This window comes from Excalfactoria chinensis, chromosome 2 (genome assembly GCF_039878825.1).
Source record: "Excalfactoria chinensis isolate bCotChi1 chromosome 2, bCotChi1.hap2, whole genome shotgun sequence".
Taxonomy (NCBI): Eukaryota; Metazoa; Chordata; class Aves; order Galliformes; family Phasianidae; genus Excalfactoria; species Excalfactoria chinensis.
The window spans coordinates 107,369,820-107,634,864 of NC_092826.1; the positions used below are offsets into that span (position 1 = coordinate 107,369,820).

At 40.4% G+C, this 265,045-nt stretch overlaps 2 protein-coding genes across 8 annotated transcripts; one reads left to right on the forward strand and one right to left on the reverse strand.

The window, feature by feature from the left end:
- The first annotated feature begins 16,285 nt into the window (after window positions 1-16,285).
- Window positions 16,286-64,461, forward strand: TAX1BP1 (Tax1 binding protein 1). Of its 7 annotated transcripts, none has more exons than XM_072328700.1 (18): window positions 16,286-16,424; window positions 18,053-18,236; window positions 29,773-29,875; window positions 31,670-31,857; window positions 32,594-32,752; window positions 43,170-43,318; window positions 43,456-43,546; window positions 44,517-44,702; window positions 46,959-47,186; window positions 47,427-47,573; window positions 48,833-48,926; window positions 50,084-50,202; window positions 51,066-51,191; window positions 52,948-53,019; window positions 55,558-55,732; window positions 56,103-56,251; window positions 62,586-62,671; window positions 63,331-64,461. In XM_072328700.1, exons 2-18 carry the CDS (start codon window positions 18,060-18,062, stop codon window positions 63,530-63,532), a joined length of 2,451 nt encoding a protein of 816 aa, XP_072184801.1. In that variant the 5' UTR covers window positions 16,286-16,424; window positions 18,053-18,059; the 3' UTR covers window positions 63,533-64,461. The 7 variants fall into 7 exon arrangements, with proteins under 7 accessions (XP_072184801.1, XP_072184803.1, XP_072184805.1 ...); XM_072328701.1 differs by having other exon boundaries at window positions 16,354-16,424; window positions 18,042-18,236; XM_072328702.1 differs by lacking the exon at window positions 44,517-44,702.
- A 583-nt stretch (window positions 64,462-65,044) lies between these two features.
- Window positions 65,045-231,819, reverse strand: JAZF1 (JAZF zinc finger 1). Its single transcript, XM_072330115.1, has 5 exons — window positions 231,412-231,819; window positions 144,198-144,270; window positions 93,736-93,932; window positions 73,369-73,538; window positions 65,045-67,411 (listed from the first exon to the last, which is right to left on the reverse strand). The coding sequence occupies exons 1-5, from the start codon at window positions 231,524-231,526 to the stop codon at window positions 67,235-67,237; spliced, it is 732 nt and encodes a 243-aa protein (XP_072186216.1). The 5' UTR covers window positions 231,527-231,819; the 3' UTR covers window positions 65,045-67,234.
- Window positions 231,820-265,045: the final 33,226 nt, after the last annotated feature.

The window sequence follows — 265,045 nt, forward strand, 5'->3', positions numbered from 1 at the left end:
CCTGGGGCGGGGTGGGCAGCCAAGCCAGTGGGGCCTCGCCAGGCCCGCGGCTGTAGGGCGGCCTGTGAGAGCCTCCCTAGGCGGGGCCTCGGTTTTCTGGTGGGTAGGGTGCTGTTTGAGGCAGGGGCGATGCACTGTTTCGTGTGCGGCATTGCTTGTCCCTGTAATATGGAAACGGTGTGGTGTTGATGGAGTCCTTGTTGTGAGGAGAAAGGCCTTTTCTTCATCTGAGTGGAAAATGGGTGTTGACATTCATCACAGAATCATTAAACTTGGAAAAGACCATTAGTCTTTTCTAGGCATCTAGTTGGACCATCAACCCATCATCACCATGCCCACTGAACCATGTCCCTTGGTGCCACATCTACATGTTAATTGAACACCTTCATGGATGGTTGCTTAACTACATCCCTGGGCAGCCTGTTCCAATGCTTGACCGCTCTGAATTTTTTTTTCCTAGTACCCAACCTGGATCTCCCCTTGTGCGACTTAAAGCCACTACATCTCATTCTTTTGCCATTACCTGGGAAAAGAGGCTGACCCCCATCTCACTGCAACCTCCTTTCAGGCAGTTGTAGAGGGTGGTAAGGTCTACCCTGAGCCTCCTTCAGACAAGCAACCCCAGTTCCCTCAGCTGTTCCCCACAGGACTTGTGCTCCAGACTCCTCACAACTTTGTTCCCCTTCTCTGGACATGCTCCAGAGCCTCAATATCTTTCTTGTAGTGTGGGTCCCAAAACTGAACACAGTACTCAAGCTGTGGCCTCATCAGTGTTGAATACAGAGGGATGATCACCTCCCTGCTCCTGCTGATTATACTAATTGTCATACAAGCCAGGATGCCATTGGCCTCCTTGGCCATCTGGGCACACAGCTGGCTCATGTTCAGCTGGCTGTCAACTAACACTCCCAGATCCTTCTCCTCCATTCAGTTTCATGACCAGCTTCATTGTGTTGCGATCCCAAGAGCAGTTCCAGAAGGTCTCACAGAGGGATTATCACCATCAGTTAGCAAACAGCTAGTGAGAACTGTGCTGTGTGTCTGCAGTGTGGCATCCAAAGGGGCCTGGAGACCTACAGATGGTGTGGGGAGAGCCCCAGACTGGGTGCAAGGGAGCAGGGCTGGGCTATAAGGGTTAGCAGGATAGACAGGTGAATGCTGCCTTTCAGAGCACAGCATCTGTCAGAGCTATGCAACTGACACATCTCTGTCTCATGAACAGAACAGTTACTCTTTTCTTGAGGGCAAAGCTTGCCTTAGTTTGTTGTGGTGCCACTGTAGAGGAGTGCTGGGTACTCTTTAGTCATTAGGGTATTTGTACGGTGTTGGAGGGTGTTGTGTGTTTTTCTTTTTTGTAGCTGTTCTGTAGTATCATTTATGGATTCTCTGAGGAATGTAGTTATCAGGAGACCTCAGGTCTCACAAAGTCAGGTATTCACTCAGTTATGTGCTAGTACAGAAGAATAGGCTCTCTCTCCCTACATATATACACACTTGGCTCTTCTGTCAGTATCACAGTGTATATCTGTATATTTGCCCCTATAAAACAGTGGATGATACACAGTTAAATTAATGCAGCTCAGCATAAAGGCATCTTGTGGGCAGGAAACAAGGCTGTGGTTATACAATTGCTTTAATCTGGCATGTGTCACCACTCCACAGGCTGATCTCATGCCTTCGCTCAGTTGCTTCTTCTCACTGCTCTTCAGCTGTGCACTGAGACAGCGCAAAACTTAAAAAGAGCAAAAAAGATTCCTACAGCTAAGGCATGGGAAAGAGACAGAAAAACAGAAACTCTTTAATTTGCTAGCACTTTGCAAATTATTTGAAGCTCCAGAGACTCATATATGCCAGTATTTTCATAAGCTCACTTGTTTCTTCCAACGTGCCATTTGAAGAGTGTCAAGTGAATGAAGCTACTGAGCTGGGTTTACTTATTTCCTCAGTGGTGACGAGGCTAACAAACATCTTGAGCGTAAATTCTGTTGGGATGAGGTGTGATTCCCCATCAGCGTAGCACTGCTGGCAGAAATCTGTACTAGTCCAAATAAGGTCTTTGGAAGTCATTAAAACCTGAATTTTACACATAATCACGTGTAATTTTTACTCGTTTTGTTAATGTGGTTTTTACCTTCCTGCCTGATTCCTCACTGCCTTGCAATCTCAGAGTCATTTATCTTTTTCCAGCTGGCTGCAGACTCTTAACTAAAGTTGAACTGAGTTAGAAAATGATTGATTTGATGTGCTGGGGGGTGGGAATCAAGCAAGCAGAATCTGCTGCTATCACTCATTGTGGTAGTCACATGCAGAATTTTAACTCTCATTAGAAGACACAGCTTTGCCTGAACAGCTGCACCTTTTCTAGAACTTCATCATGACTAAGAGGGTTTTATTTGTGTAGGTATATGAGATTCATACTAGCAAAATACAAATACAGCACAATCATTTCCAAACATTGCATGAGAAACTGCAGAGAGTCCTGATGCTAACAGTATAGCAGACTGAGGCTTACATTACTTTGCCAGCACACCTGTGAATACACTCTATTGTCTATTGACATGTCTGCTCTTATCTTACTGTGCTTCTTACATGGCTTTTGTACAGAACATGATTTTGTAGATGACAAAATACAAGAAACTTGATTAATCTCTGCTCACATACTGAACGCTGATACAACTTATACAAGTACGTTAGAACTTTTAAGATAGACGCTATGAGAAGAAAACATTTGTAAGATTAGATGGTACGGACTAAATATTGCAGAGCATTTATAAGAAAACAGACTAAAACGAAATCTAGCTGCTTCGCCCCCAACCCCCCACCCTCAAAATGCCCTCCAGTGATGTCTGAACTTTTAGCAGGCGTATAGAGGCATAGAGTAAAGTTGGCTCATTTTGTTAAAAATAACTTTGTCTTTCATAAAAAGTTCATCTCGTTATAAATTAAGCAGGGCTAGTTAATGTTATTTTGCGTGTTTCTTGTTTCCTTCCCAACCTATTCACATTCTTTCCACGCGAAGTGAAGAAAACAGGCTTTGTTAAGATTGGAATATTTTGAAGTAAATAGCCATGAACGCTTTTACTTACAATAAAACACAGGATAAAAAATGTTCTGATTTCGTTTGGTTTTGTAAAGCAGCAGTATCTCCTTACTCACACCTACTTAAGAGAGTATTTCATACCCATTTGTATGAGATGATTTCTTAAATCGTTAACGAGTTAAAATGCAGATAAACAAATTATTGTTCGCGTAGCTTATTTCTACAAATTAAACAATATCTTTCCCATGTGTTAACATGTGGATGTGTGCCTCATTTGAGTGCATAAAAGCCCTACTTTTTCAGGTAAAATGCTTTAAATTAATATGAGGAAAGTCTAAAATTGCCTATAAAAATAAATTCATTAGATATTTCAAAATATCTTGAAGTGCCAAAAAAGCTTTCCAGAAATCAGCGATTACACTGCAAACATGCCACAAAGGGGAACTGTTAACAAGTGTTACTTTGCCAGTGGTAGGAAGATTGCCAACATTTAATTGGCTTTAAAGTTTTGCTCTATCAATGGTGTATTGTATCTTTAAAGCATTAATACCAACCTTATGATTTAGGCATAAAATGAGACCTCAAAATATCTGACTGACTATGGAAGGAAGGAACTGTTTTCTAAAGGCAAGGTAGCCAGTCTCCTTGTTACTCTGCTGTTAGAAAACAGTTCATTTTTTAACACATCAAAAAGGGCATCATAAAAAGAAATTATATATGAGAATGATGAACAGTAAATATGTAAGCTGTATGTATCTGTTTTCATTGGTAAATCCACTTTATAATGCTTTATCAAAAAGAGTGTGGATGCCATTATAGAGACTGATCTGTTGGCTGCCAGATCAATCTAAGTCAGCCTTGCTCCCCAGACATAGGTGAATCCCTGAGGCACTTCTCTCTCTCAAGATCATAGAGCCTCCCAGTGTTACACAACCCATCAGTGACAGCAAAGGGAAAGAAAATAGAACTTTCTTGATTGTCCTCACTGTATAATCCTACCATGCTAATTGCCATTATTTCCATGTTCATTAAGCCATGTTACCTTGCTAATTAATGCATAGTTGCCATTATCATCTTGCTTTGTAGACCGATATGGGCTCATTTCTGCAGAATCCTGAGAAATGCAGAGGAAAAGATACAGTGCCCTGATACTGCACAGTACAGTGCCCTGCTGTCATCTCAGAGTCTTAAATCACCAAAAACGGCTGTGCATTTATTCACATCACACCCAAAGGATGCTAAATCAAGACCTTTGTATTTAAGTGACTGACATTTATTTCTTCCACTGAAAGAAATGTGTGTAGGTGTGTGTAGGCCTTAGGTGTGCTCCATGGTGTTTGTGACACTGTAACATGGAACTTAAAATATAAGAACTGTCAGAGCACTTACAGTACAGAAAGCAGCTGCTGTTTATACACTGATAGTGTACTTGTTGATACATCATGCCCACTAAGGTCTGGGACGTGTAAAGAAATGTAAGTAAAAAGAGACCAATGTAAAGAAGGCTACTTGGTATGTTCTTTGTGTTGAAAATTTGGCCATCTCAGTTTACTTATAGATCTAATATAAAAAGGCAAAATACACATAAGGATTTTTTTTTATAGGGCATTTACAGTATGTTTTTGGTAATGTACGTTTTCTTGCATTTAAGGATGTTTCCCCTTAATGAGAAACTCTTAAAAGCAAAGGGAATTGTCAAATTATGCTGAAGGTTTCTGGATCAGCCTTGAGAGCCTGCCCCTGACATAACTGCATTCATGTGGGATAATTACAGTTAATCTCAAACATATAAATTTCCATCACTTTGAGGAGACTCCTTTTTTTTTTAGGACATTGAGTTTTCCAGTTATCCAGGCTGGCAACGATGCACTGTGTTTGCTTAATTTAGCAAGTATTCTGGAGCAGTATGTAATCCAGTAATTAACCATGAACTGAATATGTACAGTATTCTGAATATTGCATATATATATACAGGGAAGCACATTTCAGACTCCTGTAGGAACATTGCCCTGGGGAAACACTGACATTTTCTTTGGTATGAAGAATTCTTGTCTGTTATGCCAGTAGCATTCCTACTGTAGCCTGGAACTGAGTTGCATCTTATTTGGATGTCAACTGAATGCAGTAGGCACAGGTTAATAGAAGTGCATGTGTACCAGTGCATACATACTCGCAGTATTTAATACCAAGGTAAGTTAAACACTACAGGCAATTTGTTTTCATTTTTATGCTTTAACTATTAATCTTTGTGCACAGTAGTTTATTTTTACATGCTTATTTCACATGGCACAGAAATGCAGTGAGGAGGATGACTCTGATTCAGATTTAGATGAAAAAAAAATCCAAAATAAATATTGCTACATGTGATAAATGGCTGGTACTGATCATGCTTACTTGATTTTGAGCATTGTGAATAGCAATCCAACTGTCAGTCAGTGCCTATGTCAGTTATTGACATTGGAAAAGAAAATGAACATGGTAAGTCAACATGGAAAAGCAAAGTGGAAAAGCAACACTGTAAGATGATCTCAAAATGTAGGGTCCCAATCAAGGAGGTCTGCATTTCAAACACAGAAAAAGTACGAAAAACATAGGAAAACAAACAAACAAACAAACAAAAAACAGAAAAATCTTGTCCAACCAGCATGCATATATACCAGTATTTAAAGATCAGATTTGTATTACTCTGATAAAATCCTGAACTAACCCCATTATGATATAAGAATAAAGAGGAGTACTGGCAATTACTCATTCCTTGGGCCTTCCTATGCAAAAGCGTAGAGCACGGTACTTCAGAAACAGTTTCTCTGTGTGGTATACTCCTGAGCAAAACCTTGTGTTGTGGTTTAACCTGGCAGGCTGGTTCACTCTCTCTCCCTGCCCTGTGGGATGAGAGAGAGATCTGAAAGCAAAATAGACCATGTGAATTGAGATATAAGCTAAGAATAGGAGAAGAGGAAAAGGTAACAAAAAAAGCAATGATAACCATATACAATGAAATTATATATCTGCAGTGCATTTAGTCAGCTAACAATACAACTGCTCGCGAGTAGCAATACAGCATCTCACCACCTGCTGACTAACACCCAGCTAATCCTTAAGCAGACAACAGCCCTCAGCCAGCTCCCCACAAAGGACAACATGTACCTAATGAGGCTCAACAAGACCAAGCACAAGGTGTTGCTCTTCCATCAATGCAGTCCCAGATGTGTACAGACTGGGAGAAGAACTCATTGAGAACAGCTCTGCAGAGAAAGATTTGGGGGTCCTGGTGGGTAAAAAGCCAGACACAAGTCAGCAACGTGCACCTGCATCCTGGATGGCCAACTATATCCTGGGCTGCGTTAGAAGAGGGGTGGCCAGCAAGGTGATGAAGAGGACTGTCCCCCTCTACTCTACTCTGCGCTTGTGAGGCCCCCACCTGCAGTACCATTTCCTGGGGCCTCTGGCACAAGAAAGATGTGGAGCTGTTGGAGGAGGTCTGGACCAGACTCCCCTAGAGTTGAGCCACAAAGGTGAACAGAGTGCTGGAGCGCCTCTCGTACGAAGATAGGCTGAGGGAGCTGGGCTTGTTCAGTTCTTTTGCAGTTTGCGACACTTTCTGCCTACTGCAGCATCAATGAGGGGGGCAGCTTCCTGATCTCAGCTCTCCTCAGCTGACCAACACAGCCTAGGGCCATGGTGCCATCAGACTGGACTGTCCTGTTTGTGGGCACAGTCAGGACAATATTGCCTACATGACTCCCCTGTCTTCACCAGCTTTGCAATGGCTGTGAGCTCACCAGAGGCAAAGAAGTCGAATTGTGCCATATTTGAGCACAAAATAAAGACCATCTGATACTCGGTGAGGCCAGACAATAATTATGCCATGTCCCACAGCCCACAGCACACTCCAATGATGGCCTGCAGGATGTGCAGGGGCCTGCAGAGCTGGTGCTTATGGCTGCTGAGCACAATTTCCCAAGAGGTGGCCCTTCTGGTTCCCCGTTGTGAAAGACAAGTTAAGCAGGCGGCAAAAAGATTCACTCCAAATTTAATGGCTATATGACACCAAGGAGCACTTTTGATTCAAGTCGGCCCTCCGTCCTCAAGAGATCAGTTTTCTAGATTGTATTTAACCTTGGATCAACATTTATTTGGATGCATGATACTTCCAGAACATAACATAGAGTTAGCAGAAACAAACCAAAATAAGACTTTTAAAATTTGAGAGTAAGGGAAGAAAAAAGAAAATAATAAATAAAAAGGTGATTTACAACATATCTGCTAACTGATGTGTCAATCAGAAGGTCACACTTTTGGGAAACCCTTCATATTGATCAACTGCTTTCTCACATAACAATAGTATGCAGATGTTTGCGGCCAGCACTCGTTCTTCTGCGTGAATTTCTGCCCACAGCATGTGTTAAAGCCAAGAGGTCCCTTTTTCTATTTTTATGTATTTGGACAACTCCACGCAATAATGAAATGTCATTTTATCAAAGGCCACAAATTATGATTTAGATTTAGCTCTAAGCTTGATTATCTACTGCTTAGTTACAAGCACATAGTTACTATATACAATTCTCTACAACAAACCTAAGTTCAATAATTTGTTTTAAATGCATCAAATCAGAACATTTCTATAACCACATAATTATTAAAAAAGAAAGAAAAAAAGGAAAAGAAATTGTAGAGCTAATGTAAGAACTACTGAACTATTGACCAATTTCTTTAAGGCTCACAGCATGCTTCATCTGTGCTGACTGTGATATGAATTCCAGTAGAGCAGAGTCACAAGAGCATCAGTCACCAGAACAATAGGAACATTATGTAAAGGTCAGAATTTAGTGTTGGTGCTCTACCCACCCACCACTCCCCTCCAAAAAAAAAAACCAAAAAGGGAGCAGTGCTTTGCTTTCCATAAAGGCAAACCTTTTGTTAATGCACAACTTACTGAAGTTAAGAAGTAATTTCATTTTTGCTGTCTGAGCTGGGAGATAAAATATGAATATACATTACAAAGATATGTTGAGTAACCAGAAGCAACCAGTTAAATCCAGTTAAGAAATACATGCAAGAGTTTTCTGTTAAAACAGATAGTACTAAGGTGAAAGCTTGGCTATGGTATTAATCCTAAAACCAATAGTAACAAAAAGTATTACTAATAATACTATTAGTAATCAATACCACTGATTACAAATGGATCTACTCTGGACTCCTTGAGTATAACTAAATATAATTGAAATGCAAATCTAGTCTTCTGTGCCCGACTTTTGGTATCTGGTCAAATATAGGAAAAGATACACAAGAAAAACCACCATGACCAGTTTCCAAAATCCAGGGATGTTGATTTAGGGAAACTGGAGTTTTCTGAGTCTTCCTCAATATTATTGCTTCTGTAAAGTGGACATGGTATGCCTGCTTATGGACACAAACTGAAGCTTTGATTGAAAAATAAGATGGACAAAGAATTATTTTCCATAATGGATTTGTTTGAAAGAAATACGCCTTTTGAATGGTTCGGGTTTTTTTCCCCTAGTAACACATTATCTTCACTGAACATGAAGTCAAGCTGTGGTTTGTTATTATTAAAAATGAACATAACTGTATCATTATCACTAGAGGATTTATAATCCTATTATCATTTTCTTGATAAGCATTGACAATGTTGTGTTTGTAATAGCCTCCAGAGATATAATAAATCTGGCCAGGGAATGTCAGCCTGGTCCAAGACAGATTAAATGTAGAGAACTGGAATATAGTTCCCAGTAAACAAACACTTTGAGGTCAGGAGGTCATACTTGCTCAGCTGTACTTCATAAGCCCTATTGGAAATAACTTTCATACCATCACTGAGTATATGTCATGCTACCTAATAATACTGAGGGCCAAGTACTGTTGACTTAGAAATGATTTCTTGGTTAAATATTGAGTGTAAAACGATCAAGAAACAATATGTAAGTGGCAAATCAGTATGATGTTAGACATCCAGAGGGTGCAATTCATGAGATCTCTTGTGTGGGGAAAAGAAACTAATCTCACTCTAAAACTTGTGGAAATTCCCATTGCCAAATGAGCTGGATTTGGCTCTGCATGACTGTGAATAATATAGCACCAACTAAAGTTAACTATACTTGAATGCAGAAGAGTATTAGGAAGAATAGACAGCCAAGGAACTCTCTCATGGCAGTTGACTCATTGCCGCAGACTGGGGACTGCAAGTCAGCAAAGGTCTGGGAAGGAGAGAGAGAACTGCATGCTGAATTTGCTTCTGGCATTTCTTCTGAGAGAAAAAAAAAAGCCTGTATATTGAGAGTCCTAAAATAAATACATATCAATGTTCTGCTTAACATGGATAAAGTTTCCAAAAGCTTTTAAGATCACTTGGTGCTTTTCGGAGGGACTTGCACACCTCCATGGCATTGTTTCAGGAAGTGGCATGCTTCTGAGAGGCCATGTGCCATCAGCAGATGCTATTGACAAGCACAGGCAGGGCTGAATGGTAGATTTCAACTGACACTTTAATAAAGCCTCAAAAAGTCCCCTTTAGCACAAACTCGGTACATTCAGGACATGTGGATGTACGGGCTGAATGTAGCACTGGTATGAAATAGATTTCAAAAACAGATTCTAACTGTGGTGTTTGTATACAAAACACTATTTACAGGCCCAGAAAATTCTTGCCATATAATAAACCAAAACCATATGTCATGGCTGTGACATTACTGCAGGTTTAAAAGACAAAGAGTTGTTATCCATGTTAATAATGTAAGGTACATTTTGATTGGAAGAGCCAGATCTAACACACAACAAGCAGCAAATTGCACTCTGGACAACACTGCTAACTTTGCTGTCTTACACTGTAAAGTACTTATTAGTGAAAAAGAAGGTCATTTGCTAAATACATTCCTTCTTGTAGAGCACTGCAGAAATGTAAACACTGCAGTATTGTTTTTGTAGTCCTTATACCAGGAAGATCATCGCAAAATAAGAAAAGATAAGAAATTTTTTCAAGAAAGGTGTGTGGTAAAATAGTTTGCATTTCTAAGTGCTCAATGAAATAAAATTAGGAAAACTGGATTACTTTTTGTATGCAAATTTGCATAGAAAATCCAATATATTCTGATCTGTCCAATGTTAATAGGCAGAAGGACAGTCAGGAGGATGAACTAAACACCAACTATAATTTCAGTGCTGCATTTCCTATCAAAATCTATGTTAAAAGTTGCTATTTTTTGCACAGAATGTGAGAATTCCTTACATCAGAATTAAGAAATCCAGCAGCAGGACAAAAGATCTGTTGGATGTATTCTATACAGATAGGAATGCAGGAGGCTTAGACCATTCTTCAGAGCAAATGTGGGGCTACAGAGAAAAGCAGGGCTGACTGTCTCAAGTCCCAGGTCAGGCAAAGCATCACTCAGATATCCTTATATCCTTTGAGAAAAATATATACTATTAGAAGAAAACAGGAGAGCTGTCAGGCTCCCTACAGATAGAGCCTGTACAGCTACTCCTGTATGGTGTCAGTGATGGCAGCCAGCACAGAGGGGATACAAACAGCATGCTTGTATGGCTATGGGAAGTGTCTTTTCTTTTCTCCATCCTCAGGGCTGAGGGCTTTGCCCCGAGGGATAAGAGCTTAGAAATCTCCTTGCTTGTTTGTTTCCTGCCACAGGCAGTTTTCCTGCCTCTGAAAACAAAATGTTGGTCATTTGGGAGCTTTCTATTACTTTAGGGTGGCAAAGATAAAAGGCTGGAAGAAACAGTAAATCTACCAAAGCACACAAAGCAAAGGTATTTACCTGTTTTGTATCTGTTAAGATTTAAGTGACACCTACTCAGTGGTCATGTACATGCAGCTCTGTGTGTGCTTGTAAGAGGTATGCTAAAGGCAAAAAAACCTAACCAAACAACAACAACAAAAAAACCATCACAAAAAAAGCCCCACATCCAAACCCAACCTGCTAACATCATAAATAAGAAATGAAACACTCCCCCAGACCTGGGTCTCCAGTGCACATATATTAATTACACACCAGAGAGTAAAGCCTCAGTGTGTGTGCAAGCATTTAATTTGTTATTTGCATTTATTAAAAACATTCCTTTTCACTTTAACAATACAGTAACCCAATAGTGAAATAGCAGCAATTCAAATGCAGTCATTTACAGACATGCGGTTTCTTGTGCCCATTGTACAGTGCAACGCTGCCAAGTCTCACACCTCAGGAGTAAGCTCTTGCTCTCTCCTCTCTCTGACACACGCGCACATGCACACACATACAAAATTTACATGTCTGCTCTCACCTACAGCCTGTTGGGAAAAGCCACAAATTTCATCAATCTCACTCATACAGATCTTGGCAGCTTTTGAATAGCTTTTTTTTTTTTTTTTTTCATCACCTGCAATTAAGTGTTGGAAAAGAAATCCAAAATATACACAGAGAAACTTTCTCCTTAATAGGAAATGTTAGCAACAGTGTGTGATTGCTAATATGTTCCAAGGTTTTGCCACACCATCTTACTGGAAGGCAAAGTCCATATGCTCTGTGATTAGATTTCCTTAAATGCTGGGCAATTCAGTGTTGTCAGCTGAAATATAAAACATTATTTATAACTGTTTAACTGTTTTAAGAGTATAGTTAATAGCTTTCTGTAACATGATCTTAGAGAAGTTGATTAAGTGTGCTTTACAACGTGACCAGAAAGAGCTTCCGATTAGTGACATCGATCTATATATTTTACATCTCACATGGCCCATACTCTTAAAAGTTGGGAGTGTTTAAATAGGAGTTGAAGCAAAATGAAATCAAATCATTAGAACCTAAGCGTTTCCTTACCGCACTTCATCAATATCAACATGTCATGCCAATAGATTGAATATCCACAACATAAAGTAACTTTCTCTGGTCATAAAAACTAGAAATACACAATTTTTCTGTCACTCATTCAAAGCAAAGATGGGTCTCAGGGGAATAATACAGATCTGGATCCAAAACTCATCATGGCTTTGATTCAGGCCGTAATATTAACAGTAAACAGAAATACAACACGCTCTTCATCTGAATACAAGTTCAAATGTAGCCAAGGTTAAGCACACGTGACAGGGACACAGTTCTAATTTCAAAGCAGTAAACTGCTACCGGAGCTCACAAGTTTAAAAAGACAGTGTAGTTATGAAAATAGTAAACGATTTCTAAACTTGTAAGACTGCTTCCCAAGAGTCTGCAAAATGCTCCATGCTTCCCATGGCAATCCTGGTTAGACTTTTTATTCCTCATTCATCTTACGCCCAAAGAGGGACTTGTGCGGGTCTCACACTTAGCAGAGAAAGTCTCTGTATAATCACAAAGCGGAGGAATTTTTACATCTTGGTCTCTATTTCCAAATCCTTCAGAACTTAGTATTGCTCAAATCCAGTTTCTGCATTCACATATATTTCTACCCTATTTAGATGTGCAGTGATAGAAGAAGCAAGGGACAAAATGGAAACACAAGGGATTCTGATCTGGTATTGAAACTTTATTGCAAATAGTGTTTTCAAGCACCAGAGCAGGTCCTCTAAGTGATGGTGGAATCTCAGTCCTTGGAGATATTCAGAACATAGATGGCTGTCGGAGACGGCGGGAGAAAAGCAAACGACCACACCTGTCATTGACATGTGATCAGCTAGTCTCATTTATTGCTTGGCTGCGTGTACATTTATAATGCAGATAATTAGCTCATACATAGTGCAAAAGCACAGTTTTCCAGTCATGAGGGGTCATAACGTAACTGTCACCGTTTGCAACCAAAAGATTGTATGTAAAGGCTGACTGACTCTGTATGTTCTCACTGACTTCCTTAGTTCCTCCACTGCCTCATAACACTTGATTCTGAGAAGCCTCAGCCTGTGCCTTTAATTCTGCCCCTAGTTCCTTAATAGCCTCAACTATGAAAGCCTGAGCCCCTGTGGGCACACTCGATAATCTTTCTAACCCCTCCTCTATTGTCCAATTACTCCTCAAAGTATTTAGGATGCCACGAGCTGTAGCGTTACAGTTTTGAAGTGCACACTGTTTTAGCATTATTTCCCTCATGTATTCTGGTACTCCAGCCTTCTCTATGGCTCCAGCTACCTTATCTATAAACGCTCTAAAATCCTCATTTCTTCCCTGCTGGATTCCCATATAAGATGGCAGTCCACCTGGTGCCTTGATCTTATCCATAGCCTGCCTGGCCAATCTAAAGCAGTGATAGTAGCCTGTATCCCGCCTGCAGGATTAGGCAAATACACCACTGGAAATGCCATCTGTTGCACAGCTTCCAACGCCTCACCGTCCCCCGCCTCTAAACAAGCCCAGGCCCCCCTCTGGTGCGGAGGCTGTCCAGCACCATGCGGGTGGTGGCACTGATCTCCTTGGTGTCGCTGATGCCAGCGAAATTGAAGAAGGCAATGCTGCTGATGTTGTCCAGCAAGGCCAGGGCGATGAGGGGTTGCCGGCCTATCTGGCAAAAGGCATCGAGGGTGTCCTCCAGCACCTGCTGGGGGTTCCCACTGAAGCTGCCTGCTGGGATGTAGTACATGGGGACCAGCAGCAGGGCAAGGATGATGAAACCAAAGAAACCTTCAGCGCCCACAGCCCGCAGTGGGTGCACATCGTGTTTGTAGACAAACTTCTCCTCCAGCACCATCTGGATGGCAACGATCACCTGTGCCATGATGATAAGCAGATCACCTGCAGGAAGGAGTGCTGGAAGCTGTGCTCCTCTGTCCCACCACAGCCAGCAGCACTGAAGTTGTCAGCCCACTTGGCCGCCAGAGTGTTGATGGAGCCGGTGATCAGCATGAGGGCAGCCAGGCCCAGCTAGTACCAAGACCACGCCATGGCCCCACCGCCGCCACCGCCGCCGTCACTTCCCGTATTTCTTAGCCATTTTCTCCTCATCTATCATTCCCTGCAAAACTGCATCTCCAAATTTACGCCATTCAGCAAGATCATGCACTAAATGCGGATTCTGAAATAACCCTTTAGCATACCCATATGCTAATAACTCAGGGAGTTCCTTTTGCAAGTCAATCCCCTTAACCTGACACTTCTTTTTAAAAAAGCAAGAAAATGCTCAGCTAGCCAGTTGTCAATAAGACTCTCCACAGATGGCCTAGATCCTAAGTGACCTGTTCTCACTAGAGCTGCTCTGGAGGCCTCTTCTGATCTCCGTGGTTCTGATTCCATGGCATAGATAGGAAAAATTGTGTCAGAAATATGCTTTATTTCTTCCTTAAAACAATAAACATCACAGTAAACATTGGCTAAGCAATGATTCTACACGCTTAAGAGAAAAATTCTGGTATACATGTTAAATCTATTATAAAATAGTGCTGAAACAAAAACAATTTCCTGTGTTCTTGAAATCAGTGTGGTTGGAAAGGTGGGAGTCAGACTAAAGACAGGATTACTGCCAGCCTACCCGTAACAAGCTTTTCTAATTGAATAAGCGTATTAGTGTTAGAGTCTCACATGACAAGGCATTCACCAGAAACGCTATCATTTGTCTTAATGTTACCATAGTAAATACAATGCAGAGAATATAAACAATAATAGAAAAGAAAAATAGTATACTGTTCAAGGGCTAGTTTCTCAAAAGATTTATATTACATAAATGAATGTAAAGAGTTAGCACCTTGTGATCTCTGCCTAGAAAATTCAGGTCAATTAAGGCACTCAACCCTTAATTCTAACACCAAGTCCTTCTCTGTATAAGAGAGAGATGGAGCTCTTGGTATAGTTTAGTTAAGGGCTACTAAAATGATTAAGTGTATAGAACGGCTCTCCAACAAGGAATGGCTGAGAGAGCTGGGCCTGTTCAGCCTGGGGATGAGAAAACTCAGATCTGATCAATGCGTAAAAGTATTTGAGTATTTTTCCCCCCAGGCCTTTACTGTAAAAACTATGTTAGCTGCGAAAGAAAGAACATCTTAATTTCAGAACTCCCAGTACATTCCATAAAGTAGCAACATAATGAGAGTCAGTGAAACCAAAACTATTTGTCTCATCACTGTTTATACTTCCCAGATACTGGCTGTGAAACTGAAGGTCTTTCGAAGACAGAGCCCATAGCAGAAGAGTGTCTTGTGACTCTTAGACAACCCTTTATCACATCATGTGGTGCAAAGAGCAGTGAGAAGAAGAAATGGAGGTTATAGATAAGACAGAATAGCTCTCCCCACCTCCTCAGAAATATGTATGGCTGGTTATTGCACCAATTTTGTTTACCACTGCACATATTCCTCTGGTCTTAAGGAAAAAAAGGTCTTGCACACATACTTCTTGTGTCTTCTACTTGAAAGGAGGTTGTAGCCAGATGAGAGGTGGCTTCTCCCAGGTTACTAGTGATAGGATGAGAAATAGTGGCTTTAAGTTGTGCCAGGAGGTGTTCAGGTCAGATGTTAAGAAAAATTCTTTCTCAGAAAGAGTAAAGCAGGCTGCCCAGTGGTGGTGGTGGTGTTCAAGGGTAGCTGTGGCCCTGAGGGACATGGTTAGAGGGCATGGTGGTGATGGGCTGGTGGTTGGACTGGATGATCTAAGTGCCTTTTCCCAACCTTCATGATTCTAAAGCAATGTATTGCTTTCCAATGGAGCATATGAATAACTTAAGGAATTATTAATTATGTCCAGAAATAAAAAAGATTACTTGTTTACATTAAAAAAGATTACTTGTTTACATTACCTGTTGTACAGGTTACATGTGAAGACATAAGGTTGTTTTCAGACAACCATTAACGACTGAAGATTTTCTGTGCTCCAGCTTAGTTTCATTAGCGGTGACTATTACAAAGCTGGCAATCTTGCCAAATAGTCAAATCAATAACCTGGTCATTGTGCCTCTCTGTTGAGAATGGAAATAGTGATGCAACAGCAGCGGTAAAGAGGTAAATGTGATTTCAAGGACCATTTGAGGTAGTGGTTGTGTTGGGTGTACCGGGAGAAGTCCGACACACCAATGGTGGTTACTCATCACTGAATGCTGTTCCTCATCTCCGTTGTTCTGTAAGGGAGCTACAGCTTGGCGTTGGACAAAGCTCCAGTAGAATCTGTGTATTTATGAGGTAACGTACTTTACCGGCGATTTGCTAATTCATGCAAGCAGGAGAACTGTGCGTTCACCACCGCTTTTATCTCACTCCTTGGCGGCTCAGAGACAGGCACAGGCCCGAAGCTCAATAACCTCTGCTTGTGAGACGCAAACTCGGGTGACGCGAGCACAAATGATCGCGCTGAGCGCTACCCGGCCGCAGCGCCGCTCCCCCGCCTCCCGCGGGCAGGGCCGGGGCTGGAAGTGACGCGGGCGGGCGGGGCTGTGTGGCGCTGATGGTGGAGGCCCCATGTTGATGTCCCCGGCGTCCTCCGCGCCTGCCTAGGTAAGGAGCGCTGCGGGGCGCAGCCGAGGGGGGTGGGCGGGCTTGACAGCCCCTTCCCTGCCGGTCCCCGCCACCCGCTGGGGCGGGCAGGGATGTGAAGCGGAGGGCGGCGGCGCTGCGCCACCGGGCGCCCCCCCACCCCGCCGGCTGCCGTGGGCCGGGGGAGGAAGGGGCCGGGCCGCGGGGGGGACAGCGGGGCTCCCTTTCCACGAGCGCGGGCCGGCTACTGAGCGGGTGCTGCTGAGGGGTGGCCGGCGCAGGCAGGCAGCGCTGGGGCCGCGGCCAGGGGACTGTGGGAGGAACCGGCCCGGCCTGTGCCTTTCCTGCCCGACGGGCTTTTCCTCATCCCGTCCATCCCGCCTGGCTGGCTGTCTCCCCGTGAGAATCGCTTGTCATGTCTCTAGCGAAGCCCAGACGTAGCTCTTCTTCCTCCTCTTCCTCCAATCTGTCCCCGCCGGTAGCCGCTGCTCTACCGCCTGCTGTACGGGGATCTGCGCCCCAGCGCCGCGCGTTCGCTGCCGGGCCAGCGGTCATCACAGCTGGTCGGGGCGGCCTGTGTAGGCCTGGATCTGGGAGTGCTGCCTCGGGCTGCAAACCGGAGCAGTCTGTAGAAGTCGTTTTTTTTTCTTTTAGCACATTCTTAGAATAAACTTCCTTATTTTTTGAGGAAATCTATTTTAAGAAAATTATATTCCAGTGCTTTTTCTTACCAAGGCACTTACTGGTGGTGAAAATTGACGTGGTTTGTTGCCTTTCACTGTTGCGTAGCTTCAGGTAGTAAGGCTGTTCTGTTTCTTTTAGGTAAGCAGAAACTGCAGCTTTGTACTCTTAATTCAGAGAGGTGGACCTTTATGGTCTGCTTTTGAAGGATCTTGTGGTGCTGTCATTTTTAGCATGGTGTATTTGGAATGAGGTGGTGAAGGGAAAAGCTGACGGGAAGCTTTTGCAATCCAGCTGAATTAGTGCTGTCCAACTGCATGCAGACTTGAATGGCTGCGCCATCAGTTCAGTTGTTACTGGTAAATGTGCAGGACTAAGGGTATCTGTGTATAAAGTGGGGACTGCAAAATGTGCCTCCAGTCTGCTGGCATCAGAAGAGAGGAGAAATCTTCGAAGAAAATAAGAAAAAAAACCACAACTGTTTAGATAAACTTTTATTATTTGTTAAAATGTCTTAAAATGAAGCTTTCTTAGTTTTACTGAGTGGAGAACAACATTTTTTTAATGAAAATATTGTCAAAAGCTCTGAGAAGTACAGGGTTCCCTGAAGCATCCAGAATCACTAAAGACATTTAATGAAGTCAGAACCCTGCCTCATTTTCCCACCACTTTTATTTCCTTCTTTCTGGTACTCGGTTTATCTGTGCTATAGCAGTAAGGGCAGTCAGTTAAGCGGTGCTTTCTCTCTGTTTTCGTTTCATCACTGAGATGACTGCCTTGTTTTTGTTGTGAGAAGTGCTTGTTTTGGAGCGAAGCTGAGACAGTGCATTTGGGTGGGCTTGGTTTGTAGCTGTCCGTTGTCAGACTAGAGGAGTGAATTGTTTCTCTGTCTGGTATCTTTCAAATGGGTTATTTTTAACTTAGTTCTTCATTATATTGAAGTAACAGCTTCTCCAGTTTTGTTGCAGATCAATCATGTCATCCTTTCAAGAAGTTCCATCTTCGGCTACCGCTTTACAGACGTCCAATTTTGCACATGTGATTTTTCAGAATGTGGCAAAAAGTTATCTTCCGAACACGCACCTTGAATGTCACTACACTCTGACCCAGTTTATCCATCCTCATCAGAAAGACTGGGTTGGTATTTTCAAGGTAAGTGCAACTTCATCTATTCATGTTTTTCACATGTTCACTGGCTTCTCTTAACCAGTTACTAATAGAGAAATCAAAAGCTAATACAGACTTCCATAAATGTTAGAGGAAGCTTCGCAGTGTGATGTCAGAGTCTGAGCTTTTAACAGAGATGAGAATGGAGTGATAAGTACAAATGTGCTGGAGTAAAGAGAAGCCATGATATGGTAGATAATTAAATGGAGATGATTTGGGAGGAGGATTTTTAATAGTATATTCAGTGAATTATGAGAGGGAGGCATTAGCTACAGGCAGGGCAATTTCTCTGGTGGGAACTGGTTAAAAATACATAGGTATATTTTGGTTACTTGATGTGTTTTGACAAACAGGAGTGTGACTGAGCATGCTTGATGTATAGTTAACAGTGCAAAGGAATGGAAGAAAAGTCAGAAGTTTAAAGTGAGTTCTGTTCAGGTTACACAAGCATTTTGGTATTATTATTTACATGTATCCCGAGAAATGAATGTTGTGGTTTTGTGTGTATCAATCTAAATGAGGGAGGCAATTAGACAGGTTCCTAAAAATACACATTAGATTTTATTTTTGAGCGCAGTGCAAAATATGAAATGTTTTTTCAGTGACTGCATGTAATGCTATGTCCAATGAACAGAAATGCTTCACTTCACTGTCTGTGATGATAATTTCATAAGCTATTGAGGTATGAGGTTTTTATTGTACTTTGACAGCTGCAGGCAATATAGCTTTAGCAATTGTTTGGGAAACACTTTGAGCTGATAGAAGGTAACACGGCTGTAACACATCTTCCCTTTCTTTTACTTATTTCTTTTCTTCCTCCCCTTTATGTGAAATTGGCTCTTGTGTGATGAACAAAATCAGAGAATCAATTTCAGGTTATGACCAGTATTTTGGAAGTAAATTACTTTTAGTGGGGAATTCCACAGCTGAATTTCTAGTCCATCTCATTCTCATCACTACAAAGGAAGGAAATGTTGCGAGATGGGGAAAAGGGTGAAAATTGTTTTCTGTTTGTCACTACTTGTTATGAATATACTGTCTTTCTATAGTTACAGTGAGGTAAATGAAGCCAGCTGTCCAACTGTATCTGTGCTTATCAGTGTATATGTGTGTGAGTAGTGCTTACAGTGAATAGTTTGTACTTTACTACATTTTCACTCAGACTTTTTTCTTGTGAACATCGTGGCATTGATAGTTTTCATGTGGGCTACTGTTCTGTTTTAGGGGTCAATGGCTTTGGCTGTATTCCTTCCTGTGATTGCTCATCTGCTTCACTAAGAACTTTTTTTCTGGTTGTATTGAACAAAATTCATAGGTACCTCTTTCGATCTGAATGAAAATCATTAACTTAAAAGTCCAATTCTTCAGCCACAGTGGTTTCTTCAGTCAACACTGTATCCTTGTGTCATCCTACTTGTTTTTCTAGTCCAGCTGTTTATGCAGCTGCACAGCAAAATGGATCAGGGAAATGATCTGACTGAGAAAATATTATTTCTTCTCCCTCAGCTTTTACCATCTTGTTTCCCAGTTGGTTTTATTCCTCTGTTTACTGTGAGATGCGGTGGACAGCTCTGATGTTGTGACTGTGATGGAAGTGAATAGGTTAGGAGAGTGGGGAAGGAGGGGAAGGGCTAAGCCTGAATAATTGGCATGGCTGCTTGGTGTGGAATGACAATATAAGTTCATTTTTCAGAATTCTCTAAAGAGCAGGTAGTTCTAGAAACAAAAACAGATTTCCTCTACCAGTTCTTAGATTCTGGCTTTCGAGTTTTTAAGTATTTCCTTAGTTTCCACATGTCAAACGGCTGTTTTTAGTGCAAATGCACTTGCATGTGTGGTTATTGTAACTGTCCTACTTTGTGCAACTTATGTAAAAAAGTGATATTAAAAGTGGAATCCTTTATAGGAACCAGAAGTTAATTATAAGTCTTTCTTTCTGTGTGGTTATTCGTTTTATTTATTTATGGAATTTCTTCGCACTTTTCTCAGTCTCTTTTACTTGGTGTGTGCTCTTTCCACTTGTTGTTTGTGTCTTTTTAACACCTTTGCACTTCTGTGTTTCCAATTTTCTACCTCTACCGGATATTCCATTTTCCTCACTGAGTACGTCATCCATTTAATACTATGGTACTGTAATGAATTCAGTGGAAGGTACCACAGCTGGTTCCTTCATGTTTGTGGTGGTTTACTTACACATATCCTCTTCTCAAGGCTATTTTACAAAGCAGCTTAAAATAAGAAGCCAGGGCAAGATAATATACTACTTCACTGTTGTCAACAGACACATCAAAAACATCTTGTTGGGAGGTAGAATAGGTCTAGAACCTCAGGTTCAAGCTAAAGATTTGTGCCATACAACATTATTACAAAGAACTAAAAAAATCCCCAAACGTGTGACAGTTCTGAAATATTAACACTATTATATTTAACACTTACATGTATGTGCCATAGATGTAACGTTTGGGTTTTTTTATTGTTCCCAGTGATCAATTTTGGTGCCAAGCAAAAGGAATTTATTACTGCTGTTGCATATAGAATTGTTTGCAAGGGAGTTGTCTATTGTTAATGCAAGCACAGTGTTCATATACTAAGAGGGTAATGTTGCATATGCAGTGAATATGGTACAGCGGGATATTTCAGTTGTACCAGTTTTCTTACAAAGTATGTCTGTCTAATAGACATGCACATTGAGCTATTCCTTTGGCAAAACTTGGAAGAAAAAGAGCAGTAATGAAGAGGATGTATACCGTCCTTCTGTTTTTTTGTATGTATCTTCCTTTTTCTTCTCTGTTTTCTACAGGATGTTCTTGACTAAATTTCCTAGTCTGCTGTTCATTGCTGCTATTTCTTTTCTGCTGTTGTGATGTTCTGGTGGGTCATTTGTGATCGATCAATAGAAGATCTTGATCAGTTTTATCATTCTTGTAACGAAGGGGAGAAAAACCCCAACAAAACAAAGCAGTTTTACAGTTTGGTGTTGGTCTAGTGCTTGGCATGTGCTTCCTTAATCTGAATTTCTTTCTGTGCTATTTTATGGGAACTAGAATTTGAGATCTGCTTTCCCTCTAGTAAGGGATTCTGTGCAGAAGAACCTGATGTTCCTAGAGCGCCTGAGGGGAGCAGGCTTATTGTTCTTGGTAGGTTTCATAGAAGATCTGTACTCCCGGAATGATTCAAGCTCAGCGTCCCCTTCTTCTTCTCCTCCCTTTCTCTTTGATGGGTTGAAATCTGGAAGAGCCCTTAGGGTATTCCAAACTGAAACCTTTGAAATGAGGGAAGACAATTAGTCTGTGTTCTGCATCTGTTTGCAAAAATTGACTGGCTGGTAGGTGGTCCTAGTCTCTGCATGGGGAAGTCTACAGTTTGTTAGTTTATTTTACAATAAAGTGAAATAATCATATGGCCACAAGATATATTTTTTGTGTTATTAATATATAATGTCCAGATTTGCAGAAGTGTTTGGGGAAAAAAAGTATTTGGCTTTTAGGAAGAATTGCTTATGCCTTCATCTAGGGCATATGTGTGCAAGTTGGCCTGACAGATGTTCAGTGTGCAGTAGATGAAGCTTTACTACACATCTCAAAAGCTCAGTAAAGTAATTTTATGGACATGATAAGGTGTATTGCTTCAAGAGAGCAGAACTATAGGTGTATGTGTTTGTATACATTGCAATAATATCTAGGTTTCTGAAGATTTAACTTTGTAGAGGCCAGCATTCTGGAAAGACCTGCAATATCAGGTGGGGATCTTACTTATTTTAATATAATAGTTTCAGTTATGCTTCATCATTAACTATCTAAATCTTTTCTGTTCCTTGGATCCAATAGTAATAATATGTTTTTAAAGTGTTCAGTGTTGCTGTTCTGATAGGATCTTGATTTTAATTATAGATGTACTTTTGGTATCGACTGCCACTATATATGCCTAGGGAAGAAAAGGAAATTTCATGTGCACAATGTGCACATTTTTAATATCCACAATCTAAAAATGATGTTCTGACCTTCTGGTAGCTTAAAATATGGAAAAACGAATAACCAGGACTGGGAAGATATTGAAAGGTTATCTGAACACAAGAAGTACAGGCTTGCTTTGAAAAGGTGCTCATTATTTCGGAGGTCATACCTCAGCTACTGTTCGTGAATCAGTGCAGTATGTGTGTTTACGTGCAGATTAATAACCTGTCCCTTCAGTGCACTGATTTATAGCAAACCTTGGAGTTAACTTGTCCGTGATCTGTGAAATTTGTGGCGGATTGACAGGATGGCTAACAGATAGTCTTGTCACAACACAACAACCAAGCAATAGAAATGCTTTTTTGCAGTCTTCTGGGTTATTTAGTCTCCTTTGAACTTTGAACTGCAAATACCAGCACAACTTGTGTGAGCAGTTTCAAAGTCCTGGTTATGTCTTGGGTTGATACTCTAGATAATAATTACTTCCATATCTGCAGATCGCATTATGAAGTATATGCCAACAGCTGGATGCGTTACTGACCACAGTCATATTGAAATACATTTTTTCTGGCATGGAATCATCACTGCGCAGCACGACATGATAGGTACAGGAATGTGTAGTGAACAGTATGTCCTGTTTTTAAAATAGTAGGGAAAGAATTACTGTGATTCTGAATGTTTTGAGAATTACTATATCCACCAATAATAGTGGTTCTCTTTCTTGTTTCATTTGCCTTCTTCAGAAGGACATACCTCAAATAATAGAAATATCTCTCCAACAAGTAATTCTAAAAAGCAGTCAATTGCAATGTCTTTCACAGTTTCCTCACTAGATAGGTTTACATGATGCTATTTTAATGAGAAATTTTCATGTTCAAGTGTCATTAATTACCTCAAAATATTTGCTGTGGTAGGCTTGTGCATTAAAGAGACAAGCGACATAACAAAATGGTCAGTAGCTGGTGGCAATTTAGAAATGAAAAGGTTGTGCTAATATTGTTTTAGTGAAATGCGGTAAATTAATATTTTACTTGAACCCAACCACTTTTTTTATTCCTACTTTTTCATTCTTATCTCTTAAAGTAAACAGTAACTTTGTTACTCTTTGATCTGTCATAAGGTTTCCTTGGACAGTCATTTACATGTGTACCAGGTTTTCTTTTAGAGTGTTCATATTATTTCTGTATTTATTTTGATTTATACGCAGTAAGAGAGAAAGTTGATCATATGGCCTAGGCACTCTGTCAATGTCACTTTCACATATTCTTCTGAACTTTGAGATAGAAGTGCAACCAACAAGAGATGATAATAGGTTGGAAACCTGATAGTACCTTGATACAGCAACAGATACCATATGTTCTCAATAGCCTGAGTTAAAAGGTTGCCTGTACGTGTTTGTAACATTCAGCAGAGATGGACAGCTTTGGGGTTTGGACATGTGATTTCCTTCTTTCAGCGGAGTTCACTGAATACTTGCAGTACTAAAGAGCGCTTCACCAAATTATATTCTAAACTGAATAGTTTCCTTTCTGAATAACAAAAAGGGATTAATTTAAACTCTGATAGTTCTTTTAGAGTTGCATCATATTAGGTACGTACTACAAATGCCCTGTTGGACATGTCAGTGTTGCTTCAGCTAAACAGGTCTTTCCTGGATTTGCTTCTTTGATCTGTTGGCAGTGCACGTGCTGTGTAGTTAGGTAAGATGCTATCCAATGGAGCAGAGCGAAAGCTGCTGTTCTTGTGGTTGGTGAGAACTGTTGGAAGAATGAGAAATGGCTGAATGAGCCATTTACTCATGAACCCATGTACCGTTATGGGTTTTTTTTTTAGTTTGCATTGTTTGGCATCGTTTTTATTTATTTATTTATTTTTTCCTAGCTTCGTGGTGGAAATGTGCTGTGGGTGAAACGTAAACACGAAGGGAGCTAATGAAAGTGAGAGCCGTTTTGGTGAGAAAGGGACTTGTATATGCAGGGCAGCACAGAAGAACCAACTTTGGCAACTATACCTATTAGTAGAAGGAAGTGCTGTGTGGTGTGGGTATTGCAGACAGCTGAGTCATCCCCACCAGTCCAGCCTGACTGAAAAGTACTCGGTGTTCATCATCGTAAGTTTACTAAACTTCGGTATTTCCATTGTGACTACAGAACTGGTTATGTAACTAAAAAGTAGATTATGATGTCTTAAAATGAAAAAAGGACTTCTGCTCACAAGTATCAAATAGAATGAATTGTTTGCTCTATAATGGCCTATTAAAGCTCTCTATTTTATGGAAGGAAGGTGAACTATGTGAGTATTGTTTGAGTGACACAATGCACATGGTGATGTAATCTGCGTATGACATTGGTAGAACACATGGTGTTTGGCTGTGTGTTTTGTGTTTGGCTTGAAAACATGGGTAGAGATGGTTGAAGTAGGATTTGGATTCTGGGCTGTTAATTTATTAGTATGTGGAAATGGACTTTGGAATGTGTACACAAATTGCTGTTCTCTAGAAAGATTTCTGAGTAAAGTTTGTGAGAATTAAGTCTAGAGAGAGGCTGGAAGGATGTACGAAGTACTAGGTTAGCAGCAGAAACTTTCTAATTCTGCTTAGAAGATAGATGTGTCATATATATATGTGTGTTAGTTTAGGGGAGTTACATCATCTAAGTCTCGTTTTCTCTTTTGGCTGAGAAATAAGAACGTGAGTATTTTTTGAGTTTTTAACTGTGAATAAAGAACTCTGAGAGCTACAAAAATGATCCAAGGGATGGAATGCTTCTCCTATGAGGACAGGTTGGAAGAACTGGGGCTGTTCAACATGAAGTCCAGGGAGAACTGAGAGCAGCCTTCTAGTATTGAAATGTGCTGTAAGAAAGAAAGTTACAGGTTCTTCTGTGACAGGACAAAGGGAAATGGTTTCATACTTTAAGAGGGAGTCTTTAGTCTTTTACAGTGAGGGTGGTGAGGCACTGGAACAGGTTGCCCAGAGAAGTGATGGATGCCTCATCCCTGGAGACACTCAAGGTCAGGCTAGACAAGGCACTGAGCAACCTGATCTAGCGGTAGGTGTCCCTGTTAACTGTAGGGAGTTGGACTAGGTGACCTTTAAAAGTCCCTTCCAACTCTAAGAATTCTATGATTTTAACTTTGTGTTTTTAATGAATTCCTTTAAAAAGTAGTGGCATCATTGCAACCCATCAGTGCATTGGACAATGGATGGTGAACTTGAGGCCAGAATTCATAACAAATCTTGTACACAGTTTGACAGGTTATTATTTTTCTCTTCTGAAATTCAGAGGGTTTTGTGCCAGAGTTCTTGCGTGTTTTATAATGTTTCTGTGCTTGAATGGGAGTACTGTATTATTTGCTGGTGCTTGTGCTGTGATTTTACTTTAGAATTATAAATTGTGCCTTTTCTATTCCTCCTTGCTCTCTGGAAGTTCCTGATGAGACTTCTCAGTTTAGATTTCTGGGGGGAAGCAAACCTATCCAGCGTATCTGCTCGTGTATATTTGCTTTGCACTTTGGAATTTTGGGTTTATGTCAGTAATTGATGATGCGTTTTCTTTTTTTCAACTGATGGGAAGTTACTTTCATTAAGGGAATCCCACTGAGTTCTGGCACAGCAACAAAGTCTGTAGCTATTTTGATGTAGATACTGTTTTGCCTGATGGTGCTTTCATATTGATAATATTACTCTCATTTTTTAATATTTTTAATAGAAAAATAATTGTTTTCAAGATAAAGATCCTTGACTTATAGCATCTGTTACTTACTTTTCTATTTATTTTCTTCTCAGCATATGATTACTTTGGTTTTATTCCTTGTTTCTTTCACTTAAGAAGTAATCCTGTGGAAGTATGGATAATAATTGTTTAGTAGGGAGAACATGGACTAATGTTACTGACTTCTTTGCTGCACAATACACAACCTTCTCCTTTCTTAATTGGAGTAACTGTGAGGATTATGAGATTTGTTCATGCTTTCTTCCTTACACTGTCATGTTTTTATATCTGTAGTTCCTATCAGGGACGCCTGTTTTCTGAAATACCATGTATGAAAATAATCATTGAGAGATCTGCTCATGCAGATAACTTTTCATGTGCTTTGTTAGGAAGTAGCTGGTTTCTAAGAATCAGAAGTATGTAAGATGGGAGCTTTGGTAGGGGAAGTGGATGATGAGTGACCAGAAATAGGGGAAGTTAAGGGAGATAATAAGTGCCTGGTGAACTTCCCAGGGTATTGCCCACTGGCTTGTGATGTGTCGCAATTCTTTTTTTTACCAGTAACCCACATACTACATGTGAAAATATGTTACCTACTCAAAAACAGGCTGGAAGTGTTGGTTAATTTGCTTTCTACGTAGTTGGTCTTTGTATTTATAGAATCATAGAATGGCTTGCGTTGGAAGGGACCTCAAGGATCATTGAGCTCCTGCCTTCCTGCTGCAGTCAGGGTGACCGTATCTAATACCAGACCAGGCTGCCCAGAGCCCCGTTTTTTTTGATAATTTCAAATTAAAATCAACTGAAATTAAAAATGAAAATTTCAAATTACAAAAAAAAAAACAAACAAAAACCAAAACAAAAAAAAAACCAAAAACAAAAAAAACCCAACCAATTTAATGTGCGTTATTATTAGAAATAAAGTATTCATAGCATTTTTGGTTTCGGGGTAGATTATTCATTTTACACATCAGTGTCTGGTTTACTTTTTAGTTTTTCAAATACTTCAGTCTGGGAGAAAGGTTCAGTTGGAGGTGGACACCTAAAGGGGGGGATCATGCAAGGAACCATTTCTTGTTTTACTATCCTCTGGATTTTGCTCCCTCTCTCTTATGTTTTCTGAAGTGCTTGATTATTAGCATTTCCATTTTACTCAGGAAATCAGTGTATGTATCTATGCTGACTTTTTTCTTTTGTCTTTTTAATTTTTACTAATTTTTTTTTCCCCATTGTTTTTAAAACAAAGAAAAACCGGAGCACTCCGAAGAGATTGAATTACTCTGTTCAGAACAAACAGGGCAAAGAATTTGTTTCCCTTTTAAAATTAAAACAAACAAGAATCAACAAACGTCCCCCTTCCCCCCCATAAGACCAGTTATTGAGAATCAAGTTTCTATATATAAAAGTTTTCTGTGCTGTAGGGCAGCAAATAATGGTATATGTTCCTTTTTACGGAGGTGAAAGCAGCTTCTGTGAAGAAAGGGGGATTTGCATCTGAATGAGATTTGGAAAGATGACTAATGTGAAAAATTTGCAGAATATTTTTCCTGTGGATGTTTATTACACAAAACTTGCTTTTGTCCCCCCAAGTTACCGGAAGAGCTTTCCTTCCTATTTCTGAAATATTTTACAATGTGGGAATAACAGCCCCAGGAGATCTCATTTCATTTATGCCTTTAAAAGTTCCTCAATAGGGGATATCAGAGAAGTCTTCAAAACTTGGGCTAAGAATAGGCTTGAAGTAGTAGAACAGTTGGTTCCATTTTGGTGATTGTGTCAAGTCAGCCCAACTTCTAATGAATATTACCTTAAAAAAATGCTTATTGCTAACAAAAGGAAGATCTGTTCTGTTTTTGCTGTTTTTCACCATTGCTTTTTATTAACATATGAAAGGCCAGGTCATCTTAGAGCAATAACTTCTTTTTGTTTTCCAAACATTTGTTGGCACGTTTCTTAATGCAGAGTGAAGTAATACTTCTGTATTAGACAGACAGCTATGGAATCATGTCTTCGTTTTACTAATGATAATAATTTTTTCATATACTACTTGAAATGTTTATCTATATAATTACTATTCAATTCCTTTTAAAGGAGGATTTGGTATGAACTAAATTTAGAGGTCTTTCCTGTTGGAGGAACAGAAGTCCTGACCGGCAATTTAATTACTTTTTGTCTTTTACTTTTTTTCCTCTCCTTTCTGAAATGTGGATAAATTTGGTGGACCATTTATCCCTCGTTTTTTTTTGCTAAAGGACACCATACTCAGTTGCAGTTTGATATTTTCTTCAGTCCAGAGGAACATTTTCTTCTCCACTTCCACTATGCTATTACTGTTCTATTAGTAATACACTCTGCTTTGGGTTTCAGGCTTAAATGTGTGTATGCAATGCTACAAACTTGGGGTAAAGTGGCTGGCAGGTTGCATGGAGGAAAAGGATCTGGGGAGATTAGCTGACAGCCGTCTGAATGTGAGCCAGCTGTGTGCCCAGATGGCCAAGAAGGCCAATGGCATCCTGGCTTGTATCAGAAATGGTGTAATCAGCAGGAGCAGGGAGGTGATTGTCCCGTTGTATTCAGCATAGATAAGGTCACACCATGAGTACTGTGTTCAGTTTTGGGCCCCACACTACAGGAAATATTGAAGACATGGAACGTATCCAGAGAAGAGCAATGAGGCTGATGAAGTCTCTGGAGCATGAGTCTTATGGGAGCATCTGAGGGAACTGGAACTGTTTAATCTAGAGGAGGCTCAGGGAGACCTTACCGCTTTCTACAGCTTCCTAAAAGGTTGTTGTGTTGAGGTGGGGATTGGCCTCTTCTCATAGGGAACAGCAACAGGACAAGAGGTAATGGCTTTAAGTTACAACTTAAAGAGGAGGTTGAGGTTGGATGAAAAAAATCATAAAGAGTGGTGACTTGCTGGAAAAGGTGCCCAGGGAGGTAGTGGAGTCACCATCCTTGGAGATGTTCAAGAAGCACGGAGATGTAACAGTGAGGGACGTGGTTTAGTAGGTGTGATGGTGATGGGTTAACAGATGGACGAGATGATCTTTGTTGTCTTTTGCAGATGTAATGGTTGTACAACTTTTATTTCAAATTTGCTGAAATACGTTTCTGTAGGGGATAATATTTCATATTTCAAGGATCTGTGGTCTCTATGAAAAACTGGCATCTGTTCACGTTATCAGGGAAACTGTACTAACTTGGCTGAATTAAGTTTTCATGCTTTTTATCTTTTTCCTGCAGGTATAGCACGTTGTATGTATGGAAAACTGACATGCTGATTATTAATGTTGCAGAAGCTGTCAAAAAAAAAAAAGAAAAAGGGCTAGCTTAGGCCTATCAAATTTTGCCTCCTTAGTAGAGAATAGCTTTTATTCCATTCCTTCTTGTTTTACAATCAACCTGTTGGATTGTGAACATAAAATAGTGATCATTGGCAAAACCTGCTCTAGGAAAGCCTCAATATAAGCTTCTGAATTAATCTTTTTATATTTTCAGTGTATCTTTGCAGGAAAAAGTAAATGTATCACATAGGAGGTTAATGTATACTGAAAACTGTATGGTGTTTTAATTTATATGGACCCTTTTATTACCTTAGTCGCATTTATTGACTTAGGTAACAAGCTTAATAAAGTTCATGCTAAATCTTTGACATGCTTGTTAAAATATTCCTGATTTGTAAACATTGTTAAGTATCTTTTTATTTTGTGTTGAATGAGAAATATGCGTATTATGGTATGTTGTAAAGGCCAGGCTGTGATATCTTAACTATAGCGTATTTTTCTGCTTAATACTTCTCTCTCTCTCTCTCTTTTCTTTTTTGTTTTGTTATTATGGTTTAATTTATTTTAGGTTGGTTGGAGTACTGCAAGAGATTATTACACATTTCTGTGGTCACCTATGCCAGAAAATTATGTGGAAGGATCAACTGTCAACTGTGTCCTGAACTTTCAAGGTGAATTTAAATTAAGCAGTATCTGCCTGTATTTTCCGGCTTCCACAGTTTAAAGGAAAAGCTTATTTATGTATTAAGATATTTGGGGTTGCAGAATAGATCTAGATTTTTAAAAGCATATTTTGGAAGAGGATTTTCTGCGTCCTTTGCATGCTTTTTTTTTGCTACCAGTGTGAAGTTCATTCTTATTTTAGATGTCAAGGAAATTGTACGAGTGATTGTGTGAATCGTTATATTTTTACATGGTAATTGGACAGTGTTCACAACTGATGGAAAGAGAAGCTGGAAACTATCCAAAGGGATGTCGTTTAGTCAGTGGCGAGGTTTTTTGAATCTTGGCTTCTCTTAATGCGCTGTGGCTTTGAATGTCTTCAGTCTGTGGACTTCAGGCAATCATTCTCAATGCAAAGTAATTCTACGCAGAGAAAGAAAGGGATAAATAATGTAAATGATGGTATACTGAAGGTTCAGAGTTTCAGAGTCCCTTTTGACAGGGAAATTGCTGAAGTTTTTAGGAGAAGAATAAGGAACAAAACAGAAAATGGTAAACCATTCTACAAGCTTATACTATAACTACACTTTCAACAGCATGTGGATATCAGGTCCTTTCCCTTTCCTTCCCAGTCTCAGAAAGATGCAGTAGAACTAGAAAATGAGAGAGCAATGAGGAAAATCAAAGTTAAGAACCACCTTCTGTATTAACAGTTACATAATCTTGTCACTATTGGTTGACCACATAAAAAGGAACAGTGGCTATAGATTGTGGCCTAAGTGCTTTGGATTTACCATTAAAAGAAGAGTTTTTTCACCAAAAGAGGTGAAGAACCCAGCACTTGAACAGGTATCTTGGGAACGTTTGGAAGGATTAGATTTCCATACCCGTGGTTACACAAAGCTGCAGGAGGCCTAGACTGCTACTGACAGCAGTCTCTTTTTGAGCAGGAAGTTGGTCTGGATGACCTTCAGAACTTCCTTCTGTGTCAGGCATGTCAGCCTGAGAAGGGGAAATAATGGGGAAAAAAACACATCTGTAAAATCAGTTACCTATGGCATGAGTTGGTTATCCGTTGTTCCTTTTTAAAAAAGCAGGGACCAGGGACTGGCAGTCTGAATTACCAGTTGTGGGTTCATAACAGAGATGATACACCATCAGGATTGTATAGATGTTAAAAAGTCTAAATGTCCGAACCCATAAGAAGCACACCTCTATTAAAGTTGTTTAATGCTTTTATTCTGCGTACTACCAGTTTCTTATGTATCATCGTGTTCTTTTTTTTGCTTTCCTAGTTGGCTTTGGTGTTTGTATGCGAGTGTGGATGTATTGCTTAAAATATGATAATAATAATAGGGTAAAAAAATGAAGTATTAGAGTTTTAAAATGACTACTGATATTAGCTTACTGTCTTGTTTAAAAGCAATGGATTTATCTGTACTTGCAAGTAGCAATAGCTGGAGTGAGATAACAGTCCTTCTATTCAATAAGAATATAGATGTCAGTTATACCTAATATATGTAAGGTGATGCATGTGTATATAGTGCCTGTTAACTGATACTGGCCCAGGCTTCTGTGTTCTATAAAAAGGAAAGGCTAGGATAAATTTGGGGAGTCAAAATTAGTGAGAAGGGTGATGTTTTCCTGTTTACAGGTGTGATTGACTATGTCTGTACTGTAACACAGATAATTAGAATGAAATTCCTAAATCATGTGGTCTGATATGTATTTCTACATGGAGGCTTGCAAAATAGGGTTTATTTGTGTAGAGTATTTCTTCAGATTTGAATTTATTTTGATAGGATATTACCTACCAAATGATGATGGAGAATTTTACCAGTTCTGTTACGTGACTCATAAAGGAGAAATCCGTGGAGCAAGTACACCTTTCCAGTTCCGTACCTCTTCTCCTGTTGAAGAATTGCTCACTATGGAAGACGAAGGAAACTCCGATATGCTAGTGGTGACCACAAAAGCTGGACTTCTTGAGGTTTGATTCAGTGTTTCTTAAAATATTACCAATTTATACATTCTTACATTTTATACATACTTATGTATGCACAAACATACATGAATTAGAATCTTGAGGAGCAGACCACAAAAATACTTTAGATAGTACATAAAAGGGATGCATTTCTGCTTTGCTTTTCAGTTTTAGATTGGAATTCAGAACATTTACATGTTAGAGGAATCAGTATTTTAACAGGTTACAGGTATGCCATTGCACTCAGTCTAGGCTGCTTGTCCATCGCTGCCGTCTGTGCTCTTTGAGTAAGAAGGCTGTGCACCCACAGCACGGGGGGGGAAGACATCCTTTGTGTGAAAGTTTTTTTCCCGGTTTTTCCTGTTTTCATTCAGAATTCCACCGTTTTTCCTGTGTGTTTACATTAATCAGCCTTTTTGTCACCAAGCTGTTGTTGTCTTATTTAGCTCTTCCCAAGTGACAGCAAACATACAGTAAAAATACTTCCCTTAAAGAGGATAAAAGAGTATAAAGCTGTTATAAAAATTGCTTTGTAATGGTGTTGTAGTACTGTAGTGTAATGGTGACGTAGTTAGAGTAGTGAAACTTCAGAAATTTGGGTTAAAAGATGAAGCTGTAAAATCACGTAGCCAGAAGACACATACTTTGTGCTTCTGCTCAAATACTGGGGTAATCTGTCATCCACTTACTGCATAGGAGTCAAAGGGAGAAAAGTTACTAAGAATTCTTTTCTTTTCAACAGTTTAAAATTGAAAAAATAGTTAAAGAAAAAGAAGAGCTATTAAAGGTTACTTCTGTTCTGGAGAAAGAAACAGCACAACTCCGGGATCAAGTTGAAAGACTGGAAAAAGAACTTAACCTTGAAAAGCAGAGATGTGACCAACTGCAAACAGAGCAAAAGGTTAGTTGTTTTATCGATTAAAGCCAACTCATAATGTCTGTAATCCTGTTTTTTCAAGAACCAGTTAAACTGGGGTGAAAATCAGCTATCAAAACCCCTCAGCAGTTAGATAGACATTTACACTAGAATAGGTCAGTTCCAATTAACCTCCTGCCACTATTCCCTTTATGTCGTAAAGTGGTTAAAATATTTAAGCTTTTTGGTACCAGGCATGGTAAGGTAATCGATGACAACTGTTACCAGATGTCTGACATTTAATTGTGGAATTCATAGTGGAGGAGTAGTTGGTAGTTTAGAGTTTGCTTGCATTACCTTAAAATGAAGAATGGTTTTTCAAATAACTCTCATTAAGGAATAATTACACAGAACACGGGATATTGAAAATGGTAATAAATAAATAGTAAAATTTTAGATAAATGTTGGTAACAAAGATTGAGCCTTGGTGAGGACAAAAATAAGAAAGAACATGCCGGGAGTGAATAGTGAACTATTGGCTTCTCTAAAAGATTTTACAAAGATCTAATGGTTCTGAAACAGAAGACCTAAAAAATGAAGTTATAGTTGTAATTGATAATGGAAATACAGATTTAGCCTGAACCAAAGCTAGCTTAATTTGGAATTGTACACGTGGTAGGGAGTAAATATATACTATAACAGAGGCACACAAAAGTTGAACCTGGTATAAATATTTAAGCTACTGCTTTTTAAAAAACAAAAAACAAAAACAAAAAAACAACCAACAACTTTTAGGAGAAAATTAAAAACATGTGGGAGGGAGGTGGTGACATGGACAAATTTGAAGTAATGAAGCCTATATAATTTAGCTGTAGACAGCAGTTAATAGGCTATTTTAAAGTACTAGTATGAGTATGTCAACAGTTCTGCATGATACACCTTTGGTAGAAAGGAATTTGTTGAAGGAATTTGAGACATCTTAGTTTACTTTTGTTGGTCATAATGCAGTGAGCTACAATGCTAGGGAGAGGAAATGGCAGTGGTAAGATCTGTTTTAGAGAAAAAAAAGGTGTAAAATCCTATAAAAGAGATATTTTAATTTCAAGCACACGGGAAGATCATTTTAAGTTTACAGGACTAGAATTAAATACTTGAAAACATGCATTTCACCTATTTGCAGAATCAGAAGTTTGATGGGGAAATGAGTTAGCTATATAGGGTACCTTCCATTGTTAGTTGAGGTTCTTATTTGAAAACCTCCTTGAAAAACTGTCAGTTCTAATCCATGTTACATCTACAGTGCATCTTGAGAATGCATTTTGAGAACAGTTTGTTAGATGGGATTTTGATAGCTGTCCAGTGCGAGTAGTTAGGAACAAAAATGTGATGGTATTTCTCATGCTTAGCTGTGAATTCCTATAACAAAAATAATTTCTCTTAAGATAGCAGAAGTTAGCAGTTAAAACATTCCTGAAGTTAAATTCTATTTTTGCGTTTTGTTGGAATGGTGATGCAGTGTGAAGAACTACGCATTCCTGTTTATATGCATAAGCAGAATGCACATGCAACGTTACTCTCCAAAATTAAACTCGCATCTACTAAATCAGATGCAGTAATTTATGTTGTTTGTCATCGGAAAGTTTAACAAAAAATGCTTGTATATGCAGCTTTCTCTCAGACCTTTGAAGCTAAAAGATGACTCCCCTTTTTCCTTTCTCACTTTGTCTCTACCCCAATACAAGAGGTCAGGAGGCTATGATTTATCTTTGCTGGGAACACTGTACAGTGGGTTAATGGATTGATTTAAAGATTCTTGAGCAGCAGTTCTTCAGCACACAGTTCAATTACAATAACTGTGTATGGTTTGTTTGAAATAAGTAAAGTCAGATTATCTACTCAGCTTCACGTGACATAATTTTTATTGACAAGAAACCTAAGCAGTTCATTATTGCACTTTGTTTTTGGTAAGGCCAGAAGGGACCTCCTTGAAATGTTAAGTAGTTAAAATGTAGTTCCTTTATGTAACAGCAGAATGGATCTCCACCTGTGCTTAGTATGAAGTAGGTGGTTTTGATTCGGGTCTTCTTTCTTTTTTCCCCTTTAAGTTAAACAGTGACTATTTAAATGAGTAGTACTGTGGATTTGTTCTTCTATTCCCAGCTCATTCTTGTCACACGCATGTAGATTTTCAGTTACACTCTAAATATTTGCTGCGTGAAACTCTTTTTTTTCTATTTTTTTTTTAATGCTTTGTTTATTAGGATAAAACCTTTTATATTTAGAGTTCTATTAAAAACAAACAAACAACAAGAAAAACGAAACAGCTTTCAATGTACTGCAGAATATATTAAAGACATACAGTTATTAATGAAGTAGCCCATATAAGAAAAATAGAATTATTGTAAGAGCCATATGTCATTACTTTTGTAGTTTAAGAGGAAGCTATAGGGGACAGAAATCTTTATTTCTGTTAAAATAAACTTAAGATACGTTTCACTCCTTACAATTTTTACCAGCAATTTTTTTTTCCATTTTGCAAATACTTCTATCAAGGCATGCACAAATGGTACTTCTGATTAACCAGAAAAACCTTGCTTAGTTTCCTAAGGGCAAATAATATGGCTATCTGAGCTAATATTCTCATCTTTTGATCAACTACATTATTAAACAGCACTGTATTGAATTAGTCTGTATGTGTTGGGTTGGGCTTGGAAGGACTGTTGACTTGTTGGGGACAAGGATACCTTCCATTAGGTCAGGTTGCCCATGGCCTCATTCAACCTGACTTGGAACACTACCAGGGATGGGATATCCACAGCTTCTCTGGGCAGCCTGTTTCATTGTCTTACCGTTCTGTTGGAAAGAATTTCTTGATTACAAATCTAAATCTTCCCTGTTTTAGTTAAGAATGAGGATTCCCTTGTCCCGTTGCTACTGGCCCTGGTAGAAAGTCTCTCTGCATCTTAGAAACTCTCCTTAAAAAATGAAAGGTCACAGTGAGGTCTCCCCACAAAGACTTCTCCAATCTCAACAACCCGATCCTTTTTATCACAGGAGAGTTGTTCCAGCACTCAAACCATTTTTTGTAGCCTTTAAAATAACTGAGTTGAATGGAGTTTGGATTGTGTGACTAGGTGTCATATAAAGTAAGTTGTCTTACTGCGGTACAGTGCAACAAATGGAAATGAAACTAGAGGTAGGAAAGCTCTAGATTTGCTGTTTGAAAATGATTTGCTAAAGCAGTTTTCTTAATGTCCCCTTTTTATTCATATTTGTTTATATGCCCTTAGGATAACTTCCCCTTTTCTTGGTACTGATTTTTCAGTCTTTTGTTTTCAGAAATAGCTCCAGTTATTTGGAATGAGAATTGTTCATAGAAGAAAATGATTTCCTAAAATGAACAATGTCACAGTTCTACCAAACTACTGTTACCCTCCTACTCTTGATTATTGCGTTCTCTTGCATGCTTAGTTACCGTCATAGAGTTCTGGGCAGCAGAGCCATTGTCCTGTGTCTGCCTTTTGACTTGTTGGGATGCTTTGTAAGTTGTTCTTTATGGACTATTTGGGGGAGTTTGCTGTGGAGATATTAATGACCTGGATATGGATGCCTGCCTTTGCAACTTCCTGTAGTGTACCTGCTTTAGCAGGGGGAGTTGGACTCAATGATCTCTTCAAGTCTCTTCCAACCCCTGCAATTCTGTAATTCTGTGAAAATATTAGGAGAAAATGCAAGCTAAAGGAACACAGTCTTTTGGGAACACAGTATGTCAAATTAAAACTATTCAGGTATAATATAGTCAGTGTTCCACCAAATCTAAATGATGGACTGTATGCACACTTGTAGGTGAGGCAGAGATTTGCACCTGTGTTTGTATTACTATGGACTGGCAACTCTAAAGGTCACAAAAAACTGCCAGTTTTAGTTTGCTAACAGTGTCCTTAAAGTTCAGGAAATTGTCTTTAGTTGCCCTCTCAGGAGGGGGAGGAAAAATGAATTCAAGGCATAAAATGATTGTTACTAGAGTTGTTGAAACATTGCTTCTTGTGCAAGTTTTGCATGCATAGCGCTCCAGGTCACCTCCTGTTTCTAAAGGCATCTATTTTAGGGTTAGCCTTTTGTTGGAGTAAAAAAGTATCTGTTTTTATCAGTATTCTACACAGTGGTTCTTTAACATAGTTTTCTTAGATTTTCATCACCACTGTCACAGGAAAAGAATGTTTGCATGACACCCAGATCTGTGTTAGCCAGTGCTGGTGCTCAAACAGAGCATGTGCTCCAGCACTGCTGTTGCTTTTCCTACAGAATTCCCAGCTCTGCGCTGGGAATTGCATAGGCCCAAGAGAAAGCATTCGATTCAGTCAGCAGTTTTTTCTACTGAATCTATATTTTGCCCTTCATATAGAAAAGGCCACAACCTGTTGTGTGTTTGCTTCACGGTATACGGAGTGAAGTTTGCAAAACTTCAGCAAGCAGCTCTCCACGTACAGGTTCCCTTAGTGAGTCACAAGTACATAAAACTGGATGGATATCGCATAATGTTTTGACAGACTAGATTAAATCACAATACTGTTTTTTTTTCATTGATGGGCATGGTGTCCTTTGGCATGGTCTTTTGTGTTGGTGTGGGTCAGCTGTCCTGGCTCTGTCTCTGCAGCCTATTTCTGAGCTGGTTAAACTATTTCTACACCTTTTTCTCCAGATTACATGAAATCATCTGTCAAAAAGTTTTAACTGTCTGCTACTATGTGTGGGGATTCTAAAATACTGGAAATATTGCAGAAATATTGAAGATATTTCAGGAATCTCACATCTTTTACTGAACCAGTTTTTGTTAGTGCTTTGCAGTTGATATTTTTACTGGTATGATGTTCCTCAATAATAGCATTTTTTAGGTTTGAATCATCCTGTATATACAGCATGCAACCCTGGTAATACAACACTGTTAAAATGATGATGTGATTAGTCACCGTGATTGTTTTATTTAAGGTGATGTGATAGGTACGTGGTCACCAAAACTCTTTCAGGTTGCTTTCAACATAAATGTCTTTCCTTTTGTTTCCTTCTGAGATCACTTGTTTACTGGTACATAATCTGGTGTGAGAGCTGCATCACTAAGCTGCTTTTACTTGAAAGGTAAAGGAAAGCTGAAGAACATTGATTCAGAAATTGATTGCCTTTTCATATATAAAATAACACAAAACAATAATAAAAATATTTCCAATATTTTCATTATACGTTATAAATATAAAAAATATTCCTGAATGCACGCTTTCTGTGGGAAATTTTGTGTTGTTTTTTTCTGCTCCCAGTTTATCATGGACTTAAAGCATACTTCCTGACAGCAGTGTACTTATCTACTCTGCTAAGTTTTAATATTGCCTTCTAGAAAAGAGGAAGCACACAGCAGTTATAATATCAGTCTTTCATGGATTTGCTCTTTTGACACTGCAGCTGCTCGGTTTTGTAAACACAGGTTTTCTGTATTTTTGCAGAGGACACCTTGTATGTCTGATCTTTTGCTGTCTTTTGTCTCCCTCTAGTGGGCAAAGAGTACTTCTGAACTGGTTTCTTTACTGTTCGATTGGCTTTAAGTCTTATTCCTATAGCAGAGGTGTTCCAACACCTTTAACTTCGGATAGAAGTGACAGATATAGGAATCACCAGCTTGATGTTTGACCCTATGAATATCTACAAAGTCTTTCCATTGTGACACTGGTGTAAAGAGAGGCAGAAGTGAGTGTACAAACTTAATGGACTTGTTCTATCCCCAGCTTTTTGAATGTTTATTTCACTATTGAGTACTGAGCTAATTCATCTATCTGGTAGGTCATTTTAACAGGGTATCCATCCAAACCCTGATTCTCCTGAGGTGTGCTACCTGCACAGTAGCTTTATTCAGGAAAGAATTTTATTCAAATATTAGGGATCTGTTTGAGTTGGCTTCTGATACCATCTTACAAGGGGAATTTCTCTGGTTTGACTGTGACAGAATGCTGCTGTGCGCTGTGATCTGTTTGCAGTGTAACTACCCAGTTCAGATTGCATGCACTGAAGTAAATTAATCAAGTATGTGTTTTAGTGCCTCTTTAAATCAAACTGTACTGTTTTTATATATGCTACACACCCTGCAGGCTAAGGAGCAGGGAGATTCACTGTTTTAAAACAAAGCAAAAGTAAAGCAAAAGCCTACCGTATAAAATAACAATTTGAAGATACAAATTAAACAATCGTAATTTGAATTGTCACCAGCAATTACAGTACCAAAGGGTACTGTAAATGTACTGTGAAGAGAAAACCCTGTTTTATTGATTCAGTGATAGTTCTTTGTATGAATATTTCTTAAACCAACTCGTTTAAATTTATTTCACCGAATGAATGGAGATACTCTTTGGTGTTTTAGGTAGGTGTCCTGCCTGCACTTCAATTCAAATTGCATGTTCACGTGAATGAGTTTTTGCAGCTTCTAGGGAAAGTACAAGGAAGTGAAGAAACGATCATTCTGAAATGCCTGTGCTGCAAACTCATAGTCAGTGTGTAAATGTTTGGGTTGTCTCCTGGAGAAGAAGTACACACCTGTCCTTTTCAGTTGCAGGATGACTGATGTTCTGTAGATGAACTTTTACAGAGTTGGGCCTTGGTTTTGTACAAAGAGGCATGTAGTATTTGTTCTGTTTAACAATGTTAGTTGAATTAACACGTTTAAATTACTACCATATTAGGTTTTGGGTTAGAAAGATTTAAGTGTTCAGAGCAGTATTTCTGTAGCCTGTCACAGTGATTAAGATAAAGACTTAATGACATAGAATTTGTTTGAGACCTGTTTACTGTTTTACTTTGCTGAATGATTAACTTTCTTTTTGGAAAGGAAACACAGTTTGAGGTTTCATTTCAGAATGTCTGGGCATTGACAAGTATTCAGATGGATTTTTCAGTGACCACAGAGACTCTGTGTTGTGTTCATTGCTTGTGTTCATTGCTTGTCCTCTCAGATAGTTCGGACAGGATATGAAGTCAGCCTGGTGTTTCATACGGTTCTGTTGGAGCAATTCTGATATCAGTGGACGAAACAAAAGGCAACTGCAGATAATCAATCCAGATTCCTGAAATTCTCAGTGGGGTATGAAGCATAGCGATTCCCCTGAAATAAAGTTTAATCCAAGTAAATCAGAGCAGCTGAAACTTGAACGATGCTGCTAACTTATTTCTTGATTTAAAAAATAAATGCAATGACAATGTTAAGATGGCAGGTTTTTTTTGCAGAGGGTGGGACAGATTTTCACGTGATTACAATTAAATTCTTTTTTAAAACAATCAATTTTAAGTCCTTTGCCATTTTAGAATGACAGCAAGAAAAAGATTTTGGGTGCACCATCTTCAGTTGTCTGAAGGTACATCAAACTTTTCAGCCTGGAATTTTGGTTCCTGGAAAATAAATTCACTTGGCATCTACCTCAAGTTTTCCTTGTTGCATTTCTTCAGTTAGACTCTTAGAAATTACAGTAGTTTTTGTCTTGGCAGCTTTTGTTTTGCAGCAGTGAAGCTGCCTTAGATAACTTCTGGCTTCTTATTCTTACCCTTGTGGTGCAATTCGCTTCTCCCCTCCATCTGTAAAACTGTTGGAGGTGGGGGGACTGCATTTGTAAACTGGATTAAAGAGTGTACAAATAATGTACAAATAATCTTTGAAATAAGTCTTTCTAAAGCAGTTTACTAAAACGATTCATGCTTTTGCTGTGTTTTTCTTTCGGTTAAGTCACTGGAAGAAAAGGTGGATTAGTAGACATCGGATAAATTAAGATGAATTAATCAGCAACTTAATTATCATCCTGATACCAGCAGTTGTACATGTTGATACATTTATTATATTCTTCCACTTCAGACTGTGCCTAAAACAGAGTCGACCTTTACCTGTAAAATAGTCAAAGAGCACTCATTTTAAATTTTATAGGCTCTGAAACCACTGTAACCAGAGTGTATGGGACCGGGATTGCAGCATCTAAATTGAATTGCTAAGAATTCTGTAAAATAACAAGTCGTCTCTAAAAATTAATCCTTTCTTCTTTCAAAACTGTAGGCTTTAGTTGTATCTAAACAAGTTTATTAGGTGAGAATCTGTTAAGTATGGAACTTTTACGTTTTAATACCATGTCCCTTTAGAATAACTAGGAAAGCAGCATCAATTGTAATGCTGTTTGTGGAGTGTATTTTTTCAGGCCATTAATTCCTTTTAATATATGTTACCTTTGGCAGCCTGTTTGAACTGTTTGTACAGTTTGTGTATGTAATGTATTAGATTAAATTCTTTTGAAGGCACTTAGGTTACAACAGTTACAGTTATGCCAAAGTGGTGTTTAGAGAAAACACAGATATGCATTGAAATAGGCTTTTTACTATACTAGACTTTCAAAACAGGGGTGGGTAATTAGTCTCCACTGCACTAGGGAAGGACAAGCAGTTATAATGTGTTGTTGCTGTTGGTTATATGGCAAGTTTTACTTGCAGTACAGTCTTTAATTAAAATATCCTGCCTTCATTATGCCGAACTACGTACACTTTTGTTTGCAGGAAGCTGATAGATCTTCAAAAACAGAAGCCTTGCAAAAGTTGTCGGTCTCATTGAAAACACAGTTGGAGGACAAACATTGTATTCATGATCCTTCCTCCAAATTCTTAATTATTTTAAGACACATTATAAAGCCTCTTAGATTTCAGGTAGTTGGAATGGATTGCTCCTCTTCCTTTTTAATAGTATCTGCAACAAAAATTAAAATCTACTTTAGATGCTCATTTAAGGTTCAGGAAGTGTTTGAGACATCGGTTATATGTGCCACCCTTACAATTCACTTCCCCTCTTTCTTCCCAAATCATAATGTCCTAACCTCTGTTTAGTTGCTTGTAAAAACAGGGCTTAATTACACTTGCGAGCAGCATATTTTTGACAATTAATGAGAAAAAAAAAAAAGTCCTCATTATATTTTATTGTACTTAAAACATTGTTAGTTAAGTGGAATCTATCCAGTAGGGGTTCTCCATGAACTCTGGTTGATGTGTTTCTCATGATACAGCAGTACTGTTTTGTTGTTTCGAGGCATTAAGTTCTGTTTAAAAATGATGAACAGATGAACTAGTGCTTTTATCTTCAAATGCAGAGTGAAAAGACAGCTTGTACCTTAGTCTGTGCACAAACACTGTAAGTCATGCTGGAGTCTCTCATGTTGGTCAGTCTGTCTTGACCTTGTTTACATTTTGATTCTTATCACTGGCCTGGTTGATAATAAGCTGAGCTTTCTTAAATGTTGGTAACAGAAATGGTGTTGTGTATTACTGATTATTTTTCTCAGGAAAATAGCATTGTATTGAAAATAATGTTTCTCTGGGCCCGTTTATAAACGGTCGTTTTACTGTAGTGGAGGTGACATTTAACTCTCCACTGCTTTGAATGGTATGGAGATGACTGTCATTAGAATAATGAATACTTGATGCAGCATCTCATCTTGGATCTCTCATTGTGACCAAGGATTGACTTCTGAGAATTGTCATCATCCTGTATCTCTTTTGTGAGGTCCCCAAATGTTCAAGCTAGTAGAATGCAATGCCATTACTAGCTTTTCGTCACATCAGCGCCTCCATTCTTTTCTTCTTACTGTGACTCCATTCAGTGGTGTAGTCAAATGCAAGTATCTCTTATTTTCAGGTGAAAGAAAGTACAAATGAAAGTAAAGTTCTTTTGTTTTTAAATTTGAGCAGCCATTGGTTAATTTGCAGAGAGGAGATGGGTAAACAGTTACAAAATGTATCTTTGTCCAATATTGATAGTCTCTGGTAGATTGCACTAACTGTATGCTAACTGTATGTGTTGAAGCATACTACCTATTGACTCCTTACTAGTACATTAAATAACCACAGCAAATGTAATATCTTCCTATACCAGGAAGGCAGTTCAAAATAGGTATGTCTTACATTTTGGGGAAGAGTAGAAATGCAGTGGCTGTCAGCTCGACACTGAAGACTTACATTTGCTCTAAAGTAAAAGCATTGAGTAATTTTAAATATTCTACATTTTTAGGCTGTTTTATATAAAATATTTCAATTGTGTAAATGTGATACTGTTTAAGCAGAATGCTCAAATTCATATTGGAATGCTGCGTGGCTTACTGTGTTAGAATAGTAAACATGACTTGGAGCATACGTATTTTGATCTTTTATCTGATAATAAATTGCTATAATTTTATTTTTTATGGAAACAATGTACGTGCTGTTGTTTTGCAAGACTTAAGGTCTTGAAGTAGAATGTTTGTAAAATAATCATTGATATTAGCAATAAAATACATAGTAAACCTATGTGTTGTATATGAGGTAGAAATGAACAATATTAATATATTTGAGCATTAATTCAAATGGTGTTTTGTTGTTTTGGAGATGTGCATTCTCAAATTGTGCACTTGCAATTTTTTAATAGACTAATATTCAAGCGTCAGAAACTCTTAAAACTGAAAACGATGATTTGAAGAAGAAGCATGATGAAGTTGCTTCAAAAGTGCTCCAGCTTGAGGAAGACATCATGACTGTTACTCAGAAAGCCATTGCAAAAGAAACAGAGTTAGACAGGTATTAAGTCTTTTTGTCCCCTACCTTCCTTATTTTATGGTTTCTTTCCATAGTCGTTCTTTCAAACTAAGACTTTTTAATATGTTGATGATTTTTGAACATTAATAGCTTCTTACTATTAATTTATTAATTCCTAGTATGAAGGACAAGCTGAAGAAAGTGATGCTTGAGAAAGACCAACTTGAATGCGTGTTAAAAACAGAAAAGGATGTAAAAGAACTTTATAAGGTAACTATATTCTTTGTACATGTATACGCTAAAATGTTGAAATAAAAGTAATTTTTTTCATGAGCCTGCTGTCCTACTCTGCCTAATTTGATGTAGCTCTCTGCTTAGCAAAGTAGATGCAGAAACTGATCAAGCTTTAGGAATATTACCCCTAAACTTAGTTGAGTTGATTGATGACTGTTAGTTTTCATACTCGTTTTTGGGTTTTCTTGCGTGTGTGTGTTTTGGTTTTTTTGGAAGGAAATATCCTGTTTCTGGTTGGTATGCTGAAATAAGGAAGTCTTTAGGTTGTGGGAAAGAAACTGTGCTTATATGTGATTATTTACATTCATAGAAAAATATCTTGTACATGGCAGGCAACGTCAGATTTTTATAGCAGAAGTCATCTTAGAAGTCTCCAAATGTCTTTCAGTGTATGCAATTTGTCTGTAAATAAGCAGCAGAAGTCATCTAGTCTGTGAGTGGACAACACTTGAGCACAGCAGTTATCATTTATAGGCATTATATGATAGTCTTGATGATATTTTAAAAGCGGCTCTAGTGTTGTTCTAGTAGTTTCCTGTCTTGGTAGCTGGATGTTGCTGGTGTAGTCCTGTTTGCCTAGGTAACTGCAAGTAGACACAACCAGAAGAATAATTTCTCTTTTGTTCAAGTAATTTTGCTTGCATTTGGTTTTTCTGCAATTGTGAAGAGAGAGGTTCATTTTCAAAAGCTTGGTTTGGTACGTGTAGAAATCAGGAGCTTAGCTTCTAGCTAAGAGCACATCTACTGTTAGATGATCGAGCTGAAAGGATTTCAGCAAGGAATCTTCTGCCAGGGCAGCGACATTACCAAATGTTTTATTTTTCTCTTTACCAGTTCTGCTTTGTCTCAGAGATGAATCAGAATTTAGCAAACATTTAAAAGAACAGGTAGGCAGCTTTTTTCTTAATGTGGAAGAAGAGTTTGACATTTTTTAGCATCATTACAGATACACTTGAAGAATACAGGAATAGAAAACACCAAACTAGTAAAAGAGATCGAGACATTTAAGAATTTGGATGCAAACAAAGAAAAGATGATATCGTATTATAAAGAGGAGGTTGGCAGATTACAGCTATTTATAGCTGAAAAAGAAAATATGAAGAAAGCTTTTTCGCTCACCTCATCAAATAAGGTAAGCGTTGCTAATATAATTGGCCTACTTTAAAATAAATTTATCTGAGATAGTATTTGCTTGAAAAGAGAAAGGAAGATATTGATATTTTCAGGAAACAGGCTGAGAGTCAAAATGATTGTGGTGTTCTCAGCAGAAAATAAACCAAGGAGAAAGTGAATTCAGTATTGTTTTGGTCATCCTGAGCTTGTTGAGGTGCCTCATGTAAAGAAATCTGAGATGAACTTTGTGTGGAAAAAGTGATTTGTGTTTTTGGGAAAAGAGTTAGGAGTTAGTTTCCTCTGAGTTAGGAAGTTGTATGCATGACAGAGACTGAAGAATAGAGAAAAGAGTGCAGTGTTGAGAATACAGAGGATGATGGAGGAGAAAAGAGGAGGCTTCAGAAGGTGTACTGAAGGACTTTGGTCTGGTACTGTTAAGATACAATGATGTAATGCTGGAGGAAGGGTAACATACCATGTAAATTAACTAAGTCGACTGAGAAATCATCATTAAGAGTAGGATTTATTATGAGGAGGTGACTTTTGCTATGCAGTGTAGTAATACTGTGGTTAGCAAGCAGTTTGGTGTAGTAGGAGAGTGAATGTGCTAAAGAGCTGATATCCGTGCTGTACATGGTCCAAGGTGGTTACTTAAAAATAGTTTCAATGTGGTGCTGTGGATGGAATACCTATTAGATGTTGGAGTCTGCTAGGTTTGGTCTTGATGCACGTCTTCTGGTTTCACTTTATCCAAGAGGATTCCTGTATCCCTCCCATGAGAGTCTTCTGTGATGTGATCTGAAGTGTGGTGGGTAATAGTAAAATGACTGGGTGCTTTGCTTCAGAAATCTGCTCTTGATCCAAAACAGAAAGATAAGTTCAAGTTTTTTGGGCCAGCATGGAAAAGTCAGATTATGCAGGTTAATGCAGATTTTATTCGTCTTATGTATTTTTTCAGTATTCATCTCACTGAAAGAGCAGCATAAATTATGAAGGAAGAGAGATTTCTAACTTGTGTTGCTTTAAAATGTAAATACAAGCAGAAAGTAGTGCTATTGAGAATGGAAATAACGAGAAGAAAAAAAGAGATGCCTATATTGCTTTAAGTTACAGCTTGCATTCTTTTTATCTTTTGACTGCTGTACAGTTTTGTATCTGACCATACTAAACTACTCCAGTATTTTGCTTTAAAGTAAAAACGTGTAGTGTGTACACCAGCACAGGAGGCCCCATACACTGATGTCATTTACTAACACAGAGAAGCATTTATGACATTGCTGGTGGAATCATTAACATTTTTGGCTTACACTATCAAGTAGTAGACATATACTGAAATATGTTACTGATGCATGATGTACTGTAAAGGTACCTAAGGGTACTTCACAGCATCTCCTAGTCCATCCATCTTCATAAATGTTTACAGAATCTACATTCCATTGGACTTGCTGTGTAATCTTCTATGTGATTATTAAAAATTAACAGTGGACTAGATATTTGATTTTTATGTCTAGACTCACCAATATGAAATTACATTGTCTTCAGGAAGCCCAGATCCTGCAAGCGGCTTACAGTATTTACTTTTTATGTTACTTATTATGATCTTGGGCTTTTCTGAGGATTGAGAAGTCAGTAGTGGAGCTTGGTCAGTGGGCCCTTGGCCTGCCCTGTGGCCCTTGGGCTGCCCTATGAAGCTGCTGCGGTGCCAAGTCTTAGGTGCTGCATGCTTCAGCTTGCTCTCTGTTACTTCTTGTTCTCATGTCCTTCTATAAAGCATATTGGGCAACATCTTAAGAGATGGAATTGCATGAAGAACGTCTGGAAACTGTTTTATGTTGTCTTATGTAAAACACTTGTAGACATTGTAAGGCCTCTAATGCTCTAATTCTACTGTCTTACTGTGGAATCAACTTAATTTTTTTGAAGTTGGCTGGCTGTTCGTGCCTGTTATGATTTCTGTGTGTAGGGGAAAAAAATTGTTATTGAATATGCTTAAACTAAAGTTGAAAATACAACAAATATCCAATATGGGTAAAACAATAATGCCCAAATGCGTGCTTTGAGATGGTGATTGCTTGAAGACCTTTATATTATAATGAGGGGTATTTGCAGATCATAGTTGGCAAAGAAGGCAAATGAAGCACAAACTTTTGGATTTGTTTTTTTTTTTTTGCCAGAACAGCCAAGTAGATTTTTCTTTGGAATGTTCCAAATCCCTTCCCAACATTCATTTGAACTTTGAAATGAAAGTGATTGATTCTCTTCCTCTCTTTCCCAGGAGGATGCAGCTATTTTGAAAGAGCAGCTTCGGAAAGCTGAAGATCAGATTCAGGCTAGCAAACAAGAAGCTGTCCTAATGTCAAAAGAGCTGAGTGATGCAGTAAATGTGCGAGATAAAACAATGGCAGATCTTCACAGTGCACGTCTGGAAAATGAGAAGTTGAAAAAGCAGCTTGCTGATGCTTTAGCTGAACTTAAAAAAATCACAACTTTGAAAAATGAACAGGTACATTGTTAGTTCTTAGTGCTCAAGTCTTTGTGCATTCACAAAATCTGTCAGGGAAAGATTTGTTAATATTGGGGAGTAAAAATGCTTTCTTGGATAGTTACTATAAAATAGGAACTTATTCTGTACTCACATAGGCTAATTTGGCTTTCTATAATTAGAAAATGAAGGTTTTTGGGGAATAGTGCTGTTTGAACAGAAGGTAGAACAGTTTTGTTCTTTTTTTGAATTTCTGTAAAGGAAACTGCGAACACAACAGAGCAGGAACTGCGCAGAGAAGTTGAAGATCTGAAGCTTCGTTTACAAATGGCTGCTGACCATTACAAGGAAAAATTCAAAGAATGTCAAAAACTTCAAAAACAAGTGAACAAATTTACGGAGCAGGCAGTAAGTGAATGGAGGAATTGCACTTGCTTTTCTAACTTTGCAGCAACTATTTAATTTCCCTTTGCAAAAAACCAACAATTACAATTGTGCTAAACAATTGGGTTTTACTTTACTGTTTTCTTCTATAAATCTGAACTATTTCTGTGCATTCTTAGATGCAGCTGATAGATGTAGTAAGCTATTAGAGTTTGGATGATTGTATAAGCCTAACTTTGTTCAAGGAAGAATTTTGAAATTGAAACGGGGAAGTGCATAATTAGTAACCACCACCTCCAGAAACAAAAGACAAACAAGTAGAAACAGACAGCCTAGTCCAAACATTGTGGAAGTGGAGAACTTGAAGGAAGACTGAGTGGGGAGGGCATTTCCACGACCCAGTGTATAGTCCTATTCCATTTCTGTTTGATGTTCTGAGCACTCTTGAAACTTTGTTCTGTAATTAAATGAGGATTTTGTAATGATGGTGTCCATCTTATACCACATGGTAGATGAACTTGTTAGTGAATTTCAGTCAGATTTGAGAGAGCAGGGCTGGTGATGGAGTGGCAGACTTAAGTGTGGAAAATAGCAGTGGCAAGATGAGGGATGTAGCTTAGTGAGAACTGTTGGTGATAGATGGGTGGTTGGACTGGATGATCTTGGATGTCTTTTCCAACCTTGGTGATTCTGTGCATCAGTAGCTGATTTAGAAAAGAACGTGCAAATTATTTAGACTACCTGAAGAACAAATGGATAAAATTACCTGGCTTCAATCAACAAATTGCTTTCAAAATTTGTTTCTCATCCAGAAGGTCAATGGTGAATGAAGTGTCACATTAAAATGCTTGTGGCTTTTCTTTCGAAAATATTACAGATCTTGACTGTGTTGTAGATCTGATACCAACCTCAACTTTCACTTTTTTAACTTACAGCAGCAGAAGTACAGCACTCATTATTAATACTGACTTCATATTCTAGTGAGGTGTTAGCTTTTAACTGATGGTTTTAAATGTAACTTTTTCTCCAGAGAACAAGATGTTCTAATAATTTGCTTTAAAATTACGGTTTCTAGGGGAAAGGAACTTTGTAAAATAAGACTATAAAAATTATCCAAGACCGTTTTCAGTGTTAGTAGAATAGTACTGGTTTGTGTATTTATTATGCTCTTGGTTTCCATTCTTCCTCATCCAATTTTGGAGGAGGTGGTAGTGGAAGAAATGTTACTTTGTGCTTCGGATTTCATTTAATAAAACACCAAAACAAAATTTCTTTTCACAAAGAAAATCGCGGGGAATCAGCAGAAACTGACAGATGCATCTAACGTTGTGACAGCTACTGCCATCGTTACAGACAAAAAGTTGCCTGCATCACCAGGTATCAACAGCTTAGATTTTATCTGTTTGTATCTGCCTGAAAGTGGTGTCTTTGTGAAGTAGTCCGTAAACATATTTCTAGTATAAACTAGGTAAAGTCGTTCTGTCGTAGTTAAAGGAAGGAAAGCTGGTTAAAAATGTGAAAACTCATCTAAAAAGCTGTTTTTGTTTTTTTTTCTCCAAGGAATGGGGTTCAGAAATAATTTCATTGCTTTTGTTCAAAACGGTTAATATTAACTGGGACTGAAATCTGATTGTTTTGCTTGATAGTTAACACAGAACTGCTTTTGCCAATGGAGTTGATTTAAGAAATAAGAAAACCATCCCACCCGATTTCTCGAGTTATGTACAGTAGCGTGCAAAGCTTGCGGTTGTGTTGCAGTGACCGTCCAATGGAATATTCTACTGTAAAATCAAATCCACAGTAAAATTCTGGTTATTTGATGACAACGTCAAGTCCATAGAATGTTCTCATTATTTATAGGCTGTAGTAGTTTTATTAGAGAATGTTTAAGTTATAATTTTTATGATCTATTAAGTTCTTAGAAAACTAATCTTATAGAGTAGACATAATAGCTTATAACTGAGCCTAGTTTATTATTCAGTTTAAATTGATAAATGCTGAGTAATCCTGTGCTCGATGCCTTAAAGTTGACACACCTTTCCCTCTGTACCGACTGTAGGTTGTAATTTCTGGTTGGTTTCAACCCATTTTCATCAAATGCAAGTGTTTCTTAGAACAAATACAGTTCCAGTAAGACCAGTTATGATGTGTGATGGGATGAAGCAGATTGCTGAGGCATTCCATGTTGTGAAAAGAATAATAAAATAGCCAGTGTGATATTGAAAAGAAAGTATTCTAATGTTTACTTTCTTGGGAGCTCACAGGAGAGTTACCTGTTTTTGTACTGATCTGTGTGGTAGGCATGTGTGTATTTATTCCCCTCTTCTGTAGGGGAGAGAGAGCTGAAAGATACTGATAGGACTGTTGATGTTTCGGTATCGTATGGCTAGTGATTCATTTATCTCTTTGGATGACATGGAGCACTCTGTTCTCAACGCAGCGTCAGATTTGGCCTGTCATCTCTTTCTTTGATACAGACTTCATTTATAGAACAAAAAAATCAATGTTTGTGTTTTTTTCTTCAATGTTCACAGTTAGCCCCATTTCATCTGATGTAGTTTCGGAATTCATGGTTAAGGAGCAAGTACGTGAAATGAATAAAGAAATTGCTGAGAAAACAGAGAAGTATAAGAGATGCAAGCAAATGTTGGCAGTAAGTAAATGACTGATTTGGAAAGCCGAACAGAACGCTCTAGGTGCTAAATCTTAAAACCACAAAGCTTACCCACATGATTTGCCTTGTGGCTTGTTTGTGTGATACTCCATGCTTAAGATAGAAGTGTTAATATGATGAAACACTTTTTTATTGAGTCAGCTTTCAATTACCTATTCATTTGCTTCTTCTTTGGAGATTAAAAAAAATAACAAAGTCAGAACAGTTAGATTTAAAGTTAGAATTAAAAACTTGGAATTTTAGTGTGCTAATATGCTTTGTTTTCAAATAACCATAAGACATTCACAGACTGTCGTGAACTCAGTTTATAATCCTAATCCTCTTACTTATCACAAGGTGACTGTACATTCAGGAGAGGATAACAGAATAATAATTGCCATGTAACTGTGTTCACCGTCCCATCAATAGAGAGCCTTCATTACCATCCACTAGCTATTGCTTCTATAGTGGGGTCCAAGAAAACCTTTGCCTTTGACTTTCTGGATGAAACATATTTAAGGTGATTGTAAAAGTTGCAGGGGAAAGGGTTTCATATTGAAATGAGGCACTTTAAAGAGCAGCGATGTAGTGTGGTGTTAGGATTCTGTTTATACGAAGGAACTTGTAACAGTGAGGCTGAGGAGAAGCAGCAGTATATTGAAAACTCAAGAAAAAATGTATATTGAACACTATTTTCATAATATCCAATGCTCAGAGCCACTGTAGAGAGGCAGGTTTCACTCACTGAAGACATCTGTAAATAGTTTAGTTCTAAAAGCATAGAGTTGCACAGAGCCATTGTTTTAAACCAGATAAATGAAAACAGGTATAAATGTTTCATGCTATGTTATGAACTGCTTCAGGGTGAGAAGATGAAATGCAGCGCTTACGCTGATGAACTGGCTAAACTGGAGCTGAAATGGAAAGAACAAGTGAAAATCAATGAGGGTATAAAATTACAACTAGCAGCAATGGAGGATCAGTATAAAGTAAGTTACTGATTTTTTTTGTTGGTTTATTTTGTTATGACAATGAACGGTATCCTGCTCTTAACTTACATGCTCATCTCTAATAGCTCAGTAGTTCAGTTTTAATGGGAATAAACATGAAATATGTTTTTTCTGTAAAAAGAAAATATGTCTTGCTCTGTAAAAGCAGCACGTTCTTTTGATGTTTCTTTTAAAGTAAGGCAGAACTTCTAAGTAATACACTTAGCAAATGGCAAACTGATGTCTTTTAATGCTGTGGATTTAAAAGAAACTGTAACCAACTTTAATCTATTACTACAGGCAAAAAGTCGTGGAGTTCTGATTTCTTGTTGCTTACAATAACATTAGCAGGAATATTGGTCGGTGTATTTGTCTAAAATCTTGGTACTGAATGCTGCATGACCATTGTAGTAACATGTAATGCATTTTGCTTTGAGTTAACAAGAGAGATTGAAGATGAACAATGTATTATTTTTAAAATCATCTTGAGACAATTAGTTAAATTTAGGGGATTTCAGCTGTAACTGTAGTGTAGTGATGTAACTTACATGCACCAGAAAGTCAAGCATAATGAGCAGCTTTATCTTACCCAGATCCTTAATCTTTGAGGTTGTGCTGTTAGTACATATGTTCTAGTGGCTTCTTGGGTAAACACGGGAAAGATAAAAGCAACCCATTTCTCCCCAGACCAGCTTTTAGACTTCTGCTCAGTCTTATGGTAATTATTAGTTCAGTTGATAGGGTAGGAATGCTCAATATTGCCCAGTGAAAGAGGCTTACAGTGAACTGTGGTTGTATTATTTCTAGTAAGAACCCCTTCTCATTAGGAATTGTAACACCTATTCATTATAAAATACTAAATTAATCTACAGCTCATTTCAGCATAGGCAGTGCTATCCCTGTGTGATTTTAAACACTCTTTTAAAATTCTAATTTGCTATATAAAATGCACGGCTCTTCCCAAGTTATTGAATTTTGTTAATTAAAACAGCTATCACTTGCCACACATAATTTAATGAAAAATGAGTTTATTTATTTTGTACTTAACAGCAGGAGTAATAAATAATTGGTTCTGAAGTTGAAAAGATTTTGACTGCAATTGAAAAATATGTTATCATGAGTGCGGGTATAAAGATGGAAGAAAAAGTCAGCTTTTCATTGCAGACACTGAATTTCTCTCTCTTTGAACTCAGCTGGGGAAAATAATTTAAGAATTGGAGAAAAAAAGATACTTAAGTATATAAAGCACTGAGGTTATATGGCTGATAAACTAGTGGAGGGATGGTCTGTGAAGTCACCCCATACAAATGAAAATGCACTCTGTAGAGAAAGGTTGTTTAAATAGTAATTTGGAAGCCTGTAGAAATTGAAGAGTATGTCTGTTGCATTTCTCTACTCCCTGGTCACCCAACAGACATGAGGTAGGTATTTGTGAAACAAATCAAATGTCTTTGAGGTTGTTGGGGGAGGTTTTGGTTCTCTTGGTTCTTTTGTGGGGAACGTGGATGGAGAGAAATGAATGGCATAAATAACTGATGGGTAGCAGTCTTATGGAGAGTTATGGAGAATGTTTGGTTTTGATATTTGTAGTAGTACTGTATGTTTCATGTGAGTAGTGTAGGCAAGTTCTTTTCCATCTGAAAGATGAACTGAAGTCATTGCATTCCGTATTTTCACAGTTATAGCATGCAGGATTAACCTGCATCTGTATGTTCCCTAACACAAGAACTGTAAATGAAAACTGATTTTCATACAGGTTCAGCTGGCAGAAAAAGAGAGGCGCATCAAGGAACTGGCATCACAGCTGGAACTCTTTACCGCTGAGAAGGTATTGTCAGTACTACTGTAACATCTTGTAAACTGGAAACCATGGGGCTCTTTGATTGTAATTCACTTTTAATTGAGAATTTGTTTCCTGTCTAAAGATTGTTTTCCATATTTGAGTATCTTGCCAGAATTAATTGGTGTTTTAAACAGCAAGTTCCGATAATGATGCTAATACTAAAAGGGGAAAAAAGTAAGCCGATTCTCTGCCTCTAAAGGAAGGATCAGTCAACAAAAGTTGGAGCATTTTCATTTCTTTGCAAGAGCAACTCTGATATCAGGAGTTACTGGCTGTCAGGCAGCACAATTAGTAAATCTTACTTCCTTTGGGATTTTGGTGTAAGATGTGAATAGTACATGCCTGTCTTGACAGTTTATTTTTTCCACCACTGGTTAGGGTTATTTTTGCTTTTATCCAGTCATGTCCTATAACTAGAGATGTACACATTTCAGCAGTAAGATTGCTGCATTTTTCATGACGTGTGCACACAACCAAATCCGTTTGACATCTGCAGTTCTCTTGTTGACCACTTGTAATAATAAGAGCAGTTTGACATGTGTGACAGCAGTGACTTTGGTAAAATACAACTGAAAACATATCTTTATAAGAAAAGCGTGATACATAAGCAGCGCCGTGCTTTTGGAACGTATCATAGGAAGTGGATGGCTGCTCAGAGCTTCAGTCTCCTCAAATTCATTATCTTTACTGTTCAGCCAGGAACGCTGATGATGATGTGCTAATGCTAGAAGTACCTTGCAGGTATCACATGGCAGATAAGCAGAACTGTGATTTACTGAAAAGTAAATGATGTCTTCATGACGTTCTGATTGCACTGAGTGATACTGTGGAAAAATTAGAATTGTTCAGATTACTTGTTTCCTTTTTTCATAGGATGTGGTTTTAAATGTGAACAGATGCATAGTAAAAGCAGGATTTTGCATTCTGATACATTATAATTAATTTCAGATTAAGATGTTTTCTAAAATCCCAGGATCTCGAGTAGTTGGCATTCGAACTCTATTCTTTTTAAACGGTGATGTAATTTTTAGTACTTTTTTTTTCATCTTTTCCTAATTCAAGTAAATTCCGAGTTTCAATTAATCTCTTTTAGCTGGAAGGAGTAATTTTAAACACCACGCATAAGGAGTGCAACTGTAATAATAATATATGGAGCTTATAAAACCTTGGAACTTTGTCTACCAAATTTATAGATATTTACATTACAAAGAAGAATCAAAAGTGCCTTGCTAGACTGGAACCATGTTTTAAAAGGTTCAGCACAGAATAGTAAACAGCTTTTCAATTTATGCTCCATTATCAGTGTTTGTTTATGAATGTCACCAAACATAGCATGCTAGAAATGTTCATTTGCTGCCTCTTCCAACCTATAAAATTACTTGGTTTCTATTTTATTTACATACTTACAGACTTTGATTTTGAATCCATCTCTGCCAACTCTGGCTAAGGCTCTTTTACAGCACCTTTTTACAGTCACTTTGATCTGCATTCTGTTTTAATCTTATGTGATGCTAAAATTGAAGTACTAATGCCATTCCTTCTCGTTCTAAACTGCTTCCATACTGTAGGAGAATTTGATTTTAAAAAGGGAAGTCTTAATTTCAGTGATAATTAACCGCTCCGGCTTTGTATTGAGTAAAGATTAATTATTTAGATTTTACATGCTCACTAAAATTTTAAGATGTAATCCTAACCACTTAACCTTGGTCATTTCAGTCATACATGCAACGTAGTCGATAAATCTAATGTAGCATTAGCACATTAATATTAGCTCTGTATCATATCTACAAGAGGAAATTTTTCTTGGAGGATCTTGCGCAGAAAATGTGCTGTTCTGCATTGTAGAGTTCTCTAAAGTAACATAAAAGTAATACAAAGTATTGTGTTTACAGTAAGCACTCTAACAAAAGGTGACCTCCTGGAAGCTTCCTTACTATCGTAGATAGCATTTTTCTCCTTTTACTCTCCTTCCCATTTGAAAAAGGCTTTAAGTAGTTGATGTTGGAGTCTAAGCCTTCCGTGTCTGAAATTTCATAGTATTTATGCATTCTGCTGTTAGGAATCAGAGAGGATCCAGTGTGATGTATTTGATAGTCCTTAATACCTGCCACTTACGGGTTTGTAGGGAATTATGTCCAGTAAATCCATATCTCCTTCACTTATTAAAATGATCCATTCTTAACTTTCCTAATGGCACATGGTTGTCACTGTTACTTCAACTCACCCTTTACTATCTAATAGTCCTTTCTTTGTTCTGAGAAGGATGCAGATTCTTCTTGAAATATGTGGCAGTTCTGTGTATACAATTCATATTAACAGATCAGAAACATTCTTTAAAATACCTTTGTGTTTTCTTTGCTCAAATGCTATGTTTGACATCAGGTCAAAATGAAACGAGGGTCTGAAGATGAACGGATGTGGGTTTTTTGTTGTTGTTTTGAATTTAAATAGTTCATTAAAAAACCCTCAACTTTTGCCTAAACCTCCATGGAGTGATTATGTTTTAAACTTTGCGTTGTTTAGGAACTTGGCAAGACAGCAGGAAATCAAGCAGGGAGGATGATGGAAGGACAGATTTCACAGCCGACGTTACATTTTCGCAACCCATACTCAGAGGAGAATGGCCCAGTTCCTGCAGTGCCAAGTAGACTACCAGTACTGCAGTTTGGAAACCCTTATGCAATTCAGGAAAGAAGAGGTAAATGAGTGTATGTTTGTATACATACATACATACACACACACACACACATATGTATATATAATTTCCACATATTTTCTCTCTCACTATTTCAAAAGCAATGCCGCATTCATTCAGAGAAGCTTAAATGCAGCTTAGGAACAGTCTCAGTGTTGATGTACGGTGCTCTTATTTGTTGTCTTTGTTAATGAGAATCATTAAATGCCTTTGTTTTGTTGAAGTTAAGAAAAATTTTACAGACAAAAGTAGATTTCTGTTTTTTCATACCTTATCTAAAGCCAAAAATATTTGAAAGCCTTGATTTAGGGTTTAAGGTGGCACATCTGTAAAAACAAACTGAACAAGGATCAATTGATTAATTTATTTTCAGATGGAGCAGATGGTGCCTTTAATCCCGATGAAATCCAAAGGCCACCTGCTAGAACTTCCTTTTGGGAGCTAGAAGATGATGTGGTGTGTAGTCAGCCTTCACGCAATCTCAGTCGGCCTGATGGTTTAGAAGATCCTGAGGATAGCAATGTGAGTTATCTTCTGTATCATCTTTAATTTTGCTTCTCTATTACCTATTATGTTCAACTTTCCTTGCTGTGATTACTGCTGAACATTGGAGTTGCCTGTTGGTTTTCAGTATCAGATATGCCTGATCCTATTGTTTTGTAAATATGGGATTGATTTGTTTTTATTTGCTTCCTTGTTTGTTGGCAGGAAGTAAGTTGGATCAGAGCAAATAAAAACCTGAAGTACTCTGATAGCAATAGCTTCTGTTAAATACTGAAAGTGTCTGTAGTATCAAGATATTTCATCCCTACATATAAACCTCTATTTTTGTCTTTTATTAGCCTGCATATATTCCACTTTGATTTTTTTTTTAGCTGTTAAGCATATATTTGGAATTGCTGATTGATGACTAACACTGGTTAAACAGAAGGTGACAGATTGTCACCGATTTCTTTTTTTATGGCTTCATATGTTTGAAGTGGAAACTGGTTAGCTTTGCTTTCTAAAACAGTCAACTTTCACGCCCTACCTCTGTAAAAGGTTCTAGTAAATTGGCTTCTGTAATAAACTGGACCAAATGGCTTCATTTGAACAGGAGCAGACTTATTACTCTTTCCAATTCTAAGTATTCTTGCACCTTCAAAAATATTAAACAAGAAATACTCTTCTTCAAAGTATTTTGCTCTTTGCAAGTACAGCGGTATCATGACCTGTTTCTCGTTTAGTCTAGTTTGCCGCATTTAATTGCTATTAACCTTTGCAGAAGCTGATCAGTGTTCAGACAGGCATGATTTTAGCCCTGGTGCTCAGCACCTATAATGGAGAAAAATGTATTTTTCCCTCCTACCTTTTGCCCCCGGTGTCCATTACTGTGAATAATTAGAAAAGCTGTCAGAACTCCTGCAGCCTATTTAAGAACGTGAGCTTAATACTGTTGTCCACCTTTTCTCCACATTTTGCATATTTAATCTGATCATTCTTGATGTAGATACTACATATGACAAGCTCTTCTCTTCTTTAGTCATCTGCTTCAGTTTAATTAGCAGGGTGTTCTTTCTGATCTATGTGCTTTGCCCCCTTGCAAACCCAATTGAAACAGTGCTGTAGTCTTGTGCTCATTTGCTGACACAGCTTGGATTTTTGTAACGAGTTGGAATATAGCAGGCTTAAATAAAGTTCAGCTTGCAAAAAAGTGTCTTTACATCAAATAATTTACATCTTTATTTTTGACTTTCCAATGAGAATCAGTTACTTGCTGCCATCCCTTCCGTCCCCTTCCCCCCCCAAACTGGGCTGTAGGTGTAGAGTGTACAATTGGACAAGGAAATAAGTAGTCTCAAAAATCTTTTATAGTTTTAATGTGGAACTTAGATGTTAGTAACCAGGGAAAGCATCCATTCATGGAGGTAATTCATTATAAAAGAGAGCTTGTTGGCTCTGCAGAGGAAACGGCAAATATAAAATGATAAATGTGAAGTTTAGTTTGTTCAACTTGTTTTCAAAAGAAATTGTACAAAATGCAATTCTGTGCATTCTTAAACAAGTCAGGTACAGAACCTTTAGTTGGAACGTGGTTCCTTTCCGAAAGGAAAACACTGGTAGTCTTGCTGCTGCGCTGGAAGTGTCATGGTTGGATAGGCTTGTCATCTTCCCTGTGTGCTCCTAATGCCGCACGTTATATGAGGTTAAGAAATTGAGGGTATTGTACTCGGTTTCACTGCTTTATAGCTGTTTTTGTACTATCTGATGTGTGATGATGGAAATGTGTAAAATATTTATCTAAGATGAGAGATCTTCTAGACCCTGGGCCAACACATACATAGAAGAATGAAGCAGAGGCTGTCAGCACGCAGCTGTAAGTGGGCTGATCAAATGTGACTAAAATTGTTTTTTTCTTGCTTACAAAGTGAGGTGGAAGAAGTGCATGCTTGTGTAAGGAGGGCTTTGCCACTTGTTTATCCAGCATGAAGAACTGAAATGGGACTTCATTTTCTTTCAGATAACCCATCCAGCCTAAAGAATAGTTCAGCCAACTGTGAGGCAGTCTGTCACCTGCAGTAGTTGCTGCTTACGTTTCTGTGCGGCTGAGTAGCCTTGTAAACATGAATCTGGGTGGCAGAGGAGAAATGCCAAATGTTTCTTCACGCTGTGTCTTCTGATGGGGGTTTAGATAAAGTCACGTCGAACCTACAGATCACATCTCTGCAACTGTACTACCTCGGGCCAGTGCAGCAGTGATTTCTGAGAAGGATAAGCTGGCCTGTTAGTCATCCCAGAGAAGCCCGTGTGCTGATTTTGTGTAGAGCAGTTGACTTGCCCCAAGAACCTGCCATGGCCAAATTTCCATTTTGCTTACGCTCTGCAGTTGAACAGATGATAATCACTTGGAGGAGGTTTGGACAGGAGAGATCCGTGAATGAAACGAAGTACTTTTCTGAAGCTCACACTACAGTATGAAATGTAGACTTGATTACAGTTGGCAGCAAGCCCAGAATAGCTGTCCCAGGACTTCAAGAAAGCTGTTACTAACAACAAATATGTAGGGTGAGGGGCTTATGTTTGGCAGCCAGGTCAAGCTCTTTGTTGAGATGAATTCACAATGGCCTTTCTTTTAGCCCAGAAACCCCACTACGCTTTCATCAGCCTGATCATAGCTGCCATTTACTGTCTTTATCTGATAACAGACTTGAAAAGAGTAGTTGGAAAGAGTAGTTGGTGTCTGTGCAGATGTCCACATACCTCCTGGGAGACCAGGATGCTTGCAGAGATGTAGAGGGTTTGATGAACGGTGCTCATGAAGAGCTGAGTCATGGGAAGAAAACTGTGTGTGCCCTTCTTTGGTGGACAGAGCAGGGGAACCAATGGTGTGACTGTTCTTTGATTGCTTAAAGCTTGAGATGGGCATTGCTTTGCTTTCTGTCCTTGTGCTCATGTTCCCTGGAGCTTAGAAACAGAAACTGTTCCTGTCTGTGGGTTTTGTACTGCACCACTTGGCTGATTGCTGGCTTCTGCTGGGCAGTCTCGCCTCTGGTTACATGGGCTTTGGGTGGCAGTCATTAAAGCAGTAGGTGTTACATGAGACAAAAATGAGTTGGTAAAACTAGGTGAGCTGTGCTTGTGTTTGGCTGTTCATGCCTACTTGCCCTTCTTCCTCTTTCAGTGGCAAACAGACTCCCTTGTTACTAAACTTTATTGTGTGTAATTGTGTGGGTAAGTGTTGCGTGTTAATGCTCTATTTATCTTCATGATTCATACAGCCTGTTGAACTCCCTGGCAGTTTTAAGAGTAAAAGTTACGATCCAGTGATAATAGTGAAGTTATGTTGTTAAAGGCAGCTCTTCACAATTCATTAACCTTGGTATCCAAATTTCTGGATTTGGACAGCCTAGTATTTTTTAAGCTGCACAACCATAGGGCCAGCTCCTTGACGCATTGCATCAGCCTCTTCAATGAGGATGGAGGCCACATATCAGCCACGTCACATCGCTGCCAGCTCTGCACAGGCCTTGGGGTTCCTGGTGTCCCTGGTCACCTCCGGGGTGAAGCAGGCTGCCGCTGGGCCCACGCTTAGGGCAGCATCATGTCTCTCTTGGAGCATGAAGGATGGGCTTCTGCCCAAGTAACTGGGGTGACTAAACTGAGGGCTTTGGGGGCAGTAAGCTGATGCCTGTTATTAAAATATAGCAGTGGTGTAGCTGTCAAGGCCTGGCCTCCCAGCCTGTGTGGGTAGCTCTGCTTGTAAAGCTACTTCAGGTAGCTTCCTCAACTAGGCTTTGGGGCTTTCATGGGGTGGTTTGTTACTGTGGGAGAGCGGACGGTTTTGAAATGTTCCATGTGCTTTTCAACCTGGCATAATTTATATGAATAAGAACAGCTTCACTGCTGCGCTTACATACCATAGCAGAGGAAACAGACATAGCATAACAGAGGAGACAGACTCTGTATGGTAGCAGACACCACACCTGCTGTGTTCAGTACTGTCATTTGGCATGGTGTGCAGGTCAGGAGCTGTGGTAAGGAACACACAGGATGGTTTTTTATCATTAATTGGTGGGGCCTTGGGACACACCCAGCAAAGTTACTCTGACATGAAAAAAGCCTTTTGTGAACTATTGTTAATTTAAGCTTGCTGGTTCTGAAGCAGTCTGTTCTTGTGGGCACAGCTAACATACTATGCGTGGAGGGTGGTGGCAATTACAGAGTCATAGAGTGTCCTGAGTTGGAAGGGACCTACAAGGATTTTTGAACCTAACTCATAGAATCATAGAACAGCCTGGGTTGAAAAGGGCCACAATGCTCATCTGGTTCCAACTCTTCTTGCTAATGCAGCTCCATGCCGTTCCCTTGGTTCCTGTTGCAGTCACCAGAGACAGATGGCTTCCACTTGAGCACAAACTGCCTTCAGTAGCTGAGTGACCAGCAGCCAGGGCTGATAAAGCCTTTTCTGGAGGACTTAAATGTTAATCAGACTTGCCTGTGTAGTGGAATTTACTTACTTGAAAGATGCAGATTCATTTTCTCAGCTAAGTCCTGGTTGGCGTGCAGGCTGCTGTGGAGCAGTTTGTCATGGTTTTGGCACCATGTTAGCTGCAGCGTTGGAGTACAGGAGTGCTTTAAATAGCTTTCCTCCTGTAATACATACATCCTACCTCTCCCGTGACAAAAGGAACAAATAACATTTAAAAACCCATATGCCTTTTTTTTTTACTGCAGGTGCAAAGCAGGCAAGTTAGACAGGAAAATCTGTCTGTTTGCTGGCATCTGTCACAGCAAGCCCCACTAGCTGCCTAATGGAAACGTTAAATGGCTGAAGCTGAACAGCTGTTGTCAGGAGAAAAATGGTGAGGGAGCCTTCCTGTCCTGCCCTATTTCCGGCATCTCTTCCTAAGGACGAAGGATGTTGGCCTGGAAGGCAGTGAACTATGTTGGAATATACCTCTGTTGTCTACATATTGCACGTCATATAAGGCCCCATTTCTAAAGACCAGCTAAATAGTTTGTAATTCTCACATGTAGTGTGTCTTTGAAATGAACGAGGCAATGATTTAGGAGCTGGAGTTGCAAAGCTTTTGCTTTATTCCCCTGTTTTCCCACCTCAAAACGGAGGGGTGCTGTGCTGTGTTACCTCACTGTGCAACAGAACCACAGTGCTCTGACGGGGAGTCTCAGAAGCAGACCCTGTGGGGATTCCTCATCTTTCTGCTCAACATCTCCACTGAGAACACATTTCTGCTGTTGTGAGCAGTGCAAGGGCAGCAGCAGATTCTCTGGAGGCCGCCGGCCTTCCCAGCCTGATAGAAGCCTGAGTCTGTCACAGAACGGTCCTCAGTGGTGGCAGCTGTGTGTGTGCTGCCTGTGCTGGGCAGGGGACACGGCTGGCTGCTGGGGGCTGTGCAGAGCACTCAGAGCTGGCTGTCGGGAGTAAGCACATGCATCTGCATCAGGGGTCTCTGCCCTTCCTGAAAGGTTAAATTGATGGACTTCAAGAGCTCATCTCGACGTTCTGTTGTGTGGAATTAACTTTTGAGTTGTAGCTCCGTGGTGGAAGCTCTCACAGTTGGTATCATGATGCGTCATTGGGGTGACCATGTGTTTTCTGTGTTGCCTTAGCCCCCAGGCACGGACAGAGAGGGGACCGCATCCCGTAGTGACTGTATCGGGGCAGCTTTGAGTAGCACAGTTTGTTGCTAAACATATGTGGGCAAAAGGTGTCTGTTCAGCTTTTTGTGTGCATCAGCCTCTCTTTTGTACACTGCATAAAACCTGTGCTACTGAGATTACAGTCATAGAATCATAGAATTGCTCAGGATGGAAAAGACCTTAAAGATCATTGAGTCCAACCGCAACGTAACCATACTTCCCTAACTAACAACCCTCCGCTCAGTCATGTCCCTGAGCACCACGTCCACACGGATTTTGAACACATTCAGGGATAGCGACTCAACCACCTCCCTGAGGAGCCCATTCCAGTGCTTCATAATCCCTTCTGTAAAGAAGTGTTTCCTGATATCCAGCCTAAACTTACCCTGGTGCAACTTGAGGCCATTTCCCCTTGTCCTGTCACCTGTCACCAGTGAGAAGAGACCAACCCTGCTCTCGCTGTAAGCACCTTTCAGATACTGGAAGAGAGCAATGAGATCTTCCTTCTGCTTCCTCTTCCCCAGACTAAACAGCCTCAGTTCCTTCACTCTTTTCTCATAGGGTAAGCCCTGCAAGCCCTTCACAAGCCTCGTTGCCTTTCTTTGTACCTGCTCCAGCACCTCAGTGTCCTTTCTGTATTGAGCTTCAGCACATGGAGGGAGAAAAAGAAACTCCTTTTATTGGGTATTTGAAATGCCACTGTTCTTTTTACCAGGATGATGACAACGCTGTACCTTCTGCTCCTGATCCTCCGAGCCTCCTCCTGCATGAACGTGGAACGGGTTTTTGCTTTGATTCCAGGTAAACATTTATCCTGTATTGCTCTTCCATGGGATGGACAGGTTTCTGCATAGCTGGAATCCTTTCCTCAGGTTGGGGGATGGAAAGGGGAGGACAAACACCAGGAAGCATTTTCAGTTGGTGTTCGCTTTACAGTGAACTGTGAGAGAACTCCCTGGGTGGACTGTTTGTGTTATACCCAATTTTTGACTGAACGTCAAATGTCATTTGGTAAATGAATGAATAACTTTTGGGTTGCCCCCTCTACCCCCCCTTTCTAACCTAATTGTGAACCTAAGTTTAGAGCTTTTACAAAGTGCTATGTTTGCTAAGAACGAGCATTTATGAGCAGGGAGAATGGTTTCCCATGAAACCGCCTGGCCCTTAAGGCCGTCAGTGGGTTTGTGTTCAGCGGTAGCTGGAATCGTGTCAGAATGATGTCACCTTCAAAATGCCGAGGTGGTTCTTTTGGAATTCCTGTGTAAAACCACACGGCTGTGTCCAACACCTTCAGCTCAGACGTTTAATTAAGCGCACAGTATTGCCTGCTCACACTTAGGTTGGTAGCAAAGCTGGTAACGTCAGTGGCAGCGGATTCTACTTCTGCCTTTAGCTTTGAGATAACAGATTAAATGACCGGTCCCTTCTTTTTGTTTCTTCCTCTCCACCTCCCGACGAAGCTTTGATGTGCACAAGAAATGCCCTCTTTGCGATGTGATGTTTCCACCCAACTACGACCAGAGCAAGTTCGAGGAGCACGTGGAGAGCCACTGGAAGGTGTGCCCCATGTGCAGCGAGCAGTTCCCACCTGACTATGACCAGCAGGGCTTCGAGAGGCACGTTCAGACGCACTTTGATCAGAACGTTTTAAACTTCGATTAAATACTTCTGTTTTGCAGTGTAGCTTAAGCAGAAACTACTTTGAGTGGTCTACCTATGGAAAACAAACAGCACACCTTTCCTTTAACAGTGCAAATCTCTGAGTAAAGCTAGTGTACTCTAATGGGAGCCATGAGGAGTCTTGGCTGCGAGCTGCTATTTGGGTTATCTTCTCTTTATTTAACATTATACTACAAACAAGCAAACAAACAACCACCCCCCCCTCACCCTTGTTGTGTCTGTAGTTATTTATTCCCTTGCTTAGTGGCAGTTGTTAAGGACGCGGGAATGACAGCCTCAGAAAAAGGCCCACCTTCATGATGTTCTTCTTCAGCTGTATGGAAAACCACCAGAACACCTACGGCTCCCTTCTCTATGGTAACTGAGGCATGGTTCAGATGTAACACGCAGATGCTTCTCCTCCTGGAGTCGTGCACTCTCTTTGAGTATCAGTTAAATCAGAAAGTGAAATAATTAACCCAACAAAAGTAGAGTTTTCTAGAACCTTTCTGCAGTGTAGCTGCATGTACCGTGAGATTACGTGCCTGCAACGAAAGCAAGGGTGAGTATTTCAGTTTCACACATGGAATGTTTGCCTTAAGGAGTAACACTGAATGAGGGATGTTATACTTTAAGGCAGTACTTTTGAGTTGAAAGACAAGGCTGTGCTTCAATGCCTGGAAATGAATTGTTTAAGTAAGTCATTGACCATTACGTTGCAACTGCATTCAGTAGAAAACGTTCTATTTTCACAACAGTGAATTGTGTTTGTTTTGGCTTTTAAACCCTTTTAACTTTATGTATTTCTTTCTAGTAAATATAAATGTGTGTATATCTAAAACATTTTATATTTACTTAACTGTATTAAGTAAAATTGCTATCCACTTGTTGTACAGTAGTCTTGTTACATTAAAAGCAAAGTTACTCATGGACTCCATGGTGCTGTTTCTGTTGTGTACAACGAGGGAACTGCTACTCAGAGGGGTTTGGAGGTTCAGAGTAATTCCTGTGCTGTGCAGTTCTCTTCCATGAGCATAAGCAATACCCAGCTCAGGGCAGGGTGCAGTAGAGGCCGCAGTGCCCCCAGTAGGCACTGCATTGCTCCCCTGCATTCCCTTTTGTCTTTATCTTTAAACTCAGGGATTCTTGCTGGCCTAAAGCAGAGAGTGGATGGACTGTCATAGCGATGTGTAATGTCTGAAGTAACTCAATGGTGCGTGAAAACGGAACAGGTTACAGAAGCCAAAACATTATAGTGGTCATATTTGTAAAGGTATCTTAAGTCTTGGAAGGAAAACAACCCGTGAAACTCAGCATCTTTTGACAGGCTGAATGAAAAAGCTCAGTTCTTCCTCCTGGCTGCAGCATTCCGTGTGTTTTTGCTGCGTGTGTTTGTGTGCAACCCTGAAGTTGCTGCAGGCGTGAAAGGCACGACGATACCAAAGTAAAACCCACAGCTAAAAACAGTATGCAGCCCCAGAGCTGAACCCTGCATCAGTGATGAGCCGAGAGCGATCTTTTTAGGTCAGAGGCAGTTTATTTTAAATGTGATTTGATTTACATTTATAAGCAGCTTTCTCGACAGGAATTTGTTAAGTTGCCTTCAGTTCTCAAACAAACCTCTGTCACTTTCAAACTTAAAGACTTTGTCCCCAACGAAACATATGAAAATATAATTTAAAGCACACTTTTTCACAGACACGGTACAATACATTCACTATACACAGTATAACAAAATAGTCCCATCTTTACCTGTTTAATAATACTGTCACAATGAATAGGTAAATAGAAACTGGAATTTCATTTTTTATAGTTGAATTTACATGCAACGATGACGTTTTACGACTGTTTAGCTGTCGGATTTACTTACCCAGCCTGTAGGTTCTCGCACTAGGAGCAGAGCCAGGACAGAGTTGTTGGCCACATCTGTTGCCAAAACTGCAGAAGGTAGGAAACGGCCACCTGGGGCCTTTTGGTGCACCACTGATTCTCATGTCTGGATCATCCTTAGAGCCCAGCTGACAGCACTGTGCGGTGCAACCGCTGCCGTCCCATGAGGGTTGGGAAAAAGAGGCATTTCGTTTTAATAGGGATGTTCTACATGTATTGGATCGGGATGAGGCCCAGCCTTTCAGAGGGAGTTCTACTCAGCTGAAGAACAGGCGGCAGCTGTTACCCTCCAAACGTTTTCCTTTTAAAGCTTTGGAACAAAATAAAGGGAAGGCTTATTCCTCACAGGTGAGCTTTCTTTTGCACTTAGAAGGACAGGAAATAAGCAAAAGGCGATGGCTGTACTGAAAATTTTGCACTCCTCACCGTGTCAGAAACGTTTTGAGGTGGGGGTGCCCACCTGATGCAACTGTCCAGCTGCATTCCAGGAATGGCACTTGTGAGAGAAGAATGCTCAAGGCAGGATGGTAAGCAAAAAATGTTCAGGTATGGTCCAGACACGGAGCTCTCTCACGTTGACTTCTAAGTCAACCTCTGGCCACCTGCTGCAAGAAGCACTTAATCTTCAATAAGGCTCATATGTCACATTTTAGCAAAAGGAATCGTAAAGCTAAACAGACACTGCCAAAGGGAGTGCGCCGACTTACAACGAGAAGCACAAAACGTACAAAGAAAACCTGAAGACACAATGAAGGTGAGGGAGAGACGTTAGAAGCTCCCTTAGCACAAAGAACGGACCTCCTTCAACCATGCGCGGAATCCTTGATTTTTATTTGCAACCACAGGCACACGCCAGTACGGCAGTTGCAAGAATTGGCAACAACATAAAACATTAAATCTGTTGGCAATAGAGAACTACAAAGTGCTTTAGAACTTCATCTGAGATGAAGATAACTCTTTTTTCTCACACACACATAAATTTGCACTTAAGTATTTCCGAGCGTCTTTCTAAGAGATACTTCAGGGGTAACTACTGAGTTGGACTGGGATGTTGGTCCTCCGAAGTCTGATGGGCATGAGTGTAATACGACATCTCGTACAAAAAAGAAGCGGGTTTCTAACACTAACGTGATTGTTTACTAGTTCAAATGGCAAGATTTTCAGCATTTCAAAAGGGGAAGGGGGGGAGGGGAGGGGGAAAGGATTTGCAAGAGAATATAAAATACAGCAAGCACACCTTTTTATGTATGTTATTTAAGTATGAAAATATTTTTAGCATATTATGTTAAACATTCTTTCTTATTTATATTTCCGTTACCTAAAAGACTCGCTACTCCACCGACAACTCCACACGTAAGGCATGTCAGCTATGGTTTGACAACGGTGGTCTTGGTTTGGTTTTGCACGCACACTGACAGATGCATCGAGAGTCTCCGTCACGCTACAATCTTGAGACGATGTCAGTGCCAAGCTCTCCTCCTCTTACTCACTCCTATTCAACGCTGCCACACGACTGAATACGCCACGCCCCCTCCTTCTTTTGTTTGGGAGAGAAAGAAACCAATTGTTCTGAAGGATCTATTAGCTTTTTATAGCACCTTATCTCGAAGTAATGAAAATGGGTACGATGATTACATGTGCAAATGTACAAAATCATTAACTCTACAAAGATACATCATTCCAAAATTACAGAAAATTTTAAAGCATGCATTTAATTGTTTAAAGGGTTGCTGAATGCTTCCCCTGCAAAAGGTGGCTGTTCTCAAAATCAGCAACTGCTGGTGAGGATTTCTTGGCACGTTTGTGACCAGCATGTTATTGCTGCATCTTCCTGATAATCTCAGCAGACACGGGGGGGTGGAAATTGATTGTGTGGTGCCGCAGGCCCTGAGCTGTCTTGTAACTCTTTCCGCAGCGACACTTGAAGGGTTTGCGTACGCGGATCTGTGTTCTGTGGCCGTTCTTGGCGTGGTACTTGATGCCATTCACATTCTGCGGGGCAGAAAGCAAAACGTTAGGTGCCCGCTGCTCTGACAGCGCACTGCGACCCATGAGAGCACAGCAATGACTCCACGTTACAACACAGCGAGCTCTGGGAACTCTCTCCAGGTGCTGGGCGTATGTTGCACTCTCAAGGCACATGGGATGAGATGGAAGGTATCTGTGCAGCTCTCATCTATCTGACCTGGGTAACCCTGCTCCCTCCCAGTGCGCTGCACTGTAATGAAGATCTCATGAATAGAGCTGTACGTAAACGTTCTTTGCTTTCTGACATTCCCTTTACATAGCACTGAGAAGTTTGACTCTGAGGGTCATTTACAAGCAATGAATTGGCAGAAAGACTCCAGTAATGCTTCTCCAAAAAGCGGGAGCTGCACCCATGGCATCTGTGTTCTGCTCCGTGTCATTGTTTCTGGAGATGTCTGTGGGCACCAGCAACGTGTGACAGCTTGTGCACTGCCTCCAAAGAATTAAATGCAGGCAACACAGAGGGAGTTGCACAGGGCGCTTCAAGGTAGACCAGAGAATGGGCTGAACAGAGAGGTCGTGGATGCCCCATCCCTGGAGGTGTTCAAGGCCCGGTTTGATGAGGCCCTGGGCAGCCTGGTCTAGTGTTAGATATGGAGGTTGGTGGCCCTGCCTGCAGTAATAGGGTTGGAGCTGGATGATCCTCGAGGTCCCTTCCAGCCCAAGCCATTCTATGATTCTATGATTCCCACCAACTACTGTGTGGGAATATGTTACAGCCACAACTAGAGAATTTCTCCACTGCGCTTTGGAGAGAAAGGACATGACACAGCGTTCACATCACTGGCAAAAAGAGGAAGAAGCCATTGTGGTCTAACTGGCTCAGATAGTCCTTTCCCTCAGATACCCGAGGCCCTGCTGCAGCTTTCAGATGGCTTTGCACATGGTTCTGCTTTTCAGCACATAAAGGGCTCTTGGTGCATAAGAACGAGGGAAGTCAGTGGGCAGCAGGATGACTGCCACAGGACATCCATCAACACCTGAGCACCGAGCGGACCCGTGTCTTCAAAGAGGAGGAAATCTGAGGGTGACAGCCAAACTGCTGCTACTGCAGTTTAAAAACAAAGTGAACCTCAAGCCCTGTACTTATCTTGGAAATTACAGAAGCCGGTTCAGACTCTGACTTTTTATAACCAATCACTTTAAGACACTTCTAACCAGCTACTGCCCGTTGTTATGGACCCCACAAATCTGCAGTCACAAACATCCTTGCTATTCTGCGCTAGCAATGCTCTTCTCCCATTGCAGGCTTTTTAACAACCCACTCAGCATCAAGTACAGAACTCACCATGGGCTTTGATGAAGGGAGAAAGAAATTTAAGTGATTTCACATGGAAAAATTTAAGGAAATGCTAAAACAGAAAGCGGTGTGGAATTGGGCTGTGGAAGGTTCGGAAACAGTAAAACATGCAGGGTATGAGGAGCAAGCATAACATGAAACCCAATCTGAGCTTCTGTCTTAAAGAAAGCGGTTGTTAGAACTCTTCAGCGCTTTTTCCACTGCTGCAATGTAAACACTTTGTTGTATGTCTGGGTTGAGTTTGTTGAGGTACGGTAAAAAACGCTGCCAAACGCATACATCACTTTTATTGCTTTGGTTACTTAGGTTGCTCATTATTTACTCTCACAAATGATTGAGGAAGAAGATGGCAGTGTAGAAGGGCGCTCCAAAACCTTACACAGGAGGAAACAATTATTAACCTGAGACCAGATCAGGAGGAGATACGGAAGTTCAGCCTGGCACTGCGGGGCCTGCTGAGACACAAGGACACCTGATGGGCAGGGCCCCTCGCATGGTTGTGCTCATGAAGCTACCCCATTCCAGAAGCTGAGAGCTCACTGCCCTCCTAAGGTGGGGAAAGAGACATCTCTTCTTTCAGCCATGGGCATCTGTTTGGTTTGTTGTTTTTTTTTCACTATCTTCTGGCTGTTCCTTTCCAAAAATACCAACCAGCCCGGCCCACCTTCCCAACATCCTCTGAGGGCCAGGGAAATGAAGGATGTCCATATGTCCCCTTCCTTCTCCTCTCCCCGGAACACTGTCACTTTTGCTTCTCATGCCAAAATCATGCTTCTCCCAGCTAAGGTTTTCTTTCTGGGTCCAGTTCCTCTTTGCTCAAGGAAGCTCTGGCTTCTTCATTCTTTTCATGTCAGTCCTCTTCTTTCCTTCTCTCACTTCAAAGTTCTCAAGGGATGGCAGTCCCTATATACAAGTCAACTTTTTCTGTGGGCAAACTCCCGAACAAAATGTGTGATAGCATCCACACCACAGAAATTCCACAGCACGAACAAAAACCACTCATCAGGAAAGAGAAGGCTGCACGGTGAAACATCCTGAACCAGCACCAATTCCTCCAGGACAGGAAACATGTTCAGCACATCCCGCATCTCACCGTCCACAACGACCTCTGAACCCATCCCTTGCCTTGCTTCCCTCTCTAGAAGCATACCCTCCCTACAAACACGTGTACCTGCCTGGGCTTTAGCGCCAGTAAAGGCACTCATCACATAGATCTGAATGAGACAATCATCTTAAGCAACCGTAACTATCAACATGCCAGCAGTAGAGAAAAACCCTTGCAAAGGCAATCTGTGCATGCAGATGAGCCTTGGTTTATACGCCCTTTCAAACACTTATCATAAATGAGGTGTACTTAGCAAAGTACATCTTCCATCCCAGTCAATTTCAGACCTGCAATATACCTGCTGTGATAAACTATTACTGTTTTTTCATGTCGGAAGAGCAGGAAACTTCATACTTAACTCACCAACTGCACTGAGAACCCAAACTGGTACTTTCTGAGCAGCCAGAAATTTTTCGAAGGTCACGAACAGCTTAAGTCAGTTTGCTTTTCTAGTGTATTTGGAGGTGAAAGATGTTTATCTGCATCACATACATGTTTTCCTTCTCTTGGATACTCATAGTTTTCTGCCTAGGTCCATTAACAGACATTAGAAAAAAAGAAAGCAAGTTCCAGAAGTTAGCAAAGCTTCAGAGGCTGCTGTGCACCTATAAGTCAGCATGCTCCAAACTCCATCAGCTGCTTTGGAATATCCCACCAACCAAGTTTACAAGCCATTAAAGAAAAAGTTAATTGTTTTTCAGGATCTCTGGCACTTGCAAAAAAAAAACTTGTGCCGTGCCATACCTTACAGAGGGCTTATTAGCAATGCATTTTATAAGCAAGCAGCTTCATTTCTAACAACAAGAAAATAAAGTTCCTGAAGAACAATTCAATTTTTATGACTCACTTCTACTGCGACGCCTATGGGAGACCGCCAGCAGATAGCAGCTGGGCAAGAGGCCAGTAGGGTCTTCTGATACTCATCTGGGTTTGTGTATAAACATGTTCTTATTACAGTTTCCATTGTCCGCCCCAGCCCACTCCTTGGGAGTATTTGTTGTACTCATTCTTGTCTTATTTACCTTTCCATAATGACTTTTCAGTGCAGAGGCCATCTTTTATCCTTGTACATTGTTTGCAAAAAGGAGCCCTGATCCCCACAGGGTCCTTTAGGCAGTACTGTAGTACAAATAACACACCTAAAAATAACATCTCTGCTTCTCAAACGTACGTCACTTAGGGCCAGACAAAAGAAAATTGTGTATATTCTCTTTTCCTCCTCGCTCCCTTAAAAGAATGCATCCTTTCTCAGCCGTAAAGTGAGCCTGGCAATTACTGTATGTGCATGTCCGTGTTCCTGTTTGTAGCTCTATAATTGTTTTACAGCCCTGACTGTGATTATCCAGTACCCACCAGAAAATCCCAGCGCTTTGATCACAGGACTCCCTACCCAGACTGGGCAAATAATTCATCTGAGGAGGGGGCGGAGGGGGGGGGGGGGGGTTTAAGCAGAAGGAAGATGAAGAGGAAACAAGAGACACGGGTGACACAAAACTAAAAGGAAGGAAACTAAGATAAAAACGTAAAAGGAAAAAAAAATATATGCTGAAAAAAGGAAGGAAGCAGAGCCCACAGAAAAGGGAGATGAGGTGAGGCAGAGTTAAAGGAAATACATTTTCCTATCTGGACTGAACAGAGGTGAGTCTCTCAGGAATAAATGGTACTTTTTATTTGCTGCTGCTCTCTGTCTATCAGCCTCTCTATGGGTCGTTAATTTGTTCCCCATCCGACTGTTCTAACATTAATGGTGTACAAGATAACCCTCAGACAGTCCTCATGCATTTGAGATGAAGGTAGCGAGATAGCAGAAGCAGGCAGGAACAGCTTGCTTATTTGGGCAATAAAAAGACTGAGGGCTGGCAGTCAAACAGAGAACAGACAGGATATAGCAAATTACAGGGTTCTCCTTCTAGCCACTGCCATTAAATGAAAGTTTTCTGCAATGCATAGATGCCCTGTGGGCACAGTGACTTCTAACAATCACCATGGCTTGTTTGCTTCCTGAGCCAGGGATTTAGCTTTTATACCATACCCTCCATCCGATGCAGCCTCTACCACACACAAGAGAATTATTACAAACAACGTGGTTATATCCATAATGTAATACATGCAAATATTCTCCAAACGTCTTCCCCTCTGCCCTGTCCTGAGACAGAGAATAATCATGACACGGGTCAGATACAGCTCTGCAAAACCAGACTTGCATGAAATGAGCGCACTGCTCTCTCGCTCACGTTACAAGTATTTTAAGCAAGCATTAGCTGATCTCCCAGTGCTGTACACCAATCTGTCTCATGATCTGCTGTTAACAGAGAAGCCACAGTCCAGAACAGCTGCAGGATCACTGACACACATTTTCAGCCACTGCACGTTTTCACGTACAGTTTATTCATTCTCGTCACAACTGCTTTATCTCAAATGTTATCGGTCTTCCTACATTTCTCTTTCATACTTCTGTTGTCCTTTACGTCCCTAATTAGCTGAAGTGTACCTCTAAGATAAAGCAAGTATAGAACCAAACTCAGCCACCAGTGCTTTCCATGGGGTACAGGTCAGTGCTTGAGTTTCCTAGTGCTCCATGCAGAAGTGGTTCAAAGGAATTGTGACTAATACATTATCTCTGTTCCTAAATTTCAGTGACTACAGAATACTGTGATACAGACTAAACCTGTCAATAAAATTCCATCGGTCCCTGCACCAGTTCACGTGAGGCAATATCCCCGTCCCCACAACATCACAGTATGTTCTTTACCAGCCAGCTCAAGGTTCAAAGTTAAAGACTTTTCACTCCCATAAACAGACACATTTTTCTCATGATGGAGAGTAATCAGAAAGGGGGATAAAAAAAAGCTTCCCAGCGTGTCACGCAGAGGGATGCAAGCCCAGCACTCAGGGCCAGACACAGCGACGACTGTGCACATGAGTCACTGGGACACTGACCCGGGACAGAACGATGCCAGAGTTCCTCTGAGGCTCTGCCTTTTGGGGGTGACCTCTTACTTGCAAAACATTAACCACCACCTTCCTGCATCAGCTTCACTAGGCACAGCACCTGGGTGCAGTCTTGTGAAGGAGAACTGCACCTCTCCCACGTATGCAGAAGGAATCCGTCCTGGTATGGATGGGCAGAAGCTTCTTACTTAGTGCCTCTAAAAGGGACATGTGATGATTTTGCTGGTACTGCCTCTCAGGCTGCCATTCATTTGTCTAGGTAATGGAAAGCTAGTTGAAACGTGTAAAGCAAAAGTCTTGCAAAAGTCGCTGTATGTAATCTTGTTGGACAACGTGGATGCAAAAGGCTTTACCTTCTTTATAAAACTTGTAACTTTATAAAGCTTGTAACCTGGCTGTGCTTGAGAGGAAACCAGTGATTGAAATCCACGTTCTGCTAAAACAGCACAGTTACGGATGGGACACGTCCATTAGAGAAAGGTAGAAAATGATTTGACAGGCTTTTTTTTCCCCCTCTCTTACCTGCGCCAAGAAGAGATAAGGCAGATCCGCGCTACCGCTTACCTTATATCTTTTTTTACATCCAGGAACAGGACAGGCGAAAGGTTTCTCGTCCCCTCCATTCATGCACATTGAACTAAGGATAGCTTCAGAGCTGATAGCACTTTCTGTAGTCCAGGACTCATCACTGTCTGATTCTTCATAGTCTACTTCCTCCTCATCATATTCACTACCTAGAAAAGCGGGGTAGCGAGATAAAAGAAGAATAAATAAGAGCACGGCGAGATAACGCGTTCTGTATTTATTACATCAGTTGCAATGACTCGCAATTTCCCCACTTCTGTCTTTGCTGGAAGACAGTTCTTTTTAATTTTATAAGCCTATCCTTCTTATGGCTGTTTATTCTTTCATAAAGATACCAGCGGCTCTTTTTCTAATAACCAAGACAGGCATTATTAATACGCCGTCATAAAGAGTTAACTGTGTGGCACAGTGAGTTCAAAGGATTGATTTTAAAACACAGTTTTGCTGCTCCTCCAACAACAGGATCCCTCCTTCCTTCCCAGTGCCCAAGAGAAAATGTGTTTTCCCTCCACCCTGCAATTAAAGCTCATTTTAAGGCTTTTCTTTATGCAATACAATACTGAAGAGCGTAATTCTACAGATCATAAACAGTGTAAAATAATATGTTGACAAGTCCTAATGCATTTACTAGCCCTTTGGAATTAATGGGAATTATAGCACAACATTAATAAGAATTATATTGTAGCAATTATAGTTGTGAAATTCATTCCCTCAGGTGTAGGGATAAATTGCATTGTGTGGCTGCCCCGGACAGACCGCATTATGTTCCAGATATGCTACGGCAGCCATTTGAGCAGTTGGCGTTGAGTTTATTTCTTATTTTTAATTGCAGTAACTATTATTAATGAATTGGTCTGAAGAAGATGAATGTGAAACGAGAGAAATTGGGAAAGCAGAATTCCAGCCGTAAAAAAAAAAAATACAGTAATAAAATAAAGAAGCAGGGGAGGGAAGAGCCCCGGCTGATTAAAAAGAAAATATATACACAGAGGGAGGGAGAGGGAAAGCTTAGGGAAACTTCTGTGGTGTCAGCGGGAGGTGGTGCTGTGTTTCCCCTCCCCTTTATTCTTCCCCTTTCCCAGCTCTGCTGAATTTTATCCTTTCTGCTGAAAGACGATTTGGCTCCGAGTGCTGGAATGGCTCCCGTTATTAAAGACAGTTGCAGGACACTCGCACGGCTCTATTTGCTTCCCTCACATGCCCTCCCTGCAGCTCGAAACGCAGACAGTTGCCTTACTGCACTTTGAAAAAGAAATATCGCGACTTCACGAGGAAAACCACCCTGCAGTGCACAATGGGGGCTTTGTGGGGTTTTTTTTCACCCCCCCCTCCCCTCTGCATCTCGTGAAACTGAATCCTCACCTACAGCCTTCATATTTTCCCTCCCAACCCCCCACCCCTACCCTGTAGGCTCCCTCCCGCTCAGCACCTCCCGCTCATTAAGCAAAAAATGCATGTCAACTGGTAGCTGTAAGCACTTAGGGCTCCTGAGCTTTAATCAGATCCTGGAAGGCAGCTTACAGATGTCAGGCTATCCACGTTGCCTTCCTGCGGTTTCCATCCTGACGGGGTGGTGTGCAGATGAGGAGCGCTGGCTCGTTTCCCCATGAGCGCACGCACACACCCTGAGCAGCATCTGCAGAACTGCGCGGCCGCTGCCTGAGATCCCTCATCCCACACAGAAGGACCGAGAGCCAAGGAAAGCATTATTGACCTCTTAAAATATTTCTGAGCTCTAGGAACAGTTAACCTAAAATGAAGTTAAGAGTTGTTAGAGTTTAATTAACCAATAAAAAATAATAATAATAATAATAAATAAAAATGGAGGCAAAACCACAACTCTGCTTCTACCATTTCCTGCCCTTGATTGTATCTTGATGGAAAAAATTCCTCAAGCTGCTCCTTTCAAGCTTTGCAGCTCAGTCTCTTTTTTTTGTTGTTGGACCGAATGCAACAGAAAAAAACCCTTCTGTGAGTAACTACATGCATTTCTAGGATAAGAAAACACACGAGGGTTTCAGGTGCTGACACCAATTTCTGCCATCATAAATAACCCCTCGAAGGGGGGGGTGATCTCCTCACAAACAGGATTTCTTCTTCCTAAGGTAAATATCACCTGAGACTGTGGCATCTGCTGAGGGCATCACCGCAAGGAGCATGCTCTTATAAAACATGAGTTAGAAACCCTAATGGGTAATACACAACACAAGGGGCAAGATCCGTAGGAGCAGTGCGGAGCTGAAGTAACCATAATGATGCGTTTCTTCCTTTACTTTCAAAGCATCCTTTAATTTTTCTAACGGCTTCACACAGATCCAACTCTGCAACAACATTTGCCTGGCTTTCCTTAGAGACTCGAGGAAAGAAGGAAGAAAGCAAGAAGCACGCCTGAGAATCTGCAAGGTCAGCACATCTCCACGGTTTCATTTTCATTAGCTCACCTGCACCAAAATGCAACCTTTTGTCCACTGCGGACAGAAGTGTTGTTTAACACTACAAACAAGCTCTCGGCTGTCTCCAGTTTTCAAACCCAGACTTGTCAGTGGGGATTTTACAAATAGGATTACATGAATAACCATAGGAACAGGCTTGCTTTCTCTCCCTGAGCAGCCACACTGCTAATGATGCAGCGTACCTTGAAGGCACATTACTTTACACAAGCAGGAACTGCAGACACCACCGCCCTTATCTAACAGCGTCCTACTGAACTCAGTTGCTTGTGCTCTCTTAAAAGACAACTAACAATTCCCAAAATGTATTTAAGAGGGAGCCGGTATAAACAAAACATAAGAACCGGCCGTCTTAGAAGAATTCATTAGCAATAAAAATTTCTCCTTTAAATAATTATGTTGTTTCAGTTGCCATAGAAAAACAACACGGCTTTAGTCACGCTTTTAACCGATTCTGCCTCCGAATTTAATTTCCTCAGTTGTCAGTGTCTGAGAGCAGCGACCCAAGTGGTGCCCCACCAGCCTCACTGCTTGCGTGCAACAAACCAGAAAGGGAAAAAAAACACACAGAGAGGAGAAACAAGAAGCCCAGCACGCAGGTCGGGGACTTTAATTAAGCACCGCACAGTCGCGGCTGGGCGCTGCGTTCCCACGCCGGGCGGCAGTCAGGTGTACGGGCAGCTGGCCAGGGGACAGCAGTGCTGCAGGGACGGAGCGCACAGCTTCGTGCTTTCATCGAGACACAGCTTTTTTACTTGATGCTGTTTCTTTCCTTTTTAGACTTGGGTGCTGCTGCACAATAATAAATGTCAGTATTTACTTGTAAAAGGGAGAAATAGAGTGTCAGCACCTTTGCGCCTAACCTGTGTCAGGGTGTGACAGCCATCTGAAATAACCACTGCAAAACTCCTGGGGCCTCAGCTGGCTGCCCCCTGCCAGGACAGCGGGGTGCTGGGCTGCAGCGAGTAGCCCCTCCTGCAGCGAGCAGCTCCTCCTGCAGCACAGCACGCATGCTGACGGCCTCCCTGCTTCTCATAACACTCCGAAGGGACACTGTTCCTCACTCTGGTCTTCAAAGGAAAAATGCCCCAACTGGCCTTCTGAAGCAAACGGTTGCCCCAAAACTCAACGACACGTACCTTTATCCAATGAGGTTCTAAATACCTGGAAGGGAAAGGCTGATCGAGCAGCTCCTGCTTTTAGCAAGGTGCTGTACAAATTTACAATGTTCCTACTGTAACCAAAGGCTACTTCTGCAATGGCAACTATCCTCAATACTCCAGCTCACTCCTCTGGCCATGTTCTCCCTGAGTGTCCCTGTTAGCTCTCTGCTTTCCCATATCCAGATGGATGTGTCACACAGCTTTCATTCTGAGACCCCACACTCACCTCACCCTGAACTGAATTAACGTTTTCTTTTCCCATTGCCTAAATAAGATCTTCCCAGTGCCGCCCCTACTCCTTGCATGCAATGCTCCTTCGGCCCTGGCCCACTACGCCATCTCCTCTCTCCTTACTCCAGCAACCATGCCAAAAGGTTCAGTCCAGCTGTGCTGCCCCAGTAGATTAAAAAATGAAAGAAAACAATCCAAAGGCAAAGAAAGAAAGCTAGGGTTTTGTTTGATTTCTGGGTTTCCCCATGCTGAGACCATCCCACTGCCCCTCAAGCAAGGGGTGGGCTCCACAGGTGGAGATGGACATGAACTGGATGCGACAAGGCACAGCTTGCATTGGCTGCTATGGAAGAGCTGGGTATCACATGCAATTACCACTTGTGAGAAGGCATTAATTATATACATGGTCACAAAAGCATACCAATAAGTTATTTCTGTTTTAATTTGTATGCAGTGTAAACTGAAAGCATCACAATCGAGGTGATGCTCAGTGATAAACAGCAGATCATTTGCCAGAAGAAAAAAAAACCTGCACTTAAAGGAAGTGTGACTACTGCCCAGCACTAAAAAGTCTTAACAGTGTGATGAAAAGCAAAGCTGCAGCATCAAGGCTTGCTCCACCTCTTCTTCCACTCAGTTTTGCTATCGATGTCAATGAGTATGTCACATCACCCTACAGTAAAGACCTGACCTGTTGCACACCTACCTTCTACTTCTTCCAGCACATGAAATAAGTAAACACCTCAAAAGCATCTAGCAGGAGTTAACTATCTGACATTCTAGCATAGACAACATCTCAATTGCTCTGCTGAAAATCCCAAGCTTTATCTTTTACACTTATGGAGGTTATTCGGTATAAATGCCACTGTAGCCAAGATCCAGTTCTACCTTTCTTGTGCACACCTTCATTCCTCTGCATGATTTCCAGAGGACTTTCTTCCTCAACTTGGTTCTAGCAGGTGCACATCACTTGCAGTTATTTAACGTGCATTTAACTTCTGTAGCGTGCCTTGTAATACTAAAAACACAAAGCTGATTAGAAACAGCACATGCCGCATGTGTGATTACAACAAATATGATCTATCTTGATCTGTGATCAAGAACATTACAAGTTCTTCCTTTCTCCTCCCAAGAAAAGAAAAAAAAAAAACACCACAAAACAACGTATCTATCCTTGCCAATTATTTTCGTGACCAGAAAGTATATATTCACATGCACAATGAAGAGCTATGAGCAAAAAGCCCACTGCGGTGGGAAGCAGCATTGCTAGTGTCACTGAAAGTTCACGGTTGTTCCAATGATCTCTCATAAAAATTCAGCTTCACACTTTGTCCCGTGCGGGACTTGCAGTTTGTATTTCACAGAAACAGTTTTATGAGAGCACTTCTTATGTTAAGGAGTCCGCATTCCCATATACCGCCACAGCTTCCTTGATTAAAGAAAAAGAAAAGGAAAAAAAGAAAGAAGCGAATAATTAATATTGCAAGATTTGTGGCCTAACACTAAAGCACATTTATGGAATTATCCAAGCTCTCCCCTGCATGCTCGTGGATGCACACAGTCTCTCTCCATGCTCGGCAGCAAGGAGAACATTCCCACAGCTGATACTCATTGCTGGTCTGAGGGCATATCGAGTCATTTGAAACAGAATATTCTTCCTTTATATAGAGCACAGGAAATAAACGCTAGGAGCACTGAAATACAAAACAGTTAAATAAAACATGTCACAGCTGCTGTACAAGTTCTTAGCCTAGAGGCTGCAGCAGGGCTCTTTGGCTGTGACCTGGGATGGGTGGCACAGCGTACTGGGCTCTGCCAACAAATTGCCAACACTGGATCTCCCATACAGTCTGAAAAGCTGGGGCTTTTCCTTTCTTTGCTCTCCTTGGGAGAAAGAATTGAGAGAACAGAAAATGTTTCTCAGCCCCCCTGACAGGTCCATTAGTTTTTCATGTTCATCATTCATGTCCACAAAGATGATGCTAACACACATGTAATACAACCAAAAAAATCTTGGGTCGTTTAAGCAGACTGTTGTGTAAGTGCTACAGATGCTGGTATTTCAGACTGCAAGTGCAATTCTGGTGTTTGATTAAGCATCTACGTGGCATGAGTACTGGGTTCCCCATGGAGAAGGCTGTGGATGGGCTTTCTTCAGGCAGCAGGCACAACGGACACCGCTCAGTCTTCTCTCTTACTCCAACCAGCATCTCTGGGCTGGTTCCTGAAGGAGAAGCAAATACATTCCCAAAGGCAGAGGAATGCTTGGCAGCGCTGCCATCGCTCGAGCGAGCTGCTTGAGATGGTTATGGTTTGTCACACAGGCATCTGCCAAGGCTGGCAGAGATCTCCATCCCTCTGCACGACCACAAAGAAGCCCCTAGAGCAGCAATTATAACTTATGACTGCCTCAGCCTTCCAGGTATCTGCAGCAGGTCGCCGTGGCTGTGCTCTGCATGTCCTGCCCTTCAGCCAGCGCCCTGTCCTTCCTCACAACACCAGTCAGAGCAGGATTCGGCCAGAAAAATGTCTTCTGGAGAAACCGCCTTGCCTTCCAGCACTCTCCCAGCACAGAGCCAGTATCGGGCACTAAATGACTGGCTGTTTAGTAACTATTATTATTTAGAGGAACTGATTTGCTATTGTTTCTGGATGAGGCAAAGCTCAGTTAGTGAATAAACCCCACGAGCATTTCAAAAATGTGCCTCGTGTAATGATGTGCATGCAGATTCGAGTACAAAGAATAATATGATTTTTAACATTGCTTTAATGCACAAAGCACTTTGAAAAGCTCTGAAGAAGAGTTATACCATGAACTACTCATTCTCATTTGTTTGCAGCAGCTGAAGGGTAGCTTTCAGCCACCAGGGTCTGCTGCAGCAAGGGGCAACATTTAAGCAGGCAAGGGTGTGATCAGGTCTTTCTGGATATCCCCCAGGAGCACTTAAAGTGGCTGTAGAAATGGCAATTGCAACTTGGCTGTCACAGGGAGAGCCCAAAAAAGCTCGTTTGAACAGTGATGCTTTGAAGAGGAACATCCCACAAGTACAAGCAGACACCCACTGATAACCTCAGTGTTTTAAATAAAATGGCAGGCGGGGCTATTCCAACATTTTAAAGCACTTTTGGTTTCATTTAAGTGCTCATTGTAAGCCCGTACTGAATTTTAAGCAACCTAAGATGTATGCAATTAAAAAGTTTGAACCTTCGGTGTAAACCAGAGATTTCAAATCCTACAGGTAGAAACAACACCAAACAGACCGTGTTTTCACATAGAATGACTTCTGCTTAGACAGCCCACTTGGGAGATCACCCCAAAATGCTGGAGATGAAGCTACAGTGACAATGGGAAAAAATAAACGACATCATACTTATTTATTTGAAGTACTGATAGTATCACGTTGGCACTATGTATTCTTATTTGCTGTTAGTCAAACTGGAAACTGCTTACACGTTTAGATCTGCTCAGCATTCTGAGCTCCAGGGGGAATCAACACTTACAAAACTAGGGTTAAAAAAATTCCTCTAGAGCCAACATAGGGCTAGGTGGAACAGCTGGATTCTTTCTGGCCTTAGGAACAATTACATGCCATTTTCTATCTTGATATATCTGTATCTTGATATACTCACGGCAAAGAACACGCTTTAAAAATAAAACACAGAAAATCCCAGCTCGGCGCTTATAAATCCATCACAAGGAGCCTGCACACCTCTGTAAGCGGATACACTGTAGCTTACTGGATGTACAAGTGCAAATAAAACGTTCACGTAATAAGGTAAATAAATAGAAAAATAATCTCTACTTGCAATTAATAGCGAAACAGCAACTAATCACAAAAACATGCATGGAAAGAGCAGATTCTGGAAAGAAACAGTCAACTGATACCGTGCCATGTGTTTTGTAGAACAGGACCTTCTGAAAACGCTGCAGAGGTGCTAAAGCAAATTGTTAGAATGTCACTGCACAATGTGCTGTTGAGGTTTTATGGTCACACTGCGCCAATAGTCTCGGGAAGTTATTTTGCATTCTTACATAAACTTCCCTCCCCCCCCAATCCTATTTTACACACATACACACACACACACAAAAAGAGGGCTTTCAATAATGTACAATCTTCTGTTTATACACAGTACAGGGAAAATAGGATAAACCCAACAACACAATCTCTGCATTAAACGTATCTTAAAAGCAGATTTCTACAACTCCATATAAAGAAGAACAAGCTATTAAATGCTCACCAAACAAGAGCATAAGCTTCCTGTGATTAAACGGCACTGTTTCACATGGCAATTTTTCCTTTTTAAATCACGAAAATAAAAAAGGTAAATAAATAAATGAATCCAGCAGACCCCTCCCAACTGAGGCTTAACTTGTAAATTAATGTAACAGTAATAAAACCGATGCCAGCTGGAATCCTTTCTTTCCCTGGCTTTGGCATGAGCCACAAGTGCAGGTATATGTTTGAGGAAAAACAAAGCAGGACATTTTCCACCTTTAGTCATGGGATGTTAATTAAACTCTGGCAAAGGTTTAAAGATAGACTCAAAATGTTCAAGAAAGAATTAAAACCAGTTGGGGCTGAGAACAACTCCATCCTTCCTCCCCCTTCTCTCCCTCCCAAACATCTGTTCCAAACTTATATTCCAAAAACCACAGCGAGAAGAACATTCATAATTAATGTTACTTTGGCTTTTTAGTTGCTAGGCCTGCATTCTGAGGTTAGCAATACAAAAATGCAAGTTCGGGGCGCTTTTGCTGTACTTAAGGGCTCTCCTGATGCATGTAACAGAAAGGTCGCTTTTCTACTCTCTTTCTTCCCTCTTCTTTTTTCTTTTGCTTTTCATAAAAAGAAAGAAGAGAGCAGAAGCAGTATCAGGAAACAGTTTCATGTTTAAGATAAAGGATTACAATAAAAAGTACCTACATAAATGAACTACAGTTTATGAAGCCATGAAAATACATTTGAGACGTGTTTTATAACATCAGGTTAAACATGCTTTACAGCTGCACAAAAGCCGTTCAGCCACTTACAATACAGGCCATAAAACTTGCAATGCACACACTCCTTACCTACCCAACTGCTACGTGCTTCCCATTTATCAGCACAGAAACCCAAAAAGGATGCACCAGGCTATGACCAGGCTCCAGATCCAATGAATTGCTGCCTGGGTAGCACTTGGTGCATGGAGAGCACGGCTGATTTCATTTCAGTAGAATTTAGCTGTGCAGCTACTTCCAAGATGGGTTGGATGGGTTGAATCATCATGCCAAGGGTGTCTTATGGCAAGCTGCTCACAGAGGACCAGTGCAGCCCAGAGCTCTTTCAGCAGTTTTGCGCTGAAGAGATTCCATGCTTCCAAGCCCTGGGAGGATTACAGCCTTGCCCAACAACATGACAGGCAATGGCAGATTATCACAGAATCACAGAATGACCCGGGTTGGAAGGGACCTCAAGGATCATGTAGTTCCAACCCCCCTGCCTAGCAGGGCCACCAGACATACGTCTTTACTAGATCAGGTTGCCCAGAGCCCCGTCCAACCTGGTCTTGAACACCTCCAAGGACGGGGCATCCACAACCTCCCTGGGCAGCCTGTTCCAGGACCTAACCACTCTCCTAGTAAAGAACTTCCCCCTAACATCCAACCTAAATCTTCCCTCTTTTAACTTAAAACCATTTCCCCTAGTCCTGCTATTATCAGCCCTTTCGAAGAGTTTGCTCCCCTCCTGGGAGTAAGTTCCCTTCAGGTATTGAAAGGCTGCAATGAGGTCACCCCGCAACCTTCTCTTCTCCAGGCTGAACAAACCCAACTCCCTCAGCCTGTCCTCATAGGGGAGGTGCTCCAGCCCCCTGATCATCTTCGTGGCCCTCCTCTGGACCCTTTCCAAAATCTCCATATCTTTTTTGTACTGAGGGCTCCACACCTGGACACAGTACTCCAGATGGGGCCGGATTCTCCACTTCAATGCAGTGAAAGCTAGGAGGATCTATTTTGCACAAGAACTGTGTTTATCACAAAAACTACTCTATCTGCCTGACCAGATAGATTTAAGAAACTCCATCAACATAACCTGAAAGATAACCCAATGCTCAAAATCAATAGTAGGGACTAAGTTTAATTCTGAATCAGGATCAAGGCTTTCGTCCTCCTGCCTGTGTACAGGATAGGGCTGTTAACTTTTTTAACAAAACCTCATTATTTTTTGAAAAAGAAATGCAATTTCAACATCCAAAGACAAGAATATATTCAGCAAGGAGTCATATTTCCTCTCATTTCTTTTGATAAAATAAGATTTGCACTGCAGTGCATTCAGTATGCTGTCACAAACCTTCCTTTGAGGCTACCATGGTTTCAATAAGGTGCACAAACATACATTAGCAGGTGTGAGTTGTTTCATACAATGCATCATTGCCCTAAGGCTGAAATGAAAGTACTTTTCAAGTTGCTATTTTCTATTGCTCCATGGCTTCTGGTATCCTTTGGCATTAGAGGCAGAAGTATCAGGAAACTGCTCAGGTTGATGCTGTCTGACTATATATGGAGATAACAAGACAAGAGCCTGTGCTAGTGCGGACCAGGTCTGATCTGCAGTTAGAATTACAGTGGTGCCTCCCACCTGTATGGCCACAAGTGCTTAAAATGTAAGAGAACATCTAGCTTTGGGGTTAGCAAGCCTTTAGCTCACATGGTAACATGTGGGAGCTAAACAGTCCTGTGTTTCCTGGCATTTCACCTCATTTTGATGACCACGTACTGGCTAACATCAACTCACAAAACACCATTTCCCCTGTGAAATAAAACTCTCTGTGTTTTAAATCATCAAGTGTGAAACGGCACGTTAGCCCTTGCTTTTTTCCTACCTCTGATTTGCTTTGGCTAAGGTGCAAGGAAAACTCAAACATTTGCTTAAGTTTCACCATCTTCAGCACATTGAAGTGCTGGCCTAAGAAAGCATGTTTTTTTTTTCTGCTAGGCAATGAAAGATGTAACTCCTTTCAGTGTGCAGACAGCACTAGTAGAGCTACAGTGTTCTAGTAGAGCTACAGTGTTCTTCTCAGTTCTTGAGTTACTATAATGGTACAAAATAATCCCATTCAGACTTGCAGTGTGGTATTTTACGTGTGAGTACATGTGTGCACGTATATATATGTGATTTAAACAACCACCTTAAATTGCCACATGTTCATCTACTGTTTCCAACCTTCTGAAATACATTTGTGCATTCGGTTAGCGATTTTTGAGGTAATTAGCAGATTGTTCATAAGGCTAAATAGTAAATACACAAACATGAATGCTGTCATTGTTACTCCGGACCACTGAAGCTCCTTTTTGAGTGTCAAGCTATTCCTGCATTAAGCCAATTACGCCACAAGCCATGGAAGGCCGTCACATTTAGACAGAACACGTGCCTCTTTTTTGCACTTGGGGGAAGAAAGATCCGTGTTCAAAGGATGCACTTTACACCAAAAAGCTCCTATCACAAATTAACACAGAGACAATCTTTACTTGAAGCTTATCGTACATTTTCTGTTCCTGACCCCGTTAAAAGCAGTTTGTCAGGTTAGACTTCTAAGACGGGGATTATAAAACAGTTCCTACACTTGGAAGTACTTTAAATCTATGAGCCATGGTTCTATTACTGCTTTGTAGCTGAAAAATCAAAACCAGTGATGATTTTACGAGTTGCTGTAGTCTAGACAACATAGTTACTTTCCAATGAAATTGTTCCTCAGGGAGAGTACTGTGAAAATTCCCATACAATTAATTACAGGTATGCGCAACTAAAATACAATTCTACCGCACAGTAGCTCTATAATTGCCGGTACATTTTATGTCTGTATCAAACAGGAATGCTCCAAATGAGCTGGGAGGAGGAAACATAAGGAACGGGAGGCTACACGTAAAGCTCCCTGCAGTGAGGGAGATGAGCAAGACGCAATGTGAAATTTCTGATGCGCCTTCTCCTGTAGCAAAAAGCAGACCTGCTGGAAAGCACTGCATCTGAAGACCGAGTCAGTCTTTACAGAATGCTTTTTTTTCATAGACAACTGCGCTCAACACAAGGTTAGAATGAGAAACTTAACAAAATTAAAAGGAAAACGTACCCGTAAAGCAGGAAAAGGAAGGACAACAGAAAAGGCAGAGGAAAGCTTTAAGAATATATCTATTTTTTCAAATGAAGCCTTCATGTATTTCCCCCTCACAGCACAGCCCTGTTTTTCCCAACAACTATTTCAAATAATTTGATTTTCTGAATGTAAGGCAGATGGGGATGTGGTTTGCAGAACTGTTGAAGCCTTCAGCTTTGCCCGCGAGATGATAAAAACTAACCAACCAAAAATACAAAGACACACGGGCAGACCTCCCTGGCTCCTGGTAAGAGATGTGCCCATCACGCAGCTCTACTTCATTAAACACCGTGCAACAAGATGGTACAAAGGAGAGAACAAAATACCAAGGTATTATTTGACAGATAAAGATACGAATGAAATAACGAAATAGAAATGAAATAATTCAAATAGAAAAGATCTGCCACTGAACTTTCACCCTGTTTAGACTTTTTAGGCAAAAATCTCCCATCCACTCTCACACTTATTCCATTTCCTGTGCTGACCCCTCAGCCCTCAGCAACACCTTGACTCCTGAGCACCCCCTGCAATCTTGCTGGATGTTGTTCCTTACCTGGCTTATCTCCCGTGTTAGATATGAGAAACTAGTTTGTCACATATTTTTGCCTCTTTAAGGAACCTGCATGACAGTAGATGACTGCTGGAAAATCATGGTTGTTGCTTAAGCTGAAGTAGAGTGATAAGCACTTGAGCATTTTAGTCTGGAAAATGGGAAGGAAATGAATACATACGAGTTTAACACTTGGCTCCCTTTAAATCAGGGGAATGTAGCATTGAGCTCTGAAAAAAATACATCTTTATAGCTAGTGCTGAGAACAAAACCCACCTGTGCTAAGAAAATGCCTATAGGAAATAACTGTACTTTCACTTATTACTTTTCATTGTTATTGGAAACCTCCTCCTACAGCTTTATTCCTTAAGGCAGAAACTACCACTGATTTTACTTAATATTCATGCCCAGTCACAACCTCAGCCAAAAGCTTGTGCTAAAATCTCATACCATGTCACAGCACACACATACATTACAGTTAACTTGTATGTAGATCAACTGTTTCGCACAATGGCCTTCATTATTTTTTTAATTATTATTTATGCATTTATTTTTTACAAGAACACCCATAAGGCTCAGTTAGAATAGGCGCCTCAGACTGCTAAATGCTGGGCAAACATATGTATATATTAATTAGTGTGTAGGATTAATATAGGCCCCCAAACCTGCAATTAGGTGGAACCGTTTTGGCTCCAATAACCACAAACAAAGTTCTCATTCGTCATCCGCACAGAAAAGGTGAAATCCTGGCACCAGCCAGGTCCCTTAGAGGGAAGCTTTGCCACAGACCACAATGCAATCGCCTCGAGATACTTCATCATATATTTTATTGCACATTGCAGGCCTGAAATATCAGATGCATTCAGACAAACTTCCATTACGCTGGAGAACATGATTTGGTCTACATTTTGTTAAGTATGGCTTAGTTATTTGCCCACACTGTTTACACAAGAGTGGGTCTGCATATCTAATTTTTAAGTGAAAACACTGCACGCAAGTTAAGTGGCAGTGAAGCAAGTAGAAACTTCTGTTCATCTGAACAACTAATGAGATGGTTCCTCTTACATCTCAAAGGGTGTTTTTTTCCAAGTTACAGTAGAATGTAGTTGATCTGTGCTTTACTACACTAGGCACCCCATAAGTCATACACACAAAAATGTGGCACTCTCAGCCAAACTTCTTGGCGACGATTTAATAAAAGAGCCCCAGGATTTCATCTCATATTTCAACTTTTCATTATTGTTTTTTCTTCAATTACATCTGTATGACACTATGCTGTATTACTCTAAGGTGTAGTAATTAAACCTTGAGTATTTGGGATCTGCTAATGCAGGCGAAGATTTCTTGAAGTGAATGGCTCATGTTTTGTGAACTCTTGAGTTTGCAACTCTGCAAAGTGCATACACGCTTTATTCTGGTCTGACAAAACGACTTGTTAAATGCTCAGATTTAGGCATTCACTTCCTCAGTGACTGGTTTGATGCTTACCACTAATCCTGTGCTTAAATGCATACAAGCTGAATTTGTAGCAAATTAAAGAAAAGAAAACAAAACAAAACACCACTCCCATCAATACGTACTCATTTCCATCGACTGGACTGTCCTGACTGAGATTATTTTGCAGCATATTATCCTTAAAAAACCAGCACACCACAAAAGAGCAAGTTCTCTTCTGCTCACATACCGGTACTGAGCCAATCTGCATGGCTCCAAGAAAAAGCTGTTGCAGATTATCAAGTGAATAGTGGATTTAATGGTTCACAGTCTGCTCTGATTCACCCTAACGTGGAGTTCAGAAATACCATCTGCTGACAGAAACTAAAAGCATTCTGATATAAATAGCAGTTCTGCTAAAATTCCAGATTAACTGGGCTACGTATCGATAGCGCATCTATAAACAGAAAAACTCTGAGCATCTCGTTCCCCCTCAATCAATTTCAGGCTTGTTTTACACTTCTACTGTCCACGTTAAACTTACAAAGCAGCTTAGCTGAGCAGATCTCTTTCTTTGCTGGACTCTGTTTAACGTGCTGCAATGGCTCTCTGTACAACAGCTGTCTGTGCCATGTGATAACTTCATTGTTGAAAGCTTAACATATGGAAACTGTGCTAGAATGTTAGCTGCACTGATACCTATGAAGAGAAATGAGCTTTTGCATTACAAAATAACACATTTTTCAAACAACCGAAGTAAAAAAAATCAAAGACATATTTAGAATCTAAACCATATTAGTTTCTGGCACATCGCTCACCCCATTTCAGTACTCAGTTCCAATGGCTGATTACTATTGTGTTTTAGATTGCTATTAGCAGCAGACAATGGGTGGTTTGCTTTCAACTTTAACATTCTCAAAAATGAAAATGAATAGGTTTGAGAGAAGGCCCTTGGGGTTCCTTCAAGAGTTATCCATGAAGGAAAACGCTATACAGGAGAATTCCATGAATAATATCTCATGTCACTGAGATAACATTACTTGAGGTTACAATGCTTATTGAGAAAGCTCCTAAATTGTTCTATTTTGCTTTGCAATCTTCCCCAAAGCAAAGCTCCCACAAAGACAAGCTCTTAGCGAGCCACAAGCGAGGTGGATTCTTACAGATTCATTTCTGAGACCCAGCTGCCTTGGACAAGAGGAGAAAGGAGAGCCTAAGCTTTAACACAGACAGTTTAATTTCCTTTAAATTAGTCACCCATAAAAGGAACAATGAAGTTCTAAATTATTTCATCAGTAGCAACACCCGTTAACACCAAAAGGAAGCTGTAACTTTTTGGTCACAGTTTGGCCAGGAGTTGCATTTGAAAACTGAACAAAATCCAACTGAATAAGAGGAAAGATTAATAGCCTGAGTTGTAAGAATCTATTAACTTTATTGCATATAAATTTATACATACACGGTATTAATCACAGAAGACACTCTGCAGTAGAGTGAATGGGGAACGATTCTCTTTAAGAGAAACTAAATCTACAACACAACTAAGCATTTAAAATCATTGTACAGATTTAAGAGTTCGGTTACTCTGAGTACTGAAAGTACTTATTACAGCAGGAACTGAAAATACACATTAGCTGAGGACTGATTTTTCTTAACTGAAATAAATATTAAGTTTCACGTCCTGTCTTTAAATCATATATTATGTAAGTCGTGGTTTGCCACTGGTATGATTTATTAGAAAAATATTAGCCCGTTTCACATGATATATTGTAACTGGCTGAAATGGTGCAGCTTTAGGATTACTGACACAGCTACAAAGTAGTCTTGATTTCAGCTATGGATATGCTCTATACACTGTATCTAGACATGCACTATAAACTACACAGTTGCCATAGATCTGCCAAATCATTATTCAAATAATATCCCCGGGTGGTAAATACAAGGTTGTTACATCAATAGAACTAACCTGAAAGCCTCAGAGTTTTCCTTTACGGCTAAAAATATTACTGTTTGGAATCCTTAAGCCTGTTTGATTATAATATTACTTGTTTAGCCTTATATTTGTTCAACGTTCAATTCTACAAAGTATTTTTTCCAGCAAATTAATTATCGATTTCATATTTTACTTTAAAAAAATAAACCAGAAAGAAAAAAGAACAGAAGTAAAAAGGAAGAGGTCAAAAAGTTGGGGGCTTCCTCTGGGAGGAAAATAGGGACAATTTGGATCGGGCTGGTGGAAATTTCAAAGAAGTTGGCCATATAATAGAAATGTAAAACCTTTGTAATGAAGTCAGTCAGCAATGACTGCACAAATGTGCCTCCCCAGGAAGGCATTTACCCTAATTAGTAAGATAAACCAATAGGTAGTCAGCTATTTAAATGACAGCTGCAAATCAAAATGGGCCTTGCCAACTCCCTCCTAGGGTCAGCTCTGACCACCCATGAAAACTTACCCCTTTCATCTCCTTTACAAGTGGAAGGACTGACACATGGCTGTAGCTATTGCAGCCAACCATAGAATCCTCAATACTTGTTGCCAGGACTCACTGCCATCAGCTGCCCAATGCAAGCAGGCAGTAAGTAGGTTTATAAACCTATTAAAACTGCATAAATGTTATACCTTGTAATCTCTTAAAATCAAAATAAACAGGAAAGGAGGTCTGAGAGCCAGTTTCTTCAGAGCAAAATGTAATGCCAATTATGAGGTTTCCAAATATCCCAGCTTTTGGAGGGGCTGGGGGAGGTGAAAGGGACAAGACTTAGGGCTGAGCCATTAAAAAGCCAGTTGGTAGTATTAAACCCTTGCTTTAGGATTTATAAGAGGGCCAAAAATTCACTCCAGGCTGAAATTTACAAACCCAGGTTTGGAATCATTAAAAAAAAAAAAAAAGAAAAAAGAAAAAAATCAAGAAAAAGAAGTCATTTATACAGAACAGAAGAAAACAGTCAAACACAAAACAGTGACTTCAGATGATTTTTGACACTTCTTCAACGCAAAAAACCCCGTTGTTTATTTTAGCTTTTATGCTTGAGGCTTATTACTATCGACCACTTTTGTAACTAAAACTGGGATGAGGTTATTTTTATAATGGATTACCAACAACTCACTATCACTGAATCTTTATAAAGCTTTTCAGTATGAAGAGGTATGACGGTTTTCAAAGGAGCGTCGATGCTCTGACTTACACTCAAAAGCCAGGAAACCAGGGGTGGAAATTTAATCTGGGAGCCACACAGATGTATAAAAATGTTTAAGAAATTAACAGCGTATGTAAAAGATGCAACGTCAGCCCCATTTTTATCCGTAACCAGACTTCATTAGTTTTGTGGGTTTAAAACAGACATTTAAAAATAAAGGCAACACAAGTTTTTGCGACTTAATTGAGCGCTCCTTAAAGAAAGATATTTCAATGTTTGAGAATGCTAATGTCTTTCCAAAATAAGCTGTGTGCTGCTGCTACTTAGCTCTACTTCCCTTGCACCCTAAGGAGTCTATTACCGATGGAAGCCATTTCTTCAGCTAAATCCTGCCTGCGAATCCTAACAAGAGCTTTAAGCCTACTAAACGAAGTCTCCTGGGAGACACTATTGTTACAACAAAAACTGGAACAAATTTCTTAAAGTGAACTGTAGGCAATTATTGGAGGATGTAGGTCTTGGGAAGAAGAGAAAACTTGTTACAGGAGACAGAACAAAAAGTCAAATGTAAGCAGAGACGGCACATGCCAGTCACCCCTGAGGGAACAGAGGGGAGGTATAGAAAATTAACTGCTACCTTTCTGCTTCCCACCAAAATCACAAATGGGCATTTTCAGGGGACTAACAGACACGGAGTTTGCAGTTAAATGTGTGTCTGCCTCGTTACCTGAGAAAAGCCTTCAAGAACACACTTCTTCACTACGTATTTCTGCCGGATATGCCATTTGTAAATAATGCCATACACAAGGAGGTGGTGTACATACACACGTAACATCTGCAGCATCTATGTGTGTCAACTTGGAAGCTGTTCAGCTCTGTCTGAGAATCTGGCGTGTAGTCCTTTGGCATACGCTTTTACTGCAAAGCTTAACAAACACTCTCCGCAGCCAAACCACCTCAAACTGTTTCTTGTCAAATTTCATAAGCTAAGTGGGTTCAAATCTACTCAATGTGTGGATGGGACATCATTATATGAAATTACACTTTGCTGAAAAATGACAACAGTAGCTGAACTGCATCGGGCAATGGCAGGACATACGCTCTAAGGACATACACAGAGATAACTGAGGTTCAGGCCACTTTATTCAACACAAGACCGCCACATCCAGCAGGGCCAAGAGAAGCAGCAAACCTAAACGGAGGACACTAATTGGAAAATGGGACCCAAAAGGTTCCCAGATTGTGCCACAAGAAAGAATGGCAAACAGCCGTATATAGGACAGCTGTTTTCTGCTAAGGGACATGCAGATATTTGTATGCCATCTCATCAGCTTTTAAGGAATGCTTTCTCTCTGTCTTCTAAAGTGGAACCATCCTGGATTTACACCTAGCACAGCAACAGTAATGCCAGACAAATGAAATTTCAATATCCTTGCAAAGTACAGAAAAGCCGAGATCAGAGATAAGTAACACCACAATGATGAATAAACATTGGTAAAAGCAACTCCATTTCTTTTTCGATGAAGTATAGGTGTAAGGGATGATTTTAGCAGTTAACACTGACCCAGATGATGTTTTCCTAGGCTCCCTGACCTCCCAGTGCCTGCACAGGGAGGAAGAAAAGAAGCTCAGCCACAAACAGGACTCAGAGCACATGGTCTACAGAGAATCACAGCATAGCTACCATTGGAAGGGACCTCTGGAGGTCATCTGCTCTAATCCCTCTGATCAAGCAGGGACATCTAGAGTGCAAATATATGTATATATACACATACATATACATACATACATATGCATGTATAACTATAACTGAGAACAAAATCCCATGCCAAGAAAATGCTAGGAGAAATTCTGTAGTTATCAGAAATCACAATGCTTATTTCAGGTCCAGACAAACTGGTAAGATGACAAAAATGGGAATCCTGAGGTAAGAAGTTTCTGCTGAAATATAATTCAGTTAATAATCACTATTTATTATTATTATTATTATTTTAAAGAAACCAAACATCTTCAAGAAACATTATCTGTTTTATATGTTGTTTTTGCTACCAGGCTATTCCAAATCCTAACCTTGGAATATGGCTCCAAGGGAAAACTCGTAACACAGAACGCAGAAAGTGGAAGCTGCTATTATTTATAACCTGGCAAGCAGGACTCAGTTAACTTAGAAATTCACTTAGCCAAAACAAGCTGTTTCTCCTAACTGCAGGTAAAACAACATTCTGAGTAACTTTAAAAGATTGAAAGTTTATATAAATAACAAAACCAGAATTATTTTAGTATAAATTCTCTTTAGTGTTTAATGGAGTGTATTTCAAACAGCAGATAGTTAGCCGGTGGTCCTGACAGACATTCAAAGTTGTGCTACCTGACCACATCATGAATTAGCCTACTCAGTAGAGAAGGTGAACCAAACAAAACAAATGGAAGGAGTAATTCCTTGACATCTGTATCCAAAGTGGAGATGATTAAAAAAAAATTTACTCGTTAAACTTTCTGTATTACATTCAGACTTTGTTGTTTAGTTATAACTCAACATGCTTCCCTTTTTCATATCCAGGGACACACTGAACAAACCGTTCATTTCAGAACGTAGAGAGTGACACATGAACCACTACACCTTTTTCACTCAATAGTTAATACCAAAATGTTAAGTAACTTACACAAAATACATGGCAAGGCAATTTATCAAAGCAGGGATACTAATGCTATTTCTTACTAAGAGGAATACATTGATTCCGTATATTACAAAACCGCATAGATTGTGGCAGACACACAAAAAAAAACACTTTATCTGTGGTACACCTGAAATTGTCACAAACACCTTCAAGGTAAGAGTATTGCCATGACAGTGAAATTTAACTTGAAGCGTATCGCTACTGTCTGAAACAAGATCTTTAGCTAATGTGAACTGGAATGACTTGGGTCAAGAGACCTGGCTCAACACAGCAAGCAACTTCCAGTTACTTCAAGCAGTGAAAAAAACTTCCCAGGATTTTTATACCTGGGACAATCTGGATAACTTGGTTATCGACAAAATGTGCTGACTTTTCAGTCTGCTAGCTGACTTCAATCAAAACTATAAAAGATACTAATACATAATTCATGGAAACTGCTACACTGAGCAGATAGAGTCAGAGAGAAGATAAAAGAGTGTTTAGATCTTAGCTGTTCTCTAAATAAATATTCTCAAAAGCCACACAGAAGAAATGCAAGCTGATTTGGGTATAAGCAAACAGTATATGCTTACCTGTTGGAGTACTGCTACGAAACGAAGAGGAAGGAGTGATTGGAGGGGTGACGGGAGGAGTAAGGCTTCCACTGCTGTGGCGAGGTGGAGTGGATACATTCCCACGGGACACTGTGCTTGACAAAGTCAAAGAGAGTTTCGGCTGAATCTTCTTCTTCAAAGACTCCTGCTCACGTCGAGCAGCATCAGTCATAAACCTAGAAAAAGGGCAATCATGAGGATGAGAGACTTCAAGAGCTGCCAGAGTGAAAGCTTTAGGTAATACACTCACTGACCAACTGGAGCTTCAAAATCAGCCATGATTGCTCTAGTGGTATTCTAATCCTTATTTGCTCTCACTTCCACTGAACAAGAAGCTGTCTTGAAAGATTCATAAAAAGACAGCCCAAGGAAAATCATCTTTTTTCTGCATGGTCCTCTGTTGTTATGCCAAGGCATAAACTATGTCTGTCAGTAAATAATATAATAACATGTGACACAGAATGTTTAAGTTACATAGAATCATTAAGGTTGGAAAAGACCTCTGAGATCATGTAGTCCAACCATCAACCCATACCCACCATGCTCACTAATACATGTCCTTCAGTGCCACATCCACACGCTCAAAGGTTTCTCTGATTTCAGAGAAAGCCAGATTTCATCCAAGATCCCAGGTTTAAATGATGAACTTACAACCTTGGCAAATTGTGGTGGGTGTATTCAGATAAGTGAGAACTTCTGTGCAGACTATATGCTGCAGTTGCCCTGGAGCCAGCTGTCACCTAGAAGCTCCTATTTGTGATTCAGTAAGGAAACAGAATGAATTATTTGTATTGGACTAAATAAGGGCAACTTGGCTTTCTTTCAATAGTCACACCAAATGGCTTGTCATGTGACATGACGTCCCACTAGTTTAGAAGACATGAAAGCAGCCCCAAAACCAGCACAGAGCTGGGAGATAGATGTACAGTTAGCAACAGACTTGAGAAAAGGGACCACAGTAGTCAGTGTATGAAGAAGCAGGCTGCAGGACAAAGTGATTGCTGTTGGACAAAGTGATTCTGCAGACTGCAGTATTGTAATGATTGCACATAAAAGACCAAAAACCAGTAATGCACAGGTGAGAAGCAGAGCTGCCAGGGACATCACTCTGACCATCAGGTCACCTTGGGTCTCACAGCAATACATGATATATACCACACAATCTACGACATAGTGCTACAAGAAAGTCCGATTTCTTCTGCGGACTCAAACAACAGTTTCAATTAATGTCAATCACTGTATTTATGGGAACCTGACATTTTGTGACTGCTCACAGCACCTGCTGGTTATGAGTGCATGCATATTAGATAGTATTTACAGAGAGATCTCTAAAAAACCCAGCTCTTGTGGAATGGTGAAATATAGGGAACTAGAGGGGAATTAATAAAAGAAGTAAAAAGGGGCTTTTAGACATGTATGTCAAATATGAAAGAAAATATTGGCCCGTACCTCCCTCTTGTTTGAAAGAGCAATCGAGGTATTGTAACACAGCAGCTCAAAAATTCAAGTATCCTTAGAATAATAAAGATATATCCCATCCAACCATACCATGAGGGCATTAATAAGTGGATCTCTGCCATAATATGTACCATCAACACACAATCTGCAGACATTAATAAATAGGTATATGACATGACAGCTTATCTTCTTTGTAACAGAGTCAATGCATCATGTCCAACATAGACATGGCATTTTTATTAAGTTAATATTTAAAAAGAAGATATCCATAGTAACAGTTCAGTTTTAAATTTCTTTTCTCTCAACAGGGTAGAGATATTATTAGCAAAACAGTCCCCAAACAGGATTCTAAATTTCATTAAAGGGAAGAAAAGAAAAGCAATAATAAAATGGCCTTTCAGTACACATTTACTTTCTGCTCACCAGGAAACATCTAATTCACTGTGTTTGGAACCTGTAGTATGATGTGTTCTTGCTTCTGGATGGGAAGCCTTATTCCTTATTCCTATTCCTATGAAAATGTTATGGCAACATTATAAATCCTTGAGAACTTGGATGATAACCTCAAGCGTGAGACGTTAAAATGCACCAGCATGAATGCTGTTATTTAATGAACTCAGCCATGAATAACAATGTTAAAATAATATTGGGGTATAATTAGTCTGGTTGAGGTCCATAAAAATCAGGAAAATGTGAAACTTCTCCCTGTCCTGTTAACTCACTCCCATTTGGGCTAAGCACGTCGGGTATGTTCCAAAATGTCATTTGTTGTCTACACGGAAACTTGAGAGAGATGGAAGGCAGAGTGTGTTGAAAAGTTCAGTTCCTGATACGTGAAGTATGAAATTAACCTTTTCAGATCCAAATAATCTCTTATATGTTTGCCGAAGCACTGGCAGTACTAAGCTTTCGAAAAGAAATCTTGTTTAAATAGATCAAATAAAACATTTGTTCAGTATTCTAATTGAAACGTTATATCTCTGCTTAACGATGGTTATGCCCTTCAAAGCCTACAAGATAAGCATTTTAATGATGGCTACAGAACAACATTTCTGACTAAAGCTTTAATTTTCACGTTGAACGTACATTATGGCTGCAACATCAACTGCACACAAAATGAAACAATTATGGTCGAATATTGATCTTACATGACTGCACACAATTTTCTCTGCCTCATTTAAATGCACAAGATGTATGGGAATCAGACAATGAACTGTAACTAAAATAGGCTGTCTTAATACTATTTAGGTTATATCTCACCTTGATTAATAGTCTCTCCCATTATCTTCTGATCCGTCCTGTCTCCTTGCGGAGTCAGTCTCCTGTTGTTTTCAAGTCTCAGTCTCAACCCCAGAATCTTGCTATTCAGTTTCACCACTACACAGCTTTTACAGTCATGGTTCCCTATTGCACAGGATTCTGTTTGCACCTCATAGCCCTGACTTTCCAAGCCCAGTATACCATGTTGGCACACTGGAACAAGCAGAATAACTGTTCAGTTCCCAGTCATTCCCCAATCATATTTTGACAAGCATGGGGTTTGTGTGTCTCCTTACAGGTCGTTCACCATATCAGGGAGGAGCCCATTCAATAGAAAAAAAATCTCTTTCACTCATACTTTTTCTCCCCTCTCCTTCTCACCCTCCTAATAATTCAAATCCCTGCTCCTAAACACATAGGTGCTATGATTGCTGAACCAATTGCTTGCAGCAAACTTCAATAAACATGAGTAAAATAAAGTATTTCCCCTTGCTCTCATTCCCTGGAATAGTTTGAGTATTTTTATTGAAACTTTCCCAACAAATTCAGCCTGAAGGAGAAACCCAGCATGGAAAACTTCAGCCCAAACAGCCGAACGTTGGCAACATAATAAGCAACCGAACAGTCTTATAATGGAAAGTGTTGCCCAACCTTCCATATAGGTGGCAATATAATACATCAGCATTAGCTGTTGTTAAGAACACAAAAGTCACAAAAAAAGAAAAGCAGAGGCAACATTTGAATTTGAAAGTCTCCTAAAATCAAAGCTTTGCAACGTCTATAAATTTTCCTCCTCCCAAGCCCTGCATCTCAAAAAACAACTTTGAAATCAAGAGTGAACAGAAGAACACACTGGCAGAAACTTCCATGAGCTAAATATACTAGCATGTACTGTTTCAAGATCATGCCCCGCCATGACTCACATCATGGCGTCAGAGTTAGTTTATCATAAACCTCTTATGATGCTCAATTCTGAGGCAGTTTAAGCATTCTGTACTCATATACGCAGACCGAGGGCAACGGCATCATAAAAACAGTTTGTCCTACAGAATGTACTTTCACACTAAAGGTGTGGTGATTAAAGTAAAAGACACCCTTTCCTCCTCTTCCTCACAATAACAAACACGACAGTGATACCATGCAGTAATACATACATTCCACCCTGAGCTTCACCAGTGACACGCTGTATACTAGCCCGTAACATGAAAAAGCAGCAGAACAGAACTAGTTCTGACCCTTCTTCTCATTATCACACAATTAATTAAGGAACAATGCTGATATTGACATTAAGCTCATTGTGTTTGCTGACTTTCATCAACCTGCATGGGCACTTTTCACACAACAGGAGAACATGAGGCTAAGCTTCCATCACTCAGGCTGCTCCAACCTGACAGCTGATCAACCTTAAGACTGAATGGAAAGAAAAGAAAAAAATCCAATGTGTTTTACAGCAGATCCGTGCCACCCTTTGCGTATGATATTCATCTCAAGAGAGGTCAAATTGACTCAATCGATGGCAAGAAACTAGACTAACTACATACTGAAAGCCACACATTAATTCTATTGCTATGCTTTATGTCTCTGAGAGCAAAGTGCTGGTTGTGTATCTGCTTTTGCCCTTAGTCTTATTTCCACTTCTGTCTCAAGATTTTTGTGCAATTCTTGGTCTCTGCTTTTCCAAGAGCGTGGTAAATTTTGCTCCCAGTCATCCTCATCATACTAGCAGCATTTGGGGGGGGGAAGGTAGGTTGAAGTACCTCTAGTTGTACAGTATTTTAAAACTTGAGGAGACCTCTACTATGAAGAGGTGTTAGAAGGATCCATCTCTCGAGGCATGACACACAGTGATAAAGCAGTGAGGTTTGGTTTTGCTACTACTGGGAAGAAGAGATAATTGCTGAGTTGAACTATTATTGGGTTAAGCAGAACTCTGATGAAATCTAAGCCACAAGTGCTCAGCAGTAAGCTGTCTTGTCTCTTGGGAAGGATGAAAGGCTTTCCTCTATTGAACTTCATGAAACTGAGACAAAGCAAAGACAATCCATGTCCCCAGTAATGCATTGCACACTATGTGATAACGAGGAAACAAAGACACGAACAAGTCTCATACCATCTAATGCTTCAAAATTATTTGATGAACCGCCCCTCCGAGCACTTTCACATGCCATCCTTTGTAGTCCGGGGGAAACAGAAGTATTCTGCAAAAAACACTAAAAAATCTCTGTTGCTTCACAGAAGCTGTCAATCGCCTTTTTGTTTAGAAATCTTCCAACACAGTTTTATAGCAAAACCCTAAAAAGAAACACCAGTTGACAAAGCCCAATTAAGACGCCTGCTTAATCACACATTCCTCCACCAGTTATCTACATCTTCCGCAAAGTTACAATTTATGTGAAGTTACTTTTTGATTCTTTTTCCAATTTCACAAAAAGCATCCAAAAAATGGAGAAGAAAAACCACAAAATAATCCCTTTCAATGATCCCCCCAGATCTGTATTTCACTTACCCTAAGCAGACCAAACACATAATTAAAGGGTATTTCTAAATTTCAGGACAAGAACTCAGTGCAAGATACATTATAAAAATACCCGACATCTGTGCTGGACTTCAGCATGGCACATTCATGTGATCAGGTCTTAGAAATGAATTCAGCCTTCGTTCTCAGTACTTCATTCACACCGATCTATTGAAGCTTTCTATGTTGTAAGGAAGGAATATTTCTGACAATTCAGATTCCTTTTCATTATTGGTATTTATATAATAATTTACTGACGGTACAATTATTTCAATTTCTATTATTCAACATGCTGACTTGAGATGTTAAAATTATTATTGCCACAAAATATACTGTAACACACACTGGTTTTCTCAACACATGCACATTCAGCAGATGTAAGAGAGATTATTATTAACGCTTAACCCTTAGAAAAAGGTTAAAAGCAGACTTTGACTTTGCATTGCATTTCTGCTGCAGCACTGATAAAAGCACAACATGCAGCCTTATTCATATTGCAGTCAGGAGAATCAAGGGTGCAACCTTAGGAAATCTGCTCAACGTGGGCAAAACTTCAGTGCATTTACTTTCATTGTCTGCTTGTCACATAAGGCACAATAAAACATCCACCAACTACATGTTCTGTGGATCTAGCACGGAAAATTGATTCATTAGATTGGGAAACTTCCTATTTAAATACATGTAAGTGGAGCTAATGGGCAGTAATGTGCCAAATAATCCATTATCACTCCAGATGAATAAAAATAATGCAGCGATTATCTCATCATCCTAAGCCATGTACTTGCCCACAGTAAAACTCATGTTTATATGCTGTTGATCAATACAGAGTTAAAAGTATTGAAAAGGAATTTAATGTTTCTTGATTTTGCAAGTAAACAAAACCTTCGTGCCAGTTACAATTCACATTTTGGTTAATGTAAATCTGGACATAAGCCCTACCTTCCCATTATTCCATAAAAGTATTTTCTGTTTTGCCAAGATTTTTTTTTTTTTTTTGCTCTGCTTTTCACCCCTCTCTTCTGTTAGTTGGACACTTAAGACTAATTCCGCCTGATCATCTTTTCACAGGGCACCAAAGTAATCTTTCATTTAACAAAATCAAAACCCCAAACCGGTGTTGTACATTTCCCCACCATAAAAAGGATTATTTACTAAGAAACAAATGTTCCAAACCTTCCAAAGAGGGATTTTATTTTTAAAGCAAAGCGGGTTTTTGTCTGTTTCTTTCCTTTAGTTTGTGTAGGTCATGTAACAAAAGCAGAATTCAGGACTGTACTTGATTTAAATATATATACATCTATTACACAACATCAGAAAAAACGCACACTGCATGGAAAACATTAGAACAGCAATGCAACCAGGAAAGATGCAATCTTACTTCAGATATTTCATGCATAGTGAAAATCTGTTACTTATGCCCCAGATCAATGATGGGGACTTGAGGAAGAGTCCACAAATGCTTCACTCTGTTGTTAAACAGATAATATAAGTGATATGCTTAAAAGGAGCAAAATTAGAAATCATCTTGAGAGCAATAGTGATTTCTAAAAAATTAGAAACATATTTATTTCTCTCTTCTTTTCCTCCCACTCTTTTCCCAGTTTTTCTGCCCTGTTCTGAATTGAAACACTGAGTTACAGAAAGGAGCTCTAACTTGTCTGCAACTTCCAAGCTCTGCAATTTCCATGGAGAGAGGCTGGAAGACAAATGCTGTTCGCTATGGCACAGTCACCTCTGTTACAAATAAATAGGAGCTGACAGAGTTCCGACAACCCTCTCAACCGTATCCCATCAGTGCATTAAGTACGCTGTGCTTTACCTCTACGTCAGGTTGTTCGCTGTCAAACTAACGCCGAAGTTTTGCCATTGGCAGAAAAGATGCATTCGGATGGTGTAAAACATTTGCAAGCTTTCTCACATTAGGGATAGATGTGCACAATGCTGCAGCAACCCTTTGCCGTTAGTGCAACACTGCAGTCGTCAGTTCAGAAATCGTCCTCCCTATATTTACCAACTGGCTTACTAGGGCACTTATCAACCTTGGCTTTACTTATGGTCATTAAACAAGTCACTGCCTGCTTCCAGCAACACACAACGTATATATTGCTGCTTAATTAATTGCACCTCACGCAGAAAAAGAACAAATTATTTTTCTCAGCAAGGGTAACTATAATGACTAAAGATGATCTCATACGAAAGAGTGCTGATAATATCTTTGCAGGAATACTCTTACCATATCAGTCATTCAATTTAAATATTGCTATTTCTCTTTTTTTTTTTTTTTATTAGACTGATCTGTGCTTTAGAATAATCAGAGTGCAAAATTCTTGATGGCAGAGTGAAAATAAAACATTTATTTAAGCGGGAGGAAAATGCAGGGGAGTTGAATAGCTTTTTTTCGTTTTTTTGTGGGTTTTTTTTTTTTTCATCTGTAGAAATCTGAAGCTTCAATGGATTCCCAGTCTCTGCAAAGAAGATGAAATAACGCTGCTCATGGAATAAGAAATAGGGGGTCTGTATCTCTTAAGTTTGACTTGAATCCCAAAGTAGTTCTGGCGTAGGACTTAAGTAGTGCACCAGCCGTGCTCTGGCTCACTGCACAGGCTCAAGTACTGTCAAATTGCATGGTTCCAGTAGGACATTTTACTTTCAGATGTGCTTAACCTAAAATATTGTATTTTTTCCATTACTGGTCCGCCCTCTTTCCTTCTTGAAGAATTTATTATAACTATATATGTAAATCAACTTCTCGCAGTCAATCCTACAGAAAAAATAGATGCGTGTATTTGTGACATCTAGTTTTATTGTTGGACTTGGTTTGGCTTTATTGATGCCTCAGGGACTTTAAACTTTAAGGAGCAGGGAGCCGAAATGTCAAATATTTCACTCCTGTAATGTTCCATTTAAGTCATGGTATTCCTGTGTCATTTCACACCAAGTTCCTCTGTGAATTCAAGTCGACACCCAAAGACAGATTCATCAAGGAAGAATTTAAAAATAGATCCTATCACAAAACATTCCTTATTAGCTACGAGGATGTCAAATATCCCGTACATAAATCAGTCAGACTCCAATGCTTTACACAGCATTAAATGGACACGCTAACCAATACACTGTTCAGTCTTCCACAAATGTGTCACACATTGCCAACACTGGCTCTGCCAGTATGAAATCCAGGATACCCATTCAGAGAAATACGACAAAGATAAAACTCTGGCAATAATAACCTGGATAATTAAATGAACTCTCAAAACCTATATAAGTTGGTTGCCTTTTCAATACGGAGAACCCAAAGTCTCTTATGGTGCAGTCATGGTTTATTCTTAAACAAACACTGCACCTAGTTGAGAAAACACTGATACAAAATACAACCCTTGCATTGAGAAGGAACCTTCTGTTCAAAAGATGCTGGTCCAGGCTTAAAATCTAAGCACAGACTTAGATGGAAAACATTTATTAAAAAATGAGTTATAAATCTGTATTCAGAGGCTTGGGTGGGGTGAAGCTTATAATGGAAAGTTGCAGCAATCTTAACATTAGGAATGCGAAATGTCTGGTCTTAATAAACCAAATTTTCAGATTCTTGAGTTGTTTGGAAGGACGATAGCAACTTGCTAACAATCCACCCTTGCTGAAATGGCAAACTGAACATTCCCAGCGCTCCGAACTCCACAGCAATTAGTCACACGTTTGTAAAAGAGCTGGTGGGAAAGATTCCTCCTAAAAGGCGAGAAACTTCAGGTGAAGGCAGGCGAGGGAAAGCAGAGAAAGAAAAGAACAGTAATTCATGTTTTTGCTCTTTCATGCAGAAGGAAATGCTTGTTTCTGTAATTACATGCTACTTCTAAAATGTACCTTTCTATACGTGAGGCTGATTTGCCTGGGAGGAATCAGCGACTAAGTTAACATTTCATTACGGAATCACCGCATTAGGAAAAAAATACAAGTACCTAAGAATCAAGGATAACTTCTGAGGTCCCGTTATTCAGCTGTGAGGTACAAAAAGAAGGAGAGCTGCATTCTGAAACTCGTTTATCCCAGGAGCCTCAGGGCGTGCTATCACACCAGAACCAGGCCTGTCTAGGAGAGCAGCGAACCCCCAGTCTCGCTGGGTCTAACAGATACCATTTCCCTCGCTGGCAGCCACCCTTCCACCTCAGCTTGGAGCGAAGCCCTGTGAGGGTGCGGAAGACGGGCCTGACATCTGAGCGGCAGACAGCAGGGAAGTTCCTCCCGTGCCGTTTGATCTGCTTCGCTTTGCCGGCGTTATTGCATAGAAGCCGGGTTTTCATTAGGCCGGGGAAAAACAGCGCTGCGCCGCAGCCCGCTACCATGGATTACAAACGTGCCCTAACACAATGATTGAAGAGAAAATAGATGGTGTAATACAGAAAGGCCTGACGCTTGTAAGTGGAAAAAAAGCATAAATGACTATTTTAATTAATTTCCTAATGTAAAACACAGCTGTAGTCATGTTGGCAAATATCACCTGCCTGTTTTAAGTTTGTTAAATGAAATCATGCTCTTTAATTGGGTCTTAACGCACAAAAGAATGTTTTATTTACTTTTTATTACAATATCAGCATTTCAACTTTGTTTGCTTGTGCAAAAGCTTTATAAATTACTTGAATCACTTAAATCCGAATACTATAATCTGCAGTTACAATGTACCAGTTTGAGTTTCAACAATTAAATGCCTTTTTTGTGGACTCCCGCTGCTATGTGAACTAGCTGTAGGCTATTAAAATAATGAGTCCGGACTGAGTCATCTGATCTCAGCCTTGGTGCAAAGCCTGAGGAAAAGGCCCGAGCCCACAATTCTCGGTCTGTTTACCAGACCGAGCGCGGCTCGCCCGCTCCGCTCCCTTCCCCCTCGCGGCCCATGGGCGGGCGCACAGAGCCCTCTGCCGGCCGCGGCCGCCCAAGGCACCGCCCCGCGCTGCCCACCTGCTGTCGGTGGGGCCCGGCCCCGTCGAGAAGGGCCGAGAAGGGCCGGTGTGAGTGCCTGCGGACGCACACAGCATGTACACGGTGCTAGGTAGCCTATAGCAGCCTCAGCTCCAACTTCCAGCTGTTATCAGGGACTGCGCAACACCTACATGTATACACATGTATACCACTGTATGCCTATCTACTATGTATGAACTGAACATACGTTCACTACACGTAGATGCATATTATTCTTTTATTTTAATATCCAGGGGAAAATCTCTGCTTTCAAGTGCCAAAGTAATTAAAAATGGAAGTTTATGAAAAGCTGTGGCCAGGATAATACAGCTTGTGGAGAGCTCCTACTCAGGCTGCACGTCTCTAATGAGATTCAGCACACGCAAGGGCATTCCCAACACCATTCTCAGTCTCCTGGTGTTTCTCTAAGTCAAGTCCTGATTCAAGAACCCATTTGGAGAGCAGAACCCTCGCAGCTACATAAATGCTACATAGCTACATGATCTAACCCCTCTATTTGCTGATATCTGAAGTAGTCTCCCTTGATTCCAGTGACAGAACAAGCCTTAGAATAATTTTTAATTGATAAATATAGGCATTATAATTAAAAGATTAAAAAACTAGCCTTAGGAGCAGGCAGATGGGAAGTGCCTGGGATGCCTGGGATGCTCTGCCATAGGCAGCAGCAGGGCCTGGATCTGTGCCTTGCCACCAGCACAGTGGTTCTCCAGAGTAGCAGTTGGGCAGAACAGAGCCAGCCCTCAATACTTTCCTCAGATCGTAAAGCATCAAATCCTACCCTCCTCCTTCTAACGAGCAACTGTTGAATGCAATGTTGTAGACCATCAAGTTACCACTAAACATAGGCTGTGGCAGCTGCTGCGCTAGTTGACAAGGACAGAGGTTTCAAGTCCTTCTGGTCAGCCAGGTCAGTTACTAAACACAGCTAGTGTTTACACAGAGCTCATTCGTGTGCTTAGGATCTACTTGGGATGAGCAGATGTGAATGTGAAGCATTTTATTATGGTATTTACAGGTAGTCTAAGTAAAATAGGGCTTTGAATATGTATTGGGAGATACTGTGGTGAATCACTCGGATAGGCTTAACCCCTGACACAAACCCCATTCTATGAAAGGAAGATTTCTGAAATTGCCTTTGTGCTATTTTCCTGTGCAAGCTGTAAGCTTGTACTCACATATAATCAACTGTAATATTAAAACTCCTTGAAAGGAGTTAATTATAATTGAAAGAATAGCTAAATTTGTGTATACAGGGTCCATACCTTGAAAGAAATAAGTCTTTTTTTTAAAGGCAAAACATGAATTTAAGAAGAACATGAATTTTAATGACAACTGTGAAAATGAGAGTAACAAAATACATTAATTTAATTATTAACAGCATCTTAAATTGATTTTGCTGTTGTCCAAAAGCCCTGGGCGTCCCACTGAACCAAAAGCATTCAGTGAATCTTTCGGTATCTCTGGAGTAACTGCTGCAAAGTTAAGTCAAAAGACTTAAATATACGCACCATTTTTACTTGCATTTGCTGGAAATTGTTGTCTAGCACTGCAGGTTGCCAAAATGAAAAGTAAAAAGAGAAACGTGCATCTATAGTAAAACTCCTAACCTCCCTAAGTCATAAACTCACAGTGATGCAGGCCGATCTATCCTCAGTGGCAACATAGCAGCAATGCAATGTGCTGGAGCTGCTCAGCACCATTTTTATCCTCATCTCCCACTGATGTCAGAGTAATTGAAAACACTTGCCTGAGGTGCTCAGCAACTTGCACAATCAAACACAAACACAAGCAAGCTTCAGCACTGCTAGAGTCCTGCATGCAGAGGAACAAAACCATTGGGGTCACCGCTGCGCTTGACTGGGAGCCAAGATAAGTAGAATAAAATGGGAGCACTACCATAAAAGGGCTCAATTCTGTGGGTGTTAACATTCTTGTCAGCAGCAATTCAAAACAGTAATGACAACCTTGCGGGACAAGGCACTGCAAAGGTGAACTAAAAATGAGCGTAAGTGGGTTGTGGAAAGGCAGGAGAGAAAAGTCAGGAGCAGTGCAGCTGGGTGAATGGCTGGGAATAGTCCCATAGTAACAGAAAAGGGGAGAGGTTAAAGCTCAGCTACTGCACTGCAAGGCAAGCTCAGCATTAATAAATAAATAGGTAAAATGACAATTTCTTTCCAAAACTAAATTCCATGTAACTGTCTCCCTCAAAACAAGATGAGTAAGATGCCTCCCAGTTCTCCAGTTATAAATGACACTTGGTCCATTCACATGCACCCGTGAATTTATTGAGAAAACACTGCTCGACCATCAGCATTACCCTCACCAAGTCTGCTCTGACAGCACACAACTGGAGAAGCACTGCAGCACACCCCATGTCTCAGTGTAGCAGACTGCCTAGAAAACAGCAGCTGAATAAGAGCTGGCACAGTTTATGGGGTTAAAGTCCCACCAACATTTACAGACTGCTTCCCTGTCCTCCCCGAAGTATTACTGCTTAGCTCTAATGGACCAAAGCACAATTTCAACAATGCTAGTGCTTTCCTCATGCAGAATATAGGAGAGGACAGGTGATGAGGATTAAGAGAAAATAAAATTTGAATGTCTTCAGCATAGCTGAGGAAAACCACACCACGGTGCCATGATGTCATGGCAGAAACATGAACACGAAAAGCATAAAATTCAAAGTGAACTCTGAGGGAACAGAAAAAGAACCAAAAACCCTGAATATCAGCCCTCCTGTCCACCAACACACGCAACTGATATAGGAATGGAGCAGGGAGGCTACTCAGTGTAATATTGGCAGTGAGAGCTAATGGAAGAAACAGAGCTAGCAGTTCAATCACCCATGACATCAGGCTATCAAAAACAATCTGGTCATTATCACATTAAAAATCCATAAAGTAAATAAAATAAAAATAGAGATGAGAACATAGAGCTTAAGACTCACTGTAGTGATGGACTAACGACTGTCATTAGTTTGGAACACTCTGAAAAACAATCTACTCAAGCTAAACATTATTATCCATATTAACCGATTTACTATCAAGAATGCTGCCTCTCTGCCAAGATCTGGTGCTAAACCAGATAGACATGTTCCCTTGATTTCCTTTCCAAGATCTGATGCAGTGGTTGACTTGTCTTCTTAAGCCTTTGGCTATCACAGCAAGTTAGAAAGTGGAAAATAACTTTTGATAGTTTTCATCCAATAAAGAAAGAGTTTTCACCAGAACACGCAAGCACCACAGCGACCACAGAACAAAATCTGTAAGTACTTTTTGGAGGGCGCATTTTGAATGTACTTTAAATCTTAACTTTTCCAAGAAGAACTCAGGAAACTGTTCATTGTGCGTTATAAGCATACATAAAGGTCCTTACTTTTAAATAAGCAAAGATATAACATCTAGTGGATGGGAGTTAGAAACACTCTGACTTCTAATTAAAAATAAATAAAACGATCTTGTTAAGAGCGAGGAAAAGTTACCAAGTGAAACAAAGTTTGTCACTTGGCTTCAAACCAACACTGGATGCTTTTCTAAAATGTACACTCTAAGTCAGATGTTACAGAATTTGGTGTGTACTCACGGATGCAGCAAAAGAGCATAATGCTTTTGCAGAAGCAGAGAGGGAACTCCCTTGTCTTTGTTATGCCTGAAGTCAGACTGAACAGGACCCCTCCTGTACTATCAAATGTTTTGCAAACTCTGATACACATAGTTGTTCAGGGGCCTACTCACAGCTTTTAATGGGGAATCTCTCTCTAGAGCCTTTTGAGAAAGCTACTCCTTCAGGAGAAAAGAGTGGGAAAGGACTTTATGTCACTGGGAAGAACCTTGTTGCATCAAATACGGACACCAAGTTAATTTTAGTACTCACCAGCTCATCTCCACACAGTATGAATAAAGCTCCTAATCCATTTCCTCATTCCACTGCACTTTGTTCACCTAATCTTGCCAATACTCTGCCGATACTGTCCTTGATGCAGAGAGAAGGGCTGAATTTGCCCAAGATAAACTATCACCTTGAGAAACATCTCTCTCCTTTACTGACTGAGATAGTTCAGCCTTTCCTTCATAGTATAATCCATACTCGCTGAGAACATCTCAGTGTCAGTTACCAGAATACCAGTCAAGATACCACCAACCAGATTAGCAGCCTTTCATCTCATGGCTCATTTTACCTTCAACATTTGCAATTCTTTCCCCTCACTTTCAAAAGCTTTCAGTCAGTTTGCCAGGGACATCACACAGAACAAATACAAGAGGATGGAGAAACCTGAACCCCTCAAATAATTTTTCAGGTACAGTATAAGTAAGACAAGCAGCAAGTATTATCTCTGTTAGAGTCTACAGAGTGCTGGCCTCCAAATTACATGCTGCTTGAATACATCGTATTTCATGAAGCCATAAGTAGAAGTATTCCATGAGGCCACCTTCCTGCTGTTAGACACTAAGGAAAAAATGTTTCAGAGCGAAGAAGGAAAGAGTAGTACACTGCAGGGAGAAATCTCTAGCACAGTCCTGGGAGAGCTGTGGTTGGGTTTTCTGTGTCAAAGCTTCAGATGCACAAAACACATATCTAGTCCCTCCTCCAGTCCCCAAAACTTCCTTTCTGACAGTGAAGGAAGGAATGATGATCTGACCAAAATGAACCGACCAAAAGTGATCACAGCTCATCTGCAAATACACAGCATAACTAAGAATGATACCTTCCTTCTGTTGGTTGTAGTGTGTAAATGTCCCAGAACATGCATTTCTACTTAGACTTTATTTAATAAAATTTACTAAAGCCCATTGACAGCACTTATGTAACTGTAAAAGAGGTCATATTTTTGCACATTAGATGAATTTCTGAGAGCTTCCTCTAGCACAGAAGACATACAGGAGTTATAGCTCCAAAATATAAAATAACAGACTATAATAGATGTCTAATGTCAACACTGCCATTCTCTTCACAAGGTGGCTCTCTGTTGGCATCCTAAGAACTTAATTCTGCAGAGATGTTAAGATGTACAAACCCGGCCTTTTAAATACCATGACCTGGTATCTTGGACAATAGTGATTTCTGTTTGGTTGTTTCATTTTGCTTCTTCAACAAATAAACAAAATCAGGGCAATCAGTAGGAAGAACCATAAAGATTCAATTCTCTACATCTTATTTATTTCCATTTTGGAATAAAGCACTTTCAGATAATCTGGCTTTTTCACCAGTGTTGCTCTTCATTTTGTAATTCTTAGTCAAGGAGACAAACATCACTAAGAAACTAGTAACCACACGTGGGAATAAACAGTTGAATCAGAATGTACTTTTCCCATTTCTCTATCATCGTTGCCCAGAGACTGACGAAAGAGCCCATAACCGGTTTCTCTGCTGGGGCAATCAACACCTCTGAGTTTATAAGATACCATCTCACTGTCTTTTCAGAATGAAAAAAATTAAAATCAGGACACGTGGGACTGATGAGAGAAGGTGAAAAAAAGACCAGTTTGGAATGCTGGCATAGAAGCCAAATCTCTGAAACCCTCAGTTTATCCTCACAGATAATAGTGGCCACATCGCTAATGGTGTAGAAAGAAGCCAGTTCAGAGAAAGCAGCAGCTAACTTCACGTCCTCTGGAAGAAATCTCTCTTTGCTAGTATTTGAAACAGCGCTAGTTCCTATTTTATTTGCTTACAAGCATTACTGCAATGCAAGAAGGCATCCAAACCTTTCTTTCCTACCTAAGGCTGGCTGCAGCTCAGCTAGGGTAATGCACTCCATCTGTCCTGTAGGAAGAGCAATTACACCCCAACCAATCTCCGTGCTGATTTGCCCAGGATTCCAGGATTTCATTCTTTCTTTCTTTTTCAGTACTAACCCATTCACTTGAGATTTTGGGTGCTGCAATTAGCCCCTTACATAGAGCTGTGCTTTTGCCTTGCATTGTTTTCATAAAAGCAGATGTTATCCTCAAGTTTATTTTTATGGTTCTCGGTTTCCTTTGGTTCCTCAGTAGAGTTCTTATCTAGAAACCCACTGCTATTCACATACTTCCAAAAAACAAGACAACAAGGTCTATAGCAAACAGCACCTCGAATGACAGCAAACACGCAGCCCTGATAATAGAATCTGAAAAGAATCATTTGATGCCTTTTCCTAATGTCAGTGACATTATCTATCTTTTTAACAGTTAAATAGCATTTCTTCATCTCTGAGGCTGTTTTCACTTAAGCAACAGCCTTCTGCCAAAAATGTCGGTACATTTGCAACTGCTCAACAATGAAGTGAAAATATAATTGCTAGCATGGCTTATGTCTAGAATACACACACAGTTAATGATATTTTATTTAGGTTTAGCCACATTTTACACGACCTTTATAGAAGTCTTGAATTCTGGCATATTAATGATTTTTATTAGATTTCACAAGTTGTGGAAGGTGTCTTTATCAAACTAACTCCGAATTTATTGCTGGCAATCCTTTACAATTTACACTCTAATGAGAAATAAAACATAACTGTAGCAGGGGCAGCTCTTAATACCTTTTAGTCTAATCCAATACAGCAGATTTTATTTGGCTCTTAAGTATTTAGCTTCCCATCTAAAACCCTTCATCCATTCACACGCTAAGACCACACTAACAACAGATTTCGATAAAGAATGCGAGGGGACCTTTCGTTTTGCTTTTGCCCTTTCAGGGCTTGATTATTCTCATATGTTCCACAATGCATCTGGAACTAGGCAATGGTACGTATATGTATTTTCAGGTCCCAACTTCCTTCTCCACTTGTTCACATGGTCCTCCACTCACCCAGAAGCGCAGCAGGGCTGTCCCCACTGCCCAGAGAAGCAGGCTGGCTAAACTAAAGCCAGTTTTTTAAAACAGACAAACAAACATGACATTTCTCTTTCAAGATTCCCAAGCCAATTTTAGGGAAATCAAGGAGAAACAGCAATATGGGACAAGTTACACATTCCTCAAGTAAACTCCCTCATCCAGTTCACATGGGAAAACTACAAAGGCAAGGTGAGAGTAAAGCCTCAGGCTGTCTTCTCCCCGTTTTCCTTTCTCAAAAGCGTGAAAAGCATCTTATATCCATGTAATGACCCCCTTCCAGATCTCAAATAACCCTATTCAGCCTCTGTGCAATTTCTGGAGTAAATCCAAAAAACAACAGATCTAACCAAGTTACTTTTATGAACGGTGTCAGTTTTACTGCTCTGCTTCTTCATTCTTCAGTGTCTTTATCACCAGCCAGGGATTCATGATAACTGGCATTTTGCTTTGCAAACAAGATAAAAGCTTGCAAAAAGTCACTTGAGAGGAGTAGAAAACACTGTAGAGATGTCTGCATCCCATCTCACACTTTTTCACGTTACTTTTCAGATCAAAAATTGCAGAATTATATGCTCATTAGCCTATGCTAAAACTGCAGTTCTCTTTCCTTAGGATACTATGTGAAGATTTGCAATTTTACTCATATCTCCCCCCAGCTGATAGACCTGATGTTTTTTTCCATACTGAAACAGACAAAACTATTGAAATCCTTAACAGCATGAGGTGTCACTGAACATAGGGCTGTTTCCTTGGAATTCATCAGGCCACAAGAAATCTCCCCCAGATAAGTATCACATCCAAAACGTGATGGTCATGCCACAGGTAACTACCCTACTGTCAGCTTGTGTGTTACCAGGAATGGAAGACAGCCATCTCTATCGTGAACGGCATTTCACAGTGATGTGGAAATACTGAATGAGTAACACTGACCAACTGAAGTAAATGTTCTTTTAGTGTCGTGTTTTACTGTAAATTCAGTCTGTAGTTTGGGAAGTGACATTAAAAACTGTGGAACTTGAAGCACTTCTCCACTACGCATCTGGGATACTAAGTATTATGAAACTTGCTTTGCTTTCTGCAGTTCAAACCTAAGGCTGAATTTAATGTGTTTATCTTTTCTGAAAAGTCATCCTCATTGTCAATATGCCTTAAATCCAAGTAAGAGAGAATACCTCTAAGGGGTTTTTTTCCTGGACATATTTTAAATTAGTTCACCTAAGTAAAACTTGTTTTATTTTACTTTATTTTCCCCTTTGTAGTAAAATCCAGAGCCTCTATGTAATGCCTCCTGGTACATCTATATGTTCCATGGGTCTTGTATCCTACTCTCCTTGCCCTGCTGAGTACAAGACCTGAATATCTTGTTTTCAAGGAATGTCTTTCAGTATAGCTTAGTACCCCCAGAATATAATGTTCCTAAATCTTAAAGATGAGCTCTATTGAGAGTCAATAAAAAGAGGAAAAAGAAAAAGAGAGGGGGTAAAAAAGGCCCATTCTTGCATTATCAACACTAAATGTCAGAAGTCAGTGACACTGTAACTACCGAACACAGTTTGGAGAGACAGAAAAGAGAGGCTTAAATTTAAAGGAAAACAAAACAACAGTACAAACCACAAATATGTATTTTACGAAATACGAGCAAGCAGAAGCGTACATCTGAACAACTCACTTGGGACAACAAACTTCACACAGTCATGGGGACTCTTTTCGTAATGTTTCATCTGCTGGGAAAAAAGGAGAGGGGGATAAAGAGAAGCAAGAATGACGTAACTGCTAGCTATGTATATCACCTTCTTTGCTTGATCTGCCCAGTCCTTTGTCTTGTTTCAGTCAAGGAAGGGCTATCCAACTGCTTTTTACCTGAGGACAGTGAAACACAGGCATATAAATGCTGGTGCTGTGTTCATTAAGCACAGTGTAACTAGTAAAAAATCAGTAACTCCAGTGATACAAGTTGCTATTTTAATGGCTTTACCAAGGCCTTAAGAATGTTCCTGTTATCGCCTATTATCATCCTTCACCACAGCCCTTGGGCCCAGCCTCCGACCCTCCTGCTGTCCCTGTGGAGGTGATGGTTTCACGCCCTCCTGTTTGGCTTGATACCCCTTGCTGTCAGGGCAGGGCGGCTCCCTGTTCCCTTCCGTACCAACCTGCCTGTTCTCACCACTGCTTCCCAGCTGGAATGTTTGCGCGCTTGTGGGCAAGCTGGAGCACAGACCAGATCCAAGTGGAAACCAACTCAACCAAAACCGCATCAGATGCACAAAGCCAGCACAAAGGGAACAGGCAGCCTAAGCAGGGAGAGGCAATCAGCCCTTTTTGCAGCAGCGGCACCAGCTTGTGCCAAATGAAAGTGATGACAACCTCAGACTGACTTGCCTCATCGAGGACTCTCTCCAAATATTCCTCACACCAATTTTTCATGTGACAAACCTTTCCATTGCCTGTTCCCATATACTAATCCGGACACTGGGCTGGAAGTACACCATGGGAGCAATTTCTAAAGATACACAGGAGAAAAGGAGGGGACTTCAACCGTGCAAAAGCTTAGAAGCTATTTGTCACCATGTCATTCTCCAATTGAGAGTCCTTTGCTCATCCAGCTTAAATTAAAAAGTTACGCAAAGAACAGAACTAATGAAGCATGATTTCCTAAGGACATGCAAACCGCTTCCTCCAACTTCCTATAGCAATAAACACCAGCTCTTTCTGTGTCTTCTGCCATTCACCCCCCTCTTAGTCTTCATTTTCTTCCATGACCCATTTCACAAGCTTCCTTCCACGTCCAGGTCCAGATCGTCTCTTGCTGTGTTTATAGCTGTTTCAACCACAACTGGAATCTTAGACAAATCGCTAAACATTCACTGTATTCACTGTATCCCAGCGACTTTCAATAGCTCTAGAAGTAGCAACATTATTCTGAAAATAGCTATATTGTCTGAAAATGAAGCCCTTGCAAAGGCACCTAGAGTTGAGTTTTCCAAACTGCTAGTCACTTGGAAATCTTCATGTAAAATCTTGACTTGGTATTGAGCCCAAACCTCCCACCCAGCTCATTTGGTACCCCAGGAAACCTTCTGAGGATGGGCTGGGGCTTTCACTCAAGCCAGAACTTGGCTCTCCTCCCAGCTACAAGCAGCAAATACAGCAGCAGGCAACTTCCAACCCACAGCAGGGAGAGAAAGTTTAAAGCTGGGCCATTTTCACATGTAGAACTTGAGAGTGACCCTGCCAGGAGGCGTGGACAGAGCGGTCAAGACACGCCATGCCTGCATCTCAACATACACATGTGCAGTCTATGCATCACCATGGAGGACTGCTTTGCCTTAAACTTTTGAGGTGCATCTGAAGAGTTATTAAGTAACAAAGCCCATTCGTTAACTCTAATGATATTTTTATTGACACATAGCTATTGAATTCTTGTATTGGTAAGATAACATAAATGGGATTTAAAAGAAATACAAACATCCTTTCCTAGCAAATTTATTACTTTAAAATACTCTTCCCAGGGGGAATAAAAAAAGCATTTACATTTTAATACGTACTTTCTAGCATACAGTCCCAAGGACAAATATCTTAATGGAGAATTTAAGATGTTTTCTTAAGAAGTCTGGGTCTTTGATATTAAATTTATGACCAGTCATTGCTTGACAATTGTAATTAATATGCTGGGTGATTTTCTGACTTGCGCTTCCAAAAGACATTATTATTTGTAATCTGTCAGCGTAACACATAAATTATGAGCCATGTTCACCTGTAATAGACTGAAATGAAACTTCAAAATTGACATTTATGAAGAAAAATGAAAAAGTCCTTTTCCACCATGAGAACGGGCACATCCCACAGTTTGCAGACGAAAGTTGAAGTTTTGTGTTCTGAAATACCTGCCTCTTGAAAACAATTACGCGCTTAAAAAAAGATCTCATAAACCAGGCAACGTCATGCGTGATCAAGGAGAGTTTTACGTACACGGTAATATTTTCTTGCAATAAGTAGCCATTTTTCATTCCTTTAAGAGATCTTTCCTGAGGCACTACTATGCATGAATATGAAGGAGTGAAAAAAAAATCACCTCCCTTCAACTGAGCATAAACTATTCATAAGACAATGCCCTAAAATAGGTTTCATCTTTTCTTAAAAAAAAAAAAAAAAAAAAAAAAGAAGAAAAAAAAAGAAAAGGTAATTTCCACATAATTTTCTCTTTCCATAAGACAGCTATGCTGAAATTCTATTTTTAAAACATGTGTAACATGGAATTTAAAACCAAAACACATAAAGACAGAACCAGAAGCGGTTAAAACCAGATGCGTGCCAACCATATACTTCGATGATCTAGATACGGAAAAGCATTGCATGTAAAAACAGGCCTGAACATTTACCAGATGTTAATTTGCATATCTGAAACAGCTGGACGTTCTTTCAAAGCTGTTGATCATTATGGCTACAAAATAGGTGCATGCATAAGGTAGGTAAATGGAGAATATGCAACATGTGTTTAGTCAGGTAAGGAGTGAAGAACCATGTTGTTAAAGGTATCTAAATCAAACGAAATGCCTTAAGTAAGTGCTGTGAATTGGTATTACTGCAGACGTTTGGGTATGTCAAGCGTGCCCAGATTCCACCAGCTTCAGGTGGAACCACAGTGGTGTATTTTGCCAAATTGGAGCTCTGGCACACGTTAGGAAAAAAAGAAAACTTATTAGAGAAGATATATGTTGACCAAGTCTAACAAAACAGAGGAAGGAACTGCCGCTCAAAGGTTACCTCTGTAGAGTATGCAAGCTTGTGCAGGAAATGCTCTGGAGTCCAGGTGTCCCAGGACCTAACACACAGATGAGAGAAACAGAGGCACCTAAGCTAAGCATATGGAGAAAATTACGCTGCAAGTTACTGAGAAACACCTGAAGGACAATGCAGGCATTGCTTACAGCCAGCATGGGTTCATGGGGGGAACGTCCTGTTTAATTAACTTAATTTCCTTTTATGACAAGATCACCCATCTAGTTGATCAAGGGAAGCCAGTCAATTTTATCTTTTTGAATTTCAGTAAAGCTTTTGATACTGTTTCTCATATAAGCCTTCTAGACAAAATGTCCAGCATACAGAGAGACAAAAACATAATGCAGTGGGCGAGCAACTGGTTGACAGGTCAGGCCCAAAGGATTACAGCAAACAGAACTACATCAAGCTGGTGGCCAGTCAGTATCAGGGTTCCACAGGACTCCATTTTAGGGCCAGTTCTCAGTCTTGGGTGCCATGGTACAGAAGGGACATAAAACTATTAGAAGGTCCAAACGAAGGCTACAAAGATGGCAAAGGGTCTAAGAGGGCAAGATTAATAAGGAGCAGCTGAGGTGTGCTCTGTCCAGAGCAGAGGAGCTGAGGGGAGGCCTCATGGTGGCTGCAGCTCTTACAGGGAGCAGAGGGGCAGCGCTGAGCTCTGCTCTGTGTGACAGTGACAGGGCCTGAGGGAACGGCATGGAGCTGCATCAGGGGAGGAGTAGGCTGAGCATCAGGAAAAGGTTCTTCATCAGAGGGCAGTGGGCATGGAACGGGCTGCCCAGGGCAGTAGGTATGGCACCGAGCTGACAGAGTTCAAGAAGCATCTGGACAGCACTCTCAGACATATGGTCTGATGTTTGGGTGGTCCTGCATGGAGCCAGTTGGAGTCAGTGATCCTTATGGGTCCCCTTCAAACCTGGGATATTCCACGATTCCGATACATGCTTTCACATCCTATGGAAAGATGCTCTTTAAAGCAGAGTGAACCTACCCTACTGAACTCAGCAAGTGACCTGTGTGGATTACTGTGAGTTTTGGTCTTTAACTTAAGTGAAGATAAAACTTGGTCATTGTGTACATTAATATAACATGATATTTTAAACTTCTGAGAAAAAGATAGAAAAATCCATAACACAGATCAGAGAAAAACTAGTTTTAGTAAGACCTGAGCTATTCAAACACCTTGGGCCTATAAAAAAAAAAAAGAAAAAGAAAAAAGCATTCAAAATCTGAGAGGTCAAAGTTTAAACTACAAATCTAAATCGATGAGAGACCAAAGTGAATACTAAAGCAAACTCCATCCTTTCCACAATGCAGCCTAAAATACATGAGAGTTCCAAAGTTTAGCCTCAAGTTTTGTGTCAATGTTTTGATACATTCACATAGGAAAATGTAGCTTTTGTACTTCCGAGTTCTAAACTCGTCAGAACATTCTGACAATTTTAGTCTGGAAAATATGAGACATGCAAAGTTCCAGGGAATAACCCTGCAGAGATTTTTTGTTTTCTGTTTTGGTTATGCAACCAGCTTTCTCTCAAGCATTTATGTCAGAGTTCAGCGTAAGGGAGCCTGATTTAAGACTCTGTCACAACTAGACTTCTCTGGCTATGTATTCTTCCCCTGATAGGCACAGATCATAGATACAGAGTAAAAATAACCGCTCTAAAGAGAGTTCTGGGTTAGCTACAGGCTGAACCTACAGCACCTATCCACTTAATTACTGGATCATTCTTGCTAGCTCCCAGTTTTAGGGTTACATTAGTTGTCCAGGGTGCAGACACTAAAATAGAAGCGATAAAAGCCCTGAAGTTACAGATGTCAACAGAATTACTGAAAATACAGTGAAAGGAAAAGTCTAACCAAATAGTCTCCGATTAATAAATACATCTGTTGCTTGCCACTACTGATAGAACTGTTAGTACTGTAACTATATAATTATTTCTGTCTGATTTTAAAAGGTTTAGTCTTTGAATTAGTACAGTCAATGCATTCAGCCTACAAAAAGACGTCTGTCCAGATTGAGGATATTTTTTTTGCACACTTGTGGACAAGATGTTGGCTTCATTTTACAACCAACATCTTGTCCACATCAGGGGAGCGTTCTCACACAGACATGCATACCATGTGGGCTACCTGCTGAGTTTTGGCAAGCTTGGCAGACTGCAGAACATAAAGGGTAGGCAGTTGTAGTGGAAAAAACCTTCATGGGAATTTTTTTTGTGCAATGAAAAAAGGGAAAAAAAAAACTAACAAAACCAAACTGTTTTCCAATGAACCACACTGTGAGCTGGCATAAGGAAGATAAGGGCAGGAAATTGGATGTAAAACTTGTGCATAGGTCCTTAAACAGAGGAGGCACTCTGCAAGTTGCCAATGTGACATACACATTTCTTTTCTAAAATTCAGCCACTTGCTTCATTTTAATTAGCCATATGGAAAGTTGAAAGACTTGTGAACTTACAGCATCAGTCCCACATGTTGAGCTTAATTTCTGAGAGGTTTTACTTGATCTCGTGGCTTTAATTTACTTTTATACTCACGTATATACACCGTTAGGCAAAACAACACACATAGAACAAAATTTTCCTTATGTTCTGAACCAAGTTTGATACTACTTTGTTCTTATATAAAGGTGCTAAAGTGTTTCAAATTAGGAAATGAAATTCACCTTCAAGTGGTAACATTTTAGTGTTCCACCTTAGTACATTTTACAAATATCATTGCAGCCAACTATTCCTAGTTTCCTGGTAAGATCTAGAAAGCAAAGCAGAATAAAAATGATTGCAGCTCTAAAAACAGCAGCGGCTGAAAGCAAAAAATGCAACAGCACCACCTAAGGCCCATCTGAAATAGTGCAAAAACTCATCTGAGATGTTACAGATTCCTGCTCCTATTTACACAGCTGTAACATGCATTATAAAATTGTAGCACAGCATTTCTTCAAGTCTTGAGTGTTGGCTGACCAAATCCTGATACGTATTTATTCACATTTAGATTTCCATACAGCTCACAGTACTGTATGAATCAAAGGGTGTGGGTTCACCTGCTAAATACATTTATACTCCTATTTTTCCGCTCCGTAATTACGTGACATTGTATTTCAAACACATCGTGGACAAGAGAACTTCTAAAAGCATTCTAAAGTACTGTGACAAACCATCTAACCTAGCCACCACTGGTGAAGTTTCAAAGCATGAAAGTGCAGGCCGAGCAGATTTTCTATTTTCTAACCTAATGGAAGCATCAAGATCACCAAAACTTACAGTGAAGAACTTTCTTCCAGTTGTCAGCCTCAGGAGGTCACTTGTTTGTTCTGCTAACTATGCCACTGTCTCAGATAGCTCTCTTCTTTGTTTGTTTACTCTCCATATGGCATTTAAAGTGGTTGTCTTCCTAGCCTCTGGTAGCCTTTAAATGAGACCTAATCTTCTCTTTGACTTCATTTATTTCCTATGACCTGCAACCTACTCCCTTCGCTTAAACTGACTGCCCCTCACTCTGCCCTAAATGAGTCTCAATGCTTCCTGCAACAGCACTGACATGACCTTACTGCCTATGGAAAGAACCAATCGCAACACATTCGACCTTTTAGGACTGTTTATAATAACCCTATGCTGCAGGATGACGGAATGGTGTTCAGAAATGTGATTAAAGTCTGCTCCTACTGAGGAACACAAACGAGCACACGTCACTTTTGATTTCATTCTAATATTTTATAAGGAATTACTTTGTTGTAACATATGGTATCAAGTAAGTTTAAGACTTCATCAATTAGTCAGTGTGAGACCACTACAGAAGACAGACAAATGCAATCTCTTTGACCTAATAACATCCTTTTTCTTCCTTGTTCATAAATTAACAAGGAGCTACCAAAACCAAGCAACCTTTCTGACAAACAGGCCTGCAAGCAATGTAATGGGTTTCAGAAAGCTCTGCTAAAGTAGGAGCTACATTAGAAATAGATTATCGCAGCAAAAGGGAGGTTGATATCACATCTTCTGCTGGTGATTTGTGTTGCTCAGCTCTTTAAGCTGCAAAACCTCATGTTGTCCAAACCAGATCTTACAGAGAAGATGAGCATATGCTAACAGCAAAGTCATGGTGTGCATTTGATTGAAGGGCAATGTACTTCACATATCCCATGTGAACTATGGTCTGCACAGAGCAAATGCTGACTATGAGCTGTGTGAGTGGGGAGAGGGCACCCTGAGGAAATGTCCCATAGACAGAGCTTCCCATCAGCCATGCCTGACCGAGCACGCGCTTCTAGCTACCCAGGCACTAGGCACCTCTCCCTGCTACCCACCTCTGCCCACCTTCCAGGTGCAGCCCATGGAAAGCACCACCTGGAGGGCCTGCAGGCACAGAGCTGCTGGGAGTGGCCTCCTTCTCTTTCCTCTTTTATTCCAGGCACAACTCCAGCCACTGTCCCTTGTACTTGGACTATGAAAGGAACTATTTGAAACCAAATTCCTAAATAATGCCCTCTGAGCAGATGTGATTCCCAACCTGCTTGCAAACACAGCTCTTTCACTGTGTAGATTTAAACTCACACCTCTCCAGGATTTGTTTACATTATTAACACAAAATTAACAATACATTAACAATGTTCGTTTGAAAACTCTAACCAGACTGGGGCAAGAGAGATTGCTGAGCCCATAAAAGCTTTCAGCCTGTATCTTACATCAGTAGTCCTCAGCACTCATAGACCAACAGCAAAAGTACAAGCTATTCATGTGCTGGAGTCAGCATTGTGCTTCTGCTCTCCCTGTCGGCCTCAATGTTGACTTTAATATCCTGTGGCCCAAGCAATGGTAGTCTTACACACAGCGTGTTGTTTCCACAAGCAAAGGGTTGAATGCTACAGTGATACATCTTCCTGTTCCCTGTTACTCAAGTGGGGTAGCGAGGTGCTTCATTACCTAGAAAATAATCTTCAAATAACATTGTGGGATTGTCATTCTACAAATTGCACAGCACTGCTTACATTCAGGTATTTCAAAGGATTAAAAACTAACGTAGGTATAGGAGAAGAGTCAGTGCCATACAAGTTTTATTTCAGGTGCCTACCCAGAAGCTAAACTTGCCTCATAGATAGAGCCATTTAAATGCTTTATTCTCCACACAGAAGTCGCATTGTTACTGGTGCATCTACCAAAACGCCTCTCTGTTTTCATGACTTAAAGGAGAAACATTTTCTAACTGGGCCTTACACAGTCAACACTGAGGAATGCCACAACCCCTGATCCAAATCCTTGCTCTCACACACTGATAACCGTCTCCCCTTCTCTCTCCTAAAACAAAAGCAGAGAATCTCATGGAAAAAAAAAACAACAGAGCTGAAAACCCATTTAAAAGAGAATGTATGCTCACAGATAATTAAGGTTTAACAACTGAAAATCACCTACTTACTTTGTGGGACTGAAAGATACTTCAACATATTTTACATTCCTTACAGTTACCCTTTAAACATATCTAAGATTTGATAACGTTCTGTTGATGTTGGTTGGTGTTTTTTACAGTATCAATGCTTCGTTCTTTCCATCTTACCAGGAGGAATTTCACAGTAATTAATGCTCTCCTTAAACAGATGATTATTAAAGTGCTATCACTATAAAGAAAGACCACAAGTGCCGTTTCCGACAAAATAATGAGTGAGCCATGAGAGCCGCCAACCAAGAAGTGGAAACATCAGCCGCTCTGCATGAAATATTCAATGCCACAAATCAAATCAAAAAGGACTTTAAAATGCAAGCTTGTTAATCTCGAAACACATTCTTCAGTTGAGCAGAGTGGAGAATAGTTAAGTTGTAGGCATTTTGATAATAGCACACTACTTATTTGTGGAGTTCTTACTAAGATAAATAGTAAGTTAAGATCTTGCAGAAGAAAAATAAAGCAATATAAAGAATAGTAAACATCACCCAGATATGGAGGCTAAAACTGCTTTGTATTGATAAAGAGGCACGAGAGGCCTAACCGAGAGAAACACGTTCTCTAAGAAGCTACTGCATCTCAGAAACTCTTGAAATTCCTTTTGAATACAGCATATATTGATTAATTACTCATCCCTGGGCTAGTTTTTGTCAGGAAAACACACTAGGTAAAAAAATACTGATGTTCTCATTTGATTTTGTACCCCTAAGAAGATACAGGTGAACAAACATGCAAGTATGTTGTGTGAAATATGCCTGTCTGTATAAATGGCCTTCAAAAACATATTTTAATGCGGCACGTTTTAGCAAATGGGTTTCTTTAATTAAATGAAAGTGCCATAGAGTGTGCCCACGTGTGAACTAAAACCAAGAGCTGTGTTAAATTAAAAGCACAATATCTTACTAATGTTAACAAATTAGGTCTGCCTCCAGAATTGAATATTTCTTTCTTCCAAGTGTCAAATTATTATGGTGGTGATAGGAATGGAACAGTCATGCTAAATCTTTCTTTGTAATCAATTAGGAATGAAATTCAAGGCTTAAACAGATACAAAGTAGAGACTCCTGGCATAGCATTATCTTCTTTCATAAATAAGCTCATTTCAGAGACATGATCTTTCTGCCAATATTACATGAAATTAGCATGGTAAATATTGAAATAAAATGTTTCTTAAGCGCTACTTCGCCTAATTCTTTTGCAGGCTGCACTTAATCTTTATTCATCCGTAATCAGTATTTATTGCGTGACCCTGACAGCTTGCTACTGCTGTGATAAATTATCTGACTCAAGTCAGATTAAAAATGCAACCCTGAATCCTAATTATCTCAGCAGATCCGCTTAGTAATAGCATTTCTTGTCAATTATGGAATCACAGCATGGGTGTCAATTGCAACAAACGCATGGGGCCGTCTCAAAAGCAGACTTCCCATGATGCTTTCTTATCTGCCATATGTAAATCTCGGATTCTTTGTACCTTTGGTGACCTTTTATTAGCTAACTGACAAAATGATAAAGCTAGTCATGGCAAAACTCCCACCACTAGACAATTATCCACTACAGCTCCAGTCAGTGGGAGATCAACAAGACATAGTTAATTGTGATGCATTTTATTGACTTTCCCTGCTAATGGACCCTACAGGTCACCCAAAATGGTAGAATTAGGTGTTTATTTCCCATCAGAAATGGACAGCAATCTAATTTTGACCCAAGGGACAGGATCCATCCTTTGTTTTCAGCCTTCAGTATGATGCCTATCATCTGTTTTTAAGATTTGTGAAGTAATTTATACATACGTGAAAATAGAATTGTTGGCAAAGAATGATCTGCTTCAAGCATTATAAAGCTGAGTTACTCCGTGCACAAGAGCATCAATTAGCTTGAAACAACAAAGAAGTCTCTTCCATTGCCTCACCTAAATCACAAATTCCATCCTCCAGGGAAGGACTCAGGCTCCAGGACACCTCTCTCTGGCAACTTACTGAGGCAGAGAAAAGAAATGCAAACAAGAACCAGAAGCATGAAAATGAAGTAACCTCTCACCCACAGAGATTATCTAACTGGATGATGATTCTGCAATATGCCTCTACTTGAGCATACAGGCATTTCATAGATAAATACAGCTTGCCCTCCAGAACCATCCTGCAAACTCACACTGTCTTTGCAGTGCCTCCATTACGATGTAATGCACACATAATACTAAAAAGGAGGCTAAAGAGAGAAACAAGTTCAAAACTCTTCAGTGCAGTTCAATCTTCCTGCTCCCTCACAGCTTTTAAGGGACCCCTATACTGGAACACCATCCAAGAATTTTACCACACACACACAGATGTTGCATACAGATTGCAAATTGAAAATGTTTGCTCTGATTTTGGCACTAGTCACTCCACTCTATCTACCTTCTGTCTGTCTGCAGTTGATAAAAGCATCAGGCTCTGCATGATGAAGCATTCTGTCATTTAAGAATCCGATGCGTATTCATTTTGTAATATCATTTATTTCTAGAAGCATAAGATGGGAACAAGAATTACTGAAGATTTTCTCAATTGTGTGAATTGAGATTTTTGGAGAGTGCACACTGAGCTTCCATAGTTCTCTTACCAAGGATATGGATGTTTAAACAGCACTGGAACAGGTTGTCTGGATTTGTGGTTGATGCCCTGTCCCTGGAGACTTTCAAGGCAAGGCTGGATAAGGACCTGGGCAACCTGCTGTAGCTGTGGCGTCCCTGCTCATTGCAGGGGAGGTGGATGAGATGGCCTTTAAAGGTCCTTTCCAACTCTAATGATCCTATGAAACAGTGCCAGAGCTGAACTGTGATGATGTGTTGTATTTTGGAGAGATATTCTTATGCAGCATGGACAACCAGCACTGCCACATCATCAGCTCCTGAAAAGGAAGTGTGTGCAGCATGAAGAATAGAAAATTAAGGAGAAAGCATTGCCATTCCACAGTGCTTCTGTTTAACCGATTCCTCAAATGCATTTGCTTCTCTTCAATGCATAAGATTCATGTAACCCTTAAGGAAGTGAAAAGGCTGATGAATTCTTCACAATGATTCCAAAGTGAATGATATCAGTAAACTGTGATGCCTTTTCTTACCATAAACAGAAGCAAGCAAGAGGGAAAAAAAAAAAAAAAAAGCTTACAGGACAGATAGGAAATGTGAAGCATATGTGTGGGGGGGGGAGAAAGAAGCCAAGTGAAGACTGAATGCTTCAACTAAGCTGTGGGGTTAAAAAAAAACCAAAACGCTCATACAAAAAGGCCTTTGGCCGCGTTTTCCTCCAGTCACATAGCTGTGATGGTTACTGTGTCCAAAGTAGTTCTTATTAATGTAATTCTGTTCTCCACTTGGGTCATTCTTTTATTGTTCTGTTTTAAGAATGCAAGACACTCTAACAGCACCCTGTAGGATTAAAGACCATAACAGACTGACAACCAATGGTCACACTCATGAAGCAAACCTAAAATACCGCCCAGTTTTGCACACAAGTTTGTAGGCTAAGCTCCTTGCTCAGTTAAGTGATTCCAAATGCTGAGAAACTAGTTTATTTCACTGTATATGAAAAACTTGTGAAGATTGTGTCAGTTTATAAATCAAGGAGATGGAACGGATTCAAATGTCTATATCAAGTTGCATAACATTCTTCTAGTAACGTATCCTCTGAAACAGTCCCACAGCAGAGAGGAATATTTGGTTCAGATGAGATGGTTCTCTGAAACGAAGCAAGGAGATTGCAATTCCAGCTGCAAATGGAATGAAATAACTCCCAAACTTTGAAAAGATATTTTTGAAAAGAGCTCTGAAAGAAGACATTTCGGTGCTGCGTTATTTCTTCTTTCCTAAGTGAGCTCAGTGTAATGACCCGATCTTTGTGCCAGTAGTTTGTCAAATTAGTGCAGCAAATACTGAATCAAGCGGTTCACAAGTTCTACATAGTCTGGTTTTGTTTCCCTGCAAGGAAAATGTTCTTGATTGCTCTTTAACTGTTGTCTAATTTCCTCCTCTGTGGAACTGCTAGGTGTTTTCCCTTGCTGTAGAGCTCTGTGAACATAACCATCATACTTGAAACAGCTGAAATTGAACACCAACTGGAAGATTTCATACCACTTTGCCTTGACCTAAAAACAGAAGGTCTTCTTGTCCTTTCCTTGGAGATAGGTACTGTGATAATTCTGTAGAAATTCTACTCACTCCAGCACAGTTGACCCAAAACTATTAAATAGCACAAAGCTATTTAACATAGAGGAAATATGGAAGTCATGTAACCAGGTATCTTTCACACTCCTGTTGAAAGCATATCAATCTGGAAGTTTCACAACAAATATCGGACTAACACACTACAGACTCCCCTTTTCTCTTATGCTTACATGCATTCAAAAGGAATAAATAAAAACACTTGATTTACATCAACCCATAGCAAAGAGCAGAATTTGTGCAGCAACAGTAGCTGCTTCAAGGTACTTCTACTGTCTGGCTACATTCAAATCAGGTTTCAATTTGTACTCCTTAAATATGAGATTACTGTAACCATGTTTAGCATCTAGAAGTGCAAATCTGTTCTGAAAATACCATCCTGTTTACCTCTCTGCTTGATTTATTTTTATATATGTTATAACGCACATATGCAACATAGTTTGTATTCCACGTAATGCATCTTGGGCAATGAAATCCCGAACTCTCAAGCTCTGCAGGACAGTTTCTCCATTTAGGCTTCAATCCTATAAGCAAAGCTTCATTGGCTTTCTAACATTGCGTCTGTATTGTTACATGAGAAGTGGAGAAGGGTGGGAGATTCCTCAGCTGTAGAAGGGAAAACTGAAAGAGCCAGCATTAAAGGCAGGCAGGCCTTTGCTGGTTTACTGTTGCCTTTCACCTTGGTAGCAGAGGGTATATATGAAGGTTTGCCTTCAGCCCACCTCCTTCCGTGCTGCTGTAGACCACACACTCTTACCTGCAGCCTGTGGATTGGCTGCACAGTCATGCCTCTGCAGAGTGATGGAGTGAGTATATACAAACACAAAGAAATTAACAGCAAAACAATGTGTTTGTTAAGTTCATTGCCTGGGAGAACATAAGGCCTCTACTCCTTCAAGTTTTTGTAAAACTATTAGTGATGCACTTACTAAAATACTTAGTGAATCACATCACTGAAGACACAAGCTCATGAGATGAACTGAGCTGTTCTTAGTAACTGAGCCCCTGGACACATGTTTATTTACCAATATACCTAAACTACAGCAGTGCTACTACAGATCACTGCAGTACATAAGGTCTCGAATGCAAAGAACTGATGATAGAAGAGAAGAACCTTAACACTGCAAAAGACACCGATCTTCTTTTAAACAAAATAGCAAACTATAATCACAGCCCTGCATCAGAAATCTCCAGTGCTCAAACACAGCCTTTACAGCTGCTATATAACAGGACATCAACTTGAGAATGACAGGAGGGTATTGAATTTCTCCCACTGATCCCTTATAAACTCCCAGCTTTCCTTCTGCAACGTTCTGCTGTCTACAGAATTTCCCTTGAAATCTGGAAAAAGCCACAGCTGGTGGAGTCCCTCTGCAGCTCTGCCAGAACACGGGTACTTATTAATAAGTCAGTACCAAGCACTGTAAAGCAATCCTAGCTTTGCCTTTCATTAAAGGGCGTGCTTTCTTCTGAAAGAGACTGGCTCTCCCACTGCTCCCAGCAGGTTTCTTGGCAAAAACTACTGCCAAGTCTTGTACCTGGGACAGAATAAGCCTATGGTGAGATGCAGGCTGCAGACTGGCTGAAGAATAGCAGCTTTTCAGAAAATTCCCTGGGGATTCTGGTGGTCAAGGAGCAGAAAGAGCCAGTAGGGCTTGCAGGGCAGCAACACAGGCTGGCCATGTCCTGGGTTGCATTAAGCAAGTCTGAAGCCCTCATTCCCTTCTATGTTGCACTTGGGAGAAACAGATCTGCAAGCTGCAGTACAGAAAATGTCAGTCATATATAAAGAATAAAAACAGTTTTGCAATGAGAGCAGTTAGGTACTGAAAAAGGCTGCATAAAATGACACAGTCCTGATCAAACTTACCCAGCTTTGAGGCTAATCCTAGTTTGAGCAATGGGCTGGACTACAAAACCTTTTGGGATCCTTTCCAACCTAAATTATGTGGTGTATGAAAGAGGACAGATGTCTTCCCTTTCCTATAGGAAAAAGATCTTGTTTTAGCATCTCCCTCCCACAATACCAATGTTTACTTATTCAGTGCTGGATTTTATCTTGAAATCAAGCTAACTCAAAAGTCAAGGGCCTGAAATACAGAGATCTGCGATTTAACCTTGCTAAATGACATTAAAACTTCCACTGTATTCTTTGGTAAAGTCAAAAGCCCCAGCTTGCTGCTACGGTCTGGATAATTCTTTTACCCAGACTCTATCAATTACTCTATCAAAATAGAGAACCTCTTTGATCTTAAGTCCTGAGATCCCCATATGGAAGGCAAAAAAGTTTAGCCAAGCTGCTATGTGTAAAATGTTACCTTGTGAGAGACTAGCTTACATTATTTTCTTTGCGCTGTACTCCTCCACTGTTGTGACATTTTCATTCATTCCAATATAAAGTAGGTTTCAGAGCATTCAGAGTTGTAACACAGACACATTAATCACCAGCTTAATACATGTCCTGTGTAGTAGCTTTATTATCTTTTCAAAGCAGGCTTGTAAAAACAGAGAAACTGTGATCTTTTATGCTATCCCTTAATAAAGTTATTTTAAAAATGCTATAAAAATGGTTTCGTTTTTTTTCCAAGCTACAGCTTAATGCAACTAACTCTTGTACATCCAAAACAGTAAAGTCTGAATAAGTAGTTTTAAAAGTCCCTGTGGACTTGTAAGCTAGCAAGAGTGAAGAATTCTAACCACTAGAGACAGAAATGGGAAGGAATCTTGAGTTTCATGTTACAAAACATGCCTGTTCTTTTGTCATTCTGACGAGGCACTGCCTTGCAAAGAACTCTCACTTCTGTGATATATTTTATATTTCTATTTCTGTATGTCAGAATTTACATATTTAGGACAAGGGTGTTTTTTTTTGCTTTTTTGTGTTTTTTTTTTCCTATTCCCTTCTTCTTCATCAGTCTCAATGACAGCCTAAATCCTTATGCACTTAAGCTAATGAGTATTTTATACTGTCCACGACAGTGCCAAGATAGCAGAGCCCAGGCAGACCAGTGTTCCCTTTCACACAAGGCGATCAGTCATCCAGGGTGAGCATCTTCTGCACTCAAGCAAGCAGCAGTGATTTGGGCAGCAGAGCACTGAGCACTCCATCGAGGGCACGTTCCTCCATTGCCATAGGCTGATCCCTTCCCTTCCTGCTGCTCTTGCCATAGAAGCAGGAGGGCGCAATCACATATTCATAGCTTTCAGAAATGTCACTTTCAAAGACAGATCTGAAACACATCCAGAATGCTGCAAAAATCAGTGTTGGTGATACACAGCAACCAACGGAAAGTTTCAAACCTGGTCTTGTCATTTACTCACCACTGTTCATCCTCCTCTCCTTGTGAGGTGGTAACTCAACAGATGCACAGCTTTCAGAGTGGCATGGTTAGGATGGTATTTTACAGGCTGTATAATTAGAAAGATTACCACAGTGGAAAGAGATAATCAAAGATGAATGAAATGCTCATCCGTGTCCTAGTCTCACAGTAGCCTAGCTTGCTGACTAACTAGAGCTGATTCATTAATACTGAACCAGTATGATTCAGTAATGATGGACTTTTACCAACCCAGCACGAGAACAGCTCCCCAAGCTCTGCATGAAGCAACCAACCAAGCACCCAGTCCAGTGTCACAGAGCAAAGCTCTAGATGGCATGCTGGTGGCCTCAGTGTAGCCACTAATATAAAACAAGACACGTTTATGACATTTTCTGAAGAATCTCAAAACTTCTCCATTTTCTTCATCCAATGAAAAGTAGATCTTCTAAAATTACCACAGCAGAAGCAGCATAAAGCCTTGCATCCCATCAAGTGCAATTTTCAACACGTCATTCAATAAGTCTCCAGAAATTTCACCCTGGACCTGAAACAATTCCTTCCTGAAGGTTATAGGTTATAAAAACCTATAAGCTTTCACAGTAAGCTTTGATTTGGGTAAATCAAGATCTTCATAAGAGATGAAAGTTTTAAAACAACCTTCCTCAGGAAAGACCAGACAGTGCACAGATACAGAACAACTATCCCTCTGCAGAATCTCAGCATGGTTACATCACTTGGGGACCGTTTCAAGATGGATGCAATCAACACTCAACACAGCTTGTGGCCAATGATCCATCTCCACTCTTGAGGCAAAGCAAACCGCGGCCAGGTGGGAAAGGTGGATGCTGTCCTACGGTGGTACAAAGCCACTGTTCCCTCGAAATCACCAAAGAGCTGGTGGTTTTCAGAACACTGTAGGGCAGAAGATGGCATTTCACTGTAATCGTGAGCTAAATCCTTCCATCTTCCCCTCTACACCATCCCTCTGCTTCCTGAATTTTATTTATGTTCTTAAATCAGAGCGATTCCGAAGTTCTAAGAATGAAACCAATTTATCATAACAGGAGAAAATTCAACTCATGCTTTATTGAACCCCTTAATTGGGGCAGGAAAAAAAGAAAAACAAGCCGAATTCTTTCACTTTTATTTTTACATCTGGTAAAAAGTATGGAATTCAGAGAATTTGTGCCAAGTTTAGACCGGGAATGAATTTTTACATCCAAGTAATAAATGGCTAGGGAAATGGAGTGGTTTAAAATGCAAATGTGGGGATATCAATTATTGTTGTTATTGGGGCATTTACAAGAATAGCACGAGCAGTATTTTAGAACGGCTAATGTCAAATCTTTTAAAACTACTCTAAAAAAAATAGAGGTAGAATAAAAAATAGCATTAGAAAGTGAATTCTCATAATGTTTTAGTTTGTTCTGTCTGTACATTTATTTGAAGTCTGGAAATGCCTGGTGCGTGTATTCACTATTTTATAACTTAATTTGTTCAACAAGAACGGCAGTATTTTAACAACGTGAAACTATTTCACCATTAAAGCACTGCCGGCTTCATCAGCACTAAAGAGCTCACTGAAAACTATCTAATCTTCGTAAGGCAGAGACTCATAATTTAACTGCTGAGAACAAATGAAAAGTGTAATTCTTTTTGTGCTGCTTTAGTAGTAACATGTGGTGACAGCAGTGTATTAGCATAAGCCAGAACTTGCTCACACTTTTCTTTCCAGGCATGTAGCAAATATCTGATGCCTATGCAAATTTCACCCAAAGCAGAGTTGTCCCAGCTGGAAAGACATACATTGAAAGGTAAATTACACAAAGCTGAGACCATCTGGACTAAAATACACTGTCAATAGGATTTTAAATCGACTAATTCCATAGAACAGAGGGTAATATATTAAGTATGTGCAATGGTGTTTTAAGGCTTTTACCTAACACCAGTAAAAAAGAGCAAATAAATATGAGAAATTAAATGATAAAAATGAAATACAAATTGATTTTGCTTTTTTTTTTTTTTTTTTTTTTTTTTTTTTGAATGTATTTTAGAAATTTGCATAGCTGAAATGTAGTGGTATTTTATACACACCATACGTTCAAGTTCATGAATGCCCATTTTCTGACAAACAGCAGGTTGAGGGAGCCAGCAAGCCTAAGCTATTACATGAATGACATAGACAAGCAATTCCACTCAAATGACAGTACTTTAAATTGCAAGCTGGATTTCTCAGCAGTGATGAACAGTGCAATAGGTAAACAAGTCCTGACTTCTAGTAAAGGCAACACCCAGGAATTTCATTATCTCTGCTTGTTAAAACAACAGACTGTTTTCTGAAAGTGCTACAAGATAAATTAAAATGAAACCTCCGAAATGTGCAGTAGGTCTCCCAGCACAGACATCTTCACATGGCTGTTGGTTCAGCGTGGTCCTGCGCAGGCTGTTACAAGAAAGAATGCCTTGACAGAACACCTTGACAACTTTGTTTCTTGTTCAAACCACACTGCAAAAGCAGATGTGTAGAAAAAATTAAGAGCTAAAGGAAGGAAAGTCAACCAAACCTTACAAGCCATGGAAGAGTCTCCACTTAAGACTGTGTAAATTTCTATGTTTAATTCACATTGCACTGCCCATCTTGCCCAGTCTTGGGAAACTAATCTCTATATTATGTATTAGGGAATTTAAAGTAACATCTGCTTCACTGAGATTAAATTAACATATTTGTATTTGATTAGCTTATTAACTGTAATTCTCAATATGCTGCAGAAACAGACACCAACTAGAAAAATGCAATTGATAACACCACCTGTCTGATAATGATGCTAGGAAAGAGCAGTTTGAAACTTGTGATAGGTCAACAGAGGAAATACTTGATGAAAAATACATTTCAGGTGTTTTATGTGCTACTGTGAATATTATTATACCAGTCGTCTAATCTGCATATTAAACATTTCCCCTTTCATCCCCACAGAAGAACTGAAAGTGTACATTCATCTTAACTTGCCCACTGTCAGCAATCTTTCTTCAGTAACTGTGACCCAAACAGCATCTTCAACAAAAGCAGGACACCAGAACAGATTCCATTCAAAATGCCTCCCCCTGTATCTCACCTAGATGTGCTCTAAAATACAGATTCTCGGTCTCTAAGTTGCACTGCATGGACAGATGTGAAGAATAAATATGATTTCCTTGCATTCCTACTCTGTTCCCCTTCATTCTCTTCTGCTGTCAGGTGTGAGATCCTTTACCCCACAGCAGCAAGTCTTTAATATCCTGACACCTTCTCTTAACCTACCTGATGCTTCCTAAATCACACAGCATCTCAACAAATCAATTGCACGACATCAGGTCTGTCCCTACCGATTTGATGCACTGAGAATTAGAAATGCTCTAAAGCAATTCAAAGACAAATACCCAACAGAGGCACATCCTGAGTTGCGTTATTTTCATTTTCACAAGAGACCAGGAGAGAAAAGAACACAAATATGCATTCAGGATGCCAGAATGCCAAGGCTAATGGTGGCTAGGCCTCACAACTCTGAGCTGCTTTGGCTGATTTCCCTCTCAGGGGCTCTGGTTTCATTCCCCACAAAGCTGCGCCATGTACGTGAAAATGATGCCTTCTGGGAACTGCTGCTCTCATGAAGAAGCCTTCTCAGTATACCTTCTTCATGTATGTGCAATTTTCAGGCTTGCTACCTCAAAGTAATTGTTCATATAATTATCGAGCCGTGTTTTCAGAGCCTGCCATCTGAAAACAGGGCTGCTGTACTTCAGCTAACATGAACCATTTGTTGAAAAGTGAACACCAATTCTTGATTACAGACAAAATACGCACTGCTCCAGGCTAAGTGCATTTGCCCTTTTAGATACTGCTCCCCGTCACCGCTACCATGGGACACCCAATCCTAACTCCACAAACCTTATGTACATTTGTCTGCAGCACTCAGTACCTTCAGGTAATGTACTAAAGAGAAGTAACCGGAAGACTGAATTTGGCGAGTTTCTTGGATAATCTGGGTGATGCTTCTTACATCAAGTTCCCCCTAGAACTGCTGCTGTCTTACACTGTTCTTTACAGCTCCCAGTGAGCTGAAGCTGTGTTATAGCACAGTACTTAATTTCTCATAGGTATTTAGAGAATTCCTTAAGGATGAACCATAGGAAGCATTAGAGTGTCAAACACAAGTCCATACAGAGTTTTGCATTAGATGATATGAACAGAACACAAATTGCTTATGACCACTAAAAGTAATGGAAATCTGCTTTCCTAAAACGCTTGCATGCCAAGGCTGGTTCAGGGCTGCTCTGCCAGAAAACAGCTGAATCCTTTCCCCCAGCACACACAGCATTCCTGAGGGTCTTTCTTGCTCAGCCAAGAAATTATTAGATGAAGATGAGAATAATTCATCTAACTTTAAGATCTCTATCCTACTCTTAAGCTTGCTCAAAAATGGCAAGTAGGTTCCACAACTTTGGCAGCGAGTATGGTAGGTTCCTTGAAACCAGACTTCATAAAGACATATCTTTTGTGAGATCACTTCAGACTTCTTACTGTATTTTCTTTTGCCAAACACGTTCACATATACTGGAAATTAACCAAAAACTCAGCAGCTTCAAGTGCTACCTAAGCTGATTTCGCACTGTTGACAGAGAAATAAAAAGGAAACTATTTGTTAGCAGCATAATCCCAGAAGAGAAATACCAAGTCCCAGACACTCAAACATGCAATCATGCGATTTGCTCCCATAGTAGCTTACAAGAGAGACGCGGACACTGACAGCAGCATGTATGTGCTGAGGATGAAGAATCAGGAATTTTTAAGAGATGCCCATCAGTCAGAAGATTATATTTATTGCAGACAACCCAAAATAGAAACTTTCCTTTTACATTTGCTCCTAAGGACCCAGAAATAACTCTCTGATGACAAACTCAGCGCCTCCCTCTCCAGCCACCAAAATGAGACCTTGGCCCCCACCCATCACACTGAAGTACTCTTCCTGGACACACTTTGTGTACCCTCCTCCCTTGAATTATCCCTTTGTTAGTTTTAGTCACCATGTACCACAATTTATTTAATCCTTTATTACCCTCAAACACTCTTATTCCTCCAATTTCTCTCTAATTTTCTCCTGACTACAAGAGACCTTCCCCGAAAGTCCCACATATGTATCCACAAGAGGAAGCTTCACTTTCAGTCATCAGCTTTTCCCTGCCCTCTGTTAAGTGGTTCAACACTGCTGCAGTACTTTGTACAGCAGCCCAAGAAGGACAAAGAGGGATTTTCTCCAGCATGGCTGGAGATGGTGCCTACACCTGCCTTTCATCTGCGCACTTCTGGGCATGAAGAAGCCTCTTACTTTCTGCCTCCTTCCCTCCCACCTGATAGGACTCTCCAACCATGAATCACAACTTACTTTAAGAATTACTTCTCACAGGTTTCAGTTCGCTTTCACTGGATTCGGAACAAGTGATGTCCAGTTCTTCCTGAAGTCACCAGTGGTGTGAAATGACTGAAGGCTGAAAGCATGTGAAACCAATACACTTCGCGTGGCTCTATCGACACACAGTAAGTGAGCACAGATTGGCTGCAAATTCAACCCAGACTTACAAACCTCAGCGAATGTTCCTGTGAACTTGATCCAACCTTCAGGTTTGTTTCATCCAGTTTCAGGTTTCATCATGAAAGCCTCACAGTGCCCTACATGCTGCCCCAATAAACGACGTCTCAAACAAAATGAGGACATCAGCAAAAACGAAGAGCTCTTCAGATAGCAATGTTTTAGTTTTATACCATATGTGAGAACATGCATTGACAAGCAGTGTGCATACAATTATTGCTGTTACAAATCAAAAATTGTTCCCTGCTAATGGACTTCTCTTTTATTACCATTTTTGCCAAGAAACTATTGTCAAGAAACACCTCTGTGACATATTTCTTTTTCTCTCCTCCCATTGTAATCATTTGCAAAGAAACTGTGAACCTTTTCATCACCGTGCTGGAATAAAAAATCAGCATGCTTTTCCAATATCCGGGATGTGAAACAGGTCAGTTTACAGAAGCGGCATTTTCCTCATGCAGATGCCATCACTGAGGTGGCATTGGGGAAGGAAAAGTAATAATGAGGAAATGGAACATCTTTTATATATCACAGGATACAATGCCAAAATACACTCAGTGGCCTAGCTCATTGAACATATAAGGTCTTTTCCTACAGAGCTGGTATTACTGGCCACGTTTCCTTACATCCCTTCAACCATATTTAAACAATAATTAAAATAAATAATCTCTAGACTTACTATACTTTTGGGAGAGGATGTAGATTTTTTTCTTACGCTGCATATCACGCAAGCAAAATATTGTAAATTTAATAGTCTGAACTCAAAACTAAATGTGTTACAATCAGTTTTAGGAATGGTTAAACTCCTGCACAAAACCGTTGTCAAAGGAAAAATAAGCTTCATGGTAAGTCACAAGACAGTCAGCTCCAACCTCTCATAAGCAACATTCTGCTGAGATCACTGAAGTCACTCCTCACTTGCACAGATGTGGCTTGTAAAAGAAGTCAATCAGAAACTGCAAGAGGAAATTTCCCATAACGGATTTAGAGGCTGATACACCTGAAGTCGATGTACCATTACAGACTGTGGCTCTTATTGGACTGGCCTCTAAAGCTAAAGGGAAATCATTATTGACTGTAAGGAATGTACACCAATGGAGTAGCTGTACTGTCTGCAATTTCAAGCTTAGTGTAACTCTGCACAGCTAACTAAACAGATGAGCAACTTCAAAACTAGTTATGAACGCACAGCAACATCTCAGAGGCCTTAAAACATACAAAGCAAATGATCAGTTACATGTATTGAACCCCAGGTGCAGTAGGAATAAACGAGGTCATGCTACATATAGAATTCAAAAAAATAGAAGTTGCTACCTTTTGATTATACATTTAGTTCCATCATCCTAATTTCACCCACCCACATGCTTTCACAACCCTTTTTTTTCCAACCTCCTGCATTAAGCAGTGAATAACAAAAATTAATAATGGGAAACACCAGGATGTATAACGCTGTAATGACTGTCTCTTTTAAACAGCACTGCCCAGCTGACATGGTTCTGGTAGATAATGATCAGCTAGAAATGGCACGTAAGCAAGTGAGATAAGAAAGGGAGGTCATGCATACATAGAGCCACCATTCCGAAGAGAGGGAGGTGTTGTCTGTCTTTTTTTAATCCTTTATTATGAGCATCTCAGATTGGAAGTTAACCCAGGGGGAGGAAGCTGTGTCCTTTGTTTCTGTTGATTACCTTACATTGCCTGTAGCAGCAGGGGAACCTGCCACCACAAACTGTCTAATGCACCACCACCACAACTATGGGTAAGCAGATGTCAAGAGTATTGTATCCACACTACAAAAAGGGGGTAGACAACCAAAAAATTCCCAGCAGATGAAATCATAATTATTTCTGTCTCTGCCTGTATCCTTAATACACCAATACTCCAACAACAGTAAAGAAAGAAAACCTTTCTCAATTCACTGAGAAATTTGAACATGAAATCTGCTGTCCTCAAACGAATGGCATCAGAGAAACCAAGATACAGAAAATATTAAATCAGTTTGACTGACTCTCCTATAGCTGAGCCAAATTAACGCAATAAAGCCTCCTTCCTATAGCGTTTGCTCAGGGAATCAAGCAAACAATTTGTGGAACAGTATAATGCCACCCCAACCTAGTACATGTCACTTGGACAATAGGCAATGCCAACATACAAAGTAACTATTGTTAGAATACACTGAATCAGGTTCTAGAGTTAGGCTGAGCAAAAAGTACGCAAGTGCCTACTTGTATACTCAAATACTTCCAAGAGCTGTACATTGCAAGCGGCTCTGTACCTGAACCAAGGGCTGTGAGTGCTTACCTCCAGATAAGTGACAGCAGTGGTACTTGATGCACTGCTTTGGAAGGATTTCTGTTCTGATCTACTTCTCTGTGCAAATTCTTCACTTTATTCACCTCGTGAAGTTTCAAGGTGAGAACAAGGAGCTTTGGAAAAATTCAAGAAGGTCAGGATCTAAGCAATCTATCCTCTGTTCTGCACTCATTAAAGAATTTAAAAAAAGAAAAAAAAAGAAAAAAAAAAGTAAAAAAAGAAGGGAAAATCTTACGGTTTTGCATGTTTCTACTGCAAAAACAACCAGGTCATAAAAGACTTCTCACAGATGATGTACCAGGGCTTCCTCCTTCTTAGCATTAATAGCACTTTGCCTATTTGTCAGAGCAGCTTCAACGCTGAATGAAAAGTCAAACAAAATTCAATCACACAGGAATCTTTCTCATACATTTCTTCTGATCCTATTAAACAATTCTCCACTATGTAATACCTGCTCACAATCCAGGCAGTCAAGCTTCACTGGCTCCTTGTCATAATACATATTCTCACTGCTCTCCATTTCAACCCTCAGGTTTGGTGCCCATAGGTTCTGACTCCAGTTTTAGCCCATGTTTTGTTTTGCAGCTCCATGACAAAAGGCAAACTGGGACTTCAGCACAGAGCACAAGATGTTTGCAGCTACGTCTTAAAGGTGTGAGGTGACTGATACAGTCTGTCATTCTGGCCCCAGGTCTTGGAGATCCATCTCTGAGAGTGTTTGGTGGAAGCATGCAAACTCCCTGGTCAGCCTGATGAATGTACTCTTGCCCTCATTAGGAAATGAGGGAAGAAGCCAGCTCCATCAAGCCCTCCACCTGGCCTCCCTTTCTTTGGACACTGGAGTATTACAGAGGAAGTGGTGGGATAATGAATGCATCCTTGCAGGATATACAAACTTTCCTTCTGGCTCACAACCAAATTGAGAGGTCAACTCAACCGCAAAAATATTTTGGGAAAATTAATGCTCAAACTAACACTTTGGAGTAGATTTTATGTAACGGAAGATGACATCAATATTCTTTCCTTGTGAGCCAAGTTTCCCAACACTGCGTGTAGTCTCTCATGTGTGCTTAATCCCTAGAATAAGCTATAGGCGGCCCTAAAGGAGGGCTGGGGCAGCCTCTGAATGCAGCCCCCAAATTGCAGCTGTGCTTCTGAATGTCTACATGGAGACAAAAAGACACTGTGCAGCAACTCCATTTTGTTACATGGCCTTTAAGCCGACTGTCCCCCTCCTTCCCTCAGTACTGAGGAGACCTTGTGAATGCCAGGTGAAAAGCTGCCACTGAAAAGTGTTATACACAGAAGTGAGAAAAGGGGGATGAAATGCCCGTATGCATTTCAGGAATTATTCCAGAATGTAGCCTCTTACAATTCAATACATTGCAAACCAGCGGGCCACTCATTACTAGAAGAATATGCAATAGACTAGAGCAGATAAAAACTAGTACTGGAAAGCAAGCAACGCGCTACAGTTTGAACTACTAAATTTATTTGAAAATCTCATTTTTAGTCTTGCTGCAGGCTGCTCTTATGCACAACTTTTCATAACAGATCTATTACTATGAAACAGATCATCAGTTTTTAAATATTACGTCAGCAGAACTGGAAAAAGGAGCAGAACTACTTCACTAGTAACCAAAAAACAAACAAACAAAAAAACCCAACTCAACCAAAGCCAAAACTGGAAATTGAAACAGGATTTGCCAAGATGAAATCCAGTGACAGAAAGAAAAGGCAATTTTTTTCATCAATTTCGGTATGCCACATTGACCAAAGATGAAGAAAATCCTGATAAAGGCAAGACCCTTAAAAGCCTTGGGGACTTACACTGATGGCTCTGCTGTTTGGTAACTAAACTGCACACAGAAGTGTGTGAACACACACTCCCAAGGAACAACGGAGACTTAACACTTATTTCACTCGAGACTTCAGCGTGTACCAGAAGTAAGGAGATGAGCATCTCTTTTCTATGAATTTTCCATATGAACAATGTCAGAAAAAAAGCTGATCGCCCGTGAATTAAAAACCAAAAACCATCCCTACAACTAAAACATATTCTTTCAGTGTCCTACATGTTTTAGTTCATTTTATAATTTCTATTTCAGGGCATGGCATTAGGGCTTTCTTTAAAATGCCAATCTGCTTTTTGATCTTTACAGCCGACATGAAATAAAAGAGCTGTACATTATATAAATCTTCAGTTTTGCTTAGCTTGAAGTCGATAAAAAGAGAAAAGAGAAAATAAAGCCAATTGCATAAATCCTTCCAAACCAAAAGGCCTTCCCCTCACTCTAACTGAAATTCATTTCTGCACATCTTGTTTGAATTACCATCTGAGGTTTGTCTTGTCCCATCTCCAGAACAAGTCAAAAAGCAGAGCATAAAGATATGGCTACATGAATAAAAACACATGATCTATTTGGTCACTGCAAACATAGAAATAAGCTCACACAGAAAAATATTATCTGGCAATTGATGTGTTACTTTGATCCCTTTGTTTCTGTATTCTGTCATATGCATTGAAGCCAGCAGCTACTGGAAGCATCAGCATGCATCTTCAGTGAGATGAGAATCAATAGTTTGTGGGAGTCACTGCACTTTCACAGAGATATGATATTTAATTCAAGGAAGACAGCACTGCAGTACAGGAAGAAGGGAAATTTCAAGGCAAGGGGAAAGAATGGTGGTAGTAAGCGCGATAGGATGTATCTAATCCAAACAGGTGGTACTGCTATAGATTTCTGGATTCATGAGCTCAAACTTTCTTGTGTGGAAAAAATGATCTCCAGCAGGATTCTGGTTTGTATCCTTTTACTTCTGAATCACGATGTGAGAGAGTTGAGACAGCTCATGCGAGAGGTTGGAAGAACCCACAAAGAGCTCACTTTGCTTCCTTTAAGTTTGATCATTTTAAAATTTATATATATTTCTATATATCTTTTTCATTCAGAAAGTCAAATTAACTGCTCTGAATTTAAAAAAAATAAATTAAAAAATCCTGTGTATTTCTTTGTAGTATGTCCTAATAAATCTGCAACATGCTATCAGTAATACACCTACAAAGCCGAAATCTCCAGCCTGAGCTAGAGTCCGATCTCTTGTTTATCAGATGAATGCTGCAGTGAACATTCATTTTAGAGGAAGATGCTCACTATTTCAGAAAGGTTCTGTTCTACGCACGCTCTCTGAAAAAAACCTTCATTCAGATAGTAAGCAAAGAGAAACAAACTTACATCTCTCCAGCCTCATGATTTTAGTAGTTTCTTCAATCCAAACTGTGCTCCAACATTCAACTGAAGGTACACCAAAATCATGAGGAAGAGAAATGTCAAGAGGATAAATATGTCCTATCTCAAGACAGTCAATAGCTTTATGATTGAAACACTTCCAAAGGATCAAAGAGGAGGAAACTGAATCTTTGTTTTCTACACATTATACAAGCTTAAGTCAGTATGTTTACTGAACAGTAGGCTTACAGTTAAAACCAAAGGGATACACAGAACCCACTGGCAGACAAAACTCACTAAACACACATCATCGGATCTCCTCAGTGACAGAAGATGGATATGAATGGATATGATGGATATGAATGGGAAGAGTAAATCTCCTGTACAGAAAGGAGAAAGACTTCACATTTTTATCTAGTACTGGACTCAGTATCTTAGTAGAAAAACATAAGTAACTGATAAAGAAATAAGTTGCCAGTATCACATGGCTTGAATACTCTGCAAAGAAACCACATGGACAGAGTCAAAGAGCAATGCTTCCAAACCAAATTCAGGTTGGGTATCAGGGAAAGGTTCTTCACCAGAGGGTGGATGGGCACTGGACAAATATCCCTAAGGAAACGGTCATGCTTTGAGCTGCTGGAGCTCAACGAAGAGTCTGGACAATGCTCTCAGTCACGTGGTCTGATTTTTGGGTAGTCCTGTGTGGAGCCAGGAGTTGGACACGATGATCTGTAGGAGACCCTTCCAGTATAGCATATTCCATGATTCTTCTTGTTATTTCATTAGTAACATATGTATGCCAAATACGTTGCTACCTGAAGATTGAACACTTTTGAAAATAACTTACATATTAACATTAAATCCTGTAATGAACAGCAGTAGAACCAAAAATTGGTGAGCTAGACAATATGGTGGGAGTTTGCAGAGGTTAGGTCTTCATAAGCAATTAACTCCTTTCACAACAGTGTTCAAAGAAACATTTAATTTTACTTCAAGTGGTATTAAAAAAAGAAGCAAAGTTGGGAAATCTGTTCTAGAGAAGTCAATGATCAGCAAGACAAAAGGGAAAAGAGAGGCCTGGCACCTAAAGGAATTTAAAATGGCAATGGAGAGGGCAAAATCTCACTAGTTAATATTGGGAGCGAGAAGTAGAAATGTCAGGACTGGCTGGGGCAATCTGCTGACCCAAGAATGACATTCAGCTTTGATCACAGGCTTCGTTAGCACACAAGAATAAGATTTACAGACATTCAGCAGCCTGCACAGTGGTAACACAGAATATTCACCCCAGCATTCTCTAACTGCTTTTACAACAGACGCTTAGAAAAATATTTTGTTATAGCCTTCCTTGTATATTCTCAATCATCAACTGAAATCTACTTTTAAAAAAGAACCTAGCATTAAAATAAGTTGAAGCATTTGGTACTTCTTTGCTTTCAAGGTAACTTCAGTGTGACGTGCAGTAGAAACACTATTATAATTAACACAGTTTATTTTCAGTTGTAGGAATATCCTATTTCCTTTTTTTTTCCTGACTATGATAATAAGTTTTTAATTAAAGCAATTTCTGTCCCAAAGGACATAAAAAAAAGAAAATTACTTTTATTGGAAACTGTACTAAATGCATGTTTTTACAGCACATGCTTCCAATACTACAAGCTACTTTAGCACTTCCCACCTACTGTCTTGAAGGCACAATGAGCTTTACTCCAGTCAGTCTAGCTTTGCTCCCATTTCTAATCCTCACCATCTGAAAGTGCTGAGTCCAGATGGCTTTTGAAAGACTTTAAAACATGCAAATAATGAGAACTCCCTCTCCACTAAGCCCACAATCCTAAAGGCCTTGACAGATGCTACAACGGCAGAGCTTCACGTTCCACACAGAACAGCAAACCTGACAGCCATCTCCATTGAAGTCCTAAGGCAACAGACTCAGAGGCACACAAAGGTGAAGATATTCCCAAAAAGATCAAGCAAAATCCACATCCATGATAATTAAAGCCATAAGTACTGAATCTGAGAAATAGAATAAGCAGTATTATAGACACTAATCACTATGGTTCAATGCAGTGAGGAATATGAAGGTGCCTGTAAGCAAAGGAATTATCTTTAAGAATTACTGGAGGATGTAGATCCAATTGCTTGTATGCAGCTACTGACAGATCACTGCCAACGTTCCACTCATGCAGTAGCACCACTGGACTCCTTGCAGACAGACAAACTACTCCTGTATTTAGACTGGAATCAAATTAATTTTGTCTGTTTTGCAGCAGCGTATTTTACTCCAATTTTGACTTTTAAGAAAGAAAGAAGAAAGCAAATAAAAAACACTGATTAATACTGGGGAGTGCATTAACACTATATTAAACTCTACCTGAGAAAAGGACTTTCTGCAGTCCAGTCAGGGCCCATTTGAAGCATTTGATGTAGAGATAATAAACCATTATGGCCTCTAATTTATACTTTGTCCACTGGTTTGAAAAGAAGTTTATCTGACTACATGAGGATCACATACTATGGAAATGGCATCTGTGTGTAGTTACTGAAGGCTGTAATGGCAGTAAATTTTAAGCACAGAAAGAGGCTGAGCCTTACAGACATCTGCAATCTGAAGGCCGTTTCAGAATTTAAGTGCATGTACAATACTGACAAATTAACATGCCTGAGAAAATAACCTGGGAGTAGACGGGAAATGGATGCAAGAGTATGTTTCAGATTGTCAACAAGATTCCTTTATCTCCCTTTCTCTTCTATCTGCTTTATTGATACTTTATCCTCCCAGCTATCCAACCAGACAACTCAGATTTATGTGTTGTTTTGCTTTAGCTTACAGTGGCCACTATGCAACAGGGCAATGAGCAGAGTATAAAGCACACCCACTTCATCATTCTCTTGTATTTTTCTACCTCAATATATACCGAAGTATACATTTTAGTATATAATTTTGACAAACCCTGAGAATTACGAGTCTCTGTTTTCCCAGGCTCCCCAGGAACATATTGGCCACAAAGAACATGTTGAATATACAGACCTGCAGAGGAAGACGGTTTTAAGGCCTGGAAGTCACAGCAGGAACGAAGCTAAGTTCAGCTCCACTTGGAAGCCATAAAAGCATGGGTTTAAAAAAAGTGCAGCAGTATCTGGTGTTTGATATCTAACAGCACGCAACATGTTTATGACATGTATTAGGCTACAAAATCAGAGCTCATAGCCTTAGACAACAAAGCAGAACACAGCTCTGGCACATGTAGCGGGAAATAGAAAGGCATGTCTATTAGTGTAATGGATATTGCTGCTCCCTCAAGAGCCTGAGCTGCCCAGAGCAGGTGGCTCAATGAAAGACATCAGCACTTTTAGAAGGAAAATTAAAACACAGTTAGAAGTGTAATTAAATAGCAGCTGGTTTAAGTAAGAGTTAATAAAGATTGGGTTTTGCTCTAGAAAGTGCTCAAGTTGGTTCTGCACAATTATTTCTCAAAAAGGCAAGAAAGTTGGGGTAAAATAGGCAGCAACTAAAACAGTCTCAGTCACACAGAAATCAAATAAAACGGGAACCAAGATCATGAAATCTAGACAAAGGATTGCTCTACTTTTAAAAGCAGTTTATAGCTTTGAATCAGACAATCGAGTCCTGTGGCACTTCCTATGGGCTTAAAACAGCTTTTCCCTAATTTTTATAAAACTTTCCTCCCCCTCATATTAAGTAAAATAACCCCAGAAACAACAAGAGAAAACGCCCAAGTATATAATGGAAAAAGAGAAGCAAACCAATACACATGACAACATACCAAACCTACATAGTGCAAAAAAAAGTTTTATACATTAGATGAGATCAACAGAAGTTAAGTGTTAAAAAGGGTCATGGTTAATTTCAAAATATGCTTTAAAAGAGTAGGACTGTGTCCAGGAAGAACAGCAGTCACTGGCCAATTAGGAAATCATGCCAATACCAGCTATTTGCAAATGTAATAGCCTCATGCAGCGGAGAAAATTCAGTCACTTCACCAAGTGAACATCACTTGTTACTTTCCTACCTCTTCTTTTTTCCCCTCGCTGACACCCTTTCTCTGCAGGAAATATTATACAAACCCCCATCTCTCAGTCTGCTTTTCACTGTAATGCAGCCCAAGACACAGCAGCTCTTCCACAGCGCAGCACTCAGGAGGTTTCAGTTCTGCCCTCAATTGATAAATGAGAAGTCGAGCCTATTTTCTGTTATTTAGATGAATGCTTAAAAAAAATGTTAAGTTCCTTAATTTCTTTCAGGTCTTAGATTACACACGTCTGGCAGCCTCATCCTCTATTTAAGCAGTACAGCAAAAGGGCTGCTTAAGCCCCATATTAGAGTGATTAACAACTCAGTTAAGTTTTAATTCAACTGTCTTCACAAAACAGCCATTATTGCTGTGTCATATAACAGAAAACGAAGCACAATAAGTAGGAATCCCCTTTTGGCATATGAATATCCACATAGACTGTGCAAAACATGATCAATTATACTTGAAAAAGAACCATACTTACCTGTTAATGTAACTTAGAGCAACATAGGTTGGCTGCTGAAGTTCCTGTTTCTCTAATACACGTGGGTCTGTATCTGAAATGGAAAAACACATATATTGAATTGTGTTTTCTGCTTTTATGCTGAAACGTATGGAACTGTATACAGCAGAGTAACTTAAGCAAAAACAACAGACAGAGAATAGTTCAACCCAGTTGATCCACACACGGTATGCTTAGCACAGCACAATCATTTGTTCATTCATTCATAAACACAGTATTGCATTACTTTACAGAAGAATTTGAAACATCAACAGTGATGTAATTTCCAACTGTCACACAGACCCTCACAATCCCCCTCGTAAATATTAGTTTTCACTGCTTTCCATGATTTATGGCGCTAAAAGGATCGAGCTTTCTTCCTTTTTAATGTAGCCATTTTTAAACATGGTTGGCACATTTTGAGATATTTCAAGACTGATTAAATCTCCTCAGCTGGGACTCCATACTTTTCTTCTGCATCCGAGTTTCACTTTCTCCTTTCTCTGCAGATATTTTTGAAACTCTCCATCAGAAGTCAGACAAAAATGAGCTTGAAGCAATATGGTTGCCAAGCAGAGCACTGCCCACCACCAAAAGCCCTGAAACAAACGTGATTCAAATCCCTCAAGTCCCAACTTTCTCTCTCAAATGAAATAAATATGTCTTCAACCACTATTTTCACCAATCCTTTTCAGTTAAGTTTTGCTTTTATCTGAAAAAGAAGCAGTCTTAAACTTCCCAAACTGAAACTCATGGAATATGCCCATAGCTTAAGTAGCTTTATTAAACAAAAAACAGGATTACACTGAAGTTTCAAATACAGTGCTGCCCCACAGTGTAGAAATGCACCTTTAGGAGCTGAGCACAAATAGCCTTCAGAAGTTTCCAACTGAAAACGTGCATCATGCCTGCACATAATACCACAAAGCCATTAACAATATATTTTATGCATGACTTTAAAAGCAGTTCTGGATGCAGCTTCTGCTTTTTTAACTATAAACACAAATTGCTTTCAGTAAACAGCTCCCCATAGTGCTGCTGTTAGTCATCTTTTATTTTGGAGAACTGTGTTTGGGGAAGGAAAAAAACAACCAAGTACAACCTATCCAAGAACAAACAAACGAGGAGAGTTCTTGTAGTTAGGCTGTGTTTTAGATTGCTCTCACTTCTTGCTGCAACTTTAAGCAACGCTAATCTCAAAAAGCTCATTATCTTGATAGGCGCATTTGTTTGGCCTCACCAGATGCTTCTGATGGGTTTTGTGGTTTTTGTTTTTAAAACATGATAACAATTATTTTATAACCTGTCTCAGCTACCTTGCCATAAGGAAGATTTTTAACTGAAATGAATGGAAGCTGTGCTTGAGGAAGGTGCAGTGGTTGCCCTATTGCTTGAAGCCAATAATGTCAGTATCTGATGAGCAGGGAACTCCCTGTCTCACTCCTCAGAGCTCAGCCTGATGCTAATCTTTCTTCCCACCTTTGTTCCTGGGAAGTTCAGACTTTAGGATTTGCTGACACATCAATACACCCCTAAAGAGATAAATACCATCAAGAAGGATAAAAGCCCAAGTGCCAACCCAGACAGCAACCTTCCTCACCTTTCTGGTGCCTGGGGAAATCCTGCAGCAATAACCAGCACAACACACTCCATATTAAGCTCAATAAAGACAGCAGAGCACTGGCTGCCTTCCCAGCTATCTTGATAATTCTGTATGAGGAAGTGAGGTTCCCAAGATCTTTCCCTTGCCTTTGTTTCCATGTAACACAACCATGAGCACACAACCACTGTCCTGGTGAACTCTGTTAGATTTACATCTCTGATCCCTGCCAGGACTGTCCAAACACAGCCTCGGCCCATGTATAGGCCTCTGTGGTTACATGACTGTATCTTCAATAATCCAGCTCTCAAATGGGATTAAATTCCACTTATAAACCAAAATGTTTTGTGACTGAAGGAGATAAAATTAGGGTTGGTTTATACCACAGTGCTGCACCTCTCTGTGGGAGAAGAAAAGGGAATGCTTTGTTGAAGAGCCCACTGCTCTTCCCCTGCCTGCCACCATAACACTCACTGAAGATGGAGAAACCAAGACTAAAACAAAAAAAACCCCAAACTTTCGGAGAGCTGTGTTACCAAATCACACTATCTGCCAGCTGGCACCTGTGTGGAAGAGCCGTGCCCCTGAGAAGGCACCATCTGAGACACAGATGGCCTAGTTAGCCAGCCTGTCTCTTCGGCTGCTCTTGGAGCACCCGCCATCTACTCCTTGGGGCAGCTTCAACCCATCACTGCTCTAAAATGTCAATGGTCCACTCCTTCTCACCTGAGTACACTCTTCCTTGTTCTGTGCCCACCCACAGCACCCTTTCTCTCCTCTACCCTTGTCCCTCACACAGTTCCTTTCTCACTGCCCCTTTCCTTTGCAGCCCTTGGGGTCTTTGTGTCAAGATCTCCTTCTCTACCAGAAGAAAACCTTCCTGACAGGCGAACAAGTTAAGAAACCACATGAAAACTCATATAACTGCCTGTTCACCTTGTGCCATGGGACTTAATGCCTATACAGTCCGTGTACCCAATGCTTTCCCCATGTCATCCACTCATCAGTTTCCTCACTGCTCACTGGACAGCCCTGCAGAGTGAAAAATGTTTGGTCAGTGTTTCTTCAAGCATGCACAGGCTGGTTGAGTCAGCCAGGGGTAGCCTAGATACTTTCCAAACAGACATCTCTAATGGATTAAACACTCACTGATGACGAATCTCCTTCTTGTAAAGTATTTAAGCAGCACAGCCTCAGACTGATCTGAGCTCCTTTTCTTACACAGAAATTAAAAACCATGCAGACAGAGCACACAGAAACAACCAGATTTGGTTATGCGAGGACTGATCAAACCTTGGCTAATCTGCACTACCCTAACTGGTCACCCTGCCTTCTTGAACTGACCCGAGATACTGCAGATTTGCTCCCACATTATCTTTGTTGTATCACTTCAAATCCAGTGGGACAAACTGCCACCCGCTGTCCATTACCTGTTTCTTCTCATAAGCATTATGTCCCACTGATTTCATTACACAATGGGAAGACAGAAAGCACTACGTACTTTCTGTAACACTTGGAGTTCCATGCATTCATTAGCTATGCATCCTTATTTTACTGTGGTATTAGATTTTGGAAACCCTGTTGTGTTGTTTTTTTTTGTTCTGGGTGCCCCAGCTCACTATTAAAAGACTAATTTGAGGGTGCCAACTCCCACATGAGATACAGGTTTTTAACTAATCAGGTGTTAGGCACCTCCGATTTCTCACGTCCACAAAGCGCTTCAAACTGGGCAACCAGACAGGTAGTATGAATACACAATTAAAGCTAACGCCATAAATTGCACTGTACCTCCTTTAAACTGCTCAAATGAAGCCAGGCGTTTCTGCAGAGCATGTGCTAACCAAATGAATCACGGACTGCAGAACCAAGCTACCATTACTAAATCACCTCATTCTACAGAGAAATAGCTTGCAGCTTGAAAATGCTGCAAAATCCTGACCTGGTAAAGCATTTTAAAGAAAGCAAATAGTAAAAAGGCATACCCATCCTGTCTGAAGTACAGACTTTATCAAAGACAGAACCTTTTTCTACATGAGCATTTGTGTACAGAATACATGCCACGTCTTAGTTGTTTAATAGAGCACTAGGTTTTGCCCTACCTTTATTTCATAAGACATGTATAATGAACAGCTTCATATGAGAGAATTTTTCTAGCGTTTCTGCACTTAAATCACCCTGAGAAATCACTTTTTACCTTAAAAGCCGCAGAGTTGAGGGCTAACAAATTTCAATGGCAGTATTTGACAACTACAAGCTTTCCTCACGTAGCGCATAGGAAAAGTGATAAGTGGCAAAGATGCCCTCAGAAATAAAAGTGGTGATTTAAAGGTGGTAAAACTGAAACTGCTCTTGAACATCTTATGGATGTTCACCCAATGGGTGACCCATCTCCCAAAGTCACCTGGAGATGTTTATGACAATCTCACCTTATTGTTCATGATTGGTGCATGCTCATAAAATGGAACGGAACAGCACATGCAGAAGTTCTCCCATCACACTCTTGCTTGCTAGAACAGACCTACAGACATCCCACGCGCCCACCACTGGGTTTGCAGAGTGTCTGTCTTGTATTTCACTTGGCCTTGAAAACTGGCTGATATAAGTCTGCTCAGCTAATTAATTAAAACCCACACTTCCCCTGAAACTAGCTCGCTTCACTAATGATGCCAAGGGAAACATTTCTGTTGGCTTCTTCCAAAGTCCACAATTGGTCTTACACGGACATAACTTAAAAAGCCAGGAACAGATAAATTCAGTGTTACTGGAAACTGTTCCCAGCCCAAAACTCCCACTGCAAGGAAGCCACTAGGAATTTCACAGTTTCAATTCCAGACGCTGTGCTATTCAGGTCTTCTTATGAATCTGAAGACTAAGATCACAGACAACAACGATTTCACAGACATCCACATGGTACCCCAGTAGTATCTTTAACAGAAAAGACATATTCAGATTTTCAGCTTACAACACATGCATTCAAAGCTTATCCAGTTAAGGGAAACATCCCTAATCTACATATCCTTTGTTCCATTTGACACATCTTCATCTTCCATCATCTCTAAAAGGGAAGCAATGTGTTACATCAGACAGTGCTCTGCACCTCAGAGACGGGAGGCTGCAGATAAATACCGTGAGTCTGCGAGAGCTTTAAACCCACTTGACTTCAAGGACACCTTTACTATTTTCTTTTAATATTGAGAAGCTCATTTTTTTTCCAGGATCACAGTGCTAAATGCCACGGAGATGGACTTCATAAAATGTGAAAAACAGATCAGATGCTAAATGCTTCCACATTTCCACACTGAGCTATCACTAAATAGATGACTAAGAAAGCTACGTTCAGGCAAGTACAAAAGAGAGAACGCTGTCTTTATTTCATCTTTCACCTTTCCAGTGAACAATGGAGGCTCCATGCTACTTTCTAGTACAAAATTCCCCCTATTTGGTCCATCCAAGACAGTCACAGGATGCCACTGCAAGGGGGAGCACCCAAAAACAGGGGGTAAAGATGTTCAAGAGCAGTCGGCTGAAAATTCAAGTGCGGAGAACTCCAGCAAGACCACAAGGAACAGCATCAATTCACTGCTGCAGTCCCTTCCAATTTACACAGTTCTATGGTTCTATGCTTATAAGGAAAGAAAAAAACAAACACAAAAAGGTTTTTGTTTTTATTCCTGAACGCTAAGATAATTTATGTTACTTTAGTTCACCTACACAGAAATAAATCTCTGCTTTAGTCTTACAGCAAACAGAGAACAGGTTTTATATAACACTATTACTGAAAATGATGCTTCACCCTTGCTAGCTGCCACCACTGAATTCAGACCTTGAACTCTCAGAAACAGCAGCCATCCTGTGCCTCCCATAATCCAGCCAAACCAGGCTCTGATTACAGCTTCGAATGTACTAATTAATATATAATTATCGAAAGGATTACAGGCTAAAAATGGTAGGTCAACTGAAACACAACTGAGTAGATGAGGTGACACTTCCAGCTTTTAATTTAAAAGACAAATCGCCAAATAAAGGTAAACACAATGACTTGCAAATGTCCTGAAAAGTATCTTTCATTAAGAAAAAACAAAAAACACATTAAAGATAATTGATATATTCGTGATATAACCACACACATGAAAAAGGTATTTCAGATTTAGGTTACAGAAAAGAATGCAGAGTAGTATCATAGATTAGCAATTCTTTAAAATGCTGAAATTTCTGCAATTAAGTTAATTACTGCATACTAGTAAGTGACCACAGTGCTCCTCAGCTGCTGAAAGCAACCTTTGGATCTGTCACACTGTCTTCAAATAGGCAATTAAAGTGAAAAATGAGAGTGTGCATAACTTTCCAGCGCTATATATACTATACATAAATAACACAACACACAAATAGGAGCAGAATAGAAGTTCCCAACCCAAACACTTGATCAACGAAGCCACATCCTCATTTGTTTGAAATTACACTACTTCGCTACTTTTGTGGTCCTTATTAACAGACAGCCTACTGACTTAAGAATAGCTTTTCCTTGCCTGAAAATAAAAGAATTTTCCATTCCTCTATCCCCCAAGTGATTCATGTTACTCAGCGCTGGACAGCATCAAACATGGACCAAGAAGTCTATCAAGAGGCAATGGACAGACAGAAGCAACTTATCTGTTCCTTTATTTCTTAACGAGGCAATTTGGTTGACCAGAATTTGCTTGAGGTTGTCCACAGAGTTAAGCTCTCTTGCTTTACATCAACTTACAGTCCTGTGAATCGAGTATAATATTTGTGAAATTCTTTCATTATTATGTTTTTTATTTATTTATGAAAGTTTCATATTCTATAAGTGTTCCCAGTGGGAAGCTCGAGGGCCACGTGCACCCTGAGAAGAACATCCCTCCCCATTCTTGCATCTCTCATGCAGCTCCTTCTCCAAAAACCAACCTAAAAGACCAGCAGTGTAGGAAGCAGGGAGCTGCGCAGGACAGCACAACCTTAATTAGCTAAGAGAATATTACTGTGCACTGTGATTACGATCATCCTTACAATATTCTCTGTAGCTCATGTCTCAGAATATAAGAAGCAATGCCATACATCAGATACCTGATTTCTATTCATAGGGGAAGTAATTGCTGGTAATTAAGCTGCAGAGCCACAAACGCCAAACAAGTGTCCGGTGATCTTTCAGATGTAGTGAACTGCACACACACTTCATGTGCTACGATGCTTTGCCACTTACGTCAATTAGATTTTATTTGAAACATGTAATTATCGCTGTAATCAAATCCAATAATTGATGGTTATTTTAAACAAGTAAAATAGTCATTAATCAGGTCAACAGGAGACAAGCAATACTGGGAAGGTCCCCTCGGAAAAGGGAAAGACCACAAGTCTGTTGCTACTTTATTTTACCTTCTAAACTGTGAGATGCATTCCATTTTTAAGCATTTGAAATGTTAACATCTTGCTTGCAACTCCTAAGCGCAAATATACTTAATGAAGCTTGAAATAGAGAAAAATTAGAATGCCATTTTCACTAAATTTTCCAGCATTTAATTCAAGTCAAATAATCGCGGGAGGTGGCACAGCAGAGTGCTAAAATAAAAGGTCAGTTCTCACTTAACAGTCAAGTGAACACAAAGGACATAACATGCAATGTAAGTACTCCCTAAATGCCCACATTTCAATAATGAAATGAGCACTTTTTTTTTCTTCATCACCACAATATGAATAGTTTCTTTTGTCTGAGAGATTCAGAAATGCACGGTACTGTGCCAGTCACCTCATTCATCCAAACCTGAAGTTCCCCTGGAATAATAATTTAAAAAGTCCTAATTTAAAGGTATTGTTCTACTCTGAAACTGATAATATCAGCTTCATAACACACAGCACTCGTACCATGACACACACACATCAGCAAGATGCTCTTTTCAACGCGCTGGCCTTACTCCCTGCCCTCTGCACTAGCTGCAAAAGCACAGCTATGTTGGCAGAGCCCTCTGATGGGGACACAGCGAGAGTACATCAAAAGGCCTCCTGTTGTATCACCTCACTGAACGACACCGGAGGCCAATAAAAACACTCTGCCAGCCTAGCTGTGACCACCCCTGGGGCGAGCAGACATGGGGATGCTGGTCAGGGAAAGCATTTTTCATTCCTTGCGCTGACAGCCTGGAGACAAAGGGGGGGAAAAAGGCTGGAGGTTACTTTCCAATCAGGACTCGGAATCCTGGACACAAATTTTCTAGGTGCTCAGGCAAAACACCCCTATTTCCAAAATTCACACATTTCTCCACTACATCATTTCCCATCACATTTCGGAGTTAACCAAAATACAACAACAACAAAAAAGGAGGACCATTTGTCTTACGTTCAGCATTTTGCCAAAATTATGAGGAAATAATGTTTAGAGTTGGCACCACCAGGCTGATTTAGGGCTGAGTTTAGTGGGTTATTATGAGAAGCAGGTCTTGGCCTGGGCAAATCTATTGGGAGGATTGGCCTTTGTGGGGCAAAACTCGGTAACTACCAGAAGAGCAATTTGAACACAAAACACAGGAAGCCTGCGCTTTCTCAAATGGAGTGTGCAAGGTGAGTACATGCTTAAATCCATATTCCAGGATAAACAGTTTTGCATAAAGCAAGCAGTTATTTCAAAATAGCTACTTTTCCTATTAAGCATTTTTGAAAATTTATAGTTGGTGTTTTGCCTTTTTATTATCATTACTCAAATACTCAAAGCCTTGTTTTAGTCTAGTTTTAATAATGAAAACCTGGCCGAGCATTCCAAAATAAATAAAACCCAGTATTACTTTAAATAAAAGTTCAAAATATATATCTTGACAGTTCTGATGCTTGGGGGCTTTATTTCCCAAAGTAGTAATGATCTCCAGGAGTTAAAATAATATAATTATATCCCAACTCCATGGCCAACTAAACCACAACTGAACTTCAGAGACACATATTTCATCTGCAACGCCAGGAGATCTTCATTTCAGACTATCAGCGTAGCACTAAATTTTCAAGTGTCACCGAAAACAGCCTGCTTCTAAATTTGGCTGGAAACACTAAAAATCAACCACCGCAGGCAACGTATTTCATACATTCGAAGGCTGCTCCGAAAATAATGCCTCCTGTTTTCTTATGATGGCCTACGATGTCAGAGGCGAACGTTGGTGATATGGCAGTAGGGGATGAACCTTCCCACCAATGTTCTGTTACATATTGTTGTGATGGGCAGCCTGACAGAATGGTGTCTGACGTGGAAGTGTGTATGAAGCGAAGATGTGCCACTTAATTCCTCCGTGTAGAAAAAAAATGGCACCCGCTGACATTCACTGATGCTTGCTGAATGCTTATAGAGACCAAACAGTGGATGTGTGAGTCCATCAGAGGGCTGCAAAAATGATAAAGGGCCTGGAGCATCTCCCATGTGAGGAAAGGCTGAGTAACCTGAGTCTGTTCAGCCTGAGGAAAAGAAGACCGAGAGGGGATCTGTTTAATATCTACAGATATCTAAAGGGAAGGCAAACGGATGAGGCCAGGCTCTTCTCAGCGGTGCAAAAGGACAAGGAGCAATGTCCTAAAACCTGAACACAGGAAGTTCCACGCTGCTGCTTCACACAGTCACAGAATCACAGGTCCCCCCCTGACACCCACCCGCAGATTTCACCTCCGACGCGCCTTGTACAGGAACGGAGATCGGACCGCGTCGCCGCCACCACGGCGCCCCCTCGTGGCGGCACCGAGTACACGGGCGGCCCCGGGACGAGCGCCGCTCTCCGCCGCCATTTCCCGTGCCGGCGGCGCACAAGGGGGGGTAGGAACAAAAGGACATCAGAGGTGCAGAAAAGTGAAGCAAGGCTGTCTTAGAACACTATACACACACGGTACATCTGCAGCATGTACACACACTTCCTGATAGCAGTGTTTATCTCAAAGATGCACATTCCTCTCACGATCCAGCTCCTAATTCTATATTTAATTGCTGCAAAAAAATGTTACTTGATAAAGTAATGGTTCAGTGTCTTCTAAATTCTATTACCGTTGCTGCTCTAACAGCAATTATCTGTTAAAAGCTGATAGGATTGTCCATTATTACAGCAGTAAGTCGGTATTATTTTTCTTCCACATTGTTCATCCTCAGGTCAATGGCTCGTTATGAAAGAAAAATTACAGCATACACTTACTGAAATTAGTTAAGGGATAAAACAGAGTAATTCCGTAAATAAAGGTTCTGATGCTGAATTTAAGGACAATTTAAACTCCGAGGCGTTCAGCTCAATATGTATTCACCCATGCTGTTACTGCTCTCTGTTACATTTATTTCAGACATAAAAGTCCCCTACACTACATTGAATAATTTCACCCCAAAAGACTACCAGACTACAGGACACTTTTTACTTTAAAAATCGCAGTCCTTTTTCAAAACGTATTTCAATAATAACCTTACAAGAGGAAAAAACAACATCACCTTTCCAAGTCTGCTACTATACACAACAGCAGATGGCTTTCCTTTGTAGTCAATTCTCTCTCCTCAAGAAATAGCTTGAAAAGCTTCACCAAACTCTTTAAAACACTTCCACAGAACACTCGGTTAAAAAAGGTAAGGCCTGTTAAAAGAATACGTGCTTAGAAGAAGAGCTTCTTCACTGTGCTGTTTCCAAACAAACTAATAAAAGAACCCAATTGACAGTCAAGTCTTTCTCCGGATTCAACACCTGCATATCAGCATCAGGACCATATAAGCACATTCCTGACAGGATTAGTTCAAGATATTTGACTAAAGTTGCTTTGAACTCTCTTGGTATTCAGGACTAAGTGTGGTCACTGGATTACAACAGAAATCAAGACCACCAGTAAGAATGCTCCCCTCTGATCCTCCGAAGCTCCTTAAGCTCTTTCCTTGTCCCTCCCAAATAGCCTTTTCTATTGGCAACTCCTGCTTCTAAATAAATTTGCTAAGGCTAAGTGAAATATCTCCCAACCCATTCAGTTTGGATTTCAGTAGCTTTTAATATTCATTGCTTAATCCAGCGTGCTTTCACCCCCTGCTCTACAGAGTAGTATTGATTTGCAGTGAGAAGCAGAGAAATGCCTAGTAACTCCTCTGTAATTTATTCTAGCTCTAAAGCTTCTCTATACAGTTAGCAGACTACCTAATAACCTAGTCAAAACCAAGACAAATATTTTCTATGACAGAAAACTGTGGGAAAGGTGGCATGAATTAGAAGGGATGGAAATAAACACCTCAAACAAACCACCTCTGTGGGAGACTGACATTGTTTGTCTGCCAATGAACTCCAGACAAGATGCTCAGAAAAGCTCTGTAACAAAGAAAAAGCTGCACATTGTTTCAGGGTTCCCATGTCAGCACCAGCCTTGAAGCCAGAAACAGCATCTTTTCTTTTGCCCCTTTTTTAAATAAAAATATGTATTTTTGTTTTATTATATATTTTTAAAGTATCTAAATGATTGTTGAGGGTTTTTTTTTGTTGTTTGCTTATATATATATATATATTTTTTTTTTTACTGGTTGAAATCTGCCCATGCCAAGTGCTAAACCAAAACACTGGGGCTCCAGATTTCTTGGTTTTGTTTTGGAAGAGGTGATGCAGTCCTTCAACTTGGCTGGCTCATTACAAGCTTCAGATGCTCCTCACCAGAGAATCTCCAATCCAGCTCAAAGGCTGCCAGCTCGATTACAGTAATAACCCCTGTTTACCATCTTTACCTGAGGAAATTCACCTCTTTTCATCTATGAATGCTTGACAAACAGTTTATCACATTTAGTAACATTGAAACATAGCAGACTGACAGCTATCTAAAAACCCAAACCCAACCCAAAGGAAAAACAACGCACCACCAAACCTCTGTATTGCTTTGTTAAGGAGAAATTCTTTCTGAGCAGTCAAAATCAAGTTTTTCCTATTGTTGTGATCACTTGGGTAACCACTTTCCAGCTTCTGGGTTTGAAAGCACGCACTGGTACATCATTCTAAACAAGATGCAATCAAAGCACCGCTATGTTTGCTTGCAGCCTGACTTCAATGGGAAAGAAATCTGGCAGAGCAGGATGTGGAAGGAAGGCACAGGAAGGTACAACAACCCCTAACTGCGGTTAGGACAGAGGTACATGACAGGAGGCACACAGCACTACAGCCATGATGCAGCCTGAGGTAGCGTCTGCTGGAAAGACATGGACACAAAGTCCATTCTCCTTGTCCACGCAGTAAGTAGCCTTCTCTCTGCAGCTACCAGCTAGGACTATAAATCAGCAGGGTTTGCAACATTAAAAGCCACTACAGCTGCAAAGGAACCAAGATCATAAATTCTCTTCAGTGAATCTTTGAACAGCATCAGGCAGGAGCTGAGCTTCCCTCGCAATGCTGGACTGCTGTAAATACTCGCTTCAAATTTAGTTTCTATTACAGAGGATGGAAAAGACCTGTATGAACTATTTAATTAAAAGATCAAGCCAGTAAGACCCATGACAGTCTTACTTTGAGTTCATATCAGCCTTTTTTAGCTCCTTTTCTTAAAAGATTTTATATTCTATTGAATGTTAATTGGACAATAAACCAGGCTGAAGAACATCTCCAGATCCAGTCTCCCCATTTCTTTTAATTCATATCAAGTTAAAAGAAGGGATATAGCCTGAAGTATTTGTGAAAAGGATCGGCATGCCATCTAGAGGTCTGGGGAATCCACATGCGTACATATCTTCATTCAGCCATGAAAACCTTGGGAAGCTATGAAATAGATAATCACCTTGAAAATTAAGTGACCAAAGTTAATTTTGATCCCAGTTTTAAACAACAGAATGAAGTTTCTGCGCTGCCTAGGATCAAGGGCTACAATTTCCATTTCCAGCTCAGCCACAGACAGCTTAAAGGTCCTGACAAAGTTCAGTCTTTGCTTAATTCACCAAGAGTCTCCTGTTCCCTTCACCTTTTGTCTGCTGTTATCTGTTTAAATTATTAATACACAGGACACTGTGTTTGGTTTTTGCTTATTAAAAGCATAACATAAAAACACACCTCAACCCCATTTGTTTGCTGTGGGTAAAATGAGAATCTTTATGCCGTTTTATATGCAGTTCATATATACATGCTGGCAGAACTGACAGAGATGTGAGAGTAATCGTACTTAATAAGCTTGCCATAAACACACTTCTTTACACAGTTCCAACAAAAACAAAATGCAATTTGCCTACACCATTACCAGTAGTGATATGACACTCATACTTTACAATGTACCAGCTGTAAATAAGGATTGGAGGAACTCAAGCTGTAAGGTACAGCACTGAGGAGAAAATGCAAGAGATCTTACCCTGTGAATGTATGCTGACTGCATCCAAACATTAAGTGGTCGACAAGTGCTTGGAGCCACTAAAACAGAGAGATGAAGGAGAGGGGGAAGGGAGATGGCACCCAAACCCACCACCACCACTCTGAATAAAATGAAAAAGCAGCACTCAGTTTGATTTCACTGTGGTGTTCCTGGCAAAAGGTCTGCTGAAGCACTGCAGATTTTATAGGCCTAGAGGAGACACCGAAGAAATACAAACAAATCAATGAATACCAGCAGTGAGAGATAAACAGTTTCAAATGCTTCATATAACCAGAATCACTTTGCAGCCAGATTCATTGCCAAGATGAAGACTTGGAAAGCTTCTGTCAGACTATTTCCAATTACAGTGCTTTATGAAAACACAAGGGATACAGTACGCCTTGATGAGAAAAACCAGTGTATATATAGACTCATCATCCCTGAGCGGAAAGCACCGAGGTAAGTACTAGTTGTTATGGATACGTCTGCATAAGTAATGGTGTTATTGCATCTAACCTTCAGTTTTCATTTATTTTCTATTGGGGCGGGGGGGGGGAGATTTACATTTTATGTTATAAACAATCGTCTGCCATCCTGTGTGACTGAAAAGTACATCCAAGGGATGAGTTTAATGTAAAACTAGAGACGTCAAATACCATATTTAGATGGTTTTGGAAAAGTTTAGGAAACGCACTGCTGATTGGTCTGTTAATCAGTGAATACACACAATTAAACGCGAATCGTTTTCATGACACAATGGGTACACAGCTCATTTGTGTGTTCTTTGTGCCAATTCAGCCCCTGTGCTAAGAACTGTTCTTCTATTAGTGAGGAATACTACACTGGGGGTAAAAATCATTGATGATCTCACCATTGGTACACAAGGCACACACAGGATAGAGATAGGACCACATTAGACAGATTTTCCTTTATCTACATAGAAGATAGAGGATTTTAAGGACCAGAATCAACCGCTGGACAAAATCTTAAGTCAGTTTTCGTACTGATAGCATTTTGATTAATATAAGGCATTGGAGATATTAGGAGATATTTACGAGTTGGGATCAATGACCTTGTGATACCCTTCCAACTCAGGATATTCTGTGATATACATCTGAAATCATTTTCTTGTTTCTAAATAAATTTTGATGTCAGTAGGGATCTCTTGGTTATTAATAAGAACCTACATTTTCCAAGCCTGTCTTTTTCAAAGGCAAATCTGACAGCTCCGAAGAAAGTTCAGGTTTTGTACTATTAAACTAAAAAAAACAACAACAGTTTCTTTGTTGAATTTAGGCACTGAATGAATGTACGGTCCATAAGGTAGTTTGTGCTGTCGTGAATGTTTTGGGTCAGATTAAGACAGAAACAACAGAATGAGCCTACACTGCCCACATCCTGTACCTGGAGAACAGGAGACTCCAGCAGCCCAGGAGAAGAGTTACAAGGCAGCTCTCCTTCAATGTCTGCAATAAAATGCTTTTTATAAAGTTGAAGAACTCTTGGAAACTTTTGCTTCTTCACCATTTCTAACAAACCTGCTAGGTTAGAACAATGACCCATTTCCAGAGACATTTCATCTTGCCAAATTAGAATGGTTTTCATAAAACTAAGTACTCTTCACTCTCTGGTAAATTCCAAGATTTGTTCCAAAAAAGAGACTCGGATCATCTGAATGAAATAGATTTCCTTTGTTTAACATCAGGAAAACACATTTTTTTTTCCCCCTAACTTTCCGTAAAATCACATGAAAATTGTTATTTAAAAACAATAATAATACAAAATAAGAACATTTCCAAAAGCAGACAAAGAACACAGAAATGCCCTGCCAAATGGAAAGAATATAACTAACAACAGCCTGGGAATGGAAAATGGAAGCTCAAAGAGAGATCCTCCCATATGATTCCTTTAGAGATCTCAGGCTGCTCAGTGTTTTAAGTTATCTGTCACACAGCTACAGAACAAGGATCTGTCATAAACAAATAGTCTTACAGAAGAAAGAGCATCTTGACAACAAGAACAGTGAAGGAGATACAATCTGGCAAGATCTTTCTTCCACTTCTTTTTTTCTTCAATAAACAATTATCTCTTTAACCCAACCCATCTCCTTTACATTTAAATCAGGAGTGGAGAGAATCACATGCCAATTAATTTTGCATTTACCTGTTTAATAGAAACCAATCTCTGAAAATCCCTTCCCAAACCCTTCCCAGCTCAAAATTTCCCAGCTCAGTTTGTACCAGCCTTGGGCACATCAGCATTGATTTCTTGTTATATTTTCCAGTAACTTTTCAACTATTCCTGCATTCATTTTCTGCCAGACCCATAATATCAGCAGCTATCTCTACCTTGAAACGTTCCTGAAGTACATACTTGACAAAGAGAATGAGTTCAGACCAAAGGAACAAAGTCATTAGATGAACACATTCTCTGATTTCTCACCCGTGCTGTTACTTCTACTGCAAACAGGGATCAGGTGAACTCCTTTTAACACGACCTCCATTATTTTTAAAGCTTTAATGAGCTTCCACAGTAATTTACCACAAAACACAATTTATCACCATCCAGCTATAAATAGGAAGGATTGCTCATTGAAATCAAAGTAAAACAAACAAACAAACAAAAAAACCCGACAACAAAATCAACAAACAAGCAAAATGAGAATGATTCCGACTTAGCCTTTTGAACAGGATTTTTGGCCACAAAAAGAACCAGAAACCAGATTATATCTGTAATTCCAAAACTGTGACATGCTCTTCACAAAAGCACTCGGCTCCCATGCACCACTTACATTTGCCAGTCAGAAATCTGCAGCGCAAAATATAAGTATTCTGATTTTTGCACAAGTGGCTCCAATCAGAAAAGAATACTTAGTTTGCGTCTGTGCTTTAGCAGCTTATTTGTGAAACTCAACCACGTGATTTACAGAACTGCAACTACAAACGTGTGTATTTCCATCAGAAAATGGTTAAGCTGGAATCTCAGGTTTAGCCCACTGAAACAAACAGCAGGCTTCCTGGAAACACCAGACCCAGGAGGGCTACATCTTTAAGGTGGTGGAATGTTCTTCAGCTCTCATCATGGAGAGCAGCACTGACACAATCCCCCCATGTTCTCAGCAGTATCAGATTGTAAGCAACTTTCCATCCATGGATTACGCAGCAGCTTTCCTCCCCCTGCCCCTGTTGGCAGCCACATCCCACAGAAGCCTCCTGTTGCTGGGAGGGCTGCCTCTTTTAGGAATCAGTACACTCAGTGCATCTGCTGCAGTCTCGCTATGCCTGGAACTTCATGAACCCAACAAACTACTGGCACTTGGCTGCAAGCTCAACTCGAACATACTTCTGCATGTGAGAACTGCCATAACTCTTGTTTATGTTGCCTGCTCTCATGTTGCTCTGTCTCTCCCCCCACCTGCTTGCAGCAGCCATGCAGTGCTTTAAAGAATGATATTTTACTTCAGAGGAAATCTGAAAATCAACTAAAAATACAGGGTCAAAATTTAGGTCTGTATTTGACCTGCCAAACAATCAGGTACTTTCCTAGAAGTCAAGACAGACATTTGGACTTAGACAATGCCAGAACAGAAAGCAGTTCTCCTTTCCAGATGAGTAACCAGCCTCTTTTGCAACTTGGAAAATAAACCAGGCAAAGGCTGCACTGGAACAAAAGGTACAGTAACAGTTTGCAAGAGCTGCAGCCCCAGATCAACTCAAAACTGCAAAATGAACAGTGGAAAAACTGTCCGTACTTTGATACTTTCCCTACCACAAGTTTGGAAAGAATGTAACTATGCGAATTCTACTTGCAGCACACTATATATAGGGATAAAGATCTGCCTGTCACATGGGAAAATGTCTCCTCTTTGTTGCTGCTGCCTGCCTAGGTTGTGAGAGTGAGCAATACTATCCAAAGCCAAAACGAACAAAGAAAACAAGAGCTACAGGAAAGGAACAGGTACTAACAAAACAATTTTCCAGGTCTTTTAGACAGTTATTAAGATGGATTTGTTTTACATGCTATAGCCTCCGGCACAAGCTTAGATGAACAAACGGGTTGATCCTGCAACCTTCCATACCACAGCTTAATCTTACTGCTTTCGAGGAGCAATGCACATGATAAGAGCAAACAATGGAGGACTCAGACAAACAGATAACAAAGTGAAAGCGGTGCTGAAAGAACCAAGTCTAGCTGGATAAGAACTGGGTGTAAACAGAACTGCAGGCATTTGTTGTTAGGACTCTTGTGGTGCGTTACATTCATCTTTTTTGGGCTAGCAGGCAATGACAACAGCACTAGCAGCAGAACACAGGAGGTAAAGTCAGAGAGCGCTCTTGAGATGCTCCCCTCTTCGAAACAACCAGCAGACAGACAGACAGACATCCACAGGCTGCCCTGAGAAATCAGGTGCTGCCTGCCACCAGCTGCAAGCCACGGCATACTGCTAACTGAGAGAGAAGTTCAACGCTCAAAATAGCTGCCCCTGTAGGAAAGAGGCAGCCTGTGCTGGGCACCAGCTGCAGAACCAGAGGAGGGATTTTACTTTTCAAAATCCTGCTGCTGTCATGCAGAAGGACTCAGGGGTCAGACCTCCCCAGCAGAGCAGTCAGAAACTGAAGCAATTAATTTGTCGTTATGGAGTTTATCAGCCAGGATATAACGAAGCATGCAGGAACTGTACCCTCCAAAGCCTCAGATAAATGGTAATTTGCTCTGTGAAAAGTTCATGAGACAAAAACAAGACCTTTGATAGGTAACACATTGCAGCTAAGGGAGGACAGGGTGGCAGTGTCACCTGGAAATGGGAAAACCCACGTATCTGGCTCTTTCACGTGGCCTGAGATAGCCTGCCATGAATGCTGGAACTCCTGCCACAGCTATAAACGTCTCAGTAATGCTATACAATCCTCAGTAGAACATTTTTAACTACAAAGAGTTCATCCTTTGGGTCTCTGTAGACAACGGCAGGATTTCAGGAATCCCTGCGAAGATGGAAATACCTGCTGTCAACAACCATCTGTTAGGACAGATGTGTTCGAAACAGTCACACTCTGCATTGCTTTACCAGTGGCTCAGAAAACAAGCAGCTGTGAGAGCCACAGAACCACACACTCTAGACAAAGTAATTTCACTAAGATTTCTGATGTCCTTTTCAGAAGACTAACTACTGGAATTTTCACTAGTATAGGCCCTTATTTGATTTCTCTTGGACATCTTTCCACATATATCCTGCTCCACATCTGTATCACACTCAGGCCTTACTTCTTCCACACAGACAGAACCTGCTGCACAAACAATACTTCATTTAAGATCCTTTCTTTTCTGTAAGAACTGCAAATAGGTATATTGCAGCAATCTCTATTTGCAGTAGATGCTGTACGGGAGATTGGAGAGCACCAAAGGAGCTTGAGGTGCTCTTCTGAGGGTGTCTTTAGGGTAGCAGTGTGTTCTAGATGTGCTGAACATGGTGACTGTACAGTATTTTAGGAGATGCAGACCAAATACATCATCAAGAAAGGAAGACAGCAACAATGCATTTCAAGGATATTTATTATCTTTAAATATACATGTCTTCTTGACAGTGCTCAGAATCTGTATGAACACAACTGATAAGTAGTTCCTTAAGCTACAGAGGCAAGCTTGCACTCTGGTGCACCAGATAAAATGCGCTTCCAGTTGCTCATGGCATTAACAATGGATTCTGTTTATAGTGTTTTGACAATATAACTGTTTTAGTATTTCGTTTATCAGCTTCTGAAGCTGGGAGTGTACAGCTTTATTTGGAGAAAAACGTTGTTTTAATGAACACAGCAACATGAGATGAAGATCGTCTGAAGTCCGTTCTAACTTGCGATTTTATATTCATATTTCACAAGCTTTACATACAAAAGAACTTTTTGTATCCAAAGTCATCCAGAGGTAATACCACATGACATAGTTTCTCCTTTATATTGGGTTTCTTTTAAGACTAATAATTCAAATACCTTAATTTGAGAACTTAGCAACAAGTAAACACAACCAGCTCTACACCCACCGTTTGCTCCCCTGAGGTATGAGAAAGCCTTCCAGGAAGTTCAACGGACCTCACTTAAAGAATCATGATCTACAGATAACCCACCATCTGTACAAGCTTTTCTTAAGGGGACCTAAAATCTCTGTTCTACACAGATTACAGAGAAGAGCACACTATAAACCACACAGTTGAGACTTAACAGAATTGAGGCACATCACAGATACAACATGACATCTCTCAGTATGTGAATAAAGGAACTATGGTTTCTTATCTGACAAAAGAATATGATTGCTTAAATACATCATATGGTGCTCAATACTAAAATTATCTGCATTTCTAAAGCAGTCAATCTCAGATGAAGTTGTAACTTCCTTAGCAAGTATTCCCTTTAAAACCATGGCTCTACATCAGAACTCAAAACTCCAAACTGAAGCAGAGTAGACAATTATTAGAACAACACAAGGTAAGGCAGAGGAAGGAGAAATCAATCCAGACATCTGCTTTATAACCTACAGAAAGAGACAACAAAAACAACTTCTCTTTTACCTCCAGATCCCTTTGTTCCCTGCTGTCCCTCAGCATTGCAACACTATGTTTTCAAGCTGAGTTGTAACAGACTGAAGTCTTACACTGCTGAGGAATACACATATATTTTATGCTGATGCATTACTTGACACAAGATGTAGTAATACAATTATTTATTTCCCAGAGAAGATGCTACAGCAGCAAAGGTATGAAAACAGATGAGTAGGGTCCTGTTCCCAGCCTAAATAACCTCATACCTGCTACCATGACACACAAAAAATGCTACTAGAGGTATCAGCTGAAAAAGGAACTCTTCCACAGCAGCACAGCTCCTAAGTCACCAAGTGCTTTTGTATCAGCTTCGGATCATGCCTCAGGAGACTAACATGGTTATTAAGGCTCTCTTCAGGTGCTCAAGGAAGTTAGAAATTCATATGGAGTTTCGTGAAGAACAAACACATACTCTAACCCTATTAAAACAATTTAGGGAGCACTAAATATTGTAATTCCCTGCTGCAATTATATTAATGATGGTAGAAGGGAACTTCGACACATCAAGAAGCCTCAGAAAAGCCTAATAGTAGTTAAATACATTGGAAGGCTATTAAAGGAAATCTGCATTTATTTAAACCAGCTGCCTAAAAGTTCTGAAGGAGTAAGGCACAGTTATTAATGTAAGCAAATCTAAATGTTGCTCAGATTCAATTTGTAGCCATTTAAAACAGAAATACTGGCACTCAAGATCCAAACAGAAAACGTAATTATCACAGCTCAGTTTTATTTATTTATTTGAAGCCATCCAACATTCCTCCGAACATTTTAACATTTTAAAGGAAATCTTTTCAAATAAAACATTAATGTATTTTTTTCCCCCAAGAGTAAAACAATTAGCACAGCAGGCTTTAATCAAATGGTTTACATTCCCCAACCCTGAACTCTCCAACTACAAGCGTCACAAATAATATCTCTTTTCAGATATCAACAGGCTAAGAAATGCCAGTTGTAATTACAAACTTTATGAAGTTGACAAATGAATTCATGGTAACAGCTCCTTACCCCCATGAACTCTCATAAACCTGGACTAAACCTAATGGGTTCGGCCCTTCTGTAACCATACTCCAGCAGTTCTCACGAGAGAGTTTTGCAAATTCTCCTACGGGAGACTAATGAAGCAGCAACAATCTAGCAGGCTACTTATAATCTAGGAATGCTTTAGAGGATGAGGTACCTAATTCTATACAAATCCAAGACAGGGGAATGGTAATTCAAAAAGCAGGACCTCTACCACTAATTTAAGAAAGACTATGGCTGGTAGTTTCCATTCACAGACCTCCAGCAACTGTGGGAAGAGCACCACGACTTGTTTCCAACTACTGTGTCAAATCTGAGCTGCACAGCCTAATCCCTCATTAGAAGAATTTCACAGTACTTTAAATTCACTGTTTTGTCCACTAGATATTGTTTCAGTTTCTGGAAAATTATATCCCAGATTTCAAACCCATGGTCAAATTGTAGCATCGACCTGCCAGCGCATCCAAAGCCAACTGGAAGGAGATACAGTGGTCTTCAGCTTTTGAAGCTTGCAGACCTAAGGAATTAATCAGTTGTTGCCATCTTCCAGGAAGGACTGTGCAAGATTTGCTGTAATTAAATATGTGCATACATTTCACTATGGCAAAAATAAATTGAAAATTGCTCAGCATGTTACCGCTCTCAGTTTATTAACTCTACCCATAGGGTTTATGGAGAACATAGAAGTGATGCTCACTTGACACGGATGAGGCTTCCCCCTGATTCCTCATGACTTATCACAGCATAACAATGAAGACAAAAGGAGCAGTATTCAAAACGTAAACCTGGCAATAGCCTGATCTGGAAGTGTTTTGTTCCCCAAGCATCTTTGTAGTAGCATGTCTGGCATCCTGGGAAAGCTTTTCAGTGCATCTGCTATATGGCTTCAGTCTCCACTGCGAGGAGTGCACATGCACAGTAGCATCTCATTCTTTATGAGATGGAAATACATTCTAAAGATTGTAATAATCCACCATTCCATAAATGGTGGAAATACAGCAAAACCACTTTCTGTTTTCAAAGGTCCAAGCTACTGCTTGTTTTCAGTCAATCTTTCTTGCTGTCCCTGTACACCTCATCTACCTTCTGTAATTACAGAACAAATATCTAATGACAAAACCACTTCTGTTTTCCAGTCATTTGCAGTAATTCAGCTCTTCTGTTCTGGAATGTGAAACTTCTGATGGTGACAGACATAACACATAAGCGAAGGTTACAAAGCTGCATTTGATTCCCAACAACTCTGAATCCATCCAGCTGCTTGAAGTTAGAGAATGACATGGGAAGCCACCAGATCATTACTGGGCCACCAAAGAAAATTTAAAGTAGCCTTGGGGAAAGAGGGGAAGCTGAACACCTAGACTCTGTGAAAGGTTATGGGGTATTTATGACACAAGCTATAGCAGGTTTTTTCCATCTTGCTTCTCTTAAGACTTCAGCTTTAAGAGCAAGAACACTACCTAACAACACTAACTACTATTCCACAATCCTTATACAGATGCTAGATCCTGTGGGAGAAGAGGGACCACAATCCTGCTTTTAAAACTGAGGTCTGCTTGAATGCAGATCACAGTGACAAAACAGATAGAGGAATAACAGATCAGCAGTATGAAGCAGTAGAGTGAATTATAATTGTGTTTCACTGCTTTCTTCTTTCCAAATCTAATACCTCATCAACACTTTGGAAAAGTAATCTGTGTCATTGGTTTAACAATTCAGATCCTGGGTTTGAGCACAAAAGTCCATGGTAAAAATCTGAGTCCCATAACAGGTCTTCTATGAGGAATATATGCAATATCATACCAATACCATCATAAGAGGCAGCAAGAGAAATGTATAAAAGAAAACTACCTCTAAGACTAATTATTGCACCCAGCTCCTAGGGCAAACTCTTTCATGGTCTTCATTAAGAATCTGAGGCAGAAAACGCTTAAAACTATGTCCAGTCTTTAATACGCTGTACGTACAGATCTACAACATACACTACAGTCTTAAGTGATTTTTTAAATGAACTGAACAAATCCGTGTCTTTGTGTCTTGCCAAGTTTTGCTGGTGATTTCTGCAATGTTGCTCACAGCGAAGTGGTTTTAAAAACACTGTTGCAGAGAACCACTCTACTGTGCAATACACCTCCGATGAGCTCTTCACAGCTTTCATTAGAAATACAAGAAACATATTTAATCCCAATGATTTATGACATTCCTCCACAAGATTTCTTCCACTCAGAACCTACTGATAGTAATTGCTCATAAGGGATGCTTTAGCTCCTTCTAGCAACCTCACTCCCATAGTATAAACCTTGTGTTTTGGGCTACTGTCAAACAAAATCCAGCATTGTGGTCTAGATTTAGGACAAAGACTAATGGCTATTTCCATGTCTGGTCAATTAAGTCATTTTTCCGAGTCTGGAAACAACAATACACAGACAGTAAAGTCTCTGAGCAGGGGTGAAACGACCTTTTATAAATCATATGATGCAGTCCTGATCATTACCTTCTCTCAGCAGAATGTAAAATAAAGATGTCAGCATGAAAGAAAGTGCAACAGTGCGAAGATACGGGAAAAAAAAACATCCAGTGAAAAGAGAGTGGTGTGGAAATTAGAAGACCAGAGTTCAGCCTTAATCTGCCCATTTGAAACTAGCAGAACAAGTTTTTCCTTGTATTTGCCCTACCTCAAAGAAGTCATAAATGACAGTTATCCCATTCAAGACTGGCTTAATTTACAAGAGGCTGGATGGAGTGTGAGCATATCACTGAAGAAAATGCTATGGAGAGCCAAATACTCCAGTTCAGCTTTGCTAAACTGCTGGCACTAAATAGGCTGTATCCCCAGAACACAGCATTTTCACATGTAATACACACATATTTTTGCTCAGAAAAAAAGAAAGAACAGAATCTGGCAGGGCTACTGAATAAAGACAGTGCAGGGAGAAGGGAGATCAAAACGACTTTTCTCCTATTTCCCTCTAACCCGCTCTACTATGGAACTGCAGGTTAGCTTCTTGTCACTGCTTTCAATCACAGATAAACCTCAAGATGATTCAACAGGAAATGCAATGCCAGTTGAACCATTAGCAACACAAAAATCCTTAATTTCCCCATTAGCCCTAAAGGATATCTTCTGATTAAGCTTAGAAGCTGCAGCAAAGTCATAGTAGTATAAACCTCTGTTTATTAATGTAATAAAAATAGAGTAACTCAGTATGTCAGATTGCAGTAATGGGCACTGAAGTAGCATTTTGCTTCCTAAAAGAAGTGCACTCTCACAACACTAATGACAGGACTGAGACACTACAGCCTCTTTACCACTTAGCTTGCATACCATCAAAGAAAAACATCTCTATCACTTTCAGATACGCTCATCCAAATGACTGTCAGAGATTATTCAGCCTAATTCATGAGAAAGCAGTCGGTCCTTTAATGGGACAGAAACATTTATCCATAATGTGCAGCCTAAGTACTCCATTTCTGCTTTTGTGTACTGGACTTCTGCTAGCATCATACCTGCACTTGGAAATCAGCAGCAAACGCCTCATTTTTACAGTATTTCTCACTTATTCCCAGGCAGCACATGGAATTTCCTTTGATGAGACAGTAGTTGGTGCTGCTACCCGGAAGAACCACCCCTTATTGATTTGTAACTCAGGGACTTTTCTCCCCATGGGTTTTCCAGTATTCTACTAGGGTTTAGATTATACCACTATCCTCTCTTTATCCCTAAAGCATCTTCATCCAAAAAAATATTGTCTCTCCCCTTAGAAGCTGAGTGTGGGAAAGAAAAGGAGAGATAAAGCACTTGTCTTGCCTTGTTTCCCACAAAAACAGAAAACAAAACAAAACACGGACATTTAAATGTCACCCTGGCCAAAAGAGGAATAAGGGAAAAAAAAGTTGGAACTGGCTTCTCAAAAGTACAGCAAAAGAAGGCTAAGATGAGAAAGTTCTGTTCTCGTACAGCCATAAATTAGCTAAGTCCAAATTAGTTCATGTTTTTCTAACCTGAAACTGATGAGTTGTATCTTTCCAAGAGGAAAAGAGGTCATCTTGTTCTCCAAGACGAGCTGCTGATGTTATCGACCTTCAGCAAGGAGGGCAAATTTACGTTACAATATCCCAGTCCAAGTACTAAAGCTTTCACATGCTCTGCCTTATTTGCTAGAAATTCTGTGATTCAAAACCTGCATAGAGTGGATGGCGTCAAAGAATGAAGGACTGCCATGGCTGCCTATCTCACATCCCTTCAAAAAATGACTGAACAGCTTTAACTAAGCCAAAAGAAGGTAAACAAAAACATACAAAACTGAATCTTTGATAGCTTTCACCACATCTACTGAACATAACCTGAGCAAGTAATTTGTTCCGGACTTCAACTCTAATTTAAAGCTAAGAACAATTGTAAATATGGCTGTGATCAACCCAGAATTACATCCAATGTACTCTGCTTTGTTCTGCTAGCCTGAGCCCAGTTACATACTGACACAGGTAGGCTGCTGCTATCACACCTGTGCTGAGCACACCTAAAACTCCTTCAGGTTTATTACACACTGTTACCAGTGCACTGCACCAAACTCCATTCCCCTGTTCTTCAATCTTCACAGGGTGACCAGTTAACCTGGGAGTAGGGGGGTTTCTTTGCACCTCCACCTGTACAAGATGCAACTCCTCTCATCAAGCAAAAAAGTAAGGAAGAGCAAAGTACTACAACTGCAGTAGCACAAATGCTAGTTGACAACAGTAGGGCAAAACCACAGTTTCTCTCCACGAATAAAGAAATCTCATTCACTGAGGTCACCACATTGAGCCATCTGCATCAGCACAGTTTTAGTGCAGGTTTGCAAATGTTCTGAAATGTTTCTACCTATGCTGCAACCAGATTTTTATAACGCTGCTTTAATCTGAAAGCCATACTTCTGCATACTCATTTTTTTTATTGCCAGTTTCACTTACATGAGCAGAACAAAAAAACAACAACCCAACAACCAAAGCTTAGAGAAAACATGTATGAAATTTCCCAATGAAGGTCACTGTGCAATGAAAAAGGGTTATAAATGACACAGTCCATCAACATTTAAAGCCTGCAAATAAGAACAATTAAGATCAACTACCAAAGGGAAGTCAAACAAAAATCAGGGGGAAAGGAATCACACCTTCAATTGATTTAAAAGGTCAGTAGAAACCCTGGCATGTGATTTACTGGCAGAAACTAAACACTCTAGTGTGGGCTAGCTGTAAAGAAAAAATATTGTCATTTTTTTTTTTCCAGTTTGAAATCTAGTGTGCTGAATCTTAAGAAAGTACAGGTTCACTCAAAGTGCAACCTTCTTTTGATGTTAAAGGGAAAAAAAAAATAACCTCCTCCACGTCTTCTATATTAAAAAAGTTCATTAATGAAAGGCTAAACGTTTAATTCACTGGGATGGTTCTGTTTTTTGTCATTTTTTTTTGTATAGTTAACAAGATCATAATTCAAATAGGTCGCACATTGTAAATATCCTCACTATATTGTTTTCCTTTCCTCTATAATTAGACCACCTTTTGTTACCAAGAATCCTATAAACTGTTTAAATGTGAATGGTTGTAAACTGCTCGTATTAAAAATTAGGCATCTCCTCCTCCCAACTTGGTACAATGGGAACCGCATCCAGAAAAAACTATGGCACATAAAATCAACATTACATCTCTGACACCTCTTTCTGCAGGGGTCTGACCCACATTACATCATCCACACCCTTTATACAGCTTCTGTCTTTTCCTCCAGCCGTGCAAATGACTCTTGCCTAAATGTCTACTAACAAAGGGAGACGTGCAAGCTCACTGACAAGCTGCCATGGAAAGGAAAATCACCTTGTCCCCACCAGAGCTATGAGAAGGGAAGCACCACAGCCATCCCAGCAGCTTCTGGGAGAGAAATACTGAGCCCTGCTTGCTCCTTGCTGCCCAAAGAGGATCGCCAGCTCAGTACCATTCTGTTCTGCTGTTTTAGATGACCAAATGTGCTTTCTGTAAACTTGTGAGAACAAATGCAGTTCTTAGGGGAACGAAGGCTCCTTCCCGAACGTGCCGAGCTGCTGCCAAACCAAGGCATTTCATAGGCTGTACTCAGCTTTCCGTTCGCACATTCTGCCATCTCTTCTACACCTTGAAATCAAACAGCAGCAAAAGCATCACATGTTCTCTTTTAGTACCATTCCACTGCATGCTTCTTAGAATAAGCAGAGTCATGAGATCCAGAAATAGCATATGGGTGTTAAAACCCAATGAACAGACAGTGCTCACAGTAGCCGCTAGTAGGATTAATAGGGATGTTACCTATAGATTTTTGAACACGCTCCTTATGACGGGTACAGATCTCTTTAACCACACAGATTGTATGGAAAGGATCTGATTGACCAGAGATGATGCCATCAGAATCGCTTCCTCCGGTGCCAGCGGTTTGATCAGCAACGCACAGCAAAAATGCTTGCAAATAACCCAACTGAAAGCTGGCACGGTTGTGCTCAGACCAAATGGACCTGAATGGGGAACACACACACACATCATTTTAGGAAATGCAGCACTCCCGGGTTATTTTTTTTCTGCCTCATCTGAAAGAAAATGAATAAATAAAAATTAAGCACCCAAATCAGCAAAATGTTTTCAAAAACTGAGTTTAAAATAATGTCCAAGTTAACTAACGTTCTTAAAATTAAGCTTTTCCCTCCTCCTCTCCCTATTTGTTAGCATTGTGAATTGTAGGGTTTTCTTCCAAAATACAAAGGAAACTGTATGATTGGTTACACTGCACATCCACCTACAGATGATTACATGATTTTTCTGAAGTTAAACAGATTTCTCTTACACCTGGTTTGGTGTAAACTCTCTGACACGTGCTGCATGAATTCTGATGCTATATGCAACAGTTTTCCAGCAGCACATGCTGAACTCTTACCCATTACGCACTGGTAGCCCGCAGAAACCCTCACTGCTGTCAACCGAAAATCCCCCTTTTTCCAAGCACAGCTTTCGTATTCCAATTACAGAAGAAACTTCGGCAGTCTCTCATATCATGTCATTTGGTCAGAAGAGATCATGGATTCCCCTAACTCCCAGGAAGAGCTGCAGCCTGTTTATCCTCCCCATTGCAGGAGTATGATGCAAATGCACAACGCGAGACAAATCACAGTTTCCACAGCGCTGCTGGGAGGAAGAGGGAACAATCAAAACCACTCAAACCAAAAAGATTTAGTTCAGATGAGATAGGGATATCATTCAGAAGTAGAACGTAATAAAAAGGAAAATAATATTAATCAGTTTTAAAAGCTTCTAGATCCTAGAGGAGATTATAGCCTGAATTAAGTACTACGGAAAAAGACAGCATAATTTTTCACCAAGTACATCTGTCTGGTTAATCTACTCAGGACATTGCCTTAACAGGAATCACGTAGGAAAATTGCAGAGGTTTGCTTTGCACTCTGTGGGCTGTTTCCCAGCACATTCCATCAGAGCGGTTTGGATGGTTGTTGTGACCATAGTGGGAGCAGATACCAAACAACAAACACACCCCCACTGCTAAGAAAGATATTTTATACAGGTGCCAAACTGCTGCCTTTTGTGGCATCCCAAATAATCACAAAGCACAGCTTACCATCCAGTTCTGTACTTCAAAGAATATTTTGAAAGCATTTTGTTATCTAACAAAAACTCCGAGATGTTTCCCATTGCTATTCTATATAATATTTCACTGCTTAAAAAAAAAGATAAAAAAGAGTAAAGCTCCTATAAAAATAAAATGGTATTTGATGCACTACCATCATTACAATAACTAAAGGAAAACTAAATCTCCCCATTGCAAACTACTTTCCACTTGCAATAAAAACCTTGGTTTTCTCCTTTTAACCCCCATTAAAAGATCAGAGGGAATGCTGACATACAAGATTTGGCAGGCACTCAACAGAGTGGGTACCCCATCAGACATCTCTTGTTCTTAAAGACTAGACATCAAGTAAAAATGAATTTTGGCCTGGTATCAAACCTTAACAGTAATCTATGGTAATTTAGCTGTTCATAAACGAAAATGTTCAACCTTCTTTTAATTTTACCTTCAGGAGAAGTGAAGTGAAACGGAAGAGTAATTTAATATTGAAAAAACAGCTTGCTAAAGGGGTAATTTCATTATTAGGCTCTTTTAATCTTGTTCAGAACACCAATATGTTTTATGGATAAAGAACCCATATTTGGACCTTGGTTCATATCCCATTTTCCACTTACATTAAGACCTATGCCAGGGTTTCTTTCCTACCACTATTGCATTATTGGTCTTCTCTTTTAAGAGTGAAATATTTCTGACAGTAAATAATAAGAGTCACCCTACTCTGTCACAGGATATCAAGTCTTTCTTCCATAATCACAATAAACATCCTAACTAGAAGCTGGTAAATCGCCTTTATGTTTGGTGTACTGAAATGCTTAATCCTGGTACCATAAATTACATCAATATTGAATGACAGCTAGCTTTCTAGTGTGATTAACAGCGTCAACATATCACCCGCCTTGTAAATCTATGCTATTTCAAATTCACATTCAGGTTGGTTCCATCAAACTTCACCAAATGCTGCGCTCTTCACTTCCTTGTGACAAATATTCCAGTTCTAATATTGAAGATGGAAAACAAACATCCCAAATAATGTTGCTAATTATTGTCATTTTTTCATGTCACCACATTGATAGTAAATGTCCCATTTTTACACATGGGACTAATGCACTGCATATAAGCTCTACCATACACTCCTTTGCAAAGACTGTAGAGGAAGGGAGTGATTATTATGGACATTTTCAAGGCCGCAACACCAATTACAGTAAAAAAAACCAAAAACATCTCAGTAGAATCCAATGGAAACTGACATTTAACTTCCATATAAAATTCAAAACCAGCCATCCATCACAATATCAACTTGGTAAACATAACAAGCATCTAAAATAATTCAAGTATTATATCACCAATCCAGTATAACATTAACTAGCAAAACAAAGCGAAACACAACAACCACAGAATGACAATTTTCATGGGAATGCCTTAACAGTGTAAATGCATATTAAGTGTGGAAAGATATTTTTTCTAATGCGGCAGTTCAGATACTTCAGTATTTCTACTGTGAATTTGTCTTTCCACATACTGGGGGGTGGAAAAAAAGGCAACATACTTTGTTAGAAATTTTATGACAAAAATTAAAGATCAACATCTGCAGTTGGAGCAGCAGTAATAATATTGAAATGGCCAATAGCTGTTGATGTCAAGCATAAGATGACTTCTCAGTACTGGATAATTATATACAGTGTAGGAGTTTTACAGTCCCTTTGGTGAAAAAGGAGAGCTCACCAGTTAGAAATGTATGGAAATAAATATGGCAGTTTGGATTCCTTCTCTCCACTTTCATCAATGTATGAATGCCTCAAGACAGTATCAGCAACTGTAGCAGAACAAAGAAAAATCAGTTCTCAATGTACCACAATTTGCATTTAATGCACATGGATTTTGCTCATAATTTAATTTACTTACATGAATATCAAAACAAAATGTTGTTTGTATTTAAATCCTTGGAGCATCTATCCTATACAAAATAAATATCAAATATGTAGGCTCACTCTTAGTAGGTTCAGAGTATTAAGCGTGTGCGTGACTCCAAGATGAACACAGTGATTCAACGTCTAATTTCATCCATTTCTCTTCAGAGGTAGTCGAGACTTCATTTTGAAAGACTACAAGAACAAATCCTGCTTGGGAAATTCCCAGCATTGAGCAAATAGGCATGTTGTGGTTACCAAAACAATACAACACAACTGGCATCAGTTAGATACTGCAAATCCTGCCCTAATTTAGAACATACATAACTGAAGAAATAGATGTTAATAATCCTACTAAGAAGAGCATGAAAATGTGTTCTTTTTGCACAATACCTAAGAACACAACTGCATAGAACATATTGTGAAGTATTAAGGAATATTTTCTCTGATTCCAGGTCTAATTTTCCTTCAAATCATAAAGGAGGGAGCTTCCAACAAGCTACCCCATGAAGTTCAGTTTAAAATAGCATCAGATGTCTGAGGAAGGTATTCCACAAAGGAGGTAATGTGCTGCTTCTTGTGAGTGGGAGAATTATCCCGAGACATGCACTCTTTATTTATTCTGGGCAAAACTCTCTCTAAATCACAAGTGTAGACATGTTTAATGCTTCCTTTCTTCCTGCTCCAGTGCCGCATACTAGAAAGCAGAAAAGTCAAACTAAAAAACGTTTAACGAGGTACTACTACAACATGGGTTTCCACACCCTGCCCAATTGCACATGGTACCACTATTACTGTTTGCAAACTTGCAATAGCTGCTCATTACTTGTGTCTGGAAGGTGGGTTTTCCATCCTACAGAAGCCCCCCCCCCCCTTCTACCCAGGAATCAGAGGGGCTGGTTGTTTTCACCTCTTACAACAGAGATCTTTTAGTTAAGAAGGGCATGGGATATCCTGTCTTGAAAGCACACTGCAGCTCCCACCAGCCCAGCCCGTAACAGGGGACGGATTTGTCTGGTATTTCAAACATCACAGTTATCCCCATACTGACAGTATCCAGGAGAGGGCAGGAAGGGAGGGAATTTCCTTCCAGGACTGTCGTGCAGAAAGCAAGGAACAGTTGCACCACGTTTATAGACACAGTCAAACAGAGAAGGAATGTGAACTATTTGGCAGCCGCTGCTCAAGAAAGAGGCAAAACTAGAGAATAAAAGTGGTGTTTTGCAAGGCTCAGGTGCAGTCACAGCATGAAAGCAAAAACCTGCAAGAACTCATTTTGCTCTCAAAATTAAAGGTAATATTTTAAGTATTCATGTAACAGAGAAATATTAGAAGAATTAAGGTGAAAATATTACAGACTTAAAACTTTAGGTATCTAACATACAGAGAAATCTAAGGGCTTCAGACACATTACACAACAAGCTGCTGCAACAGTTTAAAACTATGCCAGCTCCCACAGTAAAATCAACCTACAAATTACAGAGATCTTTATAACCATTGCAGTTGTAAACCGTATTAAAATTATGTGATGAAATTACTAAGGTCACCAAATATGGCCTCAGCACATTCATCTTGGCTAATGGGGATGGAAACAAAAAAAAACATGGATGAGTAACTTAGAAACATTTGATATGGGTCGCAAACGCTGCTGATATTTTGTCTTTCAGGCAAAAAGAAGGAGGGGAGAAAATTCTTTCTCTCAAGACAGCACGAGTGGAAGCACACCAGGACATAAATAGAAAGAAATTCATACTTAAAATAGTACTAAGATTAAATTTGGGTTATATATGAAGTAACAGAGAGCATATGCATGCATGCACAAAAAAACATACCAAAAATACCTACACTAAATAACACCAGTGAAAAGTCCAACAATTACTTATGCATGTTTTAGCTAGCTGAAATACATTTATTTCTGTCTGACTGGCAAAATATAAAGCAAACCTTGTGCTCTTCTACCACTCAGCAAGCATACGTGTACATTTTATACACACATGCACGAGCTCTATATAAAAAAAACAACCAAGTAAATCCAGAATTTCAGACATGCAGTTTCTGAAAACCTAGTAAAAATTCTGAGCACCGATAATAATACTTCTGTGTGATCAGCCAAAATCAGACTTTATAGCAGTGGGACTTAGATCCCCCTGAATTCAGATTGCAGCTTCCTTCCAGCAGCACTTGTGAAGCAGGCATTGATTTATAATCAGTAAACGAGCACCTTCATTTTACGGCTGCTGTATTACCTCAGTGTTTACACCACCAAACGCTGTTGAGGTACAAAATACCAAATTCTAAATGAGGAATAGTTGCAACAGAAGGATGGCCTTGAAATTTCACTTGCGCGCTTTTGAAAACACTGCTGATCTTTGAAGGAGCTCAAAAGTAAGTCCATTAGCAACACAGGCAATCAATGGCTGATTAAGTACAGGATTATGTGGGGATCTTGTGAAGATAAAATAAATCAGACTCCATAGGTTGACATCAGATGAGAAACAAAAGATAACAGCACTCTAAAGTAAAATGGAAAAACAGTAAAAAGAACAAACAATAAGCAGCAAACACACACCTCTCCATCTCATTTCTTTAGCATCTTTTGAGGTTCTGACCTCACAAACACATACGCACTCCGCCTCTTATCTTTATGCACAGACTGCCAGGCCAAATTGCCTTGGTCCATTCTTCCTTCAACAAATCACTTCTTTCTTTTAAAGAGCATTGGATTTCTTGTGCATAAAGCAGCTGGCAAACACCTGCTCAAAGATTAGTCTGGGATCCACATTTTCTTCAGGTAGGGAATCGATAATGACAGTGCTCATTTTGTCAGAGCAGTGAAGCCAAAATTCACCTGCTTCCGTGCAAACACTTGGCAAGAAAAACCACTGCACATCTACTACCGTTAGTTTTCTCTCTCTGGTGACTTCAAATGGATTTCGATCATCTCTTGTTCCTGAATGTCCACTGAGCTGGTTCTTTTTTTTTTTCCCTTTAAAGTTAATATATAGTTTAGAACAAAATGTTACAAATTTCACGGTGCACTTCTCCATGTACTGAATGAGTTCATGCCTATCTACATGTTAATATGATCCAACTGCACTACAGTTAAAATTTGTTTGTTTTAACATTTTTTTGCAGGGGTGCACGTAACTGAAGTTCCATTTTGATTACAGTCTGATTCTCAGAGGGCAATTCAATGGGAGCTGCAGGTGCTTACCACTTGAAGAGGAAAAAAATCACTCTGAGTATAACACACACAAGATCCCCCTACCCCCATAGCATCCAGTCAACCTAACCTCAGCTCTCCGCTCCTAAATCCCACCATGGCAGGACAGATGTCTCTAATTGTCTTGGGCAGGTTATGCACACACATTTTTTATTACTTTGCATGTTACTGAGATAAATCTAGTAATTTAGAGTGGCAGAGGAGGCTCTTCTTCAACAGATGGATATCTTTTAAGCCCTTTTCTGCATATAGATGCAGTCTTATGATCCTATTACCTGTAAAATTGTGACCAGCACTTTTCAAATATTCCTTAGGGTGTCAATCCAGAGAGTTAACGGGCAAGAATAAAAGCTGTATTTTAAAAGCCTGTGCTGGAATTTTACACTGACTGTGAATTGCTCTCAAAGAAAAGCCCCAAAATAACCAGGAAAAAGAGAACTAATTTCAGGTACAAAACTGTGTCCAGAGAGAAAAGCAGCCCCTGATTCCAGAGTCCTTCCCCCTGCAGTCATACAGCATGGCTGCTTCCCCTCTAAGAAAGCATTAATGGGAAACTTTAAAACAATGTCACAGCTCTGAAACTGTACTTTACGGGCAGAAGATAATTGTAGAAGGAATAGTGTTTTCAGTAGAACTAACTGAGAGAGAACTGCAGATACTGCAATGTGACGTTGGTAACATCACAGTGGTAAGCAGATGCGAAACACTAAAGCCAAGCAACAGCACACACACAAGCACACACTTGAAGACAAAATTCTAAATAACTTTTTAATTTCATCAGAGTAATTATGCCTTCACAGAAAAGCAGAATCCTACTGTTCATATGCACCACCCCATTCTCTCTATCCAAAAAGTCCATAGATGAAGCAAGGAAGATGCCAGCTTGCAAAATGGACAAAATCAAGTGGTATACTTTATTATTACTACATACCATTATTACTGCTTAAACATACAAATACATCCACCACAGCATTTTTTTTCCTAAGAAAGACATGGTGCTGTGAAGTTCAATAGGAGGTTGCTGTAGTAGTGAAGTAATGTGAAACGTTCAGAACACTGTATTCACTCAACAGAAGAAAACCCAAGAAAATAACGACCTATTTATCCTCACAGGAGTAATTAAAAATATATATAAAATTTATTTTAAATACAAGCAAATTATGACAGCAAATATTCATTTTTTTAGTAAAGCTTTTGCAATTTAAAAGTGTCCCTTTCACTTCAATCAGAGATCTTTCTCTCCTAAAACAAGCAATCAGTAATTTTTCTGAGAAAATTATAGTATTTTTTCAATTTTCACTCCTTCATTTCATTTAGTACGAGGATGTTTGCCACAAGTGCTCACAGAGGGCACCAATGTGGAGTATTCACTTTTAGATCGCTTATCAAGGCTCTCCCATGAAAGCACACATCCACACACGTTTGTCAAAGACCCTGTGCACATTTATCTCCATACAGTCTTCTTCTAGAGATATAGAAATATTCATATTTTTTATTGCCTTTAAGGGTGCCTTCTGAATTTCTTTCAAGTGTCTTTATCACTTCAATTCATCTTGGCAAGCCCGCTACTTCCTTATATTTTTAAATAACTTTAGAGTTCAAAGACTCTTCATTGGAGAGATTTTTATACCGTCTAACAAAGAAGCAAATCTTCAATGAATGCCTGGCTTTTGGGGTGACTGAGCAAACTTTCTTATGGATTATGTGCTTTTCTGGCCTCAGGTTTCAAATCGGTTTCATGACAGTTTTCATAAAATGAATATGCCTAAACATTTTCAGTGCCACTTATTGACACCACATCTCTCTTCAACATAGGACAAGTTGGTGCATTGGAAACGAGCTTTTCTGAACCTGCCTACTGTATATTCTTTTTCATCTCTTATTCTAGATCCAGATTTACCCTCAAAATGTGTTTTCTTTTTTTCTAAATAGCAGACTGATGAAAAATCGCTTTCCTGCAGAAAACCTATTATTTGATATCACTGTCTGACTTCTTCTTGAAATACTAAAATGAGCTGTCAAGAAAAACAACTGTTTTCCAGAAAATCTTTGACCCATCTCAGTTATCAAATGTTGTTTCCAGTGAGGCATCCTCTAAACTACTACTTACTCCAGTTCCATCAGATCTTGTCCAGCTTACTGACAGTACTGTTTGTCTTCCTACAACATGAAATATGACTAAAAAAGTAAATACCACCTAAAGGTCTTGCTAGCAGTTTCCTTAACAATTGGAGAGGCATGAAGTACAAAAAGAAAATGTTATACACCGAAACTTATCCATCTGTATTTCAATCAGCCCTGCTCCTGCTAAGTGGCATCGTGAAATTCCACATGCAAAATAATTGTGAAGCTGGGCAAGTCTGACTTGAATATGGGTCTTTGTTTGCAAACCTGAGCATGTCTTTCTAATACTGGCCCCTACTACATCATCCCATAGTTACAGTGCTTCTTTTTCAACCCTACTGAGCATCTTCCATGAAAGCAGATCAGTGCTCATCCATCACAGCAGACTTCCCTGTGCTAATACAAGACATGTAGCAAAGATACACAACTTCCTCACACATTCTCTTATTGTGTTCAAAGGGAAAACAAAAGATCATAAATGCTGAAGCTCTCTACGTGGAAATGTGTACACATTTCCACGTAGTACACAGAGAGAGAGTCCAATGTGTACACAGAGAGAGAGAGAGACAAACACAGGTACATAATAGAACTGAATAGCATACTCTCTCCTAACAAGGTAGCAGCACCATGTGTATACACACATATACTGCATTAGTATGTACAGACAAGATCTATAGACATATTTATGCATTAACATTTGCATCCAGTCTTTTTAATAGGGAAGTGATCATTTTGACAGCCCTGTGCTCTCAGGATGCCACTAAGAGAATTACAGAACTCAGTCAATGTTTGAGACATGAGGACACAGCATTCCTGTGGCACTGGGAGCTGAACAAAGAACATAAATGTGGAACCTCGGAAAATATGGACTGAGTATTTCTCTCCTTAGTATTTCTATAACTTCCAGCCTTTGTAGAGGTATCATAAAACTGAACTTACAATTCAAACATTGTGTAGGTGTATGAGGAGGAAGGTCAATACGTTAGATATTACAGCTTCAGAGATATAGCTCACAGTAGCATTAAGGAGAAGAGCTTGTGCATTTCATCAAGGTCTGGCTGCCCTACAAACACTAAATCATCAGTGCTTGTACTTTTGCAGATTGCTAGATCAAGTCATTCAACAGTAAAAGCACAGAATTACTTAACACAGCTATGCACAAAGCAGAAGGCATGGCTAGATTTTCTGCTATTGCAGAAAAGGCAATGTTAAATGTTAAGTAAAGCTATTCCCTATATATCCTCCATAAACCATAGCTATTGCTTAGACTGTTTAACCACTGTTTAGTTCAGTAAGGGATTAAAGGGAGGACAGCCAACTATTTCACGTGTGGGCATGCGTGTCCGACAGGAACCATCCCTTGTGTAAGAGCAAAACCCTACACTAGCATTCATCACCTCGTGACTGATACAAGGCAAAAAAAACCCCACCGACCCTTAACCATATATCATACTTAGCAAGTAAGGGATTTTCTATCTTCCTATCCTGACTTGCTAAAATGCATGGAGGGGCTGGCCTCCTTCGAAAGCCTCCTCTCTACTGCTCAGGAGAGCATCCCAGCCTCTGCATGAGATAGGCAGCAGAGCCTGGAAATCACCTCCCTGCTACACAGCCACTGCTATCAAGTTATTACAGCAGAACCTGAGCGCGCTTCTGTTTGCACAGCCCCCAAGCTACATAACTCCAGCACTTTATTTGCTTTGGAGTGTAGAAAAACTGGTAACTTGACATGTCGAAGTTGCTTTGACTTCCCTGCCACTTGCAAATATCTTTCCTGCAGCTCCTTTCCTCTGTTGGTGCTCTTCTGCACCACAAATATTCCAGTCTATAGTGACAGCACTTAGGGCTGATTAAAGTGTTTCCAAGTGATGACAAAAATATGCTCAAACAGCAGTACGCTTGCAAGGACAGATCTGTAACAGAGAGGGAAAAAATTTTATGAGCAGAACCTGCTTTGAATTTACACAAGAATCATTACCTTCACCATTCTCAATACATTAGGAAAGCAAATAATTACAATTACAGATGGGGCACAGCTCTTGCATATTTAACATTCTCAGTAATTACTGGAATAAAACAAGTCAAGTCAAATGCAGCAAGTAATTTTTTCTTCTACAGGAATGAAACATTTAATATCACCCTTGTCTATCTCATTCCTTAATTTAATACTTATTTAAATAATATTAGTCCTTTAAAACAATTCTGACTCCTACACTTAAAAAAAAAAACATAAATTGCTTGAGAGAGAGGTAATGAAGTTTTAATACAGACTTCTTTTTGTTAAGTGGGAGATTAATAGCACTTGTTAGATCCAGGCACTGAGCCTGTGGGCAACGTGCTGGCTTCAGCTGCAACAGCCCCATCAGGTAGGGCCTCAGCCACAGGAACTACAGATGGTTGAGTGGCAGTCTTGACCAAGCTCTGAGATGCAGTCCTTGCAAAGGCTTTGCACTGCAGAGATCCTGTCAAGCAATTTGTGCTTCATGAGCTCCAGAGACACAAAAACCTGCCATGGATTCATCTCCTGTGGCAGAAGAAATTTTGTCTGAGATGAGAATGTGAGCAGCACCAGGGAAAGGGAGAGAAGAACACCGCTTAAGAAGTTCATTATTTGATAGGATAAATCCCTTCTCAATACTCATTGCCTCTCCACCATACTGCATTGTCTTTATATAACCCAGAGGCACTAAATGCATCTTTCAATGGAAAATTTAATTGGAACCCCACCTCTCTGACATCTTTTCTCAATGGAAAACTTGGTTCCAAATGGCCAAAAGATGAGACAAAACCAAGAAAAATAAAAACATATACAGATTAAGCACAGCTGGGTCAAGTTGTGCTTCCTAATAAAATAAGGTTACAGACAGACACAAAAGACAGACTCAATAAAAGCCCTATAGCAGAAGTAGCCCAGAAATCTCCATTCACTGATGTAGATACTGAAGAAGAACTAGGAAGTTTATTCTTTTTTATTACAGGCAAAAATCACATCAAAACAGAAGACAGGATGAGAAGGAACCTCAGATATTTACCTACTCCCTTTATCTGCCAAGACGATCAACTGTATAATAACATTCCTAACATTTTGTTGAATAACCTCCAGAAATGGAGATACCAGTCTCAAAGTATTTCCATCACACATGATCCTTTCTTACTGTAAATTCACATGGGTCACTTTTTGGCCTCTTAGCATTTGGGTGGGGGTCATAAATTTCTTCCCTGTTCTTTCAAAACATCCAGCTTGACCCAGTCATTGCTCTCCTGGGAGCTGGGACCCAGCTGGCCCGTTGCTTCAGTTGGCTCTTGACTTAAATTACAGCCTTGGCCTTCTTAGTACGACCAAAACTGGAAGAGTTTCTTATCACTTTTCTTCTTGTATTTTGCTTCTTTCAAAATGGCAGCACCCAACTTCTCCACTGGAAATGGCCAAGACTTAGTCACCGGAAGTAGCAAAAGCAGCAGTAGGAATTACAGGAAAAGTTGGTTGATTTTCTCCTATTTACTCACACCACCTGCTGCATCATCAAAGGAAGCAAAGAATAAGCATTACAGAATCACAGAATTGCAGGTGCTGAAAGGAACCTCTAGAGATAATATAGTCCAACCCCCCTGCCAAAGCATGCTCCCTAGATCACGTTGCACAGGTAGGAGTCCAAGCGGGTCTTGAACGTCTCCAGAGGAAACTCCTCAACCTTTCTGGGCAGCCTGTTCCAATACTCCATCACCTTTACTATGAAGTTCTTACATGCATTTGTGCAGAATTTCCTATGCTTCAGTTTGTGGTTATTTCCCTTGGTCCTATTGCCATGCACCACTGAAAAGAGTCTGTCCTTGTCCCTTTGCCTCCTGCACCTTAGATATTTATAGACACTGATCAGATCCTGTCTGAGTCTTCTTATCTCAAGGCTGAACAGACCCAGATTGCTCAGCCTTTCCTCACAAGCAAGGTGATCCAGGCCCTTTATCGTCTTTGTGGCCCTCCGATGGACTTTTTCAAAGACATTCCTGTTTGGTTTTGTTTTTCTGTAGCGAGGAGCCCAGAACTGGACACAATACTCATTAGGTCCAGCATCCAAACTGCACAACCTTTCTTGGAGTTGTTTTAATTCTCACTTGATTTTCCTTTTACAGTACCTTTAGCTACACCATTCTCTCTGGTCAGAATCTCTTGTACCAAAGGCTTAGTGCAGACAAAGCCACATAGAAAGTAACAGAGAAAAAGGAGATGCTTTCTGAGTGGAAGCATACGTTGAAGAACAAATACAAAAATTCATTATTGCTTTGCTACTCAGTTATTTGTCTCCACATATTATAAAAGCAATCATAACTCATGGTAAGACAATCAAATCTTTAACTCACCGATGGCATCGATTTAACAAAAGATAAAGGAAAACACAATTTAGTCAATTAAGTCTCAGATGAAGTTCACTTTCTATGAACAGCCAAAGGATACAAACAAACAAAAGAATCAACTGGATAATGGAAAAAACATCCTTAGTTCAACAAAAGCCCTTTCTGTTATCTACCTCTGTGACCTACTTTGCAAGTTAGTAAGGCTAAAAAAAACGGTAACTGAACTAAAAATTCACTAACAAAAGTAAAGAACAAGTGAAACATCCAGCTGAGGAGTACCCCTTGGGGAAGCAGTAATTCCAGTGAAATCAACCCTAACACTAAGAAACGGAGAAAGCAACAAAAACACTTAAAAATACTAATATAAAAGAGAGGGAGAAAGAAGAAAAAAGGATGAGCCTGCAAATTTGTCACTCTTTTCTTTTAGTACAATTAGTCACATCTGCTTTAGAAATTAGCTGAAGCTCTGCATGCAGTAAAAATGTACCTTACAGTAGTACTGTCTACTTTTCGAGGGTCTTTTCTTGCATATTTCCTCAACTCTGATCTGTACTGGTGTTCCTTTTCTGTGCAGCAGGCAAATCCAGAAATGTAGTGATGAAATGCTTAGGAATTTACCTAATTTAAGGTCTATGTAAAGGCATAGACACTTTTGACGTTTAAAAATGCATTTTAAGCCTTAATTTGACAATAAATGCTTTGAAACATGAGTATTAACAATGCTATAAAGACAAAGTTAACAGATAAAATAACAGCAAGTTGGTAAGGAATGGGAGTATCTCTTCTAGTATTAAAAAACCCCACATAATGTGTGGGAAAGACGGATCTGCTCTGACTAAAAAGACAAAGTTGACACGCTTAAAATACACGTTTAGAATCCTAGAGTTGGCTTAACTCAAATGGCTTTGATTGGATGGGGTCCCTCACCAGTATTAAAACTGCTCTAATTGCATTCTTCAAGCCAGCTGAAGGTTGACAGCTTCCGCTTGCCGGCTTGCTATCAGGGCACATCAAGGAGCTCTATTATGAGAGGAGCACCTGGTCCAAATTTATTTCAACGGCCCAGAGCGAAATGGGAAGGTGCTTAATGTTCAGCCACAATGGTGACATTTTTACGATACATCCAAAGTTCAGAAACAAACAAACGAAGGATTTGAAAGGTGCACGAACAGAAACTGTGACAATAAAAATTCAACATTAATATATCAATTTTAAAACATATACCACCCGTATTCTTCAGAGCAAGGCCAAAAGTTCAAGGCAGAGAAAAGGAGAAAGCCGTGTAGCTAGCGTGGAAGAAAAATCTCAATACATTTTTGAAAAAAACGATGAGCTTTTTTAATCCCAATCCAGGTCAGATGACAAACCAGTAGTGCCAGTCATCCCACCTACACCTGAAGACGTGACACACTGCAGCTTCAGCAGAATACCAACAGACAGAACCGAAAGCGTTCTACTCTGTCTGTTCAATTCTGCATCCCTGCCCTTGTTTCACATTAAAAATCAAAGTGGGGGAGATCTGAGGGATGCACGCGGGATGACATTATAGGATTTTCAGATCAGCAATCAGGAAAAAAAAAAGGGAATAGGTGTTACAAAACCTGTTATCATTTAATAATATTTCTGATTTTGAGAGATAACACCGCTATTTTCAATCAAACCTTTATGAACACAGCACTCTTATTCAACCCAAGATTAAGCCAAGCTTATTTTTGCAGCTACGACTCCAAGTCGTTACGTACATTTCTAGATTTCTCAGGCACAGAATGACTGAAGACTGGACAATACACTAACTTTATTATTATCATAATTTTTTTCAAATTGAAGCACTAAAACTACCCCGCAGTAATCACTAATCACAGTAAAGGAAGACCGCATTAAAATTCAACTATGCAGTGACTTAGTAACTGTTGATTAACTCTGTAGAACAATATCAGCTAGGAACAATTACCAACGTGTGTTTCAAAATCAAGGAACAAATCATTATAAATAGTACAGAATTGTTCAATATATCAAGATCGGAGCTCGATGCATCAGAATTTTGTTTGTTAACTATAACAATATGCTGGAAAAGATAAACACTTCAATTGGTGGATTGGCTTTTGGGCTGCAGTAGAAAGAATCGATTTCCTCCCAGTTGGCAATTGCAAACAGGCTCACTTTCCAGTCAGTATATACGACCAGATCCACTGCCTCATATGAGTTATTAGCGTGCACAGGAGAGGTATATTTGTTAGCAAACAGATAAAAGTGTGATTTAGTAGCTGGCTGAGAGAAGCTGCAGTAGGAGCTAAACGGTAAGAAAAGGAAAACACCACATTTAAGGAAGACTGAAATACAAACTACAATGGTAAAAATACACCATCTTGAAAAGTGAATCACAACTAACGTACAGAACACTTAATATGGCAATGTCTTTTCATCTAAAGTTGTAGCTCTGCCCCTGCTATTCTGTGTGGTAAATTAGAGAACAATGTACAAGTGCAGATTTTCCTTGATGGAGTTTGCTGATACCCATCATTATTATTGTCATGACTATTGTGCTTGATCAGCAGCATCCTTCTCAGAAGCATTTTCCATCTGCTTTCTTCCTATCAACTGGAATAAATTTGCTTAAGGCTTTTCTGAAGGAACATTTCCATGTTTGACTTGTTTTTAGTTCAGTAACAAATACCACGTTCACTAAGTGAATTATTTTATTAAGTAGCATTTAGAATTTAAAGATTTAAAGCATTCAAAGCCCCACTTTTGCCTCAAGCCTCTAAAGGCATTAAAAAAAAAAAGCATATATATATATATATATATTATTTAAATTAAAGAAGTCTCAAGGGGAAAGAGGCAAGACACATAGCACAAATAGATGGATTGCAAAAGAAAGAGTTAACAAAAACTGCAGCACACCTCAAAATTAGCTATAAAAGTTCCATAATGAACCTTCCAGTCCTGAACTATCTCTCAGGAGCATTCACTTATATTTCTTTATGCTGCCATCTCTCACTGCAAGTGTAACAAGAAAGTTAAAATGTAATTTTACATGTAGGTATATCACCTCAAATTAGCAACATAAAATTACTGACATTTATTCTAAAGAAAGCCCTGCTGGCGAGAGGTAAAATGCTGAACTAGCATCTGTCAGTACTGCTAATTGAGGTAAGGTTGAGAACTATAAAGTACTATTAAAGGAGTAAAATAATACCAAATGGAAATGCTGAGAAGGTACACTACCCTTTTGACACTCTAAATTATTATCCTGATTAAAGCAGCTAGTATGTTTGACTCTTAAAAGTGCCATGAACAGAATTGCAAGGAACGTTCTTATGCTCCTCATACCTGAATAAATACATTTACAAATTCCAGCAATATAATACCTGTACACTTGATGTGTTTTTAATGAAGTATTCCATCTCCTCTATTTTTTAAATAGCATCTGTGTTTTTAGAAAAAGGCTGGAAGGCCGCATTTTCACCTCCAAGTTCAGCAGCTCCACCTGGCCCTTTTCAGCCTGAGCTTTCAGGAGACCTGTGGACCATGAGCTACTTACAGCCATCATCTTGTGAATTAAATCCGACGGCGTATTTAAAGGTAAAACTAAATGTAGAGGAGTACTGGAAAAACTTGCTCAACTTTCTTTCTTCTTGTTTGGCATATGTACCCCTGTGAAATCACAGCATGACTAAATCCGTAGGGCACTGCCTGTTCGTTTAGAAACATAAGGCACATTTTACAGTGGCATCTAAAAGTCTTCTAAACAATCTGTATCCCTCAGCTTATCAAACACACATTCCTTATTTCTTTTCCAGGATGAACAGCAGGGGAAGAAAAATCAAAGACTGTTCTGACCTTTGCAGTCTGACCTATGCTTACAATTTGTTGCTAGCCATAGCTTTTAGAAAATTTAAAGATCTGCAAAACACCAGCAGACGTGGTCCGAAGTAAAGGCAACATGAAGAATATTCGAAGATGAAAAGGACTACATTGCATTTATTTCTGTGTGACTCAGTGTGGTAGGTTAATCCACCCGCAGCTACCTGCTCTTTGGGGAAAATGCTGAAACCTAAGGGCAGAGCAGTCAAAGTAGTACATCTGCTCTGCTGGTATTCTCAAAAGTATTAAGCTGTAGCAGTTCAAAAGCAAACATTTACAGCCAGATCCTAAGGGGGTTAGTTTGGTACAGACTGCTTGCATTAGAAAAAGAAAAAAAGCACACAGTTTGGACTTGCTAAACCTTCACAGGAACACCAGTTAACAAAGAAGTTTGTGCCTTCCCCTTCACTCCCATGATAGACTGAAACATTTCACCCAGTTTAACATTTTGACATACTAAAACAAAGCCAAACGGAGCATACTTTACAGCTGAGCTTAGCTTCAGCTTATGAAGCTTACCCAGTTTGTTTGCAGAGTCCTTTAAAAAAAGCTTCAAGCTTTGGTGACTGTCAAGACCCCACAAAAGTACCCTCCACCTTCTAAATGATCTAAAAGTCAGTTTTCGTATGTGAGACTGCATGCATGAATGTATGTGTGCACACACAAAAACCATCCTCACCCCTTCTGAAGTAAAGGATTAACGATAACGTATTTAATTCTTTTTCCACCTCTTATCTCAAAAATCCCACATCCCAAAGGTCTTCCAAAAATTGAAAAGTCACGGTGAATCAACTGCGTATGAACAGTTCTGAAAAGGTAAAAGGACACAGTTATCCTGGAGTTCAGAATGTCAGAAGTCCATCAAGATAATGAAGGACTTGCCTGCTGCAAAAATAAGTCCCTGCCTTCACTAGAAAAGAAAAAGCCTAAAAAGCCATCAAAGTTCTCTCCTGAATTTTATCAGTATTCAAGTGACATCCATACTTCAGAACGAATAGAAACACAGCACCTAAGTGGGGCATTAAAGCAACCTCCACAGAGCTGGACACTCTGTAAAGTTCATTAGCACCCAGATTACCTTTCTGCAGACTCTCTGTGCCCCTCACAATCATCAGAAAGATCATTAGACTCTGACACATCCTACTCATATATCCAAGTGACCTTTCAGATATGCTCTTCAGGTTCTCACAGTTAACACTACATGCCAAATGTCACCCAAGTTTTTTGAAGGAAGTGTCACTACCAGGCATTTTGACAGGCCATTTTGTTGCTAGACACCACAAGAGAATTTCGTTACGCTGCAGGTGGAGATTAAAAGAGGGAAAATGCATCTGTTTCCTAGCCAGGTATACCTTGCTTCTGCCACCCTGCCAATTTGTCATCACACACCCAAGGGGGAACAGAGAGGTCCCTGTTTCCAAGAGCTGGAGGCTCTGAGAGCCTGGCACTCTCAGCTACACTGGGAGCTTTAAAGAAGTTGTGGCAGCTGGAGAAAATAGTCAGGATGGGCTGAATTAAAGAGCAGCTCCCGAGTTTGTGAGGATCCCAAACACGCCAACAGGAACAGCTGTAACTGCTGCCAACTGATGCGTGGATTTCCCAGATCTCATGTGTACTTTAGCATACGACCTCTAAATAAACTTGCTTCTTCAGAGGCAGAGGCTCAGCTTACACCCTATTGCACATCCAAAACTGAACACGCTGTCAGAATAAATACATCCACTCCTTCCTGCTTGGTCATGACTGCGAGCCCACTGTACCAAAGAGAGCTGACATTTTCTACTTCATGATGACTGGTGACAGCGGGGAGCATCAAGCTTCCCAGTGACAGGCTGAGAGAGATGGTGCTTTCCAGTCTGGAGAAAAGAAGGCTCTGGGGGTACCTTATAGTGGCCTTCCAGCACCTTCCAGTGGCCAAAAGGAAAGCTGGGGAGGGACTTTTTATACAGACATGTAGCAACAATATGAGGGGAAAAGGCTTGAAACTGTAAGAGAGTAGATTTAGACTATACATTAGGCCCAGAGAGGCTGTGGACACTCCCACCCTGGAGGTGTTCGAGGCTGAGCTGGATGGGGCTTTGAGAAACCTGGACTAGGGGGAGATGTCCCTGCCTACAGCAGCAGGGTTGGAACTAGGTGGTCTTTAAGGTCTCTTCCAACCCAAACCATTCCATGATTCCGTGATCAGTGGGTCTGTTTCTACAAAAGGGAAAAGGTACATGGCTTCATCTCTCCCTAAGTGCCTTCCTTTCCTCATATCTTCCAAAGGCAGCAAGATGATCGAGCTCAAACAAGTTCTATAAAAACCATCAAAAGAAAAGACCTCGTGCAGTTTGAACATCACGGGGACAGCTAAATTTCAACAAAAGAAGATTCCAGTAACTTCCAGAACACTGAATTATTTCCAAAATCTTTTCAACAAGCAGATGAGTGGCAGACTCTGGCTCACAGCTGATGCTTAATGCATATCTCTCACCTCCGTAACATTTATTTTTAATCAGAATTATCTAGTACACCAGAAGGGTTCAGCCCCATAACCTCTCAGGAGCACGGCTGAGTCTGCTTTCAAGTTCATCTACTGACATTACAGGATGCTCCATGCACTAAAACTGTGTTTGAAAACCACAAAATGCCACAGAATTCAGACTTCCTAGAGCCACATAATTCACAGAATTAATTCAACTAATAGGCAAATAACTTACCAAGAGAATTTTAATGAGGAGGTAATTGACAATCTCAGCAGCCGTAAAACAATCTTATAACAAATTATAACACAGGGCTTACATGAAATTTCCCAGGACAAACTGCACACAGGAACCAGGCAGGGGGCTGTGCCTGTCTGCTCTCCATGCTGCTTGTCAGGGCCGGCTGCAGCTTAGGCAGGAGGAGGCTTTAAACATCTTGTGAAAACAGAGATGATAAGAGGAGCTGAGGTACCACGGGAGCGTGGTACAAAGAAAGCAGCTTCTCCAAATAAACAGTCTGCACAGCTGTAAACTGAGCTTAAAGTTCCTGGGGAAGCAGAAACATATCCTCAGATAAAAACCACATCTACTTTGTGAATAGATACGTGGGAGCAAAGAAAGGCTGACATTTCTATAGCAACAGAGTTAATGGTGCATGGAAGTATTTAATTCCACGTTTTCAATTAAATTTGCTGCCTTTTGCTGTTTGTTTTCTAGTTGCGAAACAAACTGCCTACGATACTCTTCAGGGTATGGGAGTACTTGAGAACTGTGAAATAAGAAATGAAGTGTAAAAGTCCACCCAGTTTTGCTGACTTCATGTCATCTATGAGCTTTCCACATCCAGAAAAGTTTCCAAAAGCCAGAGCAGAACCTGGACGTTTGTTAGATGCTCTTTCCCTGGTCCTTATGGACAAAAGGCACTAAAACACTGCAGGAAAAGCACTCTGATCTTAGACACCGTGTACTGTACTTATAGCAGCCACCCTATGTAAGTCCTGTTATTGCTGCCTGTTAGAAAATATCTGAAAAACAGAAAGTTAAAGCCTTGCTGCTGCAGAGGAAAGGAATGCCCCTTTTTATGGTGTGCTACTGCTGCCTTAAGGGGAAAATCCTGTTTAGGGCAAACCCTAGTAACAAAAAAGCCCAGCATCATTGTTGTATTAAACAGATCCCTCTTTTTGCTGATTTTACGGCACACGTAGAGCCAAAAACCTCCTTATCAGACCAAATGCTCAACTACTTACTTTGGAGCCAATTAAAAAGGATCGTAAGATGACTTTTAAATGAAGGCTTTCAAGATATCCAACCAGCCAAGTAAACTGTGAGAGCCGGATGCCTGCCCTCAGAAGGTTTAGTCCTAGCGTCCCACCACCCACTCCCTCTGCTTTTATAAATAAAGCTATTTGAGATTCCAGGTTCCTTCTTTGATATGTGCAAGCTGCTTTTGAGGAGGATTGGGCTTTTTATTTGCAGATGGTGGGAGGGAGGGAATCAAAACCACTCTACGCAGCTTCAGCTCACATCACAAATGGAAAATGCATAGGGAAAAAAAGCATGAAACTTTCTGTTTCTCCTTTTTAAATAGGGTTTGAAAAACAGGGAGGCTGCTCAGTTACACGGAAGGTAAGAAAACACTGATAAATCTTAAGACACGCTAACTAATCATATGGTATTAAATTATATTCCATATAACTATATGGAAACATCCCCATTATATGCAAGCATCCCCATTGGGAAGAGGCCATGCATTACGGTCCAATCATTACTTGCAATATCACCAGCTTGGAATACAGAAAGAGCATTTTGGTGTATTACAAATACAATTTATGTGTCTTGCTTTGAAATCTGAACACCAGCTTTATAATCTATAAAAGCAAGGGGAAAAAACCAACACAACAGACCACAGACAAACAAAAAGTACATTTAATACTGAGACAATGACTACAAGAGGCCTCAAAAAGCATTGGGAATTCTACATTAAAAGTAGACATCTCACAGCGATGTTGACCACTAACAGCACAGAAGCCTCTCTAGATCTGTTCTACTGCATTAGACACAAGAAACACGAAGCCTAATGAAAGTAAAACCATTAACAATCACAAACGATTCCGAAATATTTGTAGCTTGTTTAAAATGCTCTTTTTAAAGTAGTACACTGGGGTTTTTTTAGAAGAAAAAAAGTGAAATCACAGATGGGGGTCAATGCTATTTTGCTCCAAGCAGTCTCCATGGGTTTACATAAGTTAACTTAATCTAGGTGAGGATCATGCTTAGATCCCTGTATTTAACTGAATATGTTTTTAATGCTATTCCCACTGACCTTCACACTCCATTGCAGCAATTATATTTTATCTATAAATTGGTGTTTATTGTTGGTTTATGTTGCAGATAAAAGCGCTGAGGTATTAACACTGCAAGATTTTGTTGAGAAAGTTACTGCACACATTACTGCGTTTAAGATATTTATGATAGAAGTGTACACACATATGTACGCATATAGATGCACATACTGACAGTGAGCCTGACTTCCACTAGGGAGCAAAAGTTAGCAGCAGCCTTTCATCTTTAAGAAACAAAGTCATTTCTCGGCTGCAGAAATACTTGGCATAGATTTAAAAAAAAGACCAAAAAAACAACAAAAAAAAGCACTATGGTGGTTTCTAACTACAGTCAAGCATTGGCACTTTTTTTTAGTATATCTGTATTTTAAATTACTTGCTTACAGTCTAGAAGCCGAAGGTATAAATTTCATCCCAGAGTGAGTTTTTATGATGGAGTTATAAACCCCTAAAGAAACAGGGTTTACAATGGAAGTGCTGACATAACTAACTATAGCAGCACTAACAGTGCCTCTGTAATCAAGGCACATTATATTTATGAGGTAGGTAAAAGTCTGTAACCATTAATCACTGAAATCATATTGACAGATTCTAAGTTTGAGGTCCGCCAGAATTAATGTATTCACTTTTTCACACCATTGATATGAAGGGGAGAATTTGCAGGCGCTTTTATGGTCTTAGGCTTTGACGTCTTTACAGAAAGCAGTGAGGGGCTGCCTTGGTGAAACACTGCCTTAATCTGCTGCCTCAGCGTTTCCAGCTCTTCTACCAACCTTTTTGCAAAACACTGGAGAAGAAAGTTGTCCAAAACCCAAACGTGACCTTATTCACACGACTATGCTTCACAAGCTGGTCATTACAAACATTAATTCTTTGTATTTCCACCAGACATTTAAATTATACCTAAGAATGATTAATCACCCAAAGAATAACCAACTCCTAAATTATAACTCAACATCCCTATATAAAACAATCTAAAATGTCAGCACCTCACTCTTTATGATATCACACCATTCCAATAATTCTGTTTTACAAGTAAATTCCTATTATACATTAATAAGTGCTGTTGGTGGCTAAACTTCATGCCTTTGAGTAATGACCAGGTTGAAGGCAATTAGGCTGGCCAGGTGCAGCTGGGTTAGGTACTAATAAAAAGATTTTAAATTTTACTATTTCCGTTCGGATTTTGGGGATGCATTCCAATCTGCCCAAATTAGGGAGGAAATTGTTTCCATGTTTTCAGCTGTTCCGTGGTCTGACTGTTACTGACCGATAGCCCTCACAGATTCTTTTTCTTGCTCCCTGCTCCACGCTCACACACGTGGATGAGTTGCTGCAGAATTAGCCAGGACTGGGTGAAACCTGACTGAAAACAAGAATCCTGGTTGGTTTTCAAAGTCACTATTTGTAGACAGATGCAGAGTAAGACTTCAAATACAACTATGTCATTCTCCAGCCTTCTGGTCCCTCCACTCCCGAGAAAGCCCAGACTGCCATCCATTTGTTTTCTGCAACATGCTAATATTACAATAAATAAAAGCTTAATGTGGCTTAAGTCCAAAGGCAAAGGCCTTCAATCAGTCCGCAGAGAGCCCTCCCCACGTGTGAGCATGCACATTTACCAGGCCTTGCTGCCCTCTTGTCCTCTTACAGGTTTTCATGCACGCACCTTCATCTAGCACAGACAGCATCATGCCCTCCACAGCTGGAGGGATGAGGGACTCTCCAACACTTTCTGGAGTAACACAAGTTCTTTCTAGGTGCTCATAGCAGCATTTGTTCATTTTCACTCACCCCTGGTAAGCCACAGAAATGTCACCTTGGCATCAGAAGGCTGCGGGTCATGACTTGCAGATAACTGGGAGGACACCCTCCAGCAGGATCAATGAAAGCTCGGCCCTAGAAGGACACACTTGCTCAGTGCAGCCTGTGCCAAAATACCACCTAACCCAGGGCACCTGCAGTAACTGGACAGCATCACCAAAGTTCAGACTTAGCCACAGCCCCTGCTTTTGTTTGTTTCCATAGTGTTTGCATCGCTTTGAGTCTAGTACATTAGAATGATACTGGAAACCAGAATGGAAGTAGCTACGTGCCAACCAAAAAAACCCCACAACCAACATTAATCCCTATGAGGTTAAACACGGCATAGATGTACTGCTTTGCAGACACAATGAAGCAGCCGCACCTTCAGAGGGCCCCTGCCACACAGCCTCATTGCAACGTGCAGGGAGGAAAACTGCAGGATACCAAGCCAAAACTTACTGAGAAATGCCAAAGCACTTGCTCTATATGAAATATAAAGTCCTGTTTCCAGGCATCCTCAATTACTCCAATGCCTCGAGCCTTGCAGGAAGACAAGGTTCCAGCGATGGAGGCTCTTAGAAGCAGTAGGATGCCTGGAGAAAGCCGGCATGCAGAGGGATCCCCGCAGCTCACAGGAGAACACCCGCTCTTCATAAGTAAAACCAAAGGCAGTTTGTTAAAGGCTTTTAACACAGCGCTGCCTCAGTCGTCCAGTCAGACTTTTTTTTTTTCTACCAGACAGTTACAAAATAAGACTGTACTGTAAGTAGAGCTGGTGGGATTTTTATTATTATTAATTATTATTATTTTTTCGTTCGGTTTTAACAATGACTTGGGACTTGGGACTTGGGGCCGCTCCCTTCAGCCATCGGCGGCCCTGCAGCGCCCCCTGCTGTCGCACAGCGGGACGTGCGCTCCGATACGAGCCGGGCTGCGGCAGGAACGCCCACAGCCGCAGTTCCGCTAGACCAAAACACGCCCATGGAACAAACTATGTCTATACAAATTATACGCACTGGAAGCGCAAGAGGCGGGTAGACAGGGGTATTTAAGGCTTCAGGAATAATATATTTCAATTCTAGTCAAGCAGTTTAAGTTCTCTCTCAGTATAAGTTCTTCTCCTACACTGAACAAAAGACTTCTTTGCTTAAGTTGTATGTATTTGCATAGGGTACATTATGAAGCCTATCCTTCAATTACTGCCACAGTACCTCTGTTATATGCCTCCACTCCTGTGATGGATGGTCTTCAAGTAACACTTTCTCCTGTTACAGTAACTCTCTTCAACTGTGCTATTTCAATGTATCCTTTGAATTCTAGCCAGCAAAACCAGGACAGAATCTTTGTAAAACTGACAATAAAACTGCTAGTAAAGTCAGGTGTATTGCAGCCACTTTGTACTTTATATCTGTTTAGAAGAAAAAACAGGATCCCTTTCCAAAGCCATCAATAAGGAACTGCAAAGGATGCTGCTGCTTCTTTTCTGTGGCCCACAAAAGCAAGGTAAGTGAAATACCAGAATCCATCATTCGCATTGAGAAAGCACACGTTCTTTCACACATCAAGCACCGGTTTTTAAGATATCAGTGCAGAACTCTGCAACAAGTGCCTCTTCTAAGCAGTATGTAGCTTCTTGGCTGGAGCCACCTACCGTGAAACAGTATCGCAGTTAAAGGCAGTGATGAAGGAGACATAATCATGCTCCCAGGAAATGCGTTTTCCTAAGAAGTCCAGGAAGAGATTTTTCTGCATCTCCCCCAGAGAAAAGCATTGGAATGCAGCCCAGCACAATTCCTTGTCTTCTTCTTTCCCTTAAGGCTGAGGCTACAAGTAGAATCCGTGAAGAAAATCTCGCGAGTAGAAGTCTCAAGCAGTGGTTTTCCATTCCAGTAAATAGGATGCTTCCAAAACAACCTCTGCTACGTTACACTAAAAAAAAATAAATAAATCACACATCTTTAAAAGGTATTGCTAGGGAAGGGTGATGCTTGCACCTCACGCCTGCCTGCTGCATGAAGCTGAGAGTTAGCTAGGTGTCACTATGAGCGCATGGGCTACTGAAGGTGTGATTGCAGGTACACGGACACAAAGGGCCTTGCTGCCCTGGGTAGGAAGAGACAATTCTGCAGCAGTGCCGGCCTCAGCCATGAATGAGAAAGTCCAAGAGCGTCCCTTCATCCAGATGTCATTCCTTCCCCATCACTGACATTTTTGACTGCAGAGATGGGAAGATTCAAACACACTTGGCTGCATTATAACGCTGTACCATTTACTTCCTAATTCCATTTGACTTTGAAACGGCACCAACTTGTACCCAAGCCCAAAACACAGATGCACAATATTTCAAACTCCCAAACTCTCCAGACTAACGTTTTGCCTTTGGAGGTGAAGCTGAAGACTAAACTAAAAGTAAACAGCATTCTGAAGTACAAACGCCCCACAACTTTATGTAAGATAGGTTTTCTGCACTGTTTAAGAGAAAAATTAACACCTTCATGTTCACAGTGCCTGAAAGAGGAACATACAAGTTGAGAAGACAGAACACTGCTTTGTGTTCGATAAACGTTTATATGTTGTACTGTGTGATGCGGTTTAGTGGGAAACACTGGTGACTGGATGATCTTAGAGGTCTTTTCCAACCTCAGCCACCTGCAACACTTCTCCCTGGGCAGGACATATTGGTGTAAAACAACCTACCTGACCTTCATGATCTGAGCTACAATGATAGGGCTCTCAATGCTCTACACAAGCATTGAGATAAAACTTCTCTAAATAAAAAGTACTGAGATGAACTTGGAATACATAATGAACGTATCACAGCCTATCCTGATTCCCTATGCAGGGCCTTCCCACACCTAGGCAGATTGACACTTCTTCCCAACAAGATATTAAATAGATTCAGCCCCAGAACTGACCTCTGAGGAACACCACTCACCGTGACTGGTCCATCTAGGCCTGACCATCTAGTTCTTTAGTCAGTGAAGAGTACACCTGTCAAAGCCATTGGCTGCCTGCTACCTTCGCTTGTGGCTAAGATGGGTGCCATACAGCACAAGCTCCTGGACAGTGGGGCAGAAGGCAACCTCTGAGGGTGCTGCCTCATGCTCCAGCACTGGGGAAACAGAGCCCTGCTGAGGCAAGGAACCAAAACTGCATGGTTATGTATCTCTGTGTTGTGGCTTTTTCAAGTTCAGGTCTTTAAGCAAGTTACTATTGACTGTTTACAGACTATGAATACCCTGAGATAGAGAAAGAAATTGCATAAAAATGCTGATGGGAATTGGGATGCAAAAAGCTGAAAGGGTGTAGTATGTCAGAAGATCCCAAAATAATGCCACTTTGAGAACACCTTCAGTATTAACAGGATGCTGAAGAGGGGACATCTGCCCAGGAAATATTTATTCAGGAAAAACTAGGATATTGAGAATAATAGCTACCAGGGAGCGGGGTGGGAAAGCTGTCACAGAGAGATTTCATAGCTGAATTCAGAGGGTCAGCTCAGAAGTTGCTGAAACTTCTCTTGTGCAGCGGGGATTCAAAACCAATTAAGGTTTGGATTTGGTGTTTTAAAGTCAACCTGAAAGGCTGGGAATTCTCATTCAATGGCAAACTGTCGAAGTTGACCAGTTCCAACACACAGTATATATGTTTTTCTTGATATGAGGCATCACCTCAACAAAAACAGTCAAAAATCCCACATCACAGAGGCACGAACCTCTTCCTCCTTCCTCCTACACTCACAAAACCCACCCAACCTGACCATGCTGCTGGACATTTCACATGTCATTGATGACACACGAATGAGTTCATATGAAAAAGCAAGGACCTGAGCGGGACAAAAGCCCACAGCAAACAGGGACCTTTGCATATTCCCACATGCACTCTAGGTGCCTGAACAACATTTATCTCAGTGTCCACTTTATACTCTTTCCTTTTCCCCAGAAGTTATCCACCTGTCACATATTTAATCCTTTGAAAGAAATTCTGGCTCTAGATAGGAAGTGCAGGCTCAGCTGCCTTACACATGGGCTTAAGCTTACAGATTCCTCAGTTTTTCCTGTATGCTATAAAAGTTACTAATCTTCATTATTAAACAGAGAGAAAAATCACTGACAGCTCAGGCTGGTCATAAAGTGAAAAACCCAAGCCACTACAAAGGAGAAAATCAACATAAATATATATTTCTTTCTTTGCTTTGACAGCTGTCATTTATAAGAGCATTTAATGATGAAGAAGCTTGAGATACAAACCTTACTAACTTCATTGCTAGGTTATACTCATGAGTGAAGTCCCAAAACATTGTAGCAAAGTTTAAAGTCTAGCCAATATTTACATGACTATTTGAAGTCAAATAATTGCTAACTTGGAGTCATAACGTATCCAGAAGCCATATTCAGGATTCTTTTGGACACTCTTTCCTCGCTGTTATCTGGAGCGTCATTATCACCTGCTCCTCTTGCCAATCCAGTAACAAATTTACCCCATCTCTAAAAAAAACCTCTGCTAAATCATATCCCTGAGTACCACATCCAAACGGCTCTTAAACACAAACAGGGATGGCGATTCAACCACCTCCCTGGGGAGCCTATTCCAGTACCTAACTACCCTTTCTGTAAAGAAGTTCTTCCTAATATCCAACCTGAACTTGCCCTGACGCAACTTGAGGCCATTTCCCCTCGTCCTGTCACTTGTCACTAGTGAGAAGAGACCTGCCCCACTCTCACTGTAAGAACCTTTCAGGAACTGGAAGAGCATGATAAGGTCTCCCCTCAGCCTCCTTTTCCCCAGACTAAACAGCCCCAGCTTCCTTAGCCTCTCCTCGTAGGGCTGATTCTCCAAGCCCTTCACGAGCCTCGTTGCCCTTCTCTGGACCTGCTCCAGTACTTCTATATCTTCTTAGATTAGTACTTCTTAGGATTGAGATGCATTTCTATGGTATTCTTTTAAAATTATATTATTTTCAGCTAAATTTGTCACACTGATGATCCATGTAGGTAATCCAAATTGTTATCAATACCCAGCACAATACCTCCTTGTGTATTTGGTTTTTTTCCCCCAAATAAGTAACTGCAGAGTTCTGAGAACACATAAATAAAATATCGTGACTGACATAAACTAGTATTTCAAATATAAAAAACAATCCAAGTCACATGCGAAGTACAACACCAAGAACAATGCTGTTCCTTGTGCCAAATGAAGATGCCTGATCTCAGAGAACAGAAAGTGCTCTTTTGTGTGCAGGAACTAAAAGCGTTCCTGGTACCCACAGTCACGACACTTCTTGCCCTGGGCTTCCAAGACGATGCTCTTTGGCAACATCCCATATGATGTAGTTGAAATAGCTAAACTGAAACCACTGACAAGTGCACTTGGCAGGCACGTGCCATAATGCTCACAAAAACACAGCCCATTGGTGTGCCCAGGTACTTTCAGGCAGGCCCAAAACAGAGCAAGAAGCCAAGCAAGAAGTGAGAGAAACAACCTAGCTAGCAGAGAACAGAAACATTTTATAACGCTGCATGGCTTACAGACCTGAAAAGGATTTACTGTTTCAACATCAATAGCTGCACATATTTACCAAGCTAGCTCTATGGTAGTAGCACTGATAAGGCACAGGAGTGAACACAGAAAGGCTAAAATACTGCCATGCTCACCTCCAGTTTTTCCAGCAAGGTGTAAGAAATCAGAAGTTAAGACTAATGAAAAAGCACAGAGGCTGACTTCTAAACAGAAAGAACTCAGAAGACAGTTCAAAGAGCTGGAAGACTATAGACCGCAAGGAAAGTGAAACAAAGGCAAATGAAACTAGGCATTATTCATGCTTACACATTGAGTAGATGAGCAGGTTGCAATTAAAGGAGCTTTCAACTTGTACCAAAATACCAGCTAGCTGCATCCTCCATAGCCAGGAAAGAACAAGAAATGGGGGCTGGGAAAATGGACAGGGGAAAAAAAAGGAACTTTAAACCTTCACCTGGGGGAATCCAGTCTAAGAATCTTAATTGACTCAATTAAGTCTGCAGAGAGCAGAGATACTGTAAATACCAAAACTCACTAGGAAGAAGGGGAAAAAAAACCCTCCAAGGCAAAACATTTCTTTATTCTATGATCTCTGTTGTGCTGTGCAATTCAGAAGACAGAGCTTTGCCCTAGGGCTATATTAGGGGTTATGCTTTGTGGTTTACAATTTTGATATGCCATATCTGAGGTTTCTCAGAATATCTCATGAGAGGGTAGGATTACAGAGTATGACAGAAACACTTGTTCTCTCGCAGAAGTTCGAATCTAGGGAAGAATACATTGCAATACACCGAGCACTCTATTGAGCTGCCTGTTTCTTCCTATGTATGGTAAATAGGAAAACAGTCCTTACTGCTTTACCGCTTTCTTAAGCTACTAAAATTTTATGAAATACGTGGGTAAAACCCTATGATTACTTTTCTTCTTAGCATATTCTTCTCATTACAAGAAAGATGACCACTGCACTAGAAAAGTTATGGAGCAAATCATCTTGGGTGAGATCACACGGCATGTGCATGGCACCCAGGGGATCAGGCCCAGCCAGCATGGGTTCATGAAACACGGGTCATGCTTGACCAGCCTCATCTTCTATGACTGGGTGGCCAGACTGGTAGACAAGAGAAAGGCAGTTGATGTAGTCTACCTAGACTTCAGCAAAACCTCTGACACGTTCATCCACAGCATTCTCCTGGGGAAACTGATTGCCCATGACCTGGACAGGTATACCCTCCTTTGGGTAAGGAACTGGCTAGAGGGCCGTGCCCAATGGGTAGTGGTTACTGGAGTTAAGTCCAGCTGGTGATCCGTTACAAGTGGTGTCCCTGAGGGGTCAGTACGAGGGCCCATCTTATTTAATATCTTTATTGATGACCTAGATGAGGGGACTGAACGTACCCTCAGCCAGTCTGCAGATGACAGTTAGGAGGCACTGTGAATCTGCCTGAGGGTAGGGAGGCCCTTTAGAGGGATCTAGATAAGCTGGATCACTGGGCTGAGGTTAATGGGATGAGGCTGAACAAGACCAAATGTCAGGTCCTGCACTTTGGCCACAACAACCCCACACTATATATAGCACACAGTGCTATAGGCTTGGGGCTGAATGGCTGTATACTCAGCTGAATATGAGCTAACAGCGTGCCCAGGTGGCCAACAGGGCCAATGCCATCCTGGACTGCATTAGAAATAGTGTGACCAGCAGAAGCAGAGAGGTAATCATCCCCCTGTACTCAGCACTGGTGAGGCCACACCTTGAGTACTGTGTTCAGTTTTGGGTCCCTCACTACAAGAGAGACAGATGGTTGGACTAGATGATCTTGTAGGTTCTTTCCAACCTTGTGATTCTATGATTTTATGTTAATGCCCTGGAGCGTGACCAAAGAAGGGCAGCAAAGCTGTGAAGGATCTGGAGCACAGGAGCCATAGGAGGAGCAGCTGAGGGAAACCAGAATGTTCAGCCTGGAGAAAAGAAGGCTCGGTGAAGACCTCATTGCTCTCTATACCTGCCTGAAAGGTTATAGCAAAGTAAGGGTTAGCTGCTTCTCCCAGGTAATGGAAACAGGATGAGTAGTAATGGCCTTAAGTTGCACCAGGTAAGATTCAGGTTGGTTATAAGGAAACATTTCATCTCAGAAAGAGTAGAGAGTGAGATGCTGAAACAGGCTGCCCAGTGTGGTGGTAGAATCACCACACCATAGAGGTGCTCTAGAAACATGGGTTAGTGGGCATGGGTTGATGTCTGGATTCAGTGACCTTCATGGTCTTTTCCAACCTTAACAACTCTATGTTGTCTAAACTGAAAAAGAGAAAAAAGAGTCAGGGGGAAGCTTCCTTAGTACAATGCTGTGACATAAAACCTACTGCAATGCTGGCATTTGGCCTCCTGACTAAAGTGTCAAAGCAAAAAACAGTGTGAAATTGCTGCACAGTCACAACAGACAGAAAGCAATAACAGAACTGGCAGTATCACTATGAAGTGTGTTCTCACTCCCATACATTAGCTGGGGAATTTTAACTACAAAAATATATACTCAACCTAGGATTGGTGATATTTATTAGAGTATTCTTCTCCCAAGTGTCATTCCAGTCAGCAACAGAATGTGGGACCTGAGTTGGACTTGAATTTAAAGAAAGGATTTAAAACCTGTGCAAAGAATAAAGTGAAAGTTTAAGCTCAGAAAAACATTATTTAAACCAGATGTTGGCTTCCCAACATTCTATTTATGATATCTTGTTTTAATATTTATACCTAGGCCAGGCACTGCCATAAATCAGGCAGAGCCCAAATATAACGAGCGCTCTGAAGTAAAGAAATTACATGCTCTCACAATGTTCAACCAGTTTGTTTGGATTGTGACAAGAATAAATCTCACAGTGGTTTAATGATGTTTTCCTTCAGCTGCCTCATCGTGCACCACAAAGCCAAGACAGAACACCTGAAAAACAAATGCCTACGGAGCGGGAGCCATAGCACAATTCAAGCAGGCAGCAGCGGGCCTGCAGCACTGGGGAGGCCTCAGGCAGCCCTGCAGCATGGCCACATGGCGGCTCCCTGCAACCTCCTGCAGGCTGTGGGCTCTGCCTCGGCCCACACTGCTGCAATGGACGCATCTGGTTGGGCAGTGCACATTTGTCTGAGCATAAGGTCGCAGTGCACCCAGGGGGAAACGGTATCACGGAGCACATTAAGCATGGCATAGCTGGGTCATAACAGGAGAATCGCTTCTTATATTTAATGCTGGTGCAGCTTCACCTTGAATGCTATTCACAGTTCTGGGCTACAGAGTACAAAGAAGATGTTAAGTTCCTTGAAATCATCCAGAGGAGGTCTCTGAGGCACATCCTGTGACAGTCACACTCATAGCAAGGTTTGGATTGGAAAGGACCTTGAAGCCCATGTGCTTCCAACCCCCTGCTGCAGGCAAGGCTGCCACCCACCAGCTCAGGCTGCCCAGGCCCCCCTTCCATCCTGGCCTTGAGCACCTCCACGGATGGGACATCCACAGCTTCTCTAGGCAGCCTTGTGCCAGTGCCTCACCACCCTCTGAGTAAAGAATTTCTTCCTAACACCTAATCTAAGCCTACCTTTATAGTTCAGAGCTGTTAAACTTTTTCCCCTTCACTACACTCCCTAATGGAGGTCCCCCTTCAGTTTTCCTGTAGGCCATTTATTGGTACTGGAAGGCTGCAACAAGGCCTTCTCCAAAAGGAACAATCCAGCTTCCTCAACCTTTATGACTGCCTTTGTGGCAGAGGACATCGACTGTCCAGCCTGAAGAAGTGAAGGCTGAGAGGTGACCTTGCTGCTTCCAGCAGCTCCCTGAAGAGGGGAGGCAGAGGGAGGTGCTGGGCTCCGCTACCTGATAAGCAATGACAGAATGTGAGGGAATGGCACAAATCTGGGCCAGCGGAAGTTCACACTAGTCATCAGGAAATATATATATATATATATATATAACCAAACACAGAAATAAGCTTCCTGAAAAGGAGGCTAATATCCCAGGCCTGTCAGTATTAGAGGCATTTGGACAGCATCCTCATGAATCTACTTTAATTTTTGGTTAGCCCCCTAAGAGTTCAGCCAGTTGGGTTCAATGATCCTTGAAGATACCTTCCAACCAAATTGATCTAGTCTATTTTTAAAATGGAGGCCCTTACAGTCACTTCATCACATTTCTCCTCAATATACCAGCATAGACAAGATTTAGGTTTCAAAGACAAGGGAGAAAATTAAATCAAAAAGCTGTGTTCAGATTGAAAAGTACGATGTAAACCAAAGGAGAAATGAGAATCAAGCACTCCTGATCAAAACATGTGGAACTTCACCTCTGAAAAACTGGAAATGTCATTACAATGATGCATGCAGGAAAGAGCAGCACCTGGAGGGGAGATCTACCATTTCATACAGCTCCAACATGAACTGAATGTGCAGACTATGTCCACAAGAACACAGGTTCAATGGCACAACATTTTAGTCCTGTGCAGAATTGAGCTGCAGCAACAGACAGCTTATATCAGAAGCAGGCACTGCAAGGCAAACTTCCCATGAAGAGTCGGCTGTTTAAGTTTGTTTTGCTGCAGGAGACTTTCTCCTGAGATCCCTCTCTGTCCCATCTCCATCTCCCTTACTCTCTCAGGGTGCTATCAATTATGTGCCAGATAGCTGCACTGCCAAAGGGTGTGGGGAGGATGCTTATGCAAGCAATGAAAAATAACATGAATAGAAGGCAGAAAAACACCTGGGCAGGTTTCAGATGCCCATAGTGACTGAAAGAAATTCCTAAGTTTTCAGTAGATGCTCATAATGATACTGGAGATGGCCAAGGCAGCTCTGCCTCAGTACGTGGCTTATGGCAGATGCCTCACTTGTACTCTACTGTGCATTTTCAGTATCAGCAAGAATCCAAGCAGGGAGGGAGCCACAGCAAGAAGCAGAGGGACCCCTTAGCTTTTAAATCTAGGGCCCTTTTTTGTTGTTGCTACTTGTACTGTTTTCCTTTAACTTGGATTTCTACTGGCAATAATCTGCAGCCAACTTAAGGAAATAAATGCAACACCTCTATCTCCCATCCCTACACACAATGTCCTCACCATCCCAATAAAAAGGCTTTTAGAAGCAACACTGAAAAGTAGTGCTTTCATGTTCTAGGTGTAAATTACAGCACCATCTCTAAGTGACAACCTTGACAAATGCAGAGAGGAGAAACACTTAACAAGAATAATAGTAGTAACAAAATCATGGCACTGATGAGTACACAGTCCAAAGCTTAATTCACACCAGCCCACTTATCTGATTTTGCAATGAATCATTCCTGCTTTCCATGAATGGTAACACTGATGCACAGGTGCATTCTGTGTGTTGGTAGAAAACTGAATGAACAGCAATAACATTCTGGCAATTAATACTTTTGACTCCTCTGACAAAGAAAAATTGAAGTCTATATTCCACTTGTTATTTGTGACATTTAATAATAGGATCCCCCATTACAGGGTAACAGTTTATTGACAAGTCCATGATGTTTGCTCAGCAGCAAGAGCACTTTGGTTTGATGCACGAGCAGCTGAGTCAGGAAGCAGAGCTGCCACAGACACCATGTTACCGTCATAACTACTCACTGCAGCTGTAAGGGCCTTCTATCTGCTTCTACATTGCCTCGGCTACAGCAAGCTGGAAGCAATAACCATGCCTAAGAGTTTAAGGTTATACAGGTCCAGCCTAAAGTAGGTGCAAGACTTTGCGTGAGGAGAGGCAACAGACTAGCAAGCAGCACCACCAGATTCCTGGGTGCGCTGCTGTCCAACAAGTGCTGCTTTGGGGTACCTAGATAATTTTCACAACGCGTTGGTGTTTTTTTTCTGAATTGAAGCAAAATTTTGAGTTAGCTCACAACTGAACACCATAAGGTGGTACAGGAGATGCTTCTACAGAAATATGATTTCTCTTTGAAACTTGAGGCCCCAGGTAGTTCTGCTCTGTTGAGAGCTCACAGAAGCAGCATGGCTGACAGTTCATTAGATACCTTACTTAGACATTTAAAATCAGCCCGGGGGGAAAGAGTTTCTGTGCTTGAGGACTGAAAGTGATAGCATCCACTCAGAAGATTTCTACAAAAAATCAGGCTTGTATTCATCTAAATGAGAACTACACTTCAGAGGGAAGACCACTTGAGTTTTCATGCTGGACTGGAGATGGAATGAGTCCAGTCAATCAGATGGTTAAAAATAAACAAATGAGAGTTGTGTCAATTCCAAGGTAAACTTGTTATCTTTCCCAGCTCCTGCAGGAGTCACACAAAAGCAGGTGGTTAGGTGCACGTACACACAGAAAAAAGCAGTACAGAAGACTTGTGGTTGTGCCTTCTGGGACAACTGCATGCTTGTGGTGCAGTAAGAAAAGCAGCAACTTAGCACACAGACTCCAGCAACAGTCTTATCTAAAAAGGCCATATGACAACACACACATTTAAGGAAAAACATAAGAATTATTTCTGGTATGGAAACAGAACAGAAAGCCGTGGTCTCTCATCTTTTTCTCATTGTCCCTTATGATGCCAAGATGTTCTGCTTCTCCACCTTGAAGGCAGGAATTTTCATACAATCATGTCAGAAGCCAAAAAATAATCCAATGGATGGAACACCTTTCTTCTGAGGACAGGCTGAAAGAGCTGGGGTTGTTCAGTCTGGAGAAGGCTCCAAGATGATCTGAAAGCAGCCTTTTGGTATCTGAAGGGAAGCTACAGGGAAGAAGGGGACAGACCCTTTAGCAGGTAAACCCCTTTAGCAGGGTCTGTTGTCATAGGACAAGGGGAAATGGTTTCAAACTAAAGGACTGGAGATTTAGGTTGGATATTAGGTTTGATTATTTTAGCTTTAAGTTATTTAGGTTACTATTTTATTTAGGTTTAAGTCCAGCTGGCGACCCATTACAAGTGGTGTCCCCCAGAAGTCAGTACTAGGGCCCATCCTGTTTAACATCTTCATTGATGATGCAAAGCATTAGAAAAGTGAGGCAGTACAGTCATGATATGATGTCATACATGGTGCTGGGATCCAGTTTGTTGCTGTAGCCTAGACCAAAAGGAAAGAACTGAACATTCCATATAACATATAGCAGATTGGTATGCAGGACATGGGACATAGGGAACAACCAATTCAAAACCCAGGAAGATACAAAGGAGACAAGCTGTTGGGCTATACATTCCCTATGGTGCAACCAAATCTGCTCTTTAACTGATCATCATGATTAACTGGATGCCATGTTAGGGTCTCCAGCCACAGATTCATATGGCACAAGTCCTTTGTTCAGACCCTTGCTCTGAACGTGAATTGTGGTTTGCCATTCAAGTCTCAGGCTTCACAATTTTGCCCCTTTTACATATGTTAGAAGCAACTCTTCAAAACAGCAGATAATTTTAAAGGTTACCCATTCTGGTACATAGGTATGAAAATATAATTCTGTCTCTCTCAAAGAAACACTACAGGCTGCTTCACCTTTACAGTTTTCCTTCAGACACACCCCTGTACAAATTGGGTATAAAAGTATTGTTAAATAATCATTTTCATTTGGTGGTGCCAAAGTCATTCTCTTGGCAACAATACAGCAAGAGAAGAGCAAAATTAGTAGTCTACCACAAATTAAATTTAGCAATCAGCTCAGCCTCTTCATTCCTCTAATAAAAGAAGTTCAGGTTATAATTAGAGCTCCAACAAAAAAAATAACGACATAGATTTAGCATTATGTTACATCACAACAAGCACAGGCATGCACACGCATCTACATATTAAAACATGAGTTTGCAACAATTTATTCTGAATCACGCTGGAAAAAGTAAGTTTTGAATAATATTGTAGGGAGCCAAAACCAAATACATGTCAACATTTTAGTCCTTGCTGCCCCTTTTCTGAACCTAATCTTAGTACCAACTTGAACACTGTTAACCATTTCCAAGAATTTGAGCCTTCTTCTGAAAACTGAAGAGTTCAGAAACTCCAGCACATAACTAAAAAACGATGAAATAAAAGTCACTAGAACTAACCTGATTTTGCTCCTCATCTCATTCACAAATGCAATTTCATCATTATAATGGAGCCAACACTTGCCCTCAATAAGCAGCTAACCACTCTTCCCCACACTGAAGACTGTGACCAAGCGTAACATGCTTGTACTATTAATAGTATCCATGAGTGCTTTGGAATGGTTATATCTGACCAGGAATTAATGGCAGGCTTTAAAGAGATTGGAAAATTTTTCTTTCTGTGCACCTTGAAGTACACATGGAGTTCAATTTAACAGACCTTTTCCAAACAGAAACACTGATATTGCTGTATCAGTTAGGAAATGGTAGCCTAGGCTTTTTATGACCCTTAGGCTACAACAACTTATGGGACTGAGAACAGAAGTCAGAAATCTTTTTACCTTCATGTTAGAGCACTGCAACCCTCCAAACAAAACGTACTGGACATATCAAGATGCTAACAGATCAAATACGTATTTAAATTGCTATTTAACAAGTAATTATTTTATCAGCAAATAGACTGATCTGCCTGTAGGGTTATACAGTTGTGCTTATCTCCTGCAAAGTCTTAATGCAAAGAAATACACTGATGAGCTGCATACTCAGCTGATTTTTTGGATATCTGCTTCTCTCACTTTTGAAGTATTGAGATAAATAAACCCCCCTAGGTTTTTACTCTCAAAACTTGTCTGACTACTGTAGTAAACATTCAAGACCAGTTCACTCTCACAATTGCATTATGGGCCCCCTTTAGTTGTCCACTGCTGCTGTGCTTATCTTCATACAAAAAAGGAAAATCACAAAACACATTAGGCTCACCAAAACCATATAAGCTTCTACCTGCCAGCAGCTACCAACAGTTTAATCACTAGAAACTCTCATGAAAGCGGTGTATACAAACACCCAATGAAAATTACATAGTAAGCACAGGGAAAAAGTAGCATCACTTGATAGTCAGCAACAACCGTAACAATGGAGACTAATTTACAAGACAGAGAAATAGCACAGAAGGTTCGTAGCAACTAAAAAAGAGCAGTAATACACGTGTAGCTCTACAAGCATGTAATAATATACAGCCAGTAAAATACTGAAGGATCAACACAACTAAGCACATGCCCCATGTCCTGAGGTGCCCTCTTGGAGACAAAGATAAAAGCAGCAAATGCATGAATGAATAAGCATTGCTGTAGGCCCACAAAAAGAACAATATAAAGCTCAGAGATGGTACTGAAATCAATGCAAAAAGAAACCAAGCAGGGATATTTTATTACTAATCAAGAAAACACAGTGGTGAACAATTGAGTTCACCCACTCACAGCAACTTTGTGAGCTCAAAAACCCTTTCCAAAGTACAACACAAGTTGCTTTTGTGCATCTTTCTCAGAGCAGAGATGGGCAATGGACCGATTCCAGTATAACAAAAAATTAAATCCAGCACCCAGAACAACAGCTTAACATACAGAATCAATCAAATAAGAATATTTTGTGTGCATTCTCATGCCTGTAAAAATCAGTTTCTAGTAAAATATTGCCAGAAAAAGCAAAAACAAGAAAAACACCTTGTTCTACACTGTAGTTATAGCTCCAGCAAAAACAAAAAGTATAGGAATTATAGAGGAATTGTAAGCATCCAAACAGCTAGCAACAAATGGTGATCTTGCACTGCACAATGCAGAAGCATTTTCAATGGTCAGTGCTCTAGAACACCTCTGTATGCGCCCTTTAAACATTTCATGTGAAACATGGAAGCAGTGGAAGGTTTCTAAAGACACTTGGAATATAACAGTCACTTAACATAGAAACAGAATTCCTGAGTAAATCTCTCAATGGATAATTCCGACCTTGAGCTAACCACAGTCCCCCTCTGCTGCTGCACTGTGGGGCTCAAGCTCTACACCTTGTCCTCATTCCTTGCCTGAGCCTAAATGCAGTGAGGGCCTGCTGAAGGACTGCAGGCTTGCAAGCACCAGCATCTGAAACACAGGAGCATGCCAATAAGAATTAGCATACTGACCTTTCTCTACAATCACATTAGACCATACAGGCTTTTTTCCTTTTTCTCCCCCCTCCTCCTCCCCCAACACACACACGCACACACACACACACACTCTCTCTCTCCTTTTCTTTGCTAATGAGAAAAAGTAGTTTTATTTGGTATTTTCCAGTAAGGAATGCAACAGGTGCTAAGAGCTGAAGGGAAACCACATCTGCTCCCCTGAGATGGAAGGCCCTGCCTGATCACATTTTACAATACATATTTTACATGCACAGATTGCCCAGAATCCGAGGAATGCAGCCCATACCACTGGGAGATTGTAAAAAAGCATAAGGAATCCGTGGGCCTTCCTGCAGCAGGGATATGGAATGCCTGCCTGGTTCACACAGCATTACGATCATAGCAGTCCCTGAACAGCAGTCAGCGTGATTAAACCCAGTAGTGCTCCTGTCCTGGCCAGAAAGACGTCCGTTTACATGTCACACTTGTAAACCTGGAATCCTTTTAGTTCTGCACCAACACAGAAGCCCATTTGCCCGCGTAACTTGACCATGAAGGTGGAAAGATAAGAATTAGGGCTGTTTTCTGAAGGGATTAAGACAGGCTAACAACTGAAATTGGGCCACCCTCTTCCCAGGCTTAGTGAAGTTTGAATGTCCAAGAATGTCTCCGAGCTGCTGATGTGTGAATAATGGCTGCTGTGTTTGCCTACACAGACACCATACGACAGCCTGACGGATGGCTTTGTAACAAGCTCTGGGGTCCGTGAAGCAGGGAGGATGGCATATCCCAAACAAAACTGGCTGAGCAGGGAGGTGTCTCCCATGCACCATGCGAGAAGCCACATTCCTTCAACTGCCTTTAGCAAGTTACAGGGCATTGCCACATTTATATGCGCCACACAGATAATGCACTCGAAATGCTTTGAGACTGATATGAATAGGAACTATTCTTTCCTTTAATTAGCATTTTTGCTAGATGAACACTGCAAAGTGCCAAGCTGTGGAATGCTATTAGGAGTTCAACTCGATAGACAGCTGACTGCCAGAATACAGCCCAAACTGGAAGATTTCATTTTCCATGTATGAATCATTCACATTACTTGAATGAAAATAACAACTATCAAAACGATCGCTCTGTCAAAGGTCAAAAACTACGTGCCACACAAACCCTGGAAAGTCATACATAAATTCATCTGCACTCTAGGCAGCTGTACAGCGTTCTTTGGATGGCGACTAGTATTTTAACCACTAAACACCCAAAAAAGGGCATCAGAATTAGCGTACCTCCAGAAAGATAGTCTATCATTAAAATATCCAGACTGTTTTTCCTACAACGCTGAACAGCCGACCTCGTCTTTTGTTCACAAAAAACAACCAAACCAGTCATGGATGACTATTAAACCATTTACAAGCATATTTCAAATATATTTCTCCAGAACTTTACTCTAAGTTCTCCAAAGTAGAAAAAAATACGCATCCAGAAATGTAGCAAAGACATTAGTTACACAGACTGTTGGTGTTCTTTTGCTACCAGATGACTTCTCACTTAAACAGACAGTATGGATTACTAAAAAATAATAGTAATAAAATACAAAAACATTGGCTTGTTTCCTAGCAACAGCTCAGCTAAAATTACCTAACATTTCCACTCAATCAAATGTAAATTTGACTATGTTATCCCTTAAATGTTGATTATAACAGCCCTTTTCAAATGCAAATTCAGTGTGTAAAGTGAATGTAAACGTTGACAAAGCTGATAGGAAAATCTCCTGATTAACATCATTTGCATGTACACAGCAACATTATCACAAACCTTAGAAAGACAGAGGGAACTGAAAATTGGATAGAGAATCACCTCCCTCATCTCCTTCTTTCCCACTTTAAGTCTAAAACAGATGAAAATATAGAGCCTTTTGGACTACATGCCATATATCCACTATCTGGAAGTGCAAAGCATCAGCTGTATCTGAAATCCATACACTGGGGTTTCTCTTTAGCAAAAACAGTAAGAGCGACAAATCCTGTTTCATTTCTCAGCCATAAAACTTGCTGGTTGTAGAAAAATACATACAGCACTGGGGAGAGAGCAATGCTTACAATATCATTCGGCCTGCAAGTTCTCTTGCCTCTTCTAGCATCAACTGTAGCATTAAACAAACATACACACAAAAAAAGAACAACTGAAGGCAGGAGGGAATTGAACATAGATCCCTTCCTTTCAAAGCACAGAAGTTTGTTCGTTGCATTATGATTTGACTTTAGGACTCAAACACATTAGTCAGGTATGCATTCATTATGGAGGAGGTAATTTTTGCGTGAGATGTTTAAATGGGAACGTTACATTTATTCTTATTGCAGCATTCCACAATATGGATATTAAAATACATAGTTCTTCAATATGCACATTATGTTAGGCTGATTTACTGCTACTTAACCAAAAGTCAGCAGGAAGCTGAGAACAGATGCACTGCAACCTTCAGCACATTAGAAGAACACGGAATTAACAGCATCAATTGAGAGCATTTCCTAGCAGAAAACATCATCCGTCCTTCTTAATAATCTCCATAAATACACCAGGCTCAAACAGGAGATTGATATCTACAGTCATAAAGCAGACTTGTAGCTGGCAATAGGCCAGATTTGTTTCTTATAGTGATGTACCTTGATAGCACACTGTGACACAAATGTGCTACTCCAGCACATTTACACTGTAATGACTTGCACAGCATCACCTACATCAGTGCAAAGCAGATAATTTAGCACACAGCACCATAAAACATCCTAAAACAGATTATATGTTCCTAAGAAAAGCACTTTCTTCATCCACTGAAGATTTTTAATACAGTTATCACAAGCCTTTTGAAGATTATCTCTTCTATCCCAGCTTGGAGTTATTTTAATATTTTTTAGAAGGCACAATCCTTTCTCTCTGCAGCCTCAGCCTGCAAACTTGAGTAATATCAGATCCTGAAGGCTGATATGGAAGGCTTCTCAGCAAACAGCACAACACAACAGATGAGTAACTGAGAAGAACAATTAGTCAAAATGTTTACATCGATATCAAACACAAATCATCCCCTTCTCAGAAAGCCAGCCCCACTTCAAAACCTTGGATCTGGGACCAACCAGGAGCTGGGAAGGGAAGGAGACCCGGGATGACACAAACAACACCATTTCATTTCCCCATGCCATTCCCGCTTGCTCTCCCACTATGTACAGAATTCTTACACGAGCCAACAATTGGCCACAGTACGATTTCGAAGACGCAGACCACATTTGGAGAAGCATCCTGAATCAGACAAGAGATGGCTTTCCATAGCAAAGCCTGGGGCAGAAAGAGGTCTGGAACTTACTCCACTAATCCTTGACCCCTTACACCGCACTTTTGGTGCTCTATTCAGATCTCACTTTTGGGAGGAGAAAAAGAGTAATGCAGCCTCTTTTTTTCCCCTTCAATTTTCGATATGTTAGTTTATTTTTGTTTGAAACAATTCCAGAAACCCTTCTAGTACAGTATAGACACATTAAAATCCTATCATCTCCTTATTAATATTTACGGTCTGAAAGGAGAGGTTGGTCAAAATGATTTACCACGCTGAAAATGAGATTTCATTGGACTTCATGGGCAGCATGCTTAAACACACAGCAAAATACTTCTTTATCTCATGATACTCTCTAAATGGTTCACTACCAGATTCTTTCAACATTTCAGCCTGAATCCTGCAAAAGATACGATGAACCATTTTCCAATTATAACCAGCAAAGCTAAGGAAAACCAATTCAGCTGAAAGACTTACATCACTGACTGTAGGATTTGCCATTAAATATGCCAGCAATGGGCAGATACAGCAGATGCGTGCTGAAGCACAGCTGGGCACCAGTAATGATCAGATAACTGGACTTGCACTTCAAGATCACAGTGCAACAGTTTGCCAGTTCAAATCCACTACCATGACTGGAATTGATCTCAGAACTAAAACAAATGACTCATATGCATTCTGCTAAGTTCCTGGAGAAAAAGCACATTTACAAGTAACATGAGAAACATTTGCTACAGAATGAAAATATGTAAACAAAACACAGGGAAGACATGAACAAAAAGCTACCCTATACCATATGGAGTATCGCTGCCAACAAAGTTCCAGTTAGAAAGATTTTAAACAACTGAAACTTATAAATCAGCAGAAAATAGTCAAAGGCTGACAAGAAACCAACCAATAACTTGTACTTCTGTAGAGACCTCACCTACAGAAAGAGCCTCACAGGAATCGTTCAGCCCTTGGCTGAGGTGCTGCAGAGACTCCTAAAAGCATGAAGTGCAGCTATTCAAACTGCACAATGCACCAGGATCCTGGCATAGAGAAAACAGCCATTCCTTCAATTAACCAGGGGCTCGACTTTGCCCCTGGTTAATTTAATAAATATAAATGAGCAAACAATTCAATATACTCACAATGAAGACATATGTCAAAGTTCATTTGGATAAGATTTTATTTCCACTTGTCACACTCTTACAGACCCGAGCATGTAGAGTTCAGCATTCCACCATGAGTTTTACATGCAAACGAAGAGAGAACAAAATGAGGTAAGCTGGACACACTGAAATAGGCAAGAAGAAATGATACTAAGAAAGATGTGAAGAATTAGTCCAGGTTTATACAGGAAATTTGTGTAAGATTAGCAACATGACAAACATTAGTTTTTAAACAACTTATAGTGAGAGGTTATCTCAATAGACAGGTTGAAACACTTCTAAATGAGACTGTGAGACATGACTGTCTGGAGGGCTGATCCAGAAGATCCCATTCAGCTCTGTGGAGAAGGACTGAGTAAATGAACACAAGGATTAAAAACAAAGCAATGCAAAAGCAGCCCAGGGTAGGGAAGCAGCAAAATAAAAAGAAAAAAAGAAAAAGGAGAAAAAGCAAAACAAACAACTGCAAAAATACTAATTAAATCCTCAGTGAAGCACAGAACAAAACGGACTAGTTGTAAGCAGATCTACAGTCAGAAAAATCCAAACAAAAACCAGTTCTCATCTCAAAGGGGAATACAACCAGGGCAGCATACCTCTCAACCTACCCTCCTAATGCTGAAGCAGCACTCACCTGTAACACGACCTACCAGACACAGGAAACCCTCTTCTGGCCCTCAGATATTCACATCTGTGTGAAAGAACTGACACAGAGAGGGGAGGGGCTGAACTGGAGTTTATATAAGACTCTCTCGCAACCACACACACGCTACATGACCCTGGCAAGCGCTTTAACCTTTTATCTTGCAGGCAAACCTCTCCAGATTTAAAAGAAAATTAAAGAAAGAAAAAAAATAAAAAATAATAAAAAAAAGAAAACCACACACCTGTGAATGAATGAACACAAACTGTGCAATGACCTAGAAATACCACCCTGCACTGCCGTGTGTGAAACTTTAGTCACCCTCCATCTCTACAGAGGGCAGAAGTTGCGGGGGGGGGTGGTGGAAAGGCAGAAGGGAAAATAAATAGCAGCAGCCTTCATGACAGTGTCAGGCTCCACAAGTAGGCTGCAGGCCAGACCACAATATGGTTTATGATTCATAGAGAAAAAACTACTTTCACAGGCTGTGATTTCTGCCCTAGCTCTTTCATGGGCAGTGGTTTTGCTAGATAAAATGTATCTGAATCAAGAAGTGGATTCTATAAGCATCCCAGACCAGTCTCCGGCCACTAGCATGCTCCTTTCCAGCTTACAGCTGCACACCCTAAGTGGCTTTGGAGAAACACCACAACAGCAACCTTTACCCAGGGAAGGCAAGTGTCAGATAAGCACATTAAAGGATGTGATAACAGACCAATTGCTCATCAGCACCCACTGGGATCCTCAGTAGCTTCACAACACTGCTGCTATGTAGCCATGAAGTTACTTTCCCCACAGCAGCCTGTACAGCGCTGTGCCCTCTGCACTTATAGCTAGGACAAAGTTGCTATCACATTCATGTTTTGGCTTGCTCCAAACCCCCAGAACCAGCAGGCTGGGGAGAATACACCACCATGGCAACTGGTCTAACACAACTATATCTTTTGCCATCCACTTCCTTTGAGGAGAGGGACTTTAGCTATTCATCAGGGCAAACCCACCACAGTCACTGAGGAGCCTGACTCTCTAGCTCAACTGTCCTGCTAGCACATGCAGGTGGTGGCAAACTAGACCCTTTCCTGCTGCATCAGACCCCATTTAATCAAATTGCTGTTTTCAAAGAACAGAGAGGAGATGAGGAGTGTGTGTGTGTGTGTATGGGGGGGGGGGGGGGGGGGGGGGCGGATGTGACAGAGGGGGCAAGGAAAAGAAAGGAAAAAGATTTGCTAACTAGAAGAAACTTTTACAATCCCGGTCCCACCATTGCTTAACATTTTCTTCCTCAATTTGCTCTTCATCCAGTTGTTCTCTTTCTGCAAAGACAATCTGGCTGCAGCACATTCTTTTTATTCAATACAAAGTCAAATATAATCCAAGATCATTAAAAAGCAATAAAGCACTCCTTCAACTGCTAAAACAATGGCAACAGAGTCAGCAACAGCACTCTTGCTGATCTGGAGTCTCTCTCTATCCCTTACTTTCTTAGGGCTGTTTTTGGCATGTTCTTCTGTCTCGAGCATACACACAGAAAGAGGATAGACTGAAAAAAGAAAGGAAAAACATATATAATAGAAAATGTAAACAAGGAAAACATAAATATAGGAACTAATAAGTAACCCTTAAGCACTTAATAAGCATGGGACTTAGAAATGGCTTCACAGACACTATTTGGAAAATAAAGCTGATGAACACAACACAAAGTTCAAAAATTATACTTGGCTGCTGGAATAAATAGTTATGGTTCACCTCACCTGTCCACATATTCTGACCATTTAAGATTTCCTCCTTCCGAATCAATTGAGCTAACTACTGAAATCTCAACTGCACCATTTTTTATTACACAGAAAAACGATGTCAAGAGTTACGGCAAATGCATGTTAACAAAAAAGAAACAATGATCAGAAATAGAAAGTAGCCATAGACTCCACAGAGTAAAATCCATTCTGAATTCTATGATGAAAGGGAAATTAGACTTCAGTTTCCTACCCAAACCAAAGTATTTATTTCCATGCAGCATGTTTGCACTCAGAAAATGGAAAAATAAAGATCCTTTATGCATATATATCACTCATCTTTATCCATGCATAGGCTTAGTTATGAGCCTACCTCACCAGATATACATATCGGCATCTTTTCAGTGGAAGAGTCACCTACATACAATCCAGAAGTATCAGAGATCTCCTACAGACTTTGTTTTCACAAAACCACCACTTCATTTCTTAAGTGCACAAACTTGCAACACTCTGGCATTTTCAGCTCACTCCTTTACCTGGGAAGCAACCCAGCCCTGCTGCCCATCATCAGCTGCTTCCACCTCCCTTGGGTTCATTCTCAGTGACCAGGCTGAGCCTTGCAGTAACTTCTACATATGGAAAAGGCACGCCACGAAACGTCAATGTTTATTATTGCCATCAACTTATCTGTAATTTTAACATAGTTATCAATCAATAACTTGCACTTCAGCAGGAAGATGAAGTTTGCTTGCTTTCTTTCATTACACAGTATTTTCTTCCCCCTTTCACCTACATCAGAGTGGAAATTCATACATCACACCAATATCTGAAACAGTATTTTCATCTCCACAGGAACATGGTCACATACTGGAAACCTCAGAATTCAGATTTTTACCTGTTTTATTACTACTTGAAAGACTTGGAAGAAAACAAACAAAATAACAAAACCAAACCATTTTAAGCAGAGCAAAGATAAGACAGCAGTGCTTTAAGTTAAAAAAATACAGCACCTTTACAGAAAGGGTAGTTAAGTACTGGAATAGGCTCCCCAGGGAGGTGGTTGAATCGCCATCCCTGGATGTGTTTAAGAGCCCTTTGGATGTAGTGCTCAGGGATATGATTCAGCAGAGGGTTGTTAGAGTTAGGGTACTATGGTTAGGCTGCGGTTGGACTTGATGATCTTCAAGGTCTTTTCCAACCTGGGTAATTCTATGATTCTAAACAAAAACAAACAACAAAAAACAGGAAAAAATATAAAGGTATCCCCACAGGACTCAACACCACCACACAGTTCCAGCTTTTTCTTATCTCCTTTAATATATAATTCCCAAAGTAAAAGTTCAAGACCTGTTACATTACATAAAACAGTCACGGAAGAGGAGATTAGACAGCAAAGGAAGTAATGAAGATCTTTCAATACTCTAGATCTATTAACACTGCATCAACAAATAACTTGGATATGACTCCACCTGCTTTGCAAAGGGTCTGCGAGACACAATCCCCAACAGCAAAATTGGTTCTTTAACATGGCAATACGATGGAAAAACCCAACAGTGAAAGCACAGTAACAAAATCCTAGGCTGCAGCTGGGGATAAAGAAAAAAAGGAAAGAATTTACTTACTTTCAGAAAGCCTCAGGTACTCTGGGATCTCCACATGAGATACCCTCTCCTTCCCTGCCAACCCTTAAATGAGGTTTGGGAAGGAGTGAACCCTGGCTTCAGCCCTTTCAGTCACTCAGATGCATTGCACTGCTTGCACCTTAGCTCCCCTGGGTTGGTCCTGCCTTCCTATCAGGTGTTCAATCACCAGACTCAGCACTTCCACTACAGTTACACAGAATTAGAATTATGCAAATTCCACTTCTACACTGTATTTGATAAGTAGATTAATCTCTGTAGTCCATATATACAGCAGTGCTCTGGCCATCTCTCACAGGCAGTACTTCATCTGTGCAACTTCAGTTGGCTGAAGCAGTGAGGAATGAAAAGAAACACACAGGACTAAATCTTTGATCCACATCAACTAACTTCAAAGCTGTACAACGACAAGAAATTCTGATGTTGAAAGTAATGCAGAAGTCTCTATTTAGTGGCAAAGCACTGGTGATTTTTAGAAGTCATCTTTGACATTCATTTCTATAGAAATGCTGGATGTTCTCCTTTTCCTAAATCCACTTCAAGATGGTAACACCGACACCACAAATGCACATCAGTGGAAGAAGACTGTGTATGTCAAAAAATGTCTGCTACTCAACAGAAGACCTCTGTGAGCTACTCCCCCAAAACTAAACCTGATGAAGGTCAGCTGGGCACACACAGGCATGGGCTCAGCGTGAGACCCACAGAGCACAAAATGCGCAGGAACATCTTCATTCTTAGGAAATGCCCACAGTCAATCCTCAAATTCAAGCCCTGAACAAATATAAAAATAGTACAAGCTGCTATTCCATTTATCTAATGCCTCAAACTGGGAACACCACTGTGATTATCTGAGTGATCGAATACAACTGATGAACATGCACTGAGTAGCCAGTCTTATTATTACTATGTTTTTGTGGCAGGCAGATATACAGATGTTTCCCTGTTCTCCTCCAATCAAGATATCTACTAAGAAGTCTGTTTACAAGCCAGCAACTATGTTATTCAAGCCTTTCTGGTAAGGTCACGTCACTGTTACTGGATGTCTTTCATATTACAACACATCCTAAGCAACAAAACAGCTAAGCAAGTTTCTGGTATTATTACCACGTCCACCAAACTAGTACACGTAATGATCAGGAAAACTTTTGTGAGTGATGTGAAGTTCTCAAATCTCTTCCACAGCACAAAAATAACCCCGTGCTCTCTCTGCATCACCTTCTCATTTGCATCCATGAAGGGAGAATGGTGCAGCTTTTAAATAAATCTACCTTTCACTACTGCATCTTCTCTTTCCCCAGGTCGTAAGATTGGAAGAGCTGCCAAGCTTGCTTTATTTGTCAATTTAAGTATTTCTCGTGGGCTTGCTATGTAAGAATCAGTCAAGTCTGTTTAACTAAGCCAGATGCATGAATTTTAAAAAGCAGACCATACTGAAGTAGTTGCTGCAGAAGGTATTGCCATTTTCAAGAGAATGAACAAACAGCTCAGCGGTCTCTAAGTACAAAACCCTCTAGAAATATATCTTATAGTGACTACACAAGAACTGAAGTACTCCCATACCCATCAAGACAATCATTGATTCTCCCTTCCCAAAGTAAACTCAGAGATTTATCTACAGATATATGACAGCTCAAGCTTTACAAAGCACTTTTACAGTTGTGCAGAAGAAAACTTCAGGATGTACAGTCCAGAAACCACTTGTGAAACTGGAGATAGAAACCAATGAACATACTCCATGGTTAGCTGTCACATATCTGTGATTTACCATGCACACAAGATGCTTGTTTTGCCCAAGTGAGCTGGAAGAAGCAGTATTTTCTTCCAGCCAGGTAAACCTTACATCACTTAAAAGAAGATCCCTTACTAGCTATTTTGTTGGTAGGAATCCTTTTGCTCATCCTGCTGCATAGAAATAGCACCATAGGATGAACTGGCAGAGAACAGGGAGAAAATGACTGCGAGACTTTGGCTTCATCTACCTGAAAAATCAACACCACCATACAATTTTTAAGATAAAACCACTGCACAGCAGGGACTTCATCTGAAAATAGACCTCCTCTGTCAAGCTGTAAAATACTTTGGGGTTCAAAATACACAATACAAGCAGCAAGATCCCTGCAGCGAGTGAGGATCTACTCAGATGCAGTAGTAGCTGGTACAGAAATAAAGGAAAGAAACAGCTGATTTCAGAAGGCCTGTAAGGTCCTCAGGTAGGCAGGGATTTCCAGATGAGATACCGTCACCTCCCCATGCCAACCGTTATACGAGATCTGGGAAGGTGTGGATCCTGGTTCCAGCCCTTCAGTCCCCCAGATACATTACTTGCACTGAACTCACCTGGGCTAGCCCTGCCTTCCTACCATGTGCTCAATCACTGGTTCAAGCTGTGACTCAGCATTTCCACTACATCTTTCATAAACTACTTTCATTCCTTACTTCAGCTTCAAATTTATCCCTCTTTATGCCTTATTATACTCCACTTCTTTGCTTTCTCTAGCAGGGAGAGTGTGAAAAATCAATAAAGAGATGTTGGGTATCAGTAAAGAACTGAGCCAATACATGCAGTCTGGTTTCTTCTTGACTCCAAAACTTGGCATTTCAGCATTAGTCCTTCAGCTTGTGAGATGAAAATCACACACAGTGAAGACAGAAAAGGAACCTTTTGTGTTTAGAGGGTTCAAGTACAAACACAAGGTTCTTATCAGTACAAGTAAACTGTATCATACTATTATATTACTGTATGCATTCTGTTCCTAAGATGTACTTGCACCAGAGAGTATAAAAAATAAATCAGAACAGTGAGCATTGACATGAAAAGAAAGCTTTGAGATTTTACATGATGGAGCAGTTCTGAGGTTTCAGGACAGAGCAGCTCTGACTCCAAAGGAGAAAAATAGACCACTCACCTGCAGAACAGAAGAAGAGGACAGTCAGAAGAGTTAGCAACAGTAAAGCAGTGACAGGCTGGAGATTTTCTGAAAAGCAGTATAAAAGAGCAAGAAACTTCTGCTCTGCCTAAAAATCCTAAACCAAATACCTACCAACCCTAGCACAAAATACACGCGTGCCTTTCTCAGTGGATTTTTATTGCACACAGGGCAAAACACTGTGTCAGCAATAACCAGAATCTGTGGTCTGTGTATACATGGACTGGAGCAACTGAATACAGCTGCTCTTCCAAAGCTGAACACTGCCTGAACAGATTTTCACACTTGGACAATAATAGGTAGGTGTGAGATCCATCATTCTTTTCCTTCCACTAGTCAGAGCTCAACAGCTGAAAATAAAGGTGCAAGGGAAGGAGTGGAGTTGAATCTTCCTCATTTAGGAAACAAATCCAGGAGATTAACAGGAAAAAAAAAAGGTGTAAAGGTCCACCTTTGTTCCATCTGTCAACACACAGACAAGACTTTGTTTCAAGTTTTCTTTTAAATTCCACCCTATCCAGAAGCATGCAGGTTTTTTTTGTTGATGTGGATGTGAAAGGATGACTTATCCCACACAACTGTCTTCCCACAATGCAGGTACAGGAAGGGTTTTTTTCTTCTTACCTCTGCACATTACTATCATCTGTCAATATGCCAACAACAAATTAAACACGTGGGCTGTTTCAACTACCTCTCTCCAGCTCTCACTTTTCATCAAAACATCTAGTTGGTCTTCAGTAAGAATTAATATTTTAAAATCACACCTGCAAAAAGATCAACATTATTATTATCCCTAATTATTGATGTAACAAGTCTAATAGAATAAAATGACTGTATAATAAACACTGGGCTACTACAACACACAAGTTAGCAGCACTGCCTAGAGAACTGTATACTCAGTTCTATGCTGCAGTTCTAGCCACACACCATATGAAGTTACAAATAAGTACTAGTATGCCTCAAACATTTATGCACACCTGCTGCTACAGAACGTGCATAAGCAAAATGAGTGCCTGGGCTCAGTTTCAGACCTAGCAGTATGAAAACTGCTCTAGAGCTAAAATCCATCAGGTAAAGGTAGGTAAAAAGTAATTTCTTCTGAAGAGTGATTAAAATCCAACCAGTTAATATTAAAATATAAGAGTGCAATCAAAATTATCCACTCAAGATAAGAGCAACAAATACCTTCTCCCCATCCTGGACATCCAGTTACCATCTCACAATGTAACAAGCCATGTTTGCAGGTTCTTAATACTTACCCTGGCCCTGGAAGCTGGCTCAGTGAGTCATTACAACTCCTCAGCACGTAACTATGTTCCAGATCACCGTGTTCAATGCAGACTTTATTTCCCACCCTGAATCTGGTCTAAAGAGAGCCCTGGTAATTGCTTCATGTCAGCAAAAATGGGTTGTTTGCTCTGTTCTGAAAACAAAATCTCACCAAAATTGCCATTGAGAAAGGGACCATTCTGGATAGCTAAAATGAGAAGATATTACATCCAGATAACTGACTATCTGGAAAGCTGCCCTAGGGTAGGGAACAGTAGCTGGAATTATATTGTTTAGCATAAATGCTGAAGATAAAAAGCATGAGGATTGACATAGGCACAGCATCTACATTTCTCACCTACAGTAGTATTTATGTGGCTCAGGATCATTCAGTCCATTTAAGAGATTTTCTAATAAGTAAGGAAGCTGAAGTATTATCGATGCAAGGACTCTGTAGGAAAAGTTCTAAGCACAGGTAGAAAGGTACAGAAAGGTCCACAGTACTCTGCACTGACATGATTAAGCTCTGGCTTGAGAGCACCAAGCAGCATACTCCTGAGCCACCTCCTGTTCTCTCACAGCTGCAGAGATGTTCTGCTGCTATTCCACAAATCCATCTTATTAATTAACTCACTAAACAAGTCAGGAAGTTCTTATAATATGGCTTAAATGAATCTGTGGGGGAAAGGAGTTGTTTGGTGGTTTATGTAGAACTCTACAGAATTTACTTATGCATCCCCCTCTGTTCTCATCTTAAAAAAGTTCATATAACAAAGCCATAAAGCTTGCTCTGCAGCCATCCCAGGAGTTTAATGGGATAAACAGGAAAAAAGCTCCTTCGCTCAAACCGGAATAGATATGAGTGGTCTATTCATGTATTTATTGCAGAACTAGAACCGTAACAGCTCACAGAGCATCCAGGTGACCCAGTGCAACAACCAACGATGCCTGAGAGGTGGCAGACACTCCTCTGCCAGGTTACAGGAGTTGCAACACTGCTCCAACGAATTGTTTCAGACAGATGTAAGCTTTCTGATCTCCCCACAAGTTTGTCACTAACTTTACTAGAACCTAAGTCAGTACTTTGAACACAAAGGTAAACACGAATAATGGGCAGACCCTCAATAATTTGGTAACTGAGAGTAAACAAGCATCCAAAGTCTTCACCATGCCCTGATGTCAACTCCCATATCACTTACACATGTGCTGATGAAAACACACAAAACGATTAGAGCAAAAAGAAGGGAGCAGTGACATCAGGTTTTGTTCGTGGAACGCTACAGCCAACCAGCACATCATGGGGCTAAGTTCCCATTCACATACCTATGCCAGTTTCAGATAGCAGTGAAATTAGATCTCTGGTGTCCTAAATGCATCACCCTTCAAATTCTGTGTTACAGCTCCACTTACAGCTCCTGCCTGGGTAACTCCTAGAAAGGAAGATGACTACGGTACATGTTATTGAAGACATGATACTTTACAGCTACCTGCTTCACCAACACACTGATACCTTTTTTCACTGAACCTTTTTAATTCAAGCTTGACTTCAAACCCCACTTTTCCCACCTAACTGATAAAATCGATCTAAACTAATAAATTCCATTTCCAATTCATCCTTCAAACCACAAGACGGAAATTAATAAGATGTAACACCTGTATTTCAGTCAATTTACTCTTTAATGTGTTATGTTACCTTAAACAAAACTCAACAGTAATAATATGCACCAGTTTGAACACACATCAGAGACACAAACAGCACTGCAGTCTCCTTTGTGAAGAAATCCATTCCTTTTCCTTGTCACAGCACATAGTTCAGAAGGAGAGTCCTAAGAATCTGTGCTGAAAAATGCAAAAATCATCATCAGAGAAAACCATTAAACCAGAATATTACTTCAGCCTCTCAGAACTAAAAGAATGTACAATAAATAAAGCACTTGTACATGCCTCGGTGTAGAATCAGAAACTGAGTAGCAGTACAGGTTGCTTAATTTTAATTGTGAATTATTATTCGCAGACCCTTTAAACCAAGGATCTTTTTTGTTAATTGCAGCTAATTGATCAAATATATTATTAAATTAATACTAAAAATCTTCATCTCTGCTTTCCTCTAAGTGTATATAGCTGCCATCTACTTAAGATTTCTATCATCCAAATTTCGAATTACTGCTGTTTATTCAACACAAATAAAATCAGCCCTCAGTGAAACACAGCTTGCTCAAGAAGAGGAACAATAAATAAAGGAAAAAAACACATTCAGGAGTAATATAAGAAGCACATTTAAAGCAGCTGGCCTCCAGTGCTTATTTGTTTTGCATGGAAGTATTTGGCAGCTTGACAGAAAATATTTCTGATTACTTGTTTATGTTTGCACTGTATCACATAGGAGGAAGGAATGGTAGAAGAATTTGCCTCTGGATTAGTTAGGCACATTTCCTCACCTTTTGGCATCACCTCTTCCTCTAGTTATTTTATTACTCACATCCCTGACTCTTCACATTCTCCAGGAAAAGATGAAGTAGAAAAAGAAAAAAAGAATTCAATAAGAAGCTACTTGGTTATTTAATATTTCTTATAAGGACTTAGAAAGACTGATTAGCCACACACTGAAAAGCAGACACGATAATCATTACATATTTTCACCCAAAGACAAGCATGCTTTACACCAGCAAAGCGTAACACAAGCACTGCAAGTTACCTAGTATTTCTTCAGCTTGTTTCATTACCTGATTCATATTTAATCCTATCTGTTATTGTACAAGATGAGCAGAGCGAAAGCTGCCAGTACACAGCCCAGCAACAGATCTCACCCAAAGCCACTTAAGTAGGCAAAGAAAGTACTCCCAACAACTTTATACAAACCCTTCAGCCTTAAAAAGGAAAAACGTGTTTGTAACATGTTACCAGATGTTTGTTTTCAGCCCTTCCTTCCAATAACATATATGACTGAAATTTAAGGCATGCATTAGTCTCTCTATGTAATTGGTAACCTAAGAACAGGACTGTATTTTATGTATCAGAAGCATCAAAAATCATGTTTTAGTTGAAGCTTAATGGCAATTCCATTTACCTCCATGTGATTAACTTAATCCAGACTTAGTTACAAATATTGCATTTAAATTCAAACCCAAACAGCAAAGGAAATCAGATCTAGACATGGAAAACAATCCCAAAATATGCCATTCTCAAGACTACAAGCAGGGAAAAAAATTGCTGATCAGAACCATTGGTCATGGAAGACTTTATGGAAGATAGAAACAATCCCCCCCCCCCAAAAAAATGGCTTTTCTCACCAGACCAACTTGCAAAATGAATAGGCAACATCCTGGAAACACACACATCCCTCCACACTGCTGGGAAATGCATTTTCCATAAGCAAAAACAATACAGCTGGACAGCAAATCAAATTAAGATAAACACAGTTACAATTAGGTTGCTCTAGTTGCTTTCTATGAACAGCAATTGGTATTACTGCTGAGGTGGACCTTCCATAAATGCTAGCTTATGTGGTCCCTTGTTTCCACTGCTAGTACATAAGGGGTTTGCACATTTTTATGCCGGCTTCATGTAGTGTTCTGTGAGCTCCAATACAGGAGCTGTCCGTGTCCATTCAGGCCCATTGCACTCTACCCAATATGCTACTGGTGCTCAATACTGAAGGGAGCGGAGCACATACCTCAGCAATACCAAACGTCATTTTTGCAAGTGTTCACAGCCAGTTTGCAACTCAACGTCTTATACCAAAAGTGAGGACATGGCCCAAACTTTACCAGCATTCCTAAGAAAATATCACAAGGCCAACTTTAAGCAAGCCACACCCATTCAGCCAATAGAAAACCACCTGAGCTCCCTGCCATGAAGTTTGGTCCCTTGACCACAGGCAAATCCAATGAATGCTGCAGACATCAAAGTTATCCCGAAACCCAGAAATTCAGAAGTCTCTTTCCCCCTTCCTATGTTGTGAACTTCTCAGATGAGCAGTATTTTGTATGCAAGTTTTTGGTCCACCTTAAGTGAGCATTATTTGTTAAAGAACTTGTATTTTTCTTGCCAATTTTATTACTTAGGAAAACAGCTGCCTGGGCTCCTACATCAAAAACTGTTGTTGCAGGACTCATCCTACTGCTGGGGAACTGGTCAGCTTCGATGAGAAGCACCACAGCTCTCAGCTCTGTCTGCAAACTCTTGTATATTAATACCTCATTAGAAGCTATTCAACAGAACTTCTTAGAAAGTTACAATGACACACGTACCTACATTAGATCATCTTAATTTGTGTGACTATCTATATGCAGATGGGTGGATTCTTCCTCCCTTCAAGATCTACTAGCCATTTCAGAGCAATATAATTAGCAACCTTCAACTGCATTACCCACAGAATGGCTTAGGGTGGAAGGGACCATAAAGATCACTCAGTTCCAACCCCCAACCACAGGTAGATCTGCCACCCACCAGCTCAGGTTTCCCAGGCCCCATCCAGCCTGATGTTGAACTCCCCCAGGGATGGGGCATCCTCAGCTTCTCTGGGCAGCCTGCTCCAGTGACCACTGTATATTCAGGCACTCATTTCATTCACATTCATTCCCTCAGCACTCCTCAGGAGAAGCAGGACTGTCCAGAGCCATAGTGATGCAAAGTGAGCATGTTAGTCCTTACCATGGAACAAGTGAACACATACTAGCTCAGACAAACAACAACTTCACCAGCACATATGATTAAAAATCTCTACCTATAAATGCAAACCACTTTAATTATGTTGTCAGAAGCCGATAAAGTGATTCAGCTCACTTTAGTGATGAGTTTAGTCAGAATAAACTTTACATGAATAACTTGCTTCAAGGATCTAGTGGGTGGCATCCCTGCTCATGGCGGTGGGGTTGGAACCCATGATCTTTAAGGCCCTTTACAACCCAAGCCATTCTATGGTTCCACGATCATTTCTATGTATGCATGCATGACCTAAAGGATGCAATTCAGCTACAGGTAGACTGATGACAAATCAAATCGCAGGTGGAAAAAAAAACAAACAAAAACTAAAGCATTTATCTTTCTGAACTTCTGAGAACAGCTGAGAAAGTGACCCAAAAGATCACTTGAAACAAGTTAGACTTAAAAGTAATGCTCTGTGGAACCAGAGGTGCTGTTCCATGCATCACAGCCTTATGACACAGTCCTACTTCTGATGAAGGTGGTACCATGACTGCAAAAGTACAACAGAAGTTGTCATAGCTCAATAAAAAGCAGCTATGCTTTTTGCTTGTCTCTCTCCACCCTCCTCCCCCCTCCACTTCTTCACAGTACTCTCTAGTGGAAATAACTGGCTTAAGTCTATCCTACAGTGTGAACCTGGCAAAGAGCAGTAAATTAGGCATTCTGCTCCCACCCAAGCAACATCAGAGAAGTAAACCAGCAACCTGCAAGAGAACAGAGCAGCCAAAAACCAAGAGGCAAGGTGACTGCCTATTAAGGCAGACAAACAGGCCTCTTCTTGGCACACTTGCTGAGAAGGTGGCAGCACTTCAGATTGCATGGACTGGTAGAAAAAGCTCCCAGAGAAGCATCATAAAAATTACTAATCAATGGTTCTGAATCAATGTCCACTTTCAGCTGTGAGCCATATAAAACGCAAATAGAGCACTTTTATAGTCTGTGCTGCTGCAGTTACAGGAGTTCCTTTTGGAGAACATGTTCTCGCTGCAGAGGACACTGTTAGGGCCTTTGGAAAGTCCCAAGAGCTATGCTCCCAAATTAGCTTAACTATTTTAAGTGCAACAGAATAAATAAACGTAATAATTAAATGCAAAAAACAGAAACCAAAGTCAATATGCTGATGGGTCGTCAGCACCATCTCTTACTTGAATGCTTCATCAAACATGCCCAACTCCCCCAAGTTACCAGCACCAATCTTGTTCTTTAATGTAGTGATCATTCACCAGGTGCTTTATACGATGTTAATAAGAGGAGGCAAAAAACAAACACACACACACACAAAAACCCCCACCACTGCACACTGAATGACTTCATTATCATATCATATCATAATTATGAACTCTGTGTTACAAGTAAGGAAAGGAACAGCAGAAACTAAATACATTCCATCCTTGGAATGCCACGAGCCTTTACAGTAAGTTGAGCTTTATTGGCAAGGCTGATGGAAAAGATCCCTGGGTACTTGTTCCCATCTTTTCAGAGATGACATAGCTCAGAAAATGACCAACCTCTCACCAGCACTCTACTGATGGAGCTCCCATTCCACTGCATGCATTGCAGCAACTAAACCTACATGCAGAGACCATCACGAGCCCACACTATGGATGGTATCCCACAGAGCTGTTCACAGCATCAGGCTTGTTATCTGCAGCGTGACACCATTTGCCTTGCAACCTCCCACTTCAGTTTAACAAACAACAGAAAAACAATTGAGTTTCCTTTATTCTCACAGCACACCTGCAACATCTCAAGCAACCCGCGTTTTACACGGTATGTTACTCAGCTCTACATGCCAGAAGCTGCAGTTAACTTTTACTGCTACAAATTTTAGTGCACATTTCTCAACCTGTGTGATAGAAAACACTGGACTCAGTCTGCACCAGACTTATGGAGAAAGCAGGTGTAACCCAAGCACCTATTTGGAGGTTTGCTTCTTCAGTCTAAGGCTGCTGTCAAAAACATTACACACTGCACTCTGGAAGAATCTGCACCTGGTGAGTTTTGGGCTCTGATCCTTCAGGCAGCTCCAGGAGCCCATCACATGCACCAACTTGCACAGCTGAGGCCCGGAGAAGAGAACTGAGATCCACTTGGACATAATAGGTTCAACTCCCTACTGATTTGTCATGCGTTTGATGAAGGTGAACAACACAACATACCTGCATCTTCTATGGTTGAGCAGGTTGCCTTTACCTTACCTGCCACGTGGAGGGAAAATGTTAAAGCACAAGCAGCCTTGTGCTATTTTCCACCAGCCTGCACCCATGACATCCCACAGGCAAAGCTTCAGCTCTGCATACTCCAAGCACTGGCAAACAACATGTTAAACGTAGGTATACACACTGAAACTATACCACTTTCTTGAGACAGGAAAATAAGCAGTGAATATTAAATATGCAACGATCAAGAAACTGCAGCATTTCAGCATGAAATTATCCTCTGTGCAGGAGAGCCGGAGAGCTGCTAACCCCAGATTACACGCCATGTGGGCTGCTCTCTATCTGCCCTGACACCCCACAGGCTGTAGCACCTCCGGGCTGATAACCACTGGAGGGACGTAAGATGACTTGCCAGCTTTCAGTTTGGGTCACCGTTCCCCGACCTTTTCTGTTGCAATGCACGGTGCAGAAGCTCGGCAACTGAGATTCAACAAAAAGCCCCCAAAGCCAGAGCAGTATCACAACTCGCAGCACGCTGAGTCATAAATTACAGAGGGTTGTGGTGTGCGGTTTTGTTACCTCATGCTCAACACGATGGTAATTACGAGCCGCACACCTTCCATCTCCCTGACCCACAGCGCTGCATGAAGGTAATGCCACACATGTGGTTTAAGCCTAATTTTTCAGTCGTTCAGGCCTGTTTATTGGAACTACTCTTGAAACGCACACCATCAGTTTCATCACTTTGTAGCAGCACGTTATTTTGTTACAGTTTCCCTGCAGCGCGGCAGCCCGAAGCCCGTTAGTGCTTAAAACTTCAGTATTTTCTGCCCTGATTTTAGAAGAAACAGCCCCGTTTGGGGCAACTCAAACTCTGCGGCTTCTCCAGAAACGAAGAAACGTGAGAAAGTCGGAGAAGTCACCAGAACTCCGGGCAACACCTGCCGGGGCCGAGCCGTCGGGACAGGCGGCGGCCCACCGGAGTCGCGGAACGATGCTCCGCCAGCGCCAGGCCCGGCGCCGCGCTCCACGCGGGCACGCCTGGGGCCTAGCGGCGGCCCGCAGAAAGTTGGCGTGAAGGGCCGCCGCGCAGCGCCGCACCGCACCGCCCCCTCCCCTCAGCGCCGCCCGCACTGCCGAGGGGCGGCCCGGCGGCCCCTGCGCACGCTCCTTCCCTCCCCTCCCCGCCGCCTGCCCACGAGGCACCCTCCTCGCCGGGAAGGCACTGACGAGTCATCGCCCCGCCGCCCGCAGGCCCCCGCCGGCGCGGCGGGACGGAGGCGCGAGGAGAGCGCGGAGCGAGCCTACAGGTGACGGCTGGGGCTCCGCCGAGCGGATGGCACGGAGTCGCGGCTCGGCCCCAAGAGCTCCGCCGTTCCACGCCCCCCGCCCGCCCGCAGCCGTCCCCCCCGGCGCCTCCCGCGCGGTCGGGCTGCGGCGGGCGAGCCGCGCTCCGCCACACCTAGCAACAGCGCTGACAGGACGCAGCGCGGCGGCGGGAGGAGGAGGAAGCGGAATGGCTGCCGCCGCGGCGGCTCCCTCCCTCCCCGGAGCCCTGACAGCCAGAGCCGGGGCGGAAGCGGCAGGCGGCGCGCTGCGCCCGTCCTCCTCCCTCTCCTCCTCCTCCGAGTCTCCGCGCTCCCCGCTGCCAACGCGAACTCAACTCCCCTCGCCGCGCCCGGCGGGCTGCACGCGCCCACACCCACCGCGCGGCCGCCTCCCCTCGGCCGCCCTCCGCGTCCCCCCGCGGGACCGCACCGCGCCCGCCCGGCTCCCGGCGGCGGTGGCAGCCGCCGCCCCCCCCCGGCTCCCGCTGCACCTTGTGCCGCCGCACACGCGGCCGTGCCCTGCCCTGCTCCGGGCGCTCACCGATGTGGTTGTCCTCGATGTGCTCGATGAGCTCCGCCAGGGTCGGGAAGTGCAGCCCGCAGCCCCCGAACCTGCAGGCGTTGGAGAAGAAGGAGGCGGCGGCGATGCCTGTCATGGTGTTACATCGAGATCCCCCCGCCGTGCCGTGCCTGCTCTGCCAGGGCCGGCGGCGGCGGGGCGGGGAGAGGCGGGGGCAGGGGGGGAACGGGACGGAGCGAGAGATGGGGAGAGAGCGAGGTGGGGGTGGGGAGAGGAGGAGGAGGAGGAGGAGGTGGCGGCGGCGGCGTCGGGAGCGGCGGAGGGGAGGGCCGGGCTGGGTGGGGGGAGATGAGGCAGCCGCAGCTGGGAGGAGGGACCAGCGCCGCTCCGTAACAGCTGTGCAGGGCACCGCGCTCCGCGCCCGCCGCTGGGCTGGGATGGGGGGGGGCTGCCGCCGCCGCCGCCGCCACCGGGGGACACCCGCCCGGGCTCAGCGCGGGGGCGGCGGAAGCGGCGGCACGGAGCTGAGGGCGGAGAGCCGAGGGCGCGCTCGGCCGCCAACTTTCCCCCCTCGGGGGGTGCCGAGGTGAGGGAGCGGGCTGCGGCGGAGAGCTCCGCACACAGCCGCCGCCGCCGCCTCAGCCGCATCGGAAAGCGCAGGGAGCCCTCGGCCGAGGTCACGCAGCCGGGTGGCTGAGGGGAACTGAGGCCGCGGGACCCGGCTCTCACCTGCGCGGGGCCTGGGGCACCTGCGGGCGGGCCCAGGCCTCTGCAGGCAACGAGGTGCCCGGGGGCAGCGCTGGAACGGCACAGCGCGGGGCGGCCCGCGGGCTCTGAAGGCGCAGTGAGGATGGCACCGCGCTCCCGAAACCTGTTTTGACTTTTTGTCTCCGGAAAGCTATTCAGCGGAGAGGCTGACTGATTAATTGATTTTAATGAAGGTCTCCCTAGGCTCAAATTTACAGACAGCTTTATTTAAAATTAAAAGAAAAAAAAAAAAAAAAAAGTGAACATGCTTATCAGGAAAGCTTTTTTTTTTTCCTGCCCTGCTCCAGTTCTCTTACCATCTTTATCTACATCTATGCAGTCCTACAATGTAACTAATGATTTGGAGCAAAAGTGTGACTAAAAAAAACCAACCCTCAAAATCTGCATAGAGCTCTGTTAATTGTACCGACATAAATAATTGCACTGATCCCGCTGACAGTTAACAGCTTCAGACTGTTCTCAGCGCTATAAAATTAAGCATGTGCATAAGAACAAATAGAACCCACATCTGTTTCGCTAACTGTGTTGCAGGTGGGGATGTTCCTGACATCACTGCAGGAGCTGAAGAGTAGCCATCCTGAAAATGCTGATGGATGATCAGTGGATGGAAAATAAGCTTTTGCCCACTTCCAAACAACAATAAAAAAGTGTGAATAATCATCCTGGTTTAAGTTCTCGGTGTCCTACGTATCACAGAGCCTGTTGTTGCTGGTGACAAAACAAGTTTTATCCTTCAAGTTGGATTAGTCATTTTTTTTTACCTTCATTTATTTTTTTTCACGTAGCTTTATGTATTTTTTGTGATATTTCCTCTCTTCTAATTGCATTTTTCTTAATGTTTTCTCTTAGTACAAATGCAAACCCTATTTTTCAGAAAGAAAAAAGAAGTAGCTCATGAAGAAATGTATTACTTCAACACGCAGAGTTTGCAGATAGACTTCAGGTGTTGAACCACAGAACTGCTAACAACATTGAACCACTTCTGGGGGATGCGGGTGGAAATAGGTGACAGACACACAGTGGTCCCCAGAGTTTTGTCAGGGTTGAGGGCTGTAGTGGAAATGCTAAGTGACAGCTTGAAGCAGTGACTGAGCACCTGGTAGGAAGGCAGGGCCAACACAGGGAAGCCCAGGTGCAGGCAATGCACCTGAGTGACTGGAAGGGATGGAGCCAGGATCCACCCCTTCCCAGATCTCATGTAAGGGTTAGCAGGGCAGAGAAGGGTATCTCTCTGGAGATCCCTGCATACCTGCGGTTTTCTGAAGGTAAGCAGCTTCTTTATTGGGTGAATCCTTGCTTGGTGAAGCCTGAGGTCTTGCTGCTGTGCTGTTATCATTGTGCCTTCCACAACTATCTTTCTGTTATCGTAGAAGCTTTGTTACTAAGAGTTAACTTGGCAAAGGAATTGTTCTTGGGTAAAAGTGTGGTCCTGCAACTTCACACCGTGTTGTTGGGAATAATGCTGTGAAATTGAGTACGTGCCCACGTGGTCAAGGCATAAAGCAATAGAGTGTGAAGAAAACAAATTAGTATGGTAAGGAGCATCTTCCCTAAGAAGCCTCCTGGTTTAGTTAAATGTATAGGCCTTTTTAAATCTCTAGTGTTTTTAGTAAGTGTGGATTCTCCATGCTGTCAATAAGATCAGGACTGCAGATTTTGTACTTCTCTTTGCCCATTTAGAGGCACCGTCTCAGTGTAGATCAACCAGCATAAATCAAAGAATATTTCTAAAACAGGGAAGCAAGATTCAATCAAATGTGTATTAAATATAAGAATTTCATGGGGCTGATCTACCACGTTCAGCAGATGTGTGAATAAAGTTTATTATGAAACAGTGCTATGGTAGACGTTAGATTGGTGTCAACAACTTTTAAGAGCTGTTAACTGAACACTTATTGCCTACAAAGAAGTCAGAGCATGCTTGTAGCAATCAAGTAATCATAGAATGGTTTGAATTGGAAGGAGCCTTTGAAATCATCTAGTTCCAACTCCCTGCTATAGGCAGGGATGATAAACATCCATGGTTAACCACCTGCTTGTAGCAGACAATATCACAGTTGCTTTCTGATGTGTTAACTCAGTTGGTTAGCTGCAGGTCTCTTTTCATTCCTTGCTTGTTAAATTCCCTGGATTTTTGAAACCATTTGAGCTAGGGAGAGTACTCAGCTTTTACAGCAGTTGAGCTGGAGAGTTGGGAGCTACTCAGTATCCCACAGAGTAAGGATTCAAGTAGGTATATTTTTCTGTAATCTTTCCTCCTACTCTACAGGGCCTGAATTTGTAGGTATTCAGCTTTAATGGCTTTGCTAGAAAGTTGATAGTTAAACCACTTCATTTATTTTCCCCTACAGTTTAAGCACTCAGAACATGAGAGTTGTGAAGAGGACAAGGGGAAATGGTTTCAGACTAAAAGAGGGGAGATTTGGATTGGATATAAGGAAGAAGTTTTTTATAGTGTGGGTGGTGAGGTACAGGAATTAGTTGACTGGAGAGGTGATGGACACCCCATCCCTGGAGGCATTCAAGGTCAGGCTGGACAGGGCTCTGAGCAACCTCATCTGGCTGTAGGTGTCACTTTTCACTGCAGGGGACTTGGACTAGGTGGCCTGTAAAAGCCCTTTGCATCTTAAAGAATTCTATGATCTGGGAAGTTGAACCATTTTTAACAGACTAGATCACTTACCAAATCCAGTCTACCGTAAGGTCCTTTGTTATGAATAACCATTTTCATATTCAGGCTTTACTGGGATAGAAACAACAGTATTCAGGAACAAACTGAAGGGATGTGGAACTTACTCCCTTGTTGTTTTGTTCTGTGGGAGAAATAAATGCAAATTGGACCCAAATGATTTGTCAAGCTAGAGCTAATTGTTGGGTAAATCTATTTCAGGGGTGATAATAGCTATCTGAAAGGATACTTTAAATAAATGGAGCTTAAAAAAAAAAGCTTAAATGCCTGATAGGCCCTGCTTTATTTATTTTTGAAGCTAATTTGAAGGCCACTAAGACCCTTGGTTCATCAGTTACTTCTGCTTAGGCTGAATCTTGCACACAGCTGAGAGCAGGGTGCGGGTGAGGGAAGGCTGTGCTGCTATTCAGGCCTTATGAGGCTGGGCGGATTGCTAGATCATCTGATTACTTGCTGATAAATGCATACTCTGGGTCTATGTCTGTTCTTCGCTAATGTCACACCTTTAATGTGCTTCATGTAGAGTCCGTTGTGATGAAGAAACGTGCTTCAGGTGATTTTAGATTAGATCTTACTCAGTGCCTTCTGACTGCTGATCTTTCTGATAACCAATTTTTACTAATGTAAAAATGTTGTTTTGTTGTGATAATAACTGCTTGGCCTTATCTGAGGGTAGGTTGCTGCCATCTACTCGCAGTGTTCTGGATCCCTGATTATTATGTCCCAGTGCTTTCTGGGCAGCTAGAGGTGGGAACTGGAGACTCTTGGTAGCTGTCATCTGTGGCATCCTGAGAGTGATAAGGCTTCTGTTAAAAGTATTTCACCCCCCACTAAATAGTAAGAAAAACATAATACTTGGGTCAGAGTTTTATTTACAGTATTATTTATTTCAAGTACTTGGTTTATAGCTGCATTTCTAATAGTGAGGCATTACTGAGAACACTGTTATGACTTGCACGAGAATGATGTGAATATGTGAAACTTCTTAAAATTACAGTCTTAATGCGGTCCTGATTGTTACAGTCTTTAAATCATACTTGAAACATTTACTTAGGGTTGGTTTCTTTTAGGAAAAGAAAAAGAATAGTTTAAGGATAACTGGATGGAACAAAGAAATGTTGCCAGTGCTTTTCCCTAAAGAATCACTCATTAATTTCTCAGTGTAAATCTTTACCATTTTATTTCTCTCAACCTATGCATACTGGCAATGTAAGATGCATCCGATGAGTTGGGAAGGGTTCATAACGGAGACATATCGCTGTTGCAAAATCATTATACAAGTGAAACATATTTATGCAGTTTTTGTCACGAGAATCCTATTTTTAATTTATACTGCTGAATTAGTTTTCTCTTGGCAGTGCACTGTGTAGCTTCAGGGTGCAATGGAAAAATAGAATGTGAAGCTGGGAAAGCACTGTATTCCCCACTAGTTCCAGATGCCCCAAAACAATAGATAGAAATCCTGCTTGGTTGGACTTGAGAGGCTTCCACATTTTCAGAAGGGCAAATCTTCAGATAAACAGGAGATCAAAGCTTCCTCTCTACTTTGGATTACCTGCATCCTAGGGAGAAAAAAAGGTATCTTCTTGTTTTGACCGACTTGGGAAATCAGCTTCCACATTGTTATAGCATAAAGTACGGTTACAGCATTTGCCTGCCTAGGAATTATGAAATACAAGCTGTTTCAGTGGCCTTATTTATTTATTTATTGCAATTAGATGGGTATTGAATAAACTACTCTATTCTACAACAGCCCAGAGAAAGAATGCTCTTCTAAAACATATCTACATATTTTTTTGCATTTGGATCATCAGAGATAGTTAACATATACTTATAAAAACAACCCACAACACTTAGAGAAATAGCAATTTGTAACTCCATCTCAGTGAAAGGTTAACTCATTATTTAATTAAATCTGATAGTGTGTAGTAAAACTCTATGTTAGGTAGTTTTCACAGCATCTCAAAAGCATGTTCTGATTTTCTTACCTGTTCTAGCTACAAGTTGGGTCCTCAGTTCAAAAACTGAAAGTGCCATCACAACTGATAGGACATTGAACTCCCTTACCCTCTGACCCTGTAGTTACAGGGTTACAGGATGATTTAAAGCTATCCTATGTCTGTTCTGTCAGCATCAGTGATCTGCAGACATGAGGTGTGGCAGGGGTTTAATGCCATCTCCCATTTTCCTTCCTGTTCCACTGCCCCAGATCAAAATTTAGCTACTAAACCCCAAATCCTTCATTTCTGGGTCTCCTCACAGAGTGCTGTGTATTTTAGAGCCTACAAATTCAGCACAGACTCCCTTCTGTTTAGCCTGAGAATTTCCCATTTAAAAAATTCTTCATTGAGCCAAGAATACCAGCAATACAGTGATTTCTGCACCAAGGCATAGATTCCAGCAAAAATCCTCTTGCTAAAAAGTATAGAGGGTTAGAGAATCTTCTGTCTTCGAGCAGGAGTGCAAGCAGTTACATAGGGAATTTCTTTTTTTCTTAAAAGACTTTGTCTTTCTGATGTCCTTAAATGAGGTTAGGGAGAAGAAAGCTTTGATGCGAATTGAACTTATAGCACTGGGGATGGTCTGCAGTCTCTAAGAGTAGAAAGACAGGTAACTTTGTTAGCAGGAGGCTTGATACTCATTGAGTATAGATCCTGACAGCACCGGAAAGTTGATGCACAGGACATTGTTCAGAACAAGATCAATCATTAAATAAAAGAAAACCCCATTTTAGTAAGCATCACAAAATAAATAAATAATAATAATAATAATCTCCTGTGACAAACAGGCTGTCAGAAGCTCAGCTTTAAGAATATTGTGAATCGGGGCTATCACAAGTATTACAAATCATAATCGCCACCATTGCTGTCAAATAAGCATGTATTTCTTGCGGCAGCTTACATCAACAATACAAATGATGTGCTCATTATCCTTTTGTTTATCGTGAAGACTGAAAGTCACCACTGCAGTACTGAATCAAATAAGATCTATTAGTGAAAATTTACTATTTTCTAGTAAAAGCCTAGAATCTGCCGACTGGGTTTAAGGAGGAAGTTTTTTTTTACTATAAGGGTAGTGAAACACTGTAACAGGTAACAGAAAAGTGGTGGATGCTGCATCACTGGAGACGTTCAAAGTCAGGCTGGATGGGGTTCTAAGCACACTAATCAGGTTGTAGGTGTCTCTGTTCATTTCAGGGGTGTTGGAATAGATGGCCTTTAAGGGTCCCTTCCAACTCAAATGATTCTATGACATGATTCTGTTCTATGATCTACAGACAAACTTGCCTCTCCATCTAGCAGATTGCTATGTAGGGTTTACTTTGATATTGAAGAAGAATAAGAGAACTGATGTTTCCAGAATGCTAACAGGGAGTGTTAGAATGGTTCTGCACAAAAAATCCAAACTGAAGAAACTTGGGTCAGTAATAAAATATTAAGAAAAAATTAAAAGGAATGAGGAGAAAATGTTTGAAGGGTTATGTGAGAGAAACGTGGAAGAGGAGAGGTGATCAAGAGTAGGGATCCAGTATCTCCTCAAAGAGTATTTATTGTCTGCTGTATTAGGCGAGGGATACAACTCTGTATCAAAGAAAATGTGAATTCCCATTGCCAAGAAGGCCAAAGGATTCCCCCTTTTCCTTCACTGCAGTGCATAGTTGGGAAGGATTCAGAATTCCTCCAATACATTTCATGTGTTTTACATCATAAATATCCAGTTAAAAAAAAATAAAGCTCATATATTTCCATAAAATATCCCCTTTTGTTCATTTGCATAACAATGTGTAAGGGTTTGAAGTTGTGAGATGCTTGATTACTTTGAAATCCTACTCATCGAATGTATGTTCTGACTTGTGTATGCCCACTGTCTGCAGTGTAATTTTAGGTATACAGTGCTTTGCATAATTTCATCTGTAAACAGCTGCAGAAGCTCCTGCTTTACATAAACAACAACCGCTCATCATAGTCTCAGAAAGTCATGGGTCTGTTCTGTAAACAAACAAACAAAAAATGCCTATGCATAATGCAGTATTTGGAAACCAACTTGGACATTGCTCACTCTTCAGAACCTCTCCTAATTTTTGTTACCTTACACAGAAGAAGCTGATGTGCTTCTTCATCAGACGCTCTTAATGAAGGAAAAATTGAAGTAAAAGATTCAAATTCACATTATTTCAACCAAAACAATTTACTGATTGTCCAATAATGACTTTTTCAAACTACAGTATGTAAAAGAAGCTGCAATGCGTAAATACAGAGATACTTAGTCTTCTAGAAGGAAAAATGGCATATCTCAATAGCCCTACTCATTTTTATTATCTTTCTTAGAGAAGTGGTAATGAAAATATATATTTGTAATAATGTCTGTGTATATCTGTCGATAAGAGTCCCAATGTCTTTGGTTATTTTCCCCCATTTCTGTGTATGTAATTGTAAATAACCATGGCCAGCCCCACAAAGGCAATAATCGAACAAGAATCCTTATCCCTGCTTTTCTTCTGCGCAGAGACAAACCAGAACAGATTGTTTTCTTTTTTGGCGAGAGCTCCTCCTTTGCTCTTGGTGTGTGCTCAGGTTACTTGTGTTTAATTTGTTTTCTCTACTGTCTTCCAACATATAACACCCAGAGTTGCACCAAGGAGGGGGAAGAAAATAACTTGTGAGCTCAATAAAAATTGTCTTTTCTCTGAAAGAGGTTCACCAATGCATACATGTGTTAATTCTGTGTTCTACTGTTATTATCAGTATTGCCCTTTCTATAGGCTTGGTTGTAGGGATGTGTAAATCTATTGAAGAGTAGAAATAAGGGCCTCTTATATGTTTAACTGATGCACTGCGACTCCTGGTGATGACAGTAAAAACGTACTCAGAGGCATTGACAAGTTCTCACTTTGTCTTCTGCTGCTGGTTTGTGTGGCATATCACCAGCTTAGCTGCTGCTTGAGATACTGCATACTAACCTTGTGCTGTCTTGGAAGTATACACAAGTACTGTGTCCCAGATTTTGAACCTGAAATGATTTTTCAGTGTATTAATGTAGAAAGGGAGTGTATGTATGTGTATATATATATATATATATATATATACATACATATATATATATATATATGACAAAACAATAATGAACTCTGTAAACTTAGTATGCTGTGTATAGCAGGAGGAATCTTTCAGCTGAAACGATCACAAACTTGTTAGAGCTATCTGAGCTGAAGCAGGATTTCATTTAAGGTAGGATTTCAAAGGAAAGAGTAGGTTTCCTCAGACTGATGTGAAAATGTGGCCATACCTAACCATCCTACTACAGTGTTTCCACCACTGATTCATGCCCTGATCATAGAAAGCAGATGGATTGCTTTCCCCCCTCCTCTTAACCAAGCCCAGCTGAAGTCAGAGGGGTTCCTCACCTAAATGGATTTATAGGCAGTTCACAGCTGCTTCCCCACATTAATGTTTTCTGAGCTGCAGTGTCAAACTTAAAAGGTCAGCACTGGGGGATTTATGATTCACTTTGTTTTACTTTTGTTCAGGTTTTCTTTATTTCTGCTCCTTGGGAAAACAGGAGCCAAATATGTTTTCCTCTCTCCTCTGTGTTTAAGGATTGATAGTACGTAGGCAGCATCCTCAGTTCTGCAGTAGCTGCCTTTGCTCCTTTGAACTTAAACAGCTATGGTGGTGGCTCAACCTAGCTTTTGAGAACATAGAATGACAGAAACCTATGTGTGTAACCTCCATAAGCTAGAAGTCAAAATCAAAATGGAGGGCAGCTGTTTGGTCAGGAGATGTAGATAGATTAATCAAATGGAAGAAAATGAAATGCCCTTTATTTACTAATCATTGTTTCAGATCCAGGTAGGAGCAATTGATGTGGTAGTTTTAAGGAACTTGTTGAGTGTAAGGACTTAAACTGCTGAAATTATTCAGCATGTTTCCAGTGCATATCTTTACTTTATAATGTGGACTTTGCCTTGAGTAAACTATTTTCAGGTATGAGGTCCATCTCATAGAAAGCTCTAGGCTGCATCTATTCCTGGAATCATTGGGCCAGACTGGGAAAATAAAAATAAGGGTGTTAATGCTGTCACTGCAGCATCTGCATAATCACAGTTAACAGATTTTATTTTGCTGGTCAGGTTAGGTCAGTTCAGAGCAGTGTTGCTCACCCAAATTGCTATGCTGTCCTTCACTACAGGAGAGCTGCTCTGTCTCTGTGAGTGATGTTCAGTTCTGTCGGATCTATTTACTTGCAAAGGAGGAGCAGAAGTGTCAAGAGGGGCCACATCCTCATTACTGGAATTTTTCAATAGAATAGCATACATTTTTGGGAACACTTCTGCTGCCCTCTTATGATGCTTAAGACTCATCTCATTTTTACTTCCAGAACTGTATAGAGATATGTTGAGTCTGTTAGTGACAGTATGTGTCAGAGCTTTGTTAAGGGTTATAAACTCCGAATTTCACTCGAAAAGCACATAGTTTCCTTATTTGTTGGTGAAAATCTTGCTAATTATTACCCAATAGTCTTGTTATTACCACACATTTCCTGATGTTTTTCCATTTCAGTTCTGATGCTGTATGGGGGCAATTATCATTTTGTCTTTTAGCCACAATGCTGCTCGACCCAAATTGTTCTGTTTAGTGAGCTGCATAGAGTAGGAATATACTACTGTCTCCTTCTAGAGGTGATTTAGATCTTTGCTGAGCCTCTCACTACCTTGGATTGCAAAACAGTCTTGTTTTCTTTGCTAAATGAAATGAGTGAAGTATCCTTTGGATGGTTGTATTCTCACCTTGATGAGTGTTTCCAGTTGCCAAAGTTCATTTCCTCAATGAGTTTCACACAGTACCTGCTTGTTTCCCTCCATTTGGTGCAGATGTTTAGTCACTGGAGAGTATACATTCAGTTTCTTTGGTACTCAGTGCACTCTGTCAGCTGTGGAAGAAAGCATCCAGGATGGATGAAGATGAACAGTTGTGACTTAGTCATGGTAAGAGCCAAGTGGTACGACCACAAGAAGAGAAGATGATTCCAATTTTATTCTTTTCAGGAGGTTTGGACTACCCTGTTAGACACCTGACTGCTAATTCTTTCCTCTCACATTAGCAGAGATAAATGCTGCCTGTTTAAGGGTGGCTAGATTTTATGTATTGCTTCTGGGCAATCTCTGTGTCTTAAGACATGAGCTTATGGGACAGAGGACCCAGTACAAAGGACTGCAGATGGCTAATATGAAGAAGATTGTGGTCTAATTGTTATAAGTAGGTTTGTTTAGTTCTGCAGTCTGCTGCGCATGCTGCTCATTTTCCCATAGACCTCTCCTTTATGAAACTTCATCTGAAACAGAGGTTGAAGCTACTGTATAAATAAATAAATAAATCAGAGATTTGCTTATTAATGAATGTCACTTTCCTAGTCGCAATAGGAATCTTCCTTATGTTCCTGAGTCGTCTGCCTTCTGGATTGTAGACTAATTTTCGGTTGTTGGTTGTGATCTGTAAAACCAAATGACCAGAGTAGGTAGATTTTCTTGTTTGTTTAGTGTGTCACCAAGGTTTTCCGACAGCATGATGCTTCAAGGTTAAAGCTGCCATTTAACCTAACAGGGAGAGAGGATCACGGTTTATAATTCTGGGCTGCAGAATGTTGCTTTGCTCCTTCTCACAGCACCACGTAAAGAGTCAAGAAATAATCCTATTAGATGGCTTCAGTAATGCCAGAGGCTAAGACATATTAAAACAAAACAAACAGCAGAGCAGTGGTTCTGTAGAGAAAGAAGAATAGGGGTAAAACTTACGTGTACATATGAATAAATCCATATAAAATAATACAAATATATTTTGTTGAATTAGGCTTCTATGTCGCCAAATACAGACAAAACACACCTTAGTTGTATACCATTGTATATCTTGAGAACCTAATTTTGATTTTACTGATTACAAAAGTTCTCCGTGATCCTAAAGCCCTTTAAACAAGAAGGAAAAAATCACTAAGTCTCTATAAAGAGCAGTTCACCTACAGTTGAAGCTGTTTCTTTGAGTTTCATCTCAGACAAAAGGAAGCAATCAGGTTGCACCCTCATGGAGCAATTGGTTACAGCTGTACAGCTTCAGTAGTAGGAAGAGGTGTTTCCTTCCAAATTTGAGGCTTCCTTCTCTGAAAATAAAACTAAGCAGAGGGAATTTGCCCTTCTTAAAATTAGCTTTTGTTATTTTAGCATAAGTTTTTGTGTTGACGCTGCTTTTATTTCAGTATTTAAAGTTTATATAGCTAAAGATTGAAGATTATACCAAAGATTCCAACAGGATTTTCTACTGACCTAAATACATTGTGTTATATTGTGCTTAACTCAAGCCAATGAGACTTCTTTGTGCAAACAATCTTTGTATAATCACAGAATAAGAACAGAGATTAGTAAATACCCAGGCAAGTTGCAATATCCTTTAGAAGTCTTTCTAAAGTGATTGAAGGTTAGATTACTTGTTCATCCAGAAATAGAAAAAGCATTTGGAGAGAGAATTAAATGAAGAAAGAAAATATGCAGAAGCCTGAGTTCTACCTCTAGAAAACTAGCACCTCTACAAATGTCTGCAATATTTTTCTGGCACCATTGTAATTAATGGAAACGATGCATGGATGATAAGCAAATGGAGAAAACAAAACAACAGAGACACCTCTTCAAATAAAACCTCTAGAAGTATCTCGACTTTTTCATGAAGTCAGTGTTAATAGTAACAAGTTTTGATTTTGTTTGTTATGTGTGGTGACTGTATGGATGTTCACTGTGAATGTTCTGGAGTAATGATGTGATTAATGCTAATTTCCCAAACTCTTAATAATTTCTTAAATAATTCAAGTATTTTCGAAGTTTGACTTCCATCTTTCCACCTTCAACTGGGGAAAAACAGTGACAGTATGTATGATTTTTCACCCAGAATTATATTTGTCCACAGTTTAAGAACCGTAACTACCTACTTCTTGATTTTTGTTGTTGCTTTTTTTTTCTCAGATAAAGTAATTTATTTAAAGTTAAATATTCTTACATTTAAATTTCCATTGACAGCAATTGAATATGAGTTATGGTGGGCTAAAAATGAAGATCTAATCAAAAGGCAGTGCTACTATGTAATACAAACTCTATTGCCCTTTCTTCTCCATATAAACATATGTTTATGCATATATATGTGTCAGTCATGTATTTTATTGAATAAGTGCTAGCCTTTCGAATTCTGGGCCCTCCAGTGTGAGGGCATGACACATGTTGATGGGCCCACTGGAGGGCCACCAAACTGATCAGAGACACTGTGTATAGTATGCAAAGAGAGGCTTTCTTCAGCCTGGAGAAGGGAAAACTACAAAGGGACCCTACTGCTGTCATGAACTACCTTGTGGCAGGCTACTGACAGAGTCAGACTCTTCTCAGAAAACTATGGTGACAGGAAATGCTACAGCAGGTGCCAACTGGAATGTAGGAAATGCCAGTTGGATGTTAGGAAAATCTTTTTCACCACGAGGGTAATCAAACACTTGAGCAAGTGCCCAGGGAGGCTGGAGAATCTCTGTCCTTAGAGGTATCCAGAATGGGGCTGAATAGGGCTGCAAGCAACCTACCCTGGCTGGACCTGCTGCTGTGGGGGGAGTGGACTAGCCGGAGAACCTCAATCTCTGTCAGTCTGTGATTTTGTGCTCTTGATGATGGATTACATTTTGCTCTGATCAGCTTTTGAGCCTGAGTAATTAGGCAGTTCTATACGTTGCCTTTTCCTGAAAGGGTTTTTAAAAGTCTCAGAAAAATGAAAAGAGGATTATGATTTGCTGCACAATAAAACTGACCCAGGAAAGATCACGAGCAGTAGTTTACAACGTATCATGAGGAACTGCTGTTTTTTTAAAGTTTAGTTAGGATTTGCAGCCGCTAAAAGGATATCTAATGGTCTGCTTTCAAGACAGGTGGTGGTGTCCTGTTAGTAACCAGGTGAAGACTTATTTCCCAAAGTAACGTTTTCCCTCTGAAAATATTTTTTTCCTTCCAGTGGAAAAGCTGGTCTATGGAACTTTATTTCAGATGTCTGCTGAAATAGTACATTCAGTATACTTCACATTCCTTAAGTGTTGTTCATGCCTGTAGCCCCTGGAAACCATGGGCACTTTCACTGCTATATGGCCTAAGAGTATCAGTTTAAACACACTGTAAGCATAGATTCTTGCCCTTTATATTTTCACTTTAAGTAGCAGATAAAACTAAAATCCTGGCAGGCTTTCTAAACAAGTAAGACTGGTTCTTATTGCGTGTGTGTCTCTGAATGAGATTCTCTAGTATGGAATCTGGACTATAAATGTATTGAATAATGCACTGTTGATCTTACCTTTTTGCCGAAAGGCTGCACTGAATTTCATAGTCCAGTATATTTTACCCCCCTCCTTTCTTCATCCAGGAATGACAGCATGACTGAAGGAAAACCTGCAGTTTACTGCAAATAGGCTATCTAACTCATAGAATCATAGAATTGCTCAGGTTGGAAAACACCATCAAGATCATCAAGTCCAACTAAAACCTAATTGTGCTACCCTAACTCCTATCAACCCACAGCTAAATCGTGTCCCCAAGCACTAAATCATGTCCCTGCTCACACAGAGCATTCAAGGTCAACATTGGCTTGAATCTTCTCTTGTAGAACATACTTTACACTCTTTTGATCTTGGGTTTTTTTTGACTTGATTTTGGTTTTGTAGAGGTTTAAATATGGTTCTGTTTTTCATTTCTCACTCTACCGCTGCTAGAATCTACATCAGAATCACAGGAAAGCACTGCATTTAAAAGTATAAATAAATTCACACATCAGGAATCTATTCTAAGTTTCATTCAGTTCCAGTTCTCATTGTTATGCAATTCCTTGTAAGGAATCTGAAGATGTTCTTTTGTAAGATATGCAACTGCAGAAGAAGAAAATAGGCAAAGTTGTTGTAAAGTATGACTTAGTCCTCTGATACAAGTCACACAAGTCAATGAGTCATTTACCATACTTTTGTATATTAAATATAAGACTGAATTGTCCCTACAGGCAAAATACTTGCCTTAACTCTCAGGGAAATTAAAATTACTAAGTGGTGAGGGAGAACATAGTGCATTCTTTGACCGTTATCTGAGAGCTTTTGTTAATGAGTTATATGGAGCTTGAGGGCTGTACATGGATAAGTGGTTGCACTACAAATTGAGCAACAATGATTTTCTCAGCAGGATCTTGCACAGATTCTTTTTTTTTTTTTTTAACTAACCAAACTCTCTGAGATAGAAGTATTTTCTGTGATCAGTGGTTTAAGGGATACAATCTAACCCCCAGAGCAAGACCACTTCATGAATGGGGGACTCTAAGGAGCTTTGAAGTTGGAGATTATGCAGAGTGAAAAAATAGTAAATCAAATAATATGGTTGAATGATAGAACGTGAGGTGGAAGGGAGCCACAAGGGTCATAGAATCAGAATGGCCTGGGTTGAAAAGAACCATATAGATCATCTAGTTTCAACCCCCCTGCTATGTGCAGGGTCACCAACCACCAGACCAGGCTGCCCAGAGCCACATCCAGCCTGGCCTTGAATGCCTCCAGGGATGGGGCATCCACAACCTCCTTGGGCAACCTGTTCCAGTGTGTCACCACCCTCTGTGTGAAAATCTTCCTCCTAATATCTCACCTAAACCTCCTCTGTCTCAGTTTAAGACCATTCCCCCCTTGTCCTATCACTATTCACCCTCACAAACAGCTGTTCCCCCTCCTGTTTATATGCTCCCTCTAAACTCAGTGTCTGAGTGCACTGTCTGAATGCTCCTTGAGCTGTTACAGGGAATATAGGAAATAATAGGAAACATCACAATTTCTTTCTTTCTTTTTTTTTTTTTTTTCTTGACAACACCTGTCCATTAGTAGCTACCATACTAAACAAAGCTAAACTTGTTCTGTCTATACATAAGAATTTAGGGGTTGCTGTGATTGTCCATAAGTAAAGCAGCTAGTGAAACAGTACCTTGGGGTCACGCTTCTCCAGCTATAAATACTGTAGGCAAAAACATCTGACAGTACAAAAATCACTGAAAAGTTAAATTTCTAAAGTCAGATTTGCCATACTCAGTAAACATCAAAAGGCTGCAACAGACTTCAGTCATTCCATGTTTTTTATCTTGTAGTCTATGAATGGATGAACAATTGCAAAAAATATTCCCCTGGTCTTCCTTATGCATGCAATGAAGCAAGCAAAAGATGCTGACAGCAAATTATCACTGTTTACCTGTTAACTTAGATGTAAAGTGAAACAATTGCGTGGAATTGCTGCAAGAGATGGTCCTAGGATTTGTTTTTCAAGAAACTTTGGTGGTCCTGGGACTAGAATTTAGGAAAAGCACCTTCATGATGTTACCTTGTATAATAGCTTTGTGTCAGAATTAGGAAAGAAGCAGATCTCTTGGAGCCAGCCCAGTACCTTCGAGAGTATTATTTTTTGCCCAATACAATATATGGATTTCAGAAAAAGATATTTTGTGATAGCCTGTTTTCTGCTATACACAGAGGGTCAGAGTTAATTCTGACATTTTTAGTATTTCTTACACAGGCAACTTTAACTTAATTACCGTTGTTTTGACTTCAGCAAAATTATAAGCAACTAAAAGCAAAAATTTGAAACAGAATATTAGGATTGTTTATAAACTTGTTTGTCATGGCCCTATGAGAAAAAGCAAATACAAAAGTACCTGATTTAACTGTTCTGTTAGTAAACCATACTTGCTATCCAACAGATATCCTGTAACTTATATGGATCCAATCTTAGTCCATTTCCTGAGCTAAAGCGTGATCAGCTAGGAAGTGACCAAATGCCAACACTTATAGAAGCTTTCCTTTTTCCCCTTCTCTTTGGATGGAGGACCAAAAGCTGTGTTATGTTTTCTGTACTGCTTGAGAGAGGTCTCTGTGGATCCTTCCCAATTTAGAACTGCTCTGTGTGGGAGCAGAGCAGTGCTGTGATTGCTGTGGGCTCTGTTGTGGTTGTTCTGTGGCAGGAAGGTGTGCAGAACATCCCAGGGAGCTTTTGCTTTCGCTCTGCTGATAAGCGTTCATCAAGCTCAAACTCTCTCAGTCTCCATATGTCCTCCATTGCCCTGGAATAGCTACAATTAACTGAATGTACAGTTTTCCCCCAATTCTATCAGATGTGTCATGGTGATATCTACTGAAATTCCAGATTGTCTGGTGTAGGTCATTTGAATGGAGGTCAGCAACACTGTATTCCCAGTTGCATTGCATTCTGAACTATTCTTTGTCAAATTTGATGTTTAATCAAGCCATGATATAGCTAATGAAATGAAGGCTATTGATTTAGAACCTGATACAACAAGGAAATATCCAGCCTTACACTGCTCTTCAAGCCTACTCTTCATCCTCTGCATCAGAGTACCCATTTCCTTCTGATGGAGCTTCAGGCCAGATTGTCTTAGTAAGAGAATTGCAGGTTTCACTGAGCGAAACCTGATTCGCTCTGTGATTCACTCTGATTTCAGTGCTGGAGAGTAGTTTGAAGTCTCTGTCACAAGACCAGGGACTTAACTGTCACTTTGCTTGCCAGAGCCTGCAGAGAGGCTACGCTGTGTGGGAGCAAAGGTGTAAGTCAGTTGTTCCCATGAATAGCCAGAGGATCTCCAAATATCCATGACCTTTGATAAAACGCTGTTCAGCTACTAAAAAATCCACAGTCTTCAGGTGGAACAAGTAGAATTCCCCTCATGCTCTTAACTTCTACTCTTCTGCATAAAACACTTGATTTCCCAAATGAGGTTTCTCTGAAGAGATGGGACACCTTCCCTTTTTTCCCTTCTGCATTTAATCATTTCATCATCCATTATGTAGTCTATCTGCCCTCTTGTGGTTTCCTTTTTGATCTTTCCACTTTTACTTTGCATTTTTCAGAGATTTCTCGACTATTTTATGCTTCCTGTTCTCTAACTGTGGGATGAGCTCACAAATCAAGTTTCACCTCACTGTGTGTTTTCCTAGTCTAACTATTTCTGAAATCCATTTTTAGCATTAGATGAGGCTGGTAATTCGTGGCAGCTGTGGAAAGAAATCCAGTGTAATGGTCGGTTCTTAGAAATTTTCCCACTTGTTCTAACAGTTGGAGCTGGAAGTCTTTTCTCCTCATTTTAAAAATTCCCTGTTTTCAGTGGATTTTGAGGTGTTTTCCATTGGAATGGTCTCATATGGAGGATGGAAAATAAGTGTTGAGCAAGGCAGCTCTGAGCAGGCTGAAAGCGTGGAGTTATAGAAAGATGGTGTCTATCAGAAACAGAGCATTTGGCTAAGATATAGATTTAACGATCTCTTAGCCTGCATTACTCTTAGCCTGCTGAGCACTATATTCAGTGCAGTAATGTTATTGATATCAATAGGGCTATTTGTTAAAAAATTCCTTTTAAGAGAAGAGGGATTGCGTTCGTATTGACAAATCAGGCCCTGTAGGGCGGTAGGCTTTGCATGCCTGTTTGTACTGTGTGTGACAGCATCATGCAAAGCAGGGATGCTCGTGGTGCCTGTATTGTGATACAGAAGAGTACCCTTGCTTGTTGTCCTGTGCTAATCAAACAGAGTAATTACTAAATTTCAAGCACTATTATCATCACAGAAGGATGTACTTGAGAAGTCCTTCCCAGTGTATTGCTCTCTGGTCTGGCATAAGGGTTGCTGTAAAAGAAACCAAGGATTTGACTCCTGTTTGTGGTTTTGACCTTTGATGATGCTTTTCAGATCTTTTGTTCCAGACTGCAGTAGTTGAGCATGCTCAGGAGGCAGCTGACAGGAGGAAGTTACAAGGGATGAGATCTCTCCGTGGTTCCCTTGCAAATACTGATTTGCACAAGCTGTCTTAACTCAGGGAGATCAGTGGTTTTGTGTGCTACAGTTTGCTGAATGACATACTAAGACTTAACAAATTTGGCATTTATTTTCTTCCTATGTCAGTTTCCAGGAGTGTCTCACTATGATGTGCTTCTGAGTCCCACATCCTACAAAAAGCATGCACAGTGCCGTGAATCTCACCCATTCTCTGAGGCTCCTTTGTGATTCACAAGGAAGCAAAGTGACCCTCTATTTCACTTGATGGGAATTGCAAATTGATGGAAAAGTCAAGTGTTTGTCAAAGGCTCCCGCAACAGAACACAGAAAGTGAGAGAAATAAGAATGGGCTATTGTTGCATTTTGATACTCCTTAGCTTGGAAATAAGAACTGAATATAATGTATAAAAGTACTCCATAGGTATTTGTAAGCTCAAATGAACTCTGAAAATTGAGGAAGCTGGAAGATGCTTCCAGGAAGCCTAAAGGTTTACCTATACAGAGAGCTGCAGTCAGACGAAGGATACTCATCCTAAATTCCACTGCAAGCCAGCTGGGAGCAAGGGCAGATACAGCAATTGGAGCATAGTCCTTGGGGCTGACTGACATGCCTTCTGCCCTGGGCAGTGCTTGTGCCAGTAGGTATTTGTTTCCTTTCATAAATTCCTTGGTTTCATTTGCCATCTCACAGCCACTGAAAGATAAATTTTCACCATTTGCTACTGTATTGCTCATCCAAAGCTTTTCCTTCCCCCTCAGGACTTGTAGTAAATGTAGCTGAAATGTAAGTCAGACTCATTTAAGGCTGTGATGGAGAGCAGAATTGGAAGAGGTCTTCACTACTGATCCCTTGCACAATGAATGTTGTTCTGGCTTCACTAAACACACCTGAAAATATTTGATGACAAAAAGATCTCTTCTTCATTGGCATAGGAAGTTTGCTGTTTCTCATTTGCCAGAGTATTTGTATGCTAAATTGTGATTTAACATGGAAAAACTTTTGAAAACAGAGACATAAGAAAGAAATGATTGGCTTGTATTTGTATTTATCCCCCACTCTATCAGTAAAGTCATTTTCAGTCAAAGTATGACAAATTATCTGAGAGCTGATGCTTGGCCTTCTAGGGGCAAACATACACCTCAAAGTCAGCTTAATGTTAGTAAATTGCAGGCGTCTGCTACCTGTGACTGTTTATTGTTCATGATGAGGACTCATAGGTTGAGCTCCAGAAATAGGGCATGTAATGGTTACTCTTGCCCTTCTTCCCTAAAGCAAATAAACTTATGGCATCATAGTGATACACTCTTGTAAATGAAACTCCTTTGGCTTGAACTATGAAGAGCAACCGATTTTATCTACAGACAGATGCTCCAGTATTGTAGGTGTAGGGTGTCATTCCACTATCTGTGGAACGAGCAAACAAAATTAATCTTGTTTTGGGCCTTGTTTGAGAACTTCTGGACTTGGACTGTTGACTGAGTTAAAACTTTCACTGTCAGTAAGCCATTTCTGCACTCTTCTGCTTCCATCAGAAGTAGAGCATAGAAGGAACCCAAATAAAACTATTCTGTTTTCTCGATCTGTTTTGAAAATCCACAGAGCTTAATTTTTGGAAGAAAAAGTTGTTTGTTTTTTGTTGTTCTTTTCCTGCTTATTTCAGGACAGTTTTATGCCCCACATCTTGGTTACAAATACAACACCTGTTGGTTTTATAAGCTTTTTTCTAAAAGTGAAATTTTACACTGAACTGGAATATTAGAAGCCTGCAGAGGTTTCAGCGTTCATGAGAAGAGATCTGATCAGCAGACGTTACTGAATGTCACACAAAAGTCACAGTCATAGTTAAAAGTTCAGGGCTGAATTTTGTGTTGAGGTAACCGGCACAGTTCTGACTTCTTTCAGAACTCCCCAGTGGCTGCTGCCGTGAGGACCAATCCTGGTTTTACCAATAACCTTCATGTGGCTTCTTGAAACGTGGCACTTTTTGTTTCTAAGCAAAAGTGATGCGTAGTAACATTTAATTTGCCCTGTGGCAGTCCATTGGCTAGGCCTGTGGTTCCACAGATTGGATAATACTTAAATTTAGTTACTGAAAGGTTGGATTGTCTAAGTCATCGCACAGGAGTGAATTAGAATTCCAGGCTCAGGGGGTTTTATTTTTATTATTATTATAAAAGATGCTTAAGTTTAAAAAAAGAAAAAAAAAAGTAGGGACATTTATTTTTCTCAATTGTTCTTGTTAATATATATGAAAAATAAAGGGCTTTTCTTATTATATATTATTTATGCTACATCTTTGGTTCTCAGCTACGGTATTTCTGGTTCAAGCAGATGTAATCTGCTCTTTATTGTACTTGTAAATTATGTAACAAAGATTACGACATCATAATTTAAGTTGGATTAGAGTTACATTTTTGCTGCTTATATGACTTCTGATACAAATGATTCATGGCTTTTGCATACAGAAATGGTTGTATTTAGTTAGCTACATGACATAACAAGAGTCAGAACTCAGTACTGTCCTTTTCAGATGATCCACAGATATCTCAGAATTATCAGATTATTACAGAATGTATGTAATTTTTTAACTGAAGTAACCTTGCTCTTGTAAGACATAAGCATGGAAACAAGAAGTCCTGTTTGAGAAGTCAGAGTAAAGTATACTTGGAGTTTAGTTGACCATGAGATAGGAGATCCAAAACCAACCTCACCTCAAACAGCTGTGATAACTCATAAGTATCCCCAAAACAATGGGAACGTGGTACTAGCAGGGCCCACTTCATTTATATTATGTGTATCAGAATGAAATTTGTATTTTTATAATGGTGAAGTTAAAACTGGAGAACTGTATGTCAGTTTTCATCACCTTGCACTGTTAAGAGTTATAAAGCCGGTATCATCTGTTAGCCTGAGCTGCTATTACTGCCTTTGGCAAGACTGTGAAAATGAACACCAGAAGAGCTTTAAATTTAGCTGGCATCTAATCTGTGTCAAATATTGTTCTTTAAACTCACTCAGGTAAGAACTTACACTAAACAAGTGTTGAAAAATGCCATTATTTTTAGGAGGGCACAGACTACAGCAGTTGAATGTAGATTGAGACTTGAAGTATTTATTTATTTATTTACCTACTGAGATTTAAATACACTTTGAAGAAAATGATCCTAAGAGACGTATTATGAAACAAAGTCTATTTTCTTCTGGGAGTTTCGTGTCGCTTCTAATAGAAGCACTAGTAGTTAAGAGGGGCCAAGCAGAGCATAGTGATAGTAACACCCGGTGGCGCATTGCACTTGTGGACTGAATTCAGCTTGCACTGAAACTGACACAAATGTCTCTGTCTTTGTGAACTTTAATAAAAATAGAAGCTCCATGGTTATTACCCTTTTCCATTTCTTTGAGACACTTTCTAACTCCTAGTGCTTCTCAGAAGCTCATTCTTTCATCTCACCTCCCAGTAATCTTTCTGTTCTAAGTTACTAATTTCTCCTTGATCCAATACTGAGGGATGAAGTGGGACCTTCTGGACTTCTCATTCTAATGGGCTGATCAAATTATTAGAATCATTAATGTTTTCAGTGCAGCTATGTAGTGTTTATCCAGATGATCCTGGAACAGCTCCAAAAGATTGACAAGAAAACAAATTCTGTTTAGTCTGTTTTTGATGCATTTTAGAACAGTGTTATATTTAAAATATATTCACCAAGATCATTTTTAAAGGTCACTGTTTGAAAGTGCACAATATGTAACACTAAAATCAATGGACTTGCATTTCTTTGGTATCTGTTTTCATGGCATGTGTAGTATTTTGTGTTTTTGTTTTTTTTTCCTTTCTATTGAGAGACTTAAGATGTTGGCAGTGGGAATTCTTCTGATTATGTTGAAAATGTGAGTAATGCTATGAAAAAGTGCTATTACACCTCCTTATCCAACTGAGCAATAACATCCCTGGAGCCCTGGCACTGCTGTTTCATTGTTGATGTTTTGTCCTTCCAAACGATCAGAATATTAAAAAGACATTTACCCCAAATACAAATGTGGGAAACATCCCCTTATGCTGTCACCTCACAGGCTGGGCTGGGTGCAGCCCCTGGGGTCCCAGTAGAAGAAAAGCTTAATGCAAGCCGGCAGCATGCTCTTATAGCTTGAATGGCCAAATGCATCCTGGACTGCAACAGAAGTGGGATTGCCAGCAGAGCTGGGAGGGAATTGTCCCTCTCTGCCCTTTTGAGGCTCCATTTGCAGTACTGCATACAGGTCTGGAGCTGCTGGCACAAGGAGATGTGAGCTGCTTGTGAGTGTCCTTATCTTTGAGCTCACCTAGTTTACAGGCAGATAAAGCACCTGCAGCTTTGGATTAACTTAACTAAATCAGTAAGACCCCGTGAAAAGTCTAAAGCCAATGAACAAGCAAGAGCAAACTGAAAAACAGCAGAGAGCCAAAGTCTTGTTAATACTGGTGTATGCAGATTTATTTGGGGAAAAAAACAAAACATCCAGAAAGGAAACATGGCCACTAACTGTTTCAGCACCGAAATCAAACCCTTCATGAAAACTCCACCCTTTCATCATGGTGTGAGTTTGGGTCATGACTAAAGTAGGTTGGAAAGGAAGGGAGAGATTTCCTTGTGCTATCCTAAGATGAACCATTAGAAAGCCTTGCCTTCAGAGTGAGGAGGAGGGAACCTCTGCCTTGTAAAAAGCAACAAGAACAGCCTGCCTTTTGCTGTAAACAAGTGTAACTCTTGTAGTAAATTTGGTCATGTTGTGAGTGCAGCAAAACAAATCTGATATGACACTATTGGAGTCTTTAGAACACCAGCTGAGGACTTGCTCCAGCTGCTACATTCACACAAAGAAGCAGTATAAATGATATCTTTACTGCTACCAGTCATCAAACCATGAAGGAGCTTCTGTCTGCTCTGAATGCCAGGGGGAACAAACGTTGGTCACTATTGTGTACTGTATTTTTAATGTTTACAACTGTCAGTGCCACAATTTTGAATAGATTAGGACAAGAGGAATAATAAAAACCAGAACAACTTTGCCAAAGATGTCCTGGTTTTTGTAACCACACGTGTTTTCTCTATTTACTGTTTTGCCAATGCTTCCACGAGGAGGCTGATCCACCTCTTAGACTGACTTCAGGTTATTTTTATACTGGCCAAGGGAGACAAATCTTCTAAACAGTAAGTAATACATTCAGTCAGCAAAATGCTATCTCAGAACCAGATTTGGGCTGAGTAAGAAGAAGGGACAAACTGGAAGCATTCCTGGGAGAAAGGACAAAGAAGCAGCATTTCTAACTCAACAGTTTTTTCTTGCATCCACCTTAACACCATTATCTCCTTCCCCCTTGTCTTCTTATGAGCACAGTGACCCCTGAGCAGCCAAATCATTTTGGTTTGGAATGGGTGGATATTCTTGTGTGGGCACACCTTGGTTTCCTTGAAATATATGTCAGCATCTTAGTGCTATTTAACTAAGTCATTATTCTGTTTCCCAGAACCAGCATGTATATAAATCAATGTGGTTGAACAGTAAACATCACAATAGAGAGCTGGACACCTCTGTCATCAGCTCTGCCACCACAGGAAGTATGACTGAACTTCCAACATTACTCACAAATGCTGCATTAACACAGGGCATTGTTTCATTATAGAAAGGGACAGATGTTGACATATCTACAGAGGAGAGGATCAAGTCTGGATGAAGATCTTGCTTTATGAGTCATTCAAATAGGAGGCAAGAGTGAACTGTACTACCACTCAGGCCAAGCAGCTTCAAATCACTGAAGATGCGTATCTAAATAGATGGTTCCCAATTTCCTGCTCCTGCTGTACCCAGAAACATTATAATACAAGCTGATGCTCTAGGCATGAGAGAATTGTTGGCCACCATTTGGAAACAACAGAAGGAAATTCTACCTGAAAAAATATTTGGTTTTACTGTATTTATCTTATTATACTGTATGTATCTCCTATATCAGAGATCATTGAATTGAACTGAACACTCCCTTCTTGCATGAGATGTCACAATAAAGCTGAAAGAGCACTCATAGCTCATGACTGAATGCAGATGTGATCTAAAAATCAGCAGTGTATTTTCTTGAAGTTACTGCTTGTTAAGTCACCTTGCATCTAACAATGTATTTCTAAAACAAAGCAGGCATTTATAAATTTATACAGAGATCCCAGTCATGTGTGTTCACTACTGCACGTTTGGGTCAGACTAAGCAATATGCCCAAGAGATAATGGCCTTCAAAACTGAACATATAAATCCTGAGTGGTCTGCTCAGTACTTGTCAAACTTTTGCCAGGAATTGATGTTTCTTTAATAAAGTGACTCCATGGACTGGTCTTGAATATCAAATATAGACATGGTTTTAAATCGCCTGAGTCTGCCATCTGAATTAGTCCAGTTAGAAATGACATTTCCCACTCCCCCTTAAAAATATCTAAAAGTAGGTTTCTGCTATAGTTAGTGGGATCTCCTGTAATTGCTATTCTTTTGCCTATGGACGGATGGAGAGAGGACACGAGGCAGACCCAAGGTCTCCAGGCCCATGTGCTGTCCGCTTGGTCACATGCAGCACCATGCAGAAACACTGGCAGTATTTGTCTGGGTTGTCAGAGGTACGTCCTAAACTGAACACACCACAGTGTTCCTGAAAAAACAGCAAGTGCTTGGCCTTGAACTTTGCCAGGAGTAACAAACAGGAAAGCATAGGCAAGGCTGCTGGAGCTTCTTGGTCTCTGTGGTGAAAGCACACCCCACTGCCTGAAGGAGTGACTGAGTGGTTGTCCCCCTCTTGATTTCATGCAGGGTTTTGACAAAGGCAATTGAAAAAGTAAAGCTTTGTAAGCGGCTTACTTCAGTGGGATAAATATTGAGAAGGAAATTAACTGTAGTTTAAAGAACTGTCAGCATCTTTAAAGAACTCGTCTTGGATGCTTTAAGAAAACTCTCATGATTTGAGAAGCCACCTAAGAATGATTTAAAAGTGAACTTTTAACTTGAAGAAAAGTAGTGAAAGAAAAAAAAAGGGGGGGGAGGGAGGGAGAATTTAAATTTGCTAAAACCAAAATAAAGGAAGTCTTGAAAAAGTAGATGTTCCTTCTTTATCAAAATTTAATCTTACTTTTAATCCTTTGGCCATCAGTGTGAAGTACCGTGTGGTCTTCTGAATGTAAAATGTAAAATTACCTCCTGCTGCAGAGGTCTTCAGAATCGTAATGCGCAGTCCAGCTATATTCATATGCCACAAGCTGTCAAAATACTGATGAGGGATACTGACCCTGAGATCCCTGATTGGAAAAAAAATGTTGCCACTAAATGGCTGTGCTATAAATAGTTAAAGCTGACTATATTTCTGCAGGGAGGCTTTTGCCGGCTCTCCGTGAGCTGCCTTTGAACAACGTTTCACACAAGGTGCTCTCCTGCTCCCATGCCAAGAAGCAAGGAGCCTGGGGGCCTCCAAGGGCCACCAGAAGAGGTTGCCACTGGGTGTAGTGGAAAATATCTTGGCTGCTATTACTGGAGAGAATTTATTACCCAATAATATACAGCTATTCACAGCTATTCCAAAGAAAGTTGCCTATAGTGTTGTCAGAGAGTCACTGCTATTGTTTTCCCAGGTGTTTTACAAAGTTAAAGCCTTAATAAACAAGCTGCCATGAGATTTAGTTTCTTTTACAGGAAAATCATTTGTTAAAGGCATGCTTTTTAATGGGGTGTTTTAAATTAAGAAAATATATCTAGAAATAACACCAAAATATTAAGCGAACGACTGCCAAAGCCCAGAACAATTGCTGTCATCTTAAGTTAATTTCTGTTGTACTTCCCCTCCTCCCATTTCAACGCCACATAAATCCAGAGTAGGATCTAACATGGGATGAGGCACCCACAGTTCTGACACACTCTAAACTTGTGTTATTCATCTTTCTTGGAAGCGAAGTTGTTTCTGTCTTGAGTGTTGAGGAAAAGAAAAGAGTTACTCCTGCTGCTGAGTTCATGCCCTTTATATATCCCATGTGCTACAGTTAGAATTTTACACAAATAGGAATGGAGGACCCTAGAGAGTTTGGTAGACGTGTGAGACACCGGATCAGGACTCAAATAACCTTGTTAAGATCTGAGCTTTATTGCAGTCTTTATTTGCTACACCGGGCAAAGCACTGAGTGTGCTTCTATCTGGAGGTATAATTGCAGCTTGAGTTTGCTTACGTGGTTAACTCTAAATTAGTTCAAGCAGTCATAGCTGATGAGAATGGCAGCATAGACTTCAGTGCACCAGCAAAACCCCCCAGGGTCCGTGGATAGATGGTCAGCAAGTAATGTGTAATTTAAGTGCTGTGCACCAGAAACCACGCAACCTAGTTTAAAGATCTGATCTGGTGCAGCTGTAATTGGAAAAGTTTTTTAGGACTAAAATGGATTCCACCATTTGTTGCTACAATTCCTAACTGTGTTAAGGAAACAAAAATATTATTCTTGCCCAAGCTTTTGCCTGTCTTGTCTGTTTAAATGGTGACCTCTTCATGTTTACCATTTCATGTTTATAGAGCCAATAAAGCTTGGATCTTCACTTTGATTTGGAACTCTTACTGAAGTTATGGAGACATCTCTTGTCTACATCTGAGAGTATATCGTTTCATGAGTCTGTTGCATGAAGCTTTCAATGGGATAAATAGCTGAACACCTTTCTTCATGGAAATGCTCTGGACAAGGGGAAATCATCCTCACCTTTCTCAGGATCACCAGGCAGGAGATTTTGGCTGCCTGTTGTTACAACCCCTGCCTAAATGAAATGGAGACTTCTGGCTTCAGTGAACCAGGTGATGTCTGATTCTTAAGCCTTTGGCTGTAAATGGAAAGCTCTGTGCTATCAGTGGTCAATGCCTTTTCAATGTGAGTGCTGTGACCCAGAAAATGAGTGGTGGAATTCTGTAGCAGCCAAGCTAAACCCTCTTGTAAAGTTCTCAGATTGCAAATGCAAGGGTAAGCTTTATGTTATTGGACGATATACTGCTACACTGCACAAGATTGGAATGTAGACATTTTGCAGTACTTCCTCACTTCTGGTTCTTAGGCCAACTTTGAATTCTGTGATGTTCATGGTTGCCAACAGCAGATACCCTCTGTTGAAGAAACAATATATCTGGTGGGGGCGGTATATGTCTGATAGGGGTAGATAACCGCAGGTCAAGGGGAAATGGTTTTAAGTTGAAGAAGGGAAGATTTAGGTTGGGTGTCAGGTGTGACTGCCAAATCATGTACAGAAGGTTCCTTTTGTCTGGGCAGTGCCCTCTTGTCAACAGCAGTGCAACAAGTGACAGTACTTGAAAGGCTGTTCTTGCAGAATTCTGAGTGAAAGTGGTGGTGCTTTTCCATTTTCTTCTCTTTTTAGCTGCAGTTCAATGGAGATTTTAATGCAAAACAGCACAAGGTGATAATGTGACTAAAAAAAGCACTGAAGACTGGAGGCATGACCAGTTCTGCTGGAATGTGGTGTTTTAGAACTTCTGAAGGGTGTTTTTAAGGAAGGGAAAATTTATAGCAGTTGTGTATGCATATGGAGAGAATAGGTAGATTGAATTCTTTGTGATTGCCATTTTCCTTCCATTAAATTCTCCTCCAAGAATCCATTCTCTTATCACTCTACATGAATTCTCCCATCTCATCCTTCTACCACAGAAACTTCCCTTAGCTGCTCTCCTCTAAATATTAGTTGCTATCACCTCTTTTTATAGTGCCTTCTCTAGATGGAAAAAACAGTGCTGTCTCTTCCAAGTCCTTATTTTCTTAAAGCCCAGAAAATCCATTTTTACCTCCTTCTACTACCCTCACATTACACAAAACCCTCATCATTTCTGAGGAAGACTTCTGCATCTTTTCATCTCTTTCCTCCTTGGTAGCTTGGTTTTCCTACCCAAAGAAAGGAAATGAAAGCACTGGTTGCACTCAACAGTGAAAAAGCAGCCTACACAATTAACAGTTTTAATTAGAAGTTGTATAATAAAAAATGTGTGCTGTTCTGAATAGATCCTAGTTGCATACTGGTTCAGATTATCTTTATATATTGTTAATTCCAACAGAAAAATAAAATGAAATGTTTCCATTTCAACTACTTACGAGAAGAAGGATTCAAAATTATTAGTGGGACAAATCACGTGACGCAGCGATATGTGTTGTTCAGTAGGTTATCATGGTGTAGCTGTGCCATTGCAAACAGTTGACTATAGTTAGGAATAGAAATCTCTGTGGGCCACAGGTTATGGTGGATAGGCAATGACAAAAGATCTGAATTTACAACCGATCATTTGTATTGCAAATGATTTGGAACAGATTCAGATTTGGACAGGCATGGGTCAGACTGAAAGAGCCAGTATCCACCCATGGCTGCACTTTTTGTTGGGAGGACTGGCATTCACATAAATTTAATAAAATGTTTCTGATGAAGCTGCTATCCAAAGCAATGAAAGATTTGCCAGGTACAACACACTTCAGCTTTTGCATAAAGCTCAAGCCCTTGAATAGATTTAGGGTTTGTGGGTATCTGAAGTCATCACAGCCGCTAGTGTCAGCATCAGCCTTGGTTTGCTCACTGCTGTTGCTCTGTAAATGAAGTACACTGGGTGTTCATTTTACACAGAGATGGTGTTTGGTATTTACAGGGGTATCTTTTTCACATAAATTGTAAAGGATTTATATAACAGCATTTAAACTGCAGAGTAACCACAGCCGTGTCTTGCAGGAAAGACAAAACAATACATTTTTTATTTTGGATTGTAGAAGAGTGAGATAAAGCTCCGGATTTGTTATCTCTAGAGATGCATGAATTGTCTATTTGCTTTATGCTATCGCTTTGAATTGAGTTGTTGCCACTACTGTAACTTGATTTGCACTGACAGGTTCAGTAACACCATATTATGTCAATGCTTGGACAGCATACTTTAAAGGAAATTCTATAACAAGAGGCCTTACTCTATGGCCTGTGCTGCTGGAAACAGGCATGAAGATTGCTCACCAGGAACATGCATTACAACTGTCTTCAGATGATGAAGTTCACACTTATTCTCTACTTTCTCAACTACTTAATAGAATGACCTGTCATGGGTTAACCATGACATGTCCTTATTACTCTTAACTGCTCATTAAGTTTCTTATGCTATCTCAAAGTAGGCAGAATGAATGCTTCTTAGAGATGTCCATCTTGTTGTATGTTTTTCCCTCAGAGCTTAAGACTTTTGAATTAAACATATTACACAGATCTATAGAACTGTTACAAGATGATGACTTTGGTCTAACGCCTTGAGTCTTCTAAAAATATTGGAACAAATTAGCTGCATAATTTAATTTCCGTGGTCATCATCTCTATAAACTAAAGTAGCTTTGAGTTTTGGTTGTTCTTGCTTGCAGGTAGAAGTCTGAAGCCAGACTTGTGCTTATCTATTCTGAAATTCAACATTGAATACTGAATAAAAAAATAATCAAAAAGTGGAAGGAAAGAATTTCACATCCAAGTTTTGTCAAAACATGAAAAATTTCTGAGAAATTTTAGAGAAAACAGTATCCCAGAAAAATCACTGTTTTACTGCTGTTGTTTATTAATTAAGCATTAAGTTCTTAAGCACAGTGCTGCTGTGAGATTGTTATTAAAACTAAAAGATGCTGTTATTTAGAAGAAGCCTTTCTACAGAGCGAGAAAGCGGAAAGAAAGCTTTTGGAAATTTCATTGTCTCCTCCACAGATTATGACCCAAATTAACCTGTTTTACTCTCCTGTGAGCATTCACAATGTCAGGTTATGTGTCTTGGGAAGTAGAGGCCATCTGCTTTGGAGCCAGTAATTCACAGGTAAACAGAATAACTTCATATGCTGTTCTAAGTCAAGTCACAGGTCTCCTAGTCTGCCTTGTATCTTGTTAATTGCAACTTGCAGGCAAAAATCAAGTCTGACTATTGTAGTTAAGGACATTTAAATATTTATGTATACATATGTATAATAAAAAGATGTTATTAAGGCTTATGATAATGATACCACTCCTCATGTTGTCTTATTATATTTCATGATGTGTGCTGGTGGGTGTTTTGAACAAACAAAACGAGACTCACCCAAAAATGAAATATAAAGGAAAAATCCTCTGTTGTAAAGTGCTGCTTTACATTGCACATTACTGCTGGGTATTTATGGCAGTTTGCAGAAATTAGTTAACACGGGAAAAAATAACACTTGCAATGCAAGGAAATACCACTGTTCTGTAAAAATCATGTGTCATTACTTTACCTGTGCAGATTGTCCTGGAAAATGAAAGAACTGGAATTAAATGCTTATTACTTGTGTTTACTCTATCATGCACCAACCTTGATGCTTATTCTCCAAGGACTTTTTATTCTTCAAATGTGTGATCAAAGTCACTTATTATCAAGCCCCTGCTGAATTTAAATGTTTGGTCACGTGTATTACGAGCCCACAGCAAATGCAAGGTGATATACCTACTGAGAATGGAGAGAGTTGCATCATCCTATGTTGGCTGAGGACCAGGAGTGTCTGTGTATGTTGATAGCACAGTTCTGCTGATGTGCAGTAACTTCCCAAATCCTCCTAACTTGATTATATTCTTGATTTGGCTGCTGATAAATTATTTCTTTTGTGTTTGTTTTTCAGCAGTTTAGGAAGAGAAATGGTACATCATAGAGTTTCTATCCTATATAGCCATTAACTACATCATTTTTTTAATGTGTATGAGGTATTTACAGTTTTGTCATGACCAAATGTTTGCAGTCTTAACATAACCTGCACTCTTCTATGTGGCTGTCCAGGTCTAACATTTCAAAGGTTTGCAAAGTTCTCCTTGTGTTTTAGAGGATATAAGCAACATTCAGTTTAATTAACATCGGTGAAGGTGTGCTGTGGATAGATTTCCTCTGCTACTGGCTTTCTCAATGTTCTTAGTTTCAAGATGTTAAGATTTCCAAAATAAATATATCCTGTTTTTCTCTAAAGAGGAATTGTTTCAGCTGGAATGTTCATCATCTTGGTGAGAAAGTAATGAGGAAGAGGTTGCTGTGATTGACTATGGATGCAAAATAGACAAGATTGTATGAAGAAATGAGGTAGTGCTTCACACAGTGGTATCATATAATTACCACATTCCCTCACAAACTTCTTGCTCTTAAGATATATTTTCTTCCTTTTGTAGCACCATTTAGAAAAGGCAAAAAAGAAGACAAGTCCTGGGCCCATTAACACATCTGAAGGTCTTGTGTGATAAACCAGAGAAAGCATCCATAGAGACAGAGGGCTTGGCATTCTTGATTCTAGAGAGAGTAGGTGCCAATCAAAATCTCATCATAATTTAAACCAGTTTGGAAGCTGTTTCCAATTGCAGCAGTTGGTGTTGAACTATGTTTCTTTCCCTGCCTACATCCCCTCCTGGTCACGGAGGAGCGGGGATGTCACCAGAGCATCTTCATACAGACCCCAAACTGCTTCTGTGCTGATGGCTCTCACATGGCATGGGAGGAAGTGCTCTCCTGTGGGTAAGGGATTGAGTGCACAGTTGCAATCCTGAGTTGCAACTGAAAAGTTACTGAGGAGGCAAGTGCTCCAGTTTCCCAACAGCAGCCTTAAAAGGCTATAGGGTACATTTTCAATGCACTGCGCAGGATTTCAGCCATGTGACTCATTCATGTCAATGAGAATCATGTTAAAACTTTGTGCAGTGCTTTGAAAATACATCATTATATGCCGGTTCTCTTTTCTGGATAAAATTATCAAAAACAGGCCTTGTGGGCTATGTTTTTTCAAAGGAAGTTTTCAACATTATATGCTAATAAATCAATGGTTTAGCAGGCTTGATCTTTGCTTGTTCCTTCCTCCTCCCCTCCACACTTTCCATTTTATCATTGACTTTGATTTTGTGCAGTGGTGGTAACATATAGCTTTTCCAGACATCGCCTGAAGGAAGAGTGCTGGAGTCTCAGAGGCTGGACAGCAAATTGTACAAAAAGCAACAATGGTGATGTAGAGGTATAACAATATTTGTTGCATCATTCAGGCTATAAGGCAGAATCAGTAAGGTGAAAGAATCTACTTAGATTTATTATTTTTTTTAAGTCTGTTGTAATTAGCAAATTAGAATAAAGTATCTCTTAGTTAGAAAAAAAAAATAGTTATAAGTATTTGCATTTCTGTTTTCAGAGTAACCCTGGGATCTGCTAATTACAAAATATCAGGTATCAGGAACATGTGCTAAGCAACAAAAAACAAACTAAAATGATGAGATCTCTCATTTCCCACAAAGAATTATGCTTCCCTTGGTTCCACTGAGTACTGTGGGAATTACCCTGAAATGCTGGTAAGCTCCAGTAACTACAACAGAGGAGTGAATTGTGTGCTCCTGATAGCTGCATTTCACATTTGTTCAGCACACATTGCAATGCTTTTCGTTCTTCCTGCAGGAGTTAGAGACATCTCCAACATGCAGTTCGTTACTCGCTCAGTGAAGAGCTGCATCGTTTCTATAAGCTCCAAAGCTTTTCACCTTTAGACCACGAGTTCATGTCTGTCCTTGGAACCGTATCTTAATTTGAATTAATCCCTGGAATAAAATGATTGCTCTCTGTATGGACAGCATATCATATGCTTCTGCAGCTCCATTTCTCAGTCAGCAGCTGTTCCATTCAATAACCATGCTTTTACAAGTCTCAGCAAAGATAGAGGACTGGAATTACACCCTCTTTCTCTCTTGAAAGTCACTGTTGTGGAACTGTTTTGAGATAGCACTGCTAAGAAGGTTTGTCTGCTGCTGCTTTGTACGTGGCAACTAGTAGGCAGCCAGAGCAGGAATCTCTCCTAGATAATCTGAGCTGAAAATAAGAGATCTGTCTTGACAATTGCCAAATAAGGGAATAAGGGAATGACACGTTTCTCCCACTGATTAGATAAAGGTAAATGGAAGTACTCTTTGAGAGGGTAAACAAAATACACCCATCTGCTTACCTGCTAGTTTTGTCTTTATTCTTCCATTCCAGGAATAAATCACATTTTTGTGCCATTTGCTATTTTCCTTAACTTCCTGACAATGTTGGGTGTTAGTTTATGTAATGTCCTAACTTAAAAGAGTAGAATCATTTTATTTAATGATGTTTTTATGTAACGATGTCCTTCTGTATTCCAAGAGCCCACTATTTATATAGCTTAGAACATACTCCCTCTTATGACTTCACAGAAGATGGCATTGTGCCACTAAAAAGGGGATATCTGGATTATAACACAAAATACAAGAATGCCACAAAAATTACTTTGGGAAAGATGTACATTT

Excerpts from the sequence above, each read along its gene's own strand:
- JAZF1 (XM_072330115.1), bottom strand. The coding sequence starts at position 231,526 with ATGACAGGCATCGCCGCCGCCTCCTTCTTCTCCAACGCCTGCAGGTTC. Across the intron at positions 73,539-93,735 it reads TCGTAGCAGTACTCCAACAG|GTAGTGAATATGATGAGGAG; the intron begins GTAAGCATATAC and ends CCGCTTTTCTAG. Across the intron at positions 67,412-73,368 it reads GATGTAAAAAAAGATATAAG|AATGTGAATGGCATCAAGTA; the intron begins GTAAGCGGTAGC and ends TCTGCCCCGCAG.
- TAX1BP1 (XM_072328700.1), top strand. The coding sequence starts at position 18,060 with ATGTCATCCTTTCAAGAAGTTCCATCTTCGGCTACCGCTTTACAGACG. Across the intron at positions 47,187-47,426 it reads CAACTTTGAAAAATGAACAG|GAAACTGCGAACACAACAGA; the intron begins GTACATTGTTAG and ends ATTTCTGTAAAG. Across the intron at positions 50,203-51,065 it reads GATGCAAGCAAATGTTGGCA|GGTGAGAAGATGAAATGCAG; the intron begins GTAAGTAAATGA and ends GAACTGCTTCAG.